At 36.2% G+C, this 288,358-nt stretch overlaps 12 protein-coding genes across 12 annotated transcripts in view; 4 read left to right on the top strand and 8 right to left on the bottom strand.

Moving 5' to 3' along the window:
* Positions 1 to 4,620: 4,620 nt before the first annotated feature.
* LOC129278463 (histone demethylase UTY-like) lies at positions 4,621 to 17,390 on the bottom strand. Its single transcript, XM_054914610.2, has 5 exons — positions 17,117 to 17,390; positions 16,924 to 16,990; positions 8,538 to 8,643; positions 7,375 to 7,424; positions 4,621 to 5,736 (listed from the first exon to the last, which is right to left on the bottom strand). The coding sequence occupies exons 1-5, from the start codon at positions 17,197 to 17,199 to the stop codon at positions 5,674 to 5,676; spliced, it is 369 nt and encodes a 122-aa protein (XP_054770585.1). The 5' UTR covers positions 17,200 to 17,390; the 3' UTR covers positions 4,621 to 5,673.
* A 9,035-nt stretch (positions 17,391 to 26,425) lies between these two features.
* On the top strand, positions 26,426 to 28,933 carry LOC135156935 (dentin sialophosphoprotein-like). The gene is made up of 3 exons (XM_064110934.1): positions 26,426 to 27,510; positions 28,440 to 28,488; positions 28,822 to 28,933. The coding sequence occupies exons 1-3, from the start codon at positions 26,436 to 26,438 to the stop codon at positions 28,931 to 28,933; spliced, it is 1,236 nt and encodes a 411-aa protein (XP_063967004.1). The 5' UTR covers positions 26,426 to 26,435.
* A 1,216-nt stretch (positions 28,934 to 30,149) lies between these two features.
* LOC129279292 (uncharacterized) lies at positions 30,150 to 75,085 on the top strand. Its single transcript, XM_064110935.1, has 34 exons — positions 30,150 to 30,322; positions 31,598 to 31,697; positions 34,350 to 34,667; positions 35,315 to 36,421; positions 39,464 to 39,822; positions 40,084 to 40,225; positions 40,674 to 40,999; positions 42,528 to 42,681; positions 43,992 to 44,111; positions 46,303 to 46,620; positions 47,280 to 47,479; positions 49,268 to 49,346; positions 50,187 to 50,359; positions 52,199 to 52,342; positions 53,108 to 53,261; positions 54,972 to 55,417; positions 56,211 to 56,405; positions 56,759 to 56,833; positions 57,332 to 57,458; positions 58,313 to 58,435; positions 59,543 to 59,733; positions 61,835 to 61,890; positions 63,008 to 63,137; positions 63,783 to 63,889; positions 65,192 to 65,294; positions 66,211 to 66,361; positions 67,218 to 67,284; positions 67,866 to 67,932; positions 68,439 to 68,524; positions 69,045 to 69,171; positions 69,548 to 69,589; positions 70,235 to 70,417; positions 71,036 to 71,078; positions 71,467 to 75,085. Exons 1-34 carry the CDS (start codon positions 30,161 to 30,163, stop codon positions 71,490 to 71,492), a joined length of 6,201 nt encoding a protein of 2,066 aa, XP_063967005.1. The 5' UTR covers positions 30,150 to 30,160; the 3' UTR covers positions 71,493 to 75,085.
* On the bottom strand, positions 74,463 to 95,793 carry LOC129279390 (succinate--CoA ligase [ADP-forming] subunit beta, mitochondrial-like). The gene is made up of 12 exons (XM_064111635.1): positions 95,684 to 95,793; positions 93,468 to 93,630; positions 86,930 to 87,120; positions 85,768 to 85,839; positions 85,289 to 85,391; positions 84,829 to 84,896; positions 83,297 to 83,396; positions 82,503 to 82,664; positions 81,862 to 82,004; positions 80,920 to 81,040; positions 77,586 to 77,674; positions 74,463 to 76,248 (listed from the first exon to the last, which is right to left on the bottom strand). The coding sequence occupies exons 1-12, from the start codon at positions 95,753 to 95,755 to the stop codon at positions 76,174 to 76,176; spliced, it is 1,359 nt and encodes a 452-aa protein (XP_063967705.1). The 5' UTR covers positions 95,756 to 95,793; the 3' UTR covers positions 74,463 to 76,173.
* A 1,672-nt stretch (positions 95,794 to 97,465) lies between these two features.
* On the bottom strand, positions 97,466 to 115,997 carry LOC129278739 (glypican-5-like). The gene is made up of 5 exons (XM_054914880.2): positions 115,304 to 115,997; positions 114,497 to 114,750; positions 103,720 to 103,849; positions 101,531 to 101,705; positions 97,466 to 101,053 (listed from the first exon to the last, which is right to left on the bottom strand). The coding sequence occupies exons 1-5, from the start codon at positions 115,916 to 115,918 to the stop codon at positions 100,839 to 100,841; spliced, it is 1,389 nt and encodes a 462-aa protein (XP_054770855.2). The 5' UTR covers positions 115,919 to 115,997; the 3' UTR covers positions 97,466 to 100,838.
* Positions 115,998 to 152,393: 36,396 nt separating this feature from the next.
* On the bottom strand, positions 152,394 to 189,380 carry LOC129279211 (uncharacterized). Its single transcript, XM_054915312.2, has 26 exons — positions 189,185 to 189,380; positions 184,260 to 184,519; positions 183,684 to 183,890; positions 183,068 to 183,164; positions 182,436 to 182,532; positions 181,719 to 181,807; positions 181,190 to 181,289; positions 180,158 to 180,256; positions 179,808 to 179,911; positions 177,475 to 177,537; positions 176,166 to 176,298; positions 175,526 to 175,640; positions 174,053 to 174,192; positions 173,078 to 173,234; positions 172,552 to 172,640; positions 171,733 to 171,846; positions 170,686 to 170,840; positions 168,360 to 168,459; positions 166,714 to 166,884; positions 165,022 to 165,141; positions 163,385 to 163,475; positions 160,097 to 160,224; positions 159,163 to 159,390; positions 157,068 to 157,153; positions 156,681 to 156,921; positions 152,394 to 155,891 (listed from the first exon to the last, which is right to left on the bottom strand). Exons 2-26 carry the CDS (start codon positions 184,444 to 184,446, stop codon positions 155,751 to 155,753), a joined length of 3,252 nt encoding a protein of 1,083 aa, XP_054771287.2. The 5' UTR covers positions 184,447 to 184,519; positions 189,185 to 189,380; the 3' UTR covers positions 152,394 to 155,750.
* A 6,668-nt stretch (positions 189,381 to 196,048) lies between these two features.
* LOC129279374 (kidney mitochondrial carrier protein 1-like) lies at positions 196,049 to 217,496 on the bottom strand. The gene is made up of 9 exons (XM_064111736.1): positions 217,258 to 217,496; positions 210,497 to 211,003; positions 204,711 to 204,858; positions 203,767 to 203,947; positions 201,857 to 201,958; positions 199,532 to 199,656; positions 198,568 to 198,721; positions 198,027 to 198,107; positions 196,049 to 197,681 (listed from the first exon to the last, which is right to left on the bottom strand). Exons 2-9 carry the CDS (start codon positions 210,555 to 210,557, stop codon positions 197,640 to 197,642), a joined length of 894 nt encoding a protein of 297 aa, XP_063967806.1. The 5' UTR covers positions 210,558 to 211,003; positions 217,258 to 217,496; the 3' UTR covers positions 196,049 to 197,639.
* Positions 217,497 to 218,989: 1,493 nt separating this feature from the next.
* Positions 218,990 to 229,067, bottom strand: LOC129279643 (uncharacterized). The gene is made up of 4 exons (XM_054915743.2): positions 228,959 to 229,067; positions 226,794 to 227,293; positions 225,020 to 225,101; positions 218,990 to 223,548 (listed from the first exon to the last, which is right to left on the bottom strand). The coding sequence occupies exons 1-4, from the start codon at positions 229,044 to 229,046 to the stop codon at positions 223,346 to 223,348; spliced, it is 873 nt and encodes a 290-aa protein (XP_054771718.2). The 5' UTR covers positions 229,047 to 229,067; the 3' UTR covers positions 218,990 to 223,345.
* Positions 229,068 to 247,436: 18,369 nt separating this feature from the next.
* On the top strand, positions 247,437 to 253,760 carry LOC129278537 (uncharacterized). The gene is made up of 3 exons (XM_064111500.1): positions 247,437 to 248,010; positions 250,097 to 250,447; positions 251,421 to 253,760. The coding sequence occupies exons 2-3, from the start codon at positions 250,198 to 250,200 to the stop codon at positions 252,266 to 252,268; spliced, it is 1,098 nt and encodes a 365-aa protein (XP_063967570.1). The 5' UTR covers positions 247,437 to 248,010; positions 250,097 to 250,197; the 3' UTR covers positions 252,269 to 253,760.
* On the bottom strand, positions 252,636 to 270,424 carry LOC129279158 (propionyl-CoA carboxylase beta chain, mitochondrial-like). Its single transcript, XM_064111499.1, has 16 exons — positions 269,400 to 270,424; positions 268,297 to 268,416; positions 266,342 to 266,410; positions 265,755 to 265,925; positions 265,129 to 265,189; positions 264,116 to 264,165; positions 263,199 to 263,240; positions 262,255 to 262,321; positions 261,508 to 261,628; positions 260,550 to 260,631; positions 258,997 to 259,120; positions 258,460 to 258,567; positions 258,034 to 258,134; positions 257,056 to 257,154; positions 256,447 to 256,546; positions 252,636 to 255,274 (listed from the first exon to the last, which is right to left on the bottom strand). The coding sequence occupies exons 1-16, from the start codon at positions 269,592 to 269,594 to the stop codon at positions 255,153 to 255,155; spliced, it is 1,632 nt and encodes a 543-aa protein (XP_063967569.1). The 5' UTR covers positions 269,595 to 270,424; the 3' UTR covers positions 252,636 to 255,152.
* Positions 269,789 to 273,156, top strand: LOC129278738 (uncharacterized). The gene has a single exon (XM_054914879.2). The coding sequence runs from the start codon at positions 269,930 to 269,932 to the stop codon at positions 271,196 to 271,198; it is 1,269 nt and encodes a 422-aa protein (XP_054770854.2). The 5' UTR covers positions 269,789 to 269,929; the 3' UTR covers positions 271,199 to 273,156.
* A 6,059-nt stretch (positions 273,157 to 279,215) lies between these two features.
* LOC129278737 (serine/threonine-protein phosphatase 2A regulatory subunit B'' subunit beta-like) overlaps positions 279,216 to 288,358 on the bottom strand; it is an 18,486-nt gene continuing 9,343 nt past the window's right edge. The window contains exons 7-10 of the mRNA XM_064110936.1: positions 286,583 to 286,727; positions 285,837 to 285,986; positions 284,721 to 284,845; positions 279,216 to 284,279 (exon numbers count right to left, since the gene is read on the bottom strand). Coding sequence (XP_063967006.1) covers positions 284,132 to 284,279; positions 284,721 to 284,845; positions 285,837 to 285,986; positions 286,583 to 286,727 — 568 coding nt within the window. The 3' untranslated portion in view covers positions 279,216 to 284,131. The remainder of the gene's footprint in view (positions 284,280 to 284,720; positions 284,846 to 285,836; positions 285,987 to 286,582; positions 286,728 to 288,358) is intronic.

The following is a 288,358-nucleotide window of genomic DNA, read 5'->3' on the forward strand; positions in this document are numbered from 1 at the left end:
GTCCCATTCGGCCGGGGTCCAGGACCCGCCCAAGGGCCCTGGAAGCTCTAGGGTTCTAAATGGTCTCTGATGCAATCTGAGCCTATTTTAGGGATCATTTTCCCCAAAATTTAGTTCAAGTTTTGGGCATTTTTTTATGTTGCAGAGCCTCAACTTACAATTAATTCATGAAAAATATTTATGTCTTGATGAAGTCTACAAGAACATAATTAAACAATACATTGTGCTTTACCAGCGACATCGATTTTGCGAAAATAATCCGAGAGAAACGTTCCACTATTGTCTTTGTTCTCCAACCACTTCCACTGGAATTTGTTCTTGATTCCACTGTCTATTTGCTTAATGTTGGTTCCTCTTTCAACATCCATACTTGTTGAAAAATTGTTATTAAATCCACAATCGAAACGGAGAATCAGCTCAGAATAACAACGTGAATTGAACGGGAGTGCGAAAACACCGTGTACGGCCGGTGTAGGCATACTCATCACGCAGCGAACGCATAGCCATGCAGCCCATGCCACTTATCGTTGTTTTAGCTTATACGGCGCGTATCATTCATTAGTGAATATTTGCGCCGTATTGGTATTACACTAGACTCAAATACAGTCGTTTTCTCAAAATTCAAAGTTACGTTCACAATCCATACGCGTTATAATGTACGGCGATCAGTCAACACCAATCACATACATACAGTGCAGTCTTGCGTAATGCGACCATATACACACACACGCACAAAAAAGCCTTGATTAAAACTGACAGGCTCGTACGAGTCTATCCATTATATCACAGGATTTTTTCTTGCACAATAGCTTAGGTATATATAACGGCCGTACGGAGCATAGACTTCTCATTGAACGGCCGGATCTGGCCATAGACAGTTCTGTCCGGCCTGAGAAAACTCGACCAGCCGGAACTTAAGGTCGGAAAAATGAAAAAGCCGGAATTCCGGCTAAAGCCTGAACTCTGGCATACCTGTCTATTCAACTCGGCTAACGCCTCGTTGAATAGAGCATCTTTCTTTCACCTTATGCGAAATCTCACACCATCGCACTCATGCCTATTTGTATACTATTCCATATTTTTGTATGTCCTAAAACAGTTCTGATGTAAAGAATATGAACTTTGAATTTTATTAACCAAGTTTTGTAAATTCATAAGAAAAAAAAATCATGTTTAAACAGCTGTCTGATTAAAATAAAATATCTAGCTTTTATTCTCTTTTGTTCTTTCCAAACACTAAATTTGTAAAATGAGTTCAAAATGCAATTTTGTATAAAAGATTAAAACATTACTAAGAGAAGGCACTATTATAATTCAAATTTTCACAAGGAATCATCTCTTTTAAGATTGTAATAATAGATGATCCTCATAATTTACATTGACCCTTTTTAAAAGTTTTAGATCTAAAATCAATAATATATATGACAAATGTCAATGTGAATTAAAATGTCACAATTTAATCTGTTTATTTCATTTTTGGAGGTTATACTCTGTTATCAATTTAGAATACATTGTCAATGCTCAGTGGCTGTTTAAAATCAATTATTTCAATGATTGATTAAATACATGTAAGTGCCTTCCACTGATTTAATTTCAAATTGCTCAATTCAATCATATTTTTTATTCATGTTAACAATCTTACCAGCTCTGTTATTACCTATATAGCATTGTTTTGTGAATCATATTCTGAAAATCCACTGTCGTCATGCTTTGTACATATAGATATGTTTTGTCACTTTTGTGAAGCTGTATTTTCATTTTTTCTATTTTCTTATTATTTGTGAATTCATGTATATTGTATACTTCATACATTCAAGCCATTGACAGAATGTGTATAATTTATATCTAGATATATATGTTACAGTAAAACATTAATGAATGCTGACTTCTGAAAGTGAAAAAGGTGTAGCTTTACACTGTCACTGTAATAGGGGTGCAGGAATAAATTACAGATTATAGACTATCCAGTGTTGAGTATTGAAATAAGTTTTGATTAAACAGTGAATTCTTTGTAAAATATAAACTATAGAATTAGAAATATGTAACTCCCCCCCAAAAAAATATATATATACAGGTGTATATATGCACTGTATTTTTTGTATATCTAAACTGAAAATCTTATTTGACTTTTCTCAACAGTAAAATTTAGGCCCAAGTCATTTTGATAGGCCTTAGTAATTTTGTAAAATTTTATAAATGGGCATCGCATGTACATGTATATAGGCGAGAGGGGGACAAAAACAAAATCCCCATAAGTGGCTGAAATTTCACATCTTTACATCCATGAAATGCCCATCTATTTTCTTATTTCCTTGAAATTATTTTAGTTTATTTGGAGACTATTAAAAAAATTAGGAATATTTTCTTCTTTCTTGACTCAGAAAGATCAATTTCAGTAGATCTCACACTGGACATGTGGGACAAGAAGCCATTTCCTTGTGAAGCAAATTCAATTACAATTGGGTGGAATTCTGATAACCATGGTTTAGAAAAATTTGGGTTGATAGAACACACTTTTATGGAGTGCCAGTTGTCAACATATATGTATTCACTAAGTAAAAAATCATTATTATCTTGCTGCAAATAAATTGTCATATAATTACTCGACTTGTGAAATAGGAAAAGGAAAAAAACAAAAAGTGGAAGCGCCGTGGTGTAGCGGTTCTGAGTCTGGTTCTGACTCTTGCCTTGTAATCAGAGGGTCGTGTGTTCGAATCCCACCATGGCCTAGCGTTCTTTGGCAAGGCGTCAATCCACAATTTGCCACTCTCCACCCAGGTGTTTAATGGGTACCCGGTAGGATGTGAAAACCTAATATGTAGTATGCCTAGCAATCGAGTCTTGGAACTCTTGTTGGAATGCTCCCCAGGGAGTGGAGAAGGTGCATACATTGTATGCGGGCATGCAAGGATCCGATGACCGGGGTAATAATATATCTGTAAAGCGCTTAGAGACGTCGTTCCGATGTGTTAAGCGCTATATAAATGCAGATTTTTATCATTTGTTACTAAAAAATATGAATTTTAATATATTAATTAATACATTATAATTGCCACAAATATACAAGAAATATTATGAAACCCAGCATTCTATAGAAGTGTGGTTTCAATATTAGTTCAGACTAGGATTACACCTAGGTTTAATCAGAATACCACCCCCTTGTCATTCTGATATAGACTTCAAAAATGTATTTTAAGCTTATTAACAAGCTAAGAATAAATTATAGAATCATTGAGTTTAAACATATTTATGCTTTGGGGGTTATTTTCTAGTCTTGAAAAAAAATTCGACTTGAGAAAAAAATCAATCACACTGAAGATCGCCAACAGAGACAGGTTAAACATGTGGGAAATTGCATTAACATTGCTTGTAAGAACACCAGACATCACAATCAAATTTATTTTTATGTTTGTTTTGCTAATTTCTCAGCAATTACACCATTTCTTCCAGAATAATTCGTCACATATTTTTAATTTTGATATATGTCCTGACCTGTAGACGCCATGTGGTCATTTGATTGGACCCTGTGCAAACTCATTTTCAAATCTTTACAACTAGCATTTATCTTTATCTTTATTAAAGAAGAGTAAAAAAAACTAGCCAATGTAGTTCTGCTTGATACACTTTTTTTCTAGGGCAATAAGCTGACCTTGGTGTAGTATCAGTTTCAGACTCAGTACATTTTTTTTTCAAGAATAAAGATATAACACTAGCTTCACTCAGACTCACAACAATTGGGAATCACTATTGTGTCACTTTAGGATATTAAATAAAAACTATATAATAAATGCAATGCTCCTTCAATGCGACATAAAAAAATATAAAAAATGACTTTGAAACATATAAACTATTCTGTGGAGAATAATCATTCATAATATGATTCTCTTATATTTTTTCTGCTTTAAATTCAGCACAGACTTCCCCTTTAATATCAAATCAACAAATAAATTTCCTGAAATGACAGGGAAATTAAATAACATGAGAATAGCATAAAGAATAAAAATATTAAAATAAAACATGTCCATTCAATCAAGACTAAAGCAACAGCCAAAAGCTTTTTCGAAGGCAGAACGAACACAAAGAGATTTTTCATTCTCAACTCAACAGGAAACCAAAATTGGAACTGGCCAGGAATGATCTACAGAGGGCTCACTCCACAAATGCTACCACAAACAATGCAGTGCCAATGAAAACAACTGTAAGCTGTAATCAGACATGTATGTTGATTTATTATTAGAGGCATGTCAAATGAGAATTTGATTGTTTGTTTAATGGTAACCATGGTAATAAAGAAATTCCTTTCTTCATAGGATTAAAATGTATGATTTGTAAAGTTATTTATGTTCTTTAACTGCTCATTGACCCCAATTTAATACAGTTCTAAGCAACAGCATATCTTCATAAGGATTTTTTTTTTATTAAGGGTTATATGTTTTTGACAATTGGGCAAATGGCTAGCTTCCCATTTTATATTGTTTCAATGTTTTTTTTTTTAATAAAGTAATGTTTCAGCCTATTTTCAACAAATATTTATTTAATATAGTGCAGACAAACTGGACACTCACGTTTCCAACTCTATAATTCTCTCAATTCTTTTTTCTCTCTCTCTCTTTCTTCTTTCCTTCATTATGCCCTTAAGCACTCTGTATCTGGCTTTTTAATACTACATTATAAATAAGTATCATTATTATGAATGATATTAAGACCAGTTAATACTCAAAGAAACTGTTCAATTTTCCAGCACTCTTCATAATTCAATGTACACACACACTCTAAAACACATACTGAATTATACCCAAGATGATGCTGAAATCGCAAATACACATAATCTAGCAAATCTAGTCCCTCATATTTCATCCAAACATTTCTTCAAAGATGAACACACATATGGAAAAAAGATCAAACTCTCTACCAGGTTAAACATGGAAACCCCCCCCCAAAAAAAATAAACAAATAAAAAAAAAATAATAATAATAATCAAAGGAATAAATAAATCACAACATATACAGACAAGTCAGCAAAAATGAAATCAAAATAATTTCATCACAATAATACACAAAAATAAATTCCATTAAAGGAGAATGAAACTCTTGGAGCAAGTTAGCTTTTGTGAAAGCAGAAAAATCAAAAAATAAGATCAACAAAAGTTTGAGTAAAATAGGACTAGCAATAGTAGAGTTATGAGCATTTGAATGTCGAGATCACTAATGCTATGGAGATCCTCCCATTGGCAATGCGACCAAGATCTATGATGTCACAGATGAACAACTCTCCCCTTTTGGACACTGAAAATATACCCCAAAACATCTCTTTTTGCTCATTCTAATCATACGACAAACGATTCATCAATGATATAATGTTGTGAAACCTCTGTACTTGTCCTTGTGATAGACTCTATAAAAGTGAGAATATAAGTGAAATAAGTACTAAAGTAATGAGGGAGTTGTACGTGTGTGACATCACAGATCTTGGTCGCATTGCCAATGGGAGGATCTACATGGCATTAGTGATCTCAATATTCAAATGCTCATAACTTTCTTATTATTCATTCAATCTTCCTCAAACTTTCAACAATATGTTTCTTTGATTTTTCTCTTTGATATGGATTCAGCTGGTTTCGAGGGTTTCATTATCCTTTGATCACAAAGCAGCACAGAATATAACATGTCGGACTTACCACTGGTAGGCGCTGAAATGGAAGTAAACCATACCAAGCCCATACAGAAAGGTTGCATCCTACAATGAGAAAAGGAATTAAAAAAAAACCTTTTGGTAAATATGATCTCCTGGGATTGGAATCTAGAATTCACTGAGATGTCATAATGTAGTTTCAATCATGCATTTATAAATTCAAGTAATTGGTTATTTGTTGGTTTTTTTAGGATCAATATCTAGAAAGAAAAAAATTATGATAAAGAGAGCAGTAACTATTGAACTTATGATGCACAAAATAAATAGGGAACGTACAATTTATATTAAAAATGCAATCACCTTCACACTACTTGTGTAAGTTACAAAGCTATTTTAAGTGTCTGTAGAACTAATAAATTGGTCAATTTATATTTTCTTAGCACAATAATACATCTACAATAAATTATTGCATACCTTTTTTATTTAATTTTTTCCTTGATAAATATTTAGCAGTGACTTTTACCTGCATTTAGCAGGAAATGAATTACAGTTGCTACATTTATCATATGGCCCGCACTTTCTTTTAATACTACAGACGGATCAATTGTCAATGTCATTGCAGTTCATCAATGGATAATTCCTCACACTGAGAACTACAAGGTCCAAGATTCAAATCCCATGCCATATCCCTTGCTTCATTTTGTAAGACACAACTATTATAATCACTCTCATCCCAGACATTTTTTTAGATATTAGGGGGAAAAAATACATTGCTATATTGTCTCCTTCTCTAGCTGGTATAATAATAAAGAGCTTTTGTTTTGAACATTGGATGGTTCAATGAAGGTTGACAACGATATATGTGCCATCGGGTGTTAAAAGTGTTTCCATCCCACCAATAAATTGTTCACAATTTTAGGAAACGACGTACACTTTTCGTCAAATTGAGAAGGTATTATGGGACGTGTGTAATGTCCTTTTCAGCACAACTCTGATTCATCAGTTATTAAAACAGTCATAAGAACTGGGCCCCATCTTACAAAGAGTTACGATTGATCCGATCGATCGCAACTATGGACAGCCAGCAATGTCAACATATATAATTCATGTTTGTTCAAAGTATTTTCTAGCTATGATGCATATTCATGCATTCATTGTTTTCTTGAAAAATTCACTGTGCTTCTCTTTGTTTACAAAGGACATTGTGCAAATTTCCTGAAGAAAATATTTATGACACTGATGGATTTCCATAGAGTTACGATTGATTGGATCAATCGTAACTCTTTGTAAGATGGGGCCCAGGAGTACTGATGAAACCTTAGTTGACACATGCACAGACAGATCAATTGTAAATTTTTAATTTATAAAACTAGAGCTTATTAGAGTTGAAGGTAGCGTTTCATGAAAGGACCTGTCAGACGTTTTATCTGACCAGTACTGTTTTACCCGACAGTTACCATAGTAACAGTGCCTCTCAGCCAACCAGAATCAAGGAAAGTTGTTAGATCTGACAACTTGTCGGATGAAAATGATGATGAAACACTCCCCTGAATACGTGCTTCAATCTTTTTGCTCGTATCTCTTTTTATATTTCTGAGGTTTTTTTGTGTGTGTCCTTTTCATCCCAACTGAATGGGCACTCATGCCCCTGGTGCCTCTGCCTTCCCCCCCCCCCCCCCCCCACCTGACCTCCCCTATATATGCCCGGGCTGGCAGAAGTCTTCAGCTGGTTTTATCCCTTACCTTCCAGTATTCGCTATCCAACGTGAAGAACTTCTGATAGGCTGACAGAGCTGTGAATAAACGAGGAAATGTTGGTTTAAAAAAATTATTTTAAAAAAAAAGAAGAGTTATTTCCTTGCTCCAACATGCAAATTAAACACAAATGCCAATTATAGTAATAACAGTATTTCTTCTTCCTGATAAGAATCGAGAAGAATCAAACAAAATGACCAACCAAATTGTATTTGGATTTAGATTTAGAATTTTTATGATTTTAGATGTGTGCCAAATGATTCTAGCAGAAAATAATACTTGCAGAGTGATAAGCAAAATAGGCATGAAATTTTTGTCTTGCAGACAGGTCTTATTCCAAACATTTCAAGAATACACATGCCCATGTGTTCGTATCTGTGTTGGCAATTTCAGCATACACATTAATAGCTCATTGTGATAAGGTCCCTGCTGTTTTACTTTAATATCCAATAATGGCAATTCTTAACAGCAAACCAAAACTATGGATTCCATGGGAGTTACCATTGGATGGTAAATGTAACATAGTAGAAACTATTCATGCAATAGGGTATAAAACCTACAGGCTCATTTTCTCAAAAGATGTTTCAATGGTACCATGGGACAAAACTATGGACTGTGACAATTTCTTGTATTATTGTTTCAGTCAAGCATCTTTTATAAGATGGTACAAATGCAACCTCTTTTGAGAATACATCCATGGAGGCAAGCCAATTGCATATAATACCATCGCTTTCCAATTAAGAATTTTAAACCTATCGCAATGAAAATGAAACAAAATGAAACAATCTGATAGATGATGGGTCACTTCCAGTACACACCCCTTTACGGTTTTTGCATAGCAATACATCACAAGATAGAATTCTAGTGCAGAGAGAACATACTTATCAGCACTCTGCGATAATCAACACACTGTTTTGATCAATTAAACACCACATATTTCATTTGATTGTACCATCATTCCTAGCTCATTTTATATCCCTGTATGTTTCCAATGATTTCCAGTGCCATAAAGTACTGATTATAATATGAAACTAGTATGTTAAGTGAGACTGTATGAGTTTTGATCGTCACTCGATACGTGATGGGACTGAAATTTGGTCCCACCATGCCTTGTGATTTTGAGAACTGAAACATCTCGAAAGTTCACTGACCTTTGCTGTATTCTCCCAGCAGTAAATGGTAATGTCCCAGCTTGCAGTAGATCTTGGGGTCACTGACCTCCTTCTTCTTGATCTCCTGCTCAAGCTGAGCGATGGCCTGGAGAGAGAGAGAGTAAGAGATGGAGAGAGGGTGAGAGAGGGGGCAGACTGACATAAACAGAGACAGGTAGTTCATATGTTCAATCAAAACATCAGTGGCAAATGCAAATCATGAAGCAAAAGTACTTAAACTTGGAAAAAAGGGGGGCAAATATTGGACAAAAGATGGTGGGAATGAAGAAAACATAGAAAGTAGAAAAAAATAGTGAGGAAGTGAAAGAGGGGAAAGGAGACAGAAAAGGAGAACGGGAAGAGAAGGCAAAGGGGATGGGAGAGCAAATGGAAGATAAAAAGAGAGAGCATGAGAGAGAGAGGGGGAGAAAAGGAGAGAAATCAAGAAAATGTAGAGAGGGAAAATGTAGAGAGGGAAAAGAGTAGGAGAGTGAATACATGTAGATGGAAGCAGACAGACAGTGATTCATATTTATTGATCAGGATCATGTAAAAGCAAACATACATCACTATATGATAAGGGACACTGGGATAGATCCCTGAGCTATTGTGCAATATAATGAACATACATGTAAATTGACCGAGCTGCTGGCCAGTCTCTACCTTTCAATTAAACAAATTATTTACAAATACATGTAGTCTCAATGAGAAATGTACAGTATATAAATAATGCACAAATATTACACAAATCGTGACAAATTTAGCTCAGCACTGCTACAAGTCACATGTAAAAGTACAGTACTCAACACAGAAACGCATGAATGGGGCTCAACACAAATACTCGGCCTCCACATTTCAGCTATTTATGTGAAGAGAAATGCATTGCAGTGGAGTGGTGGACCTGTGTACATTCTTCTGAACTTCAAACAAATTTGAAAGCCCACAATATTTGTTTTAACCTTTCTCACAGCTTGACTTTCTCTTTGAAACCATTAATATTTGCCTCATGTTCTTTTAACAAAGAAAAACACATCCCTGGATCAGGGATCTTCAGCAATGTGAACTTCAGCTACTAAGGTGTATTCACACCAGCTTGAACTACCTGAAAATTATCAAAACTCGTTTGAGCTCCAAAGTACCGACCAAATTCGCTATTATACCCAGCTGCCATAAAATATGCCGGACCATAAGCCTAAGACTTTCGGGTATTTTTGTCTTTGGGTAACCACGGTAATTTTTGGGCGGGAACACAGAAAATCATGTCGCACTGAAATATGACAGGTGGAAAAACCCCGTAGGTGATGTCATCCAGCCACTGCTGCAAGTCAATTTATGAATGAAAATATTATATAGTAAGCATGCGTAGTGCAAGCCTCCCAGTGCCCAACGCAGTATTCCATCAAAATAAGTCTGCAATACTCTGTCACCTCGTACCAAAATCGACCTAGAATTCGACTTTCCTATATGAATTATAAAAGGTATGCCTATTTTCGGAGGATCTGTTTTTTCACCAATACCACAAAGGTAAGCAAATTTTGATTACTTCTTGCTTTTCCGTCAAAATCTTACGAAGTAGCGTTGATATTGCATCGTGTTCATGAGTCTGTAGTATCTATTGCAACGTGCACAAAGTCACTTGATTTCAGGGTTTTGGAGCGTCGTATGCGCCAGCAAATCAAGATCGCGTTACCAATTTCGGTTTATGATGAACTGAAAATGGTAACATGAACGTGATTGGCTGGTGCTTCGTATGCTCAAGATGCAAAAGAAACATGGCGACAATTGAGCGATCTCAGTCACATCATCACTTCAGAAACTTATAGATTTATGGATATTTCGAAGGTAAATGGTGAGATTCAAAATGAGATTTGTGTACTTTTGTGATGAGTTACAATCATGTCCTACATGTGTACATTACGCAATACAAATCATATTATACTGGTAAAGCAATTTTCGGGTATCAGGTATTGATTTTTCAATTCGGGTACCCGAGGCTTCCGGGCGGAACCCGGGTACCCAGGTTTTAGTCCCAGCCCCACTGGACCAAGTAAATATTTAATCAAGTTTCTTTTTTTATTATTTCAAAATTTGCTATTGTCAGGTATAATTTAAAGGGGAATCCAACCCAAATAAAAACTTGTTTTTATAAGGAAAAGAAAAATCAGACAAGTTGATAGGTGAAAGTTTGAACAATATTGAACAAACAACAAGAAAGTTATGAATTTTTTAAAGTTGTAAATATTGGTAATCACTATACCCATGGAGACTTCAAATTGGCCACATATGGGACATCATAGTGATGTAAGGCAAGGACTACTCTTCCATGTACTCCAATACATATTATGGCTAAAATGTCATTTTTCCCAAAAGTTTTATTTCAAATTATATTTTTCTTTCATGAGGACATAAAACAATATTCTACCTGGGTTACATTTAGATTACTGCCCTAGGGGAATGGGTACTTAGGAGAAAAATCACAAATCCCTGATAATAAAGTACATGGCCTATGGGAAAGTTGTCCTTGCCCCTTGTTATAATTTACTTACCCAGTTGCCAATTTGAAATCTACATAGTATTAGTGATCTCAATTTTAAAGCAGCTATAACTTTCTTGTTGCTTGTCCGATTTCTTTCAAACTTTCACCATTCTTTTTAATTTATTTTTCTCCTTCCCAACACAACATTTAATGGCCAAGGCTGGATTCCCCTTTAAATGGAACTACTGTAATGAATTTCTAATTGAAAACATATAATTAGGCATCAAGGACGGGATCGAAACCCATGCCAGTATTCATGTGAGTCCAAAAAAATTGACACCTCACAAATCCCCAATTTAAGAAAAAAAATATGTCATGACAGTCATGAACACATAATCATTATATATGACTGGAAAGATTATCTTCTCCCAAATAATTTGATACCATATTTATATGGTATGTGTTAATGCTTGGATGATAAGGAGGTATTCTTTGCAGTGATGTAAATTTCGATTTGCACCAAAGTAAGGCATGAATGCAATGAATGAACCCCAGATGCCAATGATGTCCTAATCGTACATAAGTAAACATATTTGCAAATCCCTTTTCAATCAAAATCAACTTGAGAATCGATACTGAAAAGTGGTCATTGAGCAATTATAAAGTAAATGACTGAAAAAGAGTTTTAAAATGGATTTTAGTGCAACTCTTGTAGGATTATGACATCTGAATTCATTCATTAAAGTCATGCCTTACTTTGGCGCAAATCAAAATTTACATCACTGCAAAGAATAGAACTTAACCTCAATGCCTTGCACTCAACCAAAACAATTGATAAATCAGGCAATTGCCAAAATCAAGGGTTCTTTAATGCTTTATACCTCCGCATCATTCTATATTTTTTTCATATTCTGAGGGATTCTTGTAAATTCGAGGACTGCTGCCTGCTGGGTACATTAGCTAATAAAGCCATATTACCCTCATTTCACACACACTACTTGCCAGAAAAAGATCTCACATTGTACTTTAAATGGACTTGCAACAAAACATCTGCATTCCTTCATGTATATAATAAAGAATGTATTTATCTTCTCCCCTTGTATGCCTTTTCTCAAAAGTTCTCCCGTTTGCTTTCACAAATTCACACCGCCATAAAGCAAATATCCGATGTAGGCGAAATTATCAGACATCCCTTCAAAAGTTCTCATAGTTATGGGCCTTCCAATAATGGGATATTGCAACAACAAAAAATCCCCCCCAGAAAAAATGCTTTTACAATTTACACCAACAAATACTCAGTTATTTCACTTAAATGGGTTGGTGTAAACACCTCTAATACATGTCAACCAAGCGATGCAGACCTGACCCAGATATGTCCCTTTCACGCCAACGTAAACAAGTCCAATTTTCACAAAAAGACAAACAGGAGTTTGCTCTGGGCCCTAAGAAACTTAACGACAATGTACTCTCTGCACTGCATACCTGAACAATTTGAGCAATCATTAATTTTTCTTTTACAATAGGTCTGTTTAGTGCGTTTCTCATAATGCCGCTTTTTGGACTTAAAGGCAGTTAAGAAACTCTGTCTAGGGCCCCCATATCATAAAGGTTTACAATCAATGTCAATGCAAACGACCAATCAAAATCATAGTGGCATGCACTTTGTTCAAAACACCAACCAGGAACCAATGAGGATGGTTCTTTCTTAATCTTTCATATATTCAAATCATCGCAAACCTTTTTTAATCAGAATCATCATTCCAGTTACACTAAGGAGTTACTTACTGCCCTTTCACACATTAAAAAAAAAATCATAATTTGAATAATGATTCCACTGAAAAATAAGGCTAATTTTGACAAATTTTTAGCACATGTGAAACCAAACTTGAACATGATTAGAATCACGAACACTAATCACAATCACGAATTCAAATTCTACTCCGGAGATGAATTCCAGTTAAGTTTCACTCAAATTACAGTACGAATTCTGCGTGAAAGGCTTGACCTCCAAAACATCTTTAGGGGGTGGAGCTTACGTGACCTTTCAAGCACTTCCGTAGATAATACAATTGTCATGCACTCATCATAGTTTGTATTTGCCATGCAGTGCTTTGATTGACAAGTCACCAAGGACACATAACACCTTCGTTCGGGAATTCGAATTCAAATCAGTTTTCGAGTGAGCTTGTGAAAGGTCCGATGATTTTAAAGACGAATTTTGCAAGATTCATGTGTGATAAGGCCCTTTATGTAGGTCAAATAAGCATCCCCTTTCACCATTCATACTATGTACATCAAGATATAGATCTACCTTAGATAAATTTGCATCATTAAAAAAATATGTGGTCCAGAAAATTTTAAGCCAAATCAAATTATTTTCAGTACAAAGGCTATTTTTCCTATTTCTGTTCATTTCAAACTTGAATTTTAGTTGAACCCAATATGATTTATGGGGGTCCTTTTAATATTCTATAGGGCCAACTTATTTACATTTTTGTAGCAAATCACCCCTAAGCTCCCCTATTCTTATCAACGATTAGGACTATTAAATTTTCTATTAAAAACATGATTCAGAATATGTGTTTTATTTGGACCTATTAACACAAAGATAAGGATTGATGAATTCATTTAACTGATTTTATGATTGATGATAGTATTATGCCCAATCAAAAGTTACAAATATTACTACAAAATTAAACACTGAGCTTTGTAATACAGTCCTGAGCCAAACTCTTAATCCCCTTGATTTTGCAACATTAATAGCTAAATCTTGATTTTTCCCAGATATAATACCATAATCTATTATGATAATAGATTTCCCTATTCTCCACTACACATGAATTTTATGAAATAAATGTGAAATTAATATAGGCCTACATTTAAGTCATAAAACTTTGTTTGATTCTTGAACAAAGAGATTAATAAAAATGCAATGTTCTGCAACAATATGTGTTCTCTATAAATATACATTAAGGCAAAGACAAGACTCGAGTAGAATTATCAATAACGAATAGGTCAGTAAACAGTGATTTGAATTGACTAAAAGTTTTAATATTTTTTAATGAACATAAAAAAGTGGATCATAAAATTGCCCTAAAGATATAGGTTTAACTGTGTTTTCCAATGTACACGTAATTCTGGCCATTCAAAATATATACAAAAAGAGTTTGTTACAATGATTCTGTAATTGACACAGGGTTCTTTGACAAGTTGTGGTGAGGGGGTGGCACCGGATATGACGCAAATTTAGATTTGCGACAGATCTTCTCTGAACTTGTGTGAACCCGCTCAGAATTTAATTGTGACATGCTTAACAGTTTTTTAATTATTTTAAGATAAAATTATTTTACAGAGAAATCAAGACAGTCCCTCTACATGTATGTCCCTGTGCATATTTGTACACTTGAGAGTGTGACTCAGACTGATTTGACTGTGCGCCCACAGAAATGAGTAGGACTCTGTGCATGACTAGTCATTCAAAAAAATGAAAGTTTCAAAAATGATATGCACATCCCTCTAATCCACATGCAACATCATTCAGAAACAAAACGAGAATAGCAACTTTGATGTGTTGACACTTGGCTTGTTTATCAGATTTGCTGCTTTACTTAACTGAATCATATTTTTCAGTCTGTACATCCATCCATTTTTAATTAACGTCTCTTACTGTGGAATTTGTACAAATATGCACAGCACTTGAAGTCATACTGGAATGGACATGAATATGAATTGACAGGTCAGAGTATTCCGTTGTGGCATTCATGCAGTGTTCAGAGCGTACGTACGATAATGCTTGGTCTACCTTGGTGATTGGTCAAAAAGAATCACATGACATGCAAATTTTCTTGCGCAATCCAGGGTATCACTATCGCAAAAAGGTGTGCAATGAAAAATAACATTGCAAGCTTCAGCGTCACCAGTGCTACTGTTATTAGACCAACTCAGAGTTATCAAGTTTTTTTTTCTTCTGATGCCCGAAAAGTGATAAATCCCTGAACCCAAGCTCTGATGTCAAATTATTCAACATTATTACTAAATTATAAATAAGATTGTACTTGTCAAAACTATCCAAAACTAAATTATATGCTAACTAAATAAACCCCTTTGTAAATCTACACATTCTTTTCAAGATCTATCATTTCAAATATTAGCCAAAGTAAACCAAATACAGTACAACTTTCTTACACACACAAATAATTTACAGTGCTTAGACTTAGTCTTTTCTCTAGATTAGATAGACATTATTTTTGTAGAGTGCCATCAGATGATGTGGTAAGCATTGAAAACCTGAACCATGTACCAGTTGATACTTATGACTCACGTTTGCTTAGGTCTGAGGATTAGTTTTGCCCAGCTGATTTTGTTCGTAAAAGAAAGAGACATGAACTTAGCATAATTACAATTATGGAAAGCTAAAAAAAACCCACTTATTGATACAAAAAGTAAGAAGCCACTTTCTAATTAGACATTTCATTTTCCTTGTTTAGTGTTTTTCTTTATATTCAGTATTCTTTTTCAAATTAACTTTCATGTTTGGAGGTTTTCTTTTTTTATTTCTTGCACAATATTGACAGGCAGGCTCAAGAGGAATCATTTTTGGGTGTTTATTGCTCATTTATAGTGATTAAATGAAATGACCAGAACAAGACTCAATCCTCTTTTCAAATACAAAGTCTATGTTTGTAATTAAAAAAAAAACAATGAAAATTATTAATATTTACACTTATTATAGGTTTTTATAAATCTGTTTACAACTATTTTTTTTATTTATACCAATGTGACGTTTAAATCAATGCAAAACTAAGACATAGCCCAAGATACCATGTAGATCGCAAGAGGTGGTTTTAATATTGACATTTTCTTTCTTCTTCATCAAATTCTATGGGGAGCAAGAAACAAATAGTGACTTTCACTTACAATTTGTTACAAGCTACTGGATTCTTGCATCTGATTCGCTCAGAGAAATTCTGTCACTGAAAATCACTGACAAACTACTTTGTGGAACACTCCCCGCCTCCCTATGGTCTATGCCTTGAGGGCTGCACTTCATTTTTCTTCAAACAGGAATAAACAATGAATGTGGCAGAGGTGACGGACATTAAGCTCAATTTAAAACCCAATTAAGATTTACTGAGTTTGAATTATTAATATTAATGTAGTTTATGTGCCTGCCTTCATAGCAAACTAGGATATTTTCAATTGCCCTTTTTTTTTTCAATTTGACTTGAGAAAAAATTCCTTTAACTTTGTCTTTGAGAGGCAAGTTTCAGATTTTTTTTCATTGCATTCGCAAAATTTGCAAGTATAACTGCAGCTGTGGCCGCGCATACCATACTTGCGATTGAAATGTATTCGTATGGTATCGGCAGTGAATAATTGACATGTCCTTGTGACTTCTCACATAAAACCAGGGCTGAGAATACGAGTTGCAGAATGTGTCATGACCAGTTGGCATACAATAGTCCTTCTTCTGAAACCCAGCTCAGTGTTAATAAGAGCTTGGTTCAGTAACCTTTGCTGTGTCACACACTAAAAACCAACATTGAACTTAATAAAATCACCCACTGCCAATGGATCATTCCTTCTCTTTTCATTCATTTTTTTTCAATTAATCAGCTCTCACGTTAGATCTAGAATCTAACATTAGTAAATTGACTAGATTCTAAATGAAATATTGATTATTTCATTATTTCATTTGTCAATTTACTATTATTAGATTCAAGAAAAAAATGTTAATGTGGAGCTTTGCCTAAGCCTCCTCTTAAAAGTGACTCTCATTTATTTTCCTACACGCAGGACTAAGCAATCTCAACACACACAAAGTTCTGCATTAGCCAGTGGCAAGGGCGTTTATGTGTGCACATTCGCGCCGGGTTCGTTTTGTCAGTCATATCATTTTGATCCACATACCTTATTCAACATGGCCTTTTTCTGGGCTCCCTCTTCCCCTTCCGTCGTCATGAATCCAAATAGTCGGCTGAAATAAAAGTAAAAATAATTTATGAACGAAAATTTTTCATTCAAAGTGAATTTAAGTATCGAAAAACAAAATTATTTTCAATTTCACGAAATGGTCCCGGTTGCGTTACGTTAGCTCACTCACCTATCGTAGGCAGTTGACAAATCTACTTCAGCGGGAATGGGAGCATTCGAAGTCATGACTTCTCCCACTTGTTCGGACATCATTTTCCAACATTCTAGCTCAAAATATTCAATATCTACATTTCCAGAATCACCGGAGAAGCTGGAACATGTTGAAAATCGAGCACTTTGCTAATTAGGAACAGTCGATTCGGGTTGAAGTTGAAAAACCTTCGTACGGGATACGGTACACACACTGTTCCACAACTCCCCGACCATTATCCACGCTCGTACTTGCTCGATCAAAGACGTTTGCAACGCCCGTGTGTATTGGCTGGTCATCAGTCACATGACCGGTCTTTTGCAGAGTGGATCTTGTTTACCAGTGCGAATTTCTTTTTCTTTTTTTTTTTCTCTCATTTTACAAAAGTATTTTTCAAAGAAATTGATTTCTACGTTTAGGCCTTCTTCACACCAATAGGCAACTGTTTTCCTTCTTTTCGTACAATTTAGTTGCTCAAGCAAATTTTAAATATCATGAAACAAAGTAGATCAAGCCAAAATTGGCTCAAAGTAACTGTATGCGGTTACGTAATTAGCATGTGGCATATCTGTATCCGTTCTCGCAAGGTTTCCTTTGTTTACAAACAAAGGGTGTGACTGGCTGATATAGGGGCGCATTTCCGCCCCTCTCAGCTCCCGGAACCTCGGAGCCGCCATTACAATTAACCCAATGGAAAGGATTCTTTTCTAAAAAGCATAATAATACTTGATCTTCAACATGTTCAATAGGCCTGATTGTAATTATTATGTCATTGTTGAACTGACGCTATATATATCGACTATAAAGGTACCTGGAGTTCTCAATAAAATATGAACGGTCAAAAGCATCTCCGATTTATTATTATTATTATTTGTAGTAGTAGTAGTAGTATTTTATTGTTGTATAGATAGATAATTAATAGATAGATAGATAGATAGATAGATAGATAGATAGATAGATAGATAGATAGATAGATAGATAGATAGAAAGATAGATAGATAATGTAGATAGATAGATAGATAGATAATGTAGATAGATAGATAGATAGATAGATAGATAAATAGATAGATAGATAGATAGATAGATAGATAGATAGATAGATAGCTAGATAGATAGATAGATAGATAGATAGATAGATAGATAGATAGATAGATAGATAGATAGAAAGATAGATAGATAATGTAGATAGATAGATAGATAGATAATGTAGATAGATAATGTAGATAGATAGATAGATAGATAAATAGATAGATAGATAGATAGATAGATAGATAGATAGATAGATAGATAGATAGATAGATAGATAGATAGATAGATAGTTAGATATATAGATAGATAGATAGATAGATAGATAGATAGATAGATAGATAGATAGATAGATAGATAGATAGATAGATAGATAGATATATAGATAGATAGATAGGTATAGGTAGGTAGGTAGGTAGATAGATAGATAGATAGATAGATAGATAGATAGATAGATAGATAGATAGATAGATAGATAGATAGATAGATAGATAGATAGATAGATAGATAGATAGATAGATAGATAGATAGATAGATAGATAGATAGATAGATATAGATATATATATAGATAGATAGGGATACATACATAAATGGTATTTATCAAAATGAGATCTAATTAGCAGCCAAGGGCTGAATTATACGTGAGTTTGTACAAAGTAAAATGATAATGTACAAATAGATAATTAAACAAATGCATAATATAGGAAAAGGGGTACAAATAGAAAGGTACAAAGAAGTAGTAATGTCCGAATGGAGGATGAGGAGGAGTAGGAGACTAAAACATGGACTCTACTCGGGTCCATGTTTAATATAATAAACATTATTAAAGGACAAGTCCACCCCCAAAAAAAGTTGTTTAAATAAAAAGAGAAAATCCAACAAGCATAACACTGAAAATTTCATCAAAATCGGATGTAAAATAAGAAAGTTGTGACATTTTAAAGTTTCACTTAATTTCACAAAACAGTTATATGCACATCCTGGTCGGTATGCAAATGAGGGAACTGATGACGTAATCCACTCACTATTTCTTTTGTATTCTATTATATAAAATATTCTAATTTTCTCCTCATTGTCAAGCGAAACAACGAATAGTTCCTCCATGAACTTGTGGAATCAGCATTGCTTAATATGGTTCAGTCAAGTTGGTCCTTATTATCAAATCTGTAAAAATGAAAAAGGGTATCATTCAAACAATTATAGAAAACAAAAGAAATAGTGATTGAGGGACATCATCGACCATCTCATTTGCATGTCACTGAGTTGGGCGTATCATTGCTTTGTGAAAAATAAGGGAAAGTTTAAAATTTCATAACTTTCTTATTTTACATCCGATTTTGATGAAATTTTCAGTGTTATGCTCGTTTGATTCTTCTCTATTTATTCTAACCAACATTTTTCTGGGGTGGACTTGACCTTTAACATGATATATGTATTTGAGCAATGAATAAAACATTGATTTGGGTTGGAATTATCTATTGTTATCAATTGTTATAAAATCGTGAGTCCTTCAGTGACATGCATCATCCGTGCATAATATAAGGACCATTATCCAATTTCCAGAATACACTGAGACCGCTGGATAATCTCTACGGATATTGGTAAGTGGAGTGGGATACCATAAATAATTTGTTATAAGATGGCGCACTGCATGCATGAAAGGGTCGTGCTCTAAAATCCAAAGCGATTACAACAAAATGTAGAGTGGACTCCAAAGGGGCGTATGACGGTACAACAAGTTTATTATAAAAGCTACAATGGAGTGGTTCAACTTGATTGGATGACAGCAAATCTACCATGCTCATGGTAAAGAATGCTAGCATTTTTAATTTCCGTCTGCATACATCGGGATAGGCAACTACCTTTTTTTTGTTAGGACCATGTTTCTAATTGCCAACACTTTCTCTTTTTAAACGCCGAACTTATTTAGTGATTTTGATTTGCATTATACAGTGCGTCCCACAAAAAACGAAACCGAGATTTATCGATGATTTATCATAACTTAATCACAAATACAATAGACAAATGACCTACCATTGTAAAGCTTAGAGTCTCCTCTTTCATCTGAAATTACTTAGATTATTTTTCATTCACGCATGGGTGAGCGAAAACAATTTGAAGAGGGGATACCAAAAAGTCATTTGGCGGGCTGTATCTGGGTATCAAAAAGAAAACCACATTTTTAAAAGGTTCAATATCTGCTCTTTAATTTGATACCTCAATAACAGAAAATGGTCGAGAAATAACAAAGTTCTGGTTATTTGAAATAAGGCTTGAATTTCAATAATTTCATAAAATTAAGAGGTTCTACAGGCTAGCGTTCAAACTCATTTGACACTCCGTTTTGTTGACGATCAGTCTTTTGTTAAGCGTGCAATAGCTTATGTGGGAAACCGGTGAAAACACGTTTTTTTAATGAATTTATGGAAATACAAGCATTGTTTCGAGGGAACATAACTTTTTTACTTCTTTACCATTTTTTGTGATTAAGGTATCAAATTAAAGAGCAGATATTGATCTTTTTAGGCATGTGATTTTCTTTTTGAAATTTAGATACCCCCGCCAAATGAGTTTTTGGTATCTTTTCTTCAAATTGTTTTTGCTCACTCATGCGCGAATGGGAAATAATCTAAGTAATATCAGATGAAAGAGGAGATTCTAAGCTTTACATTGGTAGGTCAATTGTCTATTGTATCTGTGATTAAGTTATGATAAATCATCGCTATATCTCGGTTTCGTTTATTCTGGGACGCACTGTATTGTAGTTTTTATTATGTATGATTTTGCAAGTGTTCAGTTCTATTCATTTACATTTTTTACAATACTGTATGTGAATTACCATTATTTCAACAAAAATGAAAATGAATGGAACTATTTTCGTTTTTTTCTTCTTCTTGTTCTTCTTCTTTTTCTTTGTCTTCTTCTCCTCCTCCTCCTCGACATTTTTATTACAAAAACCCAATTTTGTGATAGATTTTGACATAATATTCAGGGAATTATATCATATTTCATCAATTTTTTTTTTTTTTTGGGGGGGGGCGGGCAGGCAAGAGCCAAGCCCCCCAGCTGTAAGCCATTGTTCATCACATGTTTTTCTTCTTTTCCTCCCTTCTTCTTTCTTCATCTTCTCCTTTCTCCCCTTCCATTTCTTTCACTGCTTGTGGGCGATTCCATGCTAGAAAAATCATACATTTTCTTAAAACTATTCAATCTGTCTAAACAAATGAGGAACTTCAAGTTGTTTTGTGGTAATAATAAAGTACTATATTGTGTAGTAATGTAAAAAAAATGACAACCAACAAGCATTATGTTGTCCATAGGTGAAGTTGAGGTGCAAAATGTTCCGTGTTGTACTGATCACATTTCTAAGTCCCGTACGACACACAAAATTTTCACCCATAATTTTTTTGGGGGGGTGATCAGTTTTTCACATGACTACCCACTATAACTTTATTATTGACACAAAAGAGAAATTTTATTGCTCAAGCATTCAGCTAATAGACTAGAAATTGTTGTCAAAATGTCCCGTATACGACACGTCTGAACTGTTACCCTCGGGGCATCGATCATTGAGCAAACACGGAGTGCTAATTAGAAATTGATGGGAGTTTAATTGTAGCATTCGGAAAACAAAACGACGTTTACCCTTCCCGTTGTCAGCGGTTGCTGGGTAGTTATGTAACAATGGTGCAATATTGCTTCTATTTATATTATATGAACACTCCAGGTGAAATCCTAAAAGGAAAGTATGAGTTGGGAAATATTTAGACATAAAAAAGCGGAGACACTTAAGATAAGACTGTCTAATGCAATGTCCATTGTTTCTGAAACCCAAGGGCGGAAATCTCTCCCCAAAGGTAAGGGGACCAGGGGCGGAAATCTCTCCCCAAAGGTAGTGGGACCAGGGGCGGAAATCTCTCCCCAAAGGTAGGGGGGACCAGGAGCGGAAATTTCTCCCCAAAGGTAGGGGGACCAGGGGCTGGAAAATTTGACAAATAATAAACAAACCAAAATTTATCACTACAAATGTCAGGTCATTTCGACCAAAATAAATTTGACAAGCAAAAAAAAAAACCAAAAAAAAAATGGTTATCACCCCAAAATACATGTTTTATTTCGATTTGGAATAATGTATTTCTTTCCATCATAAAAGACCCAAAATATTAGGGGACGTTTGATATTGTGTCCCCCTACTATTTTGGGTAGGGGGACGCGCCCCCCTGCCCCCCTGGGATTTCCGCCCATGCTGAAACCTTCACGTTTTCATAGAACAACAGAAGTCGTTCCATTTCCCACTGATTTTGCTTTTCTAAATAATCCTACCAATTTAATTAATACACTTATTGTTACTTGTATGAAGGTGGGGTTGTTTTTTCAACCTGCCATAATAAATCTAAAATTTACATATTTTTTCACAAATAAGTGAAATGCAGATCACTGGTGGTATGAGAGAACCAATCATGTCATATACTATTTTTGTATTGAAATACCAAATATTTCCTATTTTCCATTCGCCCACCACTCATCCATCCCTCCTTTTTTATGTTAAAGTCATTTATTTTGTCCTTGATCATTTTTCAAAAGATATTATTTTTAACCTTGTCAAAATTAAGATGTGACATAAGTTGCACTGTGTGTTGAAAAAAAAAAACACTCCCAAATGAACATGTATGCACGAGCTGGGCACCAAAAAGTTTGACAAGCAAAAAAGGGGAAAAACAGAGTTTCGTTAAAAAAAGAAGGTGATTTGGGTATAATCTTTACATAGGCCTACAGGGCCTACATCTTGACATTGTAGCAGAAAACTATTGGAGGTGTTCATCACCCCCAAACACCCATAGCATGCTTCCCAGGGAATGCCTCCCCCTTCCTCCACCTCCCTCTCTCTCTCTCCCTCCCCTCCCTCCACCCCCTCTCTCTCTCTCTTAATCATTAGGAACATTAAAATGATTGTATAATTTCGCAAACAATAGCTGTGACGTATGACAAAATCCCGCGAAGGAAGCAATTAAAACAGGACGACACTTCATTGGTAGCTATCGGAAGCTATGCTGGCGATCGCGATTTGATCGGTTGGGCCCTGTCGTCTGCTCGATGCAGAAAGTGGTAAATTTCTTCAAATATCCGGGAGATTTGTTTTTAAGTCGTGTTTGGTAATATGACAATCTACTTCAAGTTGCGAAGGAAAATTAAGAGTAACTGAGAAATACTGTTACCACTGGGGTCCTTGAAAATTCTACTAAGCTGTTCATCATTTTTTTGAACAGTTCACCCTTTCATGAAATAATCTTCATGTGGATTGACAGTTAAAAGACGTCGGAACACTCCATCTGTATTTCAAAAGTAGATGTCTATTGGTTTGAGATAAATCAACTTAATTTTTACATTGATTATTGCTTGCATTTTCTTCTTTATTCTGAGGAACTTTGAAAATACGCAATTCATCACAAGAACGGAAAATTCGGCCTCCTTCTGACCTATCCCGCCTTCCAGGCAAGCAGATATGATGTTGGTAACATCTTCAAGACTTAAAGCGGGGTGCTTTCACATTTTCACAAAGTGAACAGAAAGAAAAGATCTCCTGAACATCAATGGGCCAAATGCTTTATACTTGAAGGACAGGTTTATCTTTCCCTGCCGTCGCGATAAGGATAAAAATATGATATCATGAAAATGATTAGTCGAAGACACGGACTATTTTGACGATCATCAAATGATATATTTTCTGAATAACTTTGAAGACATTGATAAGAAAAATGGAAGGCAATTTGATATACCGTTGGCTCTGTAGGAAGGGATGTTGGTTTCTGGCCGGCTTTCTTATGGTAAGCATTTTTAAAATTTCAAACATACTGTATCTATTTACGTTATATTTATTCATTTATTTATTTATTTATTAATTTGTTTATTTATTCACTCATTTATTTATTTATTTTAATTAATTATTTCTTTGTGGGGGGGGGGTCAATCTATTGACACAAATAAAGCCTATTTGTTGTCTACTATATAGGTATTCAGGTATAGTGGGGGAAATGTATATAACCTTATTATCATGTTTCGTTAGTTCCCCCTTTATACACCCCTAAAAGGAATAGGTTTTTTCCATATTATTTCATTCGAATTCAAGAAAGACATGCTAGAATGGGCAGATGGGGTACTGTGAGTGGACGTAATTTCATCACTTTTTCCCGTTTAAAAAAATCTTTTGAAAAATACTTCGACAAGGGACAGCGGGGTTGCTGTTGTCTATAGTACCACTATAGTGGTTAAGACACTCGTCTTTCAATCAGAGGGACGTGGGTTCAAATCCGAGCCATGGCGTGTTTTCCTTCAACTAGAAATTCGCCCACATTTTGCTGCACTCGACCCAGGTGAGGTGAAAGGGTACCCGGTAGGAAGAAATTCCTCGAACGCTCGATCAAGGTAGCCGTGCTAAAGCCGGGGTAATGGTAATAGCAGGGCCCGCTTGGATAACAGTTTTCGGAACTGAAGTTGCTACCCTGGGTAAATATGTCGTTATTATTATTATTATAATTATTATCATTATTGTCCTCCTAACTTCCAAGAAGAAAGAAGGGTGGGCAAGATACATGATAGTATTAAGGGGCCAAGGGATGGGGGCTAACGACCACTATGCCCCACCCCCGTAAGACTGTAAGTCTAGGTTCATCCTCACTGCAGAAATCACTGCGGTGGTCTGCTATAGAATATACTTTGCGTTATTAAAAGGAAATAGGAGTTCCGCATTAAAGTTAAAATGTGATATAATGTCAGTTTCAGGGACCGCGGAATGGTTTTGAAAGTGGGAGGACTGACCATGAAAAAAAATCACAATCAGATGGTAATTTGTACACAGTTTTGGAAAAAAAAAAAGAGGGGGGCTGAAACCCACCCAGCCCCCCCCCCCCCCCGTTTCCGCGGCCCCATACTTTTTCGGACTCGCCATTCCTAGAGGGAAATAATATGTTTCAGTAGCGTAATGAACCAAAACTTTTCAGGGGGCCTGACATGCTGTATGAGGCAACCCCCCCCCCCAAAAAAAAAAAAGAGCTCCGAACGAGCGTTAAAAAAACTTACCTTTTAAATAGAAAACTCTGATTTTGTGATAGATTTTTTTACATTATATAAGAAAAAGTATCAGGAGGATCCAGCATTGTCCAATATGTGTGTGTGTGTGTGTGTGTGGGGGGGGGGGGGTTTAAACATTTTCAAATTGGCAGGTTGATGAGCTAAAAGCTATTTTGAGGTATAGTTATGAAAACTACAGCTTAAGCACATTTTACCCCTTTTTTTTTGTTAAAAAAGGGCCAAGTGGCCAAACTTCATCCGAGTGCGTAGCGTGAGAAGAAGAATAAAGAAGAAGAACAGGAGGGGGAGGAGGAGGAGGATGAAGAACAAGTTGTTGTAATAGTAGTAGTAGTAGTAGGAGTAGTAGTAGTAGTAGTAGTAGTAGTAGTAGTAGTAGTAGTAGTAGTAGTAGTAGTAGTAGAAGAAGTAGTAGTAGTAGTAGTAGTAGTAGTAGGAGGAGGAGGAGGAGGAGTAGTAGTAGTAGTAGTAGTAGTAGTAGTAGTAGTAGTAGTAGTAGTAGTAGAAGTAGTAAAAGTAGTAGTAGTAGTAGTAGTAGTAGCAGTAGTAGTAGTAGGAGGAGTAGCAGTAGTAGGAGGAGGAGGAGTAGTAGTAGTAGTAGTAGTAGTAGTAGTAGTAGTAATAGTAGTAGTAGTAGTAGTAGTAGTAGTAGTAGTAGTAGTAGTAGTAGTAGTAGTAGTAGTAGTAGTAGTAGTAGTAGTAGTAGTAGTATAATCCTCCTCATCATCACTGTATTGCTTTCTTTTGTGTGCTATACACTGCTATTACATTTTCGATCATTAACACATATCATTGGTCTCATTCAGTTGTGATCAGTACTTGCTGGGTATTTACTATTATATTATGTGTTTTTTTTTCACCGTTAAGGTATATTCCTTATTGCAGTTCCCATCGTATATATATATTTTTTTTAGAAAATACCATACAGAAATTATTGTAAGTTTTATCTTTTTACTGAGAGCATTTCTAAAAATATGGTGCAAAATGAACATGAATATATGACTTTAATGATTTGTATGAAAGCGTGGAACATGATATTAAGGGTTAGTCCATCCCAACAAAAGTTGATTTCACGTGTACTGTTAAAAACTAATACACTAAAACTCAAATGGATATTATGATGTTATCTATGATTAATCCCGAAACATTTGATGACTTTTTTTAATACAGCTTGCTTGTTCCGACATGGTTGCAACCCAATCGACTGCCTCTTCGAGCACATTGACCGAGTCAAGTTCACCCGAATCGAATCGGAACACCGGTGATTTTTCAACCTCTTTATTTCTGACTTCAACTGCCTCGTCAAGTACCGTGACAAATACAAGGCCATCATCCACGGAATGGACTACAGGAAGTCTTTCAACCTCTTCGTCTTTGACTTCTACTGCCTCGTCGAGTACTGTGACACATACAAGTTCATCTAATTCAGATCAGTCATCATCGTCTAATTCTGATTCGTCATCCTCACCTTCTTCAGATTCGTCATCATCGCCTTCTTCAGAATCGTCATCCCCGTCTTCGTCAGATTCGTCATCATCACCTTCCTCAGATTCCTCATCCCCGTCTTCTTCAGATTCGTCATCATCACCTTCTTCAGATTCGTCATCCCCTTCTTCAGATTCATCATCCCCACCTTCGTCAGATTCGTCATCATCACCTTCTTCAGATTCCTCATCATCGCCTTCGTCAGATTCGTCATCATCACCTCCTTCAGATTCGTCATCATTACCGTCTTCAGATTCGTCATCATCACCTTCGTCAGATTCGTCATCATCGCCTTCTTCAGATTCTTCATCATCACCTTCGGCAGATTTATCATCATTGTCATCTGATTCAGATTTATCATCTGTGCCATCTTCAGATTCATGGCCTAATTCGGGATCATCGTCATTTTCCACTTCTGGTGTGTCCACATCCCGTTCTTCAGATTCATCATCTTCGCCTTCTTCAGAATCGTCATCCTCGTCTGGCTCAAATTGGTCATCCTCCTTTTCTCCGGATTCACCGTCGTCTAAATCAGGAACTTTACCTGCTGCGAGGCAATCTTCGGGTGAGTCAACTTATTCTGACTCCTCATACTCGTCTGGGTCGGGTCCATCATCACTTCTGTCAAGAAAAACGTCGGATTCGTCATCTTCAGGATCGACTTGGTCAAGTCCGTCTTCATCATCATCGACATCAGACTCGCAATCTAGGATGTTGTCGATGTTGTCATCTCAATCATCCTCGGAGACGGACTCACATGGTCACGTATTTGAATGTAAGTATTACAACAGAGCATTTTAACCCCGGCTTAAACAGAGTACCATCAATTACACTAAGTCAGACTGGCAAAAGCGACCCCGACCAATCGAATCTATAACACTATTTCCAATGACATATCATCGGTTGATTTGGAATCGGTTTCGTTGGTATGACTGTCGCATCAGGGCCTCGTTGCATAAATGTAATTTGCATGGAATCCTTTATCATGATTGGCCGTTGATCATCGCTACCATGGTAATTATCATAGGATGGCAAAGATATCATAATAATAACATTTGTGCAACGGGGCCCAGTATTAAAAATAGCCCCACACAATTATACATGATGGTGTGTTGTAAAATGAGGCGGATGTCATCCGTTTGACGTATTTTTTTTCAAACGAAAAATTAAGACATCGATCACACCCTGGAAAATCGTAAAAAGGTGACTTACTCAGTTAACTTCACTTGTATTATGAGACCGTTGAGAGGACTACATGATTGCATTAGTACAAACCCAAAACGTATTTTCGGAATATATGATACCAAACCTAATTTACTATGTTACGTGTCAGAAATTTATCGTGACAGAAAATTACCTTTCATATATTTAGTTTTCATGTGATAGTTTTAGGTAAAGTAAACGTCTATAAAGCACCCATAACTGTGGAAGATTCCAATTATGCTATTATACAGACAGATGGAGGAGGTCGGAAATCACGTATAAAAAAATTCCTGATGTTGGAAAGCTGTAAAGATACATTACCGTACCTGAGCTCACTGAAGAGTTTAAACAGTAGAAAAAAGGCATTATCGCTGCCAACGTCAGAATGTTAAAACAAAATTTATAACAGCCAGATTGTTTGAATGATGAATTTCTATTGAAACAAGAGTTTCGTATAACAATGATGTCATTTATAATAATATTTGTGTGTTCTCCACACAGATGTATGTGCTTGGCCATCGCATATCGTAGCAGTGGAACCCGTTGATCTGTAAGTGATATAATTGAATCTTAAAACATTTTAATGTGTAAATTCTTAGACCTAATAGTAATACCAAATTCCTTACTATGAGTCTTCAGTCCCTATTTACTTATTTGAAGGAAAAAAATCTTATTCCAGGGATTTTCCGTAATTTTTGTAAGGTCCATGCATATCTTAGCAAATATCGGACCATGACCATTCGACTACGACAGCAATTGCATGTTTTAATAGTTGAAATGATAATGTTAATTTCATTCATATTTGGAAGTGGATCATGTAGAAGAAACTTTCAGTCTCACATCTTCCCACCTCTCTCTCTCTCTCGCTGTCTCTATCCCACAGTGCTGGAGCAGGAGGAGAGGACAGTCTACTCGGACCACCAGACGCCTACCCATGTTACACCGCCGCCCCTTCAACTGTACCCTCATTCTCATACATCATCGTACGTATATGACCGTGCACAACCATTACCCCCCCCCCTTTCCGGTTTCACGACATTTTCTCCGGCGACAATTGGTCCGCTGGAAAATCTGCACGTTAAGCCAAGCATAAAACCTAAACTCCCAAACTAAGTAAATCCTGATCCTTATCCTGATCCTTATCTTATGATTATTCTGGATCAAAAACTCTATTACAATCCTTACTCTAAACCTATGTCATCTGAGATATAAGACAGGAGCAAGTGTCGTGTCCCCTTTTGGTTTGGTGCTGTTACACCATCGAAAGCATCTCCCGGTCGACCTAAGTTATTATGTTATTTCTTATGGCAAACCATCGGTCGGTTTGGAGTCTGTTTCGTCGGTGTGACCCTAGTATCACTAAATACATTTGATATAGCTTCCCTTTAATACAATGTCCAAGAACCAGAGACTCGCTCCAGAAGATAATGGGAAGTTTTCGTACCGGGACGCAGAACGCTTTGAAAATCATAGAGAGTGTACTGTCAAATGCCCTTCAACACAATGAGCAAGCTAGAGGTCTTTGTCGAGAATTGTATGAATCAAAACAGCAGTTTCGTCCTGAACTCTGCATTTTGGACAAACGACATATTATATGCAATTTTTCGTCAGCTCCGAAGCTCATGATTACACTGACAAAATTTTCTATCCCTCTCCCCGGCGATGCATACCCCCCCCCCGGCCTCCCCACCCCCCGTTTAAAAACCAGGCAGGTCTGAAACCTGTATTGTTCGTAGTGTTTTCAGGGAGGGGGGGGTAGATTATGTAAAACTTTTGAAAAGAGAGAATGGAGTAATCGAGTCGATGGCAAGGTTTTTTTTTTATTTACTATCTATCTATCCATATCGGTCCACAACAGAGAGGTGTTGAAAGAACACCGGTTTGGCGTTAGGCTAACACCAATGCTTCAACGCTTCTCTCGTGTGGACCGACATAGATACCAGGATGGTGTTAAATTAACACCGGCGTTTTTGCAGTGTACAAAGTGATGTTTAGTATTTGATGCGCACTTTTTTGTTGTTGAAAACCTAGCCATATACCACCATTAAAAAAACCGTGTGGTATAAGTTATAAATACAAATCCATCAAGAAAAATAAGTGCAAACTTAAGACGATTACTTTGACTAATGAATGCTAGACCACACCCCCTCCTCTCTCTCTCTCTGTCTCTCTCTCTCCCTTCTCTCTATCCCTGCAAATTACAGTTCGACGTCGCAGAACCGATGTTCGTTCGACGCATCGTGGTGTACATGCTACGAGGTGTCGAGGCACTCGAGTATATCATGTTATACGACCTCGATACGAGCGGATTCGAGTATGTGTGGGAGGTCTACAACCCAATAGTTACGGACTGCGACACGGGCATCATCTCAGCAGAGCTCGATGTGAGTCGACTACTTTACACACGATAATTAAAGGAGAATGAAACCCTTGAAACCAGCTGAATCCATATCAAAGAGAAAAATCAAAGAAACATATTGTTGAAAGTTTGAGGAAGATTGAATGAATAATAAGAAAGTTATGAGCATTTGAAAATTGAGATCACTAATGCCATGTAGATCCTCCCATTGGCAATGCAACCAAGATCTGTGATGTCACACACGTACAACTCCCTCGATTACTTTAGTACTTATTTCACTTATATTCTCACTTTTATAGAGTCTATCACAAGGTGAGGTGTTCTCTTTATGAGAGGACAAGTACAGAGGTTTCACAACATTATATCAATGATGAATCGTTTGTCATATGATTAGAATGAGCAAAAAGAGATGTTTTGGGGTACATTTTCAGTGTCCAAAAGGGGAGAGTTGTCCAGTTTTGGACACTGAAAATATACCCCAAAACATCTCTTTTTGCTCATTCTAATCATATGACAAACGATTCATCAATGATATAATGTTGTGAAACCTCTGTACTTGTCCTCTCATAAAGAGAACACCTCACCTTGTGATAGACTCTATAAAAGTGAGAATATAAGTGAAATAAGTACTAAAGTAATGAGGGAGTTGTACGTGTGTGACATCACAGATCTTGGTCGCATTGCCAATGGGAGGATCTACATGGCATTAGTGATCTCAATATTCAAATGCTCATAACTTTCTTATTATTCATTCAATCTTCCTCAAACTTTCAACAATATGTTTCTTTGATTTTTCTCTTTTATATGGATTCAGCTGGTTTCAAGGGTTTCATTCTCCTTTAAATACAAACAGCTGTTTCATTGGTGGTGATAATGTGGAACAGCTGTGGCGTAGTGGTTTATGATCCCCGTCTTGTAATCGTCGTGTGTTCGAATCCCACCGCGCCTATAGCGTCCTTTGGAAAGGCGCCAATCCAAACTTTGTAACTCTCCACACAGGTGCTAAAGTGGTACCCGGTAGGATGTGAGAGTAATTATAGCTTGTCAAGTATTGTGATTGCCTCCTATGACGACTTACTGGAATATTCCCAAGGGAGTGGAGGATGTGCATACTTTATGTGCCGTGCTATAATAAATTTTTAAGCACTTAGCACTAAGATAGAATTTATGACTTAAGCGCCTTATAGATTACAAGCTTATTAATATGAGGACAAGGTGTCATAGGATAAAAATGATTAAAAAATGTAACATGCGCTTACCATGGATAACGATCATGTTATAATTCATTTGATTATTGTAGTTCAACGAAATATGGACCGATTCCGTAGCTCTTACATTCAATGGGGATTGGAGTGATAACGGAATAGAGGTAGATGCGATCCAGGTGTATGGGACACGATGTGAGTATTATCATAGAAATGATTGGGTTTTTTTTTACCAGGGGGCGTAAGGCACCCTTTAAAAGTTCCCTTTTTGCGGCTCACAGCTTGGACAGAAAACTTGCTTTCGATTCCTACTGATTTTTTTGGTCAAGATGAGACTATCTTGATGTCTCTTAGATCGATCCCATTTGCTGTCTAGGTTCATATCTTCTTAAGATATTATAAACCGCTTAGTCGATTTCACGATGCTCTTATCCTTGAATCTTGAAGAACAATCCCCTTCAGAAGCTCAAAGGCTATCCCGGGATGGGTATTAAGATATACAAAAAGGATGAAATTATGCTTTATATTTTGTGCTTCTTGGTCTGATGTCTCAATATATTATCGTGCACACCATGGGCGGAAATCCCAGGGGGGACAGGGGGGACGTGTCCCCCCTACCAAAAATAGTAGGGGGGACACAATATCAAATGTCCCCCCTACTATTTTTGGTCTTTTATGTTGGAGAAAAATGCATCATTCACATTCGAAATAATAAATGTATTTTGGACTAAATGACCTTACATTTTGGGTGAAAACCTCCTTTTTTTTGGGGGGGGGGGCTTGTCAAATTTTCCAGAGTGACCAAAATAAGATGAGGGAAAGACTTGGAAAATAAAAAGAATCTTTCATGTCAATATATGAAATTTTCGCTCGCGCTTCGCGCTCGCATTGCCTGTCGGGTGATTTTTCAATAAGGAGCTTAAATATCAAGTTTGGAAGTCAATATACATTACACATTTCACCTCGGAAATCGAACTTTCATTATTTTCTGTGATTTAAAAACTGATTTTTAAAAAGTGCTCTGTAAAAGTGACAGCTTCATGGTCTGAATATTGACATTTTCTGCTCGCACTGAGCGCTCGCAAATTTCGATTTATTAAGTACCTATTATTTTTGTGTATTCTATTTAGTTTGAAAAAATCAAGTCTGATTGTCAAAACGTATCAGATAGCGCTGGCTACTCGCTCGCATTTTAATTGGCGATTTATGTATGTCTCAATATTGATTTTCATGACAGTTTATCAAAGATTTTTGCTCGCGATTTGCGCTCGCATTAATGGTTAAAAAATATTTTGACTAATGCATTCTATTCATAATTACAAAATTGCTTGAAATGTCCAGTTTTCAGGCCATAACATCATCAGATTTCTCGCCCTAATTAGGAATTAATAAATAAGATATTAATAATTTAACGATTAAATTGTCCCTTTTGTTTCATCTCGCGCTTCGCAAGAGGAATAGGAAGATAGTCATCATTTTCATAATTATGACATGTCCCAAGGATGTCCCGGTCCTATGTCAAAACTCAAATAACAATGAAAAATATCAGCTCTTATCCACCTCACAATTTTCCTACAAAGTGCTTGAAATATATAGCTGAAATTGACTCTTTTTCAGATTTTTCATGATAAAAGAGGTGTAGAATGCCTAGATTCTAGGTCTAAATCTGAAACACGCGCATGTTTATTCAGATATTCAACTTGTTCTCTATTAAAATCATTATCCAGTTTCAGATCACAAGATCAAAAATTTTCTGCTCGCGCTTTGTGCTCGCATTATTAATGTAGAAAGATCCCCTATTACTCATCCTTTTCATGATTTACAAAACATGAATAGAGTGTCCCGTTTTCAGGTCTAAATCTCGAATTTTTCTGCTCGCACTTAGCTTGCATCAATTGGTTAGTTATATAGCTACCCTGTTCACGATTACGAAAATTGATTAAGATTTTCGATTCTTTTTGTAAAAATGTCAACAATTTTCAGCTGGCGATTCGTGCTAGCATTATTCGATTGTTGAAATATGTAACGTCTTCATGGCTAAGTGCAAGCATTCCTTAACAAGTACCTTTTCGATCAGTTCAAATAAAAACAAACATTTTATGGCTGCACTTTGCACTCGCATTATTAATGTAAGGACCGGGTGTAAGGAAGGCACCCAATTACTCATCCTTTTCATGATTTACAAAACATGAATAGAGTGTCTCGTTTTAGGTCTAAATCTCGAAATTTTCCGCTCGCGCTTCGCGTTCGCATCAATTACTTATTTATATACCTACTATATATGTTTCAGTTACAAAAAGTGCTCAGAATTTCCATTCTTTAGGCAAAAATTTCAAAAAAATTTAAGCTCGCACTTCGCGCTCGCATGATTTGATTGTTGAAATATGTAATGTATTCATGGCTAACCTTTTCCATTAGTTAACATCTGCTCGCACTTCGCGTTCGAGGTAATTATTTAGTTGCATATACATCTTTTTCAGGATAACAAACATTGCCCAGAATGTTCAAATTTTAGGAAAAAATACATAAAATTTCCCCCCCAAAAAAAAAAAAATTTGCTCGCGCTTCGCGCTCGCATTACATAGATAAGGATTATGATATTATATATGTATGTTGAATTATAAGAATAAAGCTAAAAAGTGGCCATGAGGACTACTCCTTCAATGAAACAAACAAAAATCATCTTCGAGCGGCCGATCGGGGATTAACATATGGCTGGAAAAAAATTCGCCCCCCCCCCATAGGCGAAGGCTGGATCCGCCTCTGTTGTCCCCCCTACCTTTCGGGACAGATTTCCGCCCATGGTGCACACTAAACCCTAACTTCATCACTTATTTTGTTTTCCAGCAACACCCTCCAACCTGCGCATCGTAGAGGGCGACTCACTGACCCTGGGGCGAATAGAGGTCTTCGACCCTTCCAGAACTCTGTGGGGCACCGTCTGCAGAGGCGGTGATCTGGACACCAGGACAGGCGAGGTACTTGCGGAACAACTCGGCCAGGATGGCTTTGATCGGTTCGGAAGCGACGGGGAATTCCAACCCAGCTTGTATGTGGCCACAATGAAGAATCCTCAGTGTGGTTTAACGGATGGCAATATCCTCAACTGCCATCAGAACCCGGGAAGCTGTGACATAACACACGTTGGCATCAAATTCACCGAGAGTTAGTATTGCCGTAGACATATCTTTTCGACCAATTGGGTGGGCAGGGGTCCGGTTTTTTGCTGGAACTTAACCGTCATTGATAACTATCTCAGTCAAATAGGTGATCTCGGTTCAGAGATTGGGTTTGGCAGCTCACTTAGCGGCTAGGTTTAAATTTAGTGTAAGATTTTCACAGGAACTTGACCTTGCATGAAGCAATGTCATATGGACTTTACCCAGAAACGTACCTAAATAGATACCAAAATGTTGTTGCTGATCCTTTAATAATTTCAAGGTGACATGTTTCCCTTCCGTGCATTTATATCTACATTAGATCCCATGTTTTAAAAAGGTAATAGAATCATTGTTCCACTTTCCATGTATATGTGTAAGAGCATACCTGAAACAAGTGAGCCAACTCCACGACTACCATCTTTTCCATCTTAATACTAAATGCCCGTGGTATCGCGGGTCTTATTTTGATTTAACAATTAATCAAAACTACCAATGATACTGCAATATAGTAAATGTGTTCTCCGATAATGATCTCGTCCGTTGCGTCTCTGCACATAGATTTTCTAATAATTCTTCGAGCATTAATATATATCTGTTCAATTGCCAGGATATGATTTTCTTTCGGTTTTTGTTTTGTTTATCACCTGTTAGGTACTTTGCCTCTTTGCGAAGGGACGGGTTTGGAAGACAGCGAAGTCGAATGTTCTTGTCACAAAACTATATCCAACGCCTACGGTAGCAGTTGCATGGGCTACGGAAAGAAGTGCTCACCAATTTTTATCTCACGCACCGCGGATATTGATGTGCACCTGTATGTACCTCCTACCTTTGCCATCTTGCAGGCCAATGCAGAAACGACAAAAGGAGATATTACATCTCCCGTGCCTCCTACAACTCAAAGAGAAACAACAGCTGAAGGAACAACGTTCGCCGAAAGCACTGTCAAAGAAACAACTACATTGAATGTAACTTCTGAAACAGTAACATTTCCTGGAACCACGGTTGGAAACTCAACCTTGATACCTCAGACCAAACATGAAGAAACAATGTTGCCTGAAACCAGCGTTGAAGAAACGACGGTGGGTGAATTTACTGCTGAAGAGACAACTCCAGTTGGAGTTACCGCTGCAGAAACGACGTTGGGTGAACTTCCCGCTGCAGAGACAACTCCTGTTGAAATTAACGCTGCAAAAACGACTTTAGATAAATTTGCCACTGCACAGACAACTTCGGTTAAAGTCACAGCTGCAGAAACGACGTTGGGTGATTTCATCGCTGCAGAGACAACTTCAGTTGGACTTACAACTTCAGAAACAACTTCAGGACAGATTACTGCAGTAGATACAACTTTACCTGAAGTTACTGCTGCAGAAACAACATTGGGAGAATTTACTGCTGCTGAGACAACTTTAGTTGAAGTCATCGCTGCAGATACGACGCTGGGTGAAATGACCTTGATTGAAGTTACTGAAGCCGAAACCACTTTAGGAGAAGTCACAACAGCAGAGTTGATGTCAGTCAATACTTTCACGGTATGGAACACAGAAACAGTGTCTTCTGTTGATGGAACGGTCGTATCAGAAGCGTTTGTCACTGAGCTAGCTAGAGAAACGCTGGATCCTGAAGGTTCTGGGGATTATTATAACAGCACATTGATGTTGCCAATGGACTCTCATGACGTGTTGGAAGGACATCCGGACTCGGCCACAACAAAGCACTGCGCTAGCTTGGATTGTCCAAAGAACTCCAGGTACAATGGTAGGTCGGCCGTCGTTGTTTTTTTTTTTTGCATCGTTATACGAATGACATTATGAAAACAATTTAGTCAGACCCGTTTTCTAATCTATAACTTGGTTAATTCCGTAGTAGGTTTTGAAATTCTTGCCCTCTTAGCCTACGTTGTATCATTAAGGAATCCCACTTGGGCCCATTTCTTTGCCGGGATTGTAATTTCCAAGGAAACTTGGTTTTAATTGGCTGTTGAGCCCTGTTACCATAGTAGTTGCCGTGATGATAAGGTTACAATAGTTGCATGGGCGGAAATCTGTCCCGAAAGGTAGGGGGGACCACAGGGGCGGATCCAGCCTTCGCCAATAGGGGGGGGGGGGGGTTCAGCCATATTTTAATCCCCGATTGGCCGCTCGATGATGATTTTTGTTTGTTTCATTAAAGGGGTAGTCTTCGTGGTCACTTTTTAGCTTTATTCTTATAAATCAACATAAATATATAATATCATAATCAATATTTATATAATGCGAGCGCGAAGCGCGAGCAAATTTTTTTTTTTTTTTAGGGGGGGATTTTACGTATTTTTTCCTAAAATTTTAACATTCTGGGCAATGTTTGTTATCCCGAAAAAGATGTGTATGCAAATAAATAAGTACTACGAACGCGAAGTGCGAGCAGAAATGATCTGATGGAAAAGGTACCTGTTAAAGACTGCTTGCAGTTAGCCATGAAGACGTTACATATTTCAACAATCAAATAATGCGAGCGCGAAGCGCTAGCTGAAATTATTTGAAATTTTTATCTAAGGAATGGAAATTCTAAGCACTTTGTGTAACTTAAACATAATAGGTAGATAACTAAACAATTGATGCGGAGCGCGAGCGGAAAATTTTGAGATTTAGACCTAAGAACGAAACACTCTACATGTATTCATGTTCTGTCATGAAAAGGATGAGTAATTGGAGGTCTTCCTTACATTAATAATGCGAGTGCAAAGTGCAGCCAGAAAATGTTTACATACGTTTAATTTGAAGTGATCGAAAAGGTACTTATTAAGCAGGGGCGGATCCAGCCTTCGCCAATAGGGGGGGCGGATTTTATTTTCGGCCATATTCTCCCCGATCGGCCGCTCGAAGATGATTTTTGGTTTCTTTGAAGGGGTAGTCCTAATAGTCATTTCTTAGCTTTATTCTTATGAATAAATTTAAATATATAATATCATAATCCTTATTTATATAATGCGAGCGCGAAGTGCGAGCAATTTTTTTTGGGGGAAATTTTATGTATTTTTTCCTAAAATTTTGAACATTCTGGGCAATGTTTGCTATCCTGAAAAAGATGTGTATGTAAATGAATAATTACCACGAACGTGAAGCGCTAGCAGAAATGAACTGATGGATAAGGTACCTGTTACAGACTGCTTGTAGTTAGCCATGAAGACGTTACATATTTCAACAATTAAATAATGCGAGTGCGAAGCGCGAGTTGAAATTTTTTGACATTTTTACCTAAGGAATGAAAATTCTAAGCACTTTTTGTAATTCAAACAGATAGGTATATAATTAAACAATTGATGCGAGCGCGAAGCGCGAGCGGAAAAAAAATCGAGATTTAGACCTAAAAACGGCACACTCTATTCATGTTTTGTAAATCATGAAAAGAATGAGTAATAGGGGATCTTCCTACATTAATAATGCGAGCACAAAGCGCGAGCAGAGTTTTTGATATTGTGATCTGAAACTGGATATAGAACAAGTTGAGTATCTGAATAAACATGCGCGGGCGTGTTTCATATTCAGACCTAGAATCTAGGCATTCTACACATCTTTTATTATGAAAAATCAGAGCGAGCGCGAAGCGCGAGCTTAAACTATATGATATTCCAATCTGAAAAAAAAAGTTAATTTCAGCTATTTATTTCAAGCACTTTGTAGGAAAATCGTGATGTGGATATGGATCGCACTTAATAAAGAGCTGATATTTTTCATTATTATTTGAGTTTTGACATAGGACTGGGACATCCTTAGGACATGTCATATGAAAATGATGACTATCTTACTATCCCTCTTGCTAAGCGCGAGATGAAACAAAAGGGACAATTTAATCATTAAATTAATATCTTATTTATTAATGCCTAATAAGGGGGAGGGGAATCTGATGATATTATGGCCTGAAAACTGGACATTTCAAGCACTTTTGTAATTCTGAATAGAATGCATCAGTTAAAATATTTTTTTTAACCATTAATGCGAGCGCAAAATAATAGGTACTTAATAAATCGAAATTTGCGAGCGCTCAGCACGAGCAGAAAATTTCAATATTCAGACCATAAAGCTATAATTTTAACAGAGCACCTTTTAAAAATCAGTTTGTAAATCACACAAAATAATGATCATTCGATTTCCGAGGTGAAATGTGTAATGTATATTGACTTCCAAACTTGATATTTAAGATCCATATTGAACAATCACCTAACAGGCAATGCGAGCGCGAAGCACGACCGAAAATTTTATATAGTGACATGAAAGATTCTTTTTATTTTCCAAGTCTTCCCCTCATCTTATTTTATTCACTCTGGAAAATTTGACAAGCAAAAAAAAAGTTTTCACCCAAAATGTAAGGTCATTTAGTTCAAAAGATATGTATTATTTCGAATGTGAATGATGCATTTTTTTCCATCATAAAAGACCAAAAATAGTAGGGGGGACATTTGATATTGTGTCCCCCCTACTATTTTTGGTAGGGGGGACACGTCCCCCCTGTCCCCCCTGGGATTATTCTTTAAAGTATTAGTGATGGATTAACTCTCAAATAAATAATGATTAAACAATAAGCGGTTAACGGTACGGCGGTATGCCCGACATGGCAAATGGTTGAACCTGGTCGAGTCAGAGCATGACTGTCAAATTGCTTCCTTTGATACTGACGCTCGCAACTTCACGATAATACAAAAGAAAAGTCGCATTTGAAACTTTGGGTATATAGGTAATCAAACACGGGGAATATACAAAGATTTGGTGTTATCTCCCCAAAATATGTGATGTTCTTTTTATTTCACTATCATAATCGAAGATGCTGAACTCGTAGACTTGAGGGGCGCGTCCGTGTCGGCGTCTACCTCGAAAGCGAATCACAACCCTGAGAAGGCCTTCCTACAACAGATCATCACGGATCCTCTGGACCTCGACTACCTGCACGACAACCACTTCCTCCCCGACTACGCGGATTTCAATGGATGGCGCGCGAAAGACGATGACACCCAACAGCCCTTCATCCAGGTGGAATTCGACCGGGTCGTTACCATCCAGGGTATGGCCATCTTAGGTGGACAGGGCTCATCTGCTCGCGTGGAAACACTGAAGGTCGCGTACTCTGACACGAGGAAGTTCGCTTGGAAATACATCTACGAGGACAGGTCCACCAACCCTTTGGTAAATTTGTGCCTTTGAGTTATTCCTGCATAATAACGACATTCCAAAAGGAATCGTTCGTTTCTTTACGCCTACCGTTTCAAAAATCCCTCTAAAAATTCTTTATATGAAAACAGATTTTTTTTTTGCTTCTAACGAATTGTTATATTTATTGACTGTTTCCTTACTTTATCATTCACCTTCAAAAGGAATTCGGGAAATGTTTCTTGTTACAATCACAAAGAATTACTGATATCTTCTTATCACATCTTTATTTCTTAGGTTTTTCATCTGGATTACGCGCCCGGATATGCTGAGCTGATGCTAAACCCGTGGCGAGAAGCAACAGCACTAATATTATTTCCACAAACATGGAAGGATGAAATATGGATGCGAATATTTATCGTGGGAGCAACCTACGATGGTAACGCCACTCTGAAATTCTTTGTTTCAGTCATCAACATCCCAAAGATTTGCAATCCCATTTTCCTACTCTTCTCGGAAGCTCTTCCTTATATAGATTTATTTGTATTCCAACTGCAATTTCTTTGTGTTGATAGATTAGAAGTATGGTATTATACGCTGTATTTTATTTTGAAGTAAGTCAAAAATTATGAAATAAAGACCCCAAGTTCTCTAACAATTAATTTTTGGAGAACATCCATCAACAATCGCACTGCGTGGCATGGACGGGACTGTGCCCAGTTACCTCATATGAACCTCAAAGTGTGTATTTTAGAGACATCTTGACTAATATTATTATATTGATCTTTGCTATTATGCAGCTGGAAATGAAATCAAATGAATGAATAATTAAGTATGTAAAAACCAAATTGAATCATATAAATTTCACACAAATTTCATAATCCCAGGTGGTCCAATACCATTTGGAATGAAAAGCGGACAGATCGGAAACGCCCTGATTACGGCAAGCTCTTACCTCGACGAGGATCACGCCCCCGAGAAAGGGCGTCTCAACGGCCCCTCTTCTTGGTGTGCCGCCCCCGGTGACAGCGACCCCTGGATAAAAATCGACCTTACCACCCGTGCACACATTGACAAGTTCCTCGTCCAGGGACTCGCCGATTCGTCCATCGATCATCCGGCTGCGTCGGGCTCGTACCCGACCGAGTTGAAGTTCAAGGCGAGCGAGGTTGATACTCCGGGAAATGAATTCTTTTTTAAAATAGATGTACAGGTTGGTAAAAAAAAGGAGTCGAAATGGTCAATAGGTCCCAATATGTCCCTTTACTGTATATAAAACAAGAAATAACTGACATAGGGCCTAATAATATCTTAATTATTATTAGCTAGTTATCGTTACTTTGCCGGTGACTAAGGTTAATTGCCTATTTTTATTAAAGGGGAATGAAACCGTTGAAATTTTACTAGACTTGTGTCGAAACAGAAACTCAAAGAAATAGATCAACAAAATTTTGAGAAAAATCGGACAAACAATGAGAAAGTTATGGGCATTTGAATATTGCAATCACTAATGCTAAGGAGATCCTTCCATTGGCAATGCGGCAATGATGTGTGATGTCACATGTGAACAACTTTCCCTTTGATGGACTATATAATACCCCCAAAATGTATCTTTTTGCTTTTTCTTATGGTGATACAAACTCTTTATCCATGATGTATTCTTTAAAAATCTGTATTACATAAAAGATGCAATTTAAGTGAAATATATGCTAAAGTAATGGGGAGAGTTGTTCACAAGTGACATCACACATCTTTGTCGCATTGCCAATAACACTGATTCACTTCTCAATACATTCATATCACGCTAATTAAATGTATATACCAAGTCGCAAAATAAGAACTATCCTATCAAAAACATTTTACTTTCTCTGTATGAATAAAATTATAGGCTAATTAATTTACTGTGTTATTGATGGTTATCTCAAAATGAACATTTTTAAGACTAGTTATTTATAACACACAGTCAGTAAGATATTTCATTGCATGTTGATCAGTTCACTCCTCCTTTAAGATATTCTAATCAATGCGGTGTAGAGGACCACACCATTCATATAACTCCGGTGTTATTTATACATTTTTTTTTTTTTTTTTTTTTTTTTGGGGGGGGGGGTCCTAAGCCAGCATGCATGGGTATTATTATAACACTTTCGTTTGTTACTTTTAAACTCCTTGGTGTTATGTTGAATATCTAGAGTGTAATTTTAACACATCAGGGTGTACTCCTCTAGGGACACTACCTGGGTCCCGTCTTACAAAGAGTTACGATTGATACCGGTCATGGTGGCTCAGTGGTAGAGCGTCCGCATCATGAACGGGAGGTCGTGGGTTCGATCCTTGGCCGAGTCATACCAAAGACTTACAAAAATTGGACCTTCTGCCTTCTTGCTAGGCGCTCAGCATTTAGATTGGAGAAGGGTAATAATAACATTATTATGCTATGCAGGGCCCGCTGGTAGAGCAGTTTCCTAACTGAATTGGCTACCCTGGGTAAATAAAACATCATTATTATTATTCATCATTATCATTATTATTATCCGATCAACTTCCACTATATGAAAACCCATCAATGTAATATTTCTTTCTACAGGAAATTTACACAATGTTCTTTGTGAACAAAGAGAAGCACATTAAATTTTTCAATAGTTGTGGTTGATCGGATCAATCACAACTTTTTGTAAAGCGGCGATCTAATGTCAGTTTTAACACCCCACTTTTCACATTGTGTATTTTCATTTTATCAGCAGTCACAGGGCACCATTGCCAATGACGCCGAAGATATCCAGCAGTTTGTCACGACATATGAACCAGTCGCTCGGTACATTCATATTAAAATCAAAGAATCAAATTCTGCTTACAACTGCCTCCGAGTCGAGATATACGGTCACATGAACTTTGGTAAGTAGAGCAGTAAACAGTTAAAACCTAATAATATTGTCACTTATTTCATAATCTCATTATAACACAAAAAAAAATAATGAAATGATGTAGGCCTACATATTACACAATGATATCCCTGAATGTTATGTTCAGAGTTGCTATGAGGTGCAAAAAGTGAATATATGATAAACAAACAAAAAATCAAATTAATAAATGTAGTAAACTCGATTTGAATACAGTTTTTTCAATATATGATTGTTCAACTTGTTTTCATTAAAATCAATCATTGGAAATATTCCTAAATTGAGAAGCATTTCAAACTGCACAATCGAAACCTTAATGATGACATAAATTAATATATTATCATTCCCCTTTCGTTTTCATGAATTCATTTAGATTATCCCTTAATTAAGACACGTCTTTATTTGCACATTCAAAAACTAAATGATGACATGAATAAACAGTACTGGTATTCTGTATTATGTTTTTACTTTTATTGAATTGCTATGATGTTGAGTTATTTCAGTGTTAAACTGCAGGGCGCCTTTGGAAAGCATGCAGCTTTGCATAACTGAACAGGCTTACCCTGCAGTAAAAAATAAAGAAAACAAATAAATAAAAATGAATGAAATAAATACTGGTACTAAGCATACACGGCTGAAAACACAGCATGCCACAGTGTGTCAGGTTTTTTGTTCACAGTGTGAACACAGTGTGAAGTTATTGATTAACAATGTAAAACACATATTCAATTCACTAGTCTACTATGTGAACACTCCCCTGTATAGAGGTGTCCACAGTAAGGAATTATCTCCACACTGTTAAATTTAAGTATTCTAACAGTATAAATCTCATCTTTACATAGTAGGCCTACACTATAACTCTCTGAGAACACTTCCCTGTACAGGTGGCCACAGTGTAGAATTGTCTCGACACTGGTAAATTTTGAGTATTTTAACAGTGTGGATTATATTTCACATAGCCCACTCTGTGAACACACTGTGTAGGAGCCAAGAGTGTGGATTTGCCTTCATTTGTGAACATTCACACTGCGGAATCATGCACAATGTTGAATTGTATACACAAGTTAGAGTGTGAAACACATAATGCACATAGTCCAGTATGTGAACACACCACTGTAAGTATGCCCGCAATGTGGAATTGTCTTTACATTGTTAAATTTGATCATTTTAACAGTGTGAATGACATTTCACACAGTTCACTATATTTGAACAAAAAAATTGTGAACACACTGTGAACACACGGTGGGACACTGTCTTCTTTCATCATAATATGTTTATGTTTTGTAACGTATTTGTTCTACAAAGAGCTATGGCCGAGTTTCAACAAGACTAACATAGACGATCATATCGAGTATGGAACCGAGAATGATGTCCATCTTGAATGCAGCTGTTTCACAGACCCTCCAATTGAAACTTTCAAAGCAGGTGAGAAAATGATAAAACAGCCCCCCCCCAAAAAAAAAAAAAAAAAAAAAATCTGCAATTTAATGGCTTGATATCTCTTATCCTTTCCCCCTTTTCCCACTTTCGATCTGGCCCCAATCTCTTGCTCCCTTTGTTTTTCTTTCTTCTTTTTTTTGTATTTCTTAATGTCTCCCTTGTTCCGTTTCTTCCCTTTCTTCTTCTTAACCTTCATTCTTTCAATGCACAAAATTGTTCCAGGTCAATTATTACTCACGTAAATTTCAAAAAGTAACTTAAAACGTAACTTTCCAACAGTGACTTCTTAGGAAACTGATAAGTGAGTAAAATTACGTCATTGGGGGACAAGGTCGTCTGACCTTGGAAACAAAACTGTGTTTTGTCCTTTATCCATTCGTCTCTATTTCTTTTCCTTTATATCTCCCCTTTGGAAAAATTGGTGATGCAGAAAAATGTCTCTGCTGGGAATCAAACCGGGGCCCCCAGCTTGGAACCAATTTCAATTTCCTTTGTCGGGTGTAGGTGGGTTTTTGAACAATGACAAGCCGCCATGCCCCAGCTGGATCAAAGCTATTGCTAAGATGCAGTACATGTATGGGAGAAACTATTTAATGTGAGAAATTATACATGTACAACAGCTTTGGCAAAGGAAATTGAAATTGGAATTAACAAAAGGAAATTGAAATTTGACAAAGGAAATTGAAATTGGTATAGTGTTGAAAATCTGTTTATCTGACGGTCAATCGGTTCGGGGTCGCCCTAGCCACTAACCCGTGTCTGTGGTCTAGTGATTAAGGCACCGGCGTTCCAAGTTGGGGGACGGGTCCGATTCCCGGCAGAGACATTTTTTTCGGCAAAGGGCAGATAGCTCTGGGGAACCTTGATTAAAGCTACGCCTACCATTGCTCTCTTCATTCATTTCTTTTACAACATATTTAAATACAAGAGTTGCCAAAGCTGTTGTACATGTATAATTTATCATATATATATATATATATATATATATATATATATATATATATATATATATATATATATATATATTGTTACGATACTGCAACAAATAACAATGAAAAAATAACAATAATAAACTAACAAAACATAAATCAATATTGATCTTACATCTTATATGTACATCTCCTGAAGTGTCAGTTCTGCTGATATTCCAAAGTCATGATAGTCCAGTATTTAATCCAAGCTTGTTGGCGAAGATTCCGTAAATTAAAGTTCACAATGATGGCGATGATGAAACTGATGTTGAAGCACGATGAATAACAAGAGTCACTGTAACGAGTTGAAATATCTGTGAAGACGATGTTGATTAACAGTCAATTTCAGCAATACATGGGTTGAAAAGCGTTCATTAAAACAGCTTGATGATCTCGATGAGAACTGAGAATTCCTCTCTCAAAATAACTGCAAACAGTTCATTTATGGCGTGCAAATAATTCCACAGAAGATAAATGTTGTATTCCAGGTGGAAATAAACTATGCTCTTGACATAAAGTCTGGCGTGAAACTCTGAGTTCTGATCTGATATGATGATGTCCTTGAAGAAACTGCCAGCTTATATATACAAATTTCAACTATTCTGAAAGCTTCTAGTATTGTCTTTAAAAAGAACATTCTGCCAATTTCTATTGCAGTCTAATTTTAGAACATTCTTGAATGACCTCAGACAAATAACAATGTACTGTAAACAACATAGCTAATCATATTGTTCATTTCCACTACCACTTGGAATCTCTTTGTCATGTTTGTGTAGCAATCTATTGTTTAGCAGTCTGTATTGTCTCTCTTTGGACATTCCAGAAATAACAAAGATTATTCAAAGATTACTCATGTCTAACAAAGCTTTTCTGGGACATTCTGGAATATTCTTAATCATTCTATGCTATGAATATCCTTAATGAGAAAATAACTAAATAAAATGAATGTAATTGCTCATACAATTTTGCTTATAACAATATATGTATGTATAACCTTGTTGCCAGTAAAGGTAAAGCCAATGTTTCTTGATGAGTTCCGTTCACCTCGTTTTCATACAAAAGTTGACCAAGATTGTTTAGAGACATAGAATATAATCAATTTTCTTCGAATGCTGACATCTCCTCTTCTTCTTCCTCGTTCGAAGAATTCATTTTGCAGTTTCTGTTTTTTAAAGTTCACACATGATTTCATGATCATTTTCTAGATTACTACTACGTCCTGAGCGGCACCGAAATCGCCAACGAACTCTGCTCCGAACATCACCGTGACACCAGGGAAGTACACACTACAGCAGAGCCAACTGCACCCACTGGACCACAGCTAGACATGAAACTCTACACAGGCAGCGGGGGCGTAACGACCGGTTCAATCTACACGGACATTTTCAGTGTCGAGATTACGTCGCCGGCGGTCCACGATGTGACGTCACCGCCTACGTCATCATGGTTGTGTCCGGACATTCATCCGGACACGCTGTTTACGTCCACCGTAATCTTTCGAGAAGCAATCTCCATTCGCAAAGGTATAATAAAAGTTACATCTAGAGGGAGTTGGTGGATGGTGTGTGCGTCTGTGTATAGGAGGCGGGTATCGTCACATTATTTTTTTGCTCCCTATAATCGTGTCGGAGAGGGGTTTGATTTGCAGAACAATAAAATGCCCACATATCATGAATATAATTATGTAAATTTGCTTGTAACCGCAGGTTATCAATCAGTAATATTGGGGTGTTATCGTTGTTATCATTCTCTTCGTCACCACCACCTCCACCACCACTATAACTTTATCATCGCCATCGTCATCATCATTATCCCCGTCTCGACTGTAATTTTCATTATCATCCACATCGCTACCATCACCAACACCATCATTGTTATCATCTTCGTAACATCAAATGATTTTCTTCCTTCTCATTCTTTAAGCATTACATCAGTAACAATGGATGAGTCATAAAATTATGATGAAATCACTTCCACATGGCGCAACATGATTAACATTAAATAAAGTATGATTTCAATCCATCCTCCAACTCTATTAATGGGTAGCAACCGAACTTATCAACTCTGCAAAATTTCAGAAGCAATTCTAAACCACTGTACCGTTTGCCTGTTCCTTTCTGTGAACGAAAAGTAGATTTATGGCTCTTTGAATATATGTATATGCTCAATTATCATCAAACAGGTAGCATACGATTCAATTACTTTCTCCGCGGCGATGTCCGGACAAGTTGGACTCTGTACATGAGAGTGTGGCGGGAGGTCTTCGGTCTCCCATCGGCACAAGACGAGGTTTTAGCCTCTACCTATGGTTCATCGGGTGGTTCCCCGGGGGAATGGACAGAGTTCTACCTCGAGCGAGAATTCAGTGAGAATCCCTATCAGGTATGTAAATTTGAAAGCAGTCACTGGCGCACAGGTTGGGTGCTTAGGGGGCCATGATCCCCCCCAACAAAAATGAATGAATAAATAAATAAATAGATTAATAACTAAATACATGAATGAAAATAAATAATAAATAAAAGTTCCACGACCCAAAAGATAAAGAAGGAAAAAAAGAAAGAAAAGGAAAGGGAAAAGGGTTAAGATGTGATGTTATTTTCTGAATATTATGTCAAAATCTATCACAAAAGTGGATTTTCTGTATGTATGACTTTAAAAAAGTGCACATATAGTAACCAAGAATGGTTATAGCATTTCTATTTACTTGAATATAGGATAAAAGAGCACTTTTGATTATATAAATACCTTGCTTGAGGGCATAGGTACCGTTAATTAGTCATTTATTTCTATGTTTTGTTTCAGTTATGTTATTATGTTTATTTTGAACTTACTTTCTCTTATCTTTCTGTTTTGTTGTAATGATTTGTATATATACTGATAGTAAGTTTTTTATCGCGTATTTAGAATAAAAAACAAACAAACAGGCCAGGGTCGAACCCAAGACTTAAGTGTGTCTAGTCCTCAGACCACTTGGCCATTTTGCTGAAAACTTTCATAAAACGCCCTCTGTTGGTCCAATTTTGTTGAACATAGTTTGAATGACTTCATTCATATCTAATGAAGATAGCTTGGGTCGAAAGTTTAAAAAAAGTTAACATGCAGTTAGTATGAAGACAGCTTCGCTGGCATGGCTGTGGCACTCATTACTGTTATAAAAAATGAATATAGTTAAAGCAGGGGCCCGTTTCATAAAACATTTTATCATTACAAAGCTACTGAAGTCATTCCATCTGATTGGCTGGTAGTAAATTTGTTATAGAAATTGTTCATTTGTAATTATAAACAAATCTTTGGGAAACAGGGTCCTGATCTTTCTTTTAGAATACAGAATAAAGACAAATCTTTATCAAACGAGTGATGAGCATAATATTCATATACTTATGATTATTTGATTTGTTATTTCACCAGGAAGGCTTAATATGCAATGTACGTGTTTAAAGGTCAAGTCCACCCAAGAAAAATGCTGACTTGAATAAATAGAGAAAAATCGAACTAGCAAAGTGCTGAAAATTTCATCAAAATCGGATGTAAAATAAGAAAGTTATGACATTTTAAAATTTCGCTTATTTTTCACATTCACATTTCACATTTTGATGAAATTTTCAGTGTTATGCTTGTTGGATTTTTCTCTTTTTATTCAAATCAACTTTTTGTTGGGGTGGACTTGTCCTTTAAGAAAATTCAATGTACTCAGCATATTTGGTTGGTTTATAAATGAAATGATACAAAGAAATAATGACTTTTCCACAGGAAAAAGAATCTAACACTAATTTCGTCCTCAATATTGTAACCATATTGACTTTCATTGTTGATTAAGACCATGCATTGTGTACTATATTATGAAAACACTTATTGTGACATCACACATTTAATAAAAGGTCGGTAGTTATACTAAAATACTGAAAGGAAAATGTCAACTTCATTGACATTCATGATCAGGGGCCTTGGAACGGGGGGAGGGTTGGGTTTAGCCCCCTCTTTTCAAAACTGTGTAAAAAAAATGATGATTGATTTTTGCACGGTCAGCTCCCACCCACTTTCGGCTCAGCCACCCCCCCCCCCCCCACTTTCAAAACCGTTCTGCGGCCCCTGATCACCTTTGGGTGCCATCATTGATCAAATAACTTTCTGAATTTATTGGCATGATGTTTCATATTTCAATCCAAACAGCTTGTTGGAATGTTCACCATTGTTGCTGACGGACACTCCTTGGTTGCTTTTGAGCTGGATAGCATTCAGTTGAAATCAGGTACGTATCAATTTTTAAAACCCAACAATTTTTATTTTTCTTTAAATTGGGGTTGCCCCCTACTGAAATTTGTCAAAGATCAGTGTTAGCACCACGGAGGTGGGGTGCACATTCCCCCAATTCAGAACATTTGCACCCCTCCCAAGAAATCTTGAAGATAGAGGGGGAAAAAAAGTATAATAAATGGTTAGAAGGCCAAAATACATGTACTCTCATATAGCATCCTGTTCAAGCTGAAAGTGCTCAAAAATAGCATCAAAAATTGTTTAGCGCAGTCGCTAAGCTCCTTCACATCCATAAATAATTTGATAGGGGGAAAACAGTTATGGAGGACTCAGAGGAGGAGGGGGGGGGGGCAAATCCACCGAAGTTAGGAACTGCATCCCGCATTTAACACCCTACATTGAAAAATCCCAGGGCCAGTGCAGATGAAGATGCATATTGTTTCAGAACACCGATCGGCCCACCCTCTCCTCAAAATGATTTCTATTTGTATAGTACAGCATAAATGGGAAAAATAAAAACGGGCACCACAAATCATTAAGACCAGAAAGAGGGGCGTTGAGGCCTATCAAAAAGGACACCCATGGTTAGGGCACATTGCATAAAAGTTCCTATTATGGTAACTTTGCCATCCAATGGTAACTACCATGGTAACAACGCTCATCAGCCAATCAGAATCGAGAACTGAATGCAAGGTACCATTGCATGGCAAAGTTACCGTAATGGTAACTTTTATGCAATGGGGCCAAGGGCTTTTAATGACTTTGGAGTAACTTAAGTCCTGATAAGCACTAAAACAAATTTTGAACATATATTCTACATTCAACTCATTTCCAGAAAGTTTTACTGATGAGAAAGGGCACCTTCAGGGAATGAAAAACCTGAAGATCTCGGATCACCAGATCTCGGCATCCAGCGCACTCGATCTTAACACCGGACCAACATCAGCTCGCTTAATCGACGGTTCCGGTTGGTGCCCCAGTATAAACGATGCAAACCCATGGATTCAGGTATAAGCAAAGAGTTAAACTTCAAATACATTAAAGGAGAATGAAACTCTTGGAGCAAGTTAGCTTTTGTGAAAGCAGAAAAATCAAAAAATAAGATCAACAAAAGTTTGTGTAAAATAGGACTAGCAATAAAAGAGTTATGAGCATTTGAATGTCGAGATCACTAATGCTATGGAGATCCTCCCATTGGCAATGCGACCAAGATCTGTGATGTCACACACGTACAACTCTCCCATTTGGACACTGAAAATATACCCCAAAACATTTCTTTTTGCTCATTCTAATCATATGACAAACGATTCATCAATGATATAATGTTGTGAAACCTCTGTACTTGTCATCTCATAAAGAGAACACCTCACCTTGTGATAGACTCTATAAGAGTGAGAATATAAGTGAAATAAGTACTAAAGTAATGAGGGAGTTGTACGTGTGTGATATCACAGATCTTGGTCGCATTGCCGATGGGAGGATCTACATGGCACTAGTGATCTCAATATTCAAATGCTCATAACTTTCTTATTATTCATTCAATCTTCCTCAAACTTTCAACAATGTGTTCCTTTGATTTTTCTCTTTGATATGGATTCAGCTGGTTTCAAGGGTTTCATTCTCCTAAGGCAGTGGCGTATGCAGGAGGGGGGTTACAGGGGTTCAACCCCCCCTTAATTTTTTTAAAGACCTTTTTTATTAGCTTGTCAATTTTTTTTGGGTAGGAAACGACCTAAATTTGGTGGCGAAGACTTTTTTTGGGGGGGAGTTGTCAACATTTCATTCAGCTTGAACCCCCCCTTTAAAAATTTGTCCGTACGCCACTGAAGAAAGGTATTCAATAAATTTCTTTAATTAATGAATCTACTCAATAAAAGTATTAAATAAATGTCAATTGTCATTGATAATAGCAGCAATAATTACTGGCGGATCCGGGGGGGGGGGTGTGGGGGCACATATGGCTTTTGCTCTCCCCCTGAGAGCCATGAAAAATATCTTTAATGTAAATTTGCCTTTCATAATTAAGTTTCTTTTCAAATTATTCCTGCATCAAAAAAGCTCCCCTTTTGGAAGATCCTGGATCCGCTCCTGTGACTATGCTAAAGATACCCATTTGTCCCTCGTAAAACAAAACATTTTTTATGAATGCAATGTATTTCAAGTTGGCTAATGTAACTTACAGATTCAGGGCCAATATCTTACTAAATAATTTATAACAATGTTTTTATATGACTAAAACGATAGTTCCAACAGCTCTACATACAGTGTGTCCCAGAAAAAAAATGAAACCGAGAACTATCGAATTATCATACCAAAATCACAAATACAACAAACAAATGTCCTATCACTATCTGGTATAAATAAGATGGTTCCTCATTTGTTTTCTTTTACAAAATTTTACTAAATGTAATAATTTATCACACTATAATTGTATTGAGAGTGTATTATACTACTACTGCTATTACTAATTATAGTACTACTAGAGAGAGAGCGAGAAAGCGAAGGGGAGGATGGGGGGGGGGGGATTGTTCTCATCTAATGTGCATTAACTTGTTTTCTCGGGCCATACAGCAGCATTTTAGATTAAACAGAACGATAATATCATGCTGTATATTCAACCATAAAATAAACAGGGGAGTATTTCATAAATATTTCTGTCCGACAGGTTGTCCGATATTATCTTTACTTGAATTTGATTGGCCGAGAAGCACTGTTACCATGGTAACTGCCTGATCAAGGATAAAAAGCATAATAAGCATAAATAATCCGACAAGTCCTTTCATGAAATGCAGGCTTTGTTCAATACACATTCTTCTTCATATCTTTAAACAAATATTTTGAATCTAGGTTGATATGGAGAGGGAGGTATTGTTAAATGGAATTATGGTCCAGGGTAGGAAGAATGTCGACGACTGGGTCACCAAGTACTACATCCGGGTCAGCCATGATGCAAACACGTGGCATTACTATGACAACTTGAACTATCCAACTGTAAGTTTGAAAATATATGCATCTTCTAGTCCATTATTACCACATTTCATTGAGTGAAATGACAGAAATATAATATGTTTTCTTGTACATTTTCAATTCCTGAAGATGATCTGGATTAAAGATGGAACATTTGAACACCTACAGCATGACTTTCAGAGTTTTATTCTTTTCCTGTCTTGTATCAATTAAATTAATGAAATGATTCATTTTCATGAACTTTTCTGTAACTCATTCTTTTAAGGAATGCAATCTTACATTTACGCTATCATTCAATTGGGCCATTGAACAAGAGAGAAATGCATGGGCACAGATCTGGTCGCATAAGTGATGGGTGCAGTTTTGCCCCCTCCCCACCCTACAAGCAGTATGCAGTGTATGTAGTGGCCAATAAATGGAGTATGGTCATAAATACTATTTCTAATTTGACAGTTCCTTATTACCCTTATCAATGTTTCCATACATGTTAAGTATTAATGATTAGATTGTATGAGATATGTTTTTTTTTCTTCTTTTGGGTTTTACTATATTAGTATTATAATCTATTATGTAGATACTACTGATTTGATAAATAACAAATTGTGTATTATGCAGACAAGGCTGTTGTGGAAAGCAGTTTTGTAACTGACAGTGCTACCTTGTATACATAAAACTACAAATAAATGAATAAACAATACTACTTTAAAATGCTTATTCTTGTTATCATTAAAATCGATGCAACTTTGATTATAGATCAATTTTTTAAATCTTTATTTCATCAAATTGTAGATCTTTGACGGATCTTGGAGTTCAGATGTTGTTGTTATGCAGAAGTTATTGAACCCGATGTACTGCCAGTTCATCCGCATTTATCCTGTTGCTAATAACACGAACCCGTGTTTGCGATTTGATTTGACGTCATACAACAAAGCATATGCAAATGGTAAAAACACATTTCAATTGGATTTGGGATACATTCAATTTATGCCCTGCAGCATATGATTTTATGGGATTAAACTCATCCTTAAATTCAATTTCTTGGTTTGAAAACGTAATCAATTTTTTTCATTACCGCATTGAAAAAAAAATCTTGTAATTTGGGCTGAGTTTAGCACATTACAGATCATTTTTTTTTCGTATTAAGAAATTACAACATGGCTGGGATTCGAACCCACAACCCTCTGTTTCAAAGTCCAGAGACTAATCTACTGAGCTACAACACTCTAGCCTGGGAACATGAATGTGTTCAATCATATAAAAGTAACAAAACAAAGAAAATTTAGTGTAAAAAAAATTGAATCGGATTAAAAAAATATATTGTGACATAAGCTATCTTCATTAGATATGAAATAATTTCGAACTACATTCAGCAAATCGAGACCAACTTGGGCGTTTTATGAAAGTTTTCTGCCCTCAAACTTTCTGTGGAATCCTTATTATTGCATGGCTCAAAAAGCACCAGCCAGTGATTATTATTGTGGTAACGGATAATTACACTTAGTCTAATTGCCCATGCGATTTACATACTACCTCTACTGTCTAAGAAAAGGGAGGGAGGAGAGGAGAAAAATAGAAGAGCAGGAAGAAAAGTAAGGAAATGGAGGAATTTACAAATAAACAGCCACTTCTACTAATATCACCCTTACTACCACTTATACTACTACTACTACTTCTACTACTACTACTACTACTACTACTACTACTACTACTACTACTACTACTACTACTACTACTACTAGTAGTAGTACTACTACTATAATTATTGCTGCTACTACTACTACTACTTCTACTACTGCTAGTACGACTATTACTACTACTGCTACTACTACTACTACTACTACAACTACTACTACTACTACTACTACTTCTACTTCTACTGCTATACTATTACTACTACTACTACAACTACTACTTCTACTTCTACTACTGCTACTACGACTATTACTACTACTACTTCTGCTGTTGCTGCTGCTACTACTCCATCTTCTTCTTCTTCTCCTACTGCTACTTATACTACTACTCATACTACTATTACTACTACTACTACTACTACTCCTATTAATACCACTACTACTATTACCACTAGTACTTCTACTACTACTACTACTACTACTACTACTACTACTACTACTACTACCATGACCACTACTACTACTACTACTACTTCTACTTCTACTGCTACTACTACTCATACTACTTATCATACAACTATTGCTGCTTCTACTATATACTACTACCATGACCACTAATATCATTACTGCTACTACTACTACTACTACTACTACTACTACTACCTCTACTGGCACTATAACTACTTCTACTACTACTACTGCGGCTGCTGCTGCTACTACTACATCTTCTTTTTCTTCTTCTTTTACTACTGCTACTTATACTACTACTACTTCTACGACTACTACTACTACTACTACCATGACCACTACTACTACTACTACTACTACTACTACTGCTACTACTACTCATACTACTACTCATACTACTATTACTACTACTACTATTAAAACCACTACTATTATTACCACTAGTACTTCTACTACTACTATTACTACTCTACAACTACTACAACATGATCTTGAGCAGCATTGTTACATCCTCGTCAGATCAACTAACATGACAATCTCCTCTCTTTCTACAGGTGGATCCACAGTGTCACCAACCTCCAAAGAGGTCTCCAGCCCATCTGAAGCAACAACAACAACACCTGTCACAACGCCCAATGGCATAACCAACGCAAAGAGCAGTACTACCAAATCAACAACACCTTTGGCTGTCCAAGGTATGACATCAGCTGGGCAGGTTCAGAACTCGATGACATTTCACAGTACTGGTAAAACTGGTTTGGCCACGCCGACGGATGGACCAGCGTCGACTACAGGTCCGATGTCCTCCACGACAGCAGCAGGTTCATCTACCAGTGGAACACAAAGCCACCAAGGTGGCGGCAATGGTGGTGGTGGTAGTAGTGGTAGTGGTGGTGGTAGTAGCCCATCAATCCTGACACCCTCAACAACCACTGTATCAGATGGAGTGACAGAACAGCCTCGAGAGAATGTGCCCAATGAGATTGTCAATGCTAAGGGGGTGAGTAAGGCATCCTACATTGGGAATGAAGACCCTGATGGCCAAAGGCATTCGAATTAAACCCTGAATATTGGCCAGCATGTTAACCAAAACGTCATTGTAGAACAGGGTAGAATTAACTTTCCCATCCACTCGACCAGTATTGTAATGGAAAATAAAGCATTGTTTTTTATGATGGCATCCCTGTATAATCATATTTAAATACTACACATTTGGCTTTTCTTTTTGTTTTAATCAAGTAGACCTAAGCATATTTTTTCAGTTACTAGTTAATATAATATCCTCTAGTTAGCCTAGAAGTTCTTGAAGAAGGGATGGTGACTTGTATACCCCAAATTATGAGATATTGTAAATTGGTCAAATTTAAATTACATTTAAATTAACAGTGATTACCGGTAACACTCCAATGCATTGCTAATTGGACATTGTTCACACAATATTTAATGCAAAATCATCAGCAGGAACAAACTGAATCCATAAATGATGTTTCGGGTGGGAACATTAGCAGATACAGTACTCATAAAATTCTGTTTTTTGTCATTTTCCAAATGATTAATTTAATTTTTAACAATTGTGCACACATTGAAACAAATTAATGCCTATCGTATTTCCACTATTTTAAATTCAAGATGATATATCACTCTTGATTAAATGCCTTGCTCAAGGTCATAGGTACCTTGGCCGGGGTTTGAACCCTGGACTTTCAGGTGTCAAATCAGATGCCTAAACCACTTGGCCATGGCACCTCCACTTTGATTAATTTTTTCATTGAATTTTTCCTCTGATGAGACAGGTTGATGAGGTTTTCCTCGCTGTCACCGATCCAAATATCACCGTGTCCTTTGAGACGGCATCTGCAGCACTCAAAGTTGTTGCCAACCTTACGCATAAGTCTTCAAGTTCACTTAACAAAGAGGATATCAACAGCATAAGGGGGACATTGACTGCTGTTTCGTCACAAGCAGCCTCAACAAGAGAAACAGCGCAGGTCTGTTATATTATTAAAGATTTTTGTTTCAAGATGAAATCTGCTTGAAGAACGGTAACTCAGATAATCTTGCAGATCACATGAGCAGTACTTTCTGTGAGTCATAAGTTTTGGGAATGTGTGAATGAAGCGAAGTCAAATGGTTAGTCAGTCAGTCGAGGGAACAAGATAGTAAGTCATGGAACAAGTTCGGAAAACAAAAAGGTCATCATGTCAACCTTTTATCAGCGGCTCCGCAATACACACTTTAAAGAACCATGAAATATTTTGCAATAATCGCATTATAGAAACCTGTGATTTTTGTGAAGCAACTATTGGCGTCTCATAAAACATTAAATTTCTTTTGATTTCAGACATTCTTGGACGTGGTTGGAAGTATTCTTGTACCAAACGACACTTCAACAGATTCTGGGAGAGATTTTTCCGAGGTATTTCTTTCATACCTACCCTTAAACTAAAAATTGTTCTCAACAACGAGGTGAACAATTAGCTTCAATATCATTATAGCAAATAATGATTTTATCAGAAAGGTACTAAGAGAATTTAGAACCTTTTGGGAAATACACTTTGCATATCGGAAGGTATTCATTTAATTTCATGGACAATCAACACAGTGTTTAATGAAGAAATGATTGAATTTATCATAATTGGTGTAACAATCCATGCTGAACCAACAAATACATGATGAAATATAAGATACAATCAAGTCAAAGGTCAACCTATTCCGGATACATAAACTGTCAATGAATTTTATTAATTCTTATGTGCGATATTGTACTGTGATTGTATTTTAATTGTGCAGGGCCTTTTTGTAAAACAGTCAGTACACTTAACAGACTACACTGGTAAATAAGATAGAAATGAATGAATAAATAAATTGTTTTCATGATTGTCATGATTGTCATCAATTTTTTCCTTCCCGCTAGAATTCAACATCCCTAGAGAAACACGCCAGTAGTATGATGGAGATTGTCGAAGAGTTTGCTACAGATGTGGCTAAAAATCTGTTATCAACCGCCAACAAGGAGGTTGTCATTCAGAATGATAGATTAGGTGAGAAATGCAGAGTTATTTATGATAGTAAACCGGTGCCTATATAGCGCATAATCAATCAAAACTGTTCTGCGCGCTTTGCATATACAGCTTTCCAATATTCCCATCATTCTAATACTTAATTTCTTGTTGAGTGATAATGGATTTTTACTTGGCACATGGAGACTCTTCATATTCAGAATGCAGCGTACAAGTGTAAAGTGATTTGCTCGGTAATGAAGCCCTGATTACGAAACCTCTGGTATCGTCTCGTGGGATCTGCCTTTTGTATTCAATTGAATGGAATTTCATTTAATCTCATATTCTACTTCTCGCTTGATTTCCATCATTCTAGTACTTATGTTCTTTGTCAAGGGATGATGGATTTTTACGTGGCATATACATACAGACTCTTCATATCCAAATTGCTAAGTGGTGAAAGTTTTGTGTAATAGTTAACATAGAAACAAACTTGTTGTTTAAAGCATAAATCTGCATCATAAGTATAGTTTAAGAGAAATATCTAGTCCACTGGCCTGAGGAGCAAACATGAATGTATTGTTTTACTCTAATTAACTGAGTCCTGTCATGAAAAACCTCTCCCCGTTCGACCCGACCCCTCCACACCCCATGTGTCCAGTCAAAAAATTTGATAAAATATTTTGTATTTTTGTAACACATTGATAAAAATGTGTTATTACGTCAATGGTGTTGTGAAGAAGATATTATAAGAATCTCCTGGAGTTTCAAAGTAAAGGATTTGATCTATATAATATAAAATCATGGGGGTTATAGCCACATCACTTTATCTTCAATTTGCATATTTTCCTTACTTTAAGAACATTGTCTTCAATGTTTTCATTGTTCATGGATAGTTCTACATCTAACTAAGATCTCGCCAGAGGATGTTGAAAACACCACTGAAGCAATAACGGTCAGCGTAAACTCAACCACTAACGAACTTCACTTTCCACCATCTGTATTCAGAGGAAAAAATGGTGAGACAATTTTACTTTGACCCTTTGCGCGCTGATGTTGCAATCTTGCACGTTCGTACAATTAAATTCAACAATCGTAATAATTAGTTTTCTCCCCTACTTAGATAACCTAATAAAAGGCAATAGTTCTTGGATAACATCTATTAAAAAAAAAGTAATCAATAGTGCAATATGGAAATCTTGAATTAAAGAAATTAATATGGAAACACTTTTCATAATTATCCCCCAAAAATTAATTCAGCGTGCAAAGAGTTAATCAAACTTTCCTTTGAGTGGTTATCTGTCAACATGCTATATTGGCCAAGTGTTTTAAAAGAAATATGTGTTTTTTAAAGGACTTGATCTATATAATATAAAATCATGGGGGTTATAGCCGTATAGCTTTATCTTCAATTTGCATAGTTTCCTTACTTTAAGAACATTGTCTTCAATGTTTTCATTGTTCATGGATAGTTCTACATCTATCTAGAGTTTGATTAACTCTTTGCATGGTAAAAAAAAATATCCTGCTCATCGCCAACTACGCACCCATATGCACACATCACACATGATGATTCCCAAAATGACCATGAGCATGGTTATATCTTTTTGATTATGCAAGAAAAATTAGACTATACTAGAAATAATGTTGCATGACAGAAATTATAATTCCATGCCTAGTCAAAAAATAAATTTGGACATAATAATATAATATAATAATATGGGATTTGTATAGCACACGTATCTACCTTGCTAGGTGCTCAAGGCGCTCCTATATTACCCCGGTTAAGCTAAGCTACCGATTCCGGTGCGCACAGCTTTTTGAGGAATTACTTCCTGCCGGTACCCATTTACCTCACCTGGGTTGAGTGCAGCAGTGTTGGTGAATTTCTTGCTGAAGGAAAACACGCCATGGCTTGGAATCGAACCCACGTCCTTCAGATTGAAAGACCAGAGTCTTAGACCAAGATGCCCCCACATAAATCGTAATATATCATAGTAATAGCTTAATTCTTTGAAAAGCCTTCCGGCTTCAAGTGGTGCTTGAAAAAGAATACACTCAAATGAAATGAAGCATGACATTGTAATATTTTGCCTGTAAGATGACAATCATTAAATATTCTTTAGTTACAATTAGTGCAGTGGTCTTCAACACTCTTCACCTGACATCATCGTCTCAACTTGGTGGTCTCCATGGCAATGACACGCCTACCAGTGTGGGTTCAAAGATCATGTCAATCCAGGTCGAGGCAACGGACGGGTCAAATGTCACATTCAGCGCTGATGAACCAATTGAAATGGTCCTAGAACTAACCGAGGTGAGAATTATATCATGGTGAGTCTCTGATTAACATGGCTTCTAAAGGGCTGGTTCCAATACACATTATCTGGAGAGCATTTCATGAAATGGACTTGTCTGACGTTTTATCCAATAAGTCCTATTTCATTTGACAGTAACCATAGTAACAGTACCTCTCAGCCAATCAGAAACAAGGAAAGTTGTCAGATTTGACAACTTGTCAGACAAAAATGTGAATGAAACGCTGATCAAAGCACTCCTGTAGCCTTCATCAAAACATTGTAGTTCTACCTTTGGCACATTCCGTTTAAGCATATTCAACAGATAATGAGCAGATTAATACTAAAGATTTTATAATTCTTGCTACATTCCATATGTCAGCATGTTGTAAAGTGTGACATTTTGTCTGATAAAATTTACTTGATACCAATATATTCTGTTGGCTCTAGAAAAAAAACTATAAAGAACCAACAACTCCTAAATCCCACTTGTCACACATTAAAAAGATTAAGAAAAAAAAAACAACAATGTTGTCTCCACATTAACTATTATGAACAACTGTTATTGGGATATTGACTCAATGCTTATGAACGGTGGCAGCAGTGGGATCGTCTAAACCCAAAATCATCCCTGGAAGAAATGACCATAGGAATATTCTTCCTAAATAGCACCAAGCACTCTAGGAAAACAAAGCTAGACTTAGCACCTATATCATGTTAACAAGGACCAACATGAACACAAGAGCACCTTTAAAAGGTGGTGCAACATTGCACCTATTTGGCCTCGAAGCTCCTCCTCAGGTTTTACCTTGCATCTTTCAAATACGACAGGTGCAAAATTGTACCCATAAAAGGCACTCCCAGTGTGGCATTACTACTATGAAGCTAAGTTGACCCTAATTTTCTTAGAATGTGTGTTGATGCGCTAGGCCACTTCTTATCTCTTTTATTTTCCTTACTCTCTATTAAATAGAAAAGATCTAATCTAGTCCCCAATCCCACTCCTCTTGTAGTGATACTTGGAACCAATCCCATTGGAGTTTACTGTACATCCTTTTAGAGTGCATTATGACCCCTTATGGAGAATTGGGAAAAGGAAATTCACTCCAAAAGGAGTCATAATGCACTTGATACCAATATATTCTGTTGGCTCTAGAAAAAAAACTATAAAGAACCAACAACTCCTAAATCCCACTTGTCACACATTAAAAGATTAAGAAAAAAAAACCAACGATGTTGTCTCCACATTAACTATTATGAACAACTGTTATTGGGATATTGACTCAATGCTTATGAACGGTGGCAGCAGTGGGATCGTCTAAACCCAAAATCATCCCTGGAAGAAATTACCATAGGAATATTCTTCCTAAATAGCACCAAGCACTCTAGGAAAATAAAGCTAGACTTTGCACCTATATCATGTTAACAAGGAGCAACATGAACACGGGAGCACCTTTAAAAGGTGGTGCAACATTGCACCTATTTGGCCTCGAAGCTCCTCCTCAGGTTTTACCTTGCATCTTTCAAATACGACAGGTGCAAAATTGTACCCATAAAAGGCACTCCCAGTGTGGCATTACTACTATGAAGCTAAGTTGACCCTAATTTTCTTAGAATGTGTGTTGATGCGCTAGGCCACTTCTTATCTCTTTTATTTTCCTTACTCTCTATTAAATGGAAAAGAGCTAATCTAGTCCCCAATCCCACTCCTCTTGTAGTGATACTTGGAACCAATCCCATTGGAGTTGACTGTACATCCTTTTAGAGTGCATTATGACCCCTTATGGAGAAGAGGCACATGCAGTTCACTCCAAAAGGAGTCATAATGCACTCTAAAAAGATTTACAAATCACCCAAAAGGGATTGGTCCCTAGTATCACTACAAGGAGTATGTGATAAGGGACTAGATTAGCTATTTGCATTTAGACAGTACTAGGAGGCTTACACAACACTCAGTCTAAGTAGGAATTAAAAACAACAAACGGTCTGTATGGGACATTGATGAAAAGCCTATTAATGGTGAGAGCAGTGGGCTTCTTAAAGATCCAATCATCCTTGGAAATCCTTCCTGAGTATCACGTATGAATCTACTTTGTATCTCTTTTCTCCATTTTTGTCCAGGATGCCAACACAACTAACACTCAATCATTGTGTGTCTTCTGGGAATTTCTAGAAGAGTAAGATTTATATTTGTTTATTTTCTTATTTTATTTTATTTATTCATTTATTCATTTATTCATTTATTCATTTATTCATTCATTCATTTATTTATTCATTCATTCATTTATTTATGTATTTATTTATTCATTTATTTATGTATGTATGTATTTATTTATTTATTTATGGATTTATGAATTTATTTATTTATTTTTTTTTTGGGGGGGGGGCTCCTGTTCTTCTTCACCCATGGTATAGTTTTGTATCTTATTTGAATGGATGTTATTCTGTAACTTCTATCTGTGCATAACAGATAACATTATATTTGCACAAATTAGCTTTTTCTAAAACCCTGCACATATTCTTTTGTCATTTATATATCATAATGCTAGGATTTCCCCCTTTTCCTCTTTAAAAAATTGCATGCGAACAGTAAGTATTCTGGGAAATACTCATTTAGCATTTGTGATTGCAAAAGCGCACAACATATAATAGCATTATACATCCACTTATCAGGCAATCATAACTCTGTATACATGATAATCAAAATTGGAATAGGTATTCTGAGAAATACTCAATTATAGACCTAGCAATTGTGATTGAAAAAAGATACAGCATTTAATAGTAATATACCTCCACTTATCTAGCAATCATAACTCTGTATGCTTTATAATCAGAATCGAAATTGAAATCATTGAACAGGCTCAGTTTCTCAAACAGCTATTCTTTAAAGTACTTTATGAGCAACTTGAGTATGAAGTGCTAAAAGGGATGTAGAAAATAATTTTCTAGAAAATGAAACTGTATTTACCAGAAGCCAGTAATAGTAATATATTTTGCTATCATGATTATGAATTAATAATAATATTGTTGAATCTCAATACTTTTTTAACTTAAGCTGGTGGGATTTTTATGATTAATATTAATATAATTTGTTTTCCATAAATCATGTCTTGCTTTACAAATGTTTTATTTCACATGCCAGATTTTGTAAATCAAGGAATAATAAGAGCATTTCACAGCTTCAACATTCACAATTAGAAAGTATGAAAATCAGTTGGTGTGGGGGTATCGATGTTTATATAATTTGTAATGATGTCATCTAAGCATCATCATCATGTATTCATATTTGTATAGTGTGGAATCAGGAGGGGTGTGGTCTACTGCTGGTTGTCATAGATACCAAACCGAGGGCTCTCAGATCACATGTCATTGTGATCACCTGACCAATTTTGCAATCCTCCTTCAAGTCAACCCAAATCCAAAGGTGAGCATCATAAATCTAATCAAAAAAAGCATATTTTTGTCATTGGGAATATACTACACTTTGATAACTTGTAATTCTTTCTAAATTTTTGGTAAAAATCATATTGTGAAAAAAATTGTTTTTCTTAAATATATAGACATCTAGACATTTTAATATTTCATATAATAAACTAATAGACCTATGTTGAGTATGTTCATAACTAAGTTAAATAGCACATAATGTATCAATTTCAATTAACTTCACATTCTCTCTTTTTATCATTATAATGTCCCTTCTATTTTCAACATGACAGTGAATTGTCAACTCCCATACTGTATAATAATGATAATGATAATAATATTAATAATAGATCCATTTATATTACATATACTTTACTTTATAGGGCTTAATACTTGGTATTATACTATATTTTACTAATAGAAAAGTAAAGAAGTATCATTGACAATAATCTTATTTTCTTCATTATCAAAGTAAAATTTTGTCAAAATGAATGAAAATAAATGTTTATTTGAATGAATGAAATAATGATCATCACTGCTATCATTTCAATCTATTTTTTTATCATCCTATTACAACAAATTCATATCTTGAAAACTGCAAACCATCGACCAAACGACTTTCTACGGGATTAACTTCTTTATCTAGGTATTATCCCTGGCTCACAGAGTGACATTGGACATGCTAACGTACATTGGCTTGGCCCTGTCGATAGCTGCTCTAGTATGTACTCTCACCACGTTCACTTTACTCAAGTAAGTATACTACAGGTAACTCAGTCTGACTTGAATCGTTTGTGACCACATAAATTCTCATGAACTTAGGATAACCGGTGTGCATGTTGACTCAGTTGGTAGAGCGTCCATCTAACGACCGGGAGGTCGGGGGTTCCAACCCCGGCCATGTCAGATGAAAAGACCTTAAAACATGGGAGTTGCTGCTACTCTGTTTGGCATTCAATGATTGAAGGGATAAAGCAACATCAATCTGGTGCTGCAAAGTGGCAGCCGATACTCAATTGGGCAAAATGAATTTACAGAGTATTTCTGTTTCAGATGTCTATTTTGAACCATGAAATATGGATTTTCATTTTTTTTTCATTTTGATAAATTAAATTAATAGAAGAGAAATATCACAAACATTTTACATAATCTGGTCTTAAATTTGCTTTTACTTAGGCCAATAATTTACTTATGGGAGGTCAACATAAGTAAGTAACCAGTATTAGACATGATTGATAGAGAAGAATATGGTTTGTATTCTTTGCTCTACATCTCTTTAAAAAAATCAAAGAAAAAATAATAGTATTATGATAATGTATTACTTTATTTCTTGAACTAACCCTGACAAATATATTTGAATGATGCATCCCTTTTACCAACACACCTGTTCAGACCTGCCAACCTCTGGGAATGAAAAACTGTATTCTGTGATAAAAAAAACTGTATTTTTCAAAAAAAAAGTGTATTTCATAATAAAATGCTTGGCGCACTTGCTCATTGCGGCGCTCAAGCTGCATGCAAGCTAAAATGCGCACTGCTCTTGCAGATGAAAAAAAAAAACATTAAAACATGTGTATATCGTCACCCTGGTTTTAAAAAAATGATTGAAAAAAAAAACAAGTTACCTGAAATTACATTGATCTAATAACCATATTTGTGTACGTTTTATGAAATAGAGACATATAGAGATTATTTTTCTTTTCTTCTTTTACAAAAAACGTATTTTTCAAAGAAAAAACGTACTGCCGTATTTTGGTTGCAAAAACGTACTAAATACGGCTAAAACGTACTGGTTGGCAGGTCTGCCTGTTGTTCCCCAGAAGGGGGGGGGGCACCAAAATTATGTTTAACACAAATTCTTACAAATCAAAATTTTTAACATGACTTTGGGACATTCCTAATTTGTTAAATAGAAGCTGACTGTCCAGACAAATGTGGGGAGATAATATACCCCAAAAATGGAAATGATACTCTTTCTCTTGATTCTTGGCCTAACCATCATAAAAAGAGACATTGAAAAAATATCTTATGATTGACTCACTTTTCTACTTGCAGATTGTTGAAATCTCAGCGTACAATAATACATGCAAACCTGTGTATAGCATTACTATCAGCACAGCTTCTATACCTGATCGGAATAGAGAGAACGACTCCAGCAGTAAGAAAATTTAGCTTTGCCCCTTGCTCTTTTCTACTTAACTTCAATCTTATAATGGCTTTTCACACTGCATTTCCTTAACCCCATACTATCCTTAACCCCATACTATCTTCTTTTTTTGGTTTCAGACTGTCTTTCTTAACCCCTGCTTAGCCAGCTTTTTAGCAGGGCCAGATAGTACCGTACTATTTACCGTGCTAGCCCACTTGCTAAAACGTAGTGTGAAACCGAAGTGGGCTAAGCTTAACCCTAGGGAATTTGTGGGGCTAAGACCCCCCTTAGCCCCACCTATTTCCCGGGGTTAAGGAAAAAAGTGCAGTGTGAAAAGCATTGTATTTAATTAATCTAATTTCTATATGTTTGTTAAACTCAGGATTAAAATATGAATTTCAGGATCTGGTCATAAATGAAAGGGAAAGGGGTAGGGAGTTAGTGGGGAAGGGACGGGGGAGGGTTTGACAGGAATAAATGTCTGTTGATTAAACTCTGAAAGCAAGCAAAGAAAAAGATTGTCAAGTTTCAAAAGAGTTATCTTGAAAGATTGGAATCTCTAGCTGGAATGCTCCCCAGGGAGTGGAGAAGGTGCATTTATTGTGTGCGGTCAAACCATTATCTGATGAAAGGAGTAGCTGTATAAAAATACTGTGCAACATTTATATAATGCTTAATACAATGATTAAAAGCGGTACATAGTATTACTCTGACTTTAGCATGGCTATCCTGAATAGGTGCTTAAGCATTCAAGGAATTTCCTCCTCCCGGTACCCATTTACTACACCTGGGTCGAGAGTGGCAAATGTAGATAAATGCCTTACTAATGAATACAACTCTAGAGCACTTACATATATCATTCCAATGTAATAAGCACTATCTAAATGGAATATCATCATCTTCTCAATCATTCTCTTACTAACAGGCATTGTGTACTACCATAGCTGTGCTACTGCATTATCTCTTTACATCTACGTTCTCTTGGATGTTAATGGAGGGAATCTATATTCTGATGCAGTCTCGCTCTGCCTACGGGAAGGGAGGAAAGACATGGATGTACATGGCGGCTGGATGGGGTAAGAATGAAGGGAATAGGGAAAGAGAAAAAAAAAGGATAGGAAGAAAATATGGCAAGAATTCCATATGTATCCCTGCTATTTTTTAATATATTAATATGGCTTAGAAAATTATATGTGAACTATCATCTATAATTTTGAGGGTGGAAAAGAGGGATACGTACAAAGATATTGTTGTGGAATGTGGTAAAAAAAATCAAAGGAGAAAAGAGAAGAGAGTGAAAAGAAAAGAAAATAGGAAAATGAGGAGGGCATGATGGACAAACAAAATTATTCTTCTGATGCAGTTTTGCTTGGCCTAACAAGAAAGGAGGATGGTGTAAGAAGGCAGGGGAGAGAGGAAAGACGTATAAAAGATAAGAGAACGAATAGTGTAAAATTGAGAGAAGTTATCAAATCTATATTCTGATGCAGTCTCGATCAGCCTACGGGAAGGGAGGGAAGACATGAATGTATATGGCAGCTGGATGGGGTAAGACCAAAGGCAGAGAGGATAGAGGTAAAAAAGATAAGAGAAGAGGGGAAGATAAGAGAATGGAGAGGGTAACATTGAGAGGAGGTATCTTGAATGTATATGGCAGCTGGATGGGGTAGTAAAGAAGGGGAGGGGATAGAGGAATAAAAGCGAAGAGAACAAACACCCATGGAACATTTCAAAACTACGGTATATTTAATAATATTCCATTTTGCTTTTACAAAGGAAATTAGAATGAAAATACATGTAAATCAATTAGGCCCACCCAGTAGCAGTCCTAACTACATTTTTCAATAGTTGACAAATGTGACTGTTTCCGATAGACAATGCACATATGAATATTGATAAATATATGTTTGTTTTTCTTCTCTGCTTCTACAGGTTCTCCTGTTGTAATTGTAGCGATATCTCTTGGAGTGCGCCTAGATGGATATGGCACAGATGATTAGTAAGTGGACACAAAAATCGCTATCTTTTTAAAGAATATGCGCTGATTTTTCATAATTATTTTTTCCTGATAGTCATAACGTCATCATTAAAAAAGAAAAATTTCATTTTGAATTTCGGCATCTATTTGTGCACTATAAAAGACTTGCTGGGCTAGAGCCAGAAGACATAATGATAACCAGAGTTTTTTTGGAAGTGCATAGAAATGTTAAGACCATTATGTGATATGCGCTAGATACATGTACAAAAACCTGAATATTATCATTATCATTCTCTTATATTTTTGGTAATTTCATTTATAGTGATTTAACGAAAATGTAGGAATGATGAGCCAAAGTTAGTGAAATTCACAAAACATTATGTTACATGCAGAAGAACATAGCTTTTATAATTGTATAGATGAATTGAAGAATCATACATTCATTTTTTTTTCCAGCAATTGCCACTTTGATATTCTTATCATGAATTTATTCAAGAAATAAAATATTCAAGCACTATAATCCATGTTATGAAGTGCTCAATTAGTTTAGATTCAATGAAAAGGAAAAAAATATATATAATTCCACTATTCCGTCTTTTCAGTTGTTGGTTATCTGTTGAAAATGGACTCATGTGGGCTTTTGCTACTCCTGTGCTAGCAGTGTTGGCAGTAAGTTTGAATTTTTATTTTTCCTAAGATGAATTTTAATAAGATTTAATCAACTCAAATATGCTGTTTTTTTCAAAAAATTGTCAGAGGGTATACTAATCCAAATCTGTATAAAGGGACTTTTTATAATATCACAATATAGATGAAGTGAAGAAGGGTAAATAAATTCAAATGAGAAGGCCCATTTTCTATTCAAGTTGTCATTTCTTATTTCTAAACTATGAAAACAAATATTGTAGCTTTTTATACAAGATGTAATACTGGCGTTTGATTAGTAATTTCTTAAAAAATACACATGACAAACACCTCTTGTTTATAATGCAAACCCCCATTTGACTTTAACTACTTCTCAACAGCTGATAATACTTTAAAGGAAGGTTTCAAAAAGGGAGTCGGGATACCCAATCTGAAATACATAGTATCATGTGTTTATAATATGGAGGTGGGGTACATTCTAACAACAAAATTTTTGTAATGATACAAATGTTTATTTTCTTTTTATATAGATGAACACAATAGTCCTGATCATGGTGATCCGTGTATTCATGGCGCTCAAGGCTAACTTGGATAAAACAGAAGCTGAAAGATTGAGGTAGTTGACAAATATCATTGTTGTTTAATGGGTTTACACAAAAACTGATGAATTTTCATGCTTTTGTATATTGATATAAATTCACTCATGCAAAATGTTTTGGTTTATTTGGTGTGTGAAAAGACCAATCATTTTGTGTCAAAGTCTCTCTTAGAATAATGCACGTTAACAAAACAAGACCCATTGCCCTGCCGATTGCAAATATGTTTGCCTCGTGAGGGTGAAGCTTAGGATATGTTTGCATAAGTATTAATTTTTTTTAATATCTAGAAAGAAATTGACAAGTTTAACACTTAAAACAGAAAGAGAAGATATTATAATACTTTATAGCTTTTACCAAAAGGGCCTACATTGAATTCTTTTTTTTTTTGGTCTAAAAATATATGGCTTTTTACGACTATTCCTTTATTCCTCTAATCCTCTTACAAAGTAAATATTCATAGTTGACCTATATTGCAATGCAACATGAGATGGTATTGAATGTTTATCACATATTTTCCTCTCTTATATATGTATATAGGGCTGGAGTACGTGCAGTTCTTCTGCTACAACCATTATTGGGTTTTACATGGATATTTGGCCTCCTTGCTGCTTATGATAGCTCACTCTTCTTTGCATACATGTTTGTCATCTTCAACTCACTCCAGGTACATTGATGAATTGAATTGAACAGAAATTGAAATTGAAATGAATTGAAAATGAAATGAATTGAACCGAATTGAATTGTATTGAGTTGAACTGTATTGTACTGAATTCAATTCAATCAAACTGAAATGAATTGAACGGAGTTGAACTACATGTATAATAAACTGGAACTGAATTGAAATGAATTGAATTAAACTGAATTGAATTGAAATTAATTGAATTGAACTATATTTAATGATATTAAATTAGATTGAACTGAAATTAATTGAATTGTACTGTATTTAATTAAAATTGAACAGGACTGCATTGAACCATATGCTATACAAAAAATATTTATTATAATTCATATTATTATTCATGTTATTTCAATTTTCACAGGGGGTATTTATCTTTATCGTCAACTGCTTGATGAATGACGAGGTAAGAACTCAATCATTATCATTTTCAATTAAAATGTTTCTTGAAAGCATCCAGGGGGCCATTTCATGAAGACTCACAACTACATGTATGGTAATATTGCCACTATGACTACTTGACTTCTTGAAAGCATCCAGGGGGCCATTTCATGAAGACTCACAACTACATGTATGGTAATATTGCCACTATGACTACTACCATGGTAACCGGTCTCAGCAGCCAATTATATTCAAGGTTTCCGGAGTAGTTATAATGATGGCAAAGACACTGTAATTGCAAGTCTTTATGAAATGGGCCCTAGATCTGAAGTAACCCACTAATATTAACAGAAATGAACTATCCAGGGCTACATCTTACAAAGTGTGGCAAATTGTATTTCAGAGTAATCATTATGAATTTTTTAAACATCTAGCAAAAGATCCAATTTATATTATTCCTTTCTTATTTGAAGGGCAACTGTGCCAAAAATCTCCTCAAAATGAGAGCAAAAATATGATCTTTTTCTTTAAATGGAAAAACCTAGCTCCATGTCTATTCATCCATTCATTGGCTTTGATAGGAAAACTGGAATTTAAGGGCCTTGTATAGAATGCCTAGCAATTAGATATGGCTTTGCATCATATTCAACTCATTTTTAAAACACCACAGGTCAAGAAAGCCTTCCGAACCAAATATCACAAATACGGGGGCCGCCATGGACGAAGAAGATCCACTCAAACGACTCAGATCTCAACCACTGAGACGTCGGTAGCTCTCAAGACTACCAGGGCTTTCATGGATCGTAGTCAGGCTACTAGCAAGTCAAGTAACAGATCAAGCGTCGTTGATGGGGTAATGAATCTCAATTCCCTTGTTAAACTTAAATATATTTAGGGCAAGGCCACTCTAGGGCGCATTTCTATATTACAACAAAAAATGTGAAAAATAAGAAGGGCACATTAAATCTCCAAGGTCAATGAGAGGGCATCAATGCCAGTTAACAGGACATTCACGGAATCGCCTTTGATAGCAGATTCATTCAAGCCGTGCATTTCAACTTAAGTAAAATCATAATTTCTTTAGATTGAAGAAGATTTAACTATAAACATTTGCCATTTCATATCTGGCATCGAACTACAGACACTAAGTACCATTGTCTTGAGGTTCTGACTTTTGCCTTTCAATCAGTGGGATGTGGGGTCAAATCCCAGTAACTCGACCCCAGAGTATAAAGTGAGGACATAGGAGGAATACTCTTTCTTTGGATTTTGTTATGTACCAGGAGGGCAGCTGGGTTAAACAAGGGTTATGATGTTAGTCAGAAGAGTGAATGCAAGCACTTGATAAATGGTATTATCATTAATTTTACAGAGAGGTAGTGGAATAAAGTTTATTTTTCTAGGATTTATCTGTACAAAATTGTTTGATTAAACATGGTGGACATGACTTATCTATGTATTTCACATACAGCTTGCCATCAAGATGAGGAGCACAAAAGTGAAACCAATAGCAGGTTTGTGATATTTTTCTTTTGTCACTCCCCTTCCCTCCCCTTACTCTTCCTTTTCCCTTTCTTTCTCTCCCAATCTCTCCCTCTCTTCTTTGCCCATCCCTTTTATTCCCCTAATCATCTCCCTTTCCTCCTTTTCCTCTCAACGTTAATTCCATAATAATCATAGTTTTTTTTTTTTACAGAACTGCCCACTCCTTTTATGTGCTTTTTCCAAAACTGCCAATTTTATTGTCAATAAATTCATGCTGTCTTCCTACTCTCTCCCCTCTTTCACATTTCAATAAAATGATTCATAAAAGAAAATATCAATACATCATCATTAAAATGGTTTGAGACCTTTGTTTGAAGATACCACTCATTAGTTTTTCCTATCTTTTCCCCTTTTCAGATGATAAATCGACAACAAATTTGTGACGTGGTTTGCTGGACTTTAACTATCAAGTATCATGCCTTTGTCATTCACTGTGGACCATCATCTTGTTCAGCACTTCTCAACCAATGGCCCACTAGTGAGTCGCAAACCTATTCCAGGTGGCTGCAAAGATATGTGATACTGACAAGATTGCAGCTAAGATCTTAGCAATATGTTGTGTTTTGAAAGGAGCAGCTAACAATATTTTAAAGATAAAGGGTTTTGTTAATTTTTTCAATGTTAAGTAAGTAGCAAAATAGCTTGAATTTAGTTGTATTTCTAAACCAAATCACATGTGAGTGAAAATAACTCTATGAACAGCTCTAGGTAACACCACCATGGTCATTATACTGTTACATCAAATGTTCCAAATGGATTTCAAAACCTTTAATGGGCTTGAATTTTAATTGTGAACAAGGAAAGAAATATGCATTTCTGAGAGCCACCTTTCAAACTCCTTCTATGTCTTGTTTCTTAAAGACTTGTTATTATAACAAATGAACAATTTCTATAATAATTTTACAATCAACCAATCAGATTAAAGGACTTCAGTAGCTTTTAACTGTTATTGCAAATTTGTTATAACAAGTTTTATGGAATGGGCCCCTGAACTTGTTTTTTGTTTTTGTTTTGTTTTTTAGATATAAGGCTCGGTCACTCAAGAAGCAGTAATTGTATATCAGCAAAAAAAAAGAAAATCAGTTAAATATTTCTGAATGTCTCAATACTAGTATATATATTAGGTCTTTGCAATGTGGGTTTTTGTTTATCAAGAATATATAACATGTTTGGTACTTTATCTAAAATAATGCTATTGTTATAAAATGAACTCATATTTCATTTACCTTGTAATTCACTTTTTAAATTTGCCTCAAGTGTGTGACTCCCAAGAACCCACTGTTTGGAGTAGACCCTACCTTTTAATAATTGATTGTTGATTTGATTGTTAAATGTTACAAAGTGATTAGTACCATGCTATGAAAATTGTGTTACTAAAACATTGACAGTGTCAGTATTAACACAAGGCTAAGAATTTTGTAAAAACAAGTGTGATTCTTTTCAGTGATGTGTGATAAATTTAGAGCATCCGTGAAGGTCTTTTTAGGGGCAAGTTCATTGATATAACAACTGAAACAGAATTTTCTATCTTATGTCACTATATTCATTTAATTCTAAATAGTTTCACTTCCTGTAAGTCATGAACAGTACTGTTAAATCTAACAGAATGTTTGTTACAGTGTCAAGTTATTTTTTTTCATCAATTCAAAGTCTCTATTTTTATACTCTTTGTACATAGGCATTACTGAAACGAGATAAATTCACTATTTTTTCTTTAGATTGATGTACAGTTTTTAGTGAAAATGTTCTATTATAGAGACATGTATTACAAACCCAATTTCAATTTTTAAGCTTCAGATGTGGGTCTCCCGCATTTCTGAAATGACTTCTAGTTGATACAAGGTTGTTTTCAATATTGAAAAAAAAAAAATCAGTACTTAACTTTTACCATAAGCTTGAAAATTTCAATTGAAAACAAATTTATGAAATTAAGCCAGGATATTTGGGAAATGCCTCTTTTTGGAGCCTACATCAATTTCAAGATTTTGGCTCACAAAGAGTCAAGATGGCCATCTCCTACATTTCTGTAATGACTTCTTGTTGATATTTGGTTGCTCTTGATATCAAAACAGGAATAGAAAAGAAGAAAGCAAATGTGTTCAGTTATAATAATGCATTTTTCAAAATCATTGTTTACCTCTTAATACTTTGTTTATTGACATTGAAATGATTTCTGTAAATGTAAAATGATATACATGTATGTTATACAGTGTTTGGGCTGACACAGTCTCAGACAATACAAAGACAGATATGATTCCAAGGCACTTGTGTCTGCAGAATCAGCAGAGACTGAGACGAGACACCAGACACACAACCATTGTCTCGAGAGATGTATCAAGACACCCAACAAAGGTGTTCCGTAATATGGAATAAACTAATATCAAATCAAATCCCATCAGGGCCCCTTAACACAAAGCTTAGCATTCAATTGTAGAACAACTTTTTATAACATGAATGAATTAACAATAACATACAATTAGTCACTGAAATCAATTGTTCTCTCAATTGCTAGGCTTTGTGATACAGGAACTAAGGCTTTGTAACATTAACACAAAGCTTAGTGTTTGATCACTGGGCTTAAGTTTATGCTGATTACATTGATCATTAGGCAGGTTCACACACAGAAGGAATTGAAATTTGAATCGTAATCAAAATTTCATTTTTTTTTCTTGACTGTTTATACACACCAATAAATCACACTCCGTTACAAGGAAGAAATTATCAAAACTTGAGTGACCAGAGATTGACCCGATAGGGTTTCACACGTGCACAAATCAAAGAGCTAGATATGAGATTTACATGATGAGCTACGCAAGTTGGCAACCACAGAATAACCAAACACAAACATGTGTATTCGTTTACTACATACCGTATGGGATATACGTATGTATAGTGTACACGGCCGCCAAAGAAAAACAGCCGATACAAAACCGGATGTCGACGTTCACACGCTATGCATGATGTGATTTAAAAAATGTTCTTTGAATCTCGAATCAGTCCACACACGATGCATGTAAAATCACGATTATTATGAAAAATCACAGTTCTTACTGCGAGTGTGATCGCAATTAGACTCGCAGTAAGAACTGACAATTTTCTGTCCACACACACACACACACACACAAAAATCGAAATTTTGAACGTTATTAGAAAATTGATTTTTGGATCACACTTTTTCCTTGTGTTTAAACGGCCCTAATACTTGCAATGAAGCTGACAAAGCAATTGTACGATTAATCACTATGCTTAGTGTGCCCAGCCCCAGTATGTACATGTAATGAATAAGCTTCCACTGGATTCCTTCTCACTTGCTCCATCATAAAGCAACAAATCAAACAGATTTATTCAATATCTTCTGATATTTTTATGTTAGAATTCATTTAATTCATATCACCTATGAATAAACAGTTGCATATCATGTATGCTCACACAACATTGTGTGCATTAAAATAGAAACAACTCGTACAACATATTACAACAATCCTTTTTACCATTACATATATAGAACTATAAAGTATTCCTCTCATTTGCACTGCTGTATGAAAAGTTAACAGGAAATTAAGTTAAAACTGAATGATATTCCTGCTATGTATTTACATCGCTCAGATTATGGTAATTTGGCAAATTGTCTGATTATTTTTAAATGAGGGTGCACTTTTTGAAAATCAGAGCATAATACATTGTATTTGAATAATATTCAGCAATAATACCCATTTAGGTCTAAGAATACAAAATATATTATTAATTTTAATTCAAGCAGCCTATAGGCATATACTACACATATTTTGTCAATGTATTCTTCAAAAGCACTTGATTTGTGAGGGCAATAATATTCATATGAATTTATATTTTACTCAAAAGATAGCAGAAATAATAACTTTAAAAACCCATATCACCTTGTAATGTCATTGTGAAACTACTCTATTCTTGTTTGAGAATCTTGGTCTGAATAAAATTCTGATTTGTGCGTCAAAGTAATCTGTCTTTTATATTATCATATTTTATATGTCTCAATCAATGTTTTATAGTGTGTTCTTTCATGCTGATTCACCGGCAAAAGGATATAAAACCACAAATTGAAAAATCTAGTTCAAACTTCCATACCAGTCATAAGGTCTTTATGTGTGTACTATTTAATGCTGATATATCTATAAACCGGTGTTCCAATCCTAAAGTCACTATATCCTGCATACTATTTAATTCTGATTTATCTATACAAGCACACACCTTTCTCTTCTAATAGCTCACAAAAATTTATTCAACTCTTGGACTGTTACGATCTCGGCCCCCTTATCGATTATGGTGCTGATATTTATGACTGATCATACACATTAATCAATGCAATCAATCGTATAAGTCGGCCTCATGATCAATCACTAATCTTCATCATACGAGGCTCTGGTATCGCAGTTTAGACTTTGATGTATGAATACAAGTTTCTCCCTGAATGACCAGAGGTTGTGTATTTCAAATCCCTCAATATGGTAAGTCCTCCTAGTTCTGATTATGTGGGACATCACTCTGGACTTACGTCTATCTGCCACTGACCAATTAACCTTATTTACCTATTGACAGAGTGTGGAGAGATCTTCAGGAAAGAGTATAAGCACATTTAACAAATGGTACCCCCTTTTAGACAAATTACATTTTGTTTTTACCTTGTATTAAGTTGTTTAAATGTAATACAACATCGGTTAAACTGGTCCCAGTACAAATCATAAGCGAATTTCAGAATTTACTGTTCAACGATTAAATAGAATGTCTTAATTTGAATGTAATGCGCTCGCAACATTCTTTAGAGGTGCAATGTTGTATCAGAGTACCTCAAAAATAAACCACATGTTCTGAATGCATGTATGTATGTGAGGTAAAAGATAAGTCCATTTCAGTTCAACACATTGTGAAAACAAAACCAAATGTGGTTGTATTCGGGGAAATAAACACACACACATAAATACTGTACTAAATAAAGTGAAGAATGACAATAATATAACAAGAATTTTTTCTTATCTCTGAATAAAAGGCGGTTAGACCCTCAAATTTGTGCATTTGACTCTCCTCCGCTCATAGTGGTAGCTGGAAGTTGACGTCTACATGGGCGTCTTTTGCTAATCCTACAATTGTGGATAATTTAACAACCTGTTGGGAGAAATGAAAAGATAAGACGGTGGTTCAGTATGGAGGCTTCACGGTACACTATGGCCCGTATTCTCAAGTCAGGTTTCACTTTAGACCATGGTCTAACTCTGTGCTAAAATTATGGGAAGCCAAAAGTGTCAAAATTTTTATTAAGTTGTATGTTTCTTATGTTTACTGTGCTCTTGCCTGATTCATAGATGGTGAAGAAATCATCTATTTATACTTCCAAGACAATTATGAATGATTTGAGAGCCAAATGACCTGAAATATGATATCTCTACTGTTAGTGATTTATGTAACAATTGGCTACCCATACTTAAATCAAAACTTTAAACCCGACTTCAGAATCCGGGCCTATGTATTCTTTTTATGTGGGAATATGTTTTGAAGCCACCAAACCTGACATTTCCACAAGTATGTTCTTGTCCTCAGCAGGTGAATGGTTGTTTTTAACCGTGATATACCCAAGGGGCATTATGGCTATTTGATCTGAGCTCCCACAATGCAATGGTAAGCTCATTATACCGGGCTGTCTGCACATGCTAGATCAACGATTTGATTGATGTAACACAGGCAAGCACACACTGACTTTCCATAAGGAGATCATTAATCTCTTAAATCATGTTAGAGAAAAACATTTGTGGGATAGTATTATTTTTGTTTTTTATTCAATACGATGGAGTCTCAATATGTTTTTTTCTAAAAAGCTAGAGAAATCGATCTGAAAATAGTTGCATAAAACAATGATACATGTCTTCATTTCTTCATTTCGTGGTCTATTCACTATCAATTAAGGCTTGTGTTTGAGCTATTGCAAGACACTGTTAGAACACAGCCTAGTCTTGAATGTGAATGGGATTTATACTGAACTTGTGGGATCCTGATAATTAAACCTAGATTAAACCCAAGTATAAACAAGAATTTTAGACCATACTTCAATGGAAAGCTGGGTGTCATAATATATCTTCCATATTCATGTCAAAGATAATGTACCAATTGATTCATCAAAAATATATTTTCATTATTACACCATACAATCAATTCTTTGATTGAATGATTGAATCCATTTATTTCATTTCGATAAAAAGATATTTACAGAGTATAACATACACGTTTATCACATAATATGCCAATATACAAATAAATGAAATAAGAGAACTTAAAGAAAGGCATTTAAGGCTTTGACAAATTTTTGCTGCTGGATAAGAATAATATTACTTGGTGAATGGGTTGACAAATGGCACTCCATCACAGTAAACACAGGGTTAAACTAAACCATGGCAATCAGAATATACCACTCACGTACATCATTTGCATATTATTGGCATGCTACATACCATTTTTGCTGCTTCATCTAGGTCATCGCAAGCCAATATCCTGAGATCGCTTGATGCAATAATTGCTTTGGCTTCCTCAACCTGGGTTCCTAAAAAAAAATCAAAAAGAAGAAATAGGGAAACATCACTTGATGTTTAGCCATTAATAATGTAATTGGCATCCTTTTTTCTGAACCTCGTTGATAAAGTAGCTCCGTTCAGCAACTTGTGTAGCATTTCATTTGATAAATTGTCTTAAAATTGGGCACAATGAATTATTCCAAGTTTGGTGTTGCACAAGTTCATGTTGGTGCCGGTGCAACCAGAGCTGCCAAGTTGTATTTTGCATTTTCAGTATTCTTATCCCCCAAAATCAGTATTTTGACAAAAAAAATCAGTATTTTTACCGTGTGAGATAAACATTTTGTATTTTTCCCCCAAAAGCGTATTTCATAATAAAATGCTTGGCGCACTCGCCCATCACGGCGCTCAAGCTGCATGCAAGCTAAAATGTGCACTGCTCTTGCAGATGAAAAAAAAAAAACATTGAAACTTGTGTATATCTCACCCTGGTTTTTACAAAATGATTGAAAAAAAAAAACAAGTTACCTGAATTTACATTGATCTAATAACCATATTTGTGTACGTTTTATGAAATAGAGATGATTTTTCTCAATAAATTTCGATTTTGTAAAAAAAAAAAAAAAAATATATATATATTTTGTTTAAATACAAAAACCGTATTTTTTAAAGAAAAAACGTACTGCCGTATTTTGGTTGCAAAAACGTACTAAATACGGAAAAATCATACTACTTGGCAGCTCTGTGCAACATACCGGTACTTACAGCAACAATTGGTGCAACAAAGTAATGATTGATGCAATATAAATACCAGTAATATGATCGATGCAATTTAAACACCTGGGCCCCGTTTTACAAAGAGTTACGATTGATCCAATCAATCGTAACTCTTTGGAAATCCATCAGGGTCATAATTTTTTCTACAGGAAATTTGCACAATGTGCTTTGTAAACAAAGAGAAGCGCAGTGAATTTTCAAGATACAATGAATGCATGAATATACATCATAGCTAGGACATATTTTGAACAAACGTGCATAATAGATGCTGATGTTGCTGGCCGTCCATAGTTGTGGTTGATCGGATCAATCGCAGCTCTTTGTAAGACAGGGCCCAGTAATTACACAAACGTGAAAACTGGGTATTATCAGGATTCACGTCACTTTATATTTTGAAGTCAGTAATATGATTTCTATCAGTTTTCTAACCCTTTTAAAGGGGACTCTAATCTAAGTGGAAAGTTATTTGATTAGAAAACAGGAGAAAATTCAGAGAAGCTGAAATGGAAGTTACATTTGGTGTTGGATTAAGTCTGATAAATGTTCCCCAACACCGGAGCTGCCTATTTGAACAAGAACATATCAGTATTTTAAAAGCTGAAAATCAGTTCTTTGCTTGGGAAATCAGTATTTTCAAAGAAATACCACAGGACATCAAATAAAACTGAAACTTAAGGACGTTCCACAGTTATGTTTGTGCGCATTATGATCTGCGCATAGTTTACACTCTGCGCGCTGACGTCACAATGGATGAACAGGTGATTAATTAGCTGCGGGTACGTGCTGATTTTTCTCATCTTCTGTACTTTAACTGCAGATCCGATGCGTTATTTCATGAAGCTAAAAATGGAATTATTCCATGGACCATTCAAAAAAAGATTCTCTCCAATTTAAAAATACTTTACTCTGCAGTGCTGCCAAGAATCACGAATATTACCCCGAGTTTGAATAAATGGTAGAGTGGTTTTGATTTTTTCTTCACATAGATACAAAGCATTCGGCGCATTTTTGGTGTTTTAAAAAGCACATTTGCTCTAATAAAAATACTGATAGTTTAAAAACAAGCACATGAACCCCTAATTTTTAATGTTTGTTCCTCTTAGGTTTACCTTCCTCTACAACTCTACAAATTTTGGTGAAAATGACATGGATTTTGAATAAAGTGCAGCATTTATTGTACTTTGTTACTGAAATTTCACATTTTTTAGATTGGGATTTTGTTATCTTTTACGCCATTTTTAAGAACTGACAGTGCCGTTAAACTTAAAATTGCAAACGAATAGCACTATAAACATATTCTCCATTCTAACGATACAATTATTAACTCTCTTGCGAAATTTGATGACTTTTTCATGTATTTTGACAGAGTAATAGAGGTCTAAACTCATTATAGTAATCTTGGGCGGTCTAAAAATGTCAAATTCTTTTGAATGCGCAATTCTTAAGAACATCAATTTGGGTGAACTTTGAAGTTCTATAGCAAAAAATCAAGCACATGGACCTATGTTAATTTTTGTATATTTCGAATATTAAGGTTCTAAAGTATCTATGTGCAAAGTTTGGTGAAAATGACATGGATTTCAATTTAACTGTGGAACGTCCTTAAGAAATCAGTATTTTGCATGAAACATTCTATATTCTCATTTTTCACTACTAAATACTGAAACTCAGTACTAGTTGGCAGCTTCGTAACACCACCACCAAACTTGAATCAAGGTCGCCTTTTTTTATTAGCCTTAAAAAGACAGGGCTATATTGATGCCTAAAAGAGGGATGTTTTAGCCCAGTTCGTAACACAATTTGCAATGGATATGCATGTTTTGGGGCAATTTCTTTTTTTTGCGAATGTGCAAGCACAAAACGTTGCTGAAACTGCATACTCAAACAACTAAATGTCATTAAATTTCATGCATTCAAAATTTATTGCAAAATGGGGGTAGCAGAATCAGCCCCTGATCTTTGTAGGGTTAAGATGTTAAAGGTAAATTCCAGTTCTGGTAACGATCTCAAAATGACTTTTTACAGAATCTAATATAATGACCACCCAAGTGTCTGTTTGTATGAATAAAAAATATGTGCCAAAGGATTCTGGAAGAAATTGTGTAATTGCTGAGAAATAAGCAAAATAAGCGCGGATTCGGTCACTTCCGTCGGGTCTTTATTCCAGCAATAATAATACACTGTCCATGTGTGCCTATCTGTGTTGGCGATCTTCAGTGTGATCGTATTTCAGCTTAGATTTTATGATTTCACAAAGTTCAGTTTATGTAACTGTACCAGATCTAGATCCACGATGATATAGTCATACTTAACCTTGGTTTTGCAGACTTTCTCACGAAATTAGTGTTTTACTGCAACTACTGTAATTTAGCTTTAACGACTTGTAACATATTTCTGATCCATACACTGACATCAACATCGATAACATACTCGAAACTCTGTCATACATGTATATACACACACAAAACAGCTGTTTTATGTATTATGACACACTTACCTTGTAACCTAACTACAATGGGTACTTTAAGATTGAGTTCATTAGCAGCGGCGATGATACCCTTAGCGATGATGTCACATTGCATGATTCCTCCAAAGATATTCACCATGATCGCTTGCACCTATACGTTCAATGAAAAACAACAAATGGCAATAGTGACAAATTTTCAATCTCAGAAAAAGCTTGATTTTAGAGAAACAGCATAAGTAGCAACTTTCTTATGCCTGGAACGAGTTCTCTACAGGAATTAGGAGACCCTTTCCGACAATATGAGACTGCAAACCGTTAACATATTTCTGAAATAAGGGTATTTCTGAGCTGCCTGCAAAAATTATCAGACCTTATGATTCAAGGGTTTAACCCTACCCAGCGGTGATATGACATTAACCTTCATTAATAAACAAGTTGTGCTATAGAAACATCCAGGAACTAATAAAAAATCTATGATTTAGAAATGAACACGATAAAGAAGTTCTTTAGCCATTCCATAAGATCTATGGGAGGCAATCTGCCAATCTCCCCTTTTCCCCCAAGATTTCTAATCACCCTTTGTCCCATGACTGGTTAATAAAAATAACAATTGTACATTTATATTGCGCAATTTCTATATGTATATACTCAACTGCGCATTACAATAATATTATTATTATTACCCCGGCTATAGCCGTGCTGCCTACAGGCGTTCTTGCATTCGAGGAATTTCTTCCTGCCAGGTACACATTCACCTCTCCTGGGTTGAGTGCAGCACAATGTGGGTAAATTTCTTGCTGAAGGAAAACACGTCATGGCTGGGAATCGAACCCACGTCCCTCAGATTGAAAGACGAGAGTCATGACCACTAGACCACGTTGTGCCCCCAATAAGGGATATGTGAGGCATTCTGCCTCTTCCCCCAAGATTTCTAATAACCCTTTGCCCCGTGATTTGTTACACTGATTATACCTTGCTGTCCGATGTGATGAGTTTGAATGCCTGCTTGACTTGGTCTGCCGTAGCCCCGCCCCCGACATCAAGGAAGTTTGCAGGCGTGCCTCCATGGAGTTTAATGATATCCATGGTGGACATGGCTAATCCAGCTCCATTTACTGCAGTGAGGATCAAGACCAAAGATTAATAATGAATCGCAGGGCACATCTCTAATTCTGCTCTTTTATAGCAAACTTCACGTCCGCTGAATGGTATCTGAGTTACCATCAATATAAAGTAATCATTCCACAACAAACAGATATTTAAAATGTACCAGTAAATCACTATAGTCTTTCGAAAATGGCATCTGGGGTATAACAGTTTGAAATGGTAGAGCTTAATGTAAATGCCAGTCATGGCAATGATCTTAAAATTAATTTAAACAAAATCCAATAAAATGACCACCCAAGAGTCTGAAGCAGTAAGACTAGATTCACTCATGTACTGCAGCTGTTCATTTACCTAGGCATGGTAATATTTGTTTAAGATTCAAATTTGAGTCTGTGCTTGCAGACTAGCAGTAGCACGCAGTGCTTGATGGAGTGATGTGATACAATTAATGAAAATATCACAGGTCATGAACCGGTAACCTTTGACCTGAACTCCCGTATTCTCACCTAAGCAACCAATGTCTCCATCAAGGCCTATGTAGTTGAGATTGTACTCCGATGCCGACACTTCTCGCTCATCTTCTTGTGACCAATCCCTCAAATCGTGGATCTTCTTTTGTCTGTACGAAGCGTTGTCATCGAAGTTGATCTTGGAGTCCATGCAGAGGACTGCATGAAAAGGATAGACAAATTAATAGTGAAATGGATATTGGGTGGGACTGTTGGATGCTGGTTTAAATGCAGCATTAGCTTTCAACTTAATGATGGAAAGCAAACACTGTACATAAAGACACTTGTCATTTTAAAATAGAGAAGGGTAATGATGAATTATAAAAACATATCATGTTACGCAGGGTCCAAAGGGAGAACAGTTCATTTGAGCTGAATGGCTATCCTGGGTAAATCAACGTTACCGTTATCATCATCATGATCGTCATCAAGGCAAATATCAAGCAATAAATGATAATTTGAAAAAAAAATTGTTGGGGTGCTTTTTTTTCTTCATGATTCATTTAGTCTGAATGCGGTATTCCCATTCTACTTATTTTTGCTGTCTTTTGTCATTTAATCTTATATCTAAACCCAGATATAAGATTAAATGATACAAAAGACAGCAAAAAACAAATAGATCTTTTGATGACAAACTAAAGACATGTAGATATTAGGAGTGTTTGTTACTACGAAAGCTGTAACGCCACACCAGGGTTAAAAGAACAAAATTCCTTTTGATACATGATCCGATTATTACAAAATTCAAGGAAAACATAAATATTTTCTTCAAGTATTTAGAGAGAACTTACCGTTTCCATCACTGTCTTCAACAAGGGGGTTAATCTCTAGCATAGTAGCATCATACTTTATGAAGATATTATTATACAGGTTCATAAATGTTTCTGCAGCCTGCAACAATACAAGGAGAAAGAGGGATAAAGAATATATCAATGGCATTCAATGGCTTCTTGTGTTGGTATGGTTACCAGTTGTACTAAATCTCTTCTTATCTTCTTCTTTTTTGGGGGGGAAGGGGGTTAATACCTAGAAAATCTCTCAAGAGATATCGGGTCTAAATCTTAACTCTTTTCATTGTAAAATAAAAGTCAGTGAAGCTGTGAAACGAGATATCCAAATAAAGCGGGAAGGCATTCATACTTTCTTATGTTACTGGATATCTAACTAATACCCTGAATGAGCCGGAATGCCGTCCGAATGAAAATTCTTGGCACATTCCTGGATATTCGAAGTGCATTCTAAAAATTCTGAGTGTATTCTAAATATTCGGGTCCATTCTTGTGTCCGACCCGAATGTTTTGCTCATGCTCAAAACTTTCGAGGTGCATTCAAACTGGAAAAATATTGAACGGCATTCAGAGTGCAGTCCAAAAGCACTCTGACTGCATTCCAAATATTTTGACATTTCAACAACATTCGTAACATTCTAATCGCATTCATGGAAGAATCGAATCGCATAAAAGCATGGCTAGCTGTTGCTGCAATGTCAGTCAGCACTGAGGAGTCACTGAGGAGCATTGAGGTCATCGAAAAGCATTTTTACAAATTTAGATCAATTCGAAATTGGATAAGGTGATATGCGCTACACTTCAACCTGCAACTACTCAAACCATCGCTACCCAAGCCATATTCAGCTCATCTCATCTGGTTTAAAGTCCTTTTCAGGACTTCACTCACTTTCAAGAAAAGAATACTTCTAATTTTCTCTTTTCATCCTATTTCGTCTTTCCATTTCAATCTTTCTGCCTGTATTTCCTTCACTTCTTCATATTATACATGGTGAACCGTAAACCTTCTCCATGTTAAGAATATTATAATTCTTATCATTAACAGGGATTCCAGTTGGTATTGATAAGAGAGCCTGAAAATCACCTAGAATACAACATGTTGTATACAAAAAATGCTGAAACTATGGCCTGAATTAAATTGACAAGGCCTGGATTCAGGCTTTGATCTGAAAAGTGGCATCCCTGTATTAACAATAAAATAGAGATGTTTATTAAATATATTTGCCACTGGTAAAATTAAAGACAAGACAGCACTATCAACTCCATAATTGTTGAAACCATCACCACTCTTGCCAGCATCTCATCAAAATCCACCTTATCATCACTCTCAGTGGTGAGCATTTCATGAGACAAATAGTGACTTTCACTGACTAATTTCCTCTGAGCCAATCAGAAGCAAGGATTTTAGTAGCTTGTAGCAACAGGCAGTGAAAAATCACTGAATATTTGTTTCATGAAATGTTCCCTGAATAAATTGTCAAGGACTGAATTCAGATTATGTCTGGAAACTGATATCTTTTTAAAAAGATATTCACCTGTGGTACAGCTTTCTCTGGGAAGCCCATGAGTTTGGCCACCTTCTCGGCTTGTGATCTCTGGATACCTGCAATCAAACATGAAACATAATTAAACACATAAAACAGTATTTTCATAGCATTGATAAAACTTAATCCTTGGTTAAGTTACAGTTGCCAAGTCATTCACCATGGACAAATTATTTATATCCTGCAGTGAAAATTTATCAAATACTGTAGATTCATTCTGTGGCATGAAAACAAAAGGGAATATGTGGATATAAAATGAAAGTCAATCGATACTTTGGTACATTATATTTTTCATGAATATTGAGTGCTGCCTGCAAGGCGAATGCCAAGGTGAGACTGTACGAGGCAAACAACAAGGACTGACTGCGTGAAGACAAGGCTAAGGGCCCAAAGGCCAAGGACTGCAACCTCTGAGGCCAAGGCGATATCATCCAGTCCTATCATTTCCTACCTGCTTCAATATCGATAGGTTCTTTGATGATTGCATCTGGATTGTCTGCTGCGACGTCCTCTATGTTTACACCACCCTGTGAACTGGCTACCAAAACTGGCCCCTGAGAAATAAACAAACAAACACAAACACGTCACAGCTGGTTTATGGTAAACTTGACAAACATCATAAGGAGTGTTTTACATATTGTACAACTTAACAGTGGCATGAGCTAAAAAAAAAATGAGTAGGCACGACATGGGGCATAACTTCCTAAAAGTTGGAAACAAGCACAAAATTTTGAACCTATAAAACAAATATCTAATTATTAAATCGATTTTGACATAATATTCAGAAATAATATCATACTTTGTTTCCCCTTTTCCCTTCCTTGTCATTTCCATTTCTTGATTGTGGAACTTGTGGGTTTTTTTGGGGGGGGTCCAATGCTCCCGAGCACCCCCAAATCTATACGCCAGTGCAACTTCAGTGCAACTTACATTGAATGCCCTTTCCATTGTGATTGCAAAGTAGTACTCTCTCCTGACATACATCCTTTCACAGACAAGAACCTGCACATAAGAGAAAAGAAACATTTAAAAAATAATATAATCAATAATTATTGAAAATACTAGGAATATTCCATCCACTTACATTTATAATGTACACATATATTTTCCAGGAGCTAAATGTACTTGTTGAGGCCCCCTATCAAAAGCCTGTGCCTCATCTTTTAGCAGGAACCCCACCCAGGAGTGTGAGTGGTCACAAATAAAAAGATCTGAAAAAAGCTGAAGAAAGTTGAAAAAGTCTGAAATAGAAAGAGCTCCCATACTTTTTGTACAGAGGAAGGCCAAAAATAAGCTGAAATTAAGCTGAAAATCAAAAAAAAAAAAATCTGAACTCTCACACCCCTGCGGGCCACCATAGAAGTGCTATGCGTCTCTTCATTTCAGCTTTCACGCACTCCCCATTATATTGTCTATGAAGAAATGTGAAGATTGGCAATAAAAAGCTGCTTGCGAGATTCCTGCGCAAAAGACGCAACACTCTGGACTTTTGACAAGGTGCCTAAATAGACTTTATCTTTACAAGTAAAATCGCTATGTCTACATTTTACAATAAAAGATTACGGACTAAAATAGAATACCGTAAACAATAGTATAAAAAGCTCAAAGCCTTGTTCAATTATGGTGAGACAAAATGCCTCTCTCATGAAATTACTGTTAGCTTTTAAATTAGTTCAGCTTTGAAAACCTGATGGGAAATGTCCAATAAAAATGTTTATTCAGCTACATGTATAATAAGGCATAATACCATTAACTTTGAGGAGTTTGAGCATTACCAATTTGTGTGACTGGCATTTAACGAAGTAGCCCCTGAATAAGAAATAGTCTAAATTAGTTCAATTGCCCACCCCCCCCCCAAAAAAAAAAAAAAAAAAAAAAAATAGCCCTTTCAAATAAATTATTAATTCCTGTACCATGTTACCACACCAATGAGAGATGCAATTGCTTGACACACACAAAAATAGCCCTTTCAAATAAATCATTAATTCCTGTACCATGTTATCAAACCAATGAGAGATGCAATCGTTTGACACAAATTGTGCAGCTCTGAAAAAAAGCTGCAACTATTACTGCAGCTCATGCCATCACTTACCGAGTTGCAGATCCTGCCTGCTTCACCCGTCTGTTTTGTGATCAGCTTGTTTCCAATCATCTGGGAGGCAAGATCTTTGACCTCTTCCGGGGAGAAGGCAAGTTTGACACCTCCCTTCAAACCACTGGTGAAGTGTCCCTTCCCCCTCCCACCAGCCAACACTTGAGCCTTGACCACCACATCTCCAGACCCTGTAAAAGGAAGAGAGTTACATAAAATCAGACCGTTTCTAACTATCAGATAGGGATGTTTTTTTTTAATCACAAAAAAGGGGGAAAAGTCATTGTTTCCCATGAATCTGGAGTAAAATTTTCAACCCCAATACAGGAAAATCCAATTAAACGACACCTGACAATGGTCAAAGTCCTTGGGAGTTCGTTTCACCAAAAAAAATTAAGTTTGATCATTAATTGCATTTAAATTGTTGTTATGTTTGATATGCAACGCTCCACCATAGTGGTTGGATTATGCTCAGGGCCAGGGGTACACGTTGCTTGTTAAAGTTGAATTAAGAAGACGATTCCAAATATTGAGATATTTACATTAATAGCAACCTTACAACCCCCCAAACACTAAGAGGTGATTCGACCCCCCATTTTCTTTTTTTCAAAATAGTGAATTTGAACGATTTATCCCTACCCATTTCCCCTGAGTTCGCTCCTGCAATGCCTACCGAGACGGGTGTTCTTTGAGTGTGACGTCACCGGGGGGTATTCGGTCCCGGTGTAGTAAACAAGGCAGTGCCGCTTTGTGTACTATGTACGTACGCCTTCATATGGAATAACTGCAATTGAAGTTGTATCTGCGAGCCATAGAACTTGCAAAGAGGAAATGATTAAAATATTTGTGGCCGTACTATTATTCCAAATATGTAAATTCCCTCAGAATGATACCATAGACCCTAAAGGAATAATTTCAAGGTGAATAATATGAAATTTGATCGAGATCTTCTCACCAGTCGATAACGTAGCAGACGTGTTATTATGACATATTTATCCGCGTGTGACGCGGCTCTTGCAAAAAAACAGTTGGTTGCGGAATTGCTTTGTGCCGACCGGCCGCCCGCTCCGGCGCAGCTAGCTGTCGAACTACCGTACCGCATACCTTTCTTGTTGTCTTCAACCATAGATATGTATACTAATTACTATAATATCTCTCTGTCTTCAACTCACTTGCGAATTGCGTTTGTATGTGTGACGGTAACCCCTAGCGTAATTAAATATAGAAAACAACTCAGAAGGCCGAGAAAGAATAATACCTTTGGTTCAAGATTGTTCTGTGGAATGAGCTATGAGTGGAAATGATCTAGAGGATATAAAAGTGGAGTCAAAGACAAAAGAAAAGAAGAAAAAACGCCAGGGGATCGCTGCACGGCCATGAACTAAGTCGACATACCAGACCATAACAGTACACTCAATGCCTGGGTGTTGTGTGTACTAGTATTATGCGTTCAGCGCGCGCTGAGCGAGAGCTGAGCTAGCCGCCGGAATTACTTTCCAGCTATTCACTTGATTGAACATCGTGATAAAATAAATGAGAAATAGTGAAAATATCATTCAATAACTCACTGTTTGCTATCTTACATCATGATTGAAGAGTTCATGATGGTTATTCATACTGTCTTTTATACAGGGAAAGTAAAGATTTGTACATATCAGTCCTATTTGTTTGATTTGAGTTGCTTTGAAAAAAAATTGTAAAATATCTTTCTCTCTCTGCATAGCATTTCTGTATGACATTCAGGCACCTCTTATACTAAATTCCCCCCGGTGACGTCACACTCCGAGTGGCTTTTCTGTACACTCGTCTCTCGGGCTCTGACAGGTGGCTAATTTCATAGACTTTCAAAGCAAAATATCGAGAAGGCAGAGGATTTTTGTGACTTGCTATCTATTTGAACAACTTATATATACTATATATTGTGTGTAGAACCTATATTTATGGAAACTCACCCCCTTCTTAATTCAACTTTAATCATCAATGACGTCACATGTAAAATTACACATGATGCAATGTTTCTTGAGCATAATCTAACTCTTTGTGAAACAACCCGGAATTCTTTGCTCCAAGATCAGAGAATGGTCACTATGAATAATAATCATCATCACCCTAGAAATATTATGATTATTTATATTTATGTTGTTCTTTATGTTTTCATCAGGTCATTGATGAATAACAGTTTTATGCTGATCTTTTGTACCTGAATAAATATGTTCTAATAAATAAATAAATCAACAATTCATTTAAATACAATTCATCTTATCTATTTTGATCTAAGAATCATAGGTTCAAATACATGGATTCAATATATCATTCTTGGACTATATTGATGTTTAGAAACAATTAAGAAAATTACTAGTAGTTTAGAGTTTAAACTGCTACACAAGATGAAAGGATATTGTTTTACTACAATTTATACACTTGTCTTTTCAATTCGATACATTTTTTACTATGTCTTATACAGCCTTTATACGTATTATCATTTCATCAGTTTTAGATTGGAATGGATGTATATTAGGTGTTATTGTTGGTAACATGATTTAATAATTTTTGTCAGAACTAAGTTTAAGATCATGATTCATCTCATTTAACAAATAATGGAGGGCCAATTATAAAACCTTATGGTACACTGCGAGATAGCATAAATGTTGGGGATTAATTCAAATTTAGATCTGCAATACATCTTAATAATAATAATAATAATTGGTTTATATTTTAGCGCTTTAAGTTTCAAGTTTCATTTATTTCTCCTCAAGAGATCAAGATAAAAATACATAAAAAAATAGACAATGTAAATACAATGAACATCAAATTTAAAGAAAGTGAGGAAGGTAATGGCCAAAAAGGAAGAAACCTTGTGTGAGGCAAACCCATAACAAAAATTGTACTTAAAGAAATATTAAAAACATCATATAATCACAAATTCAATGAGAAAAACAAACAAAAAACATAACAAACAAACACCTAGAACTAAATCTGAACCGAATGAGAATGGGGGGGGGGGAACCAAAAATAAATCTAAGACTTCGACAATAAAAATGTTTTGTATTTCCTTATAAAAACAGATACCGAAGGGCTTGATTGAATGTCAGAAGGGATAGAGTTCCAAATAACTGGTCCTTGATAAAATATACTGTTTTTGAAGATGGAAGTACTGCACTGTGGAATATGGATATTTTGGGCAATCTATGACTGCTAAAAGCGCTTCACAATTATTAGAAGATAGAAGATATTAAAAGAAAACTTAAAGCTCCAATCCCAGAGCCTAGACTTAACAAAGGTTGTGTAACTAAATGCATATATGCAGATTCCCTGGGATGGGTGATTAATTCATACTTGTTGCTAGGATTTGACGATGATAATATAAAAAAAAACCATAACAAATACAGTATGGTGAGCACAAACTTTAAACCCTTTCAAAGGGTGTGCTTTCATTATTGGTCCTTTGTCAATGTCTTTGTGCACCGATTAATTCATGAAATCTTCATAATGCATGGGATGAATTTACCCCATCTCTGTCACTTCACGCATATTTCTTATTTTAGAAAGTCAAAAAGGGGCCTAAGCTTTCGATCCTAGCAGAATCTTCGTCGGAGGCAAAAAAAAAAAAAAAAAATATTTTCTATATTACTCTTTTCTTAAAGGGGAATCCAGCCTTGGTCATTAAATGTTGTGTTGGAAAGGACAAAAATAAATAAAACAGAAAGGTGAAAGTTTGAAAGAAATCAGACAAGCAATAAGAAAGTAATGGCTGCTTTAAAATTGAGATCCCAAAGACTAAGTAGATTGCAAATTGGCAACTGGGTAAGTAAATTATGACAAGGGGCAAGGACAACTTTCCCATAGGCCATGTAGTTAATTACCGGTATCAAAGATTTGTGGTTTTCTCTTAAGTACCCATTCCCCTGGAGCAATAAAATAAATATAACCTATAAAGTATATTGTTTTATGTCCTCATGAAAGAAAAATATAATTTGAAGAAAAAGTTTTGAAAAAAAATGAAATTTTAGCCATTTTATGTATTGGAGTACATGGAAGAGTAGTCCTTGACTTACATCACTATCACATCACATATGCAGCCAATTTGAAGTCTCCATGGGTAGAGTGATAACCAATATTTACAACTTTAAAAAAAAAATATTTCTGCTTGTCTGATATTATTCAAACTTTCACCTATCAACTTGTCTGATTTTTCTCTTTCCTCTAAAAATAAGTTTTTATGTGGGTTGGATTCCCCTTTAATATTTTGTGATTGCGCATGACAGTATCTTTGGCCAAAGCAGAAGTTTTGAAAATTAAATCTAATAATACCAACAAAGCCCGTAGTTAGTTTATCCAAAAGGTTAATATATTGACAAATATATACAAGTATTTACATGTAGGGGAAGGCGGGGTAAGTTGAGCATAGGGGCAAGTTGAGCCACCACCCCCAGGCTAATAATGAATGAGTCAGACATTGTGGTGGTGTCATTTATTGATGACCCATTGCATAACCCTCAACCCCACCACATTGTTTTCAACTTTGAAACAAAAAGTAGTTTTTTAGAGGGAAAAGTACAAATTTCAGCCAAAAAAGTAAAAAAGGGTGTGAAATAGATAAGTGCTTTTTACCCACAAATGTCTTTAAATATATTTTAGAAATAAGAACAATATTGTTAGTCCAGGTATGGATTCTCGCTCTTGTCATAGTCTTTTACATGATGGATGCATAAGAAATGTGTGGATGTGAAAATATCACAAAAAGTTCGGACGGGGCTAATTTAAGCCAACCAACATGGGGCAAGTTGAGCCATGGTAACTCTTATATTAGTATATAATAAAAAAATTTAAAAACATAAATAGCCATTTTGATATGCAGGCAGAAAAGAGCAAATTCACATGACAGTTCTTTAACTTTTAGAAGATGTTGGTATTTATAGAGAATTAGCAAGTGAATATACTTTAAATGAAAAATTGACATCCTGGTTCTCCCGCATACATTTTGCACATAGTTTTTGTGGCTCAATTTACCCCAGACGGTGGCACAACTTACCCCACAGATGGGGCAAGTTGAGCCATTTGACATCAGTTTTTTCAAAGGTCACAACGATTTTCAGTTTGGGGATAGAAAGTTTTATATAGGTGAAAAATATTTCCCAAGAATAAAATTTAAAGGCAAGGTACTTATCTCTACAATATTACTAGTCATATCAATTCTAACATGCAAAATGTAAAAAGTGTCACAACTTACCCCGCCTTCCCCTATATGTTAAGTTGGGTTCTGATTACCTCTGCTTCAAAAAAAAATTAAAGAAAAACCTTCACCTCACCAATATCAAAAAATATTCCAGATATTAATAACCATCTAGATGAAAAATCATACCTGAACCATTATGGTCACATCCTGAAAATAACGCAACTTCTGAGATATTTATAAGAATCCTTTACTTAAAAGACATGCAAAATATATCAAGAAAATTATGTAAACTGTGAAGAATCTAGCAAATTTTCATGTTTAAGTTTTTTTTGGTTGAAAGTTTGTTAAGCATTTTTTTTATTTGTTAAATAAGTAGGTATAAAGAACATTTTATTGCGAAAGTTGAATAACAAATAAAGAGATTTACACAAATTTACATAGTTAATAACCAGTCAAATTTAAGTCTTCTTCTGACACCAACATTTTCTTTGGTAAGTCATTCTTTTTAGTGGTGTCAACATATTTTGGAAAAGTGTCTGGTAATGGAGGCCGGTCTCCAATGTACCAACAAAAGGCCCATTGCAAAAAGGGTTCAATCAAATGCAAAGTTCTATAAAACTTGATTTTCAACCAATGATGCATGTAAGGGACTAGTGTTTGACTTCCTTTATAGTTCTATTTGAACAAAATGATTTCTGCAAGGGACCTAAGCATACACTTTTGTACACAACTGCAACACCCTGATGTTAGACATTTTATTCATTTATTTTTTATTCTATTTATTCATTCCTTCCTTCCTTCCTTCATTCATTCATTCATTATTTATTTATTTTATTAATTTCATTTTTTTTTTTTGGGGGGGGCTACCTTTCACAACCTACTGCACAAATCTGCAACATTGGATAAGCAATGATACTAGTGGAGCGTTGTGGCCCAGTGGATTAGTCTTCTGACTTTGAAAAAGAGGGTCGTGGGTTCGAATCCCAGCCATGGCGTAATTTCCTTCAGCAAGATATTTATCCACATTGAGCTGCACTCGACCCAGGTGAGGTGAATGGGTACCCGGCAGGAGTAATTCCTTGAATGCACTGAGCGCTGAAAGGCAGCTCGAGCTAAAGCCAGGGTAATAATAATAATAAACAATGCGCCTCGGAATAGAATATTTCTAGATAGATGGCGCTATATAAATGCCTATTATTATTATTATTATTACTAGTAACAGTGAATAGGGATTTTCCAGGGATCTTTCTTTATATACCAGAATTTAAGAGCTCTTTTTACCATTTTGGGGGAGATTTTGCCCTAAGTTCTTGTCTAATTTTTTCCCTGCTAACAACTGACATTGTGTCATCACTGTCTTACCTAAGCTCTTGGCAATTTCATATGCTCTCTGTGCATTAGTAGCCACCTCAGCCTTGGGGATGGGGACACCTGCTTCCTCCAACAGCTGGTAACCCATGTATTCATGGATAGAGAGGTTCCTGTGCTGATCATACTGAGGAAGCACTGAACTCGACTCCAAGGACTAGAATGTGAAAAAGAGAAAAGATGATTACCAGACAGACCCTTTTACAGAACCTAATGATTGTTACAATTTTACAAGTTTAATTTTACCATTTGCCATTATGGATGAAGAGCTCAATTTTCACCAGCATGTCTCAGCAGCTGTTTTGAAAGCTAACCAAATACTTGGAATAATACACAGGACTTTTTCTCAAATAACCCCTGAAATATTACCAATTTTGTTTGTATCTCTGGTTCGACCTCATCTGGAATATGGGAACATTTTATGCCATGTGAGATTCAAAATGGATGCAGACAAAGTAGAGAAGGTGCAAAGGAGAGCTACTCGCATGATTCCTGGGGCGGTATTCTGAGGTCATTTTATCTTTAAAATATTTTATTTTATCTCTTAAAATGAAATTGGTATTCTGAGATGACATTTTATCTCTCAGATAAAATTTTGAATTTTATCTTGCATATAAATTTTATCTTGCGTATCTACAGATGATACGCAACAGAGGAGTGCCTGCGTAGACATACCATCGCGTATCTAGCCATGCAACGCGGATGATGTGCTTGCGCCCATGTTACTTTGAAGAAAAAATAAAATAAACTTAAAAGAGGGTAGGGGCTATTTTATCTCTGCGACGTTGCTTTCATCATTATTTCTTGGTGAATTAACTACAAATGTTGACATGAAAATTAAGAAAAATAATATATTTATTGAGAATAATACCTTAATGTTATTCCTGTACAATCAGGAAGTATTTCATAAGACTTTTCTTGACTAATATTGTCTTTGAAATGATGCTTGAAAATATGTGATATAGACTTCGAAAAAACGATGAGAGTATTGTCTTTTTTGTAAAAGAAATCTCTGTAAAGACGCGCAAGCGTATTTTGCAAGCGTATTTGAAGTCAATAAATTGACGCAATTTCACTCCTTTGCCACACCTCCTGGTGGAATGGATTTTCATTGGTTGAGTGATATGAGAGAGCTATAAAAGCGCATTTCTAATTGGATATTGATTAAAAAATAGGTGTGTCTTACAGAGATAAAATGGAGATAAAATTGTTCTCAGAATACCAATTCGGAGAGATTTTAAGGGTATTTTATCTCACTGATTTTAACGGAGATAAAATATTTTATTTTATCTGAGATAAAATGGATCTCAGAATACCACCCCTGGTCTCCAGAGCTTACCGTATGAGCAACGTCTAGAGAGACTAAACCTTCACTCACTGTTATACAGAAGATGAAGAGGAGATATGATTACTGTGTACAAACTGTTAAATGGAAAATTTGGGATCTCGAGTGACACTTTTTTCACACCAGCAATCCATTCAGCAACTAGAGGTCACAAGTTCAAGCTCTTCACAGGACGATCTCGGTTGGAACTTAGCCTTAGGAGCAAATTTTTTAGTCAAAGAGTAATTTCTGACTGGAACAAACTGCCTACAGAAGTACGGTAGTGGAAGCAAAATCAGTGGAAATGTTTAAACATCTGTTGGATAAATTTTGTTGGGGGGAAAGATTTAAAACCTCCATTTCTCAACGCACGTAAAGTCTCACAAGATTAAACTGTCTAGATAATCGTCAATTACCAGAAGTTAAGATCGGAAAACCTACAAGTCCTTCATGTCCTAGCGACATGCGTTACCCCCTTCTTCTTTCTTTTTTTTTCATTGATGAAAAAACAACCTGAATTTCCTGATTCAGAAGATTAAATATTTATTTCATTGGCTGGGTATAATACGGATTTGGCCCCTTTCTGTTAATTTCATCAGGTCAAGACCATCTTCAACTTCCGTGACAATACTGCCTTTGAAATGTGGGCAGAAACGGAAAGATAGATACAAGCCGAGGCGAGAAACACAGACCAGTCCTACGCCGAGCCGTCGGCGTGCCCTTTGCCTTCGCATTGCGAGCTGCGTTCTGCTGAATGCCGCTTGCCCTTGTCGGGCAAACTGACCTTTGAACTGATGCAAATTTCTTTCTTTATTTGCCGATTTAATACCGCTTGATAATCAATCGTAAAGAAGAGAATTTCAAGATGAAAATAGGATAATATTACCTTGAAAAGACGAGGAGATCTTCTTGCTTTAGGCAAAACAAGTTTGCCGAATTTCCAAATGGAAGCTGCCATCTTGAGGCCCAAATCGTTCTTCGAAAATGATTGCGCGCCACCTTGTGTTGAACCTGAGATATTGCGCTTCTGGGCACTGTTCCTATTTCAGTATATTATCCGTGGGTTATTATAAACTTTTTTTTTAGTTTCCTTGATTTCTATGTTAGTGTTAGCAGATGTACCGTACTACCTTCCTACTAATAACCATACAGTATGGTTTAATAATTACTTCATGAATTGTAATTTTGTCTATGTATACCTCAGATTGAGAAGAATAAATAAACTGAACTGAACAAAACTTGTTTTAAAAACACCCATGTATCATTGAAATCGAGAATCCTCGAATTTCAAGAGACTGAAATCAAATGTCCCCTTCTCTTTTCTATCATGAGGTTAAAGTCCTAATTATTCTAGAAGCTTTTCTTTCCCATCAAGGCTTCTTTTTTTTTTTCATTTTTGTATCCAGGAGTGGTCAAGAGGGTAATTGCCTTTCTTTTTTTCTCATTTTTGTTTGAAATAACATTTTAATTTCTAATATCTCCTCTCTCTAATTCACGTTTTTTTGCCTCTTATCTAAATTGCAAAACTTTATTCAAATTAGAATAAATAATTTCTTTATCAATTTTTACTTCATCCGCATTGGCCACTCCTCTCTGTCTTTTTCTTTCTTCTTTCTCTTTTCATATCTTCAAACTGAAAATCTCATTTCTATATACTGGTACTTTTGCTCTCTTTCATTCTTTATCTCCATTTAATATAAATTCATGGTTGCCTCTGTATTTCTTTAAAGTGATTGGTTAACGTTGGTTTGACTTTAAAAAAATTTGAGCTAGAAGGTCACACTTGTCATCTGTGTCTGTGATTTTACAAAAATGAAGCCCAGAAAAAATTGCGTTCAAAAATAATTATTTAGTGCTTCAAAAATTGATATATAAAGTGACCGAAAACACCATCTTAATTTCATCCCTTACACTTATGTGTACTATTTAGGCGTCTATAAGACGCCTATTTACAAAATCGGGGTTTGCCTTGTAGTTTTAGCTTTTCATTCTCAATAATGGTTGTTTTCAGGGTTTATTAGTTCTAATACATGCACTTGTACACATGTTTCAACTTGGTTTGAGAATTTTTTAAATCGGCTGCTCACAAAGTTAAACAATACCTTTAAGTTCAATTCCTGCTGCTTCTTTCCAATATCAATTTTTCTTCATTCTTATAACTATTCTTGTTCCCCTCCTATTCATCTGGGAAGCATCCCATTATATCTCAGCCAATCAGATCCAAGGATATTGGTAGCTTATATCAATGTCTCCAAAACTGGGGACACACTCCCAAATGCATCATGCATATGATAAGTTGCTTATATGGCAATTCAATGGTATAACTGGAGGACATCAGCGGTACAAATTTTAGGTTATTTTCAGAAGTAATTTATCACTAACTACGTTTGATTTGCAACCACTTAAAAGGCAAACTCAAAAGCAGGTACTCCTCATTTTTGGAAACATTCCTCATGTGATGGTCAAGTGCCACTTTCGTCCGAGATTATGATGCAATCCAGATATACATGCGCACACACAAAGTCAATCTGACCGTCTCTCTTTCTCAATTCTTCTCTTACTCCATATTCCCATTTTATGCCTTTTTCTTTTCTTTCATATTTCTCACATTCATTATTCTTAATTTTTTTAATTTATTTAAAAAAAAATAGACTACATAACACCATGATTATATACAATAGTTATAATTCCCTTTATTTAAGAATGTATAAAAACAGTAATATACAGAAATATATATTTGTACATTTCACATAATAGCATATTCCAAAATAGTACATTAAAATGGCATCAGTATTACAAAGGTGCATATTTCTATATATCATCAAGCATCATTTACACTCATTGCGCATAGTACTTTACAAGTACTGATGCAAATTAATAATATTCCTCACAAAAAAAAAAAAATGAATCGTTACAATGTACAGTGCGATACATATTTTTTTTGTATAATATAAAAATAATAATTATACATGGTTGAAAATTTACATTCTCATGAAAGCCTTAGAATCAATTTCATAATACAAATCACAGCATTGACCATAATATCAATTGGCAAAAATAATAACAGTTAATAAATACACAAACAGACACACATAACAATAATTTTTGTTTTAAATGTTCAATTTAGTATGATCAGGTTCTAAAACCAACTGAGAAAACTCAAAGACTTTTTGGATCGACTGAAAAGAAAAAAGATGTGGAGTGTTGAGTGTTCTTTTCCTTCTGAACAATTATTTTAAATGTTTTTTTCTCAATGTTATTGTTTTATCTTGCTTTTTCTATATTTCTGGTGTTTATCATATTGAATTAAATGAATTGAAAAATGCAGTTCCAATTGAAGAAAAGGCTGATCGAAGGTATGAAAAAAATATATAAAGATTGAATTTATAAAATAAGTCAACTTTGACAGAAATTAACTGTGGCATCTTCTATATTGTGTTTCAGTAGTCGACCAAAACTAGTATAAAAGCCTCTTAATTTACTATCTATTGTCCACGGCGGACGGCATTTGAATATGGATGAGTCAGAAAGAAGAGGATCGAGGGTATTTGAATTCCAGTTCATCGTGGCTTAGCCGTGAACCAGAATAGCCTGGTGGTTGAGTCGCTGCCCGGAAAGCAGTAGATGGCAGGTTCGAATCCCACTGGTTCCAATTTTTTCTGACTTATGATCTTATGATTTTCATTACAGATCGAGCATACTGATCTTATGATTTTCATTACAGATCGAGCATACTGATCTTAAAACAAATAGGAGTAATGCCGAAAAATTTGTTAACAAATTAAAAAAAAAAAAAATTAAACACATAACCTGTACATGAAAGCAATATGAAAGCATCATAATGCATAATGCAGAATAGGAAAGGTTAGAATACACATTGTATCTCAGGGGGTGGTTTCACAAAAAAGATAATGAGTATACAGTTTTCAATTTATGATCCTATTGAAAGAATACTAAATGGCATGATCTGTGTGGTCAATGCTGACAACAACTCACCATTTAAACATGATTATATTCATGTAAATCCAACTTATTTATTTGTAAAAACAACCAGTTGTGCATATATATGATTATATTCATGTAAATCCAACTTATTTATTTGTGAAAACAACCAGTTGTGCATATATATGATTATATTCATGTAAATCCAACTTATTTATTTGTGAAAACAACCAGTTGTGTAACGTAAGAAGGCATTAACTGAGTTAATCCCTTCTGACTCTAAAAATATATTGAATCATTACCAACATGTCTTTCCTACTTCAGCCATGTGTTCTTTGAAATATTTACACAATTAATTATGTAAATTTATTTTTATCATTACAATGTAAAAATTATGGCACCAAGATTATTGAACATTATCTATTTCCATAATAAATCGTTATGAAGATGATAGTGTTAGAATTATATTTATACTAACTTCAAAGGATATTAAAGTACTGTAATCATGGTTTATAAAGAAAACTATATTGAAAAAAAATATATATATGAAGTGCTCACACTGTATAGAAATATTATCATATTATTGTCATAAATTACAGATATCGTTTATTTTACTTCAAAATTTCTACATTTATCACTCTTCCTCTCTCTTTACATTGCTTAAAAACATTGTTTAAACGTACTGGAGTAATGTCAACTTTAATATTATATTTTCATATTGATATCAGTATCTTTTCTAAACACCAAATTCTATCAATGTATGTTTTTTTTTAATGTGATTATTCTTATTTTGTTTCATAAGGAAAATTGAAAGAATACAGATAATCACCAAGTGGCTTTGACCTATTGCTGTTTTACATATCCATTGTTTTTTCTCTCAAGAAATCCTAGTTCATCATTTAGTATGTATCAACCTTATAAATGAATAGGAATAAAATGAATTTAGAAGGCAACTATCAACAAAAACATATATCCTGTTCACTGACGGAGCACAAAGCAAGTGCTGAATCCACAACCTATCATATTATCTGGCAGCAAAGAGCTTCAACCACTACACCACAATAATTTGTGTACGTTGTGCCCTCTCTATATGCCAGAAAGATCTTTAAAATCACCCAAAACATAATGACATATAAAGCAACATTGGAAAGAGACCAAGCAAAGATTCATCATTGCTTAACTTACAAACACAATTTTGGTCTACTCATCAACAAAATTGAGATAATTTTCTTAGTCCTGATTAAAAAAAATTGAGAAATAAAAAGAAAATATATATATATCAAATATTCTTGATACATGAAAACTTATCTAAGTTTGGCAAATGTTGGACACACCAGATTAACATTTAAATTCAAATGTTTAAAATCCTTAGCCTCTGAATTCAATTTTCCAGTGGGGATGTAAGATTGAAATGTGTATATCATTCACAAATAAAATCACACAGAATGCTACACCGACCAAATAGATGTAATGTGCATAAATTGCGGGGAAAAAAATGAAAAATAGGAAATTACTTTTTAGAATAGAGGCATCCAATTCTAATCAAGAATAAGAAAATATGCATAAAGAGTGTGAAATTGATAGCTCTGATCAAGACAGGATAGTTCAATGTAATTCTAAATCCCATGGATAAATACAATAAAAAGGAAATCTGATTTTTCTTGAAATAGGAAGAAAAAAATAAAAAACACAATACAAGACCACGTCTTCCATTAAATTCAATGAAAGATTATTGTACTGTCTATTAGAAGTTTTACAAGGTGTTTAAGCTTGCATGGGGGAAACTTTTTTTTTAAACCTTGGGAAACATTTTAAAAACCTGAAGAGAAATAGTCTTCATAAAATTTTAACCATAAAATGACCCTTGAAGTACTAAATATAACTTCCTGATGAAAAAGACCAGTGATGTATATCCCAAATCCAACGCTACGCTCATAAGATCCAAGCTGCATCATTCCGCATGTATTAATATAATACTATAGTTTTTATCCCATTCACACCAGCTTGTTGTGTAAATGAGTACTGGTATAATGATAGTGTCCTTTCACACATGGATGCAATACAGCGTAAAACAAGTCAACGCCGAGTTAAGCAGAATGTCACCAGTGCAGGAAGACGATAAGTGAGAGCATTATTGATGTCAAGAACATCGTGGCTGAATGAAGCGACGTTGCGGCTCCTCGCGGTTTACTCGTTTGTCTGACATTCGGGTCTGTCGCGGGACTATACGTAATACTGTGAGGGTCTTTTGTTCTCGTTTCACCAGAGCCTCTTGACGTAGGTTCGAAACTGAAATCTGTTTCATTAGGAGTAACTGCAACAAAAAGTAAAATAAAAATAGTGTAAATGGGTATTTTCAATACGTTTTTTTCACACAAAATGACACAATACTATTCATAATAGTTTATTTAGGAGATCAGAATCTGATTATCACAGTAAATTGTATTTGTAAAGCACTGATAATGTATCTTCTAGACAAATGATTGTGCAATACAACTTTCAAACCATGGATTATACTATGATTTTGCCTATATGTTTTGAATTCATTCACAGACTAAGGTAAAACTACCCTTTCATTTAAATCCACTTTAAAATTGTGCATTACTGTTTCCATGACAATAAGCAAATTATTCTTTTTTTTTCTCTCGTATTCCATTTCTTATTTCCTTTTTATTTGCCAAAAATTTGAGATGCTATTTATTTAGCACAAATTTTAGTTAAATTCTTTATATCAAACTCCTTAAACTATTCCCAAAATGTAACATACAGGATATTTCATGATGTATATTACCTGTTGTGAATGAGAACTGTGTCGTGCTATCTTCGCCATCGCCTGACCCGCTACCGGATAGATCCCCGCTCCCCGAAAATTCACCATCGCCGCTCCCACTATAGTAATCACCGCTTCCAGGCATCGGCAACATGTTAGAATCTTCCATCGTACTCTTCAAGAAACGTTCAATCATCTGTTTGAAATAAAGGGAAAGAAAATATAAATATATATATGCCCACAAATATATTCATGTATTTACATGAATATACTTTAATTTATCACTTTGTCAATTATTCAGCTCTTTGAAGAATACATATATGGCAACGAAACAATTTTATTTTACAAGTAAAAGGTGATTACGAAATACATAACTCAAATGACAAAGATGATACCAACTGTTTATAAATCTCAATTCCTTATACACTGATGTTACACTCAATCATCAACCTCTATATCCGTATATTTGTAGCTGTTATTTCATTTTGTTGAGGGGTTTCATTTTTTGTTGTGTAATTATGTTTATACTGGGTGCACATTCAAATAGGTACCTTCTTATGGCATCCAATCCAGTTACACATTATGATCGAATTAGCAAAACTATTATTTTTGTGAAGTAATCTACATTTGTTGCAAACAGGAAATTATATTCAGTTTCTTTCTTCTCAACTAGGAAGGAGCACAATTGATAGCAATCCCCTGGAATGTCAGAGTTGGTTGAAAACCCAATCAAAAGAATCAGGTGCAAATGACTACAAGCTCAAAAATTGAACAGCGCCATCTTGTGTTAGAAACATAACAGGCAGCCCAAAACCTGAATGTGTAAAAATCATTCTTGAAGTTGCACTACTTTGTGTGTGATTTCATAATAATTTATATCTGGAAATCGAAACGTCATTCAGCATAGTGGGACAACATCTCTCAGCGCTTTTAAGACGAAGTATACAGTATTGTACCTTGGTCACAAGATTGTAATTTGTATCGTAATCATATATCGTATGCCTTTTTAAAATCCTGTATTCGTCCTAACTTAAATCCAATTACCAGTATCAAAATTAGATCAAGAAGGAACACATTTTGGAGCCCGAAGAGATGAGATAAAAATATAATTATCCACATAGGCAGATGCTCTATGGCTACCAGATCTACATCACAGCCATGAAAAATCCAAAACTCCCAACAATAAGCTGTCTACAAATTACAGTTACGTGGTTTCCGAACTCCTGTTAAGTTCTCCACAAAGTTAAACACTGTTTACAATCAAAGGAAAATGTTTCTTTTTCTTTTGCCCACAAAGCCAAGAGATGCTGGCAAATTGGGACTGAATATCTTTTAAAAAACTGGGATGGAAAAGCTGTTTTACAAAAAGCAACCATAAACAAAGCAATGGGGACACCTCCAAGGCACATGCTATGTCCTACTAGCAGTGGAGTTTAATGGGTGTGCAAAGAGGGTTTTAGTATGGCTAAGCATACAGAATCAGTGCGACTATTTGACTAGTAAATAAAAGGACTATTCAGGAAGAAAGTTAATAGTGGAAAGAGACAATAATGATTTTCTTCTCTTGGGGGGGGGTGCTGATTCAGTGGCTGTGTACAGGTAAAAAAAGAAGAAGAAAAGTTTACTTTTTTTACAGCATGGTGGTCTGTGGGCACTTTTTAAGTCTTAGCATGTTTAAGGGGGGAAATATCTGCTCCAAATAATACACATAACTACCATAGAGTCTTAAATCCCCTGACATGTCAAGAGTTTATATGTACCACATTTCTACTTGGTTCTGACTGGAAGATTTTCTATGAAATACACTTTTGGAACAAATCCAAAATCCAGCATTTGATAAATGGACATTTTCAATGCTTTACGGCTGCCAATTTTGTTTTCCCCTAATAAAAAAGTAATGAATGTTGCTGAAGGATGTAGTATAGTTGTTATTATCCTATCATAATTCTTAAATTTTTAATGTTGTTACTATTATTATTGTGATATATCTTTGTAAAAAAAAGGGAACAATGTTATTTACAATCTCTGCTTTCTGCTTGTTTCCCTTTTTTCTCATCAATGAATTTTAGCAATTATGGATTTTTTCCTTGTATATTCATTATGTATGTTGTAAAGATTTGGAAAATAAAATCATATTGAATAAAATAAAAATTGGATTATTATTCATAGCGTAATGTGAAGGACATTTGGCAATAATTAGTTGAATTTACCTCTGTTTTATGTTCCAGCTTGTCCATTAACTGCAGGGCATTTAGAAGTTCTCTTTCCCTCGATGTTAACTTTACTTCGGGGTTGTGTAGCTGTGCTGCTAGGCCATCCTCCACAACAATCTTACGGTAACTGTAAAGAAAAAAAGTTTAAAAATTTGATGACATATTAATATTTTACCTCACTAAAATCAATAGGTATTAAAGCCCTTATTTCACTTCATAATCTGTTTCTATTTGAATTTCTTAGGTAATTAAAAAAATAAACAAAGGAACAAAAAACAATGTTTGAGACACTACTCAAGGAATGAATAAAATGGAGAGGGAAAAGAAGAAGATGAATAACAAAGGCAAATGAAAAAAGAACAACGGGATAGAGAACAAGAAGAAAAAGAAGAAGGGGGAAGGAACAGGACACAGGTGGAAGAAGTGATGACAGCATAATATAATTCTATTAAAATAATGATTTAATGATTTTTTTCTTTTAAATAATGATTCAAAAGAAATATGACAATCAGTTCATTTTGTTTTATGAAAAAGAAAGTGACAGGATCATTCAACTCAAGTACAGTCAAGATGTAATAGATACTGTCATACTAAGATATTAGGCTATGTATACTTTCATGTACACTACCACTTGATTGGGGGACTACCATTCTTAGCAAGTGTAGGGCACACATCTCAACGACACTCAAAGATCACCGAAGACATTTCGTCAAGGCGATGTCAAAACGCTGTTGAAAGGGCAGTGCAAACACTCGCAACCGCTCTCCATGCTAATTAGTAACAGTTTGGCATTGTGGTATGCGGGCTGGTGAATGTTTACGGCCAGATTTCGCCGTCTTTTCACCTGCATTGAAGCAGTGGAGGTTTTGTATGTTCAAAGGCTTACCAGGTTGACTGGGTGAAACAAAGTAGGTATTAAAATTACACAGAGAGAAAGTCCAATTGTTTGAGGGATTGTAGTGGTTTTCGATGCAATCGCTAATCTGATCACAGTGTCCATATCCACAGTTATTTGATTCGAAAAAGAAAACACAGACTTTGGTCCACTGGCAACATTCAACACTCCAAAAAGGGAGTAAATATATGCATACTTTTATGTTGACTCCATAATTAAGATTAATTTGACACCTTTTTTCAACTGTATTAGTAAAGTCTAAACTATTTTTGAAATATGCTCAAGGGAGATTAATGACTAACGATCATGACAGTCTTTGATTACAATTAAAATAAAATTATTTATTTAAATAATTTTACCAAGGAGTCCATTTTGAAAATGGCAATCAGTTTTTAAATTGTAACAAACACCAACACTTGATTCTAACACTGTAATATCAATGAAATGAATCATACACCCTTATTACACCTCATGTTGATTTCAAATACAAATACACCAAACACCCAAAACAGGAAAGGTGTTTTCGCATTGTAGCAAATGCTGACAAGAACCTGATTGACTGTTGGTTTAACTCTGATTAAAAATCACACAAAAATGGCAGGAATGGCAACAAAAAGGAGAGAGGATCAAAAAGAAGGAAAAACAAAGTTTGGGCATTTCTAAAACTTTTTGTTACAAAGTCTTCTTTTGTCAAGGGCACTTTCTTGCCAATCTTGGTCGTGTTTTGAGAGATAACACAACCTCGGTACCCTTCATTGACAGAGGTGCAGTCTTAGAAACTATCCATATTTGGCAATCGTAAGCCAGATTCATGCAAATTTCATATGAAATTGTGGAAAACACCATGAAGGGGTCGAGAGAAGAGTGGCAGGCCCTCGCACCCTGACTGAAGGCCCCCAAAATTTGGACAGGGAGTATATTGCAATGAGACACATAAATTTTGAAGATTGTAGCAAGATTGTATATTAAAAGCTGGTTATTAGCTCGGCAACTCATTGAATAAAAATTGTGATGGGTGACTAAAATTCTTGCAGGGGCATACAGACCGATCGACAGACTTTGTCATATGAAAAGGCTAAAACAGAATAGGGACATAACCTCAGATCTCAATAATTTGATGAAAATATGTACTCAATATTTTACAATATACCATGCATGCAAAAATATACACCGTTGACAATAAAATCTGAGACATATATGCCATGGGGAAGGCTTTACAGCATAAAAAGGGAGGTTTACACAACAATATAAAAAAGTCATAACGTCACTGGAATTATCAATTGAATGTGTATACGACTTCAGAGAGATCAATACAAATTGAAATAGAGCAATCCCCCCTGCCCTGCCCCACCCCCTTTCCGTTGTCCTCTCCAACCCCCTCCACCCCTATCACCACCCCCCTTGCCACTTCATGAAGGGGTAGATGTACTTCACACATGTTCCTCTTCCAATAATACCCCCAAGAGATGGGATATGTGTTTTTATATTGAATAGAGTTCGATGCGAGGTGAAACGCATATGTCAATCTTTCAGGCAACGTTGATTAAAATAACCTTCTTAGTTCTATTGCTGCAAAAAATGTTCCGTGACCTATATTTCACAATGTTAATATCATGTTTCTGTATAAACCAATTAATTAGACCAACAAGGCCTGTGTGATCACCTTTCTTTCTACAATATACAATTTTTCATCACTTCTATATTTTTCTTTGTGAATCTAAATAGGCTGCCATTTGGTTGTCTCTGTGTTTGTTCTTTATTTCTGAAATGTTGTACACAATTTTCCTTTCTTATTCTGATTTTGGGATTCTCTATATTTTGCATTATCATTATTTCTTAGGTTTCAATATTTCTGTATTCATTTCAACATTTTCTTTTATTCCAAGCATGGTACATTATATATATATTAAGCAAAATGTTAATTTTCAACATTTTGGTGACCCTTACTTAATTGCAGCATGGTCTTGCCACTCACTCCAAAGAGATTTTTAGAAGAGGTCAGATATAAACATGCCATCTGTCATAAGGTGGTTTCAAACCGCCTCGATCACAAGAATCCCCGTTAAATAACGAGAACTTTTTTTAGGCTGAAAAATACCCATTAATTATTCCTGCATTCACACCGCCCTGAAACATACCCTTCGGGATAAGTTCCTGAAGTTAGGAGCATGCGCAGTATGGTCTGATAAGCAGGCAAGGCGTGAGATTCAAAATCACTAGCCCAGCAGCCATCCACGGCGCCGCACCCAACGACACGCTGGGCTAAAACTTCCCGTAATTTGCTTTCACATCGCCAAAATACCTGCGACCTTGGAAAAATCCCCGCGAAAGTTCTTGTAATTTCGCCAAGTACCTACTATTTAGCGGGTATTTTCTTTCGGGGAAATTACGCGTAGTTTGCTTTCACATTACCAAAATACCTGGTATTTTCTGATCGGGGTAAATTTCCCGATCAGAGAATACCTGGAACTGACAAACTTCGAGGCGGTCTGAAACCACCTATATTCATGGCATCCTAATAAATACATCCAATTGTAATTAATCGCCAAAGCAGGTCAGACAATATAGTGAATTTAGAAAGAAAGAAAGAAACTGAACTTCAAGGCAGTTCGTTCAACCAGGGAATAATAATACAAATCCCTGGTTCAAATACACCCTGGCCAGAATGAATATTACAAAACACATGAAAGAGACCTGGCTGGGGAGATTTCATGAAACAAAAGTCAGACACTTTTCACTGACTATTGTTATAAGCCACCAAAATCCTAGCATCTTATTGGCTGAGAGCAATATGTCTGTGAATATCACTTGACTATTCGTTTCATGAAACACAACTCCGTTCTGTCCTTGTCACTTTGCAGCAATATCTGTAATTCATTTTCTTTATTCCTGGCATATTTGTCCTTTTACTCTTGGCTTCGAATTCAATTGGGAGTTTGAGTTGCATTGAAAAGTTGATTTGAATTGAAATAATAAGACCATCTCCGGAATAGCCCCCAAATCTTCTGCGCTGTCATTTACGGACTTGGCAGATATTAGTCTTTATTTTCTGCCATTGTTCTGCCGTAGGAGTGCATTGAAAGTCTCTATATGGGGTCACGCTCGCAAACAAATCCCGACTGGAATCATAACCAGTCCTAGCGGGCCCGCGGCAGCAATATCATTTCACATCCTTAACAATGGTTTTGTTGACTTCCAAACCCTAATATTGGGCCATTTTATTATTGGACGTCCGTGGCACCACACTCGATCATGTTATTTCCATTATTGAGGTCCTCAAACATAAACATTCTCTAAAAGAAAATGAACAAACAAAATTCCAATTCATCTGATGCAAAAGACCAATCATTTCGGTATCCAAGAAATTTAGAATAGGCCTATGTGCAACTATGGAGCAACCTTGACCTTTGGAATTGGGTAATGTGTGTGTGTGTGTGTGTGTGGGGGGGGGGGGGCTTGTTCCTTTTTTCTTATTTTACAAATGGTAGCTTATGATGGAGATGACATGAATTGAAGTCATTATGTAACACAATAAAGAGCATTTTCTTCCAGAACTTCAATGAAATTTTGTCAAAGTTACTGTGTAACAGAATATTAAATGCATTAGATAAAATAAGCAATCACCATTTAGATATTGTAAATATGATGTTTTGAAATTACTGGTATCTGTACAGTAGTGCCATGTCATTTATGTGAAATTGCCAATGTGCTTAGAATCAAGGTGACACGAAATTTGCTCCTGCGACAATTGCTCCTGGCTTTATTTCGTCTAAGATATAGGGATAGGATTGCAATATGGTTTTGTGTTAGTATTACAGTTAGGTTTGAGATAGGGTATAGTGTGAAATGCAGTAGTTGGCAATTCCATTAGTGTGTGGAATTTACAGCGGAGTAATTGTCGCCAGAGCAAATGTCGTGGAACCATAATTAATCATGTGAAGTGGACACACCAGATAATGAAATTCTGCTTGAAATACACTGCACATTCGCCTTGGACCCACACATAATATGAAGTCCAATCCAAGTCTTTATTCATAGGCATCTTATTTTTGGACATAATTTCAAGTCCGATTCAAGTCTTTATGAGACCTCCCTTTGGCCTCCCATCCAGACAAGTTTTCTCTCTGTCAAGGTTTGTGTGTGGCATTGTGGCCAGTATGACATGGAATGCCCGCTAGGCAATACCCAAACCCTTTATTAAAACGCAAACATAGAAAATCATACTAATTGTTTGTAGGCAAACACCTTTAGCGGGTAAATCAATACTACAGAGTTTTGACTCAAATCAAATTAAGATTTTTTTGGGGCACGCTTTTGGAGAGGCTGCTGAAAATGCCTCTCAACTTAAAAAAATCAAACTGGACCAAAACATTGTCCTTTTTATATAGGGAGATGCCTTATTAGAAAACCTTTTCTAAATCTAAGACGATAAACTATTTTACCTTCACTCACAAAACAATTACATTTTTTTTCATTGTTTGAGGTCTCGTTCCTGTCCCCCCTTCTATTTCAATCTTATATCATGCCACACCTAAAGCCCTATGCATCACTGCTATCTTTGTATCTCCTTAAATGAAAATGATCATACCTAGCACCATTTTATAGATCAATGACCCACTAATTTAAGGTTCTTCTTTCTTTCCTTTCCCCTCCTGTGTGTGTGTGTTCTAAAAGGATAGACATCTGAATGCCAAATGGCATGCCAAACTGCAACTTTTCAGGCAATAAAACTGCAATTTCACTCAATTAATCTGGCTTAGGAATCCAATGCACCCAATGTAACCTGCCAGAGAAGGCATTCATCCTCGAACCATTTGTATTGTGGCACTGGAGTATCACTCTCCTTTGTGGCTTTTGTATGTAGCCTGACCTGAGTCAAAGAACAGTATCCCCTGTGATCCATGTTAATTAGGCTTATTGAAAACTGCTGGCAAGATGGCCCACTCATGGAAAGAAACTGCTTTATAAAACAACTTCGTTCAACTAACCAAGAGATGCCAGCATAACCAACTTATCTCTATTCACCATCCTCCCATGGAATTGTTAGTGAGAATTCCATGATTGTTTATCCAGTTTCAAAGACATACCAGAACACCTAAGAATATCAATAGAACCATACTTGGCAAACTTCGCTTGACAAAAAAGCAATGGAATGGTCATTAAACAATAAAGGATGATCTTTTCAAGGGGATTAAGATGGGGATGTGAGATGGATTAAGAGGGGGTTTGTTGGGCCTCATCAGATGGGGAATGCGAAGAGATTTGTTAATGGCTTAAGTGGGGTGGTTTTCAAAAGAGGCTTTGGTCACTTTCAAAGAGTCAAGATCAAAGAGGGTTTCCGCATCCATTCCAAAACAAGATGAGTCAATAGAGGCCCAAAGTTTGACCATCCCAACTCCCTGGTTTGACCAACACAAAGAATATAGATGTTGCATCAAGGTGAAATATGTCAAAAAGAGCAAAAAGGAGCAAAAATGTTCAACAGGTTCCTTGTATTTCTTGATGTCTTTTTACAAGCACAATTCTCTTCTCTGAAAACTTCCATATATCTTAGGCAGTGGCGTACCTAGGATTTTCTACAGGGGGGCAAATTCGTCCACCAAAAAATTTGACAAGCAAAAAAAAAAAAAAGGTTTTCAACCACAAATAAAGGATTTCGTACCAGAAATAAATTTGACAAGCAAAAAAAAAAAAAAAAAAGGTCTTCAAGACTCGTCAGGGGGGGGGGGGGGCAGGGATATGTCCCTTGCATGGGTTGTGACTCGTCAGGGGGGCAGTCTGCCCCCCCCCCCCCCCGTACGTACGCTAGTGACCTTAGGTCATTTACTGACTGTTTTACTTTCCAAAATAATAAAAGTAATATAAAATCTATCAATTTATATTAATTTATTGATCTATATTATATTTATTAATTTATATATATATTTATTGCTTTCTTTATTAATTTTTCATTCATTTTTCATATTTAGGGGTGAAATTTACCTGAATAGGATTTTGTTCATGATTATGAAAAGTTTAGAATTGTATGATCCATTGCTTACTCAGTTAGTAGTTATCACACTGGTTCTTCAAAATATTAGGGTTAATATTAATGCTAAACTGAATACGTTTTTTTTACCTGTCATAACTAAATTGATTGCATATATATGTACAGCATTTGATTGGTGGACTTTTTTGTGTATGGAAAAGTCTTATGAATTAAACAGATTCATTCTAAATTCCAAACCTTTTACAAATCAATGACAAAGCATGAATTTTCTTGTCTAATTTCATCGATTGATATCAATTCAGTTTGATAAACTGTTGCCCTTAATTCATATCTGGATTAATCATGGTTCAGTTAAAAATTGAGACGCCTCCCGGTGCTGCAGTCCATTCATCGTAATGACAAACTTGGCCTTCGTCTAAAAGTTCTACCGATTCATATCAGCGATTCAATTCAATTTCGGGAAATAATTTGACCTTCGTGTCGGCATTAGACATCTTTTGTCTACTAAACTGGAGAGATTGAAGAGAACACCTGATTGATATCCTTTGTAATGAATTAAATGGTCAGTATTACAGCAAGTACCTAGAAATACCCGCTGGGGAATTCAAATAAGAACTGAGATGTGGTGAATCTGTATTACTCACAAAGGTCCAAATCTACTTCATTCAAGTGAGAGAGCAGTGGAAAATGTCAATGGGCTCATGAAGAAATCGTATTTAACATTAATTTCGATGACATCAATAACCTATAAGTGAATCCTGAAAAGAGTAGGTAACTTTCATGTTTCCTGGTGGCAGCAAAAGAACAATTTTGTTGTTCTTATTTTCAGGGGCTTATTTTACACAACCGAAAGACAAAATCTGCAACATGTAAGCTTTTTTTTTTTTGGGGGGGGGCTCTTTTTAACAAATTTTCCAGGGCTCTTTTGAGCATTTCAGGGGCAAAATTGCCCCCATCCCCGTGTATTTTTTCCCCTGCTTGGTGGTCTGATCTTTATAGATTCATTGTCAGCTTAATCAACTTCAAAACTAGAAATGGAGTAGGATTATATCATAATGGCTTGTCCTGGTAGCTATTTCCTACGGAAGACAATATCCAAAGACTTTGCTTACAAATGCAAAACCCTTGAGGTGATCATCAGCTAATACCTCAAGGATCCAAGGTATCTTTCAGTCTGAGCAGCATTTCATGAAACATTGTCAATGATTTTCGCTGGCTACTGTTACAAGCTACTGCAAATCAAGGCATCTGATTGGCCAAGAGCAAATTAGTCAGTCAAAATTACTAACAAAACATTTCGTGAAACACTCCCCCAGATGACTCTCCATCCTTGAAGGTAGGACCACTACTAAAAAAATTATCAATATCCGAATCAGTTATTCTGCATTTATCACACAACAGTGATACCTTAATCAAAGCGGGGGAGGTCTTTCAACATCGACCACACCTGGGTATTAATCGCAAGAAGAAGTGTATCAGGAAAATCTTAATGTACGTTTGCAACAATTTCAAAGCGGAAATTGCCTTGCTGTGGAGCTTTTCGTGACCTCCCTACATCAGATATATTGATGTTCATTTAGTAAATATGTCAAACTCAAAGTGTGTTCTGTTTGTGATCTCCCTCCAATCATGTAACAGATTCTGGTTTACCCTCACGGGAGTGTTTCATGAAATGGAGATAAAGCAATATCTTAATAGTACTTTATTATGTCCCGATGGGGGGGGGGGGATGATGACCCTCTCCCAAAGGTTGCAATGCAAATACCCCCCCTACAAGTTGCTGTACATGTTGATTTAGAACCAAATTCTTTGCTTAACCCTGATACTCTTAGATTAATCATCTTTCTTTCATATGAGGAATTTGCATCTATTTTTATTTTCAATCACCTGCCCCTAATTCGAACCCACCTGGCACGGAACAAAGCCCCAACATTCCAAAAAGGAACACAACTGATGACACCCATATGAAACTATTCTCACTCAATTCCTATCAGACGATGATAATAGTAAAAATGATCTAAACCCAAGTTGAAATTCCACCAAACGCTCATTACCTCACAATACCCCTGCTACAAATTAGTGAGGTTCCACCAGCATTCAACCAACCACATCGGCTTCTTCTGTCTCTTTCTTTAGACGGAAAAAAAAGAGGAAACTGTTTTCTTCTTTTTAAGGAAGCAGTCAATACAAGACCACAATAAACGATAAGCATTCCACAACTCGCGGAATCAACTCAAGAGGCCCCCCTTCCATTCAAAAGCAGGAGCTTCTGCAGGGGATTAAAAGTAAGCACCCTGTCGAGTTGCCAGCCTTTCCAATATAGGGAAATTAATTTTCATAGCCCAATGGATGGCTGAAAGGCACAGGGTAGGAGATCATTTCAGGGTCTGTTCACCTCTCACGACCTACGTTGAAATGGATAGATTTGATCCTTGACAACAACAAAAGGATCAGCTTCAGGTACCCTACAGAATAGCCACAAAAGGCAGCATATTGCCTACCAGCCATAAGGCCTTTGCGGTTTTTCTTTCTGAACCTTTTCCCCCTTTTCATGCACAAGGAGAATATTTCTGGTGCCTTTCGGCTAGTTGTGCTCGATTAAAATTCTATTTACATGGATGAAAATTGAAATAATATTTTGTTTCTATTTTTTCCCATATGATTTGCATTTCTGGTGCCTATGAGTTAGTTGTACTCAATTAAAATTTCATTTATGGTGACTATTAGCCCAGCTGATGAAAATAAAAAATAACACCTCGTGTCTTTAGCCAATATTTACCTTACTGCTAATCTCCAAAAAAAAAAATTCTTGCTATTTGATCATTCTGTTATTTTGAATGAATCAGGAGCATTTGGTACATCAATAGAATGTGATAGATGAAAAATGACCAGAAAGTCACAACACAAGAAGGATCAGGGTGGTCGTATACTGCTATCAAATTTCTAGTAATTGTCATTTCATCCTACTTTTGCCTGCAATATTTTGATTATGTTGTTATCTAAAAGTACATATATGCATGCTGATTTTGTTATTTTTATCTGCGAATTAGAACATCTCACACTATAGGCCTTCATGGTTTTCAATAATGGCTGGACTTTGTGACTGTTGTTTAGGGCGACTTGTCTGGCAATTTCAAGCAAATCTCCAAAATCAATAAGCATTATTTTTTCTTGCAGTATAAATGCTCTTTTGAAGCACCGGCTGGTGCCTAACCAGTTGTTCTAAAATAATATGATGGGACAAAAACCAAAAGATTAACAAGAGACTCTGGCTTGTGTTTTCATCTCTTCTTTTGTAAAGAGAATTTTACTGAAGTCCCTGGTTTTGCCCCCCCCCCCCCACTACAATACATTCGACCCTGTCTAATATTGTATCCATAAATCCCTTGGGGGCTTAAACATGTATTGTGCATTGACCATGTAAACTACCAAACACAAACACTAGTATATGGGACCAAAAGTTCAAATATTCATGGATGGCAATTCCCTGGTTTCTTTTGTCCATACCTAAATACTTCATTTTTTTATGGAATGAAAAGCTAATATTGCAGATGTAGTCAAGACCTAGTCCTAGACCCAGTCACCAAATCAAGCCTTCTACTTTAACTCCTTGAAGCCTACAAAGGAGGCAAATTGACACTCAAAACCTCAATCTAACTAAAAATTTGTTTTAAATAATGCCAGGGGCTCTTTTCATAAAGAGTTACAACTATCATAACTTTGCCATTATGGCAACTACCATGGTAACAGGGCTAAGGAGCCAATCAAAATCAATGATTCCCAGGCAGTTGCCATAATGGCAAAGTTACCATAGGTGTAAGTCTTCATGAAATTGGCTCCAGATCAAGCCATGATATGACCCACATCTTGGGCTCGAGCCTTCTACTTACGTTCCTTGCGTCTCTCCGGTCCAGCAGTCCCGGTTGCTGTCGGAAGCCATGTTCCCCTGGGAGCACATCAGCACAGGAAGGTCCCTGAAGACACTCTTGGAACTGTCCAGGCTACCTACAAACTCCAGCAAGAGCTCGTCCAAGGGGACGGCAGGGTTGGGGGCGATGGGGATGTTGCCGGCTGGGTTGTTCATGGCAAAGTCGTTGTAGGGTGAGGGTCTCGAGAGGGGTGGAGGCCCGCATGTGATCATGGCCTTTGAAAGAAAGATAAATTTCTGAACATAAGTAACGGATATCAAGCGATTTAAATGGCATAGTTGCGTTTATTGAAATAAAAGAACAATTTTACGCCTGTTGTATGTGAATGAAAAATTATCAAATGATGTTAAATTAGATTTACTTTCAAACTTTCATACTACCATTATCAAGAAACTTGATACTTCTTCTTTGCTGTTTATGGCCTACATTGCGCTTCAACATAACTGATGAAACTTTACCATTTATGTTACACTTCCATTGAAATATTGAAATGGTGAGCAACTGAGATAAACTGTAATGAAATTTTAGATCAATGACAAATTTAGCATCAATTATAGTGCAATAGATCCATTGTTGATTATTGCATTTGTTTCATCTCTTTTGAAACACAGCATACAACACAAACAGGTTCTAACAACATGGGCCCAATTAACAATAAAATCTACAAAACCACATTTATATTCCTCCACTGATAATGTCATTATCATTGACTGGATGATGAGGGGAGGCCTCTCACTGAAAAATTATTTCTAATAATTGAAGACTCACAGCTTGCATGATGGAATCTTTGTCCTCAATCGCCCTGTTAATGGCTGCCATCACCTTCTGATCTAGATAATACATGGCTGAATGGAGATCATATTCCGCAGTCATACTGACACGAACCAAGTCTACGACCACTGCAACATACTCCCTCCAATACAGATCCAGGTCCATGAAGTTCGCCAAGCACCCCTTGATGACATTGAAGCAGAACCCTTGGCATGCGGGGACGCCGACCAACGACTGGCACTGTCCGCAGTACCGCATCTGCATCAGGGCGCGGGTGCAGCGCCGCGTCAGGTCCATATTCTCCGTCGAGTTGAGGACCTCCAGGCCGAGGTTGACCGTCCCGAGGAACATCCTCGCGACCTTCAAAGACTTCTCCAGCATCCTGGCGAGGTCCCTGTGCGCAAAACCGAATGGCATGATCACCGACGCCTGGTTTGATAGGCAGTCGCGGTATCGCGAGTCCAGCCGCGTCACTTTGCTGTTTATATGGCTAGTGTAGATGTGAGGGAAGAGCGTATCAAAGAACCTTGATACAGTGTGCTCGATGTTGATGTCCATACCGTGTAGGTAGTCCAACAAGGAACCAAATAAATCTTCTATGGGACTGTTCATGTGGATTGCGATAGTTGTATACAATGTCCTAAAATGCTGCTGAATCCTCTCTTTTCCGTAATGCAAGAGATCTTCAAATTCACCTTGAAGTAAAAAGAAGAAGGGAGAAATTACAGTAATTAATATGGCAAAAATAGGGGGAAATCAGATTTTAAAAAAAATTACAAGTTTCTAAGGTCAATTGAAAATTGAAACGCATTATTCAAGCAATATTAATAATCAACCTGCATCTTAATAATAACAACACCTTTATATAATTTATGAAATTCTCAAACAGTTTTACAGCTGCCAAGGAAGAAACAGCTGAAATCATAATAGAGGACTTTTTTTCTCTCATAAATTGCTGATGGAGATGGGATACTAACATCAACCTTCGTCTATCCACCAACAAAGGCAGAAATATGGATACAAAGCCAATATCTCTTCATATCAAGTGGAAAATGGTCATATATCACTGTTGTTACAGAAAGTTAGAAAAGGTATACTTCATATCCTTCAAACTGCAGATATAAAATTCACCTGAGAAAAAAAAAATACATGCAGAGGCGAGAGCCATTCCCTCTTTAAAGGCCTTTCAAGTTGCATTCATACAAATTCTTAGTCTGGAAATACACACAGTATGTGTATCAGTACGTTTTTAACACTGTTCCTACAAGCACAGTGTTTATAAATTTGGTTGTCAGCGTTGATTCTTGACCAATTATAACTTTGCCTCTGCACAGTGTGCACCCAATCCCATATGTTATAATGGAAACCTTCCATCAGATGGTATCATGATTAAGTCATTAGCCTATAATTAAACTTGATCACTTACTGCTATGTGCCTTGCCCTTTCTGTTTTCACAGAACAAAGCTTCTAACCTACATCAATCAATGATATTAAATGATAACTTTAACGATTCCAGAAATCATTTAATGGAAACTATTAACCAATTCTTAGCTTAGTGTTCTTTTATTCAGCATTACTGTACATATATTCTCAATCATACTCATATATCAATACATTACATTACATTACATTATCATCTCCTGATCGTAAGCCATTGACAACTGAAATCTTTGATTCCCGTTGGCTTTGTAAAGCGATCACCCATCTTCTGGCAGGGTAAGGTGTTTTACACGTCCCAAACCCCCAACTCTTTGCGAAAACTCTTGTCTGAACACACTTGCCAACATAACACTCCTTATTTCCTCCACCTTCACTTTCCAGAAGCCAATGATTTAAGGAGCTGTTGGTGCAGAAGCGACATCATAGGATGGTTTCCTGGGTATAAGGTGTCCATGAAACCCCCCCTAGAGGGTGCTTGGGACGCTACTGTGGGGGTTGCACAGCCAGAGAACAACTTGAAAAGGCATATTTCTGTCCTCTCATCATAAATATGTCACCGTATAATCACCCTCGCCACAGAGGACACTAACATTTTTTGTTCTTTCAGAGACAGGGGTTTACAAATATTTCCTGAAGCTGGTGAAGGAACAGATCTTGTGTGTTTTGCCAGGAGTTTAGGGTGCATGGCAGAAGGATCTGGGTCAGGAGAGTGGTAAATTTGTATTCAGGTAAATACTGGATGACAGGCCAAGCTATGCTGGTATAAAAGTGGTAATAACATATTGTGCATCAGGGCTCATTCATTTTCCAACTATCTTGAAAAAGAAAAAAAAAGACTTAGAATTCATTTGAAATAAAATTAGATTAATTTTTCATCCAAATCACCAACCAAAACAAAGGTGTAACAGATTACCTTACAGGCTTATGTCTATAAATTAAGGGGGTAGGGCCAACATCAAAATACCCTTCAAATATTTTCTTCAAAAAACGTTAGGTCTGTATGAAAACAGTGTGTGGGAATCAATCTGAGCTTCAGGCTTCCCACAGTAACAAAAACCATTGTTTCTTTTAATGTATTATTAAACATGAATTGATATTGGATGGAATTAAACACCATGCAGGCTAACATCTATGACTAATCAGTCTCTACATTCGCCTGCAGACAAAACAAACTACCAGAAGGCATTTAAAAACACAAGAAATATAAAATACAATCACAATACTTTGTAAACCAAAATGATCTCAATTGAATGGGTGCGACAGCCTCAGTTTTGGAAGATGAGAAACAAGTTTTCTCGATATTTAAGGGATCAGAAAGCAAAGTCCAAGATCATGGCTCGTATGGCAGAGAGCCACAGCCGACGAGTCTGGCTGCCGTGAGCGGTAAACGACACCAAAATGTTTCTGAATCAGTCCTGAGCTATGCCACCTCGTTAAAAAATGCAGGGGCACACTTCACATGGTGCGATTTGAGGAGTTGTGAGCAGCATTTGCCCCAGTGAGAACGGGTCCAAACATTATTTAGTCGTGAATATAAATAAAAATAAAAATCACATTTACAATCTGTTTCTTCTCTTGGTTTTGTAAATAAAACAATTGTGTTCATTGTATTTTTGTGTTCCAGATTAGTTGATAAGAACCCCCCCCCCCAAAAAAAAGGAAGTTATTAGGGGGGTGGACCATCGACTGTATAATAGTCATGTGCAGTATGAGTCTTTGGTATACATGCATTCCTATAAATGAAAGTAGAGGCCTATTTAGTTATGCAAACAAAAGATACATAGTAGTCAGGGCAACCCAAACATTAATATTATTTTACACACTTTTGACAATACTATGGAATGTGTGCTTGTTCATTTACTGTTCTTTTTTTTTTTTAATGTACATGTAGGCCTAAGTCTATAGAAACATGCAAGGCTAACATAACATAACATCTCTGCATATTATTTACTCCTACATTTCTGTTGCGGATAAACAGTTACATCAATGTAACCCCCATAACAATATTTCACAAACTTATAGGCCTACAATATGGAGGAACTCAATTTAACTACTAAAAAGTCATTCTATTTTTAATCTCTTGTCATTCTGAATTTCAGGCATTTTACATCCATCAATCCTTTCCAAATGGTATTAGTTTCTGATTCCAATATTGTTAATTATCCCTCAAAGGCTAATGATGGATAATACTAGATGCTGAACATAGGTCCATAATAATACACAGACTGATACTGATACAGGCATATTCAAAGAGGTATTAGACTCAAAAAGCCAAAAACAGCACAATAGACCTACACCTTGACCGACACTCTGTATTACACTTGTTTAGAGGGTGTTTAGTGTCATCGACACCTTCAAAATATGATTGACTAACAAAAGCTTTAAAACCATGTTCAAATTACTGACAAGCATCAAGGCAAGTAACCCATATCGCCTTTAATACTTTGATTGATTACTAATGATATCAATTACTAAAAGGCATCAAACTATGAATAGGCTAACACCTTGACCAGAACTTTGCATCATTACAATTTAAGGGGTTAGTTACCCCATTTAGTTGTCAATAGGTTAAAAGGCTGTGTTCACACTTTCACCAAGAGAAGGGCGGGTTCCAACAAAATAGGGCTGCGTGGGGGCAAAGTGGTACAATGACCTGAAGATCGCAGGTTCAAAACCAAGTCAACTCATCTGGGTAAACCGCGACACATGCCATACTTGCTTGCTTCCATGTCCCTTGGAAAGGTCTCAAAACCATCATTACTTTGTTAGCATGCTGCTGAAATGAATGTGGACACATACACCTTCCAATATGAACACAACCTCATCTCAGGTCGAGCTGATTTGGAGTCAGTCTAAACCCTAAAGCTATCCAGCCTAAAAACAATCAAACCAGCGCTCAGGGGTCGCGACCCCATACCAACTTTCCGCCAGAGAAAACACAAGAACGGGGGCTGAGTCACTGACATTGAGCTAATGGCAGAATCGTTCATCTTGCCTAAGATGGAATTTAAATTGATTCCCATATTCATCCCCAAAACGATACACAAAACATCTCCATAAAAAAGTGGATTTCGCTGTTTTTGCTTTTGTCCTCCGTTTAATCTCTTTTTGATCTCCGAAGACTGAGGTTTGCAAATTCTTTTCGTCTTGAGAAAATTTTCATGATTCAGCAGTGTGATTCATACAGGATATTGTTATGTTTTACTTCAGAATGCATTTGATTTCTACAAATAAAATGGAAGTATCATACCGTCATTTAATGTTAACTTTCGATATCAATATGACCTGTACACAAAACCCGGCTTTACTACTTAATGAATCGGTATCGCTTTGAGCTTACTTTCAATTCCGGTTCTCCCCATCTCCCCCCCCCCCTCTCTCTACTTCTTCCCATTTACTTTCAACTTCTCCCTTCCTTCCAATTTTTCGTCTTTCTGTCAATCTTGGAGCCAACTTCCAAACTCCCCATTATTCTATTCCTTTGAATCACAACAAATGAAATCATTTCATCCATGCAAACTAATTAACTATGTTAGATTAATGAACCACCTTAAATATTTCACAAAAGAATTTATAATATACAGTTGTACACACCCCCTCATGCTGATATTCTTGTTCTAATAACTTTTCTATCAGATATAATGCATTTTTATCCCTATTTAATGCCCATTTCTCTCATCTCTTTTCTTCCTCCTCCATTCTGCATCCAACCATGCCCCTTTCAGTCCATCCACCAGTCTTCCGTTTCAAGTATAAATAACCCCCTCCCTTTCCTATTCTCCCCACTTTTCTATAGCTTTGCAGATCAGTGATACATAACTAATAAACTCCTGTTCATGAAAATGACCTATCCCGGGTCGTCGCCAACAATACAGCCCCGGTATCCATATCGCCCCTGCTGAGAAACAAAAATAAATTCCGACAACAAGGGCGACAAAAGGAAACCCATTCCACGCACGACTTTCTTTGGATGCAAGTGTGATGTAGACATTCCATTTGGTGTCCAACTTGTGAATTTCGGCATGTTGGCGACATCCACTTGTTGGAATCTGCAAGTACAAGACGCTAAAGGGCCAAATACAGGTTATGATTCACTGACTAAAGTGATATTCAAAGTGTTTGCAATATTTTTAGGCCTATCAAATAGGGAGGGTATGGTTGCTTTGAGATATCAAAATAGATTTCAAATTAAGATATTGAAGAGCCAGAGTCCTGACTCCAAATTTGCAAGTTGCAGTATCATCAAATAATGATTTGTAATAAATCATAGAACTAATAGGAAATGATATATCCATAACAATTAGAATATCAACATAACTTTAGTTATTATAATACCAATATTCTCTAACATTTCTTTATCTCCTATGACTACATAAGAACCACAAATCTTACTTCTCTGCATAAAAATCATGTATTAATATTTCCTTTTCCTCCACTGAAGTAATTTAATGCATGCCTGTGTAATTATTGTGGTTTTGGTGACTAAGTCAAGTTTGAATAAGAAATTATGAATGGCTTAAAAGTCAGCACAAGGCACAGATAATTCTTTATGACAGATTGTTATTTTATTTGACTTCTATACATGCCTGAATAAAGCCAAACTGGAGGGAAAACCACATGCATGCATGACAAGTGTGATAACATTTCCATTTCTTTTCTGCTTCTCTCCTTTCTCCATTCCAATTTCTTTGATTTGTTTCCATTTTCTTGAATATGACCTTTTTGTTACTCACAAGCTATTCTCCCATTTTTACACCTCTCATCATTTCTATTTTTCTTCTTTCCCCCCTCCTCCTCTTTTTTTTTCTTTCCCTCTCTTTCTCGCTCTCTCACTTGTCTCTTTGATCTCACTCTCTCTCTCTAAAAATTATAATTCAGCTACTCCAGAAAGAGTGCAAATACATTTCAAAATGATAAAAAATTCAGTATATTTTCAGAGAAAATTACATAACAAACCAAAATTCACCCCAAACACAAACAAGTTATCCTTGATGTAACTCCCAATTGATTCAAAAGTCACTCGAATTTCTTTCGCTCAATTTTTTTCTCATTATTATTTCATAGAAAGTATTATTCTCCCCAAAAACACATTGTGTCCATGTATGATAATCAATTAAGTACATCAATGTCGGTATTTACATGATTCAACTTGACATTTGTGTCCCTCTACTGCACAATTTCATCAATATAAATCTACCCTTCCCTGTCATTATTTGAGCACCTGTATGATTTATAAAAAAATTCCCATTTTGTCTTCCATCACACAGAAACCCATGCTGGCAGGTTTGTGTACAGATCACTGGTGCAATTGAAAGCAATATTTACTCCTGTTATTGTACCACTTCTTGGCAATGATACACACCATCACTCATGCAACAAGTGTTGAGGAACAAAAGAACAACTTCATGTAGTTGGACTGTTGAACTTTAAAGGTACCAGTCATAAAAAAAATCAAATCTATTTCAATTCAATCAAAAAAGAAATCATAAGAACAAAAAATAAGGATAGAGATCCTTCAATGTACCTGACATGGGGGGGGGGCATTATTGTTATGTCCTTCATTACTCTTGCTCTTTCCACTTTCATATCGGGTGTTGTCTTTTGGTGTACTTATGTCTTTATTTTCAATTTTCTATTAGTAGTTCTCTTTCCGTTTACACAATAGTGTTTTTGGAGTCTTTTTTTCCAAGACAGAGGCAGATTGCAAGACTAAACTTAAACTAACTGGCAATTCACAAAATCTTTGGCAATCATTTAAAGAAAAAAGAGGATATTGGGTGGAATAATCTCATTTTGGGGCAATAATCCCAGTTTGGGGGAGTAATCCTATTTCAAATTTAAGTGATGACGACTGAACTAGTTTACTAAAGCAAGCATGCAGCATATTGCATCTTTTTCAGGCTAAAATTGAAGCTAGCATAATCCTGTTATACCTATGTCCATTCTGTTCAGAAAGGATAATCTCACTACAATAGCATTTCCAACTCCCATTTGGCTAATTTCCCACTTTCTTAAAAAATTTCCTCATTCATTATGCAATGAAAATTCCACCTGTCTAAATTCTGTGCATACAAAACAGTGAGGGAGAAAATTGTTTTAATGTAGCATCAATAAATTAATATTACCAATATTATATCACTCTAAATAAAATAAATAAATAAATGAAAGTTAAATTAACGTTGATGAATCAATGCCATCTACACCTGAGCAAAAATATGCACATTTTACTTTAGGTAACATTTATAATACAAGAAAATGCATGATGCCAAAGGTTAAAACATCCGAAGATCTGTAAAAACAGATCATCAAAAATGTAAAGAATTGTGGAAATATGATTTCATTCACTTTTCAAGTACACCATACTGAGAAGAAAATTAATATGTAGGGCCTCCTTTGACTGACCCTTGGTGGCAAAACTAAAGGTTTGACATTGTAAGTTTTAGGCAACATGAATGTAATATCTTAAAATCATTCATAAATACTATACTCAAATTCAATGATCTATAATGAAAATATCAACCAATTAGTTTGAAAACCATGTTCCCTAAATGCCCGAGGAACTACTGTAAAAAGATGGATGAAAGAAAGCAATTTGGTGGCCTACATGACTTGTATGTGCTTCTGTTTGGATACAACATCTTGGTGGTGGAGGGGGGGGGTTGGAGAGGGGGTAGAATTTTTTTTTTTTCCTTTTCTCCTGAAGAGGTGATGACGGAGATTCTTGTCACTTGAAGTCATGATGAGCCCACAAAGACAATCAAATACCTTAACCACAGAGGAGGATAAACCGCCCTTGTGGGTAAGAGGTAGCCGGTATCAAACAAAATACTGTCCTACCCGCAGAAGGTGACTGCATCTTGAATTCCACGTTGCCGATTGCTCTGGACTCATGTGTTTCCAAAGATTTTCAAAGAAGATTTCCAGGATATGTAATTATGCTTGGTTATATGAGAAACATTGAGTGGTTGCCAAATCTAATTGCGCTTTATAAGAACCATTATAGCATTTCTTTAGTCCTTTGAACCAAAGATCACATTCAGATCTATGAAACATGCTTCTTTGAAGTGGTGTTCTACAACTTGAACTTTCCTTATTTTGTAGGACTACATATATTGTTTACATGTATATCACAGATTATTTCATGAATCTTTAGTCTTAGTTGAATTGAAATAAAATATTAAAACTGATTTTTAAAAGCTGATGAAAAATATCAGGCATTTTAGTTTAGTTTTGGGATAGAAGTTGAAACTGCATTGTTTTTAGAAAAAATAGACAGCATTTACTTATTGAAATGACAAAATCACAGCAGCAGGGCAAGGGTGGGTCACTTTTAAAAGGGACTTAATTTCCTAGGACAAAACGGTCGTAAATGACTCATCGGTCGCCAATGACCCAACGCAACATCAAAATCCATTTACTGGGCAATAAAATGGACCTATCAGGATGTCTGTTTGGTATGCGTTCACATTCAGATCTACGGGACATGCTTCTTTGAAGTGGTGTTCTACAAACGAATGATTATCACCTGAACAAGTGTGTAAACATAGATTAGAACTTTAATCCTGGGTAAATAAAACAAGAAAGAGATACAAATGTGTGGGGGACAGAAGAATGATGGTAAAATACTCAAGAAATCCCAGTTGTCTGACATACGCAATAAATTGGAAACAAATTACCCAAAACATGCAAGATCCTACATGTATAAGCCTAACAATTTGAAATGACAAGAATCAAATATCAAAATACTCATCAAATAGTAGTTAGTACTGTTATCATCATAAGTATTCATGATTTTGACAAAACATGTTCATACTCAAATGTATTCCTCTTTCGATATCATCATACATGTACATGGAGATTTTCATTTCTTGAACATTATTTCACTTATTAGAAGATCATGAAATGAAATCTGTGACATTTAAAAGAAATTAGACATGTGACAAAAACTTATTGCGATAATGTGTTAAGGCCAAGCATGACTCCAAGCAGAAAAGTATTATAAAGGGGAGGGGGGCAAAGCAACAAAAAAAAGTTCCCTGGAGTATGAACAAGCCCTGACACACTGCTTGAAATATGGTTCTGTTGATTTGTAATAAATTCCCTTTCTTGAAACAATCTTTGGAGGGCAGTTCCTCCAGACCAACTTCTTGGATAAACCACTGAAACATATGTTATAAAACTACAGTGTTTCTATGGAAAGACTCCAAACTTGGGAGTTTTTATAGAATTGTGAAACACACCCCAAGTTCCCACAAGTACAGACACTTGATAAAGTCCAGACTACTTTCAAGAAGGGCAAGTTCTAAGATAGATACAAAAATATTTTTTCAATATTCATCTAGAATATGTGACAATATAGAGAGAGCACCAACATATTTTTATGGGAAAATCTTGAATCCAATTTAATAAATGCAAAAGAATTCTAAGACACATGGATTTCTTCTACTGTCTACATGTATATGTCCGTAATACGTAGGCACCACACGAAACTAGTCAAAATGGGCGTCAACATTCAGAACATTTTCCAAGATGGGAGAACTCTATCCTCTCCAACACAAAATGTCCGTAGTGGTTTGCCTACATGTACACATGCAACGCTGCTTTCACATTGCCCACATTCTCCTACTCAACCCCATAGTGCATTACGGAATGCCCGCCTAATGTACTTTTCTCTAAACAAATCATCTGGCACTCTGGCAAATATGTGCCGTTTGGGGTTTATATTACAGAAGTCCTTTCATTCGTTCATATCTTGGGGCAGATCTTAAATTGAGATACCCGATCTCATTCAGCAAATATTCATTTTGGGGGTCCAGGTGCTAAAATATCACACATGATAATGTTTTCTAAGGTTTTATGGCAAACATAAAGATATTTGGTTTGGCTTTGCACTGCTGCAAAGATTTTTTTTTTTTCAAAGTATATCGATGAATGTAATAATTCTGCATGGAAAATTCTTCAATCCAGTTCGGGCAATATTGCAGAGATATATGAGATACTGGTCTGGTTTGACATATTTTTTGAAGATCTAATTTCTTCACCTTTTACTGAAATCTGAAAAGCAATTTCAAATTTGAGTAAGGAAGGTGACCACCCCCACTCTGTTATGAAATGTTAAATGATAGATGGAAATTGTCAGCAAAAATATGGACAAGTCTAACTTTTACCATTCATGCTTTTATCACTAAAAAGACTAGTATAAACTATAATAAGCAATTGATTAAAATTCGGGATTTTGATGTATGTTTTCTAAATAAAAAAAATTGAGCTTTAAGGGAGGGGGGATCCTGCAGATAGAAAATTAAGGGGAGACATGCCCCCCGCCCCCAGTGTAGCCTTCAAGTAATTATTCTTGGAATTGACAAAGTTTTGACAAGTGAATCAGGGCTGGTCGAATAAAACAAAAATTTCCTTATGCTTAAACCTTAATAGTTCATGCGCATTGTCTTCATTATACTATAACACAAAAAAGTTCACATGTATTTGTACCAACATCTTTTTTTATCATTGTTTACCTGGAAATCTTAAGTGTTGTTTAACAATAAAGAACATTTTATGTAATTACAAATACTTCAACTAGTAGGTCCATGCTTCAAATTACCAGTATTAATTTGCTGGTACAAGCACACTGCCATATCATATGTATACAATTTAATCCACTCTACCACTTTCCACAGAAGTGGAAACTAATCTACTTTATACCTTCAATTCGGATATATTGAAATCCAACTTGCATTAAGGGATCAAACTAATTATAATTAACACATGCTTCAAATAATATTTTTTACCACGCAATAACTCTGTTATGCTGGTACAGGAATATGCTTTATTAGCATGGAGAAAGTGACTTTCATATCAGCTGTGGATAATTATTATCCCAAACAATTATTTTTCTTTCGTTATTTTTTATTATCCAAAACACTTGTAAATCTCAAAGAGACAAATAGGTGCATAACAAGAAAATAAATCTCCAATTATTATTTTTTATTTTGGTGTACTTAAATGAAAGTATAGGCCTACACCTGTGTTCTGTTGTTCTTGGAAATTGTTTCCACTCGATATGTATTCATGAAATCTGATAGATGTGCGCTTAATTATGGATAATGACAAAGCTTCACAGAGGAGCCATTTTCAGTGCCCCCACATTTATCATACACTGAATCCTAATTCGATCTCAAGGAGTAAGTGCACAACCATCCACGTACAAGCCCTCTTAAGAAAAAAAACACCTATAAACCACTGTTGGTAACAGGAAAATTTCGAGGGCAAGGCGGCAGTTTAACAATCGCCTTCATCATGGTCATTGCCTACGGCTCATGCAATCCCTCAGTGTCTTCCACATGTACATGTAGCCTACAGTACATCTGCTAAAGTGCACACCAACCCTGAAGTCAAAGATGACAACGAAAGTCCATGACCCCCATCGACAGACATTTACACCACTGATCAAGCATCCACCAAGGTATAATCGGGCATCAATTAATTATCCAATTTGTCACCCTATACCCATCTGTTATAGGAGTAGGTTGGTGGTGAGGACACCGAGGAGAGGATAGCCTTTCAAACAAGGTGCTGCTCCAGTAACCTCAATTTGCTATGCCCTATCCAGACCAGAGGTCCAAGAGCTTGATGTTCATTTTCTTGACCGATGTATCGTCTAATTACAGCAAGCTACTGACTGCAGTGCAGGTTTTCTTATTCACAGGAAAATGCATCCTAAAGGTCTATGGATGGACCTCCTTATTTCACTTGAGATTATGTCAAGAATTATTGGAAAATAAGTGGGGTTCAAAGGGCCCCCCATCACCCCCCCAAAAAAAAAATTTTAATGGCCTAAGCAACGTATGGAAGAAAAAAGGAGCAATCATCAAATATCAGTAATATTTTGTTCATGGGTCATTGTGCATCAATGTTTCTAAACACAAAAGGTGGACCTCTAGCAGCCCTCACAAATGAAATTGTCAGTTTTTTTTTTTCTTTTTGCTAAGAATACTGGGAATTATCATCAGCAAAAACTCGAGTGCATCTTATTAGATTGAAAATCCAAAGTAGCATACAATTTTACAAATGCCTTTTTGGACTCAGTGTTCCCTTCCAATTCTGGGCCCCGTAACACAAAGGTTAGCGATTAATCGTATACTTGATTTTCACGACTGATTGTACATTGTAGTCGATGGAATCAATCGAAGAAAAAATGTTCTATGATTGATTGCTAAGCTTTGTGTTACGGGCCCCCTATCAGGATAGTGTACCAGGGCAAAAATAATTTGACAACTGTGGCTAATACACTCAAGTAAATAAAAAGCTATAACCCAGAAAATTAATAGATGCAAGGGGATAAGATGTACAAAATAAAAGAAGAATATCTTGTTTAGAAGTATCTAGAGCAATGACATAGTGGTTAGGGTGACTCTCACAAACCAGCATAATTTGCATCCATGTTAATTCTAATCCATCATCACCAATTGATATAAATACATGTATCAAGCTCCAGCTCCATATATGATTGTAATGTTTTCTGTCATATATTTTCATCAAGTTTATGTCATCATGAATATGCACTTTGAAGAAAAGTCAAAAGTGGGAAGCGAAATTTCTATGCGTTGTTTGCATAAATAATCTTCAATCCATTAATTTGTAGAATTTGAACTTCTGAACTTTCAATGATCCTGCACTACCAATTACAACGTCTATTGATATGTAATTTTTTAATATACATCGACATCGCAAATGGATTGTTGTGAAGTCGGTCCTTTTCAAGCTAATGGAATGGACATCAATCACTAATCATTCTGTTTCTGCGACTGAGGGTGTAATCATATATATCCCTTCGACACGCGCAGAATCGATTGGGTGATGGGTTAACATTCTATTGCCACCAGACAGAAATTGCCTCTCAATAGGTGGTTTCAAACCGCCTCGATCACAAGAATCCCCGTTAAATTACGAGAACTTTTTAAGGCTGAAAAATACCCATTAATTATTCCTGCATTCACACCGCCCTGAAACATACCCTTCGGGATAAGTTCCTGAAGTTACGAGCATGCGCAGTATGGTCTGATAAGCAGCAAGGCGCGAAATTCAAAATCACTAGCCCAGCAGCAACCCATGCACGGCGCCGCACCCAACGACACGCTGGGCTAAAAGTTCCCGTAATTTGCTTTCAGACCGCCAAAATACCCACGACCTTGGAAAAATCCCCGCGAAAGTTCTCGTAATTTCGCCAAGTACCTACTATTTATCGGGTATTTTCTTTCGGGGATATTACGCGTAGTTTGCTTTCACACCGCCAAAATACCTGGTATTTTCTGATCGGGGTAAATTTCCCGATCAGAGAATACCTGCAACTGGCGAACTTCGAGGCGGTCTGAAACCACCTACTCACTTCTTTATTCACAGAAGATAGTTCTACCTTTGAATACAGAATATAATACATTCAAAGTACAAGAAACAAGGAAATATTCACTAGAAAATGTTTTGCAAAGTATTTTAAAGGACAGTCCACCCCAAGAAAAAGTTGATTTGAATAAAAAGAGAAAAATCCAACAAGCAGCACGCTGAAATTTTCATCAAAATCGGATGTAAAATAAGAAAGTTATGACATTTTAAAGTTTCGCTTAATTTCACAAAACAGTTGTATTCACATCCTGGTCGGTATGCAAATGAGGAGATTGATGACGTCATCCACTCACTACTTCTTTTGTATTTATTACATGAAATATGAAATATTCTAATTTTCCCCTCATTGTCAAGTGAAACAGCAATTAATTCCTCCCTGAATCTGTGGAATTAGCATTGTTTACTATTATATGGTACAGTCAAGTTAGTCCTTATTGTCAAATCTGTAAAAAATGAAATATTGTATAATTCAAAGTAATAAAATACAAAAGAAATAGTGAGCGAGGGACATCATCGTCTGTCTCATTTGCATGTCACTGAGTTGTGCATATCACTAATTTGTGAAAAATAACTGAACTTTAAAATGTCATAACTTTCTTATTTTACATCCGATTTTAATGAAATTTTCAACAATAAGCTAGTTTGATTTTTCTCTATTTATTCAAATCAACATTTTTCTGGGGTGGACTTGACCTTTAATGTTAAAGTCACTTACAAAAGATGTTGCGAGTATGTTTACTGTTGTATTCATCAATGAATAAAAAAAAAAAAAGTCAATTTCAAAAGCTGATAATATCATATAAGGACATTCAAAACCACATGAGCTGCAGAAGGAGTGTAATCTCAAATAATTGTATAAAATGTCATAGATTCAAAGTCTCTTTGGCTCTCGAGACATGACGTAGAAAAAGGACACCTAGCAACCTGCCTCAGGAACCCTTCAACAGGTCTGGGGGCGCTGCCACGGGGTGGGGAGATATTTCAAATGTTTATGAAGTCATGTTGACAGTCGCGCTGCGATCAATATAGGTGTTGTATCGTGTATCATTTCTTGGGGAGAAAAAGGCTATACTCTATAAATGCAATATGCTTATTTGAATTAATATTTAATGTTATTAAAAACTGTACAAACTATAAAACTAGACCGACATGTGTGTAGAGAGCATTATTTGAATAATATGCTCCAGTTATGCAATGTATGAATTGGAGGTAAATTTGTACTATATTTTTTGCACCTACCATAGTTGGACCGTCGAACACTACCGGTTTATTCATCACATTGTAGTTTAAGATACAGATTAGTCAAGTTACAGCAATGCTTTTGACTAATTGTCACATGAAATACTCTTACTCCCCAGATATGTAAGCCTAAGGGGGTGTTGCAAGAAAATATTTGCGATCAATTGCAAATATTATGTTGCGATTTTACAACTGATAGATCAACGTTAGCTGTAGCAAATCAGATTACAGTCCTTGTTTCAAGAAGCAAATTAGCAATCAATCATAAATTTGCAATTAATTACAAGAGTTATGATTGATTCAGTCCCCGAAAATAGACTTGCAATTGATCGCAAGTTTCTTGTAATGCCCCAATAGTCAAATGATAACCATATCAGCATTCTGTCTCCGCCTGAATAACATGCACACAGAAACAGAATTCAACAATGCGATGGCCCATCATATTTCTCAAACATAACCATAACTCCAAGGATAAAGAAAAGTGTCATTCTTCTGTATTTCTCCATTTATCTCAATACACTCCTTGGATCTATTGTTTATTTACACCAACCAGCTGAATACATATTCCACAAACTTTCAACATGGGTGACCAACGGTGCTGACAGACATAGGGCAGCAGTGCTAAAGAGATCAAGGCAAGCGTCAAGATTTCAATAAAAAAGAATCTTTTCCTGAATGAAAACATACCCTGCAGTCTAAGGTCATGTTCAAGAGGTATCAAGTTTTGTTGTATATTTTACTTTTGAGAAATTACCAATCTCCGTGTCTTTTTCGAGTTTTCTCAAATAAAAATTAAGACTGCACATCTAGTTTGTGTAGATTTCATATCCCCTATATCAGGTATTTATCATGTGCATGGACCTCCATGTACTGTACTTCTAACATTGTTTTGTGTGTTCTCTGCTATCATTGCTATAGGTTTAGGGTTGTGACTCTTCTATTTCACTTTGACAAAGATGGAGCTTGTACCAAAAAAAAAATCTGGAAAAAATGTCAACATAGGCATACATGTACCAACAGATTTACCAATTATGAATAATCTGAAACATGCATTAGCAGGAGCTGACTTCATGAAATCTATAAGAAAGTTTTCCATGAAATTTACTTCAAAGAAGAAAGTCAGCTAAAATAAAATGGTGAAACTGCAAATAAAGGGAAAACAACTCGACAATCTATCATGTCGCTGGGAAGAAGAGGATAGCCTAAATTGTAAGTATAGGTGAAAGCAAATTGACACATTAATTGAATTCAAGATAACAGTAACAAATGATGTAAAAGAGAAAATAGATAGACCGGAAGGCAAGAGTGAGAGTGCGAGAGAGTCAGAGAGAAAGAGAGAGAGAGAAAAAAAAGTGTGAAAAGTGTGAGAGACGGAAAGAGAAAAAGAAAGACCTGTTCAATCATATTTTTCAAACTGGCCATGAAAATTCAGAACTTGTCATAGAAAATAAAAACCCTGACTGCCTGCTCTAATGCCCTTCCTTGTGTTTCACCACCATTAATTTCTTGCCCCTCCTGCCATTTCCTTTTTCACTCATTTCACAGTGGTCTGCAATGTCCGAAAGTTTTAAGTTTGACCAATCAGGGATGACATCGGGCTGATCGGGGATTAAAATTTATTGAGGTGGGTAAATAACAACCAGTTAATTTAACCATCTGACCATGAGGTAGACAAAACCTGTCGAAGACCTGCTTTATAAAGGATTCAGAATCGCTTTTTCAGAGAAGGTAAATGCAATGGAAATTTTAAAAAGTCTCAAGAAAGGGCCAAAGTAATAAGTAAACAGAGGGTTGTCAGTTCTATACAAAGGTATGGTAGGAAGGAAGAAAAATGACCATTTCAAAAAGGAAAAGCCAGGGCCAGACACATTTATGACCGGAGGCCAATGTACGGAAAGTATGTGGGATTGGAATCGGGTATGAATGCAGGATGATAATAGAAAACATAGCACAAGGGAAGCTGTAAGTTGGAAGAATTGAGGAACACTAAATGAGAGTAATTGTAATCTCTCACTTGGGGCTAAAACTTCGATTATCTGGGCAGTCCTTGGGAGCCGGGCTATTGTTCTCGGACCGGGGACCGGTAGCCATTCTTGTAACTTTTCAGTCACCGAAAAATTGCAGTGCTTATTGTCCAAGAGGTGGGATAGGAAACACACGATGAATGGGATTGTGTTTGGAAACTTTTAGTTACAAAACCCAGGCTTCAAAGATTCAAATAAATATTAGAAATAGGACTCTAGTGAATTTAATATTTTTTTTAAGTTGTTCTTATGGTGCTCCCCTATAAAGTAATTCATGACAAAAATCATGTTTGCTTTGAGAAATATACGACATGCAATCTCTGAATCTCTATATGAAAATAGTTTTTAACAATACCATGTTGTTCTTTTTAAGTATTGTAGTTTAGAAATACTATGTTTTCTGTACGTCAGCATGTGTTTATGTGTAAATCTCTTTCACTTTTCCGTTTTCATTTGATTCCATAGTACACTGTTTCGTTGTGAAAATGTTCCTTTTAAAGGAACATGTCAAGCCTTTTAAGTGTCTGAAAAGGTTAGGGAAATGTGGAGGAAGAGAGGTGGGAGAGAGATATAAAAAGAGAGAGAGCAGAAGAGGGGGGGGGCAGAAATACAGACACCAGAGATACGAGGAAAGTAAACAACAAAAAAAGACATGGAAACATAAGAGAATTAAATAATTTATTGAAAGAAATTATGTTGAGCAAGAGAACAGAATATAAAAACTTTTACAATGTATACAGTATGCCTATAAGTATGCTAAATTGTTTTCAAAATACAGAGTCAGGGAGAAAAGAGAAGGGCAGAAAGTGGGAGAAAGAGAGGGAGAGAGGGGGAGAGAAAAGGAGCAATTTAATCAGTATAGTCTACATAGCCAGACAGATAAACATATTTAATCCAATCATCCTCAGCTTAATTCAATCAATAAGCCATCATCACCATTCATACCCCAGGGAATGAACAAAGCACCCCCCCCCCCTCTCCCCCTTTAGAAATTAAATAAATATCAAACAACTCAAGAGGTGAAGTTTAGTCCTGAATTTAAAGTTTTTACCCTCAGGCAAATATTGGGACGGCGGACACCAAACAGCCCTGCTGAAAACATACAATGTATGCGTAGGCCAAACATATTGTTTGTGAGGTTAAGGGGTAGAAAGGCACTCAATATTGTTTGAAAGTATGGAGTTATCACCCTTTTGCCCCCCAAAAGAGGATGTTTTTCTGAGCTGAAAAATACAATTCACTTTGTAAGTGAAATATTCAATGTCTTTGCTTCCATAGAAAGTATTCAGTGTTCAATGACTGTTCATTGCATCAAAGGAAGCCGCAAAACTAACCACAATTCTAAGTTCAACAACAAATTAGTTACAAGTAATTAGCAAGAGATAACATCACATTTTTTTACAATATTGAGTGTATGTTTGAATTATTCAAATAGTTGTTGTGTACAAAATGACAAAACGGTTTTCAGTTTTTTATTTATTATCTAGGTCACACTTTCAATATATTATCTCTATAATACAGGGCATTGGCCAATGAGAAAGAAGCTATGACCCAGCAGTATTGAAGTGCATATTAAGTTCAATACCTTATTGATAATATATTTTGTAGAGCAAAAACAACTACAATTTCTAACTCAAAAATATGAATAAAACATGTCAGACTTTTCCACTGCTAAATTATTTTCAAAAAGGGCAAGATCCTCAATTAAGTGCAAATGACTATAAATTCTCTAATATTTTGTTCTCTGAATAAGGCAATAAAAGTTGACACTACATGTACTGTATGTGCTCTCTACCCACATTGTGGTGCTAGATTCCTACAACCCTTCACAAGTTGTACCAATGTTTATTTCTTTTCTACGAAACCTTTGCATAAGTCGTATTAGTTTCACTTCGTGATAACACCCAGTATCCTATTTCATGGATTATTCTTTTTCTCACGGTTTCAAGAAATAGTCGGCCATGGACAGACCGCGAAAAGGCAAAGTATAAACTGCACCACTGATGGTATTAGAGGACCCACAGAATATACAGGAGCAACTCGGGAACCTTATTTTTTAGGGTATTGTGAGCTAAAAATAATAAGAAAACTATTATAATTAACCACTGTAATTATTGTAATTATCAGTATTACTGTATAAGTAAGTGTACTTAAGCCAGGAGAACACAATATTTTTTGTGTTGATTGCAAGTTTTGACATTTGTAAGTTTTCTTTTTATAGCAGCTGGTCTCATTGGCCCATATTCTGAAGTCGGGTTTAACTTAAACTCAGGTGTAAAGTTGTGGTTTAAGTAATCACTAACAGTAGAGATATCATATTTCAGCTCATTTGGCTCTAAAATCATTCATAATTGTCTAGGAAGTATAAATTGATGATTGTCTTCACCATTGATGAATCAGGAAAGAGCGCATTAAACATAAGAAACATACAACTTAATACAAATTTTGACACTTATGGCTTTCCATAATTTCAGCACAGAGTGAGACCATGGTCTAAGTTAAAACTGACTTCAGAATACGGGCCATTATCTTACAATTTTTTTTATGGAAAAATCATCTCAGAACCAATGATGGTAACCAATCCTAATCACGGAATAATCATAGTGATCGTATCAGATCAGTCATGACAATCGTACTGAACATTAAAATTTTTGAAGGTTCAATTTTTTTTTTGCAGTCAGCTACGAAAAGCCAATCGTGGCATTCGTAGCAGATGGCACAACAGTGGGAAAGAAGTACTTCAGAAATGCTTACTTCTGAAATCTACTGCACTTGATGATGGGGTATACTTGGACTAACAGAACTTTACAGAAGTCCTGAAGGAGACAAAACGTTCTGTTCAAGAAATGCTTACTTCTGAAATCTACTGCACTTGATGATGGGGTATACTTGGACTAACAGAAGTCCTGAAGGAGACAAAACTTTCTCTTCAAGAAATACTTACTCCTGAAATCTACTGCACTTGATGATGGGGTATACTTGGAATAACAGAAGTCCTGAAGGAGACAAATCGTTCTTTTAAAAGAAATGCTTACTTCTGAAATCTACTGCACTTGATGATGGGGTATACTTGGACTAACAGAACTTTACAGAAGTCCTGAAGGAGACAAAGCGTTCTGTGAAAGAAATACTTACTTCTGAAATCTACTGCACTGGATGAGAGGGTATACTTGGACTAACAGAAGTCCTGAAGGAGACAAAACTTTCTGTTCAAGAAACACTTACTTCTGAAATCTACTGCACTGGATGAGAGGGTATACTTGGACTAACAGAAGTCCTGAAGGAGACAAAACTTTCTCTTCAAGAAATACTTACTTCTGAAATCTACTGCACTTGATGAGAGGGTATACTTGGACTATTGGAAGTCCTGAAGGAAACACAAACTTCTTGAAAATACTTACTTCTGAAATCTACTGCACTGGATGAGAGGGTATACTTGAGGAACATGGTGGAGGTCTGGAGGGTGGTGTGGAAGTCAATCTTAGCTTGGTTGATGAGCTCCCTCTCCAGTGAGGCTGTACAACACGACATCCCAGTCCTGCAAACTTTTAAATCTTGAGCTGCAAGAGGACAATCAAAGAAGATAAAAGAATTAAATAAATAAGAAATAATATCATCATACTTGCTTTACACAGCACGTAACGCTAGTCTGCAATCACAGACCCTTGGTTTTCGCAATTCCCATAGTGCATAATGCAGAGTCTGAAGTAGTGAGACTAGATTCACTATGTACTGTAGCTGGCTCTATTTTGGCGTTTAGTCTTTACTCTAGACCTGTATGTGTCGAATATGAGTCTGTGCTTGCAGATTGACGCTTACTTTATCAGAAGCCTCTATAGCACAGGACTACATTAATGCAGATAAATAAATTGCCTTGGCTGTTTAAGAGCAGATGTTACATGCTCTAGATTTCAAGGAATGAAACCCTTCCAGGTTCCCAATTACGTGTACCTCACCAGGGTTGGCTGAAGCACAAAATGGATCAATTTCTTGCTGAATGAAATTAATGCATTGAGTAGGATTTGAACCTATGACCCTCTGATGAAGTGACCAGAGTCTGATCTACTACACCATGAGGCGTTTTTTTAACAGACAATGAAACGAACTGTTTAATGCTGATGAAAAGAGGTACAAGATCCACAGTAAAGCATGAACAATGTTCTACTTACAAAAGTCGTAATCCTATAATGTATGGGTTGTGGGTTTAAAGAATGGGAGAATGAGTTTGATTAATATTAAGTGGTAGAAAAAGAACAAGCGAGAAAGAGCGAGACAGATATAAAAAAGAGAGAGGGTGTATGAGTATGAGCAGATGAAGAAAGGAAAAAAAAGATGGACAGAGAAGAAATGAGAGCAGAAAAAAGATAAAATAGTAAGAGAGAAATTGACAATTATCGGACGGATATGGAGCACATTATCACTTTATAACAATTGCATAAAACCCACGCTCTTTTGTTGCCAGCTGAGTCCCAATTTGGAAAGCTACAATAGAAATGCAATAACATTCCTCACAGAAGCTCTAAAGTGTCAATTTTTAATGAAACGGATATGTTCGAGCGGAGGTGGGCGTGAAAACACGTAACCTGTGCTTTACAACTAGCAGAAGACGGTAATGAACAGAGGGGGATTTAAAGGTGATATTCCATTAGACTGATTTTGATAAGCTTCATAGATCAAAACCTTTTGGCGCTTCTCGAGTAAATAGTCCAAATTAAAAAAACTACAGACTCCCATTATCTTGAGTCACTTTTGAAATTAGCATGGCATTCATGCAAGAGCTTGTATTGATATTATAAATGTTTCATGTATATAATTTGGCATTCCCGTTCCTATTGGGAAAAGTGAGGAACTTAACCAGGAACAATTTTGTATGAATTCCAGAGGTTAATTGGGGGCAATGGCTTGCGAGTGCACAACCATGCTTATTGATTCTGTTTTAAATAAAAGCATAACTGAAGAAAACTTTTCCTAAACACTGAAAAACAATAACCTAAAACCAGATCTTTATTTACTTTCTGAAACCTATACCAATGTAAAAAGGGTTATTTTTGTTTTTGAGTTTTCAAACAAGATTGGTACATTTAGGATGTGAATATATGTGAAATGTTCAAATTACACTTGGAGCTTTAACATACCACCAAACATTATCAAAAATAAATGTGTTTCAAGTTAAACATGAATAGGTGTTTGAACTATAAACTTAACACTTTTGTGCAATGCATACCACAGTCCTCTAAATTCTAAAAAACAGTGTTGCAGTGTAGGCCTACTATTTCTTGCCAAAAATGCAATAGGCCTATATGAAATATACTAAACTTGTCTATTCTACTAAAAATACAAAATCAAGCTTTACTTAACAATACCACTTCACTTCTTCACAATCACCAATTCTTACACTTTTGTAGTCAAGACAATTCTCTTTATTTAGAGGATCAAATGGGGTCTTGTCTGCCCCCTGAGCTCTCCCCTGTAAATGGAGATTAGGATGACCCCAAAAGGGGAAAGAACCATAGCTGTGAGCACGATTATTCTTAGATCCTATTATTCAAAACAGAATAATGTTTTGTTTGTATAATATCCAAGGGGATCAGAATAGTAGAAGTAAAATTGAAAAGAAAAGATAAAAGCTAAAACTTAGAAGAAAGCAACAAAAGGGGAAATTCCTTCTTTTTATATTCTGCCACTTGTTAATTTCTTTCTTTTCTTTGTTCCTTGACTGGCTAAGGGGGGCTTTTTTATCCATATACAAAAAATAAACAATTGTGTATCCCTATTGAAGGATTTTAGTACACTACTATCCATTCACTATTCTCTGATTTTTAAAAGCGAACATGTATTGGATGTGAAACATAACAATACCCCCTTTTATCTGTGAAATACTGCTGCTATGTAAATGAACATAATAAGGTAAATTTTAGGTTCTTTAATATATACCAGCAACTATTATTTTGGGTGGTTTAAGAAAGCAGCTTCAAAATGCAGAAAAACTGCCATTTCTTTTGAAATAGGAAGGATGTCTTTAGAAGTAATTTTCCATGGTTAATTGATTTGTTGGGTGCAGCCGATGAGTTCGACAAGTTCATCTCTGTAAACATGTGGCCTTCATACATTGATAACTTTATACAGGTCTAACTACATTGTATGGACAGCCACGTGTGAAAATAAAGATGGTGCATAAACTTGTGTTTACAGTTATTACTATATTTATTTTGTTTTGATTTTATCAATAGCCAGGACAGGTAGGAAGGATGGGGCGGGGGAGGGTACATGAAGGGGCAGTTTGAGCTTTTTCAGTCGGTATAAATCTTATCATCAATGCCATTAGTTTTCATGTAAACTCGACAGCCACTCCACGTGTACTGTACCCATCAAAACACACACGTTGCCCTGGGTTAATATAGCGAGATATGTCAGAACTGCTGATGTTGGTACAAAGATGACGAAATCAGAATAAAAGGGATGAAATTTAACAATTTCAACACTTTCTCTCATGTGGACATGTACGTTCTATAAAATTTTCAAATTGTCAAATGCATTTAATATATGGGGTGCTAAAAAAAGACAGTGTGAATAAAGTGTTTAGAGAGAGCAGGGGGTGGGGGAGGTTTACCCTACATGGATACATGACTCATGAAAAGAACCTTGCAAGTTTTGATGTCCTTTTCCAGCTCTAAAAATACAAATAAAAGAAGCAAGCTGAGGGGGTGCTGGATTAGGATTTAGGAAGGAAGAATTTTCTCATTAATCATGTCTTTTATTTCACTTCTCAGTTGGTGCCCATCGCCTTTTGAAAACATGGAAAGGAATCCGGGGTTTCTCTGTTCCTGTCTGGCAAAGACTTCATGCAGGTCGGGGCTAAACAGGCAACACAGAATGTGTCGTTGGGTGATTGAATAGACTGTGATGCGGTGAGCAGCCATGCAGGGGGGTGACGAAGAGGTGAGGGTAGTAGCTAGGAACCAAGGAATTCCAACAAAGGGGGTGAAGAATACACCCCTACCAGCTCTTGGAGGATTAATAGAAATACAACTCTCGTAAAGAAAACATAACCACAATGTATTGAGGGGGGGGGGGGAAAAATGGTTGTTCAAGTATTGGGGGAAAGATGAGCGAGGGAAGGAACAAGTGCAAAGGAAGAGAGGAGAGAGGATAGAATATCAAACAGGATGACGTCAAATGGTTGGAAAACTAAACCTAAAGAGTTCAAAAAGGGAGTAAAAAAGGGATTTGATACCAAGTTTCTTTGATAGGTCTCCCTAAGCAAAGAGTTCCTGCAATAATACTTATTGAATGGTAAAAGCTCTTGGGCTCTTGCTTAATCATAAACTCTCACACTGGGGCACCCATAATGGGATTTCACAAATTCCCTTTATATAATTGCCAAGGTAAGAAGTCAATTGTGGTGAGAGATCTCCCCGATCTCCTAGTCACAATACTCTGTAATTTTCCGAGCCAGCAAAGATGAGCACAGGTATGTATTGATTGCCGTCCCGCTAACTTTCGTCCGAAGCTGAAATCGAAACTCCAGCATTGCTTGGCGATTTGTTATTGTCTTGCACATGACACTTGCTGTCTTAATAACCTGCTTTTAATCGCTGCCGTAATCCCAATAGGATTTCGCAACACAGCAAATCAATATTTAGATACAAAAACTCCTGCATTCCGGGCTCAAGCGCGAGGTGAGTCATGAGCCACTGGATATTGGATTTTTAGGTTGGGGTGTGCGGACAATAATGAATCCTCAATGAGAAGCAGTGGAAACTGCACAAGAGAAATTGATGAAAGAATTGAAAAGGAAGCTTAAAGGTTGTTCAATGAAAGACTGGAGGTCACATTACCAAGTCATTAAGACATTTCTAAATGCTCACGTCACCCCTCAATTATCTACAATTGATGAATGCATTGATCATCATCGATATAGTTTGATGATACAGTGACAATGTACCATGCAAATCATTTTGGAGTAGGAAAAGGTGGCAGCTGGGCATGGGGAAAGTAGAATATGCACGTAATGAACATGTGAGAGAAGTTTCTGGCAGTGGCGTAACTTTGGGGCAAATGTTCCTAGCACTTGGCAATTTATTTTGGGGAATGCAGAAAGAAAAATATCCCATAACAAAATTTGAACAAACTATGTAAGAAACCACTTGTGCTAGCTGTGGGAAGAGGCAGCATTATAACATCCAAGTTTTCAGTTCTTTTCTTTCTTAGAAAATGCCACTAGTTTCTATCCATCTGATATGATGTGGTTTGTAACATCTAAAACTTTAGAGAGAATGCAACTGTTCACACAAGTTGTAGACTATACTTTAGTTTGTTGTCACGGAATCATTTTTTTAAACTTCCACAGTGCCTGTTATCAAGCTGGATGTTTACTGGTCAAATACACTTGTCATTAACCCTACATGTAAACCAACGTCAAATATCCCCTACTTCAATAGTCATAAAAGGCTCATTACTTTATTGAAGTTTCAAAGTACAATGGGTTTCCGATGCTAAGAATACATGTTTGTTAGTAATCACTGGGATATTCTTTTAAAACAGTGACCTGTACATGTATTCTCACTGGTTTTCCAGTGGTGTATTTCAAAGTATGACTTAGAATTCTATTTCATTAAAGGAAAATGAAACCCTTGAAACCAGCTGAATCCATATCAAAGAGAAAAATCAAAGAAACATATTGTTGAAAGTTTGAGGAAGATTGAATGAATAATAAGAAAGTTGTGAGCATTTGAATATTGAGATCACTAATGCCATGTAGATCATCCCATTGGCAATGCGACCAAGATCTGTGATGTCACACACGTACAACTCCCTCATTACTTTAGTACTTATTTCACTTATATTCTCACTTTTATAGAGTCTATCACAAGGTGAGGTGTTCTCTTTATGAGAGGACAAGTACAGAGGTTTCACAACATTATATCATTGATGAATCGTTTGTCATATGATTAGAATGAGCAAAAAGAGATGTTTTGGGGTATATTTTCAGTGTCCAAAAGGGGAGAGTTGTTCATCTGTGACATCATAGATCTTGGTCGCATTGCCAATGGGAGGATCTCCATAGTATTAGTGATCTCGACATTCAAATGCTCATAACTCTTCTATTGCTAGTCCTATTTTACTCAAACTTTTGTTGATCTTATTCTTTGGTTTTTCTGCTTTCACAAAAGCTAACTTGCTCCAAGAGTTTCATTCTCCTTTAACTTGGAAGAACATGATTTTTTCAAAGTAAAAAAAGTGCTAATTAAAATTTTAAAAAAGAAAAAGGGGACAAAAGACATACAATAATATGGAGTTGGTTTTCCTCATCCTCATGGCCCTGGGAAGTGGGGGGGGGGGGTACTGCATCCCCCTGGGAATCTGGTAGGTATGCTAAATGGCAGAAATGTAACCAAATTGACCTACAGTTTGTATGAAACCCTCCTTTCTTTGGCTTGTCAATTTTTCCTGGAACAAAATCACTTTCTTTTTGTAGCAAAACCTCTTTTTTTGGTCAAATTTAAACTTTAAGAAATTGTTCCCAAGGCCCTGCTTATCCCTTTTATAATGATGTTCTATTTTTGTGATTTTATAATGTTTTCACTGCTCAAACAGACACGGTAATGGGAGGGAAGGGATGGGTAATATTCGCCAGTAGCTCTGCTTCTCCTGTCGCTTCCTCCCTTGCACGCTCAATGAAATCGAACATCGTGACATACCACCGCCCTAAAATCATCAAGTCAAACCCTCTTGTCTCCATCGCCCCAATTACCAACAGGATCCCTATAAAACGGGAGCAGATATCAATTCTAATACCGTTCTGTCATTTTAAGTGGGCAAGCGTATGACATTCCTTATTGGAAAATGAGAAAGCGTGCAATAAATGGGCATTTGTCTTCATGAAAGAAGGGACCATGGACGGGACTAACCAACTCTCCCTTTGGGCTGCTTACTGGCAAGGAAATTCATCAAAGCCTATTGTGCACAACAAGGCTATTATAGAGAAGAGCGAGAGAAGGACCTCTTCTTGAATAAAATATGGGGTAAATACATACTGTATAGAAAGAAAGAGGGGTGATATTATAGAGGGAAAGGGGATGAAAGCAAACTTCATTACCTGTTCTATTGACAGTCATGTGATAATGTGTTTGCTTGGGATGTATTTAGACACCAGAAATTAAACAGAACATTTACAGAGGATAAGAGGGTGAAAGGGAAGGAGGGGGTAGTGGGAAATCTATAGGGAGTATTAAACAGAGAAGGGAACAAGGAGAACATGTCGAAGAAAAGAGAGCGAGAGAGCGATGGGTTTCTAAAACGAGAGAGGTAAAGTGAAGAAAGGAAATGAAAGGAGGGATGGACTACATGCAGTGAGTGTTGAATCAAGAGAGTATGCCATCTTGGTTCAGAAGATATTTTTTTTTACAAACAGAAGAAAATGAAATATATCAGACAGTGTGTTAGGTCTGGGTAGGAAGAATCAGGATGATGGAGTTACTCCAATTAAATCTGTCAACATATATCAAGGGATAATATCATCTCATAGATTATTCCAATATTACATTTTCAATAAATTTGCCAACTTCATTGATAATACAAAGACAAGGTTGAAAAGGCCTTTCAAATAGAGAAGAAGAATGCCTGACAAATATTATGAATTATGCTACAGAATTTACCTGGGTTAAATAAATTTGTCGCCATTCAACCAACTAATCATTCATTTTGGTGCCATCCTAAAGAAACAGTTATTGTATTAGGAATCAAAGATAAAGATCTGACCACAAAGAGACAGATTCGACTTGCAAGAAAATATATATATCGCGGATGAGCAATGCACCTCATACATCTCTCCTCTCATAAAATGCATAACCAGATATTCTTCCCATAAATTCACCCATGATGAATAAAGCTCACAGGAGCAAAATTTCTAAGCTTGATTTCACCTTGAGGCATTATTTTCAATGTATTCAAACAAACTTATTTTTCATTTTTGGGGTCCCTTTTGTGGCAGTGTTCTCACCTGCTTGCACAGGCAGAGCACACATCCATCACTGCATTGTGCCCATGCAGCGTGTTGAGAAAAGCAAAGATTCCCCATGTACCTATTCAATATATCTCACAACAGTCCCACTAACCTGAATTGACGTTGACAAGAATACATTTGTCAATTTGTTCACAAATTAATGCATTTAGAGCCATTTCTGTCACAGGAATCGCTGACAGATCTACACAGTAGAAAAAGTCGGTGATAGAGCTCTACACCTCGTGTGCGTGCGAGTAAATGCTGGGAAATTTTCGATCCAGGATTTTGGGAATGGTGGTGTTTGAATGTTCTTTTCAATTTTATTGTTGGGTCTAAGAATGTACTTTGAATTGTATGTTGACAAGTCCCTATTGTAGCTTGGACTATTAGGTGTAAAGGAATGAGAAGTTGAATCACATCTTTTCTCTGCATAGCAAGAGATCATGAGAAAAGAACAAAGACCTAAACTAAAATGGTAATACTCTATATTATCAGATTATCACTTTTTGACACATATGTCATGATCAGCATTATCTAGACATCAGGGACATTATTTTTTTTCTGAAAAGGTGATGTACTCCGGATTCTGCTCATTCCAAATTTGAAGTCTATATATGGTAATTCAATCAGGACTATTTTTGCATTTTACAGGGGGGGAGGGTTAAATCATAAGGAATATCTATGCAATTTACAGGGACAATTTATGCAATTACATGGGCAATATTTGCATATTGCAGGGACAGTTTTCGCAAATTGAATTGAAGGAACTATTTTTTACACATACAGAGGTTATTTTTGGGGTAATTTGGAACCCAAATCATCCCAAACAATGTGTGTTTTTTTTAATCGGTGTGTATATAACGGTTGTGTGCATACAGTTGGCTACAATAAAAAAAACCTTCGCTTTTTATCAAATAAAACTGTAATTTCCATGTCTAAATAGGGTATCATATAACTGCAATATGCAACTATACAGTATCATGAAGTTGAGTAATAAAAATAAACTTTTAATCAACTTAACACCAGTTTAAAACTGATAATCTGATTCTCATGTCAGCTGATAATGGTATGAGACAGATTTTTCAAAGAAACTCTTCAACAATGTCATGTGAAATCAACCACATTTCCACTGGATCAGCTTTAAATCAAATTTTGAAATCATAGAAAACAAAACATGTGGGCAGACACATAGGAAACTGCAGTAAATGAAGTAAAAATGTAAACTTCCAGGTGGGGGCAGGACAAAAGCAAGAGAGGAAAACCAGTCTGTGAGCAACTAGACATTCCCTCTTGATTTCAAACAGATGTGGGCCGGTATGAAAGTAGGGTTGACCCCTTCTGCGGAGAGCATTTCTACCCAGCATTGAAAGACAAAAGATTTCACAAGAGTTTAATTTGTTTCATTGGAACATCACAGATGGTCTACGATTTCAGAAAGTTAGCTCAATGTAAAAAGAAAAAATGAAGTTGTGCCAATTTTCCAAAATATTTTGAGGATGTATGATTCTTAAAAAGTCATAAAGTACACCTATAAGTTCATTAATAAATGTGGATGTATCTGTATTATTATTTCAATACAAATGTAAATGCTCATTTGGCAGGCTAAAAAAGCTTCAAAGAAAATGTGGAAGATGATCTCTATTTATCTAATCTAAAGGCAGCACCAATTGCATGATCCTCTACACTGCAAAAAGCAATGGCGTCAAAACTAACACCACCAGTATTTTAAGAGGATGACACCAATCACTCTAAACTTGTGTTGAATTCATTGAGTTATATGAAGTTCAATAAATCACTTTCTTCTTCCATTTCAACACCATAACTGTTGAGTGTTAAAACTACATCACCAGTATTCTAAGAGGACTACACCAAGTATACACCAAATAAATTCATGGAGTTAGTTCATTAACCAGTGGTGTCATAACACATTCTACTTGCCATTTTAACACTTATGTGTTAAATTATTCAAACACCATGGTGCATATTTAACACCAAAGAGTGTAGTCCTTTTTGGAAAAAATGACTGGTGGTGTTGTTTGTAACACCATACTTTTTAACTGTGTACATGTACCATCAGCAGAACAAGGCTGAATAACCAATTTTAAGATAAATATGAAGAACTTACAACTTGATTAGAGCATGGATCTACAGTATATTTAAAAAGTGTGTCAATTTTATGATAAAGCCTATGTGAAAAGTTAAACTATATAGGTCATGAGAGAATTTCAGCACATAATGAAATTACATGCAGTACCATTAACTATAGATAACATTGTTTCAAGTATGACTGATGAATGAAAAAGGGAAATTCTTACAGTTTACCAAACTTTGTGGTTTACTTTGATGTGTTTCAAAGTGTTGACAGGAAAAGAAGTTCAGGGCACTCTTTAACAGATTACTGAGAGAAAAACATGTGGTTCTTCCAATCTGCTCAGGAAATTGCACTTACAAACAAGAAACATGAATGAGATAATGTTGTTCTTTTCAGTACTGACATTTACCCTCCTTTTGTGTATAATTTAACAGGAAAACCTAGGGAAAACTGCTGATAAGCTCATTCTCTCATTTCTTTTGGCAAATCTTTAATTTAGGCCTATATTTTTCTTCATATAAAAATCTCTTGCATGGATGTACTATATCCAGCATATATTCCTATCTTACCATATTTCTTTGTCAATCTCTTTATTTCTCTCTGTCTTTTTGCTCAAGTTTATCCTTGGTGTATTAGTATGGCAAGCAGGTAAACCACACATGGAAATCCTATAATTGACACCATATATTGTTGGGATGGCGAGAATTTACTCAATTATATTTCTTGTTCTCATCTTCGAGGAATGGATTTATGACTCAATTCAACTACAAGAAAGTCAGAAACACATCTGATGAACATATGGCAGAAATAGTGCGAGCTGTAGTGTGTATTGAACTAAATAGGAATTTAATACTTATTTGTACCAAGCATGTCTTTACCCTATTAAAGACAGAGTAATGGACTTGGGCTAGCTAGCATTTTCATTCATGATCAAATCTTAATATCTTCAGTTATTTACAATAGTTTTATCAATGTTGATAAAGAAAAAAGTTTTAAAACATATACCCATTTCACTTTTTTCTCTTCCCTTTTCCATTCTCTTCCAGTTCCATTCCATTCTTCCCCCTTTCTCTTCTTCTGTACTTTTTTCCCCTCTTCTCCTTTTGATCTCATTCTCCTTTGTTGCCCTCTTCTGTTTCACTTTCTTCTTCATCTTTTCTGACCTTTCTTCTTCCCTTCCTTCTCTCTCTTTCCCTTTTTTTTTTGCTCCTTCTTTTCTGTCGTTTGGACATCTTGTTACCTTTACATTTCTCCCTCACCATAGAAAAGGGACATCTCTTCATTTAACTTGGCATATCTAGAATGTATTCAAATTGTAATCAATTGTCACTTTTAATTACATTAGTTAATAATAAGATAATTTCAAAAGACCAATATCACTTTTCTTAAATACATTTTGACTTTCCTATCCTAATTTTAGTGAATTAAGTATGAAAATAACTTCAAAAGTACATCTAAAAAACAAGTATCAATTTTGTCCTGGTTAAAACAAAAACAGATGTCCCCTTGATTGGGTAAAAACTATGGTGAAATTCCCGAAAATAAACCATCAAGTCAACCAAAGCACAAAAACTGGGTGGCAGAATTCGTGTTCATTTGATCAGGCAAAGAAAGCGGGAGTATAATGTGAAAATACCGCTACAAATTCGAGTCAGTCAACACCTTTACAACAACCCTAAAAAAGCTATCATCGCATGTAATCTAACGTCAGGGGTTGGCTTGGAGTAATGGTAAAATCAGACCAATCGGGGCCGGACGGCGGCGATTGACGAGGCGGGCGGGGAGGAGCGAAACCCCCACGGCCTCCCGATCGCTTTCACGCTCGTTCTTGTGTCAACTTTCATTCAGGGGCTTTCTCCACGGACACCGTCGTGTTTTGAAGCCGATGAATGCGGCAGGGTCGCGCGGTGAGAACGAAAGCCTCCCACGGGCGGTGTGGCAAGAGTTTTGAAAAGAAAGGCAAAAGTGGATGTAACTTACCATTTACAGGATTTTGAGGTATTTCCGTGTAATATCTAAACTGAAATTTACTGAGTTCCGAGTATACATTGGTACATGTTGTCAAAGTATTTGCTTTGCCAATATTCAGTCTCGTAGAAATAAGAGTTAAAATTGTAAGAATTATGAGTCCCAGGCGATCCATTTTCAGGTATCCTCCTCTAACTTGTTGACAGAATTACAACAGAAAAGCCGCAGAAAAGTTCTTCAGGGTATCTAAATGTGATGAAAAAAACTTCACGATGAATTATTGATGGCTTGATCACACGACATCATAACATAAATGCTTAGAACGATAACATTTCAAGGGCCCAACTTGACTGATAACAAGAAAATACACCAAACACAGGATCGTGAAGGAGAATTTGATGAATGAAATAAATCTTCCCAGTTCCCGGCCCCTGCTGCATGCACACCGCTACCGCACTGTGTAACGTTAGTTCCGTAGAGCTTTGTTGGTCAAATAATTTACGGTCCATTGAGTAGCGATATCCGAGATAGATCGAATGAAACCACTCAATAAAGATTATACCACTCGAGAAATAGGGGGATACTGTTCGTGGTCCCAACCAAAACGAGATGCTTGTGCCCTGCTTATGTCAAATTCCCTCCGAAAATAGTGACTTTTATCAAAATTTTATAAATAAAAAAGCATATTCTTCATATGGTATCCTAAACGATTGTAATAATAACCTCTTATCATTTTCTGAGTTTTTCACCAACTTTTGAAAGTTTTGAAAGATCCGTTAAGATAATGAACTCGTCTAATCCATTATTGATTGGATAGTTTTCTGAAAATCAACCGGCATGTCCTGCGAAATACAAGTTTCGTTTTCTGAAATCGATATAAAGATTGAAGTCCCACGTTTATTCTTTGGGATTATCCATTATAATAGTTAGTCTACGTGTTTGTTTGAAACATTAAATTTAAATTTGAAACATTAAACACCTATTTCCTACTTTCTCAAAAATTATGACAATAATCACTAATTCATTGGGTTAAACAAGTGTATTATCTGGAGTAAATTAGTGGCGTAATGAGCCAAAACTTTGAGGGGGCGCAACACGATATATGTGACAAAATTTCATATAAAGGTCCCAATCAAGAAGCGAGCCAGCAATGATATAAAAATATAATAATGATATAAAGATTTTGATGTAATATTCAGAAAATAATACACATCTTTAATTTCTCCTGTTTCTCTTCTTTCCCTTTCTGATCATTTTCTAGTTTATCTTGGTCGTGGAACACTTTTATGGGGGGAGGGGTCATCATGCCCTCGTGCTCCAAGGTCCCCCCCCCCCCCAGTATGCTTGTGGAGTAAAGGGGGTATATGGTCCCATGTAAGTCTTATATAGATTATATGGTATTAAACCATCGAAGAAAGAAAATAAATATATACGAAAAGACAAATAGACTAATCATTATTTTATTTTATCAATAAAAAAAAAGTCCGATTATAAGTTTTATAAACAGACCACCCCCCCCCCCAAAAAAAAAAATATCACTTTGAGACTTGAATGTTTTCATAAATATGCCTGATAAGGGCCCCGTTCCATAAAATTTACCATGTAACTTTGCCATCCAATGGTAACAACAATGATGACGTTGATCGACAGCCAATCAAAATCAAGGATTCCATGATAGTTGCCATTGTATGGCAAAGTTACCATGGCAACTATATATGCAACGGGGTCCCGGGCTGCTACTTCAAAACGACACATAACATACTTTTTTTTTTAACATTATTTCAAATACAACGAACCGTCTTCACGTAATAGCATTTATGTGTGTTAAGTGATGTTTTTTTAATGTGTATATAATAATCAATTTTTTAATCCAGTAAGTGTGCACTAAAATAACAAGTATTTTAATCATCCATATCAAATACCAGCTTATATTCAAAATCCGGAATTTCAATTTCAGTCTATACTTTTAGTGTATTTTTTTTCTTCATATTTGGTTTGTTTATTATTTCATGATCAGCCACCCACTTTAATCATGTTCATGTTTTAGTAGCTTTCATAATGATCCGATCTTCACAATTTTTGCTTGATTGTGTGGAATGTTGGCTCTAATCACATCATTGCTTTGTATTTTATGAGTTAAATGATTCGAATGTAAATGTTGAATTTTATAGTTCCTTTTTTATATACCCCAAACGAAACGAGGGAATAAGGAGAGAAGAATAGTAAAATAACAGAAAAGGGAAAATATCTCGATTAGAATCTCAGTGTGCAAACGACAATTCGTGGATAGCCTAGTTTTTTTTTCTTCTTTCGCTGGGGCGGTCTCATCAGCCCCATCCCTGCAGCAAGACGAAATGCAATGTTGGGAAAAGTTAAAATTGCTCTAATTTCATGTACCAATGACAAATAATTGCTCGAAGGAAAGGTATATGTAATTCTACATTGTCTCCTCCATCCACTTTCGTGTCCAGGCTTGATTCGATATACGTTTCAAAAGGAACCATCCCATCATCGCCTTTCTTCCTATCTATTGTATCTGATTTCTTTTATTGAAACGATAGACTAATCGAATGCGTCATTTTCTCCGCATTTTCTTGATTTTGGAGAGTGAAGATTCAGCGCACCGCCTCCGGAAGACAGCAGAACAATAAAAACCCAGAGACATGACCCATTAGCTCCACGATGTTCCACTTTTGTTCCGTTTTTAAATCACTTTCATCCCCCTTTTCAATCCTCCTGTATTGCAAACCGCTTTTAATGTCTTAATTAGGTTCTTTCATAAAACGTTAATTATACGCTGGTTAGGTCGAAAAGGAACTTAATACTTTCTTTCTTCACCGGCTTTGGGTTGCATGAGTAATGACAGGGAATGACATGATGTTTTAAAAGGGCTTGGTGTTCAAGCCCCAACAAAGGGCCGTGATCCAGAATGTCCATGTATGTACATGCATGCCTATTCTGGACCAATGAAGCTATAAAATGACATAGGACAAGGGCTGGACTCACTTTCTTTATTATTAGGGAGATGTCTTTTATAGTTAATCTCGGATCCAACAACAATTAAAACAACCTCAGCTGCTCGATGTGTGCATGCCGCATGCTTTCCTATTTAATCAAGACAGAATCGCGTTGGATCCTTTGAAATTTAATTCTTTGTGAGTTATTGAAGATGTTCATAGGACTTTGGGGGTGGGCCTTTTATTTTCCACATTCCGTATTTTCAATCTCCTTACAACTCTTTGGTGGTCTAATTGGGGATTAGATCCTGGATTAGCAGTTAGTGACGTATTGGGAGTTAATCTGCGAAACAAGCTGCTTGTCCCCTTCTATAATTATGCTTGAAAGAAAGGCCGATTCACTGTTTTCATCTTTCATTTATAATTCTCTTCCTCTTCATTTTTCGGAGTTGAAAGAATATATAAGCCTACACATCAGAGATGACCAGAATTACGAAAGAAGAAAATCTGACTCATTGAGCGAGGAAAAAAGGCAAAAGGAGGATCCCGACACTGGCATGGCGGGTCCAGGGGGGGGGGGGGGGGCACGTGCTCGTGCCCCCCCCCCCTTGAGAGGCACAATTTCAGAAATCAACACCTGCTATATAATTTACCGGAAGGGATTTAAAATGTTAAACATGTAGAAAAAGCCGAAGATTCTCCTTTTTTTTTTAAATTTCAGTCATTATTTTTTTAAAATACATTGAATGTACTTGTATCACTATACGACTAGTTTCTACTTTGTCTTGAAATGACGTTCTGTTCGTACTTTCTTCCACTTCAAATTATCTTCTCGTTACATTTTTCAAATAAAATATGACAATAATAATTTTTTTTTAATCGCGCTATTTTGTGTTCACACGTTGTGAGAGTAAATAAAATAATTAAGGAAAGAGGGGCACACATTACTTGATAATAATGACAACACAACAATTCAATTGTTGCTCACCAGCATATCATATTGCTTTGCAGTTTTTGGAAGGTTGAAAATATATATAGACATAAATATTTTACTGTTGAATCTGATTTGGTTACAAAATATAATCATTACCGGTCCGTATACGTACAAGCTTTTAGGAGTGGTTCATTTTCAATTCAATTCAATTCAATTTATTTTTTATTCTTCAACATAATACAAATAATTACATGATGAATCAATTCAATTTAAATAAAAGCATGAAAAAAATTCAACATTGAATAAATAATATACATATTCAATAAGTGATTCAAATATAAATTGACATGCATGTCAAATTTAAATCAATATAATCAATATAATTAAATATAATTAAATCAATATAATCATATATCATGAGAAGAATTCATTCTTGTCGACAAAAAGTCGAACAGGGAGGGAGAATGGGTCGGAATTTTGTCTGATCGAAAATTCGACAAAAATAGTTATCACTCCGGAGATATCATCTCCGAAAAACGTTCATTTTCAATGAACAGTTCCACAGTGAATACCACGACTCTACACAAAGCTAACTGAGATGGCGCTATTGCCATTATAAAAGAGTGTGATTTTCTTTTTATAACCACCAGCCAGAATCAAACTTGAAATACTGTACATGTATTGCATGTCTAATTCTAGGGCTCCACGCCATAATGGTGGCCATTCAAATTACCATGGTAACGTGATCCAGCAGTCAATCGAAATCAGGGATTCCATGATAGTTAGCTAAATGATGAATTATATGATCAAGTTTTAACAAAGTGGGACACTTTATTATGTGTCCCACTTTGTTAAAACTCGCTCATACAGTTGAGAGGTAAAATCCATTTCTAAATAAGCCAATATTTATAATATGCAAGAGCCCCCCCCCCCGACCCCTCTTTACAAAAATTTCCACTAGAATAGTTAAGGAGCTGACATCTACATTAATGAAAATTTAAGAAATAACACAAAACACAATCACTAAATTGATTTTTCTCTTCTTTTATTAGAAAGATAATTTTCAAAACACTCCTGTGTCTGCTACATCAAAGTTAGCATTAATGGTTATTCTGCAACCAATAGAAAATATCATGGTAACATAGCACAGAAAATCAAGGTTTCCAAATTATTAACCATCATACAAAGGAGTCAAGTTTAACATTGCAACAGGAATGTGAGAAGACGATAAAATGCAGTAGATGTAAAAATATTTCCCATGGACGGATTGTATTTCATTTCATGAAGACAATATGCCGAAAAACAAAGATATACAAAAACAATGTACAAAGTAATGAATATTTCTATAATTTACAACAAAAAATATAGTTACAGAAAACAGTCATAGAGAAGACCAGGGCTCCGTATCACAAAGATTAACAATGATCGTAAAACATTTCTTAACGATAGATTGCATTAACTACAATGTACAATCAATCGTGATCATCAAGTGCACGATTAATCGCCAACTTTTGTGTTACGGGACCCAGGGCCCCGTAACACAAAGGTTAGCCATTAATAGCTTATTTGAAAGAACAATTCTGATTGGTTCCTAGTCAGTCTACCGAGCAAAATGCGCATACAACATGATCGCGATAGGCTATTTCATTTAGAGATTAATCGCTAACCTTTGCGTTACGGGGCCCAGGTCTATCAATTACAACATGGAAATTGACTTCAGGGACCTGTTGCATAAAAATTACTACTATGGTAACTTGGCCATCCAATGGTAACTACCTTGGTAACACTGATCACCAACCAATCAAAATCAAGGATTCCAGACAAGTTACCACTGGATGAAAAAGTTACCATAATGGTAACTTTTATGCAACAGGCCCAGGTAGATACAGAGACATATGGACACATACAGATATACAATTGACATAGAATTGCACTGCAAATCAGGTGGCACAAACCATCACCATCGCCAAATAACAGAAGTTTGGGCAACAATTTTGACATTTTTGTACAATAAATGAATTAGGTGATTACCAACAAATTGGGGGACCGTCTTACAAAGAGTTGTGATGGATCTAAATTGAACTCAACTGATAATGATCTCAAATTGTGCAGTTAAAAGAGGAATTTTAGATTTGAGTTTAATTAAAATCTATCATCATTATTTTTCATTTGAACTTCTTTGGAAGTTCGATAGTACCTCTCAAATCTATGGAATGACTGTCGTATGTAAAATATTCTGATGAAATCAAAATGCATTTTTAATATTCTTTCGCAAGATATTTTTTGTATTTTATGGATATAGGAAGCCAAAACAATTGGAAAACAATCAATTTTGTTAATCATTATTATAACCCAGATTTTTTTATCAATGTCATATTAATGTGACACATATTTATATATTTTTTTTAAATTCAGGTATCTATTGCCTACATTATATCAATTAACCAATTTGGTTTTCTGATAACTACTACAAAAACTGCAAATGACCCCTGTCATTAATAAATATTGCAATATACAGATAGAGTTGAAAAAAACTCTGAACATAAAATCTGGGCCCCGTCTTATAAAGAGTTACGATTGATCCAATCAATCGTAACTCTATGGAAATCCATTGGTGTCATATTTTTTTATACAGAAAATTTGAAAAATGTCCTTTGTATACAAAGAAGAACACACCAAATTGTCAAGATATCAATGAATTTATGGATATACATTTATATCTAGAAAAGTTTTTGAATAAGCAAGCATTTTATATTTTGACTTTGCTGGCTTTTCATAATCAATCCAATCAATCGCAACTCTTTGAAAAACGGGCCCCTGATCTCATATCCACATGGAATAATTTTATTCATTATACAAAGATAGATCAAGTCATGAAGAGCAATTTTCAACAAATGGTAAAGTGTTCAAGAAAATCTAGATTGGTGTTTAAAAAGCAAAACAAACTCTCTCTCTATATGCATACGTTAAAAAAATGATTATATCCCTCTATCTTCTTTCTCTCTCTCTCTCTTCCTCTCTTTCCTCTCAGACTATCTCTTTTATACATAACATTCTAAGAATCTTGCTGTAGAATTAGTTAAAGGTAATCACATGCATGATAAAACAGTGTTGCCCATCTTGAAAGAAAGTGCCTTGCACTGTATTGACTGGCACAGTCACTGCAACTTTAATTTACATTGCACATTAGCCATGCTCTGTCCATTAATCAGCTGTTGCAATTAGTTAGATGATTTGCTGGCTTATTACTAAAAAATGGCGGAGGATTTCTAAATGTTGTGGGTAGAATAATGACAGGTGAACTGATAATGTCATCCAATGAATAACTGAGAATCGTAGCATGCATCTAAGCAATTCCACAGAATGATAAGACTTTTTGGCCCATATTCTGAAGTCTGGTTTAACATAGACCGTGGCATAACTTTGTGCTAAAATTATGGGAAACCAAAAATGTCAAAAATTTGTTTACATTGTATATTTCTCATGTTTACTGAGCTCTTTCCTAAGTCTTTGATAGTGAGGATCCCAGGCAGTATGATATTCTTCAATTTCATCATCTCTGATATCATCCTATTGAACTGAGGGTTGAACCATGCGATTTCCCTCAGCACTGCAGGTTGTTCTATGGCTCTAAAATGCTTTTAGTCCGCGATTGTAGGGTGCTCAAATGTTTCTCCTGCCACTCAGACACAACATATTACTATAGGAGGTTCCTAGAAAGTAGGGTGTTCCTAAGTTTCATCATCTCTGATATCTACCCCTTGAAGTACAGGATGAATACTCTGATTACCCTGCTCTAAGTCAACCTCATTTCCCCTCAGCTCTCGAGGTTGTTCTTCTATGGCTCGTGGGGTCTCCTAGAAAGCGGGATACTCCTATGTTTCATCACCTCTCATCACCTCTCAGATCATCCCTTTGGGATTGGTTGTATCCTTCAATTCTCCTCAGCTCTGGGGCTTTTCTTCTAATGCTCTAGGAGTTTCTTAAAAATAGGGTGTTCCTCTGTTTCATAATCTCTGATATCATTAATTTGAACTAGAGGCTGAATCCTCTAATCATCCTGTTCTAAGTCAACTTTCTCTTCCCTCAGCTCTTGGTGCTGTCCTTCTATCTCCATGGCAGTATGATATTCCTAAATCTCACCATCTCTGATATCATCCCCTTGAACTTGAGGTTGTATCCTTTGATTCTCAATTTAGGAGGCTGTTCTTCTATGGAGTCTCTTAGAAGGTAGGTTGTTCCAATGTTTCATCACCTCTCAGATTATCCCATTGGGATTGGTTGTACCCTTTGATTATCCTCAACTCTGGAGGTTGTTCTTAGTTTCTTGGACAGTAGGTGTTCCTCAGCTCTGAGGGCTGTTCTTATATGGCTCTAGGAATCTCCTAGACAGTTGGGTGTTCCTCAGTTTCATCATCTCTGATGTCATCGCCTTGAAGAACAGGCTGAATCCTCTGATTATCTTGCTCTAAGTCAATCTCATCTTCTCTCTGGTCTGGTGGTTGTTCTTCAACAGCTCCAGGGCCCTGACAAATGAAAAGTTTAAAATTGATCTCTCAATTATTCAGGGGTGTGAGTGGTAAAAAATAAAAAGATCTGAAATAAAAGCTGAAGAGTGTTGAAAAAGTCTGAAGTAAAAAGAGCTCCCATACTTTTTGTACAAAGGAAAGCCAAAAATATGATGAAATTAAGCTTAAAAAAAAGGTCTGAAATCAGCAAAAAATCTGAACTGAACTCTCACACCCCTGATTATTACTTCATATATCATTATAATATGTCATTTTAGAGATAAAAATTACTATAACCAACATCACAATACAGAAGAATAGGTATACCTGTTCAAAGCAGTTCTAGTTGTTCCTATCCTAACAAATATCTCACATGTACAAAGGGTGGACATGATGAGACAATTTGGTGAAGGTAGAACCAGTGAAAGGATTATGCGACTTGTCCGCATGGCTAGAGCAGACTAGAGCTAAATCGCTTGTCGCTCCCATGCATTTTCAACGCTGTATGAGGATTTAAAACTTTAAAGACAGGGATGCAAGTAAGTTTAACTCACTTGGCTGAAAAGAATCTGAAACATATTAAGACCCCATTTGTGCAGTTCAATATAAAGCCTGGAAACTCCTGAAATGGTAAGATGTTAGGGCATCCTGAAATCACTCAATTTGCCTGAAGACTGGAAACTCTGTTTAAAGATTAGTTTGTTCTATGTTTTTAATTTCATATCAAATGTTAAAATGTTTTAAAATTGGAGTTGTAGACCAATCCTAAGGGAAGCCAAGGGCTTAACTCTAAAGAGAAGAACTCACCTTCAATCTTAAGCCAAAGAACTGATGAGCAAGCCTCCGGTCCTGTTCAGCGTGGATCTTCCGGTTCTCCTCCGAGAACTCTCCATCTACCTTCTGGACCGCATCATCAACCAGCTTAAGAACGAGACGACGGAGGTACAGAGTCACATGACCAAAGGGGTCCTGCTTCAGGGTCCAATCCTGCCGTCGGATAGTCTGTTCCATCGTGGGCCGTGGACCAAGAATTGGGTTGGTACTGTGCCTACACAGAGAGAGTGAGAGAATGATATCGTGTCTCTATACGCCTCCAAAGGACTTTGATGTTACTGCCACGGCTTTGATAGCCAAGCAAGCCTTTCACAATGCACAATCATTTCAAGAAAAGAATCATCAAATTAATGTACTTACCAGTATTTGAATGCTTTGTTGACATTCATTCTCTTGTCCCTTGTGTTTCTGTCAGTCACTTTCAAGAGCTGAACTGAAGTCTGGTTCTGAAAAGAAAAAGATGATATTTTGAAGAAAGAAAAAAAAAAAAAAATCATTTTTTTTTATCATGAAAGAATAAGATGGCATGATGGTACAAAGAGATATGCCTTTCTACCGGGCTACCTTAAAGGTCAAGTCCACCCCAGGAAAATGCTGACTTGAATAAATAGAGAAAAATCAAACTAGCTTAGCGCTGAAAATTTCATCAAAATCGGATGTAAAATAAGAAAGTTATGACATTTTAAAGTTTCGCTTATTTTTTACAAAACAGTGATATGCACAACTAAGTGAGTTAGTCGATGATGTCCATCACTCACTATTTCTTTTGTTTTTTATTGTTTGAATTATACAATATTTAATTTTTTATACATTTGACAATATGGACCAACTTGACTGAACCATATAGTATTAAAGAATGCTAATTTCACATGTTCAGGGAGGACTCATTGTTGTATCACTTGACAATAAGGAGAAAATTAGAATATTTCATATTGCATATAATAAAATACAAAAGAAATAGTGAGTGGATAACGTCATAGTCTCCTCATTTGCATACCAGCCAGGATGTGCATATAACTGTTTTGTGAAATTAAGCTAAACTTTAAAATGTCATAACTTTCTTATTTTACATCCGATTTTGATGAAATTTTCAGTGTTATGCTTGCTGGATTTTTCTCTTTTTATTCAAATCAACTTTTTGTTGGGGTGGACTTGTCCTTTAAGCAAGAAATTCAATAGAAAATGAATAGAGTCTGCATTGGACAATCCATATATATATGGCATTACTTTAAAAAGGGACCATGAGCAACAATGGGACATTTGTGATTTCACTCTTTAGAATCATATTTGTGTCAGTATATAGATCTGCCAAGGTACATGTATACCTTAGAAGTTATGCCCATTTGGATGAATAATCCCCTAAATGGATAATCATTTCTGCCAGAATGACCCCTGAAGTTATGACCAGAGTCATGGATGATTGAACCTATGACCTTTGGATACAACGCATTAGCTAATAAATCAACAGACCTGCCAACCTCTGGGAATGAAAAACTGTATTCTGTGATACAAAAAAATGTATTTTCCCCCAAAAAAGTGTATTTCATAATAAAATGCTTGGCGCACTCGCCCATCACAGCGCTCAAGCTGCATGCAAGCTAAAATGCGCACTGCTCTTGCAGATGAAAAAAAAACCCATTGAAACTTGTGTATATCTCACCCTGGTTTTTACAAAATGATTGAAAAAAAAACAAGTTACCTGAAATTACATTGATCTAGTAACCATATTTGTGTACGTTTTATGAAATAGAGACATATAGAGATGATTTTTCTCAAGAAATTACGATTTTGTAAAAAAAAACCATATTTTTTAAAGAAAAAACGTACTGCCGTATTTTGGTTGCAAAAACGTACTAAATACGGCTACAACGTACTGGTTGGCAGGTCTGAATCAATCAGACACCATGGATCAGATGTTTGGAATTCTCTTCCACATAATATTTGAAATTTGAAAACCTCACATTCTTTTAAATTGGCTGTAACGCACAATCTCCTTTCAAAATTACAGAATCTGTAAAGTGCTAGTAACGTATTACATGTAAGTAATTTTGTTTTCTTTCTTTCTTTTCTTCGTAACTGAAGATTAAGAATTTAAATTTGTTGAATTTACTATTACCATATATTCATAACAACTTGAAACTTAATTGTTATATCTTGGCAGTCTATCACTTTTATATTCTTCTCTTTCTTTCCTCTCTTCCTTATTCTTACATTTTTATTTTGTTTTCTTGGAGGCAAAACCAGTTTAAAGGTGCTTCAACCAATCAAGCTTTTAGCTTATGTTGCAACACCTTTGTATGTTCATTATTTACTTGTGTTTTATATATATTTATATATTATCTGTGTATTCTTTTACATTGAACATTGTGAACATGCATGAATAAATAAATAAATGAATAAAATAAATACAACATCTCAGGGATACAAACCACTGAACCACATCTCATGACCTCACCTCGGCATACAGCATCACATACGTGCTGCCGCGGGTCTGGGCCAGAGCCATGTGCGCATTGGTCCAGAGTTTGGTGGGGGACTTCGGGGTCCACTGGATGGCTGCAATGGTGTCCACCTTCCTAGTAGACAGGACTAGGGTGCCTGTGTTGACCGAGAAGACCATGAATGCCCCCATAAAGTTCAGGTAGATGTAGCTTGAGCCGATAGCATCAATGGTGTTGCTCATCTAAAAAGGGAAATGGGGAAGCAAGATATGTCTTAACTCTCACAATATCCAATGGCCCAAAATTCCATCCATCCTTCTTGCATATATATCAAATTTTTGGTTCTATTAAGCAACTTAGTATACTCATTATGCCCATTCCCATCTGAGTTAATAGCGAACACACATCTGAAATGACTTTTAAGCTGATGAACCACAAAACTTGAATGAAACATCTTTAACCATTATACTAAAGATTTACAATGGTATTGTAGATATCTGACAATGCAATGTCTTTTATGTATCAAATTAATGTATCAAAGCGTTCATAATATTGACCTTCACATAATTATCAATTTGTATGAATATTACAATGTCAGCAACATCATCATCATCATTTAACATCACAATCTCCATTATACATCATAATCACCATCCTCATCCTTACCACCACTACTACTACTACTATCATCATCATCATCATCATCATCATCATCATCATCATCATCATCATCATCATCATCATCATCATCATCATCATCATCGTAAGTTATCACATCAATCTGTTCAATTGTTCACATTCATTAAAAGTCAAGATAATGCCGATTTGCCTCTCAAAGACTTACAGCTAACATAACTATCATCATAACAATCACCATCACAACTTACTGTAGAAGTAGTAAGCCTTCATGACAACACATGTTTTACTGTTTTCTTTTTTCCTACACACCTGAAATGAACAAACATCATCCCTGTAGCATTGTTCATATTCTGCGGGGGTCAAGACGATATCAATTCGCCTGTCCAAGACTTCCAGCTGACCATCGACCTTCACAATGATAAAGGTGATGTGACCCTCTGTACAGGACAAAAGCAAAACGAATTTAAGAGATATGCCCATCTTATCACAAATGGAGCGCCTCTGGCAGTCTCACCTGCATCACGCGATTCAATATAGCAGCAGTGCTGACTTTGAAAACTAAGTACTATATAATGATTATTCACAAAAACACCATTCATATAATGATACAATACTATGTTCATAGACAATAAATGACATTTGACCTTGATCGTGTGACCCAAGACTTGTCAGTGATACTTGATTACCCCTATATCAACATTTTATAAACTATATCTATAAACTTTGAAAGTTATGACAGCAATCTTATAATTATCTCCAAAATGGCCAAAGTTCAATGACCTTAAATGACCTTTGAATTTGGTCATGTGACCTGAGACTCGCATGAGATGTTCAGTGATACTTGATTACCATACTCTTATGTCCAAGTTTTATGAACTAGATCCATACAATTTCAGAGTTATGATGGTTATTCAACAAATACCCCCAACATGGCCAAAGTCCATTGACCTTGGTCATGTGACCTGAAACTTGCACAGGATGTTCAGTGATACTTGATTACTCTTATGTCCAGGTTTTATGAACTAGACCAAAACACTTTCAGAGTTATGATGGTAATTTAACAAATACCCCCAACATGGCCAAAGTTCATTGACCTTAAATTACCTTTGAACTTGGTCATGTGATCTGAAACTAGCACAGGATGTCCAGTGATACTTGATTACTCTTATGTCCAAATTTCATGAATTAGATCCATAAACTTTAAAGTTATGATGGTAATTCAACAGATACCCCCAACATGGCCAAAGTTCATTGACCTTAAATTACCTTTGAACTTGGTCATGTGATCTGAAACTAGCATAGGATGTCCAGTGATACTTGATTACTCTTATGTCCAAGTTTCATGAATTAGATCCATAAACTTTAAAGTTATGATGATAATTCAACAGATACCCCCAACATGGCCAAAGTTCATTGACCTTTGACCTTAGTCATGTGACCTGAAATTTGCACAGGATGTTCAGTGATACTTGATTACTCTTATGTCCAAGTTTTATGAACTAGACCAATAAACTTTCAAAGTTATGATGGTACATGTAATTCAGCAAATACCCCCAACTTGGCCAAAGTTCATCGACCTTAAATGACCTTTGACCTTGATCAAGTGACCTGAAACTCGCACAGAATGTTCAGTGATACTTGATTACTCTCATGTCCAAGTTTTATGAATCAGATCCATAAACTTTCAAAGTTATGATGGTAATTCAACAGACACCCCCAATTTGGCCAAAGTTCATTGACCCTATGTGACCTTTGACCTTGGTCATGTGACTTGAAACTCAGGCAGGATGTTCAATAATACTTGATTGACCTTATGTCCAAGTTTCATTATGATGACATTTCAAAAACTTTACCTTAGGTTAAGATTTTGATGTTGATTCCCCCAACATGGTCTAAGTTCATTGACCCTAAATGACCTTTGACCTTGGTCATGTGACCTGAAACTAAGGCAGGATGTTCAGTAATACTTGATTAACCTTATGGCCAAGTTTCATGAACTATGTCCATATACTTTATAAGTTATGCTGTCATTTCAAAAACTTAACCTTTGGTTAAGATTTGGTTATGATGCCACCGCCGCCGTCGGAAAAGCGGCGCCTCTAGTCTCACTCTGCTATGCAGGTGAGACAAAAATGATTATCAATGGCAAGACACAAGGTCCCATGTATTCTGTGTATTCAAGCAAAAGCTTTGCTAGCCACCGAGCACAGATGGAGTGGAAAACTCACCCATCATATTGAATGGTCCTGCAAAGTGTTGCAGAAACTGTGCTGAGATTACCATTGAAGTGTGTGTAATTCAGTTTTTAAAGATGTATATCAATCAGATATGGTTATTTATTTCACCATCCAAAAGATATGAGCAAGACTTGAACCCTCTGCATCAATTTGTAACTTCCCGCACATAAATTCAAGGCGCAAGCCACAACATATCATAGCTTTTAAATTTGGGGATTTTTCTTAAACAAGTAGCATTGTGGCCCAGTGGATTAGTCTATGGACTTTGAAACAAGGGTCGTGGGTTCAAATCCCACCCATGGTATAGTTTCCTCCAGCAACAATGTGATCCAACTTGTCCTGCACCCAACCCAGGCAAGGGAAATGGGTACCTGGCAGAAACAAATTCCTGTAAATGCATGTGTGTTGTAAATAATTACAGCCGGGGTAACAGCATATAAGTCCTTTGGAAGCGCATAAAGACATTATAATAATGACATATGCGCTATAAAAGAACCCTTTATTATTATCATAAACATGGTGCAGGAAAAAAAGATATTTGAGAAGGTTAATTATAACATTTTTAGAGCAAAATAACAATGTTCATACTTAACTTTTGGAGGGAATGGGTGAAGAAGGACTATATGAATGGACCTATTATTACTTCGGAATTACTGCAGCAAGTACCAACTAACAAAGGCGAAAGACGACAAAAAAAAACGGCAAAAACATAAAGGTTTCCTTAAAGGACAAGTCCACCCCAACCATTAGTTGATTTGAATAAATAGAGAAAAATCCACCAAGCATAACACTGAAAATTTCAACAAAATCGGATGTAAAATAAGAAAGTTATGACATTTTAAAGTTCTGCTTAATTTCACAAAACAGTTATATGAACATCCTGGTCGGTATGCTAATGAGGTGACTGATGACGTCATCCACTCACTATTTCTTTTGTATTTCATTATATGAAATATGAAATATTCTAATTTTCTCCTCATTGTCAAGTGAAACATAGATTAATTCCTCCCTGAACATGTCGAATTAGCATTGTTTTAATACTATATGGTTCATTCAAGTTGGTCCTTATTGTCAAATCTGTAAAAAATGAAATATTGTATAATTCAAACAATAAAAAACAAAAGAAATAGTGAGTGATGGACATCATCGACTGTCTCATTTGCATGTCACTGAGATGTGCATATAACTGTTTTGTGAAAAATAAGCGAAAATTTAAAATGTCATAACTTTCTTACTTTACATCCGATTTTGATGAATTTTTTGGCCTTTTGCTCGTTGGATTTTTCTCTATTTATTCAAATCATCATTTTTCTGGGGTGGACTTGACCTTTCAGAATGACCATCATTTATCCATATTTACGTTTTGGAGGAAATGGTGGAAAGAGGAGCATAAAGACCAGTTCTTTGCCTGTAGCTGTGGGGTGACAAGCCAGCAGTCGACTCGCAGAATGCTGAAGATGAAGAAAAATAAAGGCTTGTTCAGACGTGGGGCAATTTCAGACGTTATATGGTTAGATGAACTTGTTCAGTTTATAAATCTAATTTCATTTGATAAAGTGCAACATAAGTAATAGATGAAGTGGAAAATATACCTCCTGGGCATTAGACCAAATGATCAAGAATTAGACTTAGTGGGTATTAGACAAAGTGTAGCATATACCAAATGGATAGTAGATTAAATGGATGGTACTTTAACAGTCAAACCTAGGTTTGACCCTGGGTTTAATACACCTTCCCTATTCACGGCAAAGATAATGTACCAATTAATTCATTAAAATTCATTACATTTGGTATTTTCAAATTCTTCTCGTTTCACAACACAAATAATTTTTTTGTGGCAACTATTTGAATCAGGACTAGAATAATTTCTACTTGGTAAACAAGTTGCCAACTGGCATTCCATAAACGCATGGTGTAAGTCAACCCAGGGTTAACTTAACCATGGCTATCAGAATACCACCGAACGTGTTCAGCCAATGTGGTATGAGACTTACTGAGCAGTAGAACAACTGATGGTAGACCGAGTGAACATACACCTTGAATACAAGGTGAAAGTCAAAACCTCTTCACATCGGCACTTCCAAATGCAACACAGGTAAAATTGCATAAGTCAACCTTAAACAAGTCCAATAATTGCCCTAGTCGAAAAAAATATTTCAGACAAGATTATGCATAGCATGTGTTATATGGGGCACCAGGCCCCACTAGGATGTTTTACCGAAGACACTGTTGCAATATTTCTGTACAAATAGTTTCATACACATGCATATGACTAGGAATGCATCAAACTTTCACTTGCCAGTTTTTAAAACCTCTTTGTATAAACAATTAATATTTTATCAGGGTCCTGTCATTTGGAATTCCATTCCTTGCCAAATTCGTAACAGTAAATCTCTAAATGTTTTCAAGAAGAAATATCAAACTTTTTTACTGGATCATTATCATTTGCATTAATATTGTAGGCTCTTGTATCGTAGTTTTGTTTTTGTCTAGGGTCTGTATGGTATTTTGGTTTTTTAATTTTTAGTATAATTGTGTTATTTCAATTTATTTCATTAAGTGTCTTGGGTTGGCGTTTATAAGGCTTGTCCTTTCTTGCCACTGCCCTCATTCATGTTAACTGGATTTTATTGTATATTCATGTGAATCATGTCATCTATCTTATCTGTTTATATGTTTGCACTTTGTTGATTTCTTTTTATGAGTGAAAAATAAATACGAATTGAATTAAATTGAATTGAATTGATGTAGCTAGGAATTCCGGTGAGTGATGCAAAATTGTATTTTTGGTAACTTATGTACCCTTTTGTATTTACAATTTTCGTAATTTAAATATTTTGTAGAATTTGTTTAAATATATATCTGTAGTTTTTCTGTATATATCTAAAAGATCTGTTGCTGGGCTAGTGCCAAGATCATTATTATTATCATTATATACCTATGTAGTCCTGACAGGTTCGACATGGGCAAAGTTACCTGTATTGATATTATATTTACCTGTACAGGTTTATGAAGCTGGCTGTAATGTTTTAACAGCATCCCTGTAGTCTTCTGTCTCACGATGATGTGGAATGGCGACCCCTTGGCATCCACAGTATCTGGTCGGTATACCGTAGTCTACAGCAAAAGAAAGGATAACATTTCTTATCAAGCACAAGAAACAGCAGTGGAGGATACAGAGCATTCAATACATTATCAGGCACATCACCCACTCCAATTAAAAACAAGTGGGACGCCTCTGGCGGTCTCACCTGCATCACGCGATTCAATATAGCAGCAGTGCTGACTTTGAAAACTACTATAAAATGATTATTCACAAAAAACACCATTCATATAATGATACAATACTACGTTCATTGACATTTGACCTTGATCATGTGACCTAAAACTTGCCAGTGATACTTGATTACCCCTATATCCACATTTTATATGCTACATGTATATCTATAAACTTTGAAAGTTATGACAGCAATCTAATAATTACCTCTAAAATGGCAAAAGTATGACCTTAAATGACCTTTGACTTTGGTCATGTGACCTGAAACTTGCATGAGAAGTTCAGTGATACTAGATGACTCTTATGTCCAAGTTTTATAAAGTATACCAATATACTTACAGAGTTATGATGGTAATTCAACAAATACCCCCAACATGGCCAAAGTCCATTGACCTTTGACCTTGGTCATGTGATCTGAAACTAGCACAGGATGTCCAGTGATACTTGATTACTCTTATGTCCAAGTTTTATGAACTAGACCAATAAACTTTCAAAGTTATGATGGTAATTCAACAAATACCCCCAACTTGACCAAAGTTTATTGACCTTTGACCTTGATCATGTGACCTGAAATTCGCACAGAATGTTCAGTGATACTTGATTACTCTTATGACCAAGTTTCATGAATCAGATCCATAAACTTTAAAGTTATGATGGTAATTCAACATATACCCCCAATTTGGCCAAAGTTCATTGACCCTAAATGACCTTTGACCTTGGTCATGTGACTTGAAACTCAGGCAGGATGTTTAGTAATACTTGATTAACCTTATGTCCAAGTTTCATGAACTAGGTCCATATACTTTATAAGTTATGCTGTCATTTCAAAAACTTAACTTCGGTTAAGATTTTGATGTTGATTCCCCCAACATGGTCTAAGTTCATTGACCCTAAATGACATTTGACCTTAGTCATGTGACCTGAAACTCAGCTAGGATGTTTAGTAATACTTGATTAACCTTATGGCCAAGTTTCATGAACTAGGTCCATATACTTTCTAAGTTATGCTGTCATTTCAAAAACTTAACCTTCGGTTCAGATTTGATGTTGACGCCGCCACCGCCGTCGTCGGAAAAGCAGCGCCTATAGTTTCACTCTGCTATGCAGGTGAGACAAAAAGCATTTCCAGTCATGAACTATCAAAAGAGGAGAATTTATGGACTTTATATTCCATGACATATAGAGAAGCTGCTCGCATATGATGTCACCACAACAGAAAAATATCAAAATTCATAACTCTTTATTCTCTGAAGGATTTTTCGTCGAACTCTCACCAATACTGTTTGTTTGCCATTATAAAATAAAAATAAACTAATCCTCAGGGTGAATTTCCCATGTAAGTGATCAAATGACAAATTTACTTCCTAGATTAGTATAATTGTTACGATTTAATGATCAAGTTAGCAACTTACCTCCGTGTTCAGTTTCTTATTGAAGTCTTTAAACCAAACTTGGTTGATCTTCATATCATCCCAATCCAGTTCAGCCTCCTTCCTGTCCTCCTCCAGCTCTCTCTTCATTCTTTCCTTGTTCTTTCCTTTCATCTTCTTCTTCTCTAGGACATAGTCATCACTGAAATATATCTTCAGATGGAAGAATGGAAAAGAATTATTTGAATATTAATTTATACTTTTAATCCTTTGTTTGACTATTTCAACTAGGCATCAATACATTTGAGGTTGTAATCATTTACTACATATATCACATAATACAAAGATTCATATATCAAGAATCAAGTATCATTGATACATACAGTGTGTATCAAAATAAAGGCAATTGATATCTACTAGAAGGCTAATATTGAAAGAATCATTGAATATTACAATTTACACTGACTACAGAGCAATTCCATGTATTAGTATTAATAACTTATTTGCACTACTGACAAACTACATCTATTTTTTTTTCGAGTTTTGTAAAAATGGGTGCAGTGAATTAACACTGATTGTGTAAGTAAGGAATTGCAACCCTTTTAGCATTAAATTTCATATGTATAGCCTAAATTATTCAAACTTATTAAAACAGATCATGTCCATTAACAAAGAAACCATTCAGCTGAAGCATCAGTTAAAAAATTCATCTTAGCCCCGCTTGCCAAAACTTTGAAGAAAAAAAAGGAATTCGTAACTGATGCCTTCAGCATCAATTATTTGAGCAATGGGTGGTGTCAGAGATATAAGTAGGGTATCAATAAAATCTGAACAGCTGCTCTTTCATATTTTGGTAAATTTAAAATGTAATATTCAATAATCTTTCAACATATGCCTTCAAATATTGGGTTACCTTTTTGTAACATGCACTGTAATTAATATGACAGAGATAAAAGAAAAGAAATGACAAAGGAAACTGGTTCAGTATCTAGTACAAGTAAACTCACCATAGAGAGATTTTGATCTACAAAGATTTGAATAAACTATAAAAATAATGATGAAAAGGCATTGAAGTGCAGAATCACGAGAGTATTTTGAAGGACAATTGAGGGACACATGATTCATCGGGGGGGGGGGGGGGCACTTACATTGACGAGTGGATACCATGCGCGACCAAAAAACACATGTAAAAAAGGATGTCTTTTTCAAGATAGGGCACATTACGTACATAACGTAATAAGCGTGTCAAAAACACTAAAATAATGAAAAAAGGGTATCTATTTCGCTAGGAAAGCAACGTGTTTAGGGTCAATTTTATGAGGGTATAAAAAAAATTGTTTTATAAAGGGTGTACTTTTTGCCCCAAAAATCAACACTATGTGTTTAGAGCACAATTTGCACGAGGTGCGGGATGGGGCCGTACTAAACCCAATGATGAAGGTAAAGGTAAAACCAACGACCGACGTCCGTGAGTATCGTTTCGTTTCCAATACTTGTTAAGGGTAGGGTTTCACACGCCAATACTTGTTAAGGGGTGCATTTTCAGAATATGGAAAATACTTGTTTAGGGTGCTTTTCGAGACCCCATGGTCGCACATGGTATCCACTCGACAATAGAAGTGCCCCCCCCCCCCCCGTGTGATTCATTTAGAATTTCAAGTGTTTATCATTGCAATGAATATATTTACTTCAGGTGTTTCATTGTTGATTGTCACATAGAGCTCATCAGCCATTTCTAACCAGTACTTCTCGAGTGGTTCAAACCAACCGTAGTGACTTATTTTCCTCCTGTTAAATGAAGATGAAAATGAAAAGTTCATGATAGCCCTCAATTATCTTATTATCCAGCTTCCTTGAATGAATGAATGAATGAATCTTTATTTCGTTTCAATTCCGATATCAAACAACAACAATAACAACAGTAAATTATTGGGATACAAGTAAATAGCAAAGAACAAAAGTAAATAATTACAGGATAATATACATAATAAAAGCACTACTTTTTATGGAACATTAGTAACACCCATGAGAACAGATGGAAATGAAACGTGGTGACCTACTAAGAAGCTTAGCTTGTGGGCCATAGGCCACCAGAATGTTAAAAACTTATATTAGCAATCATTTTAAAACATCATAGAACAAGAAAACAAAAAATTGGAGTAAATAACCAAAGTACAGATATACATATTTACAAAAGATACACTAAAAAGTAACAAAAAGGTGAAATGCAGAATGCAAACATTCTATTAGACCTAAAGTATAAGAATCTGAAATTCGAAAAGAAGAAAGAAAAGAGGAAAATATAAAGAAAATAGGCAGAGCTCTATTTTTGCATAGATAATTGTGGGAAGAATACAATTTATAAAGTTAGACGAGATATAACAAGCAGGCATTCGCTTACTGATTTAAGTATTTCTTCAGTAAATCGGTCTTTAACTTGTTTCTAAAAACATTAAGGCTAACTGATTGCTTCAATGAAGAAGAAAGGGAGTTCCATAATTTTGGCCCTGTATAAACAAATGTATTTAGCCGAAAACTAGTTTTGACCAATGGCAAGTGGAGAAAAGAAACTTGTCTCGTATAGTAAGAATGGATTTGGTCATTTCTAACACATAATGAATCAAGGGCAAGTGGAAGTTCTCTTTTATTTAATTGATACATAATGCAACCAAGGTTGAGATCAAATATGTCATGTAAATTAAGGAACTTGTTTTCATAAAACAAAATATTTGTGTGAGATCGTGAACTTACTCCACATACTAGTCTAATTACCCTTTTCTGGACTTTAAATATTCCATCTAAATGAACTTTAGCAGCGTTACCCCAGGCAAGGATGCAATAATTCAAGTAAGGCAAAATGAGAGTTGAGTACAACATGCATAAAATATTTTTTGGGAATATACTCTTCAATGAATTAATGACTCCTGAATTTCTGGAAAGAAGTTTACATAAATAAGATATGTGAACTTTCCAATTCAGCTTACTATCAATGTGTACCCCAAGGAATTTTGTACTTAAGACTTCAGTAATCTGAACATCACTGATTGTAATAATATCTGGCAATGTTGCTAGGGTGTTGCTGAATAACATATAGTTTGTTTTAACAAGATTTAAGGAAAGCCTGTTAGCAATGATCCATTCGTTAACAGAAATCAATTCTGAATTGATAGTTTGCAATAAATTGCAGGGGTTCTTTTCAGAAAAAAATATGCTTGAGTCATCTGCAAACAGGATAAATGAAAGGATTTTTGATGACTGAGGGAAATCATTAATATATGAGAAATAAGATAGGTCCAAGGAGTGAACCTTGTGGCACTCCACATGTAATTGACTGCATAGAAGACTTAACACCATTTAAAAATACAAACTGTTTTCTATCAGAGAGGTAGCTCTTGAACCACTCCAAAGCCTTACCCCGGAATCCATAGAAAAATAGTTTATACAAAAGGATGTCATGGTCAATTGTGTCGAAGGCTTCGGAGTAGTCTAGGAATAACAACAACAAGGACTGGGGGGGGGGGCATCATGACCCCATCAATTCTGCAGCATTATTCTAGATTGCACATACGAGGTAATGCTGCAATATCGTATGACATTTTCTTTACACCGGTGCAGTCTTTTGTAACTTTTTGAGATACAGATATAACACTGCAATGCAACATAAATTTTTATGACATAATGTGCCCAAGAGGGCTAATTTTTTTCCCTATCAAAGGCAGATGAAGTTCATGAAAAGGTGACGGTTCTCTATAGCATTCAAAATCTCAACATTTCAATTGCTTATAACTTTATTAAAAATTTATTCATGTTTTCTCAGACTTTCATATATCGGTTCCTTTGATTTATCAGCTTTATACAATTTAATTGGTTTTCAGCTTTTCATTTTCCCTTTAGATCCTCTCTGATGATAAGGATAAATCAAGAAGCACTAAATAAAACACTGACAATTTGTAAGGTCACTACTCTACCAAATGTCCATGAAACATGGCTCAGTATCGTATCATATCTTCTTACCTGGTGTACTTCCAGATGAAGATATAACCTTTGACATCCACAGATATCATGTTTCCATAGTTACCAACGTAACCAAGGTAAACAACGGCATGCTTATGAGCACGGAAGAGTTCCACTGGAATGTCTTGTCCAATTGTGTCCCCGGCTCCTTGAACCTTGGTCAATAGAAAAAAAAATTATAAAAGGACAATCTTTGAAATTAATCACATAGATGAAGAAACTTACTTAAAATTTATCATCAAAATATTAAAAATAAAAAAACAGCTACTGTTGCAATCATAGTGTGGAACTTTTAGGTAAAACTAGAATTGCTCAAGTTTTACAGACTGAACGGATGCTCATATATAATGACATTCACAATATAATTTGATGCATACCATCATACTATTAAAATTTCTTCAGATAGACATAATCAATGAGGCATGGACGGACTAGCCAGCTCACATCCCCGCTGTGTCCACTAGACACTCCCAACCACGGTGTACAGGCATACGATTACTGAATGCCACTTCTCTCAACCTTCAGAGATCTTAGATTATAACCTACAAAAGCTATGATATACATCTCTTTCTGCCAAAAGTAAATTTTTCTACTCTCGAAGTTAATCCATGCATGGTTGATTCAATGAATGGGACCAGGTTGGATGTTAATACCATTACTTACAGGATAATCATAGTAAGTGTATCAAATAATGAATCGACCATCGTGGAGACTGATGTAAAACCTGGGGCCCGTCTTACAAAGAGCTGTGATTGATCCGATCAATCGCAACTATGGAAAGCCAGCAAAGTAAACGTATAAAATGCATGTTTGTTCAAAAAAATTTCTAGATATGAATGTATATCCATAAATTCATTGATTTCTTGACAATTTGGTGTGTTCTCCTTTGTTTACAAAGGACATTTTTACAAATTTCCTGTAGAAAAAATTATGACACTGATGGATTTCCATACAGTTACGATTGATTGGATCAATCATAACTCTTTGTAAGACTGGGCCCAGCTCATTATGTGCATATGGGATAATCTCATTTTAGAAAATACTCACAGCGGGAAACATGACATTCTCTGAATTCTGGAAGCTTTCTGAATCTTCTGTTATCTGTTGTTCTACATTGCACTTATAAATGTCTCCACTCTCAAAACTGACCATGAGACTATTCTGTAGAAAATAATAAAAAAGACAATATATTGGTCATAAGATGGAAACATAGCATTGATTAAAGATAAATGTAAGTTGTGACTTCACAAAGGGCTACAGGTATGTCTGACTACCGAAAAATGTCTTGCTTTATAAGTACAACACATATTACTGTATTCTCTTTCTGTGATGGTACTCCATTAGGAACTCAGCAGGACAAATTTCTGCTGGTAAAACGCCAAACTGGTATAACCAATCAGATAGGAAAATTGTACGTCTAAGATAATCAGGCACAGCGGCTGACCTTAGAAATGACAGAAATTACTCTCGGGTCTTTTTATCAAAACAGAGACAATGGCAAAGCAGGGATCCAAGCTCGCAGCCTCAAACAATGAGTTCAATGCTCTAACCACTAGACCAAACAACCATAAACAGTAATTTTGTGAGTGTTTCATTCTCTCTGTGGGTAATAAGGGGAAGGAGACAAGCTTCTCACATAGACTGCTAGAAATTCTTATTTAACTGACCCCCCCCCTCCTTCCCATCACTACCCTTGAAACACAGACATGATATTGAACATGCAATCCCATTGATTAATATGCAGTCTAATGTCCATTATCTGACCAACATGGTGAAGGGTTTTGTACTGCATTTAACTGGGAATTGGGGGAAAAAAGTGTGATTTTTGGCCACACCCAAACCTTTGTGATACCCAATATAGTTTACCTGAGATCCAATGAGGGTGTGGGATGGATGAAAGGCAGTCACCATAGGTATTTGAGACTCAGTCTGAGCTCTACTCCTGGCTAATGGACCTAAGAGGATATAATGATAATGATGATAATAATAATACTCCTCCTTATAATGGTGATAATAACAGAAATACAGACCACTATGTAAAATCCACAATAATTTCCCCTACACATATGTTCTACACACTGAATAATGAGAGAAAAATCAGACAATCGTAATTATCTGTATTTATACTTATTTGCAGTTACCTTTTTCCTGCTCAAGTACGACAATGCAGCATAATCATCCTGGCTTTAGCAATGGCGCTTTCAAACACATTGCACTTCAGGAATTGCATTTCAAGGAGTCAGTTTGAAGGATCACATAATACATTTCAAGGAGTAAATTTCAAGTAATGCATTTCCAGGATTACTTTTTGAGGAGTAAATTTCAAAGACTGCATTTCCATGATTTACATTCAGTCATGGTATCATCTCCCCACCAGCAACAGTGCACTCACCTTCGTGGAAGTCAAAGTCATCTGCATCAGGTTCAAGGGCTAGGAGAAGGGTCAACTGAGAGGGCACTATCTCTTCACTAGAGTCTTTGAACTCCAGGCTTCTGATGTCTTTGATGTTGGATCCACCGGGGTGTAACGACCACATGAAGACAGACCCCTGAAAAAAATCAGAGAGAACAGGAGAAGAGGTTATAATAGGAATATAGGGTATAAGGCACGTATTTAATTTGATACTTAAGCCAGAATTTTACTCAGTATTTCAGTTAAGTAAAATACTTAACCATCGTTGGTATTCAATTGCATTATTGGGCTCAGCGTTTTGCTTAAGTCTAAATCAGCCACCTACCTGGCTTAAATCTGGCTTATGTGCAGTTTACAAACATGATACGTGTAGTCATACATTCTGCGCACAGAGGGATACATACATTTTGCATTATTTGATTTAAACTTTATGATGTCACAATGGTTATTAGTAAGTATTCTGCTAAAATTTGGCTTGATAAAGTTAAATACCTAAATGTGATCTAAATACAAGTTTAAGCATTTTGCTTAGCAGCCTTATGAAATACCCACTGGGAGGGCTTAGAAAATCCCTCCTACTTTTAAAGAGCACTAAAATGAGAGCAAACAAGAGCAAACTGCCGAGTGTGTACCAAGAGCAATCATGTTCACATTCAGTGTGCTTTATGCTGAAAAGCCTTGGGTGGATCGAAGGGAAGGGGGGGGGGGGGTTAAAGGGGTGTCACAATGCTATACCTGTATTTTGTGAATTTGGTAAGAATCGTTGTGCACGACTTCAAAGAAAACAGTTATTGCACTCTGAACGGATGTATGCATTCAGATAATAACAATATCATTGCCTTCCATAGTTGAGATCGACTGGATCAATCACAACTCTTTGTAAGACAGGGCCCTGGCCTTACGTAAGCAAACAAGGATAACGATATGGAAACAGAAAACAATTTAAGAACCTACCGATTCATTGAGAGTGATGATGCGTTTGCTGTCGAGGCTCCAAGAGATGTGCATGACTCCGTCCGACGAAGGGCCCTCATTCTTGATATAGCGGACAGGATTCGGGGAGTCGTACCAAAGATCAAAGACAAATATATCACCTGGTGAAGAGACGGTACAGGGGCCCATTTCATAAAACTTGTTATACTAAAAAAACTGGCAATATCTGTTTAAAGCTACTGAAATCATTCGATTGGATTGGCTGATAGTACTGGTCAAAGAACTGGTGCATTTGTTACTACAGCAAATCTTTATTAAACATGACCCAGTTTAGTAAGTAAACAATTAATAATAGTAATTAGGAGGCACCGATTATCTAGTTGCCTATTCAATGGCGCACTATATATTACCCCAGCTGTAGCTCCTGCTGCTAAAGGCGCTTGGTGCACTCAAGGATTAATCCTGCCGGGTACCCATTCACCTCACCTGGGTTGAGTGCAGCACAATGTGGGAAAATTTCTTGATGAAGGAAAAAACATGCCATGGCTGGGATTCGAAACCACGTCCCTCTGATTGAAAGACGAGAGTCTTAACCACTAGACCACAATGCCCCCACTTACCAGTGGGGCTGTTTCATAACGCTGTTCATAAAGTTATGCATGACATTATGCAAGATTGGTGACCTTTTCTTGTAGTGAAAGAAATACCCCAAGTTTCATCAATGTTGATTTATCTCCTGAGAAAGGGTCACCAGTCGTGGGTAGTCACTTGTAACTTACAAACAGTTTTATGAAACATCTACAAGGGCTGTTCAAAATAATGGGATCAACCATAACTGACAAAGTGATATGGGTGTCCATGTTGCTTTCTGAAGCAGATCACAAAAACATGGTATACATTCATACCAAATGTTGGTCATAGTATGTTGCTTTCTGTTTTCAGTGCAGCTGCCCTTGCATGGTATCATATTGTTCTGGGTTAGTATTAGGTCTTTGTGTAATTTTTGCTTTGTATATTATTTAATGCCATTGTTTTTGTAATTATTTATTATATGTTATATATTGTTCTTTGTATACCAACAGCCGGAATATGATTTTTGTGCCAATGTAATTTTTATTTTGAGCATGACAATAAATTTTGAATATCTGAATATCTGAATATCTAGTATGTAAATTTTTAGAAACCAACAAGTATTTTGCTTAGTATTCCTATTCTTGATTGCCATAAACTGAAGATCAAATGATACATAAAACTGTTTACGGGAAGAGTCATTTGACCCAGAGCTCCTGACTTTTCTCACTCAAATTCCATTTCTCACCAATGACTGAGAAGAAATACAAAAGAACATGAAAGTACTTCAAGCCGACTTCTTACAGTTCCCATAGCTACCATTTTCTTATTTAAATTGTTGATTGATAGATTGATGAATGGGCAACACACAATCTGACCAATGTCCAAGAAAAAATATAAAACAATATGAAAGTTTAAACCTACCTCGTACAGTTCCCATAGCTAACATTCTCTGTGAGGGTGAGACAGCTATGGTCAATACCCCAAATACTCTCTTGGTTACATCGATGATGGATGGGTGAATGGTCATGAGTGCAGGCTGGGAAGTCAACAAAAAGAACCAGAAGAATTAAAATATTGTGATAAAAAATATAATGATAAAACATGGACATCTTCACCAAGCTCGTGGCTGCAGGAAAAATGTGATACTAAATTTCTTGAAAACCATAATATCAGAAACCGGAAGATGGCTGTTATATCTCATTAAAGAATGCAATATTTCCTGGTCAACAAGAACTATTTTTTGCTCAATGAGAAGATTACATTTTTTTTTTAAGAGAGGGGACATTCCAGATATATTAGAAAGTAGAATTTTTATCCATTTATGATCTACCTCATTTGAGAAGGTATATCTTATCCTTTGGTATATAAGTTTTATTGATATATACATGTACAAACACTTTGAAGTGTTAGATTCTGTCCAAATTAATCACTGCAACTGGAACTTGTGTTTAATTTTCAATCTAATCAGAGATACTTGGTAGCTTGGATAATGATACTAATGATGATGATGGCGATGACAATGACGACAATGACAACAACAACAAAGAGGACAGTATTTTACCTGCCAATGCCCCCTCTCCCGTTTGATGTAGTATTCCAGGGAAGGTGTGTATCGTTTCACCGTCCAGAGATGGACAGGAACAAGTCTAGACATGTTTAGCTTGGTGACATCGTGATCAGTAGTGACCCCAGACCTAGAAAATAGCAAGTTCAGATAAATAATAACAATAACAAATATAGGATATTTGTAGGCCTATGATATTTGTATAGCGCACACATCCACCTTGCTAGGTGCTCAAGGCGCTCCTATATTACCCCGGCTAAGCTAGTCTACCGATTCTGGTGCTCACAGCTTTTTGAGGAACTACTTCCTGCCGGTACCCATTTACCTCTCCTGGGTAGACGGCAGCACAATGTGGATCAATTTCTTGCTGGAGGAAATTATGCCATGGCTGGGATTCTGACCCGAGACCCTCTGTTTCAAAGTCAGAAGACTAATCCACTGGGCTACAATGCTCAACAAAATATAGTTGTAAGTGCTTGAGGATTATAGGTTACACTAGGATGTGGAACAGACCCAAAGGGATGGGGTGAGTTGTAGGGAGTGGGTGAGAAAATATCATGAAGTTTAGCAATCTGAAGCATGGTTATCATTCAATACCTCCTAGTATCTTTAATTTAAATTTGATTTCCAATTACAAATAGAAATAAACTTAATGTTAAATCGCGAATATAAAGTATAGCGGGGGTGTTTGAATTACTGAATAAATACACAAACATATATCAGATAATGACTTAAAAGATATGTTTTAAAAGACATACACATGTGGCTCTGGCAACAATTGCTCTAGGTTTTATTTTTCCTAAGATATAAGGTTAGGGTTACTTAGGATTGCAATAGGGTTTTATGTTAGGTTTAGGGTTAGGCTTAGAATAGGGTTTTGTGTTAAATCCAGGGTTGAAGTTGGTCATTCCATTTGTGTGTCGAAATTTATAGTGGAGCAATTGTCGCTGGAGCAAATGTCTTGGAACCAAGGCTGAACCTCGTGAACAATACAAAGAAGAGCACATTGCATGAGCACGATCTGACCAATGTGGAGATGCATTATACGCCACTTGAAAATGGGAATTTAAAGTGCCATTTCAAACACTTATCCCTTTGTAACCCCCCTCCCCTTGCCCCCGCATGGTTGAATGCATTATATAAAGGAGAGACAATAGGAATACTATTTGAAATGGTGACACAACATTTGCTCCTGCGACAATTGTAGTATTACATCCATGGTTGAGTTAGTCATTCGATTAATGTATGGAAATCAGAGGAGCAGTTTTCACTGGAGCAAAGGTCATGCAATGTCCGAAATACTCACAAGACACTATCATTCTCTGAATCAATGTAGTGAACAGTTTGGGTGTGTTTCCAAGTGGTAGGCCTGTAAAGAGAACAGTGATAGACGACATTATTCTACTAATATTTTCAAATTCAATACAAATCTTTTATTATATTTTCCAATAATGGTATGGCATAAATCAACTTGAACTTCTTTTTGAAAAGCAGCTTTGTATGGCAAGTTTTTAATATACTCTTTATATGTATTTGACTGGTGTAATGCTTTGCTCATACTGCACTAGCACACAATCCATACCTGCCAACCTTTGATAATAAAAAATCAGTATCAAAGTTCCGAGGGCGCCGAGCGGGTGTCCGGTCCGGCCCGCTCCAACGGAAGGGGCCTCTTGGCATTTTCAGCATGTAAAAGTAGCATTTCCCTTAAGCAAATTTACCCTCATTACCACACCAGAGGATGACCTACATGTAGAGTCTACCTTTATTTATCAATAAAAAATTTAAAAGAGGTCTTTAAAATATCACTTTTGTGACAAAAACCACCCAGTTTCATTCAGGTGTGATATGTTTTCATTTAAATCTATATAGACTTAGGAATAATTTTTCTTGTTCGTCAGAGCTCTCTAAAAACTTTAATTTTGAGCATATTTTTGTAAGGCCCTCTATTGGTGGAAAGTGAGATTGATGTAGATCTTCATCTCCACACATTCTATTTTTAATTAGACAAAGAATAATTTCAAGATTTTATGATGAAGTTATATTTGTTATCCCTACTGTATTAAACAGTGACAAGCCAAAAAATCAAACATTTATTATCCAGCCTATCAATCATGCATCAAGAGAAAATAAGCCAAACATTGACATTGTCTTATTCATGTTATTTCACCACACAGGGGTTACTGACTGAGGACAAGGTTATATCATAACCTACATTGGATAAGTGCTTGTTGGTAGAAGAAAGCAGATTTTCAACCATGACAAAAACGGAGCCGAAACTAACGGCTGCATGCACCCGACCCGCACCCACCACTGCACTTGCGGTGCGCCGGTAAGACGGGGAGGCTGAGGCGCAGCCACTGGCACTGGGCGGGCGCCGGGAGTTTAGGCAAGCAAAGCAAGTAAAGTAGATTTGGCGTTCGGCTCCGAAGGCTCAACCCGAGATCGAAAGTTGATCATCTTTCTTCCTCAAAATATTGACAATTATTCGAAAAATAAAAAATTGCGTAGGGATAGATCTAACTTAATTGCGTCGGTACGCGGCCGGGTGGGGGCCGGTGTTCGACGACCTGCCGTTCATATCATCAGCAAACTCAGCGATATACCACTGCCTTTACCACTGTAATCACCAACACACTCTAGATATGTACGCTACATCACTAACTCACTCCCACACTACAAAATCATCCGGCGACATGGGCAAAAACCTCAAATAAAAAGTGAAATTTTATTACCTAAATCACCATGTTTCGCGTCAAATATATCACCATCGGTGATTCTTAACATAGTAGTTAGGAAACAAGGGGTCTAAAAAGGTTAGTTTTTCACGGTTTTTCCGATGTTCGTGGATTGTGAAAACATGTCCTCACTAAAAACTGGCTCTTTCGCTAGCCAATGTCAGCCGCCATTTTTTTCCGGAAGTCAACGCTAACGACAACACCTCAAAATGTAGCGCCCTAAGTGCTGCCGTTGTGTGTATGCTCGTTAATTTTCACATGTATTTGCAATGGAACTGCGCACTTAGCAGTGTTCGCGCGCCGTTTAAAGTCGCTCTCTGCGTATATCGTGTAGCTAGCACATTTGCGTAGCCGTGCGCTCCGATGTTTATGCGTTAGTCGCATCTTACAGCCGTGCATGTGTTAGTCGCATTATACAGCCGTTTCAATAATTTTAACACTATATTGATTAACCAAAAAATCGGAATTTTGGTTTTAAAATTCGGAATTCGGAATGGAGGTCGAAAAATCGGTATAATTCCGCCAAAATCGGAATGGTTGGCAGGTATGCACAATCTCATAAACAAGAAATAATTTTGAAACAGAGCAATGGTTTGTTTTTCTTCATTTTGCCCTACAAATTTTAGGAAATTATATAAAATAGGAAAGAAATGAAAAGTTAAATATATAAGATGTATGGCATGTACACTATGTCCAACATGTATATTGGACATGTCTAAAATTTAAAAGATGAAATCTCTGTTCTAATGCTCCAAGTCAGCATTTGATTGGATTTGGAAAGCAACTTTGGTTGCTTTACATTAAGAACCATGAGGAAAGCCAGGGTGACACTATTAAAGGATACAGTCAAAAGAAGGCAAGGCTTCATTCCAGCAAATTGCATAAAAAAACCCCAACTTACCTCTTCTTTCGTCTCTCCTTACACATGTGGAAGTAGGTCGCTGTGATGAGGTCATAAGCAGGGTCATCGTCCTTCCTGCCTTCTTTATTGTTTGTGGCTATAGCCTATCATAAATACAAATATACATTTTTTGGGGGGGAAGATCATAGAACATTGGTAAACTGTTAAAGACAGATAACTGGAAATAAAAATGTATTTAAAAAAAGTTCTTTCTTTTCATTTATTCTAAATCTAAAACTTTGGAGCAAAGATATATTACTCGCATAAAACATATCTACCTCAAGATCTTGCATGCCTATAACTTGACAATGTAAACTGTTACATTAATGAATATATATTTCATATTTTACCTCTGCTGAGTTGATGATTAGTTTCTGGATTGATGATTTCACATAGTCTTCTGTGCTCATCCACTCCTGTACGGTCTCAAGGCACATCTTGGCCGTTACCTGTCAAAGTAAAGCAATATACCTGAGGACATAATCTCATTGCGCCCTCACTCAGAGGATATAGGGATATGTGTAAACTGAGTTGTCAGAGATGGGCCAACTGCAGATCACCAACGCATGCATGGCAATGGCTTCAGCCTCTAAGATGGCAGAGCGATGACATCACTGTATAAGGCCTATGAGGAAGCTTCATGTCTATTCTCTTTGGGTGGCTTTGCATCATGCATATTTCGGTCACTTTCCTGGGGAGTGTTTCACAAAGCAAATAGTCAGTGATTTTCACTGACAAATTTGTTCTGAGCCAATCAGATGCAAGGGTTTCAGTAGCTTATAACATTCGTCAGTGAACATCACTGACCATTTGTTTCATGAAAGCTGCCCGATTCTCAATTGTTATGTGCATATAGAACTGAGATTAGACAGGAAAGAGATGCTAATTAGAATCCCTGCAGAAATATGCAACCAAAACTCGGTGTTTTTAAATTATATTTACATACAAAATATTTACGTATATTTTCATAATCTGTAACATAAATAGAAAGGGGAGGGGGGTCATAATAGGATTGTTGTAGAGAAAATTAAGAGATGCTTCTTTCTAAAAAAATCAAAACATGATATAAGTTCATAATGACATCAATTAAGAATAAAACAAATTTCAAAAAAGAGTAAAACAATGATGATTATATTTTGAACGTATTTTCATTAACATGATATTAACTTTGATAATTGAAATAACTACAGCAGAGGGACAGTCAAAATAAGTATTTACATGACAGCATGCCAGCTCCCCCCCCAAAAAAAAAAAAAAACCACAATCATGATTGTTTGTATTACATATACAGTATTATCATGACTTCAATAACATAAAGCATAGACAGAATTGTAGTTGAATGAAATATCTCTATCTACATCCAGTTATCTCCATCATACTACCTGCAGGAATATTTCCTCTGATATGAGTTGCATGGCCCTTTCCTTGCGCTGGAAATCCTGAGATAAGTCGTAGTCTTTCTCTGCTGCTGCTAGAAGCAACCTAAAGAGAGAAAGAAAATAGAAATTAAATCTGGACCACATTTTTCTAAATGAGAATTAGATAAAAAGTGGATAATATTAGATCAAAAGTTGTGTGGATCAAATAACAATTAACCAAATTGATAGCACACCAAATGGGCTGAGCCAGAGCTCCCACTTCAGGCACGTAAAAGTTTCAATTTCAGATTTTTGCGAGCCCAAAAGAAAATTTTACTTGCCCAACTGGGCAAGTGCTAGTGTCAAGCCCTTGTTTAACCAATATATAAACTATAAAACAATTCAACTGCTGATGAAACAAAATCCCTGATGCCAATGAATTTGCTTCACATAAGTTCTCACTGTTCTGCAAATTTAATAATCACAGTATTGAGCATTTTTGAATAAGTTCGATTCTATTTTCAATCAAAACTGCTATAAAACCATGCCTTACCTTGTCATGTTATTCTTTTTCTTTAACTTTGAGCTGTCACTGCACTTATCTACCACTTCGTTAACAACATCTATAAGAATATCTCTCATCTGTAAAATCAAAACACAGTTTGAAAGCAAACTGATTTGTAACTTCTTGATCTTTATTGGATACATAGCAAATGGTGCCCCATTAATTCTGCATCCAATGTCTTTCTCTCCTCCAAATGTGGTTTCTTTACCCCTCAATTGAGAGGGGAGAAAGTTCTCTGCTCAGATTACAAGATGGGCAGAGAGTTTTCTGAGAGGTGGGGAATCCCCCCCCCCCCTTCCCAGCTGAAGTATGGTCTTGAACAGGGTGGGGGCAATGTGACATATCCACAACCATGGGTATCCTACTCACTATTCAATGAATAAACACTGCATGAATCAAAGCAACAACTACTACAATCTTCAATATTTCCTCAAATAAACTTTCTACTACGTCCCTAAAGCGTTATTTCTCGAACACCCCGTAATTTTTTTTAATAATGACACACTATCCAATTTTTACACAACACTTCTTTGTTACACAAGTGAAAATGTCAACATATGAAAGAGTTTCATACAAGCAAAAATTGTTTTAGCAAATGTGGTTTGCCATCTTCAAAGTCGACCATCACTTAACTTACTTTACCCCCCCACACACAATTAAAAAAAAATCAAATGGACAGTCAAATTATTTGTGAGGTGAATTTACCATGTAGTACTGTATCGCTTGAGTTGTTTCATATGAATGCTTGGAAGACTGCAAAATGGATGCATCCAGCTCTTGTTTATCTTTCTCATAATCATTCCTAGATGGTATTGTAAAAATATGAGAAAGAAGCAAGAATTTAACATGATTGAAAAGGCAAGAACAAATGACAAAACAGAAAAAACACATACTGGAAACACAAGTTTAAACACTACACAATAACTGTATGAATTTTGATTGTTTACAAATCGCCAATTTATTCTCAACTTTTACATTGCATTAACCCAAAGACATAGACTCTGCCATCACCAGTAACATGTAAAGCACTTTAGAACTATTTAGGAAATGTGTGTTATACAAATTGTCACTGGGCTGTTTACACCTTGTAACAGCTAGAGTTATGACATAAGTAGCAACCTTCTTCTGCCTCGAAAGAGTTCTCCACCAGAATAAGGAGACTATTTTCAGAAAATATGAGGTTGCCACCATTGCCATATTTCTAAAACACAGCTTTTTCTGAGCTGCCCTCAATATTTTTTTTTCAGTATGAAATACAAGGTTTAACAGCCAAGCGACGATATAAAACTGTATAACTTAAATTCATTTTCAGTCAAGTAGAGAGAACATAGACTTACCTCATTTTTCTCAGGTTTCCTTGGATTCTTTGCTGCATCTCTTCAGGTGTTTCTTCATGATCACCAGTCAGAGAGGATGTGGGTGTTAGGATTGGATCTGGTGGGAATAACAAACAATACAAACTTGTAACAGATTTCTTCATAAATGAGGGCACATTAAGAATTTTGCAAAAATGAACAATAAAAAAGAGTAAATTTTAAGAAGAACTAATACAATTCTGTAGATTTCTTCATTGGCAATCATCCAAACTGTTGTATCTTGTGAATCGACAGTGCACAAAGTTAATTTTTGAGAAAATCAAATCTAAACTTAACCATACATTTCCCCGGATTGTGGAAAGTCATCTGAGAAATTTATTCCACATTAAGTAAATGATGGGAATGCTTAAGATCTCTTCAAGAATTTGAAGGAGATATTGCAACTGACTGAACTGAGCTACATGTTTGTAATTGCGGTACCTCTGCATAAAATGAAAACGACATTGGTGTAATGGCAAATCCAGCCAGGTTGGACACGATACTGGTACTTTGGACTGGCTAACGATTGTGCACAAACAATATGGCCCATGAAATGGTAGTGTCAATTGCTACTGGATCTGTCAATGCTTTGACTCACCTAAAGGAGGAGACGGAATGTTCCATCTTTTCCTTGCTTCTTCCAACTTCTTTTCCTCCTCTTCCAACTTGAGTCTCTCTTTGGTCAGCTTCTCTATCTGTTTCTTGGTCCATGCTTGCTCTTTGGCATAAGCCTCCTGTCTCTGAGCCAGCTGCCTCTCCAGCTTCAGGTCATTATGCTTGGAGTTCAGGACGGGTGTCTTTGGCACTATACAGGGTGATTCAATAAAAAGAAACCCCAACTTTCATTATTGTTTGTAAGCAAATTATTAGATTATGAAAATTAGTATCTGCCTCATGCCTTTGAGAAAGTTGCCTTCTGCGTGAGTACATTCTGTGTGAAGCTCAGGTCTGGGCCCCGTTGGGTAAAAGTTGATATTATGATATCTTTGTCATCCAATGGTAACTACCATGGTAACAACGCTCATCAGCCAATCAAAATCAAGGATTCCATGAAAGTTACCATTGGATGGCAAAGTAAACATAATATTAACTTTAGTGCAGCAGGCCCAAGTGTTTTTTGGGTACCATAAATGATGAAAAGTTACAATTGATTTTGCCATATTTCAAAACTTACTAATCCATTTCCTTGGCCTGGATGCATCCCCACTGAGTGAGCCTTGACCCGAGGACAGGATAGGTGACCTGTGTTGACCCCCAAGGTCAGGATTGTTGGCTTTCAGGGCCTGCAGAGCTTTGGCCTGCCCCTGGATCTGTTCACTGATGGTTTGTTTAAGGTTGTAACCATAGTAACCATCCTCCATGCTCCTGTGCTATGAACCAGGTCTTGTTGCTGTCATCTCATTGGACGTCCAAGGAGGGCATCAAATTTAAAATCTAGGTTAAAGTTATGATAAAAGTGGAGAAATGGAGAATTAAATGAAAAATGCAAAGTTCTAAGACCAGGATTGTGATCATTTTGTTTTGCTTTTTTTTAATGATATCATAGAAAAACAGCATGGCCATTGAAAATGCCACAATTTCTGATTTTGTAGTTCAAATTTCTGTTTTTAGTACAAATTTCCATTAGCCAATTCGTTTGCATGACTGAGATAAATGTAAAGGATAGGCATACTCTAAAATCAGTGCTCCACGCTAACCCTTTTTTTCTACTGGTCCAACCTGTTCATACCGGACCAGTAGATACAGAGTTTTTCCTTTTACTGGTCCGAGCCTGAAATTTACTGGTCCCAAAAAAGAAAGAAAAACATAAAAAAAGTTTGTTTTGCTGTCTTGCATAGACCAAAAGCTTCGGTCTCTGTTATATTGGTTGTTCTGCTGAACTCTGTTGGCTCCACTCACCAATTAGTACAGAGACCGAAGTTCTAACTCGATCTATAGGGGACTCAATGGCCATATGTTTATGTATTAAGTTTGGATAAACCAGGAAGTGGGAGTTGCATTACAGCCGAGGTAAGTCTCTGTTTTTTTTTTCTTTTAAGTTGATTTTTTTCCCGTTTTGGTGCATTTCAGGCTAAAACGGAATTATAATCTTTATTTTGGTTCAGTTCTTTTTATATTTTTATGAAATAAAGACAAAAATCGATGAGTCCCATCGGGGGGATTTTGCATTGTTAATCCCCTAAGTATGGCGGCTGCACAATAGCGAGCCATCTGTGTATGAGGAGAAATACAACAAATTTAAAATAAATGTTTAAAAAACTCCTCGAAACAGATCATGGCCACTCCTAGTACCAATGAGGTCCAAACATTAACATGTATGGACCTCATAGGCGACAATGCGTTAAAAACAGGTTAGAACTTCTAAACGTACTGTTTCCTGCACCCAAGTATGATATTACTCCCAAAATATGAGTTTTGTCCTCGTTTGTTTATCATTTATTAAAAGATTGCCCATTAAATATATTCCTATTCCTAATTTGAATTTAATAAAATAAAGGGAAACTTACATTTGAGTCATTTTTCGATCTTTTTTTGGCAGTCAGTCCGGTCACCGTCGAGTGCGATCAAAGCGGTATGAAGCTGATTTTCAGATCACGTGATACGTGTGGTCATCACCTGATCAATCGACTATCCTTTTTTAAAGACCGCAACAATTATAAATTTTATTATAAAATATATATAGAATGAATAATTGCATGATATTATATATATTTCTACAATTAAAAATATTTTGTGATATGAATTTAATATTTGACGTAAAAATCGCTATTTAACAAAATATTTATTAAAAATAAAAAATCAAACAAAATAAAAACGCCTTGGACACAGTGCAAAAAACCTAACAATTTGGCCGCGTTCTTAACAACTATCGTAAGGGGCGCTCTATTTATAAATAAAGTTGCATATGTAGTTGTCTACCGCGACAGGAACAGCCGCAGAATTGAAGCCAGAAGCGTGGGAAACTGCCAGAAAATTCAAGAAAAGAACCGGTGAGTACCGATTTAACAGTACTAATTTATTAAGTAACATTTATTGAATCATTACAAGATTTATTTTTTAGTAAAACAAAGCTTAGTTCTAAGCTAGGGCGGCCCAAATGCGCGTGAGTGGAGTCCCAGTTTATTAGCACGGGTAAGTATTGGGGTGTCGCCTTACTGCGGCAGCCCGAACACGTACTGTGTTCGGGCTGCGTTGTGATTCACCCCGGCTCACCAGATCAAACCAGATGAGCATCGGGAATCAATCAAAAATACATAAAATTGCACAAAACTGTTACAAAGGAATCAATACATACTTACAACTTAAGGCGCAATATGGGCGGCACTCAAAACTTCGAAATAATTCCCCAAAACGAAGCAAAAACGTCGGAAAATTTTGCCGGTGTGCATTAAAAGTCGTTTGTACAGGAAGCAATGGAGGATCGATATAGCCTTTTGACGAGGCAACGAGATAAATTGATTTTTATCTTCGTGCTAGCAGAAAACAAAAACAAAAGATAAATAATAGCCTAATCCTTATAAAAACAAAAAATAAAATAATAATCGATTATAATACGTTTATAATACGCTCTTCCTATTAATTTCACCCTGTTTATTCACTGAGGATCCTATAGAAATATACTAGAAGTCTTTGACAAAAGGCTATCGTATGAGGCATGCGAGAAAGGGTAATATGAATATTCATAAGTCTAACTTAGTGGCGTAATTTCTTTTTCGATGGTTTGGCTGCGTGGCAGCCAGTGAATAAATCACTATTTTAACGGCCTTTTGTTTTTATTCGATTAGCTTCTTTTCATGTAATTTTTTTCTTCATTCTTTTCTCGTGTTCTAATATTATTTCTTAGTTCTCCCTCGTGATTTCTTTTCACTTTCTTTATTTTTTATCCCCTTTTCTGTTCTGTTTTTATTATTTTCATATTTTGTTCATCTACTTTTCGTTTCGTAGTTGATTTTCTTTTCCTTTCTTTACTGTTTCATTCTTTTCTTTTTGACTTTTGCTCTTTTTTCTTCGTTTCTTGTCTTTTCTTTTCCCTTTCGTTTTCTTTTTTATTCTTTTTTTCTTTACTTTTCTACCTATTGTCTCTATATTTAAATTAGTTTCTTTATCATCTTTTTTTTTTTTGAGAGAGATTATGCACGTGGTGTCGCACATTTTTTTTAATATGCATAATTGAAAACAATTGATACACCTTGTGAGTAAAAAGATAATTTGATAGCCTATTTTATGTGGTTTGTATTGACGCTTGAAATGATGAAGCCTATTCTTTGCAAATAATTTATTTCCTTGTATTATATTAAGAAGTACTAGTAATTTGATATCATTTCATGTTTGTATTTGAGTATTATTCTATTGTTGTAAATTGTTGTACAAAATAATTATTCAGCCTTTGGCTGCGAGGCATGTTTTTAACAAACCATTATTGAATTGATTTTAGCCATATATATGGCTGCTATTTTTTCAAGCATTCAGCTTACGGTAGCTGGTCTCTGCATTTGAATTCATTTGTTATTGTTTAGTGAATTATGTCTATATCTTCTTATAACCATAGGCGGCGGAAGTGGGGGCGGGGGGAGTATCCCCCCTAAATTTTAGGTGGGGTTACGAACCCCCCTAAATTTTTTGTTGATAACCTTTTTTTTTTGCTTCAATTTTTTTTGCTTGTCATTTTTTTTTGCTTTTCAAAAAAATGTGGTGCCCCCTAAAATTGTTGGCTTCCACCGCCAACTACATTGTCACTGTTGTAATTTGATCATTATGTATGTTTGATTTTAAATAATTGTTATAAATTTGCAATTTTGAATAAATGCAGAAATACCTGCTTTAAAAAGAAAGAGAAATGCTCGCATATATGACGTCACAAATAAAAAAAAATAAAACTCTATTATTAGCCCGGGGGTGGTGGCTCAACTTACCCCGCCTTCCCCTATATATATATATACATTTTTTTTTTACCACAACCGGCTGGATACGTCTTTCTCAGGCAACATCTTCCCACTAGCGTACCTATACTGCCCCCCCTTACGAGTCACACTCACAACCCATGCAAGGGACGTGTCCCTATAGCTATGCCCCCCCCCCCCCGATGAGTCACAACTGATCCCTGACAAGCCACCATAGTGGCCCCCTCCTTTGAAGTTGAATACCTTCTTTTTTCTTCTTTAAAAAAAAAAATGTATTTTGTAAACGCAGTCATGTTTGTTCATAATATACAGATTGAGATAAATATAATTTTAATGAAATGAATTCTTCTTTAAATAATGTTTTTTTTTTCTATGTAAAATGCAAGCAAAATTGATATCCATTACTGAAATACCTAAATCGCGATTTATTTGAAAAGCAAGTTCGTGATTCGACCGAAGTTTTCTTATCTCTTCTTGTAATGCATATTCATTAACCTTAACAGTGACGACATCTTATAAATATTCATGTTGCGCATGCGCATACATGTTTTTCATTTAATTCAACATGGCGATTCGTACGAAATCCGAAAATTGATCCTCTATTGTACGATTCCATCGAATTTTCGTAATTTTAAGGAGAACGTATCTTGAACTCAGTTTGTTTAGGTAAGGTCAGTCCCAACTGTCGTATTTTTGGTTTCGTTTTATCATCCATGTTTTTGTAATTTAGCGATTAATCTAGTGCATCAGTGCACTCCGGTGAGAACGAGTGGGAGCGTTCAGGACCTCGACACTGTCTAAAGACGTCGTGTCGAGGTTCCCGGGGCAAGGGTGTCGCCTAGAGTGCCATGCAGCTGTCTAACTTTTTATGTCTATGACTATGTCTTGCATTGCTTTTATTGCCCCCCCCCCAAAAAAAAACATACAAACAGTACACACACACAACATAATTCATGAGAGCCATTTCTTAATTTTGGAGAGCTATTTATTATATTATAGACCTAATACAAAAACTCTCAAATCTTTCTGAATCACATTGGCAAAAATGCAACACAAAATTACATTAATGGGACTGTGATTTCACACTTGAAAATCGGAGCCTGGGCCCTGGCATTTTGCCCGATTTTACTTAATTTTGTACAAATGATTCATAAATAAACAGTCATTTTCTTATCTTAACTTTACGAGGCATACATACCTGTAGGTAACATTCACCAAAACATCTTTTGAAGGGAAAAAAGGGCATGGGAACTCACTCCTCCGGTAAATATTGGTCGCGAGATAAATAACGCTGTTAGCATTGCCAAGTACGCTGTTTGGGGGTTTGTTGCTTATGGCATGCAGCAAGCTGTTGTGTGCACGCTGCTGCAGCAGTGGCGCTTACCGGTGTGTGCAGGCAGCCATGCACTATGCGCAACGTCCAGAAAGAAATTACGTGTTCAATGCGAACACGCTCGTATCCAAGGAAGCTTGTCATATTCATTTCGAATTGATCGTCTGCTACGACATGACTAGACTAGCCTTTGCTTTGAATGAAGTTTTGGCAACGAATGATTAGAAGTTTTAAGTTTGATTTGTGTATTGATGCGGTGAACATACCCTACACCAAATAATATCGAACACAGTAACCTTACTCTCATTCAATGATTTTAACCTCCAGCTATAAATTATGACGCCCAATGTATCTTGGAATTGAAGCACGATGAAAAACCAAAATTCTTTATGCCCCCTCGTCCTCGGGCCTCGCCCCCAAAATGCATGAAATATTATGTAAACCACTTATTGCCCCCCCCCCAATGCAAAACTGATCATAAATGGCAGTGATTATAAAACCTACAGCACCACTCCAGGACTGAATAAAGTTACATAGATAATTAGTACCTCAATTTTCACCTTTTCAAATGGAAGAGAAAATTTATTAATGATATACATATTTCTGATAATTAACACTCTTGAATTTCAGTCTGACTGTAATTACATTTCTTTCTTCGGTTAGGCCTCAGTTGAATGGAACCGGGGGAAATTAGCTGAAATGAAAAAAAAAAGAGGATAGAAAATTAAGCAAATTGAATTTAAATTCCATCCGTTAGGAAATGAGAAAGCTAAGAAAGTTTGGAAAGACTTGGAAGAAAGACTTTTGGAAAGACCAGTACGACAATACACCAGACGATGGCCTGTACTGTTTCCAGAAGAAGTAGGCTTTCTATGGCAATCCTCAAATTGACATTGTTGCTCCAAAGTGAAACTAGATGGATCAATTCAATCCTCCATCTTTTTTGTACAAGAAATCAAATGTTTTCCCAAATTATCTCTCATTGTGCAGCTTGTCCTCTTCCTGGTTCAATATAAACATGGAAAAGGTGGTTTAAAAATTACGATATCATTGCAAAATGTATTCGACACTTCACATTTTCACAAAAAGACATATTATTTGAAAAAAACACTGCCAATTTGAGGATCGTCATGGGAAATTAAATTGATATTTTTCAGATATAACTTTCTCGTTTCACATTCGAGTTAGATGGGTCTTTATGTCCCCAGGGTTTCATTCTATTCTAACAAACTCGCTTACTTCTGTAGAGGTGTTGTGGTCCAGTGGATAAGTCTCTAAACTTTGAACCACAAGGTCTGGGATTCGAATCCCACCGCGGCACTCCTATCCTTTGGCAAGACGTTTATCTACCTTTGCCACTCTTTACCCAGGAGTAGTAAATGGGAACCTGGTAGGAAGAAATTCCTTGCATTATTATTATTATAATTTCTTCTCCCTCACTCTCCTTTTCTTCTCTCACTCTTTCTTCCCTCCCTTTCTTTTTGTCGGTCTCTCTCCCTGTACCTTTTTTAAGGTTTGCTCAATTTCACAAAACTGTTACAACATGCCAATGAGGGACCAGAAGATGTCACACAACTTCCTTTGTATTATATTATACAAGATATTTCAAGTTTTACATAGTATTTTTTTAAAAGCTATTGATAAAAAAAAAGTAAAATTAATGGCGATTAATCAAAACAATTACAATTACAGAATTGGTTGTGACATCAGCTCCCTCATTTGCATTTTCCTTAAGTGCATATATTTTGATGACATTTTAAGTGTTCTGGGGCCCGTTGCAGAAAGAGTTGCAATCAAACGCAACTCTAAAAATCACGCGCAACTTGATTTTCAACCAATCAACAGCGCGCATTTGGGACTTGCGATTGATTTTTTGACTTGCGTTTAAACGCAACTCTTTCTGCAACGGGCCCCTGCTTATTGTCATCTCTTTTTTATATAAAAATCAACTTGTTGGGTTAGCATTTAAGTACATAAAATAAAACCAAATAGACAACACACATTATAATCTACTTAATGATGGCGACTTTTACAGCGCACAGGTCCTACTTGTCATATATGTACACATTTTACAAATACAAAATATTCTGGCAGTCATATATCCTTTGTGATAAAAACTTTATTCAAGTCCAACAAGATAAAACACAAACAAGCATCTCATCATTGCATAATGTATTCAGTCATAAAGTTTTGAGGAGAACGGGGCAGAGGTGAGTAGAGTGATTGCAATCTATATTTCCAGAATGAGCATTATCCAAGGATAAGAGGGGGTGGTAGGGGAAGATAGAGGGGGAGAGCAGGAAAAAGGGGAGGAAGAAGAGAAAAGAAAGGAGAGGAGAAGCAAAATGGTTGGGGGAGAAACGATAGGGGAGGGAGAGAAGCGATAGGGGAGGCGGAGAAGTGAAAGGGGATGGGAGGAGAAGCAAAATGGGAGGGGAGAAGCAAAAGAAGAGGGGGGGAGCGATAAGGGAAGAGAGGAGAAGCGATAGGGAAGGCGGAGAAGTGAAAGGGGATGGGAGGGGAGAAGCAAAAGAAGAGGGGGGAGTGATAAGGGAGAGGGAGGAGTAAAAGGGGAGGGGAGGACAAGCAAAAGAGGAGGGGGAAGCAAAAGGGGAGGGGAGAGAGGAAAATATAGAGGGAAAGAAAGAGAGGAAAAAAGTGTGAATATGAGGCAGGGTGGGGTTCAAAACGCTCAGCCCTATATACCGAATTCAAAACTTATTCAAAGTTTCCAACATACATATGAGAAATCAAGATGGTAACCACATCAGAAGGTCAAATGAAATAACATGGTATCACTATTAATAAACCATATCTTTTCTCTCGTTAATCTGTATATACAGGCAAATAAACTCTCTAGAACTAAAATACATAATTAAAATTAACAAGCCAAAAAGTGCATAAAATAATCTACCATTGCTTTAAAACAAAAGAAAAATTCACAGGCAAGTAAACATCCATGCAGCTGTCACACACAGAGCATATGTGTAAATCTTTTATTTATTTATTTTCAATGAAATGTACATACAACTGAATTCTTGCTTCAAAGTTGGTCATGATGGATGAAATAAATAAATAAATAAATGGAGAGGTGGAAGGGTATGCATGGTTTACTATTTAACAGCAATGATAGCAGACACGTACGTTTTTTTTTAATTCAAATTTTACAAAAAGCAAATAATAAATGTAGCATATTTTCCAATTAAACTCAATGATTCCATTCTTTCAGGAACACCTTGTCAGGCTTGTCTAAAATAATGGTTGATCAATAAAAGTTAATGCAGAAGCGTTTATATAACTTGTAAATTCATGATAAATGTCCTGGTAAAATGCTCCTTAATCCTTATAAAACAAAATAACTTATCTGCAATCTCATGGATAATTTCATCCAAGGATTTGCTAAATGGTTTTTTCAAACACTGAAAGCATACAAAGACTCCTTTGTAAAACAATATACAAATTTACTACACCTGTGCAAGGAGCGGCAAAGACAATTACATGCAGTGGATGCCTGATAATTGCTACTTTGCAGGCACAAACCCTGGATTTTTCAAAATATACTGATCTGGGGGGTGTTTCACAAAGATTTAAGTATGACTTAGAGTCGCACTTAAATACTGAGTTGCATACGGTATGAAAGGCTTGACCGCATTGGTCAGATCGTGTCATGAAGACGCGCACTAATGCGTATCTATCAATAAGATCGCGCGCTGCATATCATGTACGCGTTGGCATTTAAGTGCGACTTAAGTCATACTTAAATCTTTGTAAAACACCCCCCTGAACAGTATGATGAATGAATGACATTTATGATAATTATGTTCCTTTAGAAGTTTTGATAGCCTTTGCTCAAGACCCACATTGGTTGATTAAAGTATCAATTGGGATCTATACAAATAAAGTGAGCATATGAAGAGTGAAAGTACCATAAACATATACATTAATGCCCATTTTTACAACAAACGCAAGGTGAGCAGTAACCCGAATACTTCACAATTTTCTAATGCAACACAATCAGAGACAAGTCTCAAATGAGCCTGCTGTAGCAATCAGATGAAATGTCAGGCAATCAAAATATTACACAAGGCATGTTATTATCACAAAGTCACAGGTTCGAATGCTACCCTAGGAATCAAATATCTCCAGCAAGATATTCATTCGAATTGCGCTGCACTCAACCCAGGTGAGGTAACTGGGGACCCTGGTAAAATCCCTTCCTTGAAACGCAGAGCACATAACAGCAGCTCAATGAAAGCTACAGCAATAATAATGCTTTATTGAAGAGTAATCTGGAACTTCTAATAAAGCAAAGGTAAGTGCTATATATTGTACATACATTTATCCGGCTCAAATAATTCCAAGGCCAAGGCTGTGGATTTCATGTTAACTGGCCTTGAAAAACCACCCCTTTCTGTGGCCTTGGAAATTTGTTGTGCCCCCTTTTTTCCCCATTTGTCCTGCTATATAGAAATAAGTACCATTCCCAGTGGTCAGTAGAAACCAGTGACCAAGTACAGGTACAAGAAACCCAGCTCCGTTAATAACGGTGGTTGTTTTTACTTGCACGCTGTAAGCATTTTTTTATCGGATGATTTACGTACACTTGCACACTGCACTTCACCAGTATGACAATACACCAGACGGTGGCCTGTACTGTTTCCAGAAGAAGCCTCAGGAAAGTGGCTTAGCTCTAAAACTAACAGAATTTACAGCCTGATTATTACTACCATTATCATCATCATTATTCTTATTATTATTACAGCTACATCATAATAATCGATGCATTCAAATTGCCTTCAGATGCGATATACTTTAATTTTCATTCTTAAAACTAGTGCCCCCTCCCCTCATCTCTGCCCTCTTCCCCTTCGCAATAACAATAAACATGAACAAATAAAGCTGACAGTGTCTTCCCCTTTTAAGAAATGAAGGGCTTTTGTGAATAAAGAGGTATTGTTTTTAAAATACTGGATGATCAATACATTACTTACTGTTAATCATAGTTCATGTATGTGTAAATATTCTGAATAGATTAGTAGACCTACTTACAAAAGAAAATATCTAAATACCCAAAAAGTTTATTTCATATACCCTGCATACATTAATGAGACATAAGGACTATACAGGCAAACCACGAAAGCAAACACTAAACAAAAAATGGTGTGACCTTTGCATATAAAACGTTAAAAGGATAGCTGCTGAGACCTTTAGGAAAACAGTATCAAAAATATAAATCATTGAATTTCTAGAGTCCATAGATTCCATACTTTTAGAAATTAGAAATCTAAAAAAAAAAAATTAAATATCATACCAATTTCTAATTGATATTTTCTATCTTGTGTACATTACTTTAAGTACTAAGAAAGTCAAGAAGTAAGAAGAAATTAAGGTGTAACATAAAAAAGATAGTCCTAAATCGAAAATTGAAACACAATCTTCTTTTCTCTTTGACAATCTGATGTAAATAAACACAGTTCCATTATTCAAAATATAACTGAACTTCAACATATGTATTCAACTTATCTCACTCTTAAATCTATTCTTGTATTCTTCTCTCTTTTTCGAACTTAGAGGGGGATTCGCAATGATTTCAGTCTGTATAAATTGCATTCAATTTCCCAGTATATATGGTATATAATGCACCAACCCTTTAGTTATATAACATTCAGGGGATGCACGCTATCACATAATCATCAATAGCCATGTTCAATATCTTGTGCACATTTGGACTAAAGCATGACTTTAAATCAGACTTAACTCTGTGTGAAATAACACCCACTTTTGAAATAAAAATATCTGAGCCCCGTTGCATAAAAGTTACTATTATGGTAACTTTGTCATACAATGGAATCTACCATGGTAACGCTGATCAACAGCCAATCAGAATCAAGGATTCAATGCAAGTTACCATTGGATGGCAAAGTTTCCATAATGGTAATGTTTATGCAATGGGGCCCAGGTCTAGTAAATGAGGATTAATTAGAAATCCTGATCTATCATAGGTAGAGAGTTAACAATGAAAAAAAATCAACAATGTGCAGTTTTTGTCAACTGTCCAAAGAAAAAAAAAACAATTGTTGCATTCATAACATATAATACTTTTTTTTTCAGATTTGTACAGTAATGAATATTGCGTAGTCATTCTGTAATACTGGGGAAAGCACTTTCAGGAAATATCATAAACCATATTTATATATCACCTGTTGATCTATAACTATTCTCTGGGCATTATTTACCATGCATTTTGTTATGCCAACATGGGAAAAGATTCCAGTAAATATTAGATGAACAGACTGTAGACAAAGTTTTGACCTTTTTTATAGCTTCCCATATTTTTAGCACAGATTATAAAAGACCACAAATGGACTTTGACATATGGTTTATCGGGTCTTGCCGGCAGAGCAACGACATGCAAATCACATTAAGCACTTTACTTGGGTTAAGCTAATTCAAAGAAAAAATTATTAATAGTGTTGACATACATTGTGATATAGTATCATCAGTGAAATATAATGCTCACTTATAATGTTCATTAAATTAGCAGTCGCATACAATGCCTGTATTATATATAAACCAACACCTGCAAATCAAGACTTGAAAATTTAGTTTTCTGCATTCCCAGTTATTAAATTCAAGGATACCATAAAGCTATGGATTATATTGATACAATTTCTTAAGAGATTAAATGAATATAACATTTTTTTTAGGTAATCTTTTTTTTGTTTTCAATTCAAACTAGTCGTGAGGTAGCAAAATATGAATTATAATCCACACGCCATGAAAGCAGAAGCTAATGTCTCTAGTACAGCAAGATAGCTGGTTCCATCAATTATAGTCACTATCAGTTTTCTTTTCATCTTTTTTTTTTCCAATGTTGGGGTCAGCAAATAATAATCCACACACATGAAAGCAAAATTTAATGTCTTTAGTACAACGAGTTCGCTGTCTCCATCGATTACAGTTCTTATCAGTTCTTTTTTTTTCTTTTACAACTTTGGGGTCAGCAAATTATAATCCATCCCCAATGAAGGCTGAAGGTAATATTTGTTAGTACAACCAGTTTAGCTGGCTCCACTAATAAAACTGTATTACAGGTATATCAATTTTTTCCCCCAAAAGTTCTGGGATCAGCAAACTACAATCTCCTCCCCACAAAGGCGAAGAACAGGGGGCTGTTTCATAAATCTTGTTACAGTAACAAATTTACAATAACAGTTATAAGCTACTGAAATACTCCAATCTGATTGGCTGATAGTCAATATGTTATAGAAATCTTGCATTTGTTATTATAACAAGTCTTTGTGAAATGGGACCTAGATCTATTTTTATTCACACACTGTGTCCAATTTGTTGACATTGTTAATATTTCAGCATGTACACAATACACTTGTATAGCATAAAAAACATCTCTAAAACCATATAAGTAGAAAGGCATCAGTTGCAGAGCATGCATGCTGCATCAAGTTGAGTGAAAGTAGATGTCACTGTGATTTCAAGTGTTTCAATCAGCAATGACACACTGTATCTATCTGCTGGCTGCAATGTGGCAAATGCTCTATCTAGTGCCAAAGACTGGCTGCATAATGGCCTGTGTAAGAAGAAATTCTTTGTTCTCATCAAGTAGAGTTTCTTGACCAAGTGGTCATTCCATCAGCACTCTAATGAAATCTTCACAAGGTCATCCATCCCAAACTAAAAAGGTTTAGAAATATTAGTGTTCCTTCTCGCACTTACACCAAATATATGTTAAAATAGATTAAATAGTTTTCTTTCATGCAGGAAAGCGAAGTCATCTGGCATCTGATATGAGGACCAACTGGCTTCCTTGAGGCAATACCTGGTGACCATCTACAGAAGTGATGATGTTGGTCTTTTGTTTAACACAGCACAGTGGTGATTCCAAATAAGGAATCCTTGTGCAAGGCACATATCAGAGGGTTAGATTTGCAATGTTGCAATGTTAGAAACCACCGTCATCAGAGAAAATTGGGCTATATGGAACTGATAGAACCGGTTGACCATTGTGATATAACAATTCTGTATCTGTAGAGCTCTTCTTGACCTTGTCAACATCTCCACGATCCTCCGAGTGCCTAAAGGTCACTATTCCACTTTAACCTCTCAAATGTCAATGGTCTCTGACTCACGCTGAAGTGGAATACAACCAAGTCACATGACATCCAAGAGCGACCTTGAAGTCATCAACATAATCCGTTAAGAAGCCAAGTCACATGAATTGCTCTCAGCAATCACCAATTGTCCATCTATATAGGTGTTTGACCGATGCCAATGACCAGCTGTCGGGACGCTGAGGTAGTCATCATAAGGGTAGCCGTTGCAACTGCTCGTATGTTATGAAGAACTGATGAGTAGACATAGAGTTAAGGTCAAAATATTATCAATGTTTCTTTCAACTTTTTAATGGAAACAAAAATTTGAGAAAATAAATAAATCAGTCTATTTTAATGAAGAACAAAATATGGGAGGAAATATGATGGCATTTATATTTTCAACAATACAGAATACTCACTTCTGCAAAGATTTACTGCTCCTGTTTACTACAAATGGTGCACATGAAAACAAAACAGAATTAAATTCAAGAATATCACGAAAAGTGAATCAATACGAATATGTATATATATATTCAAGCAATGTAATATAGATTTTTACTCAATGATGCTATTCAAAAGATCTGTGGAAAGGATACAATGATATTCCAGGGGCCAAGGCGGACCCATGTAGGTACAAATCCCTTGTAGAGTGCGATGAAACCCTCATATTTCGCAGTCTGAAAAATAAACAGAAACAAAAAGGGAAAAATCAACAGAGGCTAATTAATCAGCACAAGAGCATGTTATACCATAGTGATGCCTTACAATCAGCACGGTTTATAGTACCATCTGTGTCGGATCACCATACGATCTCCATAGGACCCAGGCGCAGATAAAGCCAGATTAGACATAAAAATTTTGAGAGGCTGCACTATTGTGCAAAAACAAGATGGACCCGAAATAGTATCGCGTCTAATCTGGCTCAATCCACACCTGGTAGGGCCTCTGTATGGCTTAGTCTTTTGCCCTTAATATCTTTTAATGCCGTATATACTGTAAACAAAAAAATTGAAGCCCGTAGTCATATACGACTTGTAGACTAATCCATCGTACTATGATCGTAGCAACTGTACATGTAAATGAGGCATAAACCCTGTGTTGAAGAACCACATGTTATCATCATTATCGTGTTCATACCTTTAACAAGCATTCGATTGAATTCCTGTACATGAAGCTACTTGATGAAGTGACCACTCCTTTCCTCAGATTTCGCTGGTTCATCAGTCTGGTTCTCACAACATCAACTGGGTTGGATAAGATGGCACCAGCTAAACCAGCCATGAAACTTGACCTGGAAAGTATAAATATCAACACCTTCTGGTAAATTCACCAACAACATTCTTCATGGTTCTTAGATGATTCTTAAAGGATAAACAAGATTTAATAAAACTTTGAAAATATGTAAGGATTTTTAAAATGCTGAACATTTTGAATAATTATTGTACATAAAAAAGACTATATTTTCCCTGTATTTCCCCCACATAAAAGGAAGTTTGTTAAATATTTTCATACTGTGAAATGTACACTCATCTAGTTGTACGCAAGCCAACAGAAGTTTTGGCTTGCGTACAAATGTTTTCACCTCATGCTTTCAGACATAAAAAAGTGCACACAGATCGTACTTGTATTCGCAGTCCCCATGGAATTCCCATTGACATAAATCTGAACTAATTTCATTCCAACAAATGCTGCACTCGACCCAGGTGATGTGAATGGGTACCCGGTAGGAAGAAATTCCTAAAATGCTTCAGCGCCTCGAAAGCCGAGCTATAGCCAGGGTAATTATACAGTAATAGCAGGGCCTGCTGGGCGAAAAGTTTTTGGAACTGAAGTGGCTATCCTGGGTAAATATCGTAGATCGTTATTATAACAATGTTAAATATTATTATAAATTTAACATCAACATCAATATACATGTACGAAGCAATTTGCACTCTGAGAAGATCATAATATATCCAAAGCACCCCATGTCCCAAACAAATACTTTTAAAGTTTTTTAAGCATACATGACATCAGATAATAAACTTCCAACAGGTGCGGGCTGTGATTAATTACAAGATTGATTTGACACCAAGTAACAGGTGTAAATGTGTGCACTTACAAGAAGTGTAGTCTGACATCATCCTCCATCAGCCTTCTATCTAGTACTGTCTTTTTACACCAGTCATACACCGGCAGTGCTACACCGGCCACTATTGCTACTCTCTGTGCAGTTGGCACAACACCCTGTAAATGTGAATTAAGTGTAAGATTAAGTGTATTTCAAACACTGACTATATATATACTTAATTTGAATGATACAAAACATGAGAAGTGATTACACCATATGTTTCTGCTCAAAGTATCTCTGTCATTTTGTTTTCATTTGTGTACATGCAGAATGCATATATTTCAAGGGAGAATGACAACCTCACTTTTAATTCTAGAGCCCAACTGTTCAAGCACATATCGCTTTTCATATTTTATCATTTATACAGGTAGGCAACCTTCTTTTAATCAATATCAGTCAAGTTTTCAGTAAACAATACCCCCGTTTACCTTCTTATGGAGCGTTGTGGCCCAGTGGATTAGTCTTCGGACTTTGAAACAGAGGGTCGTGGGTTCGAATCCCAGCCATGGCGTAATTTCCTTCGGCAATAAATTTATCCACATTGTGCTGCACTCGACCCAGGTGAGGTAAATGGGTACCCGGCAGGATTAATTCCTTGAATGCTTGAGCGCCTAGGCAGCCCAGCTAAAGCCGGGGTAATAATAGCAGGGCCCGCTGGGAGAACAGTTTTCGGAACTGAAGCGGCTACCTTGGGTAAATATACCGCTATTATTATTATTATTATTATTATTACTCTACTTATCTTTAAACTTTTTTTTTTTTCAATAACTTTGTAGTGTCACAGGTTTTGCATGTTCAAAGACTCAACCAAATTCATGCCTACCATGCTTTACTTTTCCAATGATAATTAAGCTATCAATAATAATAATGAATAATAATATTTTTAAAATATTGATAATAATAATTTACAATGACAATGATTTATATAGCACCCATATCCACTCAGCACAGAGCCTATGACACCAAGAGTAGCTGGCTAAACTTTCCAAGTACACAGGCGTTTCAATGCAAAATAAATCTATACACATTGTGCTGCACTCGACCCAGTTATAATGGAATGCATTTCTTGGAAAATGTGCCATTGTTTTTATATGTGGAATATATTTAATTGCTTGTTAAACGTCTTTATTTCAGAGATTGGGGGCTATGCAACTTCTTTAGCATCATGTAGAGCATACAGACACCTACATGTACGTGCAGTGATTTGTGCTATACAAGCACCATTGTATTATTATTATTATAAAATATTATACAATATACTTTGAAAAAAGCAGTTGCTTCCTCTTGTCATGGGACTGCATATCAATTCCTGTTGGGTTGTGGGGGGGGGGAATAAGTCACCGGTTTCATGAATTGTGAGATTTTGTTGAGAATGACCCAAAGGCCCATATTCTGAAGTCAGGTTTAACTTTATAGACCATGGTCTAACTCTGTGCTAAAATTATGGAAAGCCAAACATGTCAAAATTTTCCTTACATTGCATGTTTCTTATGCTTACTGTGCTCTTTCAAAACTCGTGAATGGTGAAGAAAGTTATCTTATTTATCTTTCCGAAACAGTAAAGAATGATTTGAGCGAAAAATGAGCTGCTATATTGTTAGAGACTTATGCAACTATTGGCTGTCCATTGTTAAAGGACAAGTCCACCCCAACAAAAAGTTGATTTGAATAAAAAGAGAAAAATCCAACAAGCATAACACTGAAAATTTCATCAAAATCGGATGTCAAATAAGAAAGTTATGACATTTTAAAGTTTTGCTTAATTTCACAAAATAGTTATATGCACATCCTGGTCAGTATGCAAATGAGGAGACTGATGATGTCATCCAACTCACTATTTCTTTTGTATTTTATTATACGAAATATAAATTATTCTAATTTTCTATTCATTGCCAAGTGAAACAACGATTAATTCCTCCCAAACATGTGGTATTAGCATTGTTTAATACTATATGGTTCAGTCAAGTTGGTCCTTATTATCAAATCTGTAAAAAATGAAATATTGTATAATTCAAACAATAAAAAACAAAAGAAATAGTGAGTGAGGGACATCATCAACTGTCTCATTTGCATGTCACTGAGTTGTGCATATCACTGATTTGTGAAAAATAACTGAACTTTAAAATGTCATAACTTTCTTATTTTACATCCGATTTTGATGAAATTTCCAGCATTATGCTAGTTGGATTTTTCTCTTTTTATTCAAATCAACTTTTTGTTGGGGTGGACTTGTCCTTTAAACCACAACTTTAAACCAGAGTTTATTGAAATTAAACCCAACTTCTGAATACGGGCCAAAGCGTATTTATTACTTACCCTCCATAGCCCCTTTGTACCTTCCTCTTGGAAAATGGTGACAAATGAGTTGAACATTCCCCCAGCATTGGCAAAGCTTGCACTCTGGGCCTGCATACGCACCTGGGGTTGGGAGAAACAGACAAACGAGGGACACGTTAAGTATCTACGTGGAGCATTGTGGCCCAGTGGATTAGTCTCCAGACTTTGAAACAGAGGGTCGTGGGTTCGAATCCCAGCCATGGCGTAATTTCCTTCAGCAAGAAATTTATCCACACTGTGCTGCACTCAACCCGGGTGAGGTGAATGGGTACCCGGTAGGAAGAAATTCTTTGAATGCTTTGAGCGCCTAGGCAGCCCAGCTAAAGCCGGGGTAATAATAATAGCAGGGCCTGCTGGGAGAACAGTTTTCAAAACTGAAGTGGCTTCAGTGGGTAAATATACCTATATTATCATTATTATCTAAAATGCTGTCTAACTACTGGGTCACTGCAGTACAGTAATGCAAGAGAATTGGGCAATAAAGACTTTAAAAATTACCCTCTTAATGGAAATGTCATTGCATTTTTTCCCCCATAAAGAATACTCATACTGTTTATTCTAGTTTTCCTGGAGAGTACTCATCATTGAGCCATACATTTTAGGATTACTGGTATGCCTGTAAAGACTAACTGCCTATAGAAGTTCTATCAATGAAAAATCTCCCTATTCCTTCACATCTTCAGGTGAATGGAAAAAAATAAAGCCAAGCTTTTCTACCTCACGAATTGAGTCATGCATAAATGACTTGTGTACTGTCTGATCATAAATAGAAATAGAAAGCTGATAAAACAGAGATAAAGAGTTCCTGGAAACTTTCCAAGTCCGATCAAAAGAAGGACCCAATAGCTGGTTTCCTCTATAAGTGGGTATAGGGAAACAACTCCATCAAACTCTTCCTTTTATACAAGGCCAATGATTCTGAATGAAAAGACCTTCCCACAGTTCATTGCATTTCCTCTCCAACATGTGGCCGGACTACACTAGAAAGCAGTGGTACTATGGATGCACGATAGGGAAGTGAAAGTACATGCATGCATGGTTCTTCTTGCATGAATTTATCGGCCCGTAACACTATAATCGGAATAATCCCACTGCATCTGCGCAGCCATTTTGTTCTGCTTGCGACCAACGAATGTAGAGGGTGTCAACGGTTTGCAGCAGAACAAAATGGCTGTACATGCACTCATACATTGGGATTACAAAGGTACAGGCAGATACATTTAAGCAAGAAAATCAGGCTTTGTACTATTACTTTCACAGCTCTACTTGGTTGATTATGGTTTGAAAATATACATGTACAGTGAAATTTTTGAAATATAGATCTAGATACATGATATGGAAATATGGACTTTAAGTAGTTGATAATTCAGTCTTTGGTGACACTGAATTTCTAATGTATTTCTTTATTTTAGCAGACCACTGGTCTTCACCAACAAAACCTTGGCGGTCACCGATCAAAAACAAACAAAGAAATGGTATGACTCAGGCATCTATATTCCATGAGAGCAACTGCTGCCTTATTGAATTTAATGACCATCTTATCAAAAGTAATTAAATGCAACACTGACCTCACTTTGAGTTTCATAAAACTTGTTATGATAAAAAATTTGCAATAACAGTTAAAAGCTACTGAAATCCTATCTGATTGGATGATAGTAACTTTGGTATAGCTATTGTGCATTTGTTATTATAACAAGTCTTAATGAAACGGGACCCAGTAGGGTTTGCTTTCACCTATGCTACAACTCCAGTCTACAAGATTAGCACTGAACCTTATGTGCAGACATTCCATGAGAGCGACTGACGCTTAATCAAATTCAAACGTCCATCTTTGGAAATGTAATACAATATAATGTAATTAATGTAGTAAGATATAACATTCCCCCAACCTTGAGTACATCAGTGGGGTTTGCTATCGCCGATGCGATGACTCCTGCCGTCATCCCACAGAGGACGTTGAGTGGTAGGGTCTCATTCTCCGGGTTATCAACAAGGATTCTCTTGAAGGAGTGGTAGCAGCCTATCTTGATGGTGCCGTAAACTGCCTGTCTGAGGATGGCAGGTCGGATCCTGAAATTATGAAACCGAGATTTGAATTAAACTAGGGAAGTAGGTTACAGTGTATATTGATAATTTGGAATGAAAAGCAGCATTGTTAGATGTTTGTTCAGTATAGCAATAGCATCTGTCATAAACTATTTTTAAGTTAATAAAGTATGATCACAAAATAAATCTATTGAATTCAAGGAATCCAGGATATTGTTTGAATTACAAGTAATCTTCTCATGTGGAGAATTAAAAAATGTCCAACATGTTTGTTCAACTCCCCCTCCCTATCTCTTCATCTTCCTTTTTTTTCAATCCCTCCCTCCTTTTATTTCTGTCATCTGTTTTCTAATTTTTTTTCTTTCATCTCTCAACCCTCTTTTCCTGTTTATCTTTTTTCTCTCCCTTCCCGATTTCATCTACTGCCCTCATCCTTCATTCGCATCTTTCCTCCCCCTTCTTCCCCCATTCTCTTCTTCATTCTCTCTCCTCTCCTAAAGGTAATATGTATCTCTCCACTCCCTCTATCCTTTCAGTTTCTTCATTCTCTCTCCTCTCACCTCCTCCCTTCCTTTTACGTCTTTGATCCCTCTGCTTCCTCTCTCCCCTCCCTCCACCCTTGCCACTTTTCAATCTCTCTCCTCTTCCCTCTCCAAACACCCTTCCCCTACTCCAAACTCTCTCCTATCCCTTTCTCCACCTCTCTATCCCTCTCCTCCTCTCCTCTTTATCTCGTCTCCCTTCTTCCTCTTTCTTTAATATCTCTCATCTTCCTCCTCTCTCTTACCCGGAGTAGAGAGCCAAGATGCCCTCCTCCTTGGCAATTTTTGTGAGGGCATGGAACATTCCCCGGTACTTGAGCTCTCGAAAGCTGGCCTCCATCTTCTGACCCTGGACCTGAAGTCTTGTCTTTGTCAGATCAAGTGGGAAAGTCCCTGCAGGGGGAGAAGCAATCATACATGTATTTTATAATACTCTTGAGGCAGGGTAGGATTCAATTCTTATTTTGGAGGGCTATGGTTTTTCACCTTGGGCCAAGGAGATCGCTGAATTTGGGGGAGGGGTGCTACTTCTTTTATTTTTAGAGATAATTTAATTTATGATTTATAATTGCAACAAATGATCCAGACAGTGAAAATATCATTATTCTGCCCTATATATAGTACTGTAGATTTTCTAAATTCTTTAATATTTTTTGTGGCAGATTTTAGGGCAGCTCTAGAAAAGATGGTCGCCAAACAAGCTTTCCATTTGGGGAATTTACATGTGTAGGAGCAATTTTGACAATTCTGTGGGCAACATCGCTTATCACTCTCATGCATTCTCTACCCAACAAGGTTTACAAACAGACCAAAAGACTGGGAAATACATGTACATGATGTACATCTATTGATCTATACAAATGATGACACTACATGTACAGGGGGCACGGTGCATAAAAAAATGAGCAAAGTGAGCTCCCCTTCCACAAGCAAGAAAAATCCAACCTTTTTTGCACATAAAAAAAATAATTAATGATCCAATGATCAATCATATTTCAGTTGGTTTTTATCATATTACAATTTACTGTAAAAGGTATATAACAAATAGGCCTACAGTATGGTGGTGCGCAATAATTTCTGTCAAAAATTTAGAATATTTTCTGTTCCATGTAAACAAAGATTTAAAAAAATTGCTCCGCTCTAAATTCCACACACTAATTAAATGACCAACTGGGCAATTCCATGTTACTCACGTTACACGATTTAGGCACCTTAACATATTGTAATTGCCATATTTTGCTTACTGTGGGGTTTGACAATCTCTCTTTTCTGTACAAGGTTTATGATAACTTAATACACCTTGGTATATTATCATAATTTAGTTTGACAATTCTATCCATAAAATATAGGCAAGCTAATTCTTGTTACTCACGTTACATTTTTGGACCACATAAGTCAAGAACATGACTTTGTTAAAAAAGTGTCCTCATACTGGGTGGAATAGCAAGTAGTGGGTTTATGATTTTTATAACTGACATAGAGGTTCACAAATTTAGATGCTCAGAATTTTTGAAACATTTCACATCTTTGACAAATTTACCAAAATGAGCGTTACTCACGTTACACGTTACTCATATTACATATTTAACATAATTCATTGCCATGCTCCTGACCATGAATATTTGCTTGAAAGTGTATATTTAGATGTAATTAACTATTAAAATTATTTTAGGCATAAAATGGAACAGTTTTGTTAACCTCTTTTCTCAAGAATTGCTTTATAGCCCATTTTATATGGCTTATCATCAACATTTAAGCAATTTTACCACACATACACGTACAATGTCAATTTTAGTTATAATACATGCATTTTGTAAGTGATGTGGAGTGAAAAATATTCTCCTTTAATTCTATTCTCTTAAAATTAAATTCCTTTCAAGTTTCTCTGAATCACTGAGTCAGGAGACACTTGAATTTTATGTAGTCAGTCATTTGAAGATATTAATAATCGTGAAGTATTACAACTGGCAGAATGAGTATTAAGAAAATATTCCCCTAGAGTCCACACCACATTTATGTGCAATCTGATCCAACCTAACACATGAACTTACATGTATATACTCTAAACAGTGTATGTTTCTCTTTCATGAATGAATTAATTGTACTGTAAGCAATATTAAGCAAACCTATCTGATAAAGTTAATGTTAATAGTGTAACTCTGACCAAAAATTCTATCTATTGCAGGTTAAGAAATTATCATATATCCCTTCCCCCTTCAAAAAAATGCAAATTGTGACAACAGAAATTGCCACCTTTAACAAACTAAAATGAAATAAAGAAGTGTATTTATTTGTTGTGCTTTATCCATCTGTAATTATTATCCAGGTTAATAATTTATTCTTCTAACTTATTTCTAGTACATGAAAGCAATGCACCAAAGTTAAGTGTTGGTATTTAAACATTAGGATATATATGCAAATCATGCAGACTCTTATAAGCAAAGATACAAATGTATTCATCTTTATTGATGAAAAGTCTGAGAAAGGCTTAAACCTGAACAGTAAACTTGAAAGGGCAATAATTATCAGCTACTTCCGGTTTATCTATGTTAATGGCAAAAGAATGTACATGTAGTTGCAGCAAACAATTATTTAATGGGAAAGTCTTTAGAATCAAGGTTGATTGTCGTTCGATTATCATAGATCTAGATATGCTACAATAACATAAACTTATCTTTGTGAAATCATGAAATCTTAGCTGAAAACTGACAACTTTTATGATCACTAACACAGAAAAGCATATGTGGGACAGTGTATCAATATTGCTTGGAAAAATACCTGACATTTGATGGAATTTATTTTGCTAATTTGTCAGCAATGACACATTTCCTTCAAGAGCCATTTGACACATTTTTATTTATTTATTTAATATACAAACATTTGGTTGGTCATTTCATTTGATTCTGATCGAATTAATTTTGTGATCGTTACCACAACTAGGAAATTTGTCTTTAATGACAGTAATGACCACTTCAAAAGGGTAATTAAAGGTCATTAATGGACCAAACTCTTTGTTTTTACCCCTTAGTCATACAGTAAAAGGGTACTGTACCATAGCCTGTGAAAAACATATCAATATCACAATTTTATGCCGTTACTCATGTTACACCATCGTTACTCACGTTACATTTTTGGGGCCTCATTTATTGTAATACCATAACATGTATACAGCTCCTACTTTATTTTTCTTATCAGGTACAAGGAGAATGAAGAGAATTTCCATTGGCACATTTTGAATGGAAGAGAATATTAAAAAAATCAAACTTTTTCAGTTTTTTTGTTACTCACGTTACATTGGTTTAAGCGATGGGGTGGCATGCTTTTTACCCACTCATGGGATTGGAAGACATTTTTGTGTCTTTGGCAACTCAAAACTAATGCTCCATACATTCTAAAAATCAACTAAACAACTGCTGACCATTCTTTGATTATTTTTTAATTAAAATTAATTCTTTAGGTAAATTTTTACTGTTTTTCTCAATAAAGTTGTAGGTTGAGTTCAAAGTTCAATATTTGCAATTCTTGATGGAAATTTTGGAAAAAAATTGCTGTTCCGTATGCCCAGAAGTATACTGAACAAAATTAGGTGGGTTATAAATTCCAAAATATGAATTTATTTTTTCACCCCATGGCACCTATCTCATGGAATTGCCCAACTTCATTTCCTGGGTTTAGCACTATACCCTACCCTAAACCGAACATGAAAGTTTGATGAAACCTATATTACAACCCTACATGTTAAACTCTAACCTTACATCTTAGACGAAATTAAACCCGGAGCAATTGTCGCAGGAGCATATGTTGTGTCACTGGTTTAACTAGGGCCACTACTGCCTATTAACTCTGTGTAAATATATGGGAAGCTGGAAATGTCCAATTTGGGTAACATTGTCTGGTCCTCATGTTTAATGTGCTCTTTCATCATGATACATGTAGGGAAAGAAAACTAAACTAAGTAATTTCTCAACACAGTTATGAATGGTCTGAGTGGTAGATGAACTGATCCATCATATCAATGGCTCTGAATAGAGTGATCCAGCTGTATATTTTTAAGTGCATGTTTACATATTTAAATTATGTTTAATCTCATATCTTGTGCAATGTATTTTGTTGTGATTTTTATACAGTAAATAAAACCAAACCAAACCATCTAAATCACAAACTGTAAGAGATTTGTGTCACAATTGGCTTTCCATAGTTAAACCACAATTTCGATTTGAGTTTAGATCAAACCGAGTTTAAAATACTGCCCTAGAAAGAAACTATTTCTTTCAATATCTTTTCTCAGGATCTAGTCTTCCATGTCTTTTTGAAGTAATCTTTATAAATTTTAAAGCAGACATGGGCAGTCTACACTCCATAATTCAGATTAAAGGGGAAAATAAAAAAAGAATTACTAGGGGAAAGCTTCATATCAATCTTTGTCTTCATTAGAAAGAAGCTTTGTCAAATATTTATTTACTGCACAATTTAATTTCATTCAGGACTTACATGTATGGGTTCATCCAAGCTTGCAGAGCAGCGATGCATGAGAATAGAGTCCTACCCTGGCCCTGGGAAAGCAGGCCATTGTGACCTCCAGACTCTTGATCAATATGAATTGGATTGGCTGTCCTTTCAATCCACAATGCATTCCCAATGCATGGTTATTTTGAATACCTTGCCTATTATAAACATACGTACATGTATACCTCTTTATGGTACATGTATACCTCTTTATGTACTATTGTACAGTATAGGCCTATATACTGTAGGAGGATTACTGTGTAAAACTTTTATAGCTCTATATGAAATAAATTGTAGCTGACTTCAGTATTAGGCTATTGTTCAAATAGTTTAAATGAATAAAATATCGCCTACTCTGTACCAATATATATTTCACCCAATTGTACAGTACTTTATTGTACAGTAAAGCTAATCATTATATTTTTTCCACCTAAAATGGCATGACAGCTCACTGGCAGAGAACCTACCTTCTGAATGGAAGGTCATACATATACATAGGCGGAGTAATTCCAAAGATTTTATACACTAGGAGCTCAGCATAGAATGGAGAAGGGTTTAATCATAATGTGTTTTGCTATGCAAGGCCAGCTGAGGTATTTTATACATGATGATGTGGCAACCGTAGCTAATCAAAACGTTGCTGTTTGTCATCATCATCATCATCACCATCACCACCACCATAATCATCATCATCATCATCATTATCATCATCATCATTATCATCATCATCATCATCACCATCATCATCGTTAATCATTATAATCATTATCATCCACTATCAATATTATTAATTCATTGCTGCAGTGCGGCTCCATAATTGACAAAGGAAAAAAATATACTATTCCAACAATTCTATGAGTGATATGTGAAGCCTTACAGTTACACCATCCTGACTAATTTCTTCCTTCCTTTGTGCATGATTAGTCATATCAGCATGTACTGGAAGTTCTCCAAATAGAAAAAGGTTTCCTGACATGGCAGTTAAAAATAATTCATCAATGTCTAGACTCTTCATAAAAAAATGTCCCTGAGCAACAATACATCCTGGTCTAACACTACAGAAAGGCTACATATATACATATTACAACCGGGCATTTTGGAATGGCAAGTGTCTGTTATCATGATATTAGATTTGAATGTATTCTGTGCCTCTTTTCATTTTTCCTATTTTAGTGTACCGGTATGCACACTGTGGCCAAAGAAATTCCCATATGGCAAACCTATATACGGTCTTGCCCTACAATATCAAAATTCAATACTAAATAAAACTTTAAGAACTTAAAGACCTACAATGTGTTGCAAGAAACTTGCGATCAATTGCAACTTGCAAGTCTATTTTTTTTTGTCCCAAATAGATCATAAGTTGTGAAATTAAAAACAAATTTGCAATTTATTCTTAATCTGCTCCTTGAAACAAGCAGTGTAATCTGATTTGCTACAGTTACGATTGACCTATCAGTTGTAAAATTGCAACAGAATATTTGCAATCAAATGCAAGAAACTTGCAAGTGTGATATGGACTTACCACATTCTGCCACAACGGATGCAGTCCCTCCATAAACAAATGGTTTCCAGTTGGTTGGCATATTAGTAGTTGCACACACAATAAATATGATTGGCAAGCAAATGTATGTCTCTGACTTTCTGCAAATGTCTGTTAATTCTGAATGTTATTCCTTTGCAATATTCCTTCGCAATCTCAAAAGGAAAGGTGAACAATTACTTCCTTCATATGTTGGCAAGTTTCATCTCTCTGTGTCTTTTTCGCTCACCCCCGACAATCAAGAACCTGCTGACGTTATTCCTCTTTAACTGGAGCAGCGAATGGAAGGTGGCCATTTTTCAGAGAGAGGAGAAAGCCATTGAATGTTGCTTTAATTGATACAACCACCGATTATAATGTCAGGTATAATGTACCTCTCTGGATCAATGTTGCAGATTCTGCCAGATCTAGTAGGAGATCTTGTGAGTTCCACTAAGCCGCTGATCATGTGCCTGTCCCACAGAAAGCACCCACTATTAAATATCAATCCTGAAAAAAAGCAAAAGAAAACGATTTAGGAGAAATAGAATGCAGTGAATATTCTTGATAAAAATGATTGTTTCCTGGAAAATGCAAGAGGAAAGGGAAAAGATTTGGGAGAAATAGTGTTATTCTTGATAAAAAGGGATTGTACATGTAGGCCTATGATATATCTTGGAAATGCAATGTAACAAATGGAATAAATTATACTAGTGTTCTAATTGATTAAAAAAAGGTATAGTATTCTGGTCTGATTCATGGAATATGCAAGATGAAAGGTAAAACATTTGGGATATAATAAAATTGTGTTCTTGATTTGTAAAAAAATAAACAGAATTGTTCATGTGTCTTGGAAAACAAGAGGAAAATGGAAAAGATTCCAAAGAAATAGAAAGTGGGGATCTTTATTCAAAGGCTGTAATAAATAAAAGAGGAAAGAAAGAGTCAAGAGAAATTAATTGTGTTCTTAATAAAAAAAGGTGCTGTATCCTGGAAAATGGAAGAGGAAAGCCCAAGGGATTTGGGAGAAATAAATATGTTCTTCTCGACAAAAAAAAAAAAAAATAATTGCAAGGACTGAAAAATTCATAACTAAGGAGAAAAAATTTGGGAGAAACAAATTGTGTGACTTCTTTATAAAAGAGGAATTGTATCTTGGAAAATGCTTGGAATAGGAAAAAGAAAAAGATTCACAAGAAATAGAACGTGCCATTGTCCATATAAATATCACTTGGTCTGGCAGATTTGATGGTGGCTGGGCATATACATGTACATGTTAAAACCAATTTTGCCGAATATGAATGTGTGTGCCCTGAAAAACTTGATCAAAATTGTGTTTTGTTTTTCAACTTGTGGGTCAAAGAAGAGTGGACAACATTAAAGGTCAAGTCCACCTCAGAAAAATGTTGATTTGAATCAATAGAGAAAAATCAGACAAGCATAATGCTGAAAATTTCATCTAAATCTGATGTAAAATAAGAAAGTTATGACATTTCAAAGTTTTGCTTATTTTTCACAAAATAGTTATATGCACAATTTAGTCACATGCAAACAAGAGAATCGATGATGTCCCTCACTCACTATTTCTTTTGTTTTTTATTGTTTGAATTATACATTATTTAAATTTTTGCAGATTTGAAAATAGGGACCAACTTGACTGAACCATAAAATGTTAAGCAATGGTAGTTTAACATGTTCAGAGAGAAATAAAACTTTGTTTCACAGGACAATGAGGAGAAAATAAGAATATTTCATATTTCATACAATAAAATACAAAAGAAATAGTGAGTGAGTGATGTCATCAGTTCCCTCATTTGCATACTGACCAGGATGTGCATATAACTGTTTTGTGAAATTAAGCAAAACTTTAACATGTCATAACTTTCTTATTTTACATCTGATTTTGATGAAATTTTCGGTGTTATGCTTGTTGGATTTTTCTCTTTTTATTGGAATCAACTTTTTGTTGGGGTGGACTTGTCCTTTAACGAGGAAAAAAGTACATAAAATTAAAAACAAGAGTATTACAGGGGTAAAGTGCAGGAGGGTGTGTGACAAGAATAGAGAGTCAAAAACTGCAAAAAGAAAAAAGCCCCCTAATTTGATAGTACACAAAAAAGCTAGCTCTACACAAAGGCCTCCCTGGGTAAACTTATTCGTACAGTAGATCCCACAGTTGGTGCAAATTACATACCCCTTTTGCATTATCATGTTTCATACCTTGGCTTAGTCACATTTCCCCTACGACAGCCATACGGGAGTCGAAAACATCCATTTCATTCATTTTTATTCAAACCACCTACATGTAGCTGCTACAAAAAATGTTAAAGTTGAATTAAGAAGGGGGTGAGTTTCCATAAATATAGGTTCTACACACAATATATAGTATATATAAGTTGTTCAAACAGATAGCATGTCACAAAAATCCTCTGCCTTCTCGATATTTTGCTTTGAAAGTCTATGAAATTAGCCACCTGTCAGAGCCCGAGAGACGAGTGTACAGAAAAGTCACTCGGAGTGTGACGTCACCGGGGGGAATTTAGTATAGGAGGTGCCTGAATGTCATACAGAAATGCTATGCAGAGAGAGAAAGATATTTTACAATTTTTTTTCAAAGCAACTCAAATCAAACAAATAGGACTGATATGTACAAATCTTTACTTTCCTTGTATAAAAAACAGTATGAATAACCATCATGAACTCTTCAATCATGATGTAAGATAGCAAACAGTGAGTTATTGAATGATATTTTCACTATTTCTCATTTATTTTATCACGATGTTCAATCAAGTGAATAGCTGGAAAGTAATTCCGGCGGCTAGCTCAGCTCTCGCTCAGCGCGCGCTGAACGCATAATACTAGTACACACAACACCCAGGCATATTGAGTGTACTGTTATGGTCTGGTATGTCGACTTAGTTCATGGCCGTGCAGCGATCCCCTGGCGTTTTTCTTCTTTTCTTTTGTCTTTGACTCCACTTTTATATCCTCTGGATCATTTCCACTCATAGCTCATTCCACAGAACAATCTTGAACCAAACATATTATTCTTTCTCGGCCTTCTGAGTTGTTTTCTATATTTAATTACGCTAGGGGTCACCGTCACACAGACAAACGCAATTCGCAAGTGAGTTGAAGACAGAGAGATATATAGTTATTAGTATACATGTCTATGGTTGAAGACAACAAGAAAGGTATGCGGTACGGTAGCTCGACAGCTAGCTGCGCCGGAGCGGGCGGCCGGTCGGCACAAAGCAATTCCGCAACCAACTGTGTTTTTTTGCAAGAGCCGCGTCACACGCGGATAAATATGTCACAATAACACGTCTGCTACGTTATCGACTGGTGAGAAGATCTCGATCAAATTTCATATTATTCACCTTGAAATTATTCCTTTAGGGTCTATGGTATCATTCTGAGGAAATTTACATGTTTGGAATAATAGTACTTTTAATCATTTCCTCTTTGCAAGTTCTATGGCTCGCAGATACAACTTCTACTGCAGTTATTCCATATGAAGGCGTACGTGCATAGTACACAAAGCGGCACTGCCTTACTACACCGGGACCGAATACCCCCCGGTGACGTCACACTCAAAGAACACCCGTCTCGGTAGGCATTGCAGGAGCGAACTCAGGGAAAATGGGTAGGGATAAATCGTTCAAATTCACTATTTTGAAAAAAGAAAATGGGGGGTCGAATCACCTCTTAGTGTTTGGGGGTTGTAAGGTTGCTATTAATGTAAATATCTCAATATTTGGAATCGTCTTCTTAATTCAACTTTAAAACGGCTCTTTTCAACTCGCTGTACGGCATTAGGGCAAATGTGACTGAGGTATAAGGGGGCCTTTTCTCATTTTTAGCGTTTTTCAAACTATAGGGGAATTTCGACACCAGGCTTGATAAGTTCTGGAATAAAGAATAGTACAGTCACAGTCACCATTGGGAATAATTTGACAAAAATGATTGTAAATGCACCATTGTACACTGGACATTAACACTCTTGAATGTATAGTGAGTGATTGTATTACGGACCGGCCTTGTATTACCGAATGCGTGCATCATACGCGTCAGAAAATAATTTCATACGCTCAAAACTTGGCAACATTCTTCCAAAGGGAACTTGAATACATGTAGAAAGATGATGAAAATGGGCAAAAACACATTTTTAAAGTCTTTATATTCTCAAAATAATAGAATATGGTCAAAATAGCTCACATTAGTGATATTGTTGTTTTCTCAACGTTTCCCATAGAAAACACATGTTCGGTAATACTTTTTCAAGTGACCAAAATATTTCACATGCAAAGAGGGGTCCGATTAGCCAGGAGGTTCCTACAGAGTAAAAATCATTTATTAACTTATGCTTACCCTCCACGGAGGCAGGGAATGCATCCAATTCATGTGCGTGTACCACGAAAAAACTGAAACTTTCGCCCCCGAGATTTCTACATGTACTTTCCTTCTAAAAGATCTAGCCCTAAATCATATAAATGGGATACAACTTCATTTCCGACACTTCTACGATATAAAATGCGTGCTGTACTTTAGAATTGGTGAAAGGCAAAGAAATCAAGATAATGACGTAAACACGGTGGCACGTTTCCCCCGTCGTTTCATAACATTCTTCTTGTTTTTTTAATGAATTCTTGTTTAAAAATAAAATCAATATCATAGAAATGAAGTTGTATCCCATTTAGGGCTAGATCTTTTAGAAGTAGAAATCTCAGGAGCGAAAGTTTTTTTTTTTCGCGGTACACGCACATGAATGGGACGCAATCTCTGGCTCCATGGAGAGTAAGCATATGTTAGTAAATGATTTATACTCTCTAGGAGCCTCGATCCTGGCTATAGGTCCGATTGGAAGCTGATATCGTAAAAAAAAAAAAAGATCTTAGTAAAATTTTTACATGATCTATATTTTGTAGGTATTTGTATAAATCTTTGGTGAATTTTATGAGAATAATGTGTTTGATATGATTGAATTCATGACAAGTGTTCGGTAATGTCCACTACAAATACAGTACATACATATTAAACTTGTGGAGGAAGATTGAGCATGAAAGAAAGCTAGACCTGGAAACTTGGCTGCAGATTTCTGCATTTTTCCAGTAGATCTACATCCATTACTAAAGACTAAAGCCCGGGGGGGGGGGGGGGGGCACTCGACCAAAAAAGTGGTAGGGGTGTGCCGCGGGCGAGGCAAAAAACGGGGGCCTTGGAGCGGGCTTATTGTAAAAAGGAGGGTCCTCGGAACGGGCTTCGGAACTAAAAAATGTTTGTGAAAACGGGGGTCCTCGGAACGGATCTCCGTATCTCTGTGAGTGCGTATGCATCCCTATGGAACGGGCAATCGTGCATGACGCAGCTAGCGCGGCCTCCGCCGGGTGCGCTCGCGCTTAGGCGATGGTCGAAAAGCACTCTACGGCCGCTTTTCACCAAAATTGTAGCAGATCAATGCGACCGGAACGGCGTAACGAAAAATATGCGAAGCTTTGGAGCTGATTTCTTTCTTCTTTTTTCTCGATAAGAAGGAAATGCTATGCCTTGGAGCGGCTTTCTTTGTTCTTTTTCTCAATAAGACAAAAATGCTATGCCTTGGAACGGAAATTTGAGTGTAAAAATGGGGGTCCCCTCCGCGGCACATACCCACTATGCATTATATACTGAGTGCCCCCCCCCCCCCCCCCCCCCGGGGACTAAAGTAACTAATATTAATAAGGTAATACTATTCGCATTCTGTGCCTCCCTAAAAAACATGCTGTTTTAATACTTTTTTTAAAATGCTTTTTTCCTTGCGGTCGGATGCTGTCCACCACCGCACTCGCCACCTGGCCAGGCCAATTTTAAGATTTCAATCCATTCCAATAATAAAAATATCCAGATTTCTTGCACTCACATTTCAAATGTTACAGACTACAGTTGTTGCACTTTTTTTACTGTTTACAACAGCAGTGTTGACTTGTTACAACTTATTCATACAAGTTCTTCTGTTCTGGCTTCTGCATATTTCTCCACTCCAGACATAAGTTATAACACTATAAGTTAACTTACACTGTATACTGGTAGTGGTATAAGTCAAGAGTCAGACTAACCCAGAGAGCTCCCGCCCGCACAGCGGGCGGGAGCCCAGAAGCTTACCGTGTATTTTACCATTGTCACCGGACTAGGGTGATTTATGGTCTAAATATTTCTCCAAATGAATTGTGAAAACAGAAAGTATACAATTACCATGATTATATGGATGAAGGTCTAACGAGTGGCAGATTCCTGACATCTGGGCACAGTCTGGAACCTCAAAAAAACGAAAAGTTCTCTCCTTCAACCCCGTCTCGATCGGCCATTTTTGTTAAAAATCGTAACAAAATGGCCGATCGAGACTGGGTAGAAGGAGAGAACTTTTCGTTTTTTTGAGGTTCCAGACTGTGCCCAGATGTCAGGAATCTGCCACTCGTTAGACCTTCATCCATATAATCGTGGTAATTGTATACTTTCCGTTTTCACAATTCATTTGGAGAAATATTTAGACCATAAATCACCCTAGTCCGGTGACAATGGTAAAATACACGGTAAGCTTCTGGGCTCCCGCCCGCTACGCGGGCGGGAGCTCTCTGGGTTAGAGTCAGACATGTCAGACTGACACAGACATGCATCTCATCAGCTCATTCTGCAGACTCAGTCTCAATTCTCGTTCTCATGATTTTCACGGCGGAAACAAGTCACAATCCCAGACTCACGACATAAAAACATACGAAATAGCTTACCAGTAAAATGATGAGGTTTCCACAAAATCTTTCAGTCAAAAATATAAAAACACGACACTTTTTCTCCTATTGCTGCCTGCTGCTGAATTCTGTATCTCGAACAGCTGCCGCTGGATGATGATGAAATCGCCCGCTAATTACAAATTACCGGGGCCGCTCTCCGGCCGGCCAACGTGGATCGGTGCTTGGTCAGCGCATGTACTACGGCATTGTACGGTCACAGCGCTATCGTGTGATTGGCTGATACAGGACAAAAAGCCCATCGAGGGAGGAGAATTTTGTGCATGGACACCACACGTGAACATGCATGCTAAAAATAGACTCATCACAAATCGGGGATTTTCCCTAACCTTCAAGAACGGGGGGGGGGGGGGGGGGGGGGGGGGAGTTTACGTGTCCTGTCCCCCCAAAAAATATTTCAAGTTATTCTTGGGCATTTTTTACCCAATTGTAATTTATGGTTCTCCTTTTTTCAAAAACAACTTCAGGGTGATCTCAATAAAATATAAATATTTTACTTGACGTAAATATACTGTCCTTATCGATGAAAAAATTACGTTTGTGTCTGTCACTGATTTTTGTTGTATTTCATTTGTTTTTTTACACCTTTCATCTGTTATTCATGTACACTGATGGTTTCTTTGAATATGAGAATAAAATATCACTCTAAAATACACTGATTTTATCTTTAAAACAAGTGGAACGCCTCTGGCAGTCTAACCTGCCTGCATTATGCAATTTAATATAGCAGCAGTGCTAACTTTGAAAACTACTTCAAAATAATCATTCACAAAAACACCATTCATATGACATAATACCACGTTCATTGACCATAAATGACATTTGAACGGTGACTTAAGACTTGTCAACTACACCCATGTCCACATTTCATTCATTCTATCCATAAACTTTCAAAGTTATGATGGTAATTCAACAATTACCCCAACATGGCCTAAGTTTATTGACCTTAACTGACCTTTGACCTTGGTTTTGTAACTTGAAACTCACAGGGGATGTGCAGTGATACTTGATTACTCTTATATCCCAAGTTTTATGAACTAGATCCATAAACTTTCAGAGTTAGGATGGTAATTTAATAAATACCCCCAACATGGCCTTAAATGACCATTGACCATGGTCATGTGACCTGAAACTCGCACAGGATATTCAGTGGTACTTGATTAACCTAATGTCCAAGTTTCATGAACTAGATCCATAAATTTTCAAAGTTATGATGGTAATTCAACAAATACCCCCAACTTGGCCAAAGTTCATCGACCCTAAATGACCTTTGACCTTGGTCATGTGACCTGAAACTCAGGCAGGATGTTCACTAATACTTGATTAACCTTATGTACAAGTTTCATGAACTAGGTCCATATACTTTCTAAGTTATGATGTCATTTCAAAAACTTAACCTTCGGTTAAGATTTTGAAAGTAATTCTCCCGACATGGTCTAAGTTCATTGACCCTAAATGACCTTTGACCTTGGTCCTGTGACCTGAAACTCAGGCAGGATGTTCAGTAATACTTGATTAACCTTATGTTCAAGTTTCATGACCTAGGTCCATATACTTTCTAAGTTATGTCATTTCAAAAACTTAACCTTAGGTTAAGATTTGATGTTGACGCCGCCGCCATCGGAAAAGCGGCGCCTATAGTCTCGCTCTGCTATGCAGGCGAGACAAAAACACAAATTTTAAAATTCAATACATAAATAATGTAACAAGGTGGACTTTCAATGGGTTTTATTAAGAAAATGTAAAGATTACACAATATCAAACATATCCAAATATTCAAGGTAACATACTGAAACATTTTCAAAGAAATAAAATGATGTATACTACTATACTACAAGTACACACGTTTCCCCATGTCTTTGATCTACCCTTTTCAGTAACAAGGACTCTGTTTTCACAAAAAAGATATATCGATGACAAGTTTTTAATGACCATACCATAGTAACCATTTTTAAAGCAAATCTTGTCAAAGATTTATCATTGATGAACATTTATGAAACATGGTCCTTGGTCATGTAACATTCTAGGTTCAAGATCAATTAACCATTTGAAACAATGTCGGCTTAGAATTAATGATGGGATTGTCATTTGCATTTTGTAACTGCATTCTTTAATGCCCTACTGGATAAAAAAATGATAATACATATGAGGAATGTCTTTTTTATTCATACATTCTTGATTTTCTTTAAGTTCAACTTCAGTTCTGATTATGAATTTGGAGTAAAGAAAAAAACTTCCACAAACTGATTGAAAAAAGAGGATTATGAGTCGAATTTCTGTTGTATATTTCATGTGTAATCTGCTATGAGGGAATACACACTTTTGTTAAAACACTGACAAGGAACCAGTCAGATGGGTTCTTTCATATTTGCAATTCCCCACAAACATCTCTCCAAGCGCATAATACATCAATTATTAAGGAATCACCAAAAATGATAAGACATGTGCTAAAGTCTGCTAAGAGTTCCAGTCCCATTGCAGCGCACAGAAATGGATGGATGGGACTACGTGTCCCAAACATTTCAGCTACCTGTATTAAGGGTAACATAACTTGAATGTAATTGCATTGAGGAGCTATTCATTACAGTTGACCAGTCGGTTTAACATCGATTCCAAATAACATAAAAAGAACTACATGTAAAACATCTTATTTTTTACTCTGCCACAGTAGGAGTTTCCCTTTAGGATGTTCAATAATCAAAATGATATCCATGTCATTCTCACAAAACCTTGTCCTAAATTTATACTGTTTGTATTAATATGAACAAAAATGTCTTTTATTCAAAATAATATGGACATACACAGAAAAGCGCCACCTATTCGAGTTCCTGTGAGATGAACATAGCGGAATACTGGCAAGTCTGTCTGGCAATACCTACTATATCTCAATAGCAATCTTAGTTTAACATACTGGATCATACAAAACAAGTTCATGACCCATATTCATAAACTTAGAAGGCTCTTGATATTGTGCCCTTGTTTTTTTCTTGAGTTGTGAAAATGACATGACTGTGCCTGGAAATTGTAAGCTTTGAATTTTGTCTCAAGTTTTAACAAAGCAAAACAATTCTTCTATAAACTCAGCATTGGGTCCAGGACAGTCCCAGATGAGACATGACACACAATCACTGTTTGGAGACAGTGAAATGCCTCAAGCACCCATCGTAAATAATCTCATTGTTGGAAACATACACTACAATTATGTCAATATGCCAATTAATTTTGACACATATTGTGAACCCCACTTGGCTTACCATACTAAGTTGTTAATAGAGTCAGAAGTGCAGTAAAAATATGGAATGTAAAAGCATAGATTGCGTTGCTATATTTGGCTCCCCTAGTCAACACAGATTGTTGTAAACCTGTCTATAGAGGTGGGTATCACTATCATTACAATGGGTGAAATCAAGTTCGGTGTTGACCTTTTGGTGTTAGTGTAAGGTAGGTTTTTCCTTCAGCACAGCACCAAACCCAATATGGAGCTGTTCCAAGGACAAATCTTTCTAGGTGCTAAGCTTTCAATAAGTGCTTTGACTCATTTTTGTAAACTCAGATAAGGTGTTGAAGCTCAGGAGGACGATCTGAATTGTGTTTCGAACACCAAAACAAACACCAAAGTTGAAATCAGCCTTCTGTCTGGTCTACACAATCTGGACTATATCGCATGAAGCAGTCAGAGACCCCTACCTCTCAACCCTTCAAAAGATTTCACTGAAATTATCAGAACTGAAAATTAGTGAAATGCTGACAAACTTTCATGAAATCCCCCACTGGCTGAATATCAAATATTCTGTAAGATCACTCATTGTAGATAAGCTCTTGAAAGCATTGATAAAGATAATACTTTTGTAAAAGCATGTATATGAGTTTTCACATGAGGCACATTACAGATATTGTAGCAAAGAATAGAAAATTACTTCATTTGAAAACAAAGTTTGAACAGATTTCGTGAATGTGTGACATTAAACATTAATTCCTGAAAACACACAAAAATGTATACTGGCTTAAGGAATGTTTAGAACACACTAAATCTATTTTTGATGGGGATAAGAGGAATATCTTTGACTGTAAGGATATAAAGAGGACTCCGGACAAGTCAAGAATAAGAACTACATGTATATCTTCAGAAAAGAAAAGAATCATGGCATAATATTTTCCCCCTCCCCACCCCAATCCTTAAATAAAATAGCACCACGAAGCTTGAGCAGCAATAGAAGTAGCATTTGAATGTTTTTCTTTTAAAATTTTTATCTATTAAAGGCCAAGTCCACCCCAATAGCAAGGGGATTTTACTAAATACAAAAAAAATCAAGGATAACGCTGAAATTTTTAAATCAAAATCAGATGTAAAATAAAAGTTTCACTTAGATTCACAAAACATTTATTTGTGCAACAAAAGGCAGTGTGCAAAGGAGGGTACACATGTTACTCACAATTATTCTCTCATTATTGTGCAAAATAAGGTTTGATTCCTCAACAAACTTGTGAAAATGACATCATCAGCTCTCTCATTTTCATATCACTTGTGCTGTGCATATTGTCATGTACATGTGCGATTCTTGTTAGTGCAAGGGGTTGCTTTGCGTAATAAAAAGGAGATCCAAGGTAATCTTATGATTTATTGTCTATTTCCGTGTTTTCGTTTATACTGTTGATGGAGTAATCTTGATAAAATCATATCAGGAAGGGCATTTTCTTAAGCTCCCCCCCCCTGATATGACATGACAATATAACTACTTCATGAATTTAAGTGAAACTTCAAAAAGCCAATTTTTTTAAATATTTCACATCCAGTTTTGACAAAGTTTTCAGTGTATTCTTGATTGATTTTTTCCCTTTTGTATACTTATCAACTAGTAATTGGGGGTAGACTTGACCTCACCTACACGTATGACAATGTACAAACCTGAAACAAACAGAAATAATGATACAATAATTCTTTAACTAACTTTTACCTGTTAAAACCAGAGAACAATAGATTCAGTCCACTGAATCTATTGTTCTCTGGTTTTAACAGTAATAGTGATTAAAAGAATTGTGACTGGTAGTGTATGACAATATATATGTACAAATCTGAAACAAACAGAAATAATGATGCATATAATACATGTAAGACTCCTTTATAAAATGGTGTCATGATATCCTAATACTAAGATTAATATGTGATTAACATAACATAATAAACATTATTTGACATAATACAAAACAATAACATGGGGTTAAACAAATCTTTCTATAATTGCGACATGCAATAGTTGGAAGTTCTGTTACTTTGAAAAAAAAGTTGAGAGGAGTTATTTGATAATAACTCCTCCTTGTAAGACAACTTTCCTGGGGACAGCTCCCCCAAACCCACAGGAGTTGCCCTCCTACAAAAGGTTTCCCATTTTAAACCATTTGAAGAATGTTAATTCTACATAAAGCAGTATAAAGCAGGTTTTAAACTCTCTTAATATACATCACACACTTCAAAGATTGTCTTTGGCACTAACTTAATTACTGTAGCAGATATCATCATCCCTCATGGCTCAACTCCTCTGATGCCACAATTAACCCACTGACTACCAAGTTCTGAAATTTCCATAGATCTGAACTAGGACCACCCGGTTCCAGTAAGCAACATGTTAATATTCATTTAATATATCCCATTCCCTATGACAGTTCAATACCATTGTCCAACACCTCTGACACTACATAACATCAACCAGCAAGGAAAGCTAGAGAGAGTTAACCTGTTGACTACTGAGCTCTGTAATTCCCCATAGAATTTGTACAAGGACTTTCTAGTTCCAGTAGGCAACAGATTAATCTTCAGTCATTTATCCCATTCCCTTTGGCAGTACAATAACTTCCTTGAAGACGGTGGTATTCTGGATCAAGGTTGGGGCCATTCAGCTGCTAAGTTTGGCACATCAACGACAGGAGTAATCCTGCCTTCTCTACGTGTAGAGTGTAGTGTCCACATCCAGTATACTAGTATAGTGTCCAAGACTCCACATAAAGTGTTAATCCTCAGTACAGTGTCCACATCCAGTGTTAAACCTCAGTGCAGTGTCCACATCCAGTGCTAATCCTCAGTGTAGGTTCCGTACTCTTTGGCCAGTTGAACCTCTTCCTTGTGAGCTTTGCTGTTCATGTGGGCACTGTAAGGCTGGGGGCCGTTGAGCTGTTTGACACAAATCTTGCAGAAGTACTGTTCCTTACTCACCGTGGCAGGTTGGCTTGTTTTCTCTTCCCTGTGGTAGGCTGACACGTATGGCTTCCACTCTCCTGATAGAAGGCAGAGACGGAAAATGATGAATTTAATTCACAAGACAAAAGATACATTGTGTAAATTAAAATAGGTAGGCTTTATTCCATCAATGTTTGGCAAGTACAGTTGAGGCCGAAAGTTTACATACACCCATGGAATTCAGTGAAATTTGTTTGTTTGCCAAACATCGTAAAATTTACTATATCTTCAGAAATATAAATACTCCCATGACGAATTTGGTGTCAAATGAAAGAGCATATTAAGGTCTTTCACATGATTGGGATGCTGCTGGGATTAAAGTAAATTTCAGGTGGAATTTTTTAAAAAGAAAACAAGTAATATTCATGTCAAATGTATTCTATTGTTTGTTATTATATTTTCAAACATTGTTTCATAGAAATATACAAATGTCAAATCTATGATTAATATTACTTTTTTTATCATGATATGTCACAACTGAACAAAAAGTGTAATTCTGAAATGTTTGTGTTGAGAAGTAACTAGCACAAATATTAAATGTTTTTGTCAAGCTTTTATTTTTAAATTGTCTAAAATATGAAGATTTTTTGGGAAAAATGACACCTAAATATTTTTCAGCTCCTGATGACAAAGAAATGTGATGAAGGGGCATGACATACTCATTTGTTTGATATCAAATTTGTCATGATAGCACAAATATTTTATAAGATACAGTGAATTTTATGATGTTTGGCAATTGTCTACTGTTTTTTAATTTCCTGGGTGTATGTAAACTTCTGGCCTCAACTGTACAAGATAATATACAAATATATCAGGCTTTGAGTATAGTGGGAATTATTTATCGAGGTTGGATTGGCAATTACTATTTTTCCCGAGGGGCGAAGCCCCGAGGGAAAAATAGTTACATTGCCAGTCCATGAAAGTATATAAAAAAATATACGGAGCTACAAGAAAACTACGGAGCTAATTGCAGCGATGTGTTTTCCTATTAAAATCATACTTTGTCACATGATCACGAATCGTTTATCTAGAATACTCATGAATATTCATAAGAGGGACAACACAGTCATTACTCAACATATCCTGGAAAAAATATCCAGCAATATTTCTGATTGTGAAGCATCACATGTTCAGAAAAGTTGTTTATTTGAATAGATGACTGCAAATAATAATTAAATTTTCTTGAAATTCACAAACTGAAATAAGGAATTAATCAATATTATTAATAGATTAGCTTGAAGAACAGTGACATGAGCATAAATCAAGATAATTTGAAGCAAAATTACCTCACCTGCTACAAAAAAAAGTATTCACATTTGGAGGTAATTGATCAGAAAAGGGTACTATAGTAGATTCCTGACTAGTAAAAAAAATCATCACATATTTTTTTAATTGCAGTTAATTTTTTTAGGAGAAATATTTCTTGCCCTTTAATAGCACCTACAATCGATTATTTCCTGATTACAAAACCATTCCACAATGTTTCCTCCTTTCTGATGTCATACTTACGTTTAGATTTCGGTAACTCTTCCTCTTCAGTTAACTGTTTGTCCGCAAGCCAGGGAAGTTGGGTTAATTTTTCTGTAACCACCTAAAAAGGAGAAGAAAACAAGTGAATATGTAGCAAAGCCTTATATACTTAATAAATCAAGGCAGTTAAACAAGAGCCAGGGGCGAATCCAGGATTTTCCAAAGGGGGGGGGGGGACACATTTTCCCCAAAGAAAAATTTGACCTGCAAAAAAAAAAGGTCTTCACTTTCAAAAAGGGGGGGGGGGGGGGGACACTTGTTTTAATGGCATTTTTACATTATAAATTTTAATTGCGCCTCTCAAAAGGGGGGGGGGGGGGCACGGGCCGGATCTGTCATTGACAAGAGCTAACTTTGCCAACCAATGGTAACTTTTTTTGATACCTTTCCCCAGGTATTACCATTGCCATATTCATGAACTCCTATTTAAGACTCCTACACACATGGCCATATGCAGAATGACAAGTAAAATTTTTTTTAAGAAACTAGAAAGCAAAGCGACCTTGTAAAGGCCTGGTAACACTGGCTGACGGACACAAAACGTATTCATAACGGATAAAGTGGACAAGCAAAATTTTGGGGTGGCTCCATCCGTTTTCATCCGCTCCAGACAATGGACAACATGGGCAAACAATGAAATCAGTGGATGGATGCTCGGTGGATATAGAGCATATGAAACACGTATGATGAGTACACAACGGATATGTAACGTTTTCCAACGGATGGCAAGATTCTTTTCCGTTTCACATCCTCTCTGCTTCATGAACTCCTATTTAAGACTCCTACACTCATGGCCACATGCAGAAAGACAAGTAAAGTTTTTTTAAGAAACTAGAAAGCAAAGCGACCTTGTAAAGGCCTGGTCCCACTGGCCGACGGACACAAAACGTATTCATAACGGATACAGTGGACAAGCAAAATTTTGGGGTGGCTCCATCCGTTTTCATCCGCTCCAGACAATGGACAACATGGGCAAACAATGAAATCAGTGGATGGATGCTCGGTGGATATAGAGCATATGAAACACGTATGAAAAGAGTACACAACGGATACGTAACGTTTTCCAACGGAGGGCAAGATTCTTTTCCGTTTCACATCCTCTCTGCTTCTGTTAAGTTCAGTGGGACCAAGCCTTAAAAAGAAACTGAAGGATCTTGTGCGTATATTGGTGAATTTTGTGAAAATTTTCAGTACAAAATCAGTTTTGTCTGTTTTTTTTATTTCATTTGTTGTCCACCAACTAGAATTGAATAGTTTTCAGACTAATATGCAGTCCACCCATCTCCCAATAAGGTTTTTTTTGCAATTCTTTATTCCATTTCCATTCAAAACATAATACAAAGAAATATAAAGTAATACAAATCAAGTACAATTATACAGATGAACATTCTTACTTCGTAGAACAAAAAACAGTATGATATTGAGCATTAATAGAAATGAGGGGGGTCCACTAGAAAGCAAAGCTTGTAAAGTGTGGATCCCCTTGTCTTAAGATGTCTAGGGAATTCCTACATTGGGTACTTTTAAAAGCTTAAATGGCTAACCCCCAAAGAAGCCATTTTAACAGCTACATGTTCTATAATTTTAGTGCTTTTGTGTGAGCTAATTAGCATCAACTCCTAGGGAAAGCTGGAGACAGGAACATCTAACCAGTTGACTACTGAATTTTGTAATTCCCATACACTTTATACAGTGACTACACCGTTTCAGTAGGCAAAACAATGGGTTAAAACCAATCACCTTTCATACTGACCTCAAGATAGGTAGAAGGCACAAAGCCCTTTTCACCACCATCCTTAGTCTGGACCTTCCACCACATATCATTGTCTTTACAGGTCTCAACAAAGACCAGTTCCTGGCCCTGCTTCAAGGTGAGTTCTTTCTCTCCTAGAGGACTATCCAAGTTGGCTTTGTAGCTGTACTTGGCCTTCAGTTTGGTGACTCCAGTTTTCAGTCCTCCAGCAGATGGAGCACTTGTGTTCCCTGATGACCTTGTTCCTGCGGGAGAGGAGCCTGATGTTGTTTTATTTTTGTTTTCTGGTTGACTTACAGAGTTTAAACTACAAGCCGAAAGATCCTTTTCAATTTGTGTTACTTTGCAGGAGGGCTGGTCCTTGGATTGGGTAGACGCCTCTCCTGGACGTCTGGACGGAGTGTAGGATTGTTGTTGACGGGAACCCCTGCCTCGACCCCGACCTACACTCCAGTGGCTAATCGCTTGCTGTGTCTGAGCCATAGCTGATAACCCAAAACCTGAACAGAGAAAAAAAAAACCCATAAAATCTGGTTTTTGCTGGAGTATCCTGCCTTGTTTATATACAATTCAAAAAGGAATATCACAGTTTTACAACCAATGTTGGCCCTCTAGTCTCTACAACAGTCAACATTGTCCTTTTCCTTGGTTAACAAACATGACCAAGAAAAAGTACACCAGCGCAGAAATTGACAGAAAATTCTTTGACCTTTTTCATACAAAAATTGATTCTTAATATCATGACATAGGTGTCTAGGTCTAACACACTCACACGGATTGCGAGGTTAGTATACGGTACTAACAAGTAACATTCAGTAACATTCTAACAAGTAACATTCAGAAAATTTACTCTTTCCCTCTCCTTTTTCCGCCCCCCCCCCCCCATTGGTACGCAAGTCATGTCAGGCCAGAGCTATACGCTACACTACAGAATGGTAAGACTAAGGGTTTGAAATCCATACTTTTTTTTACAACAAAAAAGCCTAATTCCTTCTTCTCTTAGTTTGTTTAATGCTTTATCATATATACTTATATGTCTTTTGCACATTATCAGTTGTTCCCCATTCTTTTTCTTCCCTTTTTTTCCCCCCACTCTTATGCACCAGTTTATTAAGCCTTTCTTTGTAACCTGTTTGACCCACCTCTCACTAATTCTCTAGTTATTCATCCCTCTATCACTGTTTTGTTCCAGATCCTGTTTGATGTTGCCTGCCTCATTATCTTAATCCCTCTTGGCCTTACTTACACTAACTTCCCTTTGTGTCTGCCTACTCCTTTTCTTTCATCCCCTTCACTAACCTGATTGGTCTTCTCTACTCACTAATGCCCCTTTTGTCTCCTTGTTTCTAGTGTTGCTGTAGCTTGTTTGTGGTCTATATTATGGTTGTTCCACTTTATATGTTTGTCATTTTGCCTCCGACGAAGATTCTGCTAGGATCGAAAGCTTAGGCCCCTTTTTGACTTTATAATTCTTTTTTAGTCACAAAATAGTGGACATTAAAATTCTGTTAAAAATTACATCAGTCCAGATCCAGTCAAATAAATTTTGACAATAAAAATTAAAATAAAACAAGAAACTTAATAATTGACTGGTATCTGGGGTCATTATCTGGAGCTGTGTATTGCATGTTGCTGAGTCACCGACAAGGTGCAACAGTCTGCATGTATTCACAGAGTCAGCTCAGGAGTAAAGTGTCTCAGCATCAGCATCAGATGGGAGTTGCTGCTACCCTGTTTGGCGTTCAACAATTAAAGGGATAGAGCCTCGTCGATCTGGCGCTGCACAGCGGCCGCCGGGCCCACGATCAATCGGGGCAAAGCAAATTTTCGGAGTACTTCATTTCATGTCTATTTCGAACAATAAATTATGGATTTATCATTATTTATCATTTATCATCAGCTCAGCTCAGCGCAGCCAGGACAGATCACGCCGCTGCTGTTTTCTCCGCCGGACGGTGCCCGGTGGCACGGCTCCCGCGACATGGCCCTCGACAAGCTTCATTTCGAAGTCGGAGCCGAGACAAGTCCCGAGACAAATAACGCCTCATTTCCCACTAATTTCAAAACACAGCTACTCAGGACAATATCACATCATCTTCAGTAAATCTGGACTTTACTTTAAAATCTACCATTTAATTACATTTACATCAGATAATAACACTTACAATTTAGTAAACAACCTCGCACGTGGGACGATTTTCCGCAAATACTGATTCGTACGGTAGTCTTCTTCCCAGCTAGCCTCATGAGCATGCAGTGTAAAATGTCCTGTTTATGAGTGGCTCAAATAAAAGAGGCCTGTAATCGAAAAAGCGATTTTATTTGTAATAGTATTGTGACTCACAGCATTTTTAAGCAGTCCTGTTAGTGGAAAGACCCCAGAAGACAACTCTGCTGATTAAAGTTTTAATTAGGGTATGTGCCTACAGACTACAGCAGACTGGGGGAAAAGGGGGGGGGGGGGTGAGCGGACTTCAGTGTATTCGGTTGGGGCATAGTAGGTCCATGGTTTGGTTTGGGGTCAGCCCAAGGGTGGAAATCCCAGGGGGGACAGGGGGACGCGTCCCCCTACCCAAAATAGTAGGGAGGCACAATATCAAATGTCCCCCTATACTATTTTTGGTCTTTTATGATGGAAAGAAATACATCATTCAAAATCGAATTTTTTTTTATAAATCACCTGTTATTCATAGAAAAGGGACTATGGGCCCATGCAGGTTATCAGTTCTAGACGAACGTAATACAGGGCAACATAAAATGAATACAGTAAGGTATACATAAACAAACATAAAACAAGAGATAATAATTAGTTACATATCAAACGCGTCGATTCAATAATTCATAAACAAAATTCATAGTAAAGTGAGTATAGGGAAGGAGGGGATATGCTATCTCGTGGTTTAACTTATGTTGTTGTGATTTTAAAATGAGTTCATAGTACTAACAGTGGCGAAACAGGCGGGGGGGCAGGGGGGCAAGCTGCCCCCCCCCCCCTGGCGGATTTCACCGGGAAAATAAAAGAAAACGGCGGGAAAAATAAAAAAAAAGGAGGGAGAAAGAAAGGGAAAGGGGAAGAAAAGGGAAAAAGGAAAGGAGGAAAAGGAAAGGGAAAGGGAAAAAGCGAAAAGAAAACGAAGAAAACTTTTTTTAAATGGAAAAGGAAGGAAAGCGGGAAAATGTAAGAAAGAAGAACATTTGAGAAAGAACAAATCATTTTGAAATAGGCCTATGTATGCAATAGCATGATGGGAAATAAATCAAAAGATGACAAATTGACAGACAATAGCGGGAAACGAAGGTAGAAAGGAATTAGTCAAACACAGGGGCCGCGTAACGGTTATCAAAGTGGGGGGGGGCTGACCATCACAATCGTATGGTAATTTTTACGTGTTTGTACATGGTTTTGGAAAAAAGTGGGGGGCTGAAGCCCCCCCCCCAGCCCCCCGCGCTTCCGCGGCCCCTGAAACACAACCGGGCTGCCGATGATTGAAATTAGAGAGCGGGAAGAAAGATGGACTGCATACAACATTCTGCTATAAGCTTGCTAAATTTTATGCAAATAAGCTACCTTTGCCCCATGCAGACCCCACGCAGTAGGGGCTCTTCATTTATAACCTTCAAATGGCTCTATAACACCCCCCCCCCGTTCAATCACGTTCAATCACTGGCATACAGGCGGGGGGGGCGGGATCTTGGTTCCACACCCTAGAGGAAATAAAAGAAATTATAGGAGACAACGTATAATGAAATGAATGGAAACAATGAAATGTGTTATTTGCTGAATATAATGGGAAAATCTTTTACATAATTAGAATTTAATTTCAATAGGCAATTTTTTTCCAGCTCGCTTTGCACGCTGGCGACTATTTACAATTTTTTCTCACATTGCTATGTTTTGCCCCCTCAAAATATTTGTTTCATTACACAACTGGGTTGAATAAATGTGTTGTGTAAAAGCTATATTCTGTATATGCCCGCGATTTGATTAAAATAGCGGCAATCTGCGAGGTTTAAATGGCTTTGATATCAAGAAGTTCCGGGGGCTCCGCCCCGGACCCCAATCGTACAGCACTGCGTATGGAAGGGATGGGCCTTGGCCCCAAAAGTTTTACAAACTAGAACAAACAAAAAAGAGGAAAGAAAAGCAAAGGAAAAGTGTAGGATATGATTTTATTTACTGAATATAATGTAAAAAAATAGCTCAAAGTTAGATTCTCAAGAAAAGGTGATTTTTTTCTCGCTCGCTTCGCTCGCTCGGAACTTATAAAGCAGCTTTTTAGCACATGTGCTATACTCCGCCATCGGTTTTTTTTTAGTTTTTTTTTACTCTTCACGCTATACTGCCGCAAAGAATCCTGTTTACAGTGGCGTACAGACCACAAAATAAAGGAATCTATAGAGAGAAGAGTGAAATATATTATTCTCTGGATATCATGTCAAAATCTATCACAAAATTTGATTTTTGTATTAAAAAGGTCAAAATTTTTGCTCACTCGCTTCGCTCGCTCGCAACTTTTTTTAAAGATAAATTCTGCCCGATACGCAATATCTGGCCTTCTTAAAATAGTCGCCTCATTACACCATTATGCCTGTTCATACCATGATATGACCGGGAAATTTTTGGCCCTTGCCCCCCCCCCCCCTGGCCACCGACCCCTGTTACGCCGCTGAGTACTAACATATTGATATTACAAAAATATATAAATTATGCAATTATAAATATATGAACAGATAAAGTGTAAATTCACATAAGTAGGCCTGGATCTTGAATTTATATTTCATATATTATATAAGATGTGATTTTGTTCGGCAAATTATATGATATATTACAGTCTGGCATAGGCCTATATATATGAAACATGAATGGTTGGAACGAAAAGAGATTACGATGGGGAGAATGAGAATGAGGAAGCAAGGGCTGATGGAAAAGAAAGGGTATGGAATAGGTTAGGAAGAAGAGAGGAAAGAGGAAAAGGGGAGAGGGGAATATAGATAAAGAGGTAAAGAGGGGGGGGGTGAAGTATAAGGAAAAGGGAAGAGGAATCAGTCCTTACGCCAACCTGAACAGCATCATAATGCCAGGAAAATTAGCAAATAAATATCCCTAGATGTCCAACGATCATATTGGGGAAATTCAGAATGACAGTTAGTGAAGAAGTGTCAATGTATTTTGGGCAACCTTTTTTTTTTTTTTTTTTTTTGCTTGTCAAACTTATTTTTGTCGAAATGACCTTACTTTGGGGTGATAACTTTTTGTCCTTTGTCCCCCCTACCTTTGGGGAAGGATTTCCTCCCTTGGGTCAGCCCCACGGCCCCCACATTTTCATAAACCCCACGCATAAAACGTGCAAGGGAAAAAATTCAATCTTTTAGAATATCGAGCGTTCTCAGATGATGTCACCGTGGAAGTCATCAATGGGAATAGACCGTTAAAATAAATTTACCACGCGTTGATGCATGATTGCCCCCCCCCAGCATATCTGCTTAGCAATTTGATGTAAAAAAAACAGCCCCCCCCCCGTCTACTCAGTTCAAAATCGCTTCATATCAGCAGAATTATATAAAGGCTCTGTCAGCTAGGGCATGTGTTATATAGGCCTACCCATTAGAATAATAACACAAACTATAAAGAATAACCTATGTGGCTATGCCGAAAATAATCAAAACATTCTCACATTTTACCATGATGAAAATTGAGAAACTAATATTTTACAGAGGGAGGGGGCATTCATTGTTTTGATGAAGCAAAACAAGAACCACAACAAAAACAACAACAAGCAGATGATCAGGTGTTGCTTGAAATATGTTATGGCAAAGAAATGGTATATTAAGAGATAATTATGCCCTAATATATTAATGACATAATCCATGTCCCTTTTTACGCCTATTACCAGCAGTTCTCAAGCTTATCATTCTACCCCCTTTTTTTTCACCGAACAACCAGTTCGCCCCCATTCCTAACCTCTCATTTCATGCATCAGTTCTCGTTCATGTCAAGCACCCCCACTTGCAAAAGGCCATATCTAGTTTTTAAAGAACAAGTTCACCCAGACGAAAAGTTTACTGTAGATTAAAAATAACAGAAAAAATAGAAGGTATCATCAAAGATTTATGAAAAAAATATTGTGACGTCATATATGCGAGCATGCAGCTTCCCCTTCATAATAAATTTAGTTTTCTCCGCAGAAAATTGAAAATGGTGACTTTCAGTATGTCATCAAACAAAATCATTTCACACCGACTCCTGAAAGAATCAAACTTTTGGTCATCATGAACCATTTAAAAAAAAATATGCATTTATATTAGGGCCTACATGATGGGGCAGCTGCTCGTATAATTATGACGACACGGATCAAAAACTTTCCTCAAACCTTTACCAACAATTATTAATGATTTATTTTTGGTATTTTTACAACAGCTTCAATTTAAGGGTATAGGGTCTATAGTTAATTATTATTTTTTTTTTTTTCGGGGGGCTACGTACCCATATACCCTTTCCAAATCCGAATGCCCCCCCCCCCCCCCCAAGGAGAGACGTATATGAGCATTCTGAGCCCATATTGATCTAGACTAGGATTTCTTGAACCCCCCGATTAGAGGATAGATCTTCCAAGCAAAAAATGAAAAATGAATGATGAAAATGAAAAATTCATAAAATAAAATAAAGCTGTGGGTGACTCAAAAAATGGAAGCACACTGTTGACAGAGTGCAGTTTTTCAACAGCGCCCTCCCGTGTTACATACATGGACATGATAACTGTGCACGAATTATTCGCCGAATTATTCATTGCCAGAAATATATCACATCAAGACTTCAACCCTTTAATTTCTTTTTCATCTAATACCATATTAGGCGGAGCCATGAGGTATATATAGCTGCTCCGCCCAGTGAAGAAGAAGAAGAAGAAGAAGGAGAAGAAGAAGAAGAAGAACAAGAACAAGAACAAGAAGAAGAAGAAGAAGGAAAAGAAGAAGAAGGAGAAGAAGAAGAAGAGAAAGAGGAAGAAGAAGGAGAAGAAGAAGAAGGACAAGAATAAGAAGAAGGAAAAGAAGAAAAAGAAGAAGAAGGAGAAAAAGAAGAAGAAGAAGAAGAAGGAGGAGGAGAAAATAAGAAGAGAAAGGAGAAAGAAGAAGACTGAAGAAGAAGAGATGATTATCTGTGCTTTAATCTTTCATTTTATCTCACAATAAATTCAAACTCGCATTATTCACTATACATTTTATTTACTGATACGTATCCTCTTCCATTTTGGCGGCTATATAATCCTTAAAATGTCCCTTTTCAAATCAGTATAAAATAAAATACTCGCGCTTCACGCTGGTACTAAGCTGTTCAGGTATAATTGCATAAGGCTTTTCATTTTTTTAGGTCACTGTGCATCATCAATGATTGTTTAGTATAAGTCAGTGTTCATGATAATAAAATGCAAACAAAAACAATTCTTGTTTTCGCACGAATATGAAATATTTACGCATTATTTAATGAAATACATTTAGGCTTGTAAGTGAAAATATGTACCCCCAACGACCCCAACATTTCAGCTTCCTAATTGAGCAGCCGATCAGCTAGTCGGGGAAAATTTTGATGATTATCAATGGGATACGCCCCTGTGTATAAACATTAAAAAAAAAGGTTGTATTCTTTTTTTTTTTATACGTTTTCTGTTCGTGTCTGATTTTGTATGCCCAGATACCCCTCTTTCATCTTTCCTGCCTATATACCTGGGCCCCGTTGCATAAAAGTTACCTTGCCATCCAATGGTATCTTTCACGGAATCCTCGATTCTGACTGGCTGTTGACCACTGTTACCATGTTTACCATTGGATGGCAAAGATACCATATTTTAAGCAACCGTGACCCTGTCTCAAAATCACGCTCATTTCAAAACAAATAGAGGATCAAACAGATAGCTCCTTCAAGCAGGTTCGAGTGTTTATCGATCATCCTATCATGTTTTCTGTAAAGGCCAGAATTAAAATCGGTAAAATATCAATATTGACAAAGTCACTCCATTATATTACGTGGATATCCTATGTTACAAATCTCTTGAATTTAGTCCTCTTGCTCAAAATAAATAAGCCCCGACCACTTCATGTGTTTTCCGTAGTACGTTCACTCTTAGCACAGTCTTTTCTTGTCACTTAAAGGGATGGTCCAGGCTGGAGATATTTATATCACAATAAATATAGTAAAATTCACAGAGTAAAAATTAATGTTGAAAATTTGATCAAAATCGGATAACAAATAACGAAGTTATTGAATTTTAAGGATTTGCATTATTCCGGTGAAACAGTTCTAGGCATGTCTTCATGAATATTCATTAGGTGGGCTGATGATGTCATATCCCCACTTGTTCTTTTGTATTTTATTATATGAAAATAGGTTTATTCAAAAATTTTCTACCAAGAACTTAAACAATTGGATTGACAACTAATTGAGTGCTTTAGTTATTATTTCATTGCCGCAACTTTATTTCATCATAATGGAGACACATCATTTACACATGTATGAAAGAAAGGAAACAATTTTTCATGTAGTAACATAAGAAAAAGGAAAGTGGGGATGTGACATCATCAGCCCACTTAATGAATATTCATGACGATGTGCATAATAACTGTTTTCACAAAATATTGATAAACTTTAAAATTCAATAACTTCGTTATTTGTTATCCGATTTTGATGAAATTTTTAGCATTTTGCTCTGACGGTGAATTTTACTCTGTTTACTCAGATATAAATATTTCCAGCCAAGACCATCCCTTTAATGGTATAATAGCAATATGTGGTCACAATAAATCAATATACTGATGTATAATTATGACATGAATAGTAAGGTGAGTAATATCCATCTCCACTCAGGGCCGTAGCCAGAAGCATTTTGTTGGGGGGGTGTACCAGCTAAATTTGCCAACTAAATTTGGCGTGACAGCGCCAACGTGAGCACAGGGGGAGTCTGATGGGGGATGTGCCCCCCTACAATAATCACATGCCAACAGATTTTGAATTTTTAGAATTAAATTAGTGGCATTTGGTGAATACTTTAAGGGGTAAATTATACAAAGATATACAAAGATATTTGCACTGTAAAAATAAACATTTTGGAGCAAAATAGAAAGGCTAGTGTGCCGTAGTTGCTAACTTGCAGTATAATGATATACCCTATGCATTAATGATATCAAAATCAAAGATTTGTTAATTTTTAATTGACCTTCTGTGCAAGATGTCTCAACTAAAATTTCAAGAGTGCTACTGCTAACAGTGGCGTACCGTGGGTCGCGGCATTTGGGGGGACCAGCAAAAATGTTGTGCCATTAAGTGGGCGCGCAAAGCGCGCTCAATTGCCAGGTATACTGACCTAATAGAGATATTTTAAGGGCTGTGCAATTAAACGGATATGTATCTTAGTGATCAAATAATGCAAGCGCGAAGCGCGAGCTGAAAATGCTTGATATTTAGTCCTAAAAAGGGACATTATAAGCAAAATTTTTAATCATGATATGTACCTGTCTCACAAAACAGACAATGCGAGCGCGAAGCGCGAGCGGAATTTTTTTGTATAACTTGACCCTAAAAAGGGAAATTTTAAGGACTATCTTTTGGAATTCATGAAGTGCGTACTAATCTCATCATAGTCATCTAATGCAAGCGCCAAGCGCTTGCTGATTTTGTTATAATTACACCTAAGCACATGAAGCACTTTTTGTGGTCATTGTAATCATGAACATGATACGTATTTTAATAATGAAATATTGCGGGCGAGAAGCGCAAGCTGACAATTTTTGAAATTCAGACCTGAAGAGGGGCATTCTATGGCTTGTTTGTAGGAATTTACTATTTCACTAATCAAGTGATGCGAGCGCGAAGCGCGAGCTGAAAATTAGATCAGATAATTAGATCAGAAAAAGGGACATTTTTAAGGACTGTCTAGCGGGAATTCATGCACTGCAAAAAAAAAACGCCGGTGGTGATTTAACACCAGCCCGGTACCTATATCGGTCCACACCAGTGCAAACGTAAACACAGACTGGAAATGTTTTATATATTAAGGCTTTAAAAGGGGGCAATCACTTTAAGTATATAGTCATGAAAAAAGCATATATCACTACATAATATCATAAAACAATAATAACTTGTGTTTTTTTGCCAACTGCAAACTTGTAGACAAGTCTATAAGTTGTACACTTGTCTTCATGAATTTGCCAACTGCAGAGTCACTAGTTTTTTAAGTCTTGTGTTCTGTTCTTTTCAGTTCTGAAACGGGGCAGTACTTGTACATCACTTTGTCTTGCTTCTAATTTTACAAAACTAATGTATTTGTTAAATCGTCAATAATTGTGGTATAATTTGCAAACTCACAAGCTTGTTTATATTGGGGGAGGACCGGGGGCTTACTTCGTGCGTTATTATAGCTCCATCTGTTTTGTCCTTTGTATTTTGCTGACTAAAAAGTTAGTAGGGCTCTAAGCCTGGCTACATGGACGTGGATTTGCCAACTGGTTGTCTTTACTCCATAAGTCGTAACCTTCTTCGAAGTTGATACCTCTATTTTTTTCTTTCCTTTTTTTCTTTCTTTCTTTCTTTCTTTCTTTCTTTCTTTCTTTCTTTCTTTCTTTCTTTCTTTCTTTCTTTCTTTCTTTCTTTCTTTCTTTCTTTCTTTCTTTCTTTCTTTCTTTCTTTCTTTCTTTCTTTCTTTCTTTTTCTCTCTCCCCCTCTCTCCTTTCTTTTTTTCTCTTCCTTTCTTTCCCTCTTTCTTTTTCTCCCCTATCCTCCATTTTGCCAACTGGTACATGATTTTGCCGACTGCCATGAATGTTGGGGGGGTGTCACACCCCCATACCCCCCCTCTAGCTACGGCCCTGTCTCCACTTTTCATTCATCATTGAAAGAAAAATACTAACGTGGAGAAGGTTTACGGTTCACCATCTGACCATGTGTAATATGGAGAAGGGAAGGAATATACAGGCAGAAAGATTGAAATGGAAAGACGAGATAGGATGAAAAGAGAAAATTAGAAGTATTCTTTTCTTGAAAGTGAGTGAAGTCCTGAAAAGGACTGTAAACCAGATGAGATGAGGTGAGTATGGCTTGAGTAGCGATGGTTTGAGTAGTAGCTGCAGGATGAAGTAAACTTGAAGAGAAGGTTTACGGTGAACCGTAAACCTTCTCCACGTTATAAACTCCACCATGCAAACCTACAAAGATCATAAGAAAAATACTGTTATAAAAATTATCATCTTCATGGTAAATGCCGGAGATATCCCCTGTTGTATGGTTACCATGACAACAATTACTGAACCACTAAAATATTCAGGCATGCCGTTGCTATGTTAACTTTTGAGATCTTCATTTTCAAGAGTGTATCCGGCTTCAAGCATGTTGCTATAGTCAATAAAGAAGAAAAAAATGTGTGCTCTTCTACACAAGGGTAGTGCAAGGGGGTAGGTGAATACATCGCCCTTCTTTTCTTTTTTTTTCTCCAAGTAATGAAATAAAACCAATGGTTCCCGACAGTGGTTTGATAACAAATTACAATGATTTTTGTAATCATCAATACGCATAATGTTATGTAAGAAGCGCTTTGAGTTGATAAGAATCAAGCCAAAAAACAAATAATGGTTTTAAACATAATATAGAATGAAATAAATATGCGAGGATTAGACTTTGATCATCATGGAGGGAATTCCTAGATCACCTCAAGTCTATTTTCATTATCATCTCATGTAAGCCTATTTTCATTCAAAGACATTTTGAAGTGCCACGGTGTGTCAGTGATATAGTTTTGCATAAAATGTATGAAAGCGGCGGTGAGTAGGCCTACTGACAGAGGGGGTATTTGTAAGCAATTCAGCCCCTGTTATTTCAGGTAGTGAAGGGGGGGGGGGGTGGCTAGAGGATAAGGAAAAAAAAAGAGGGAGAATGTATAAAGACGTAAAAAGAAACATGGGCATGAAGTGAAACTATATCCGATATTGCATGCTGCGGAAAAATAATATGACCCCGCCCCTTTAGTTTAAAGTTTGAAAATACACTGGCACCGCCCTGAATATAGCCAAACTCTTAAAACATGTAAAACAAAACCTAGTTAAATTGACTCAATGAATTGGGTCAGCTGGTTTTAACATTACTTAAGGCATGTAAGGCATAATTGACTATTTTCATGCCACATTCACCAAGAAGGGGACATCCCGATAGACCGCGGGTCCGATAGACCGCGGGTCCGATAGACCGCGGGTCCGTTAGACCGCGGGTCCGATAGACCGCGGGTCCGATAGACCGCGGGTCCGATAGACCGCGGGTCCGTTAGACCGCGGGTCCGATAGACCGCGGGTCCGATAGTCCGCGGGTCCGATAGACCGCGGGTCCGATAGTCCGCAGTGTGTGTAAAATTATGATCAGATATATCAAATGTCATCGAGAGGTCCAAAGGTCAAATGATACGAGGCCATGGGGTTCTATCAGGTGTGGATCGTGTGGATCCAGGGGGGGGGGCCGAGGGGGAACTGCCTCACCCCCACCCCCAGCTCAAAATAGAGGGGGAAGAGGGGAAAAGGGAGAGAATAAAAAAAGAAAGAGGAAGATGGGAAAAGAAGAGAATAGAAAAGAGAGTAAGAAGGAGAAAGGAAGAGAAGAAAAAAAAAGAGAAGAAAAAGGAGAAAGGAAAGACAATGAAAAAAAGGGAGAAAAAAGGGGAAAGAAAAAGAAAAAAGAGGAGGGAAAAAGAAGAAAAGAAAAGAAAGGAGAAAGGAAAAGGATGAAAAAGAAGAAAAAAAGAGGAAGGAAGAGAAGAATATTTGAATAGAGAGGAAGATGGGAAGAAAGATAAGAAAAAAAGAGAGAGAGGGGAAGAGGGGAAAAGAAGAGAAGAAAGAGAGAGAGGGAGGAAGGGGAGGGAGGGAAGAAAAAAAGATTAAAATAGAAAAAAAAGGGGGAAAGGAAAGAAAAAGAAAAGGGAGAAGTAAAGGGGGAAAGAGAAAAAAGTGGAAGAGGGAAAAGAAAGAAAAGAAAAGACCAGAGTAAGGAAAAGGGGGAAAAGAAGAAGAAAAAAGAGGAAGGAAGAGAATAATATTTAAAGAGAGAGGAAGATGGGAAGAAAGATAAGAAAAGGGAGAGAGAGAGGAAGAGAGGAAAAGAGAAGAAAAAAAGAGAGAGAGGGGGGGGGGGGGGGAAGAGAGGAAAAACGAGAAAAGAGAGAGGAAAAGAGGGAAAGAAAAGACAGAAAAAGAGAAGAAAAGGGGGAAAGAAAAGATGGGGGGAAAAGAAGAGGGGGAAAGAAAGAGAGAAAGAAAGAGAAAGGAAGGAAGGGGAATGAGGATAAGAGAAAGAAAAAAGAAAGAAAAGGAGATGGGAAACGGATGTTGACCAGGGGAGTGTTTCATCAACATTTTCATCCGACAAGTTGTCAGATCTGACATCTTTCTCTGATGTTGATTGGCTGAGAGGTACTGTTACTATGGTAACTGTCGGATAAAATGGGACTTGTCGGATAAAACGTCCGACAAGTCCTTTCATGAAACGCCCCCCTGGACGTCGATTTGGTGGCGCCAAAATGACGTTCGAACTATGGGGCGCCGAATTGATGTTCGATCTAACGGGGCACCAAATTGATGTTAGAACTAGGGGAGCGCTAATTTGAATTTTGACCATAATGCGACAAATACATGTTTCAGAGACGGGGAGCGAGGGCAAAGTTATATTTCACATGGGGGCCAAAGTTTATGTTCAACCGAGGGCGCCAAATTGACCTTGAACTTAGAGGGCTTCATGCAAATTCATTTTCGACCGGGGGCGCATCATTGCTCGTATTACCTGTTTATAGTGAAATATATGTCCTGCCCATAAAACTTAAATTAATGCGGCTGAATTAAAATATCCCGTTTTTACGATAACAGAAAAAACAATGTTTTCGAGTTTTAAGTCTGTTTAGCGAGATAGATACCCTGTTCAGAGTCACAAAAAAGGGTTATTATCAAATTCATCTCGCGCTACGCGCTCGCAATATTTGATTAATTAGGTATGCATCCTCTGCTTCAATCCCACATGTAAGTGTTAGTGTTTTTCAAGTCAACATACATAGGCCGATCCAGGGGGGCAAAGATTTTGGGCAAAGATTTTGCCCCCCCCCATGGTGGCGCAAAAAAGGCGTAAGAAACAGAAAAAAGGAAGAGAAAAGGGACAAGCAATTAGAATAGGAATTATACCATAGTCCTTCTTAAGTCAGTATATAAAAAATTGAGCTCGCGCTTCGCGCTGGCATCAATAAATTGTTTAGTTATATACGCATCCCGACCTTACAGTTTTTTATGCGAACGAGAAGCACAAGCTGAAAATATTTGATATTCTAACCTGACAACTGAAAATGTATTTTTCATTTCATCATTATAAAAGTTTTCAGCAAGCGCTTCGCGGTCGCATTCATTTCTTAATAGATATGCATCGTGTTCATCATAACAACTACTAACATAGGCGGATCGAGGCGGCCCGAGGGCAACCTCCCCCCTATTGACAGAGCAAATAAATTGTGAAAAACGGGGAAAGAAAAAAAGGGGGAAAGAAAGGAGACAAAAGAAGACAAAACATAAAAGGAGGAAGACGAGTGAATAAAAGAAGGTCAGGAGAAGACTTTCTCACTATATTAAAGTTTCGCTCGCGCATCGCGCTCGCGCATTGCCTGTTCGATGAGATTATCTTGCTCAATAGGCTGATATGTAGTTTAAAATATCAAGTTTTGATATCAATATACAAAACATAATTCAGCTCGGACATCGATCTTTCATTATTTTGTTTTATTTACCAATTTATGTTTTTAAGTGCTCTGGAAAATGTCCGTTTTATGGTTTGAATCAACATTTGCAACATTTTGTGCGCTCGCACTATTTGCCAAGTAGGCCTACCTATTGTCTTTTTATATTTCATATAAGATTCTCTAAATATACCTTTTCAGGTGTCTCGATTGTAAAAAAATAAAAAAGGCCTATGAGCTAGCGCTGTGCGCTCGCATTTTGATAGGTGAGTTATGTATACCTATACATGTATATTAATTCTATAACAAACTACTTAAATCCCCATTAAAAAATTCCGGATCTCAATTTGCGCTCGCATTATTTGCTAAAAATATATCAACCAATGAATCCTATTCATGATTACAAAAATACTTAAAATATCCAGTTTTCAGGCCTCATGCACTGTCAACAAATTTCACACACTCATTAGGCTTAACAGATTAATAAATATGAAATAAAATTTGTATGAATTCATAATAACTAAATTGTCCCTTTTTCAGAAATAAATAACAACAAGTTTTAGGAAAAGAAATAGATGATAGTCATCATTCTTATATTATGACAAAATGTCCTTAGGCCTAAAAAATTAATGTCTCGATCCTAGGTCAAATGAATAATAAAATATCAGCTCGCGCTTCGCGCTCGCATTGTTTATATAGTGCTATCAAATTTCCCTATATACACAGTGCTGTAAACAGTGCTTAAATTGACCCTTTTCATATCGGAATTTCAAATAATATTTTCAGCTCGGGCTCTGCGCTTGCATTATTGATTTTTATGATGAAAAATGAAATGTATTCAGATTGCCAGGATTCTGTCTAACTCTAAAACACGCGCACGCATGTTTTTGGGATACAAAGCTTGATCTTATTCAAAACGTTTTAAGATTATCCAGTTTCGAATCAGAATATCAAAAATTTTCTGCTCGCGCTTTGCGCTCGCATTATTATTGTAGGAAGATACCAAAAAATACCCATCCTTTTTCATGATTGCAAACATGAATCGAATGTCCCATTAAGGATTTGAAATCTCATCTTTTTAGGTTGGAATATCAAAAATGTTCAGCTCGCGCTTCGCACTCGCATTATTTCATCGTTGAAATATGTATCGTCTTAATGGCTAACTGCAAAACATCCGTAACAGGTCCCTTTTCAACCAGGCCAGAACGAATATTTAACATTTCTGCTCGCGCTTCGCGCTCGTGGTAATTATCTAGTTACATACGCGTCCTGTTCAGATTCACAAACTTTGCCCAAAATGTTCAATTTTCAGGACAAAATACATAAAATTTCATTTTTAGATTACATAGGGCTTAAGAGATTTTTACACATTTATGTTGCTTATAAAGTAAAGCTAGGAAATGATTGTTAGGACATGGGCATTTTGCCCCCCCCCCCTCCCCCCCCCCAAAAAAAAAAAAGAAGAGAGAATCAAGACTAAGAAAAAATAGAGAGAAAAGGAAAGGGATTAGGATGAAATATAATATTATTTTCTAAATATTATGTCAAAATCTATCACAACCTTGTATTTTTGTAATACAAATGTCAGCATATTTGCTTGCTCGCTTCGCTCACTGGCAACTTCTTATTAATTTTATGCGATACACCATATCGAGCCCCCTCGAAATTGTTGGCTCGTTACGGCACTGGGACAACCCCTTCAAAGAAAAAAAAAAATCAACTTTGAGCGGCCGATCGGGGAAAATATGGGTGAAAAATGGCCCCTCGCCCTTTTGGCGGAAGCTTGGTCCGCCCCTGACTCAGGCTTTCAGGATATAATACATGGAAAATCTATTAAAAATAACAGATCGCGCTTCGCGTTCTCATTATTTATTTAGGCCTTGTGAGATACCTCAATTTGTTTTTAAGAATGAAATCTCAGATTTTCTTTGACGTTCCCCCCCCCCCCCCCATTTCATTATTTTTTTTAACTTGGTGCCCTCGCCACCCCCCCCCCCCGTGCACCCATGCTGAATAAATACGCCACTGATGAGGATAATTATTAGTCGATTGCTTCGAGATTGCATTATTCCCAAGAGGTTATCATTAATATTATTGAAGGTTATTCTAACACAACAGTACAGAAACTACAGCTCCCGTTCACACAATATTCTAGTAGGGCCTACTCTGGTTAGAAGTTAAACCAAATTGAACCCCCCCCCCAAAAAAAAAAAAAAAAAAAAAAAAGATCGCTCGTGCTTCGCGCTCCCATTGATATTACATTATATACTCATGGTTTTTTTTTTCAAGAACACATGAAAAAGTGGTCTTTGGTTTTTTTTAATGTGATTATAAGATAATTCAAAATCCATTTAAGGCACTTAAGTTAGCCTGGCCGGGAGGGAGTGGGCGCCATTTTTCGAAAAGTACACATATGGGCGCCAAAAATCAGTTCAAATTTGGCCCCCCTCCCTCCCCACGAAATCCTGGATCCGCGCCTGGGTTCTATAACAATAACCCAATTAGGGCAATCACCCCCTGACAACTACTTCAAGGAAAATATTATCCCCATATTTTTACCGCCGGGGACTGATACCCCCCCCCCCCGGAAATTTACCCTCCAGACAATTACCCCTAGTACGGAGCCTTGAAAATGCCATCAACGTGACGACATGGCGTGGTACTTTATCTTGCCATGTCTTAATTAATCATTGGCGACGAAAGGCAAAACATTTTTTGGGGGTCCACCTGAAATTTTGGGATGGACACAGGTAAAAAAATTGACAAGCAAATCAACCAAAATTTATAGGAAGGACCACCAAAATTTTTTGACAAGAAAAAAAAAGTTATCAACCAAAATTAGGGGGGGGGGGACAAAAAGATTTTAGGGGGGTCCACCTCAATATAGGGGGGACGTAAAAAACAAATTGACAAGCAAAAAAAAGGTTCTCAACTAAAAATCTAGGGGGACCGTCCCCCACCTCAAATTTAGGGGGAAAGGTCCCCCCCCCGCTTCCGCTGCCTAAGTAATTAATACGCTTATTATTTCGACATAGCGATATATTCTATCTTGTCAAGTCGATATATCCACATGGCGAGATATGAAGTGTACAAGTCCCGGCGAAAATCCCGATACATCGCTATGTTGACATGTAACTTAATTAAGTCGACTTGGCAAGATAAAATATCTCGCCATGTTGACATATAACTTTTTATAAGTGGACTGACTTGGCAGGATAACGTATCGCGCCATGCGGACATAATAAGCTTATTTAGTCGACATGGCAAGATAAAGTATCTCGCCATGTCGTCAAGTCGATGGCATTTTAGAGGCTCCGTATGGCGTCTAGAGGGTAAATTTCCGGGGGGGGGGGGCCGGGGGTAACAGTCCCTGACGATAAAAAAAAGGGGATAATATTTTCCTTGAAGTAGATGTCAGGGGGCGATTGTCCTTTGGGTCATCGTTATAGAACCCCATGGACTCGTATCATTGGCCTTTTGACCTCTTGATGGCATTGGATCTCACTATATCCTGATCATAATTTTACACACACCGCGGACTATCGGACCCGCGGTCTATCGGACCCGCGGTCTATCGGACCCGCGGTCTATCGGACCCGCGGACTATCGGACCCGCGGTCTATCGGACCCGCGGTCTATCGGGCTGTAACCGATAAGAATGTAGCATATGGTAGTATGGATGCATTTTATTTAACAAGATAATGATGAACAATATAGGCCTATAAATACTTCATTAATTTTTGTTCAACGATGTTAATTATACGTAATTCCATAAAATGAATAATGATAATGACGAGGCACGTATAAGGCCTACTGACCGGTGACCACATTCACAATTATTGATTTCAACATCCACTGAACGACTTTTCAAATAAAATACTTTTCATGTTTGAAAAGGGTGTTTTGCTATTTGCGACTCTGTTATGAGAATATTGGTGAGCGATTGTTAAACCCGCTTAGAGGGATGGTCCGGGCTGAAAATATTTATATCATAATACATAGAGTAGAATTCACTGAGCAAAATGCCGAAAATTTCATAAAAATCGGATATCAAATAATAAAGTTATTGAAGTTTAAAGTTTAGCAATATTTTGTGAAAACATTCGTCATGATATTCATTAGGTGGGCTGATGATGTCATCACATCTCCACTTTCCGTTTTCTTATGTTATTACATAAAATCATATTTTTTTCATTATTTCATACTTGTGTGAATAATATGTCTCCCTTATATAATGAGATAAGTTGCAGCAATTAATATCTAATGCACTAAATCAGTTGTCATTCAAATTTTTCTAGTTCTTGGAGAAAAAAATTTGAATAAACCTAATTTCATATAATAAAATACAAAAGAACAAGTGGGGATGTAACATCGTCAGCCCACCTATATAATGAATATTCATGACGACATGTTTTCACAAAATATTGCTAAACTTTAAAATTCAATAACTTTGTTATTTGTTATCCGATTTTGATGAAATTTTCGGCATTTTGCTCAGTGAATTCTACTCTATTTATTAAGCTATAAATACTTTCAGTCCGGACCATCCGTTTAATAATCTATCAAGTTTAAAATCTGCTAGTACACGGCTCGCTGATGAGAATTATTTTTTGTTAAATCAAATCTCGGTTATTTTTTCTACATCACACAGAAGTAAATGATTGATCACTATCTGATCTGTTTATCATGGATACACAAATACACACACATTCAAACAAAATGATGATTCAATCAACATTAACTATCGATTTTAAAGCTTCATTTCCGCGGCTCTAGAAATACTAGAGCCGGAAACGATCACAAAACTCAGCGACAGCGACTGCATGTGGAGGGGGCAATTTTTAATAAGTTTTCAAGATAAACGTTCAAGCGAGGAAGCAAAGCGAGTGAGCTGCATGGTCAAGAGGGTGGGCATATGATGCCCTTTTGAAATAATACCTTAAAAGGGTGACGCCAGGATATTTTGATGGGGGGGGGGGGGCGGCGACTCAAAGATGACGTCATATTGTTTTCTCAGTTGAATTATAAGGCGGTTTTATTACACAGACTACACAGCCTATAAACCTTTCATTTCAATGCCCCTATTTCTTCTGTTCTCCCCAAAATCAAAGGGGCGGTTGTCCCCTAGCTGCCCCTGTTGCTTCAGGGGCGCCTTTAAAAATCCAATCAATAGTGTATGATCTTTGGAATGAAATCTGTCTTCAAATCCTTGAACGCTATAATGTGGTAAAATCCGTGTGGGCCAAATCACCAAAATGACTCCCCGGCCAATGGAAAGGGTTCAGTCACATGCACCCGAGAGGAACTCATCGAAAAGTGAAACACAATATGGGCGGGAATGATAACTGATAATGCCCTATAAGACACATTTATTTTCCTCACAAAGTCTCCTCTTTCTTTTCTCACACTCATAACGGGTGCCCCTGTATACAATATAGGCAAATCTAGGTCTATATCCCTATGGCGCCGCTTATATACAAACCTTTTGAATTGGGATTGCATATTGAAAACAAAACAAAAACAACTTAGGCATCCGAAAGATTCAAGATTGACACCTGAACAGAAAATAAACTTAACTATTAGATTACTAAATTAAGAACACGAATAGTCTTTAAGACTTCATGATATTAACCCGTATTGAAATGAAAATGACATGCCCCTCAATACTATTGTTGTTCTTCAAATTGTGTTTTATATCTTATTACGATATAGTAATAGATGAAATAAGAATAGCAAATTATGCATGGATTGATTTTCGATCAAATTTTATAGAACAATATATTTTTCATTTTCTATGCCTGTCGGAGTTTACAAGGAGCCAGTTTTAAGTGTGACTTGGAATATTACCAAGAAGGTAAATAAAACGAAGTACTTAGTAGTCCGCGCTGTCGCGTAGCTACATGCAGATTGACAAGGCCATTAGTTTGGGAGTATAAGGTTCACGATTGTAATAAGCTCGCTTTGCGGTGCAATGAGACATTATCAAATATTGATCGAAGAGTTATATCAAAATATTCCACCATAGTTTCTGCCAACGCTGTAAGTGATCTGATCGATGCAAGGCCGCATTGTAACGGTCATTGTCTCCGTCACCTGCAAGAGATTTTTGGCGCGACTCCTACCTGCGAAAATTATTGACCGCAACGATCTATCGATATAGGGATCGTTATTAAATGACGTCTGCTCTTTATATGAATGTATATCAGTGCCGCAATCATGTTTTAAACGTTAATTGTGTGAGAGAAAATCTCTAATTGAAGCTGTAAACAGACTGTTTGAAGTTCCCATTACCCGGGGACTATTTTATTTGGGTATTTCATGAGAAGGAAGAATAGAGTTTTGGTGATATGGGTTTAATCAATTATTCTGCATCGCATTTTATGATATATTGAAATCGCCGGGAGAATTTGTTATATTTCTTCTGATGAAGTTTCAGCACGCAATATTGTGGACTGGTGGACATCACGATTTAACTTGTAAGTATAAAATAGAGTATGAAATATGAAATACAATTTTATGATTTTTTTTTATAACTTTTTTTGAATATCTAGTATATGTAGTTTCGAGAACAATTGAAATCCATCTTTTTTATTTGGTAGTATATCTCATGATCATTATAAAAAGTAAACGACATCATTATAATATAGTATGATTAACAATCTGATTGTTGTTATTTAAGAGACTGTCGAAATGAAAAAAAAAATCGCATTTTATTGATTGCACTGTAGTAATAATAAACCCCAAAATACAGGGCCGTGGAACCGGGGGGGGGGGGGGGAGGGGGAGGCCTTCAGTCCACCACTTTTTTTTCCAAAACCGTGAACAAAAAAGTAAAAATGACCATCTGATTGTGATGTTTTTTTTTGCATGGTCAGCCCCCTCCCACTTTCAAATCCGTTCCGCGATCCCTGAAATATATCAAAAACTTGGTGATACATTAAATTTGAATCTTAACCAGTAGTTATTGTGTAGAAAATCCATCTTACCAAGAAATTTTGCTCAAAAGGTACGCCATCATGAATTTGGCGGGAAACTCACTTTTTGTGTTAAAGGTTTTTTTTGCGCTTATATCTAATTATATAGAGAGATGATGATGGTGTTAAAACTTTACATTTTGGTTCTGAATATAATTTTTTTCTATTAAACGATTACCAAGCAGGCATTTTTTCTTGCCTGAACGTAACGATTACCCAAGATTGCATAATTAAACAAAATGTTAGAAAATGAAAGAAGAAAAAAGATGACATAATTATAAGAAGCAATAGTAACATTATTCAGCCACACACCTCTATATTTGACAATCTGTTTCATTTCTTTCTTTTTCTTTTACTACTTTTAATAGAAGTAAATTGAAGTGGTCTTTTAAATTCAAATACGGCCCGTCAAATGACTTTATGTTTATGATATTTCAAACTATTTTCAGTTCACTCACTTATTGTAAATTAAAGGAGAATGAAACCCTTGAAACCAGCTGAATCCATATCAAAGAGAAAAATCAAAGAAACATATTGTTGAAAGTTTGAGGAAGATTGAATGAATAATAAGAAAGTGATGAGCATTTGAATATTGAGATCACCAATGCCATGTAGATCCTCCCATTGGCAATGCGACCAAGATCTGTGATGTCACACACGTACAACCACTGAACTAAAAATACGTATCTCTAGTTCAGTGCGTACAACTCCCTCATTACTTTAGTACTTATTTCACTTATATTCTCACTTTTCTATCACAAGGTCAAAGGTGAGGTGTTCTCTTTATGAGAGGACAAGTACAGAGGTTTCACAACATTATATCATTGATGAATCGTTTGTCATATGATTAGAATGAGCAAAAAGAGATGTTTTGGGGTATATTTTCAGTGTCCAAAAGGGGAGAGTTGTTCATCTGTGACATCATAGATCTTGGTCGCATTGCCAATGGGAGGATCTCCATAGCATTAGTGATCTCGACATTCAAATGCTCATAACTCTTCTATTGCTAATCCTATTTTACTCAAACTTTTGTTGATCTTATTCTTTGATTTTTCTGCTTTTACAAAAGCTAACTTGCTCCAAGAGTTTCATTCTCCTTTAAGCGTGATATGAGCAAAATGAAACACATTGACAATATGAGGAAGATCTACTTTTTTACAACTCTGTATTATTCGTTTTATATTATTGTGATTATAGAATGAAAAAACATTGATAATTATCGGTTTCTATTTTCCTTTTCTATGAAAGATCTTTGCTATTATCGTGAACTGCATCTTAATTGCACATTTTGTTGTAACGTGTTTATATCAAGCTTTAAAATCGACTGATCTTGATTCCATTTAATTAAAATATTTTAGCAAAATAAAGCCAAGGGTTTCAGATGAAATGGCGGCAGGCATATTTTTAGATTGTTGCTAATATATCTTGTGATAAATTGTAAGATGAAAATATACAAATCGATTTATTTTGGGGGTTTTAACAGATATCAAAATAAATGGAAGAAGTTGGGTACATGAAATAGCGGCACGCATATATTTTGAGGATTGTTGCTAAACGGAATAAACAAATAATTTTCCTTCTTATACAGATATAAAAATAAACATGTAGACGTTGAGAGCATTCATTCGATTTAAACGAGCTAATCCCCAAAAGCATCGCATCATCAATGCCTGCTGGGTTGAAAACAGCATGACGAACTTCAAGCAGCTATCAGCCTCTTTTCCCGCCGACTCTTCCCCGATATCGAGCGGGGAGTGGGTGAACCTATACACCCGGGCACACAGTCGAAGACAGAAGTGCATGAAGGATGCCGAAGTGATGCGGATAAATGTTCTGAAGCAGCGGGAGAATGATCTGGAGAAGTACCGTCGGGAACAGCTGACGGGTGGACCGGGAAAATCGAAGATCAATTCACTGACGGTCTCAAAAACACCAGCAGGTTGATTTTGTTATATTTCATATTTTTAACGATTCTATTGAATACAGTATAAATCTAAAATGTGATATGACATCAAACTATAAGCATAAAAAATAGGCATAACGAAAATGCCAATACCAATTAGTTTATTCCAATATAGAGCATATATAATCATTACAAGAAATGGAATAAGAAAGATAATTCAAGGACATTTCTTTTAATAGAAAATATTTCATCATTTTGATATTTTCAGGCCTAATTAAATGCCAATACTTGGTTAATTATAATATTGCGCATATACTATTTCAAGAGAGGGATTTAAAAGAGATGCAGGACAATTGAACACTAGAGAAAATAGAAGGATAATGAAAGAATGAAATTACGAAATACCAAAGGACTCAAAAGATAAACATTTTCTTTCCTATTTTTCTTAAATTCTAAACAATCAGTAGGCCTATATCACAAAATATAATTAATATTGACAAAACAAGTATATTAATTGTTTGGGCATTCTCAAATTTGAAATATCAGTGTTTTGAACTCCCCATGTATTTAACTCTGAATGCCATGATTATCACTCTATCACTAGCGTATCTACGGGGGGGGGGGGCAGTCTGCCCCCCCCTGACGAGCCACAACCCATGCAAAGGACGTATCCCTGCCCCCCTGACGAGCTTGAAAGACCTTTTTTGCCCCCCTGACGAGCTTGAAGACCTTTATTGCCCCCCCCTGACGAGCTTGAAGCTCTTTTTTTTTTTTTTTTGCTTGTCAAATTTTTTTTCTGGTACTAAATCCTTCATTTGTGATTGAAGACCTTTTTTTGTTTTTGCTTGTCAAATTTTTTGGCGGACGGTTTTGCCCCCCCCCCCCTGTGAAAAATCCTAGGTACGCCACTCCACTCTATTATAAATGTATTTAATTGTCAATCGAATGCAATAATAAGAAGGTATCACTCATAATTTATTGAATCACATTGTCCTATTCTTCTTTACAGCATTCAAGCCATCATCAAACAACTCACGCTCAACCGCACCCTCCAAAGTCTCTTTATATTCAGTATCATCTTCAAATTCCCTCTCACCCCCTGCAAAACTTAAATGGCCATCAAGTGTCCCACCGCGGTTGCGGAAACCTTGCAAAACAAGTCCACGTCGAAAGATACAGCCGACAACACTTCCCCCGCTCAGAGGGACTCTGGAAACAAATTACATCAACATCGCCAACGTGTACGGAAATGCCTCCCGCCAGACACCGCAAGACACGACGATAGATTATAGACTCCCGCATAAAGAGTGGAGCCCGGCAGACAGCACCCCTAAAACCCTGGACGGAAACTTGTCAGGGTTGTGCGATATATCTAAAGTATGGGAACACGGGATGTGTATCTACTGCGAGCTGGAGCGAATCGAACGATCGATCCCGCGCACGCCGCGATTTTTCAAGTGGCGCTCTAAGGATAGGATGAAAAGTTTAAGTATGAATGTTGATATCGGCGGTGAAGGCGACGGTGCCTGTGTGATCGGTGCCTGTGTGATCGGTGGCAATAACAGACCAACGGAGAGGACTAAGGATGAATACGACGGCGACGATGACAACGGGATCGTGAGGAACCTCGAGTATGAGCCCGACATATATGTTGACACCACCTCAATAAGAGATGATTTGAGCATCAGGGAAAACTATAGTGGAACAAACAAAAGAAAAGTGGAAAGTGACGAGGAGGAAGTGGAAATCGACTACGAAGCCCTGGAGAAACTTGCAAAGTGGTATGAACGTTATCCAAGCACGCCCGTGTCTTTCTGGAAGCATCGCGATCAAAGGACGTTTCAGCCTTTGTTCTAGCCAAAAGATTGTCCGATGATTAATCACCTCTTAGAGATGTTGAGCTCTATGTTGCCATTTCATAAAGCTCTTCGTAAGTTAAGAACGACTGGTGAACCTTTCTAACGTGCTTAACCGTCGCCAATGAATATACCATTGTCCACAAGAAAGGATCACTAGTCGTTCTTAACTTACAAACAGCTTTATGAAACACCCACCTGCTTACACAATGTTGCATCACCTAAGAAGATCTAGTCTATCATTCAAGAATGTGTTTGAATTTCAAAATTGTTTTTGAAACAATTCTTTTTCAAGTGTGGAAAAAAGCTTAAGTCCTCACACCATCAGTTCACAGTAATTCACATAGAAGTCAATGCATCAAATGATCTTGACATTTGTCATAAAATAATTTATTCCCACATAGAAATCTTTGAATAAGTTTGGAACTTGACACAATATATATTTGACATTTAGTCTTAATCTACTAGTCATTCACTTCAATAAATCAGTGAACAGAATACAGAATGTCAACAATGAAATGACAAATACCAATTTACCACTATATATGACATTTTGTCTTGATCTATCAGTAGTACACCAAAATAATTCAGTGAAAAGAACACTTAATTTTGAAAATGAAATAATACCTCCATACCCAACATAGGAAAAAATTTTGAGCCATCAAAATGTAAATTAAAAGATTTTCTTTACATACATATGATAGAAGCACACATGATAAACTTAACTAGCATTCCAGCAAGAAATTAGATAAAACAGTACGACACATTTTGGATGCCTGTAAGTCCCTTATATGATCCAACTGTGATGCAGTTTTGAATAAATAATATTTTGCATTGAATATGAAAATTCAAACAAGTAAAATTATCTAATTTCAAGCTTGGAGTGATGCTAAGAATACTAAAATCAAACTTTAGATTTACTGTAGCCTTGTGGTCAGAGTGAAGTCCAAAAAAATATATTTATAAAAAATATGAGAATTTGAACATTAGAAATGAAATCAACTGTAATTTTACTTACATGTACTTCAACTGTAAATTTGGGCTTTTGAACTTTATAATGATGGTAAGTGCAACTATTCTGTAACCATTACACACAATTTGTATCATGACTTTTCATGTCACATGTAATTTAATGATCATTGTTTGCATTTCATTGTCATAAATGTATAAAACAACTATTCTTTCAGCCATCTTTAATTTATTACACTGTACAGTCAAACACAATTTAGTATTCCATATTTTGTTGCATTGATTCAGTATCATTTGTCAAAATTGTGAGAGATAAGGGTTTTCATCATCAGATGACATTACAAAATTCAGTACCCTAAAGGATCTATTATAAATAGATCTTAATAAATGTTGATAATGATGTATTTTTATTAATTATCAAGTCTAGTATACTGCTCTTATTGCTAAATATAGTCTTTTTTTAAGTATTTTTTTTTTACTTTTCAGGCAAAATAAAAATGGCCTCAATAAAAGTCAACTTTATACTCCAAATGGCATTTTCATCTGCAAGTATTATTGCTAGTGAACATGTATGAGGTGCAAAAACATTTGTGTAATTATTCCTTACCCATAAAGTAACAGAAAAATATCAAATGTGTATTTTATGATGCATGCTCATTAAAAAGTTGCCCAGATTGGACCTGAAGTTCTGTCGATACCTGTAGCGCACAAACATCCGCTAGATGTACCTAGTTGGCATTCACAACCGTAACATTACCTTACATCCAAGTACTTCCCTCTGGAATGAAGTGTGCAACAAAATGCCAGATCATGGACAGGTTGATAAAATCTTTTGACAGAGTTTGCATTTTTGAATGTTTCTTTTTTTCATCAACATAAGCATTATTATTATCCTATTTTTCTCCTGAGTGGGAGGAGGGGGTTCTTAATTTTGTTCTTGTCACCCTTCTCCATTCACTTTGATCTTATATCTATTTCTGGTCCTCCTTCTGTCCACCCCCCTTGATACAAACCCTCATTTATCTTCTTTCCCCCTCTCATTATATTTTTTTGGGCTCATTATACCAACCCACACCATCCCTTTTCCCAAATAATACAAAAGGAAATTCCTTCATCTTATTTTCATATTCCCCAAAATGCAGCAATATATAGTCATCTTAGCAAATTATCAGAGAACTCGACAGCCCTTCAAAACTGAAACCACCATGGATTGTACGAATACACACATATAGCCGACATTTGGTATGTTCAGGGGGCCAGTAACACCAAGCTCATCGTAGAAGAATATCTTTACAACTGATTGCATTGACTACACTGTATAATTAATCATGAAAATCAAGCGTATGATTAATCACTAGTATTCGTGTTATGGGGCCCATGTCAATTTTTCATGAAACCTGTCAGCAAAGACAAGGTTGGTTGCCTTGGTTGCCATAGTAACAGTCAGAGGCCAGTGCTTCTTGGCCAATCAAAACCAAGAATTTCACTGAAATTGTAGGAGCTGATAATTTAATCAGTTCTGACATCATCATTAATGAAAAGGTGCTCAGAGGAGAGTATCATTTTTATGAAAGAAATTGTTGGATAGCACATCCAACAATTTCTTGTTTTATCCCAGTTACCATAGTGCTTTTCAGCCAACCAAAATCAGGATTTGACAACTTGTCAGACGAAAATGTTGATGAAACGCTCCCGTTTTATCAGATTGTTACCATAGAAACAGTCAGACACCTGTGCTTCTAATATGCTGATCAAAACCAAAGACAACAAAATGTTGATGAAATGCTCCCCTGAATTCCAAAATACACGGTCACTGACACCTCACCAAATGACCACATATCCTGGACTTGCCAATATATTTCAGTTCCATTGATTGTTTACCCTATCTAACAAATGCTAATAGAAGCTTCTGCGGATCAGAGGGGCATGTTGGCATGTTTCTTGGGTGGATTGCTCTGCTGTTTACCGGCTAACAGGTCAAGGTCACGGCAGATTCGCTTCCGGGTCACATTTGGAGGAATGATGTCATCAACAAATCCTACATGGAGAAAACAAGAAAAAAAAAAGAAAAATGAAAATACATTGTTGCACTTGCATAAATAAACCAAGTATGAATAGACTATGCAAAAGTTTCAGATCAATTTTAACCCTGTCAATAATGATAGCTGGATTTAGCTTAGACCTCCACCAGCTACTTTACCAGATTCCGCACATCCTCTAACCTAAACCAACCCGCCACTTGCTTCTGTCCTTACAATTTGGTAGGGGATACTAGTGAGGTGTTGCAAAAAATAAGGTGCAGTTCCAAATCAAGCAAACGTCCCAAAACTATGAGTTAGTCCTTTAATTAAATGCAAATTCTTAGTTGACTTCTCAACTTTCTTGCAATGCTTCATTACATATGATTTGCAATTGAACTTAAAGGAGAATGAAACTCTTGGAGCAAGTTAGCTTTTGTGAAAGCAGAAAAATCAAAGAATAAGATCAACAAAAGTTTGAGTAAAATAGGACTAGCAATAAAAGAGTTATGAGCATTTGAATGTCGAGATCACTAATGCTATGCAGATCCTCCCATTGGCAATGCGACCAAGATCTGTGATGTCACACACGAACAACTCTCCCCTTTGGGACACTGAAAATATACCCCAAAACATCTCTTTTTGCTCATTCTAATCATATGACAAACGATTCATCAATGATAATAATGATGTGAAACCTCTGTACTTGTCCTCTCATAAAGAGAACACCTCACCTTGTGATAGACTCTATAAAAATGAGAATATAAGTGAAATAAGTACTAAAGTAATGAGGGAGTTGTACGTGTGTGACATCACAGATCTTGGTCGCATTGCCCATGGGAGGATCTACATGGCATTAGTGATCTCAATATTCAAATGCTCAAAACTTTCTTATAATCCATTCAATCTTCCTCAAACTTTCAACAATATGATTCTTTGATTTTTCTCTTTGATATGGATTCAGCTGGTTTCAAGGGTTTCATTCTCCTTTTAAGATTCTTGCAACACCTCATAAAGCGAGTCATTCTGTTTCAGGTCGTCCGTCTACTTCATCTACTACAACCCATTTTGCAATTGAAATTAAGTTTCTTGTGACATTTCATAAGTCAAATTCGCCCATCTCTTTCATCTACCAAAGAAAGAGGTGATGCCCATTTGGAAATGATTTTCAGGGTAACATAAGGTGACCTACCTCTGGTGGCAGCAGGGAAAGGATTAGCAAACTTATCAATGTACTCCCGCTCTCTCTCAGCTGCCTCTTGGCCATCTCGGAAGATGATCTTTACTGCCCCCTGGGGAGAAACAAAGAACAAAGTGGAAAATACAAGATCAGGGGTAGTGCTTTATGGGAGGGGGAGGTGAGCAACTGCCCCCCCCCCTTGATTTTCAAGTAGTGGGGGAAAGAGAAAGATAAAAAATAGGAAGAAAAGGAAGAGAGAAGAAAGAAGGGCATGTAAAATGAGAGGTGTAGGGAAGTAAACCGCCATATTACTCCTGTGATTCAATTGAGAAAAATAATTGGTAATCTTGCCCCCCCCCCCACGTCCCATACCCTGGCATCTCCCTGCTTTAGATAAAAATTGAGGAAGAATGTAAATCAATGTAAAGAAATTAATGGCTTATATCCAGTAAATAAGATCACAGTTCCAGTCTAAAAAAAAGTCAGAAATCTTCGGGCCAACAGGATTTGAATCTATTACCTACTGCTTCCTGGGAATGTTATTATATTCCTTCATTTTGGGTCCAACTCAATTACCAAAACACTTATTCATGGTAACTATTAGAGCATTGTTATACTCACAGCTGCTCCCATAACTGCTACTTCAGCAGTGGGCCAGGCGTAGTTGATGTCTCCTCGTAAATGCTTTGAACTCATCACGTCATATGCACCACCATACGCCTGTAAAGTAGAAAATACAATTGTTTTGTTATCATAAGGTCCTTTATTTTCAGTCAGGAGTATCAAGGGGTTTATTTATTGAATTCTCATATGCCATAATCACAAAAAAGAATAAGAACTTAAAATGCAAATACATTTATTTTGGGAGAGTGTTCAATCCCACTGTTTGCCCCGTTCTTTCGTCCAACCACAACAATTTAATTTAACTATGGTTGAACTACATGTCTTTGAATTGAAAGCCATGTTTCTGGGGGAAAAGGTGTTTAAAGGTAAAAGACAGTAGTTGCAGCAAACAATCATTTCATGAGAAAGTCTTTTAAATCAAGTTTAATTGCTACCATATTATCATACATGTATATCTGGTACATCACTGTAAACTTATCTTTGTGGACATCTTAAAATCTTAGCTCAAAACTGATAATTCTGATGATCACTAACACAGAAATGCATATGTGGGTCAGTGTATTAATATTGCTTGGGAAAATACCTGACATTTGACAGAATTTGGTTTTTATTTTGCTCATTTCTCAGCAATTACACATTTTCTTCGAGAGTCATATGGCACAGTTTTTTTTATTTATACATACAAACCCTTGAGTGGTAATTTTATTAGATTCTGTTTGAACTCATTTTGAGACAACTGGTATTTATCTTCAAGTAAATGCAGCATAAAATAGGTTGGTGAACTGTAAGCCTCTTCTTTGGTATCTGTACCACCATGCAAACCTTCAAAGATCAGCTTAAAACAGTAGTTTGTAACTTTCAATAACGTTTTTTTTTGTGTGCCCCTCGTGGCTATTTCTATACCAGTGACATCTCACCAACCCTAAGAAAAAGATAAGAAAAGCCCTCATGAGTATGAATGCAGAATATTCTTACCTTCCTAGTGATAACAGTGATCTTTGGTACAGTTGCTTCAGCATAGGCATAGAGGAGCTTGGCACCATGTCTGATAATACCACCGTATTCCTGACTTGTTCCTGATTGGGAGACACCATAATCAATTGGAAATGAAAAAAGTCATTAGGATTTGGATTTAGGTCCACTTTCATTTGATTTCATATTTCATGTAGCAAAGCAGATTACAATCCTTGTTTCAAGGACCAGATTAGCAATCAATCACAAATTTACAATTAATTGCAAGACATGATTGATATAGGGACCAAAAATAGACTTTCTTGCAACACCCCGTAAATTGTGCTTACGACACCAACACCTAAAATGAAATCCCCCATGTTGACATGAAAATTGACAAGGAGGGGGTATTAGGTGAAAGAGGGGGGGGGGGGTCTCTCAATTACTCACCCGGTAAAAATCCTGGAACATCAACAAATGTGATCAGTGGAATATTGAAGGCATCGCAGAACCTTACAAAGCGGGCTCCCTTCACTGAAGAATTGATGTCGAGGCAACCTGTGGAAAAATTGATGTACATTCAGGTATTAGATTCATTGTCTATTAAAATAGGGACTCTTCAACTGATGGTTCACAAGTTCAGTCAAAATATTCAGAAAATTCGAGAATTATAAAAAAAACTGTACCTGGATTTGACCTTACTCCAAGATATTCTATGAAGGGTCACTTGAGTATTAACTTTTTAGTGTTATCTGTCTTTTCTTTTGCAGGGATTTGAATTAAAATTCATTAATACAGCAGTATTTTATAAAGCAACTGTTATAAAACAACTGGAACAAAGTACTTAACAAAACCAATTATAACTAGATTTCAACAAAAGTAAGATAAACAAATAAAAAAATTGTGCAAGCTTTCCATTTTATAAACGCGCTCAAATTATCAATTGTAATTGTGAGAAATGAAAAATGAAAAGATAAGTACACTAACCTGATGCGACCTTGGGTTCATTACCCACGATGCCCACTGTCCGTCCATTCATCCTGGCAAAGCCGACTATGATGTTCTTTGCATAGGCTGGCATGATCTCAAAGAACTGTCTATTGTCAACCGTCTGAAGATTTAAAGAGAATTTAAGACCACTGCATTGATATGCATCAAATACTCTCAGGGGCGTCGATCCATTTTTCAGATTGGGGGGGCAAAATCATGAATCAACTTTCCAAAGGCACTCGATCACACAAAACAAACAAACTCACACACACATATGCCTATATATATATGACTCATGAGATAGAGACACATATCTCACCAACAAATTAATGCGAGCGCGAAGCGCGAGCTAAAATTTCTTTATATTCTGACCTGAAAGCTTGATATTCTAAGCATTTTTGGTACTAATGATTAAGATGGGTATCTAAAAAACAATAGATGCGAGCGCGAAGCGCGAGCTGAAAATTTTGATATTTCGATCTGAAAAAATTGAGTTTAATGGACGTTTTTAATAAAGAACAAGATATATATCCAACAAAAGATTATTGCAAATCGAAGTGGGAGTTCTTTTGAGGTCTAGAACTGAAAAAGGGACATTCTATTCACCTATTTAATCATGAAAAGTATGGGTTTTGCTACAGAAATGATGCGAGCGCGAAGCGCGAGCTAAATTTTTTTTATATTCCAATCTGAAAATCTGACATTTTGAGCACGATTTTAGATAAAGAACGAGTTGTGTATCTCAACCTCGCTTGCTGATTTCTGTGTAACATTACAATCTTATTTTATTTTTTGCACATGTGGAATTATTGGGGGGGGGCAAAACGATATGTTTGCCCCCCCCCCCAGCCCCCCCCAGGATTGACGCCTCTGAATACTCTCCATAAATTGTTATGGGTTTTGTTTATTACAAATTACACAAATAGATGGATTCTCAAAATCATTGGCCCGTATTCTGAAGTCGGGTTTGATTTACACTCTGGTCTAAAGTTGTGGTTTAAGTATAGAAAGCCAATCTTGAACAGTAGAGGTTCATAGTATCAGCTCATCTGACTTTCAAATCATTCTTAGCTGTAAGGGAAGGATTAATAACGGAGTTGCCTTCACCATTAAAGAACTAGGTAAGAGTACAGTAAACATAAGAAACATACCATGTGAACAAATTCTGACATGTTTGGCTTCTAATAATTTTAGCACAGAGTTAAACCCGAGTTCAGAATACGACCTATGACTCTGCAATTATCAGATCAATATAGTACATATATTGCATCTTCAAATAATGACCTCTGTAACCTGCGACCTTTGACCTCCTGACAACAGATTCTTAACAGATCATTGCCACTCATATATGCACACATGAATCACATTTGAAGTCAAACAGCAAACTGCTCTTAATTTATCAGAAGACATATCAATTACTTTATGACCTCTGTGACCTTTGACCTCATGACCCCCATACCAATCAGATCATCACCCCTTCCATATACATTTGAACTTGAACCCCAATACAGCTACAGTTATTGTGAGAACAAGATATTTTATCAACTTACTGCAAAAATTACATCTTTCATACTGTATGGTTTGTTGGATTCTAGAGGTACTAGGTTATCTAAGATTGGTACAAGACGATCCCTGAAAAATAAAGTAAACAAAATGAGGCAAAATTAGATATCAATGAGAATAGAGATGTAGGTTAGTAGAATACAATAGAAAATAAATGGTTTATTAAAAAGATATCAAACCTTGGATCTTCACATTCTATAATCAGTGCACTGTCCCTGTTGTAGTAGGTTAACATTCCAAAGAAGGGTTGGACTAAAATTCCGGTTTAGTCCAGAGTTAAAGGTCAAGTCCACCCCAGAAAAATGTTGATTTGAATAAATAGAGAAAAATCAAAATTATTTTAATGCTGAAAATTTCATCAAAATCAGATGTGAAATAAGAAAGTAATGACATTTAAAAGTTTTGCTCATTTTTCACAAAAGAGTGATATGCACAACTCAAATGATACAGTCGATGATGTCCCTCACTCACTATTTCTTTTGTTTTTTTATTGTTTGAATTATACAATATTTCATTTTTATAGATTTGACAATAAAGACCAACTTGACTGAATCATTTAGTATTAAACAATGCACATTCCACATGTTCAGGGAGGAATTAATCGTTGTTTCACTTGACAATGAAGAGAAAAATAGAATATTCCCTATTTCATTTAATAAAATACAAAAGAAATAGTGAGTGGATGATGTCATCAGTCTCCTCATTTGCACACCCACCAGGATGTGCATATAACCGTTTTGTGAAATTAAGCAAAACTTTAAAATGTCATAACTTTCTTATTTTACATCCGATTTCAAAACTTCTGTGATATGCTTGTTGGATATATCTCTTTTTATTCAAATTAAATTTATGTTGGGGTGGACTTGTCCTTTAAACACTGGTTTAATCAGAATACCATCCCATGGAGCTATCAAAACCATAAGAACCTTACGAGAAATGACAAACCTTGGATCTTCACATTCTATGATAGGAGCACTGTCCCTGTTGCTTAGTGGAAGGTAGCTGAAGAGTTGTCTCATTCTAGACAATGCATCTATGTCGTTCTCAAAGGCACCATGTGCTACACCTGCAAAACCAAGATTGGCAATAATTGATACGCAATATTTAATATTCAGAAGAATTCAAATATGAAATCATAGAGAACATTCTTAATTACAAGCATTCCAATGACAGCAATAACAGACACCCCAAATATTTTATAGAAAAGTCGGGATAATTTTGTTCATAGATAGAAAAGGAATAGCATCTGGAGTAAAACTTTGAAAGAGCTTGAAGAGTCATAATACATTAACTCTCTAGCGTTCTCTAAAGAAATTGTGAGAATAACGGGAGTTTATAAATCCAAATTCACAAACATGGGTTAACTTTAACCCATGGAATAATCTACCCCACCTTTGTCAATTGCAAATTTAAACAATCCAGGGGGCCGTTTCATAAAGCTGTTCGTAAGTTAAGAGCAACTTTAAGAACGACTGGTGAACCTTTCTTACGCACTCAACCATTGTCAATGAATACACCATTTTCCACAAGAAAGGATCACCAGCCGTTCTTAACTTACCAACAGCTTTGTGAAACACCCACCCGGGTTAAAATGATGTCAAATAACACAATTAACCCTTGAGTTGAAGTTAACGGACCTTTGTGAATTCAGGTCAAGGACGTCAACATTTTTTCCTCGTCAAAGGAACTAACCTGAGATTGCTGTGTGTGTTTTAGCTCCTCCTAGCTGTTCATAGGTGACTTCTTCTTGCGTCACTTCCTACAAACATAATGAAAGAAAGAGTCATCACTTTGCATACTGTCTCTGAACACCACAAGCCAGTATTCTGAACTTGGGTTTACCTTAGACCGTGGTATAACTCTGGGCTAAAATTATGGGAAGCTAAACATGTCAAAATTTGTTCACATGGTATGTTTCTTGGTTAACTTAGTCCAGATTGGATCTTGGTATATGGAAGTTCCCTTTCCCAAAGCCAACATAGAGGGCACATGTCTCCCAATCTCTAGTCCAGTGCCACGAGGAGGGAAGATGAGTGGATTGGCACTGAATTAGAGATTGGGAGACATGTGCCCTCTATGTTTGCTTTGAGAAAGGGAACTTCCATATACCAAGGTCCAATCTGGACTAATGTTAACTGTGTTTTTTCCTTATTCTTTAATGGTCAAGACAATTATCTTACGTGTCCTTCCCAGACGGTTAAGAATGATTTGAGAGTCAAATGAGCCGCTACTACGAACCTCTACTGATCCATAGTTACACCACAACTTAAGACCGGAGTTTAAATTAACCCGACTTCGAAATACTGCTCATGAATTTGAGCTTAATCAAAGAATGAAATAAAATGTTCTTTTTGGTTAATTTCTCTCAGCAAAAAAAAACAACCAAAAAACAATTCATCCAAACCATACTTGGCTGCTTTCGGCTCAGGAGAAGTCGATGGGTAATGACAGGAAGAAATTCCTTTAAAAAAGCAGTGAGTACAGAAATTGGTAGACTAGCTTCTATAAGGTAACATAGCAACACCTTGACCACCTAACAAGGTGGACATGTGTTCAAAATTATTTTCATTATCATCATTATTGACACAAAGGTCAGTCAAATCCCACCCTCCCCCTTGTTTATTTTCCAAACTTACCTTTACTACATCAGGTCCCGTAATGAATAAATATGATGTATCCTGTTAAAAAAATAAACATGAAATAGAGAAGCATAATAGTTAGAATACTGTTCTCACATACCAAATATCCTGTCAAGAACTCATGGCGTTTTAAGTAAGGTATGATGTATAACTTAGGGATCCCAGTGTTTTGTTTTCTAGAATACAGATTCCGCGTTCACATTTCATGCTCTTCACTGATGTACAAAACATATGATAAAAACAATTATAAACAGTGAAATACTTAGAAAACACAGAAGTTTCAATGGAGTTAAAGCTTGGCATACATATGCTAAACACTGCCAACAAACTTGATGGACATATTTTTCACTTATGCCCAGTTTTGTTTTATGATTTCAACTTTTTTTTTGTAATTTATATTTGTTATCCTGAAAACTTGTGTTTTCTGTGATACTGTGAATTCTTTGTTCTGCTTGAAATCTGTGATTTTCCCCCTTATTTTCCATATCCTGGAAAACTTGAACTCTAGTATAAGTGTACAAGGTATAAACATTGGAAATGAAGGCACCTTATCAAAAATATGTCCAGCATCTTTTGAAAGAAATCCAGTTGTATAAGGCACACAGCATCGTTCACATTTGCTTATTCCACATTCCCAATTGTTTTTGATGAAATGTGAAGATTACTAATGAAAAGATGCAAGATTTAGGCACATTATACCTAACTTAAAAACCACTAAGTTTATATAGTTAGATGAATTATGAACCACATTTTCATTTGACAAAGTGCAAAGTAGACATAGTTACAGTAATTTGATTAATGTCAAAATATAAATATACTTGCTTATTTCGGAATGCATTATCAATACCATACATTCTGCTTTAGATATTATTGATATTCTCAGATATGTTTTGTTTCATAAAAAAATGACCCACCTTGACCATGAATGTAAAATCAGTTAATGCAGGAGAGTAAACAGCACCACCTGGAAAATAAATAAAATAAATCAAAATCAGCGAAAAAACAAAAGAAAAACAAGTACAATTATAGTATATAAATCATTTCTCCCCACCAAAGATTTGTTGAAGATAAAAAAAAAAACATACTGGGTGATTTCAAGTTCAGTGTTGACCTTTTGGTGTTGGTGTTAGGTCAATTTTAACACGAGTATAACACCAAACATAAAATGAAGATGGTCCTGAAAAGACACTCACTAGTTGCTGGGATGTCAAGAGGTGATCTGGATCAGTTTTGCAAACTCAGAATAGGTTTTGGAGCTAGGGGAAGCAATCAAATTTCCAACATCGACACCAACGCCAACACCGGACTTGACATCACCCATTGACATTGCAAGAGATTTCTTTGGTGTTATCCAATGTGCATAAGCTGTTTTAATATTAAATTGCCACTTAGTCTATAGCCACTTGGTCTACTTTCCATACGGTCTCATAATCTCATCCCACATGGTCTAATTCTAGTTTGTCTATAGACAACCAGTTTGTCTTAGTAACCAATTGATGTAATTGACATTTTTTTTGCTAACCTCCAGTTAGGCTATACCCACTTTGTCTAATATCAAATTGGTCTAGCACCACTTAGTTTATATGATGGTGAACTGTTAATGAACCAAACATCAATTTTGATGTTTTTGACATGTGACCAAGAATGTCAGTTAGATCATCTACGCTTTAGACTAAATGGCAATTAGACTAAGCGGGTATAAGACCTAAGTGATAGTGGACCTAATGGGTTCAGCCCATGTGGTATTGGACTACAGTATCTGAGATGTGGACCACCTGCTTAGAGACCAAATGAATAAAAACCACTTCACCATAATGTCTCATCAGTCACATTTTCAAACAAGTTTGTTGCTCTCTCTCTCTCCACTTCCTAAACACCCATTCCTAATCTACCTTCATTCCCTTCTAACAATATTCCATCAACCTACCTGCACATGGGCCCATGATGAGGGATATCTGAGGTACAACGCCGGAGGCCATCACATTCCTCTGTAGAAAGCAAGATAAAAAATAAAAATAAATACCAAAGAATCCATCTATGAAATGTATGAAGCATTTAACATCTTAATACACTGCAGGAGGCCAGGTGGGTGTTTCATAAAGCTGTTCGTAAGTTCAGAGCGACTTTTAAGAACGACTGGTGATCCTTTCTTACGCGCTAATCCATCGCCAATGAATATACCATTTACGCAAAGAAGGGATCACCAGTCGTTCTTAAAGTCGCTCTTAACTTACGAACAGCTTTATGAAACACCCACCAGGAGCTTATTAAAAATTCAATCAGTTAAATCAAATAGATGCACTTTAAACTTTGATTTAAAGACACCAACCAAAGCAAAAAGTAAAACTGAAAAATCATATATTGAAAGCTTATAAGCTCTAGGGTGTTCTTGTTGTTCTATCAGATTTGGGGCTAGCTAACATCCCTATCTGCATTCTAATTATTTATAACACCTGTTCCAGTCATTACAATCATCTTAGCCACCATCTGAAATATGGTGCATATGTCTTGCTTCTGCTACAAACGGAAACATCTTTCCGAGAAGCCCATTACCTGGAATATGTCAGCATAACCAGCCAGTGATTCTACCCCTTCCTGGATGCGAGCCCCGCCCGAGTCGTTGAGACCGATGACCGGAGCCCCCACCTGCATGGCTTGGTCCATGACCTTGCAGATCTTCTGGGCATGGGCACTGGAAAGGGACCCTCCATGGACAGTAAAATCCTGAATGGGAGAGATAATAATAACAATAGTGGCTCCTTGGGCCTTAAAAAAAATTGGTTTGTTTCCCTCATCCGACCTTAAAATGCAAAAAACAGGGTCACTATTTTTTTGAGCAGACCCATTTTGACATGTTTGATTGCATAATTATATAATCCCATGTGTGATTTTGTTTGTGCAGCACAGCAGCAAAGGTATTAAAAGAAAAGAAAACTGACTGACCCGTCTGACTTCGTCTTACGAAGGCAACATAACAATCTTTTTAGGCCTAATATGCGACACAGGTCCACCTTTCTGTCGCTTCAAGAAATGTCCACAAGAACATTTGAATTAGAATAGAAATATATAAATATCATTATTTGTAGTAGTATAGAAATACAAATAATAATAGAAATGTTTTGATAATTCTTCATATTTACCTGACTGAAGATGTAGGTGATTCTTCCATTAATGAGACCATGACCTGTAACCACACCATCTCCTGGAAACTGGAAATGAAAACAAGAAGTATTTACTTAAATGCAAATACTACCCCCCCCCCTTTTTTGGATCTGGGTTTGATTCCCACTTGGTGCACTAGTGCTCTTTGGCAAGGCATTCATTCTCATTACCAGGTACCTCGGAGAGGACGTTATGCCGTTGGTCCTCTGGTTACTTGCTTTCAAGCATTCATGCTTTCTTAACAATCAGGTAGAAAATCACCACCATATGCCATTTGGCTCTATCACCAATGCCATTTAATTATCATTAATGCTTGCCATAAATAATCACTAACTGTCAAGTACATGTCACAAATCATCATAGCAATATATTTCTAAAATTCTTATTTTTGCGCGATTTTTCACTATATCCTTTAATTCAATTTTTTTAAAAATAAATCAGTTCATTGTACTTTGCATAAAAAATGCAAAATATACCCACGATCACAATAAGTATGGCCATGCGTTTTGAGTTGGGCCCATTACCGTTACAACTCAAATTTTCTTCCAAAATCGCACCATTTTATACAATTGTATTTTTTTCTTATGTTTGACATCCTATACCCATAAAAGTATATATATTCTGAAAGGAAATTGTCTGAGGAATTAAAAAAATGCAATCAGAAAAGGCATAGGGTAATGTCATAAAAAGTTAAAGATAAAAATATGTGGAAAACTGTGAAAAAAATATACTTCCCAATAAATCTGAGAATCAGATATACTTTACACCCTATAGGGAAATAACATTCATATTTCAACTCTTTAGAGTGCAACCTTTCCAGTGATATATAACTTGTTAGGGATAACTCTACTAATTGGGCGCAATCATCTTTTAAGACCATATTTCACGTCACAATTTTTCGGGTAAATATTATCAATGCTTGATTTACCCCTAAAATATTAATCAGTCTTGCCTTTAGTTGCATAAATACACTTACAAACACTAACCAGTATATTATCATATATTTACTGTGGTTACTATGAATAAAAAATTTCATTTGACTCAAATCGTGGGATTTGTCACCTCTTGGCTCAAAGACCGGTGGACCACAGGTTGACAACTGAGCTAGTCAGGTTTAACATACATTGTATAAATAAAGGAAAAATGTGAATACACAATGAAAAGTTCTCATTACTGCTTTAGCTTATTTAAACTCAGTGAGAAAAAAACAACTAACATGTTATAAATAAATCCGTACACCTGGCAAATATACTTTGTTATTTTGTAGTGTTATATTTTAAATATATCCTCTTGCTCAACATTCTGCAGGACATGGTCTCTTGGTACTGGGTCAATTGAATGTCAATGCACAGAACACATTCTATGGGTAAATTTGCCTCTGTTTAGTTTAATCTTTGTACCAGTTTCATTCTCAAGTAGTTTTTTGATAATTTGGAAAAATATTCTCTGAACACTTTTGTGCCAGCCAAATATGTGTCATCTACTGATTTATAGATGCAGCGTGATGTAACATTAAGAAAAAAAAGTAAATACATGTAGCATCAGATGAGGGCTTTATTGCAACAAACAAGTTTTCATTAATTAAAATTGCATAAAAGGTGTATTTGCTATCTGTTAAATGTTACCAGAATAATCTGAAGATTCGGACACATCAAAGTTATTACTATTAGTCTATGCTGTCAATATTGAAACCATGAGGTCATAATTAACAATAGATTGATTTATCTCTGAAGTCTTTAATTAGTTTGTGTTTTTCTTTTTGAAATTTTTGCAGCTTTTAAATTTTATTGAAGGTGTATACCCACAACTATATTTTATCTCTCCTCATTTCCTATACCACCTATTTGCGGGCCCAACACAAAACGCATGGCCGTATGCATTATATTTTGACTCGTTAACTTAATCAGCAAATAAAATTCAACCATCCACCTACCTTTTTGTCATCAGAGTCCATTCCAAAATCAGAGCACCTATGCTCTGCAAACATATCATACTCAATGAAAGAGCCAGGATCTAAAAGCAAATTGACCCTCTCTCGTGCAGTCAATTTCCCCTGTAAAAGAAAATGGACTTGAGGTTTACTTTTGGACTGTTCAGTCATAAAAATTTATTATTTTCAGAAAATGCCCTGATAAAAAATATTAATGGAATTTTAAAAAAAAAGTCACGAGCATTCAATTTTAGATTTAGTTTGACATTTCATACCACAATTGAGGCTGGGGTTAAGCTTATGTAACAATCAAATTTAAATGAAACCTTTTTCCCCTTTTATTTCTAAAATTCCTTTAATTTGCTCTGAAGCTCCTTGAGTTGAGCATCTGAATATGATGGGAAGAATGATAAAGAAATTCTATGTATCACTATTATTATCAATCCAATCAGCGGTTTAATAACCATTTCATAATGACATTGGACTACATGTATCACTGGAATCACTAAAGTGAACATGAACATTGGCTTACTCACAGATAACGACTGGTCATTATTATTTTTTTTCCAAAATCTTATCTTTTCTCTCTACTCTTTCCCCCACTCCTTTCCATTCTTAATTCTGGATCATTTGTTAGAGGTTTTTTCGTGTTCTTGCCTCAATCATCCTCAATCTCCCTGAACTTTATATTAGACTAATTTCTTAAATTACATTTCTCTTCCTTTTCTTTTATATTCCATTTCCTTTCCCACCCCTTTTTCTCATTGTCATCCCCTCGACCCTCCTGCTCCTCATCATTACTATCAACCCCCTCAGGCCTTATCATCATCATCTTCAAGATTTCATCAATCATCCTCATCATCATCAATGAAAATACAATGACATCATGACATCGTCTTCAAGATTTCATCAATCATCGTCATCGTTCAAGATTTCATCAATCATCAACATCATCATCATCATTATCATCATTATCCAAAATTTTCGTCACCATCATCATCAAATATCACAAATGACTTATGAATTTTTAATTTTTATTGACAGCATCAATGCTTCAATATGCACAGCACAGAATCCTAGGTATGGGACCACAATACAAAGCTTACTCTTTTATGTTGGGCCTCTATTCTATATTTTCCGCCTCCTAACAAAGCTTGTTGCCTCTTTTCTTCTATTCTTCCTATGACATCTGTCATCGCAGACACAGAACTGCACTGACGTCTTGATATAGCTGGCCATCTTGACAATATAACACTGTTTTTAACGGCCAAACAGATTCTTGAAACGTGAACACTGGCCATATTTATTCACTTCCGGTTGAAATAACTAAACAGCATATATCTACCTAAATTCACGTTTTAGGACTACAAAGTTGTCCAAAATCGATATGAATAGATATATTTGAAATATTGATTACATTTTCATTAGTATTTGTAGCAAAATAAACACGACCATTGTTTATTTCCAAGGGTCGTCTGGGTCAAAGTTCAGATCGTGACGTCAATAGCACCGGTAAACATCGATTTACAGCTTTTTTCTGGTATGTGACGCTTCTCTTGGCTTGATCAAGATTTGCTCGCTAAAAACGCTCGATAACGCGGGTTTTAACTCAAATTATTTCCATCAAAGTATCGATATGAATGCCACGGCACTTTATGTGTCTACATGCAGGTATATATTGCAAGCGGATTTCGAAAATGGCGAATCTTGGGGCGATCTTTACCGCTTATTGCCCTATCTAAGACAGTCTTTGTCATGTTGCGTTTGTGGGTCGCTCTTGAACGATCCTAGGGGACCAACGGATTCGAATTGTCAACATTTTGTTTGCCGGACTTGTGTTGGTGGGAAAATGCTGCTAAAGCCATCTTGCAGCTGGTGCAAAAATTATGACAAATTTGCCGAGGTGCGACAACTCAGAATACTATTATCTTGCTACAAAAAACTATGCGAATACATAGCTGCCACACCCATCGCGCGAAGTTTTATTGGAACGAACGGCGAATCGAACAGCACTTTGACTATTTTACAAGAGGGAATGGCGATCAACACGACCCACGGAAACAACAGCGCCGGTCCGGATAAGAATCCTCATATTCTGGATATCTTGGCGAGGGTTAATCGCGAGAAAACTGAGAACGCTGACACCAAATCACCAGGGAGACGCCGTGGGCGTCCCCGACGGGACAGAGAAGGCTCGGGGGCTTCCCCAAACCCGCATCTCTTTGAGAACCCGGAAGTTCTATCCCATACGCTGGATTCGCCATTAGATGGACTTTGCAATGGCCTTGATAGTTCAGATCAGTTTGATATGAGTAGTGACCACTCTATTTACAGTGCATCATTTTCTTCTTGTGGTTCACCTCGGATCAAAATCAAACGCAAGCGACTAAGTAATGACCTGAAATTGAAGATCAAAAAGAAGAAAAAGAAGCATGACAAAATTAAAGAGCGAACATCGGATCGGGAAGCAAGGAATGAAAGGAAAAGGAGGAGGCATCGATATCGAAAAGCAAGCGATGAATCAGAAAGTCCAGTTGACTCTGAAAAGGAGAAGCTTGTGAACGGGGACTGGACAACTAGCTCGCCTGAAGAGGACACACCAAGGAAGCAATCCGTCGTGATCTCTGGACACAGAGCGAAGTTGCTGAAAATGGGACGAATTCTACCGACGGTCGTGGGATGCCGCTGCGGAACCTGGGGAAAAACTCCCGGAGCCAACACCTGCAGAGGAAATAGATGCCCTTGCTTTATGTCTGAGAAAGGCTGTTATAAGTGCAAATGTAAAGGGTGTCGGAATCCTATCCCTCCCCCTGAGAGCCCTGCCCCAAAGAAGAGACAGCGCCATTCTTTCAGGACTGACATTCACGGTGAAAATGAACTGGACACTGATGCTAATGATATGTAGTTGTCAAGAATTTGGTTTAATCATTGATTTTAAATCTAGAATTTTCTGTTCTGTAGGGTCTCTCTCTTGTGCATCCTAAAAAAATTATGTTCTGATTCTTGTAATTTTTTTTAAAATTCTCACTGCTCTATGTTGTCTGTTGACTTAATTGTTAAGTACTTAATAATGTGGTATTTAGGATTAGAATTTGAGTACATGTGCTGGATTTGTTTATCAAATTCTACTCTTTCTATGTATATAAAAAAAGAATATGCAGTTTATTGGTATTCATTGAATTTTCACGGCTATAAGAATTTATTCATGTCTCATTTTCTTTAAGATTAGGATGATGAAGGTCTTGAAGGAATTATTTGTAATAAATTATTTAAAAAAATAGGTTTGAAGTAGAATGGTTTGAAAATCTTTCATAAGACTCATCACTCCTGGGGGGTGTTTCACAAAGATTTAAGTATGACTAAGAGTCGCACTTAAATACCGAGTTGCGTACGGTATGAAAGCCCTGATCGCATTGGTCAGATCGTGTCATGAGGATGCGCACTACTGCGTATCTATCAATACGATCGCGCGTTGCATATCATGTATGCGTCGGCATTTAAGTGTGACTTAAGTCATACTTAAATCTTTGTGAAACACCCCCCTGTTTTTTCAATTGAATTTTATAATCAATCAGGTTCCCCAAAACATTTGCACCAAAGACTTTGTTTCCAGTTGAGAACCATGTTTAAGTGCAGAGAAAACTTAGATTGGAATTAACAGAGTTGCTTGTATAATTGATAAGAAGTGATAATAATTGATAATGATAATAATAATGATAGAACTTTCTGTAGTCATGTTATGAGAGTAAAATAATGAAAATTATAATATTAGATAATAATAAACAAAGTGATCATGATGAACATTTTAGTAACCTTGTAGAGTAACTGATCATGGATCTGTATGAGAAAAGTATTTATAAAGAATTGTTCTTTTTATTTCAGAGAACACCTTCGTACTTTTTGATAGGATCCAGCTGCCATATATACATTGTGATCACTAACATGCGATTGGTTTGTTTCATACACTTTTTGTAAAAACTATTGTGTTTACAATGACACCAATCAGTGTTGGACCACTCTTTCAAGTAATAAAAATACACAATGGAGTTTGGACATATAACACCTAACACTATTGAAATACCAGAATATGTGGTAATTGCTAAGTAACACTAATGTGATCTAACACCAAGCTTTACAAATTGGTGTAAAATGCATGTTGTGGTTCTCTGTATACACTAACTGGTGATGCACATGATTTTAATACCACTTTTTGCTAGTCTGCAAGCACAGACTTAAAATGACACTTTAACCAATTTTATAGTGTGTAGAGTTTAGAGACTAGACTCCAAACTCCTGATTTCTGCATATAAGGAGAAGCAGCCAGAGTGCATGAGTGAATCTAGTCTTACAACTTCAGACTCTGCATTGCACTATGGCATGCAAATTGGGAAAAACTAAAGGTCTTGCTTGCAGACTAATTACTTTGCAGTGTAGGCACAGTGTAGGCGATTTTGAAGACTCGTATGACTGATTGCCCCCCCCCCCCTATTCACTCATTCAAAATGTACCCTCTCCCCCATATTAAGTAATTATCCTCATTTGAAATTTTTAATTCTCTGAAAGTATTGTACTCTTTGTAAGATATTGTAAATATTAAGTGTACTTCACTAAGTCATCTTAATGCGGGTAATGTACATTCTAACTTATTTTTATAACATGTATATAGTCGAAACTCATTGGTTGAAATTGTACTGATTTTTGTAAATACCAATCCTTCGGAATGTGAAATTTGTAAATATTGTACATAGGATACATTTTGATGACTGTATAGTATGCCATGTCCACAAGCAAGAATTACAATTGAATTGATAACAGACCGTTACAATTTTTTTCCTTCATAATGGTTGTTACTCTTTATTTTCTGTAATACTCAGAGATAAAGCTCCAATGTAATCAAAATTATTTAATTCACCAGATAAAATATTGATAATGTTTTATCTGCCAATTGATTTTATACTTTCCGGTTTTGTATATTTTATCACAAGGAAGTGTCCTTGTGTGTTCCTTTTAACATTAATTTAAAAAAAAACATTTAAGACCTCCCTCTTTCTATCCCTCTCTTAATCTATTTATTTTATTTTATTGTTTTTTTTTTTTTTTTTTTTTTTTTTTTTGGGGGGGGGGGGGGGTAGTTTTCATAACCATGATAAAGCTCAAGACCTTACATTCAAAGGATATTAACCTTAATGTAAATCAAAATCGATTCAAATTGGTAGTGCACAAAATATCACTGCTTGTACTGTAAGAGCTTGTGTTATTTTCATATTTTAACCCAGGATCTATGTACATTAAAATCATGTCACATGGCTTAGCATAGTCCTCCCTCATTTCTTTATTCTGATCTGTTTATCAAGTCTTCTATGTGGGCATTGTTTTTGCAAATTACAGCTTTATAACCCGCTCAGTCTGATCTTTCCCGATGAAAGTGAACATAATTGTTTAAAGTGTTGTTTGACCATGTGTTAAATAGGCATAGAGCTCCATGCTACAACTATCAAATGGAAAATTATGTTTTTCAGTATAATTGTGATTACAGTTATTGTTCAGTTTTTATTCAGTGTCATCGTAGATCATTCTGTTACCAATTGTACGTAAGTAGGATAGGAGACTTAAATCACCAAGATCATCATTATCAGATTGATTATTATTGTTGGAAAATATACAAGAAGGGAGAGATGACCAATTTTAAGCAAAGCTTTAGCTTTAGGCATAGTGATATTCCTATAAAAAATAGTTTTACTTTGAAATACTTTTTTTGCATTTCTTTTCCTTAGCGTTTGATTTTAAAAATCATGGTTTCGATATTCAGATTAATTAGGAAGAAATCTTGCATATTTCTAATTGAATTTTTATCTTCAAATTTGATTTCTTGAATTTACTAATTGTTGATGTTTTTTATAAGGAATTGTAAGGATTTTTTGACGTAATATATACTAATTAATATTCTGCTGCCGATATTCTGAAATCCCAACTTTATCATGTAATGGAATACCCTTTCTATAATTCCATATCTTTTTCGGACCAAAATCAAACTTAAATGATCCCTTAGTATTTCTCATGGCATAAAATTGTACTTTCCCGCCATAACTTGAAAAAAATATCAAATTTTATAAATGCTATAACTTTGGGGGTATATTCCCCGCGATATTGAAATTGACACATCTTTATCTCATTTTGGGGCGAGTGTCTTTATGAGGGTCATGTTACACGAAACTCATCAACTGTTCATGCGATTGATTCACATTGATAACATTGGTTGCCATTTGCAAGCAATCATGAAATTCATATGACCCTTTTCTTTTAAAAATAATTCATATACATGTAACAGGCGGAGAAAATAAATTGAAGCATTTGCTCTATTCGTAATCATTTGAAACTATTCCTTGTTAAAACATTGTGTGTGACCTCTGTGAATAAATGTCCAAATTGTTATTATTGAAATATTTTTTGTATGGTATACAATTTCAAGTTCGTTCGAACCTCTAAAAATGTGAATTTGGCTAAGCCTCTTTAATTTGAATTATAGCGCATTAATTTGTAGAATTTGTAAAGTTATTTGTACTACTTGCTAGTATGTTATAGGCGTTTCGTCTCTCTGTGTTTGAATTTGAATAAATAAAACTCTGCTGATATTCATGCAGAAAATTATGACAAGATTTCTTGATGTTTATGTTCATTTTATGTCTTGACTGAACTAGTCTTGTGATTCGTCTAGAATACTGAATGTATTCACATGCCGAATGTTTGTTATTATTATTTATTTATTTGTTTGTCTTGTTTACACGGGTGGTCATGGTATTGATTAATTTTTTTTATAAGGACCATACACATATAATACAATGTAACGAGATAATTCTTAACAAAATGGCCAGTAAACCAAATACAGATTAAATGAAGATAAACTTGAAAATAAATAAACTTTACAAATATTTGCATTTCGATTCTCCACTACGATATCGAGATTTGGACTGAAAATGTCTTCTGTTTCTGAAAACGGAAACTCCCGAACACATTGGAGATAAACCATAAATTTGTCTTTGGAAAAAAAATAAGAACGCCTTTTAATCTCACTGCTCTAAAAATAATTTCAACCCACTATAGATTATAAAACAGGCTTGCGATTTATGTTGAAAAATACGTGTACCTGCAATTTGTGAGATAATCATTTGATATTTAGATTTATTGAAAACTGCAGATGTTTTGCACGGTAAAATGATGGGTAAAACACCTGGCAATCGGAATAGAATAATCATTTAAAATAAAAAATAACATCGGAGTACAGATGTCTCCGGATTATGCTTATTGAAGCATGTGACTCATTTTTCACATTTTCTTTGCTTGGCAAATATACATTGCGCCCTGGGAGTCTAGGTAGGTACATTCATACATTTGATTCATTGTTGATAAGACAAATTTGATGATGATTGATCTGTTTTTTGAAAATGTAAATATAAAAGAAAAGCAATAAATCTCCTTTTATGCGTATAATGTACGTATAAAAGGAGATTTATTATTTATATCACATATCTATATTACAGGAATTCTTCCGCAGGCCTTTTCTCGCAGATCGAGAATCTTTGTACGGTGTATTTTTTTTTAACCTCGGTGGTTGTTCAGGGGTGACGGCCCTCATAGTTTTTCAAGTCAGATTGAAAAAAAAGGGAACAATAAAAGAAGAAAACAGTGCTTAGAGGGAAACAAAGAAAGAGAAGTGTATAAAAAAAAAGTTTTAATTCCCCTTTTATTCAATTAACAAAACAGATGACGTCATGACCGGTGTCGTCTTGCCCCTCCTATAATCTTGATAAATATATATACCATCCCCATCTTATTCATTTTCTCTCAATTTTTCCTCATATTCCTATTTACAGTTTTATTGGAGGATGAATAATATTTCTTCATATCACACGATCATAGTTGAAGACTATATATTTTGTGAGGTTCTAGCGACCGGGATTGATTCTGAATTGTGGGGGGGGGGGGGGCACTGATCAAACTTGTCAGGAGGGCATTTTGAACCATAACAAGTATTTGGTGCACAAATTCGTCAAAATCGTAAAATCTACCAATCTCCATAAATATTTGTCCTATATTTGTCCTTTAAAAGAGCTTATCGTGCTCTTGCCTGATATTTTTAATGGATTCATTAAACTAGTCAGCCCAACCGCGCGTTATTAAACACCCTCCTAAAGCGCCCAATAAACATTCTCTGTAAGGTTTGAAGTATAAGTTCAATGCGATTGCCATAAAAAAACACACACGTTGGATTTTTTATATCAATAATCATAACCAAATCCTTTTCAATCCCACATATTTACTATTACGGAAATTTGATATATCATACGTCCATACAATAAAAAATATGAGAGTGAGGAAATAAGTTAAAAACGAAATGAGTCCGAACACCAACTAAAGCCTGCATGAAAGTCATATCCCCGATCAAATATAATTATTTTATAATTATAGTCAAATAAATGAAGTATAGGGGTGCCTACATCTGACCATGCAGAAACTCAATACCATCCTTAACCTATGGTATGGTTTGAGACAACCGAATTATTAAAGGGATGATCCGGGCTGGAAATATCTATATCTAAATCACAAAGCAAAATGCTGAAAATTTCATCAAAATCGGATAACAATTAACGAAGTTATTGAATTTTAAAGTTTATCAATATTTTGTGAAAACAGTTCTGAATAAACCTACTTTCATATAATAAAATAAAACAGAACAAGTGGGGATATACTGTTTGACCGGAATAAAGCAAAATTTTGATGTAATTTTCAGCATTATGCTAGTTTGATTTTTCTCTATTTATTCAAATCTACATTTTTCTGGGGTGGACATGACATTTAAAGGGGTGGTCCGGGCTGAAAATATTTATATCTAAATAAATAGAGTAAAATTCACAAAGCAAAATGCTGAAAATTTCATCAAAATCGGATAACAAATAACGAAGTTATTGAATTTTAAAATTTATCAATATTTTGTGAAAACAGTTATATGCACATCGTCATGAATATTCATTAGGTGGGCTCATGATGTCACATCACTACTTTCCCTTTTCTAGTGTTATTACCCGTTATTACATGAAATCATAAATGTTTCATTTTTTTCATACATGTGTAAATGATGTGTCTCCATTATGATGAAACAAGTGGCGGCAGTGAATAACTAATGCACTTAATCAGTTGTCAATCCAATTGTTTTAGTTCCGTAGAAAAATTCTGAATGAACCTAATTTCACATAATTAAATACAAAAGAACAAGTGGGGATATGACATCATCAACCCACCTAATGAATATTCATAAAGACATGCCTAGAACTGTTTGACCGGAATAAAGCAAAAATTTTGAATTCAATAACTTTGTTATTTGTTATCCGATTTTGATCAAATTTTCAGCACTTGCTTTGTGAATTTTACTCTATTTATTGAGATATAAATATTTCCAGCCTGGACCATCCCCTTAAATTTTGTCATTTTTATGCTTTACCGTCGGGTTTATAGACAAAGATTCGCTCGGACAGGCAGGCCGGTGCGTACGTATATCAACTGGGAATCGAGTGTTCGATTTTCTATCAATGAGGTGCTTCAGTGCTTGTAAAGAAAAGACGAACAAGGACAAATAAGTTTGTTTCGCGATTCAAAGAGTTGCGTGCCCTTTGTGAATGTATTTTTGCCCCCTCTCATTATATTATTCGTTTGTTGATCATTTATCTTTCCTTTTCCATTTTGTTCACATTTTTAGTATAGCACATTCTCCATATTTCATTTATGTATTTGAAATATCCATAGCGCATATTAGGAAATAAAATTGAGGGAAACTGAACCCACTGAAAAACATTTAAAATGTCGTTTCTCCCCTTTTTTACACTTTCATTGGCATATTGCCCGGGGATTTGTAGCAGCGGTAACACCTTTTTTCAAGGAAACGCCGCCCCAAAGAGATTCTATTCTATATATGGATTTCAAAATTAAATACCAACAAAGAAATCCTTGAGTATATCCTGGAGCAAGGGTGGGTGGGGGGGGGGGGGAGACGATCTACAGATGACGTCATATTTTTCTAAACTGAATTATAGGGGTATTATTATAGTGTACCGTAAATGGCTCACATCTTTCCTTTTTACACTCATCTTTCTTCATTATCCCGTTCTCTCCTTTTCACTACATTGAAAATCATAGGAAGGGGGGGGGGGGGTCACCCTTTGAATCCACTGTGGCACTGCCCCCCCCCCCAGTATCAAATGTTCTCATCCTTTTATTATTTCCTAACGATCCAGCTCTACTCTTCATCTTTTCCATCACCAAACTCTCTCTTCTTATCCCTTTATTTTTACCGGTCTCATGATTGCACGCATTAATTCTTCTTTTTGGAGGGGGTTCAAAGATACTAATAATCGATCGTTCAAGAACAGCTGATAACAGATTGGTGTATATTTTGTGTGGGAATTTTGAAAATGGGCAGTAATAAGTATATTTCAAGAAAAAAAAATAGGCTGGGGCTGGTCCATTGCAAACTCTACGCCCCTCCCCCTCCTGTTACACCCACTGATGTCTACTTTCCCATCTCATCTCTATCTCTTTCTCTTTTCTCCACTCTCATCCATGGACGGAAATCCGGGGGGGGGGGGGGGGAACAGGGACCCCCTACCCAAAATAGTAGGGGGGCACAATATCAAATGCCCCTCCTACTATTTTTTGTCTTTTTTTTTTTGCTTGTCAAATTAATTTTGGTCGAGATGACCGGACATTTGGGGTGATAACCCTTTTTTTTTTTTTTGCTTGTCAAATTTTCCAGCCTCTGGTCCTCCCTTCCTTTGGGGAGAGATTTCCCCCCTTGCTCTCATCCTCCACCATTCTCCATTCCAAGATGAGTGAGTATCCGCCACAAATAACCAGAATTTAAACTTTGGCAATTAGGATTGCAAATATCTTCTTTTTTAATAATAACTTTTTTTTGCAGAAAATCTATTTTCCTTTTCAATTGATCTCCCAGAGAATCAACATAAAAATGATTGATAAATCAAGCACACTAAATATTAAGACCTTTACACCCCTATCATCTCTTCAACCAAAAACTACCAACTCTTGAAACGATACCAAAACAGGGGCGTATCCATGATGTCGGAGATGGAGCACATAAAATTGTGAAAAAAAGTTTTGCATTCAAAATAGGTTATTTTTTTCAGGATAATCTAATTTGCAAAAAAGTGGGATTCTTTCACTTCAAAATGGGAGGCAACTAATAAAAAAATATAACAAAAGTTCTGGGGTGGGGGAGGGGCACATTGTAAATTTTGCCTACAGTAGGGGGGGGGGGGGGTGGCACATGCCCCCTGTATCCAAACTCCTGGATCCATGTATGTAACATACTAAAATCGCCCCGGAAATAAAGTTTGGTTCATTAAAATAACACACATAATTATAATATCACAAAATGTATCACATAATGTATTCATACATTCAAATACTTTCTGAAGTAATTGCAGGCCATTAATATTTATGCCGTTAGTTACTCCTTTCCTAGCTTTAAAAATCAAGGCAAGTGGTACATCAACTATTCCATGAATCTAATTATTTAGATCTGATGTAGATATCACCATATAAGCTGATATTATTTTATAAATATGATTGGACTGCTATTGAAACATCAAACAAGTTAACAGATTATAAGGTCTACTTTTTTTTGAGGGGGCTTTGTTATGACATCATTAAATGCCTTACATACATGTATAAGGTTCATGTGGAGATGCTATTTTTAAGCATATTTGCTAGAAAAACATTTACAATACATTATCTTTTGTGGGGGATCATTTGAGATTTTAAAATTGAGAATGGAAAAGAGAAATATAATCAATTAATACGAAGTTCACATTTAAATTTTCCCACAAGCAATTACTACAGAGGAAAATATAATTCCAAAAGTAGATTGGAATATAATTGTTACTTTTACTGTGATTACGCATTCAAAGAATAAACATACTCATTTGTATTGGAGAATCTGAAGTGCACATTCGCATTCAAGTCATAAATCAAAGAATTACATTGCCATTTGAACTACACGCATGCTTGAAATCATGATAAATCCATCAGTCAAATTAAACACAATTTAATCATCATGACACTTGTTACATATAGTCCATAATCAATATCACATTTCATTTGAATGTTGAGACACTATGCCAGGCCTGCTAACTCTCATATAATTCATATTCCTTCTTATACACATAAATATCTATCCCCTGTACATAATAAATAATCTCACAAATAATTAATTCCTATAATAGACAACTATTACAATAAATATTAGACTATCAATAAGGCATCCTGAATATAAATTTTACAAAAAAAAACTCCTTGCAAAAAGAAGAGAAAGAAGTGCACTTATAATTCTTGACACATCCTAAAGAGTCAATATAAGTAGTACTACAGCAAATTCATTGTATAATTCAAATTGAATTGAGATAGCTTTGTAGAGCAAAATATACAGACAAATATTGTTAGAAATACACCTATAGATAAAGACAGTATTACTGAACATTCTGATTATTAGCATCATGGCGGATTGCTTCACAAACCCAGCTCTAAAATGGCAACAATTATTACATATGCAGTGGCGGATCAAGGATTTCGAAACAAAGGGGGCGCAAAGAGCAATTTGTATTTTTTCTTTAAAATGTATTTTATTAATTTTCAATAACTCCAATACAATATACAACTGCAAAGAGCAAAATAGTGGAGGCATAGACAATTTCTTCAGATTTTGCTATAAATATGCATATTAAATGGGTAATTTTCAAAATATAAAGGGGGTGTGTGACCCTTGCGCCCCGCCTGGATCCGCCACTGTAATAAAATGCATCATTCTCTAGCTGTGTATGATAAAGCTGTACATAGTAAAAGTACAGATGACTTTCAAAGTCCCTTGGTGTATTGCTTTAGAAAAATGACACTAAAAGAACATAGAATACATGGCCAGAATTAATGAATGAGGTTTAAACCAGAAAGAATAGTTTGACCTCCATATACACAACAGAATAAGTGCACATGACCCATTGAGCTCTTAAAGAAATACAAACTACTGTTACTAGACAAATTTCTGAGTACGAGCACGTTTGAAAAAAATCTGAGGGGAGGGGAGAACCACCCCATGTCTTACGTTTGGGTATAGATTCGATAATTTGAAAACACTGGATTAAATATTCTAAAATTCAAATAGTTATGATATAATTTTCCATCAATTTATTCTTTGTCAAAATTTGAAGTTGGTGATTAAATCTAATTCAGCGCCCTCTCTTGAGAATGATTTTTTCCCCCTTCTTCCTATAATACTTAGGTAAGGATTTAATTATTACATTGTAGAAAACTGTTGATGAAGATTGTAAACAGAGAGAGAGGGAGAGAGAGGAGGGGGGGGGGGGGAGGGGAATACTGCAAGACATTCAAACTTTATATCTTCACAACAAAGTTCATTTTAATTTGTTCATATGAAGCTCAGACATCTATTGCTTTCAATGTGCAGCTAGAATCACTGCATCATCACCTTGACAAATACAACATCCAAATTATGCAAGTCTACAAAATTCATTGAAATTCTCAATAATATAAAAAGACAAGTAAAGTAAGAACCTGTACTCATCCACATTCTTAAACTAGTTTAGTGGAAAGCAGTTTAACCTGAAGTAGAACACTCCAAGCAATCCTAGAAATGATTATAAGTGGTCCTGGAAATCTTATAGATAAATGCCAGTTGTGGTAACGATCTCAAAATGATTTCGAACAGATTATAATGTTTGAATGTATAAATAAGAAATATGTGCCATATGACTCTTGGAAAAAATTAGTAATTGCTGAGAAAGGAGCGAAATATGCACGGAATTCCATAAAACGTCAGGTATTTTTCCAAGTCATATTAATACATTGTCCCACATATGCATGTTTGTGTCAGTGATCATCAGAATTATTGGTTTTCAGCTAAATTTCATGATTTCACAAAGATAAGTTTATTTCAATGTACCAGATCTAGATCTATGCTATTGTGGCAATTAACCTTGATTTTCAACACTTTCTCATGAAATAATTGTTTGCTGCAACTACTTTCTTTTACCTTTAACTAGTTCAGAGATTATGATGGGAACGCTTAAACAAAGCGATCTTCTAAATCAGTTTTGTAAAGTGGCATCCCTACACCAATGAAGTATGCATCTTCAAAACTCAAGCTGGAATAAGGCTACAGAGGTATCAAAAAGATTTCTGAGAAATACTGAATAGCAGAACAAAAATAATAGAAGCAAGCCGCAACATGATAGAATACCAATCTCTAGTTGTTCAAAAGAGAGCTAGACTGTTATTTAATACTGACCAACTTGTATGAGTGCAGCATCTAAAGTATATAGAAGCATCAAACTATGATAGTAGTCTTGGTATTAAAAAAAGAAATGCAAGTTACTACACTACTGTCTCTACTGTCGTGAAAATGGTATCTAAACTAAGGATCTTAATATTCTGCTTACAAACTTGGATTGTAACGATATCTCAAAGCACTTTACAGACGTATCATTACCCGTCATTGAGTTCTGGCTTGCCTGCACACAATGTATACACTCTCTCCAATCAAAGGGGGGGGGGGGTGGAGGGCATTTACGCTCTAGGCACTGAAAGCATCAATTGATTTGCTTTAACGAAAATTGATCTATCAATCAAAAATTTGTAATTGATATTTGATATCAATTGCAAAGAATATCCATGGAATTAATCCATATGGATTACTGTTTGAAACATCATTACCTGCATACAACTGATTCCAAATCAGAAATTATTGCAAATTACAGTTATGCATATTGAGATGAAGCCCACAAGACACAATATAGGCATGATATTCACTGCAGATAGGTTATCTACAGGAAGCAATCTATTCAAAGGAATACTAGTTATACTACTTATACTAGTCAAGAGTTTAAAAATTCATATTCATTTTTGTATTTTAATAACAATAATATTCTGCATTATACATTAGTGATGTCTCTACGCACTTTACAAAATTATTACCCGGATCACTGGACTCTTGCATGCCTGCTCACAAGATATGCACTTTCTCCACTCCCTGGGGAGCATTCCAACAACCGTTCCAAGACTGGATTGCTAGGCATACTTACATAGGTTTTCGCAATCCTCCCGGGTACCCATTGAACACCTGGGTGGAGAGAGGCAAAGTGTGGATTAACACCTTGCCACAGGAAGCGAGGTTGCAGTGGGATTCAAATACATGACCCAATGATTGCAAGGCAAGAGTCTGAACCACTCCACCACGATACTTCCACTATATCTTACATTCCGTAACGGCATAATTCTCCTAGTCTGTTGGCTCAGGACCCTATTAACAGGATATGCCCATGAGCATGAGGAACCTCAAGTAGTGGAAAAGGCGAGAGTCAGAACAGCTACACAACACTTCAACTTTGACCACAATTATAATAGTTAATGAACTTCAGGCCATTTTATCTCGATCTCAGTCACTTTTTTTATAGTAATTCCATAAGATCATAGGATGGTTGTTAGCAGACTAACAGCTAGACACATGGACATCTTAGCCATCCAAAAGCAAGGAAGGTTGTCAGGTCTTGGCAACTTTTCAGACTTCAAATGTTGATGACACAGCTCATATAATTCTTGTTAAAAGACGTGACCAAACGTGGCACTGACTTTTGTGGTGCCGTATTCAGAGGTGACCATTCACTAGGGATGGGGCCATCTGGAAAAGACCTAAAACCAGAGCTCTTTATTACATGAAGATACATCAAGGCTACAGAATCACACTGTCTGGGGGCGATCGTCATAACCCCTTGCCCGAGTCGTCGCCCCCTTCCCCGATCCACTTGTTCCTCTGTGGTGGCTCCACCCCTGGCTCGGAAATGGTGGCCTTCTGCCGAAGGTCGATGGTGATAATGTCATCCTCAGGCTCAAAGTCGTCCGCGTAGTCACTGTACGGAAAATTAAGAAGATAATCACAATAAGATGCAGGCAGTTACAATGATGATGACTTATAAATTTTGTTTTCACTTGAACACACATTTCAAATTTTTCACTTACAAAATGATAAGAAAAATAATAATACATACACAGCACTGCAATTTGACAGTTTACACTCCTTACTGTAAGAAACAGATAAGCAATAAATTGCAAATGTGCGATTAATTGCAAGACATACAGTATCATTGATTTGGGGATCCCAAATTGAAGTAACTGACCGTAAGTTTCTTGAAATAGCCAATTAGTCTCATTACCTCCTCTGATAAGGTAACTAGATAATGGTGCTACACAAATTCCAGGTTTTGTTTACTTTGTCTACTTAAATGAAATACAAAGATTTTCAAAATGATGAATAAAATTGAAGATGTCAAGGGGGTTTGCCTGAAACTCACCAGTCATCCTCCTGCTGTGAGTGTTGTTGTGTATCCTGTCCTCCCTCCTCCGCTACCAGCATCTCGTATTCCTCGGCAGCATACTTCTCCCAGTCTGTTGGCTCCGGACCCTCGGTCTCATAATCCTGCAGAAAAAAAAAGATGATTATAAGCCCTTAAAAAATGTTCTGCAACTCAAGTTTGAGGGTGTAATAAATTTCCTATACCGTTTTCAGTAACTCATGATTTTGTTTGTCTTCACCATGCTTGCGCTAAAATAGTCTGCATTATAGTAACTGTAACAGATCCGCGCTTTGTACGCTTTTACGATGTTGCTGGTCTGGTGTTGATAAAAGCAGCACCAAAATAGCCCGGGCATTCATGAACTCAAAATTTTACGAATTAGCACAGACCTGGTCTGGACCAGCAAATTACTGAAAGCGGTATTGGTGTGTCATCATCATATGTGAATATGGTATCATCAGAAAGCTTCATTATTTCTCTTTACAATGTGAATTTTGATGTGATTTCATAATCATGGAACGTGCAGTTACCCTAAATATAAGGCAAAGTCACAAGTGAAATGTTGCAAAATGCATCGTTTTCTAACCAGTCTCCATTTCCTTATAATTTTGCCTATGTAGGTGACAGTGAATGTTTTGTAAAAATTGTCTGTTGTGTCATTAAGATTGAAAGTAGTAATTTGTGTAGTTGAAGAGATGTGTTTCGACTGTTTGCGTGCGTAATCGAGCGTTTCACACGAAAAATCTCGAGCTCTCGAGCATTCAAGGAATTTCTTCCTACCGGGTACCCATTCACCTCACCTGGGTCGAGTGCAGCACAGTGTGGATAAATTTCTTGCTGAAGGAAAACACGCCATGGCTAGGATTCGAACCCACGACCCTCTGTTTGAAAGGCGAGAGTCAGAACCACTAGACCACGACCAGCCCACACTCTCATACTCTCTTCATCTTTGATGGATTTCCCTCAAACCTTCACCACTAATTCTTTTTGTAAACTTATTTTCAGGTTAGGATGAACTCTCCTTTTGGTGAAATGGTTTGTCAATTGTGCAAGGCATATATCCTGGCTAAAAAATCCAAGTGTGAGAAGTCCCTTAATCGTCTACAAGCTTACCCTATTGCTTGCGAAGGGATCCCTCTGCTCGTGTTCCAAGAATTTCTCCAGGTTAAAGAGCGTATCAAAGAAGATGTAAGCCAGCTTGCAGTTCTTGAGATCATGCAATGTTATGAAGTCTGGATTCTTAGGTTTCACCAAATCTAGTAGCTATCGAGAGCCATAAAAAAGAGTAATATTATGAAATGATTATCAAACAATACTTCAGAATTAAAATAGTTGCAGATAGACTTAAGTATGACTTTAAAATAGATACTTAAATTCCCAGTAACAGGTTAGTGTAGTATTACCTAATTGCATTGGCCAGATCATGGTCAGGCAGTGCGTGAAACTGGGTGAGATATTATGCATTTACATACTATACGTGCAATGGCACTTTAATGGGGTCGACTTGATTGTCATACTCTTAGCTGTGGAAAATAAAAAAGAAAAAGATTCTGCGCTTTCAGATTATTTTCATGATATTTAGTGAGAATAGCATGAAAATTTTCTTCTGCCAACAATCTTTCACCAAATTTCATTATATTGATTTTAGTTTTGATAATAGCTGAATGATTAGGCTGACAATTTGCATATAGTCCAATATTTTCACTTCTGTGTTGTCCACTGCAAAGGATTGCTCTTGGGACTCTACCACAACAATAACAAATGAGTTTCGATGACTTCACTCTCAACAATCATCATCATCATCAATACCAGTCTGAAATTAAATGAAGAGCTCCCTCTGTTGTCAAGGACAGACATACCTGACATAAACAGTCTTCAAACGGCAGGGTCTCAATACCAAGGCTCTCCATCTTGTTGAGTTGCTCCTCGTAGAAGAACTCCAGCTCAAACATTGAGAGGAGTCCATCCCCGTCCAGATCCATGCATCGGAACCAGTACTCTATACTGTGAATCAAAATAAAAACAAAGATTTGTTAAATAGTCAAATGGCAGTAAGGTGGTGGAGTGGAAGGGAGGGAAAGTATCAGTATTATCCATCGCATCATTAGGCAAGGTGTTATCTTTATTTGCCACTCTCCACTGAGGTGTAGTAAGTGGGAAGCTGGGAGGAAAAAAATCCTTGGGTACTCGAGCGCCCGATCAGAGTAGCTGTGCTACAGCTGGTGTTCTATGCAGTTCTTAGGAACTTTTCTCAAGCCAACTGATCAGTTGGCTTGAGAAAGTCAATAGGAGTGGACGAAAGCTCGCCCCGTATAAATTAAAGGTTGGTTGAATTTATTTAATTAATCATCCACAACTGATGAAAGTTTTCTGTATAGTTCTTAGAAACTTTCTATTGAGCGCTACATAAATGTTGCATATTGCTTTTTATTATTATTTAGTAGTTGGGTAATTCCATTAAATATTCATCCTTTTTTTTATATCCAACTCCCACTTTTCTTGTTTTCAACTTCACTTCGTGAACTGCGTAAGTCAAGAAAATGTGGGAACTTTACAACTTTCATACAAAGAGGAATGATTTCAGGACTGTCCCACATATAGAGGATTGGACAACATACATGACTTCATGAAATTGTTCCGTGGTAATCAGAATTTTAAAGCTGGTTTATTAATTGATTATGAGGGTGGTCTAATTAACCTTGCACTCACACAACTTGCCCTTACTCACTCTAATAATAGCTACTCTGCTAAGAAAAGCCAGGGTAATTATGTTGCATTATGGGAGAGCCATTACAGACTTCTGATATAAAAGTAAGTGTAAGATGGGATATAAGTAAGATTGAAATTATTATCAACATTACATAATGTTATTAAATGTGACCATCCACCTCAAAACCAATACTAAGTCCCTACGCAAGGTTCTCTGTAATAAGCCAAAATAATAATTTGTTTTTTACAAATCAAAATAAGAAATATCAGCTTATCTGAAATAGTAACTTTTTTACTCTATGATGGCAACATTTGCCGTATCAAACCGAGAAACTAGATAAAGGGGCATCTTTGACACCATTTTCCCCAGAGTTCTGGTCATTCAACCCAATTTGTTCAGTATTATGACTTCAATTATACCACTCCCACAAACATTTGGTGTTGATATTTAGCTTTGTATTGTATGCAAAGTGGAGTTGTCAATACCTGAATGAATCTATTTGAAATTTGAAAATGAAACACATTGGCTTTTCCATTATCTGATGCTCATTACAAATTAATGTGATCAACCTGCAAAGGTAATGCCATTTATTTCAATACCCCTTCCCCCCCCCCCCATCCCAGGAAATGGAAGGGGAGGGTGTCTCAAAAATTCAAAACATGTGTTTGTCAAACCTGTATGTTATAGAACTACTTGACATTTGAATATGACACCCATCTGTTTTTCCACTATCTCATGACAATTTGATTTTTTCAACCTGCAAAAGGAAGGTCATTTTTCAATATCACCCCCCCCCCTTCCTCTCAGTAAAAGGAAGGAAAGGTAGGAAGGGGGATCTAAAAACTTCAAAATTATGTGGGTTGTTTTACCCTGCATAAAAGTGTGGCATTCAAGAGGGAACCAAAATATACTTGAAGCCAAACGC

This window comes from Lytechinus pictus, chromosome 16, assembly GCF_037042905.1.
Source record: "Lytechinus pictus isolate F3 Inbred chromosome 16, Lp3.0, whole genome shotgun sequence".
NCBI lineage: Eukaryota > Metazoa > Echinodermata > Echinoidea > Temnopleuroida > Toxopneustidae > Lytechinus > Lytechinus pictus.

Coding starts and splice junctions, on each gene's coding strand:
- LOC129278463 (XM_054914610.2), bottom strand. CDS start 17,199: ATGATGTCCGAACAAGTGGGAGAAGTCATGACTTCGAATGCTCCCATT. Junction 16,991..17,116: donor TTGTCAACTGCCTACGATAG/GTGAGTGAGCTA, acceptor CTTTTATTTCAG/CCGACTATTTGGATTCATGA. Junction 5,737..7,374: donor TGGATAGCGAATACTGGAAG/GTAAGGGATAAA, acceptor TTCTCATTGTAG/GATGCAACCTTTCTGTATGG.
- LOC135156935 (XM_064110934.1), top strand. CDS start 26,436: ATGGTTGCAACCCAATCGACTGCCTCTTCGAGCACATTGACCGAGTCA. Junction 27,511..28,439: donor ACATGGTCACGTATTTGAAT/GTAAGTATTACA, acceptor TTCTCCACACAG/ATGTATGTGCTTGGCCATCG. Junction 28,489..28,821: donor GCAGTGGAACCCGTTGATCT/GTAAGTGATATA, acceptor TCTATCCCACAG/TGCTGGAGCAGGAGGAGAGG.
- LOC129279292 (XM_064110935.1), top strand. CDS start 30,161: ATGTTCGTTCGACGCATCGTGGTGTACATGCTACGAGGTGTCGAGGCA. Junction 56,834..57,331: donor CTGGGAGAGATTTTTCCGAG/GTATTTCTTTCA, acceptor CCTTCCCGCTAG/AATTCAACATCCCTAGAGAA. Junction 57,459..58,312: donor CATTCAGAATGATAGATTAG/GTGAGAAATGCA, acceptor GTTCATGGATAG/TTCTACATCTAACTAAGATC.
- LOC129279390 (XM_064111635.1), bottom strand. CDS start 95,755: ATGGCAGCTTCCATTTGGAAATTCGGCAAACTTGTTTTGCCTAAAGCA. Junction 84,897..85,288: donor ACCTATCGATATTGAAGCAG/GTAGGAAATGAT, acceptor GTTTGATTGCAG/GTATCCAGAGATCACAAGCC. Junction 81,041..81,861: donor TCATCACATCGGACAGCAAG/GTATAATCAGTG, acceptor TTGAACGTATAG/GTGCAAGCGATCATGGTGAA.
- LOC129278739 (XM_054914880.2), bottom strand. CDS start 115,918: ATGAACAGTCCCATAGAAGATTTATTTGGTTCCTTGTTGGACTACCTA. Junction 114,751..115,303: donor AAGATTCCATCATGCAAGCT/GTGAGTCTTCAA, acceptor TTTCTTTCAAAG/GCCATGATCACATGCGGGCC. Junction 101,054..101,530: donor ACAGTTCTCATTCACAACAG/GTAATATACATC, acceptor TTTTTGTTGCAG/TTACTCCTAATGAAACAGAT.
- LOC129279211 (XM_054915312.2), bottom strand. CDS start 184,446: ATGGAGGATGGTTACTATGGTTACAACCTTAAACAAACCATCAGTGAA. Junction 179,912..180,157: donor TAATCATCAACTCAGCAGAG/GTAAAATATGAA, acceptor TATTTATGATAG/GCTATAGCCACAAACAATAA. Junction 168,460..170,685: donor TTCATCTGGAAGTACACCAG/GTAAGAAGATAT, acceptor TTCATTTAACAG/GAGGAAAATAAGTCACTACG.
- LOC129279374 (XM_064111736.1), bottom strand. CDS start 210,557: ATGCCAACCAACTGGAAACCATTTGTTTATGGAGGGACTGCATCCGTT. Junction 203,948..204,710: donor ATCTTGGCTCTCTACTCCGG/GTAAGAGAGAGG, acceptor TCATAATTTCAG/GATCCGACCTGCCATCCTCA. Junction 198,722..199,531: donor GATGTCAGACTACACTTCTT/GTAAGTGCACAC, acceptor TATACTTTCCAG/GTCAAGTTTCATGGCTGGTT.
- LOC129279643 (XM_054915743.2), bottom strand. CDS start 229,046: ATGCTCATGAGGCTAGCTGGGAAGAAGACTACCGTACGAATCAGTATT. Junction 225,102..226,793: donor TGCCTTCTACCTATCTTGAG/GTCAGTATGAAA, acceptor TCTCCTTTTTAG/GTGGTTACAGAAAAATTAAC. Junction 223,549..225,019: donor AGAGTTACCGAAATCTAAAC/GTAAGTATGACA, acceptor GCCTTCTATCAG/GAGAGTGGAAGCCATACGTG.
- LOC129278537 (XM_064111500.1), top strand. CDS start 250,198: ATGACGAACTTCAAGCAGCTATCAGCCTCTTTTCCCGCCGACTCTTCC. Junction 250,448..251,420: donor GGTCTCAAAAACACCAGCAG/GTTGATTTTGTT, acceptor TCTTCTTTACAG/CATTCAAGCCATCATCAAAC.
- LOC129279158 (XM_064111499.1), bottom strand. CDS start 269,594: ATGGCCAGTGTTCACGTTTCAAGAATCTGTTTGGCCGTTAAAAACAGT. Junction 262,322..263,198: donor CGGGACCTGATGTAGTAAAG/GTAAGTTTGGAA, acceptor TTATGTTTGTAG/GAAGTGACGCAAGAAGAAGT. Junction 259,121..260,549: donor TGAAAGATGTAATTTTTGCA/GTAAGTTGATAA, acceptor TTAAATCTTCAG/ACGGTTGACAATAGACAGTT.
- LOC129278738 (XM_054914879.2), top strand. CDS start 269,930: ATGAATGCCACGGCACTTTATGTGTCTACATGCAGGTATATATTGCAA.